At 51.1% G+C, this 278,576-nt stretch overlaps 11 protein-coding genes, 2 long non-coding RNA genes, 1 other non-coding gene and 1 pseudogene across 33 annotated transcripts; 10 read left to right on the forward strand and 5 right to left on the reverse strand.

Moving 5' to 3' along the window:
• The first annotated feature begins 7,576 nt into the window (after positions 1–7,576).
• Positions 7,577–31,662, forward strand: LOC143683974 (SEC14-like protein 4). 6 transcript variants are annotated; one of them, XM_077160566.1, is made up of 12 exons: positions 7,577–7,711; positions 9,482–9,557; positions 18,205–18,248; positions 18,501–18,560; positions 18,753–18,941; positions 20,337–20,432; positions 20,693–20,753; positions 21,641–21,724; positions 22,006–22,112; positions 22,197–22,336; positions 22,436–22,608; positions 30,425–31,662. In XM_077160566.1, coding segments are annotated over exons 1-12 (1,086 nt in total). In that variant the 5' UTR covers positions 7,577–7,657; the 3' UTR covers positions 30,427–31,662. The 6 variants fall into 6 exon arrangements, with proteins under 6 accessions (XP_077016681.1, XP_077016679.1, XP_077016680.1 ...); XM_077160564.1 differs by lacking the exon at positions 30,425–31,662 and adding an exon at positions 24,371–24,632; XM_077160565.1 differs by lacking the exon at positions 30,425–31,662 and adding an exon at positions 24,371–24,632 and having other exon boundaries at positions 22,439–22,608.
• Positions 31,663–41,927: 10,265 nt separating this feature from the next.
• LOC143683975 (SEC14-like protein 3) lies at positions 41,928–52,839 on the forward strand. The gene is made up of 12 exons (XM_077160567.1): positions 41,928–42,051; positions 43,186–43,261; positions 43,532–43,575; positions 43,708–43,767; positions 44,818–45,006; positions 46,783–46,878; positions 47,512–47,572; positions 48,619–48,702; positions 50,337–50,443; positions 50,842–50,981; positions 51,075–51,244; positions 51,991–52,839. Exons 1-12 carry the CDS (start codon positions 41,998–42,000, stop codon positions 52,110–52,112), a joined length of 1,203 nt encoding a protein of 400 aa, XP_077016682.1. The 5' UTR covers positions 41,928–41,997; the 3' UTR covers positions 52,113–52,839.
• Positions 52,840–73,044: 20,205 nt separating this feature from the next.
• Positions 73,045–76,504, reverse strand: MTFP1 (mitochondrial fission process 1). 4 transcript variants are annotated; one of them, XR_013175774.1, is made up of 5 exons: positions 76,063–76,253; positions 75,207–75,334; positions 74,706–74,938; positions 73,499–73,639; positions 73,045–73,320 (listed from the first exon to the last, which is right to left on the reverse strand). XR_013175774.1 is itself a non-coding variant. In XM_077160570.1 (5 exons), the coding sequence occupies exons 1-5, from the start codon at positions 76,127–76,129 to the stop codon at positions 73,291–73,293; spliced, it is 729 nt and encodes a 242-aa protein (XP_077016685.1). In that variant the 5' UTR covers positions 76,130–76,504; the 3' UTR covers positions 73,045–73,290. The 4 variants fall into 4 exon arrangements, 3 of the variants coding, with proteins under 3 accessions (XP_077016685.1, XP_077016684.1, XP_077016686.1); XM_077160570.1 differs by having other exon boundaries at positions 74,576–74,938; positions 76,063–76,504; XM_077160569.1 differs by having other exon boundaries at positions 73,045–73,639; positions 74,576–74,938; positions 76,063–76,255.
• Positions 76,505–77,741: 1,237 nt separating this feature from the next.
• SEC14L2 (SEC14 like lipid binding 2) lies at positions 77,742–99,899 on the reverse strand. The gene is made up of 12 exons (XM_077160568.1): positions 99,510–99,899; positions 97,210–97,285; positions 93,252–93,295; positions 92,795–92,854; positions 92,369–92,557; positions 91,178–91,273; positions 90,916–90,976; positions 90,407–90,490; positions 86,189–86,295; positions 85,967–86,106; positions 85,674–85,843; positions 77,742–79,233 (listed from the first exon to the last, which is right to left on the reverse strand). Exons 1-12 carry the CDS (start codon positions 99,561–99,563, stop codon positions 79,103–79,105), a joined length of 1,212 nt encoding a protein of 403 aa, XP_077016683.1. The 5' UTR covers positions 99,564–99,899; the 3' UTR covers positions 77,742–79,102.
• On the reverse strand, positions 97,483–97,673 carry LOC143685430 (U2 spliceosomal RNA). The gene has a single exon (XR_013176656.1). It is a non-coding gene; the product is annotated as a U2 spliceosomal RNA (small nuclear RNA).
• Positions 99,900–103,578: 3,679 nt separating the features above from the next.
• On the forward strand, positions 103,579–107,866 carry LOC143682341 (uncharacterized). Its single transcript, XR_013175084.1, has 3 exons — positions 103,579–103,611; positions 103,801–103,878; positions 107,812–107,866. It is a non-coding gene; the product is annotated as an uncharacterized LOC143682341 (long non-coding RNA).
• Positions 107,867–114,632: 6,766 nt separating this feature from the next.
• On the forward strand, positions 114,633–121,903 carry RNF215 (ring finger protein 215). The gene is made up of 9 exons (XM_077160579.1): positions 114,633–114,914; positions 115,218–115,361; positions 115,795–115,866; positions 115,949–116,034; positions 116,455–116,611; positions 120,400–120,519; positions 120,612–120,755; positions 121,028–121,130; positions 121,219–121,903. Exons 1-9 carry the CDS (start codon positions 114,633–114,635, stop codon positions 121,239–121,241), a joined length of 1,131 nt encoding a protein of 376 aa, XP_077016694.1. The 3' UTR covers positions 121,242–121,903.
• Positions 118,413–139,734, reverse strand: CCDC157 (coiled-coil domain containing 157). 6 transcript variants are annotated; one of them, XM_077160576.1, is made up of 14 exons: positions 139,249–139,725; positions 136,326–136,418; positions 135,831–135,981; positions 135,468–135,625; positions 133,223–133,626; positions 129,933–130,104; positions 128,610–129,237; positions 127,898–127,975; positions 127,386–127,576; positions 125,939–126,115; positions 125,620–125,788; positions 124,503–124,642; positions 123,976–124,064; positions 118,419–123,892 (listed from the first exon to the last, which is right to left on the reverse strand). In XM_077160576.1, the coding sequence occupies exons 5-14, from the start codon at positions 133,468–133,470 to the stop codon at positions 123,643–123,645; spliced, it is 2,142 nt and encodes a 713-aa protein (XP_077016691.1). In that variant the 5' UTR covers positions 133,471–133,626; positions 135,468–135,625; positions 135,831–135,981; positions 136,326–136,418; positions 139,249–139,725; the 3' UTR covers positions 118,419–123,642. The 6 variants fall into 6 exon arrangements, with proteins under 6 accessions (XP_077016692.1, XP_077016689.1, XP_077016691.1 ...); XM_077160575.1 differs by lacking the exon at positions 135,831–135,981; XM_077160574.1 differs by lacking the exons at positions 135,831–135,981; positions 136,326–136,418 and having other exon boundaries at positions 118,418–123,892; positions 133,223–133,481.
• Positions 139,439–159,356, forward strand: SF3A1 (splicing factor 3a subunit 1). The gene is made up of 16 exons (XM_077160572.1): positions 139,439–139,642; positions 142,966–143,087; positions 147,676–147,883; positions 149,012–149,269; positions 151,315–151,389; positions 152,094–152,244; positions 152,667–152,860; positions 153,720–153,837; positions 154,106–154,291; positions 154,986–155,107; positions 155,211–155,456; positions 156,009–156,216; positions 156,709–156,863; positions 157,869–157,970; positions 158,088–158,159; positions 158,882–159,356. Exons 1-16 carry the CDS (start codon positions 139,580–139,582, stop codon positions 158,981–158,983), a joined length of 2,382 nt encoding a protein of 793 aa, XP_077016687.1. The 5' UTR covers positions 139,439–139,579; the 3' UTR covers positions 158,984–159,356.
• A 5,922-nt stretch (positions 159,357–165,278) lies between these two features.
• On the forward strand, positions 165,279–195,145 carry TBC1D10A (TBC1 domain family member 10A). 5 transcript variants are annotated; one of them, XM_077160584.1, is made up of 10 exons: positions 165,279–165,548; positions 183,221–183,320; positions 187,391–187,498; positions 191,332–191,438; positions 192,105–192,219; positions 192,294–192,359; positions 193,068–193,257; positions 193,377–193,531; positions 194,392–194,470; positions 194,632–194,811. In XM_077160584.1, the coding sequence occupies exons 1-10, from the start codon at positions 165,340–165,342 to the stop codon at positions 194,697–194,699; spliced, it is 1,197 nt and encodes a 398-aa protein (XP_077016699.1). In that variant the 5' UTR covers positions 165,279–165,339; the 3' UTR covers positions 194,700–194,811. The 5 variants fall into 5 exon arrangements, with proteins under 5 accessions (XP_077016699.1, XP_077016695.1, XP_077016697.1 ...); XM_077160580.1 differs by having other exon boundaries at positions 194,392–195,145; XM_077160581.1 differs by lacking the exon at positions 165,279–165,548 and adding an exon at positions 165,790–166,416 and having other exon boundaries at positions 194,392–195,145.
• A 2,519-nt stretch (positions 195,146–197,664) lies between these two features.
• Positions 197,665–202,239, forward strand: CASTOR1 (cytosolic arginine sensor for mTORC1 subunit 1). Of its 3 annotated transcripts, none has more exons than XM_077160585.1 (9): positions 197,665–197,899; positions 198,536–198,606; positions 199,732–199,925; positions 200,006–200,138; positions 200,397–200,520; positions 200,970–201,083; positions 201,247–201,329; positions 201,418–201,512; positions 201,649–202,239. In XM_077160585.1, exons 1-9 carry the CDS (start codon positions 197,787–197,789, stop codon positions 201,715–201,717), a joined length of 996 nt encoding a protein of 331 aa, XP_077016700.1. In that variant the 5' UTR covers positions 197,665–197,786; the 3' UTR covers positions 201,718–202,239. The 3 variants fall into 3 exon arrangements, with proteins under 3 accessions (XP_077016700.1, XP_077016701.1, XP_077016702.1); XM_077160587.1 differs by having other exon boundaries at positions 197,857–197,899; positions 199,669–199,925; XM_077160586.1 differs by lacking the exon at positions 200,970–201,083.
• Positions 202,240–202,318: 79 nt separating this feature from the next.
• On the forward strand, positions 202,319–205,706 carry LOC143683985 (uncharacterized). Its single transcript, XR_013175777.1, has 2 exons — positions 202,319–202,957; positions 205,397–205,706. It is a non-coding gene; the product is annotated as an uncharacterized LOC143683985 (long non-coding RNA).
• Positions 205,707–215,410: 9,704 nt separating this feature from the next.
• On the forward strand, positions 215,411–222,526 carry OSM (oncostatin M). Its single transcript, XM_077160588.1, has 3 exons — positions 215,411–215,523; positions 216,877–217,010; positions 217,566–222,526. The coding sequence occupies exons 1-3, from the start codon at positions 215,490–215,492 to the stop codon at positions 218,073–218,075; spliced, it is 678 nt and encodes a 225-aa protein (XP_077016703.1). The 5' UTR covers positions 215,411–215,489; the 3' UTR covers positions 218,076–222,526.
• Positions 222,527–224,827: 2,301 nt separating this feature from the next.
• Positions 224,828–238,898, forward strand: LIF (LIF interleukin 6 family cytokine). Its single transcript, XM_077160589.1, has 4 exons — positions 224,828–225,004; positions 235,360–235,481; positions 237,346–237,524; positions 238,360–238,898. Exons 2-4 carry the CDS (start codon positions 235,463–235,465, stop codon positions 238,768–238,770), a joined length of 609 nt encoding a protein of 202 aa, XP_077016704.1. The 5' UTR covers positions 224,828–225,004; positions 235,360–235,462; the 3' UTR covers positions 238,771–238,898.
• A 38,248-nt stretch (positions 238,899–277,146) lies between these two features.
• Positions 277,147–278,576, reverse strand: part of LOC143683048 (mitochondrial fission factor-like) — a 3,984-nt pseudogene continuing 2,554 nt past the window's right edge.

Below are 278,576 nucleotides of genomic sequence, written 5' to 3' on the forward strand. Positions count from 1 at the left end.
CAAAGAGGCTGCTAGGATACCCTGGGAGCAGAGAGGACAAGTGGCCTGGGGTCCCTATTCTGGGAACTGGATGGGCTGCTGGCTGAAAAGCTGCTCAATAGCTGAGGAGTTGGTGATACAAACAGGGGCTCCTGACATTTCCCACTCAAGCTCCTGCCTGTGGTTGCTTCCTGACATAGGGGAGCTATATACTGAATGAATATATAATGCCAAATTTCCCTAAATGCTCAGTGAGGGGCTCTGATGAGTTAGCTGGGACACTCTGCTGATTTTCACCACCCCCCGCTGCCAGACCCCACCCTGTGCTCGAAGGTTCTGGGCTTCAGGCCACTGTCTGGTCCACGGGGCCTGAGCTTAGCACATAGCAAATGCCCAGACGCCCTCACCTCCGGGGTGGGCCTTGGCAGCTGAGCCCCTCCCCCCCCCCGCCCTCAGGTCCAGCCTCATTGAACTAAGTCCTTCTCCCAAGGACTCGGGGAGACTCTGATGTGACTCAGCCCATGGGCCTGTGGGCCACCTCCGCCACCTCCTCCATGTTCCCCATCCAGCCCTTTGTCTCTCTCTCTCTCTTGCTTTCCCGCCTCTCCTCTGCCCCACACTTGGCCATAACCTTGCACTTCGAGGTCCTCTTCCTTCCTGGCTCTCTGTGATCCCTCACTGAGTGTGTCCTGTCCAGAGAAGCAGCAGCCTTAGGCTGGAGCAGTCAGGGGCCATCCTCATTCTAGGTGAGGATGCCAGCACTGCCCCGGGGGGCCACCTGGGGAGGGGAGAGTCCTGGGTTCTTTGTCCATGCTTCTTGTCTTGTCCCCAGTATAAAATTAATATTTTTGCATGCAAGAAGGAAATTTTTAAAATATGTAACCAAAGGTGACTTTGCCATGTAGTCATGGAAAAATAAGAAGCAACACAAAAAGCAGGAAGGACTGATGAACTCTGCTAGTCTCACTTTATACACAGGCAGGAAGGGGGGTCTATCCAAGAATTCATTGGCACCAGGGGCCTCACACAATAACCAAGGATAAAGACGTGTCAATAGTATGTGGCCATCAACCACATGTGGCTATTTAAATTTACTTAAGTCCATCAGCCACATTCCGAAGGCTCAATAGCCATATGTGGCCTGTGGCTACCAAAGTGGACAACGTAGCTAGATGTAGGATGTATCTATCATCACGGAAAGTTTTATTGAGCAGGGCTGTGCCAAGGTGAGGAAATAATCAAACCTTCCAAAAACGAGGGTCCCCTGAGACAAACTGACCCTTCATCTCCAAATAGCCTGACCAATGAGGCTGAATATTAACAAAGCAAATCAGACCGATGATTGTTCATAATAACATGAAAGAATTAAAATGTATTTTGCACTTCACTGGGCTTTTCCTAAGATGGTACATGGTTGGGACCTGAAATCTCCGAGTTTTTGTATCTATCACTGCATTCGGGGGGTTCTTCTCAAGCAGCATGATTGAATTTGGGGTTCTTTTAAAAAAATACATTTTGGGTGAGGGAAGAGGCACTTCCAGGTATAAACAAATGAACTCTACAAAAGGGGTGGACTCTAAAAGTCTGATGGAGATAGCAAATCAAGTTCACTTATAAACAGTAGACTCAGCCTGATAATCTAACAGCACTCAGGTTTTAATTCTTGAGGGGATCCCCATGCCTCAATCCAGAGTTAATATGACAGTAACTCAGCGCCCGTAACTTAGGCTGGTCTGAGAAGCTTTTACTTTTTTTTTTTCATTTGGGTCTATTAGTATTTCTACAACTCCAACAAAATGGGTAAAATATGAATATTGAAACTCAAGGAAGATGTCAAATTAAGTACAGCTGTAACTTTATGCTGTAACCCTGTGGCTACCTTCTCGAAGATATAAAAGAAAGCATAGAAATAATCAATAAGCAGATCAATTTCAGAGTAGGCTATTTGGGGACAGGCCTAAGGCTAATCATAGTAATCAATTTTTGATTCATTGGATTTCTGCATTTGCCACTCAAGGCCTTCATGATGCTCAAATGAATCAGCTGTAATAATTTTCAGTGTCAGCTTAACTCCCACATACCAGACACCATACAACATCTGACCCTTGAGGTCCCTGAGCGAGCTTGCAACAGAGATCTGATCGAGGACAGAGGTGAGGTGCTGGCCTCTTCACACCCCTGGGAATTTTCACAGTAGCCTCCACAATAGTTTCTTTGCTCTGAACTTCTGGCATCTCCAGGTCATTCTTCTGACTTCAGGGTTATCTTCCTGGCACAGGTTGGATCACACCAGTCTACTCCTCTAAAAGCTTCACTGGGTCCCCACAGCTAAGAGGGGATGGCCCAAAGCCCCCTGAGATTCCTTTGTGACCTGAACTCAACCTTTTTGAGCAGCTCAAATACTGTCTCCTCCATGGGACATTCTGGGACTCCCTAATTCTTTGCTCCTTGTTTACTCCTGTGCTAGAGCACTCCAGTTTCAGGGAGCCAGGACAAGTGGTTAAGGATCCAGGTCTCATAAACAGACAGAAAGCATTCAAACTCTGGCCCTGCCTGTTTCTGATCTCTGAAGCCAAGTTTCCACATGTGAAAAACGAGCACAGCAAATACAGCCCCTGCCTTCATGTGGCTGACAGTTAAGGGGTGAGTCAAACAGTCACATCAAGAAACGTTTAATGACAGATTGAGATTACTACTCTGAAAAAGAGGAGTGAGTTTGGTGCAAGCACTCAAGGGGGAAAGGTTTGAGGGGAAATAAGGAAGGCATTAACTAGGCAGTGCAAGACAGGGATGGTGAGGGAAGAGTGCCTAAATCAGAGGGAACAGCATGTGCAAAGACCCTGTGGTAAGAGGGAGCAGCAAAGGAGAATAGCCAGCCCCCACACTCTGCACCTGATGCCCTAAAGCTTGGGAAGGTCCAGGGCCTTCTGCCCACCCATCTCTACCCCAGGCCCTGAGACCATCTCCTTTCCTGCACAGTAGAAAGTGGAGGAGCAGCCTCAAGGTCTCATCTTTCTCTTGGGTCATCCAGATTATGGGGAAGAGCCAAGGAGATTCCACCCTGGTTCCTCTGTAGCCCCGTCTCCACCTCCCAGGTAAGCCCAGGTGAGGCCACCCCTGCCCCAGGCATCTGCATCAGGCAGATTCTCCCTGCCAACCAGTCTACTCAGTCACCTGAGCCAAGTCTATGGGCTATCCCGTGGCTTCTGTCTGGCCAAGAGGCTTGCAGGATGGGGCAATGATGAGGGGGCAGAATGGGCAGGGGCTTCTGCACAGCCTAATCCTCCTCTTGAAGATGGAGATGCCCCCCGCCCCCCACAGTTTCCTTTGGTTTATGGGTTATGACTGCAATCAAGGCACCTGGCAGCCAGTAGGAGATGGCACAAGTCTTAGAGACACCTGGAAAGAGGGAGGGAGAGATTCATCAGCAAGTAGGCTGGGAGATGCGAAATTAAGGTCAGGGGACACCAAGGGAATGAGTCCACAAAGGGTTGCCATTCTAGCTTGCTAGCTGCCAGAATGCAATATACCAGAAATGGAATGACTTTTGAAAAGGAGAGTTTAATAAGTTGCTAGTTTACAGTTCTAAGGCTGTGAAATTGTCCAGATTAAAGCAAGTCTATAGAAATGTCCAAACCAAGGCATCCATTCAGGAAAAAATATCTTGGTTCAAGAAGGCCGGTGAAATTCAGGGTCTCTCTCTTAAGTGGAAAGGCACATGGCAAACACAGCATCATCTGCTAACTTCCTCTCCAGTTCCCCAGAGGCATTTTCCTTCTTCATCTCCAAAAGTCGCTGGCTGGTGGACTCTCTGCTTCGTGGTTCTACGGAGTTCTCTGCTCTTTCAGAATCTCGTGGCTTTCTCTCTTGTTGCTCTCTAGCTTTGTCCAAAGTGCTTCTTCTTTTAAAGGATTCCAGTACAACCAGTCAAGACCAACCTGTAATGAGTGGGTCTCCACCTAATCAAGTTTGATCGAGTCACATCTCCATGGAGATAAATCAAAGTTTCCAACATACAGCACTGAATAGGGATTCAAAGAAACCGTTGTTCCCACAAGATTGAGTAGGACTAAAACATGGCTTCTCTAGGGTACATAAACCTTTCCAAACCAGCACAGCTGCCCAAGCATGCCAAGAAAGGCTGGCGTTTTCCATGCCCTAAACCACGGGCACCAGATTGTCAGAACTAAAGTCCTCGAGGCCCAGCAACAGCTGATGTTGGAGGAGGGGGCAGCGTGCTATGGGCTGCAAGGGAAGGATGTCCATTCTGGGTTGGAAAGGAGGAGTTGAAGGTGACTTGGGGCCATGAGCTCGGAAGACGGAACAACATGGGTTGGTGCCAAGCACCTGGCACTCCAGCCACCAGCCTGGATTACAAGCCTGGCTCAGCTGCTTGTTGGCTGTGAGGCTGGAGAAGCTCCTTGAGCCTCTGGGCCTCGGTTTTCCCATCTGCAAATGGGTATATTAATAGCACCCACCTAAGAAGGTTGTCAGGCACATTAAATGAGCCAACATGGTTGGCTGAAACAGCAGCCACTCAGCATACAGAGCTATTGGGCCCTCAAACTAAGGCCAGTCCCAGCTATGATGTCCTCTAAGCATAAATATATGAAGATTGTGGCACACACACGAAAAGAATGCAAAGTATCTCAGTATTCGTTTTTATATTTTGAAGATTATGGCACACACACGAAAAAAATGCAAAATATCTCAGTATTCGTTTTTATATGAATTACATATCAAAATGATAATATATTGTCCTACATAAAGTAGATTATTAAAATCGATTATTCTTTTTACTTTTTTGGATCTCACTACCTAGAGAATTTCCAGTGACATAGGGGCTTATTTCTGTTGGACAGCACTGAGCTAATATTTACGAAACCCTCAGAACAGGGCCTGGCCCCTGGAGAGCACCTGTAAGTGCTGGTTAAATAGAAGCCTCTCTTTGGAAATGACTTGTTACCTGCGGCATTTTAAAAACATGACTTTTCTCGTTCCTTAAACACAGCCCCTGGGAAAACTAGGGGGGTAGGATAGGGGGGCAAATTTACTTGTATTGCCTGGCCCTTCTTTTACCTTTTATCAGGGTTTTGTTTTATATTTCACAAAAGCATATGGCATACATAATATGCTCTGACCTTTTCCAAATTGTTTTGCAGTTTGTTTTAATTTTCCTTTTTTTTTTTTTTCCTCTCTCTCTCTCTCTGTCGGATACTTCTACGGCATGGTATTTTTTTTCAAGTCGTTGTAAACTCTCCACAAACCACGTTAAGCATCATGGTTTACTTAAAAATCGTTTCCAAGTTTTTTATTAACAATGCACAAAAAATGTTGAGGATAAAATATTTTCCCTTAGTTAGGATTATCACTGGGCAAAGTGGGAAAATAATTTAAGAATCCTGATGCCTTCCTGTTTTCTTGAGAAGCCAACCCGATTTAACTCCTGCCAGCAATGTATGAATATCTCCATTCTTTGACTTCTCAGTAATTTCACTACTTTTTTTTTTTTAGGTGCGTGGTGTGGGAATCGAACCCAGGTCTGCCCCGCATATAAGGCAAGCCTTCCACCACTGAACCACCTAAAGGCTGACCCATTACTTTATTTTTTAAAAAGGGTTGCATGTCAGAGAGCATGGTGGTTCAGTGGTAGAATGCTTGTCGGCCATGAGGGAGACCCAGGTTCAATTCCTGGCCCATGCAAAAGAAAAAGTACCTTTTAAAAAAGACTGTTGTGGGGCGGTGGGATGGTGGGTCCGTGGCAGAATTCTCTCCTGCCATGCCGGAGAGCCGGGTTCGATTCCCAGTGCCTGCCCATGCAAAAAAAAAAAAAAAAAAACTTTGTGTGTGTGTGTGTGTGTTTCTGCCCAATTAGGCAAAAGAAAAAAAAAACATCTCATTGCTTGAATACATGCTTCTTTGAGGAACTGGAGGCTGAATATTTATCTTCTAATTTCCCCATTATAACTCCTTGCCAGAGAATCCATGCTTGACATCCTTTGTCCATCTATTTCTTAGTGCTTTGCGATTTTTCTTATCAACGTGCAAGAGTTCTTTATAAAGATATCAATCTTTGTGCATTTTCTTTTCCCCCAGCTTACATCTGCACATACCAATGTAATGCCTCAAAACTGTTCCTTGATTCATTTATTTTTCACTTTTTTTTTTGCATGAATAGGAACCGAACCTAGGTCTCCGGCATGGCAGGCGACAACTCTGCCTGCTGAGCCACTGTGGCCCGCCCCAGTTCATTTATTTTTGTATTTTTATATACAGTAGTCAATCTGTTGGTTTTCCTTTTGTGATCTCAGTGCTTATTTTCAGCTCAGACTGTGTGCCCTTCCAGTAGTGGCATGTTGCATTCTTTTCCTTTTTAGCTGTTTTTTATTTCAATTTTACTTTAAGATTTAAAACCTCTCTAGTGCAACCCTGACCAAATGAAATTATAATGCAAGTCACTAATCTGAACCATGTATATAATTTTAAATGCTCTGGTAGCCACATTTTCAAAAAGTGACAAGAAATAGGCAAGATGAAATTTTAATTTCATATTTTACTTATCCCAATACATCCAAAAATAGGATCATTTCCACAAGGAATCAACAGTAAAAATGAATTAATGAAAAATTGTAATACAACGTATATTTTATACATATGGCACGTCTCAGTTTGCGCTAGTGACAAGGCACATTTCCAGTGTTTAACAGTCACACGTGACTTATGCTAACATTTTGGTCAATGCCAGTCTAGAACTTGGTTTGACCTACAGGTGCCTCTTTGGAAAATCAGTGCCCAGCCAACTTGTCGTTTCTTACCTTCCCCAGTGACCTCCCCTGCCTCTCTGATGCCATCCTGGACACTTGGCCAGCCCCCTGGCCTCTCCAAACTCCTCAGACACCCCACCCAGGGACTTGCATCTATCCCCCAATGTCCCCTCCTCCTTGCAGCCAGGCTGCGTCTCCAACCTGTTGCTTATGACCTGGACTATCTTGGGGTCCCCACCTCTGCAGCTCCCCATTCTGGAGACAGGTTCAATAACAAAAATTATTTTTTTTTAAAAAAATGTTCTTCTAATAGCCAACCCTTACTGAGTGTGCAGTCAGGTGCTCTGCTAACCCCGGATGCATCACCCGATGGAACCCTCAGCAGCTCTTGGAGGCTGGAACCGTTTTGCACATAAGGGTGCAGCCAGAGAGCAGGGCAGGGTGCAGCCTGTGTTCAAGGCCAGGGGAGGGGTTCTGGGGACGCCCTGGGCAGAAAGACCCAGGGACTCCCCAGAGGACTGAGCTGGGTTTATAAGGTGTTCTCCTTTGGGGCTCTGAAGATCTCAATGCGGTGTCCGCCTGTCCTTTATGTCCTGCCCTCCCTGTCACCCGGGATGTGTGGGAACGGGTAGGAACGCTTGGGGGAGGGATACGGCCTGGAGGTGGGTGGGTGGGGGGTGGGGGCGCCCGCTGCCTGAGACTCCGGGATCCCCAGGTGGGGTGGGGTGGGGGGTGGGGCAGTAGGGAAGCGTGTCAGCTTCCAATCCCCGGGTAGGGTGTGGCTCGGCGACCGCGACAAAAATCCCTCCCCAGCGGAGGCGGGACCAACAGCAGCCAAAACCAGGTGGCGCCGAGGCCGAGGCCGGGGCACCGCGGGTGGGGGACAGCAGAGAGCGGCCCGCACCCTTGCTCCCATGAGCGGCCGAGTCGGGGACCTGAGCTCGGAGCAGCAGGAGGCGCTGGCCAGGGTGAGGGCGGCGTCACGAGCCGGGGGGTTTGGGGACGGGCTCGGGGAGGGGCCGGAGCAACCCAGCCGGGCTGGAGACCCCCTTTTACCGCCCGGAAGAGCACAACGGAGAGCGTCTCTGTTGTGTCTCCAGGTCGCGGTGGCTGAGCATCCCTGAGTGCCCTGCTGCAGCCCCGGACCACTTATGGCCAATCCAGCCCCCACCCTGACCCCATCCCTGCAGCAGTGCCCTTCCCTATGGGAGAGCTGGACTGTGGCCCCTTGCCGGGTCCTGGGGGGGGGGGCGGTGGGAGGGGGGGAGGGGCGGTGGGAGGGGAGAGGTGGGGGGGTGGGACTGGGAGGCCGCTGAGGCCGCCTTGGGCAGAGTCCCACATCTCCTGCCCAGATTGCAGCACATTTGTTTGTTTGGTTTCTGTGTGGAAAATTCCTCAGAGCCCAGGTCTTGGCCTTATCATTGATTTTTTTTCATTAAAGGGAAATGGAGAATTTTTTTGATGGTTTGTGTGTGTGTGTGTGTGTGTGTGTGTGATTTCAAGAAAGTCCTGCAGAGCCCACCTGAGAGTGTCACAGTCACGGGGAAGGGGTGATGTAGCAGCGCTGCGGTCTGCAGGTGGCTGGGACCTGGGAATTGATTTTGGGGTTCGGGGTGGGGGGAGGGGGGTGTGCTCACAGCCCCAGCTCTCAGATTAAGACTTGTGGGAAAGGATTTACTTTGGAGGCTCCTGCCCTGGAGAACGGTCCCCAGGTGAACTCCCAACTGAAGCAGAGAGGGGTCCCCAGATAAAAGAGGGGCCCTTGCATGAAGGAGTGGGTTGGCAGGTGAGGGACTGTGTCCTTGGTTGAAGGGTCACGGGGTAAATCCCTGGGTAAAGGAGAGGGGTCTCTGGGCGAGGAGGGGTCCCCAGTGAAGAATAGGTGTTTTCAGATTATGGAAGGGTCCCCAGATGGAGGAAGGGTGCTAAGTGAAGGAGAGGTGCCCTTGGTGAAGGAGAGGGGGTGCCCTGGCAAATCACGTCCCTCCCATCTGGTGTCAGCCTTAGGAACACCCCAGAACCAGGCACGTAAGGGACCCCACAATGGTTAAAGAATAGTCTGTGGCCTTCAGTGGTGAATTATGATGGAGAAGCCTGTGGACCAAAGACCTTCAAACAATGTAAAAAGAGTTCATTCTTATTTTTTCCCCCCAACAAATGCCCCAGTAGGGCATCCTGGACTTCCTCTTCAGCCCCTCCCTGCTAACATTTACACAAAGACCCCATTCCTCCAGGGCTTCCCTCATTCCACGTCAGCTGGGTGAACTCATTAGTCTACACCTACTGGGGGTCAGGCTCAGTCCTAAGCGTGTCATGTGCACAGATTCATTGTACCCATTTCACAGATGTGGGAACTGGAGCCTAGAGGGGTTAAGTAGCCTCCTGCCTAATCTGGAACCTCCAAGATGCAGTATCAGAACCACGCAAGGAACTTTGTAGAAATAGGGACACCAGGACCCCGCCTGACACCTATGGAATGAGAGTCTTGGGGCATGGGGTATGACCAAAGTTTGGAAAGGATCTACCCCTTCCTTCCATGTGGCCGGGGTTGGGGGGAAGGGTGCCCATCATCAGGAGGCCAAATGGCCCAAGGTGGCTGCTGCTGAATGTGTGGTCCCCACACTGCAGGGTCCCAGGCAGGAATGACTGGCAGCCTGTGCGATGGGAAGGGTTGGGAAGAGGGTTGGGGACCCAGGAGGACCTGGGGTGCGATCTGACCACCACCTCCCCAACCCCAGTTCCGGGAGAACCTCCAGGACCTCCTGCCCACCCTGCCCAAGGCTGATGACTACTTCCTCCTGCGCTGGCTGCGAGGTGAGCTCGGGTTGGGGGTGGAGGCAGAGAGAGAGGGAGGGGAAGGGGGGTGCCTGAGACTGGCGGGGAAGCCTTTAGGAAGCAGCACTGTAGACCGAAGAGCATGGCCTCTGGTATCAGCCAAGCTCGAGGCTAGGATCTGAGCTCCGCTGTACCTTAGCATGGCTCAAAAAGCTCGGAGCCTCGGTTTGTCCATCTGCAGAGTGGGGATGAGGGTGTGGGACCTGGCGTCGGTGAGCACAAGGTCAGGGTTTGGGAAGAGTTAAGGCCCATCCCTGGGAATGGCAATCCTTGCTTTTGGCTCCATCTCTAGTTCCTTGAAGATAGGGACTTTGTCTTCCCCTTAGGGAACCTGGAACCCAGCAAGCACCTAAGGAAGTGCATTCATTAAAAACATCGAAAGGGTTTCTTCTAGGAATTGCAGCAGCAGTCTGAAAAATAAATAACAGAAGCCACCCCCAGGCTTAGGGAAAACATCATTTCAACTTATACCTCGTGCAATAACTTTTTTTTAACTTTTTTTTTTATTGCAGCAAATAACATGTGTACAAAAAAAGCAATAAATTTCAAAGTAAATTGCAACAATTAGTTGTACAACAGATTTCAGAGTTCGGCATCACTTTGATCTTTCCCCTACTCTTTAGGATATTTGGGTTATGCCCAGTCTAACTTTTTCATGTTTGTCAGGATGGCATTGGTGAGCCCACATGTTGGGAACTTTTTCATGTCAACAATATGGGATGGGGGGATAGAATTAGTTGATGCTCTCAGAGAGGCTTGCTCCTCTGGGTTTCAGGACTTATCTGGCCTAGGAACCCATCTGGAGGTTGTAGGTTTCTGGAAAGTTACTCTAGTGCATAGAACCTTTGTAGAATCCTATGTAATGCCCTTGGTATTCTTTAGGATTGGCAGGAATGGTTTTGGTTGGGGTTTGGCCAGTTATGCCAGGTAGCAATGTCTAACTGAAACTTGCCTAAGAATGACCTCCAGAGTAACCTCTTGACTCTGTTTGAACTCTCTCAACCACTGATACTATATTAATTATACTTCTTTTCCCCCTTTTGGTCAGGATGGCATTGGTGAGCCCACAGTGCCAGAGCCAGGCTCATCGCTGGGAGTCATCTCCCACGCCAGCAGGGCGACTATCATCTTTGCATGTCATATCCCACGTAGGGGGGAGGGCAATGGTTACACCCATGCAATGGATTTTGAACTTGAGACAGGAGAGAAGTCAAAAAACCAGCCCAGGGTGCACAGGCAGTTCAGTGGTAGAATGGTCACCTTCCATGCGGGAGACCCAGGTTCGATTCCTGGATCATGCACCACCCACCCCACCCCCCCAAAAAATAACAGCCCAGAAGATGCATGCATGATATAAGGCTAAAAATGCAGGCCTTGGAATGGGGCAGACTTCTGACTGAATCCCACTGCTCCCTGGTATTAACGGCAAATCATTCGCTGTCTCTCAGCCTCACTTTCCTCTTCTGTATAATGGGTACAATATCAGTCCCTACCTTCAGCGAGCTGTGAGTGAGCGTGGAAGAAAACCCCACCCCAGGGGTAACACCTCCCTTCAGATCTGTTCTAAACAGTTTTATTTTTAATGCAATTTCAGTGAAGCATATTCACATACCATACAATCCATCCAACTATTTTTTTTAAGTATCATATTTACAAACTTTGTGGGTTATTTTAGAACAGTTTTAGTTTTTCAGAAAAATTGTGACGATAGTGCAGAAAGTCCCCAGATACCCAGCTCCTGGTTTCCCCATCGTTATGATCTTACATTAGTGTGGTACATTCATTACAATTGATGAACCGATATTGATGCATTATTATTCACGGAAGCTCATACTTGATTCAGATTCCTGAGTTTTCCTGTTCCAGAATCCCATCGAGGAAGCCACACTGCATTATGCCGTCCTGTCTCAGGCTCCCTTTGCCTATGATAGTTTCAAACAAGGGAATGTGTCACTCCACCCCCCACCCCACCCCCAGCCTGGGCCAGAGAAGGGGGGTTGAAGCCCCTTGAGACAGCATCTGTCCATGCTTCTTCCTTGGAGTTTTTGGGGATATTTACTAGAAGTCTTTTTTTTTGGGGGGGGGGGGTAGGTGGCGGTGCATGGAGCAGGAATCGAACCCGGGTCTCTTGCATGGAAGGCAAGCATTCTACCATTGAACCACCTGTGCACCCTTTTTTTTTATTTGAAGGGAGCAGCATTTGAAGACCAGTTTTTAAGGGGCCTGTAAAGGAGTGAGGACATGGATATGGTAGGCAGATGGGTCACGGGGAAGGAGAACGATCTGAAGCTGAGAGGGAGCTGGCACTCTTGATAACTGCCCCTTCCTGCAAATCAACTTGCACCACTCCCTGCCTTACTAACCCCTAGATGTAGGCAAAGGGGGCGGGGTGGGGTGGGGACGGGAGCCCCAGCTGGTACCAAGGCACAGGGAGGCCCCTCGCTCAGGCTGGGTGAAGGGAAACCTTCCCCGACCCCTCTCTGAAGCCCTTTATCTCCATCCAATGATTGGATTCCATCTCTCCCCCTCGGGTGCCACCTTTGCCTCGCGCCCCCATCTTGGCACATAGTAAGTGCTGCTGAAACACTTACGGGGACCCATCAAAGGGCTCAAACCGCTGCGTATAGGGACAAGACACTACACTCTGGATCCCAATGGAAAGGTCTCCTCTATAAGAGGAGATCTTATTTTAGTCTAGTTTATTTATCCTTTTAATTGTTGTAGAGGCTACAACAACAATAAAAGGATATTTTGAATGATTATGAACTAATGCATTTGAACACTGAAATGTTTCTACGAAGATGCCTTCATAGAAAAATACAAAATGCCCAAATCCATGCAAGGAAAAATAGAAAAACTCAATAGATGAATATCTATTAAAGAAACTGAAATGATAGTCCCCTCTTTCAAAATCTTAGGAACCACCACCCCTCCCCATGGCATTAGAGGGGAAATTCCTCCAAAGTTTTTAAAGACCAGTTAATTCTTATCTTATGCATATTGTTGAGTTGTTTTAGAATATGTGAAAGTTACCTTATGAGGCATGAGTAATTTGATTCCAAAGCTAGATTGAGAAAAGAGAAGAACAGCCTGTTCTAGTTTGCTAGCTGCCGGAATGCAACACACCAGAGATGGATTGGCTTTCAATAAAAGGGGATTTATTTTGTTGGTTCTTCAGAGGAAAGGCAGCTAACTTTCCACTGAGGTTCTTTCTTACGTGGAAGGCACAAGATGGTCTCTGCTGGTATTCTCTCCAGGCCCCTGGGTTCCAACAACTTTCCCTGGGATGACTTCTTTCTGCATCTCCAAAGGCCTGGGCTGAGCTGCGAGTGCTGAGATGAGGAATGCCGAGCTGCTAGGCTGTGCTACATTGCGTTCTCTCATTTAAGCACCAGCCAATTAAGTCAAACGTCGCTCATTGCAGCAGACACGCCTCCTAGCCGACTGCAGATGTAATTAGCAACAGATGAAGTTCACATACCATTGGCTTGTGTCTGCAGCAACAGAACTAGGTATGCTCACCTGGCCAAGTTGACAACTGAATCTAACTAACACACAGCCTATGTCCATTTCACTTATTAATGTGAACAATAAGAAGTCTAAATTAAATATTACGAGACAGAATCCAATATGGATTAAAATTAAACAGCATGGTCAAAGAGAGTTTCTCTGGCATGCAAGATTATTTCGACATCCAAAAATCTATCAGTGTTATTTAACCCATTAGTAGAGTTAAAAAGGAGAAATTGTGGGGCGGTGCAATGGTGATTCAGTGGCAGAGTTCTCGCCTGCCATGCCAGGGACCCCGGTTCGATTCCTGGTACCTGTCCATGCAAAAAAAAAAAGGAAAAATTGTGCGACTATTTCAATGCAGAAAAAAACCATTGGAAAAGGTTAAAATCCTATTTATGATAAGACAAAACAAAAATATAACCAAACTAGGAGTAGAAAGGAATTTCCTTGCTTAATATTGGTTATCTGGCCAAAAAAACCTTTAACAAATGTTATGGAGGAATTTTAGGTGCATTTCCTTTTTGATCATCAGGAACAAGGCAAAGATGACTTCAATTCATGCTACTGTTTAATCAAAGAAGTAGAGACCTTGGTCACTGTTATCAGGAAAGAAAAAATAAGTGACATAAAGATTAGAAGAGGAGCATTAAAAGATTTTCAGATGATTTTTTTTTTGAGACCACAAGGAAAGTAGCATCCTGCAGTTCATGAGGCAGCCGTCTGAAGTTGGCAACGGTCATTATAGCTCTGAGCAGAAAATGACAGCATAGAAAAGACATATCACCCCAAAACTCTCACCTGTATGTTCGAACCTCAACTTTCCAGCCAGATTATCATTCTTCAACTTTTGCAATGAAAAGGTTTTGAGAGAAACCATGTGTTCTAGTTTGCTAGCTGCCGGAATACAACACACCAGAGATGGATTGGCTTTCAATAAAAGGGGATTTATATAGTTAATGTATAGTTCTTCAGAGGAAAGGCAGCTTTCAACCGCAGTCCTTTCTTACATGGGAAGGCACAGGATGGTCTCTGCTGGCCTTCTCTCCAGGCCTCTGGGTTCCAACAGCTTTCCCCGGGGTGATTCCTTTCTGCATTTCCAAAGGCCTGGGCTGAGCTGCGAGTGCTGAGATAAGGTATGCTGAGCTGCTTGGCTGTGCTGTTGAGTTCTCTCATTTAAGCACCAGCCAATTAAATCAAACATCATTCATTACAGCAGGCATGCCTCTTAGCTGACTGCAGATGTAATGAGCAACATATGAGGTTCACATACCATTGGCTCATGTCCACCGCCACAGAACTAGGTGCCTTCACCTGGCCAAGTTGACATCTGAACCTAACTACCACACCATTTAAACTGATTGTGGTGAATCAACCTGAATCAACAAATCCATCAATCCATCAATCCTTTGCCTTTTCAGGCAACACATTCTCCATGTGAAAGCAGCCCTGTGGATGGACCACTGAAGACCGGACACCTGATCATTGGACACCAATTAACTATTTTAGCCAAATTTATCATCATGAAATGTGTGTTATTTGATTCCTAGAATAACACAATTTAACAAGCATTGCAGCACTTCACCAAAAAGTAGAAATTTTATAGAGGAAACTGTTGGAGATTATATCATGTACCCCAGAAATGATATGTTCAAGTCTTAATCCATGTTCCAGTGGGTGTGAACTCGTTTGTACTTTTTAAATAGCACCTTTGAAGATGCTATTATTAGCTAAGTTATGGACTCATTTGTGAATAGATATTTGAAGATTCTATTTTGAATGAGGCCAAATGGAATCAGATGGGCTCAAACCATATGACTGGAGGCCTTATAAAGAGGGGAAATTCAGGCATAACGAATCCGAAGAATTCAGAAGGCAGAGGTAAGAGAAAGTCACAGGGGCAGACCAGTGAGGGCATCACCACGTGATAAAGGCAGACATACAAGCCAAAGAATCCCAGGGACTGCAGCAAGCCAGCATTTGAATGCTGCAAACTTCAGGAGAAAGCATGGCCCATTTGGGATCTTGATTTTGCATTGCTAATCTCTCAAACCAAAAGACAATAAATTCTTGTTACTTAAACGTACCTGTTGTGTTGTATTTGTCATAACAGTCTTGGGAAACTAAGACAGAACAGTACCCAATTAAGTCTGGTAGGTACCAGGAAACGGCATCAACAGACAGAGCTTCCCATGGGACCTTGTCCCATTGCTTCACTGCCTCTCCCTCAACCCACAATTCATGAGAAATTTCTTATGACCTGTTAAAGAGGAGGAAAAATGGCAAGCCTATTTTATGGACAGATTTGCGTGTTTTGCTAGCATTCGTCAGATGTAAATTGTTGCTGATTTGTGCCCACGCTCACGGCTAGTTGAAAAAGAGTGGATTCCCAATGAGCGGATCTTTGCATGACATGTCTGGTTGTCTCCTTTACATGGAAATAATGATTGCCCGCAGTGTGCATTACCCTAATTCATTGGCAGTTGCTAATGACTTGGCTGACTGGTGAGGAACTTGTAAAGATCCGGATAGGAAATTTGGTGACCAAGTGGTCTAAAGAAGTACACGGATGGTCCTCTTAGACTGGACGTATTTATGTCCTACCTAAATGCCATCAGGAGGTATTTATTACTAGAGAAGATTCTCAATAAGCAAGTAGACTTCATAACTTGTTTGGGGAATGTGAGATTTCACTCCCTTCTTCAGTCTTCTGATGCTTGCTCAATGGGTCTAAATATAAAATTGTTACCATGACAGAAAACAAGGCTATAGCGGTGGCTGCTGATGTCCCACCAATATGTGTGGGCCCTGCTTTTTCAATGCATATTGATGACTTCAAACTGCCAATATCAGCATCTGTGTCTGAGCATTTTTTCCCTTGGCTGTTCTTCTCATACACACATCAGACCACAATTGACTGAAAATTGATGTCACCTGGGAACATACTTAACTAAAGACTCACGGGACTTGGTGGATAAATATTGCAGCTGTATCGCAATTAAGGTGGGACTATTTGGAGTTGTTTTACACTTCTAAGAAATACCCCCAGAGTTAATCTCTAGATGCTGTTATGGTAGCTGGCCATAATAACTCACCCCTCTGGGCTGCCTTCCTTTCCCTGGATCACTTTCCTATTTCACTGCTTGTTTTCCCTCCACCTACCAAATAAACGTCCTGCATTACAACCATTTATTAGTACAGCTCCCAAAGATGTTTTGGCAACTGCTACTGCTGAGCTCCCAATTTTCTAACAACAGAGGCCAAAGCTAAATCCACATCCAATGTTTCTTTGTTCTCTATTTCATTAGGCTTTGCAATTATTTTTACTGTTCGCTACCTTGCTTTTCCTTCATTATTACCTAAAGCTCATTATTTCTAATATTGACATCTTAATCTATTGATTTCCCTTTAACTTGCCATTTTATGTATAATCTCAAGTAAAGATATGTGCTGGTGTTATTGCTATTCAGTTCTCAATATTATTAGGAGTTCACGATGATTCCTTCTCTGACACTCGAATTAAATTACTTTGAAGTGAGAAAATAAATATATTTCCAGATGATTGACTTATCTTCCTTGAAAACCCAAAAGGATCAACGCAAAAACTCTAGCACTAAAGAGAAAGTTCAGCAAAATCTCCTGATTAAAAATCAGGAGCATTTTCTCTATGACAGCAATATCCAATTATAAAATGCAATGAAAAACAAGACACCATTTAAAATAGCCACAAAACCTATAAAATACCCAGGGATCTGACCTAGAACACATAACTCTCTAGGGCAGAAATCTTAAAATCCGTGAGGTCTATACTACTACTCTGTCTTGTTTAGTAGCCACTAGTCAGATTTAGCAAATGAAACTGAAATTAAATTAAATTACAATGTCAGGTCCTCAGTCCCATGAGCTGTAAATTCAAGCGCTAAGTAGCCACAGGCAGTTACTGGCAATTGCCTCGAGTGACTCGGATATGAAAATAACATTCCATTATCACGGAATGTTCTATTGGAAAGAAGATGATTTTAATGAATGCTTAGACTGGAGCAAAAGATGGGGTGGGTAGGCTTGATGGCTTGTCTTCAAATATTTGCAGAATTGCCACATGGATAGGTAGGTATGTGTATTCCCTTTGACCTCTGGCACTGGGACTAGAATCCTTGTGGGGCAGATTTGGGCTCCATGGAGGCTGGTGGGAAAATGGAACAAGCTGTCGGCTGAGGTAGTGATCTCCCCATCACAGGAGGTGTGCAAGGTGGAGCTGCGAACTCTGGGTAGGTTTTGTGGAGATGGCTCATGATCAAGTGCAGAGGAGACCTGGATAATGTCCCAGAGCCCTTCCTTTTGAAAATCTCTGACACTGGATTAATTCCTCAATGACCATGTCAAAACCAATGGTCGCATCATTTCTAAAATACAGAATCACATTTTTCCATTAAAATGTTTTTATTTCTTAAAAGTAAGTACTCACAATAGATCGCTACTGTTTATTAAGAACTTATTGTGAACGAGGTACTGTGCAATGCATTCTATGTACTTTATTTCATGCCATCTTTTGAACAACTCTGAAGAGGATATTATATATTATCCCTGTTTAATAGACTAAAATTCAAGGCTCAGAGAAGGTATGTGGCTTACCCAAAGTCACACAGCAAATAGAAGGACAAAAATAAAATTTAAGCCTAAGTCCGTCTGACTCCAAAGCCTGTATTTGCCACCTCTGGACCCGAGGGGATCTCTGCTCCTGGGTATCATCAATTACAGGCTCCGGCAGTCTCTTGAACTAAGTTTACGAAGGCTCAAAAATCAAAATGACTCCACAATCCTCCAAAAGACTAAAGATCCTTGCTATTAAAAATAATTCCCAGGGTGCATAGGTGGTTCAGTGGTAGAATATTTGCCTTTCATGCGGGAGACCTGGGTTCGATTCCTGGACCATGCACCCCCAAAATAAAATAATAATAACAATTTCCAGACCCCACAGAGGAATTCAGTACTTGGGGTGTCAGGAAGAGGTCGGGGTACCTCCCAGCTCTGCTGACCATATGCTAATGTGCTGTCAGGGAACAGCCCATCCTAGATCTTGTCTCAAGCTTCCTCTTACCTCGGCTTCTTCTTGCAGCTCGAGAATTTGACATGCAGAAGTCTGAGGACATGTTCCGGAAGGTAAATGTCCCTTCCCCTGTGCACCCTGAACCCCTGTACCCCACAACCCGCCATTAGCCACCAAGGGCGGGGTTACTTGCCCTCTTCTGTTCTCCTGTTTCTTCTTCCTTCTTCCCCTCGCTCCTGTCCTCTCCAGACCCGTGGCTCCCTCTGTCCCCTTTCCTATCGCCTGCCCTGTTGTTCTCTGTCGGGACCCAGCCCAGCATCCCCAGCCCTCCACGGAGGCATTAGCTGCCTCCCTTACCTCGGCAGCACCTGGAGTTCCGGAAACAACAGGACCTGGACAACATTCTCAAGTGGCAGCCCTCAGAGGTGAGCCCCAAGCAGGCGTCAATCTGATGCCCCCCCACGTCTTCCACTCAGTTCCCACACTCCCCCACGTCCACCCCCTCAATTCCCACGCTCCCCCACGCCCCCCCCTCAGTTCCCATGCTCCCCCCCCATGGAATGTGGGCGTGGCCTGGTGGGCTGGGTTTGCGTCAGGAGCTTTCCCCATGCACCCAGGTGATCCAGCTGTATGATTCGGGGGGTCTATGCGGCTATGACTATGAAGGTTGCCCCGTGTGGTTCGACATCATCGGGACCCTCGATCCCAAGGGCCTCCTCCTGTCAGCCTCGAAGCAGGAGCTCATTCGGAAGCGCGTCCGGGCCTGCGAGCTGCTCCTGCAGGAGTGTGAGCTGCAGAGTGAGAAGGTGAGGGACGGGGTAGGGGGTGGTGGCAGGAGGTGGTGGCCACAGCTGCGTCCACCTCTTTCTCAGCCCTCAGCACTCGGGGCTCTGCTGGGACGTGTGGCTTCTCCCCCCATCGTCCACCCATGAGCATCTCTGCTGGCTTGAGTCAAGGGCACCAAAACCCTTTACCTTTCTACCTGAGATGCTGACCTTGGGTGCCGTCAATGCTCTAGCTCTGTCCCCTGGAACTCGTCACCGTGGGAGGTCACCTTTGGTGCTGGAAAAGATGTGTCCTGCTTGGGAATTTGCTTGACTGCACAGTCAGCTTGGCTTCTGGAAAAGATGCCTCTTGGATGGGAGACAGCATGCAGTAAACACCTGCTCAGGCACCCTTGCGAGCTGTGACCCCTGAAACTCAGCATGGCCCTTGTGGGGACCCCAGGAGTTGCTACAAAAAAAAATTGAGTCTTGTGAGCTGTGGGACTTCTGAGCCAAGAAGGACCCTGTTCCCGTCTTTGGGGATCTCTTCTCCTTGCACCTGAGCTGGCCCCTGACACCACCTTGCTATTTCCTGGCCCATATTCTTCTGTGTGAATCCAAGACACAGGGGTGGCCTGTGTTGATCTTGTGATTCTGAGCATCTAGATGAGCTTAAGTTCCCCTGGTGGGTGCTGTTATGTCATTGTGGGATAATCTAGCTAAAAGCTGACCTTACATCAGGAAGGCAGGGCCTCTGTCCCCAGGAACTGGCACAAGGCCAGACCGAGAGGAGACCCTCAACAGAGATTTGTGGCAATCACAAATGGATTGCACGGTCCCCTGTGTAATAGTGCCTGCTTGGAATAGATGGGTGTCTCTCCAACAAGCTGGCTGATTTTATAGGGTCGACACAGTGGCTTCTGCTTTGTGAATATTCTCAACTGGAGCCAATGATTATGGTGATGATGCTACTAATATAATGCTAATATATACCAGAGACCAGCCACGTGCCAGCACTGGGCTCTTGTGTGCATTGGCTCATTGAATCCTTGCAGCAATTTCTATCAGAGCCTGGAATTATCCCCATTTTAGAGAGGAGGAAAGTAAGGCTCACAGGTGTTGAAACCCCACTCAAGGCCACCCAGCCAACCAGCCGCATAGCTCTGGCGTGGACGCTGCCGTGAATGATGAGTCGTGAATGATGTCTGCAAAAATTCTATGGTTGACTTAGTCCAGACCCTAGTTAACAGTGTGATACCAGCATGGGGCCACAGGCTACGCCAGGGCCCAGCTGCGGCGTCTCCTTAAAACAGACGGGCTCTGTCTATTTAGAAAAATGCTGGGGGCTGCCAGGGAATCCGGCAAGAAGGTGAGAGGGGTTCCTGAGTCTCCCTGGCCAGGCTCTCCCGGCCAATATATCTGCTCTGTGCCATGCAGCTGGGCAGGAAGATTGAAACGGTGCTCATTGTGTTTGACATGGAGGGGCTGAGTCTGAAACACCTGTGGAAGCCAGCTGTGGAAGTCTACCAGCAGGTAAGGTGGGCAGCTCAAGACCAGAGGCCAACAGGGAGCCACTGCCCATGCCCACATCTGGTCCACCAGGGAAGACCAGGGCTGCCCTCCAGGGACCCTGAAAACCAAGCCAGTGATGACTCTGCAAGAGTCCCAGAGAAGGAAGCGCCTGTCCGTGGGAAAGATAGGACGGGGTGGGACTTTGTTCTTTGCAGTATCAAATGTCAATGGGCAGGAGGTACGGGAACATGACCTCAGTCAAGCCCATCTTGACTCCACAGTTTTTTGCCATCCTGGAAGCAAATTATCCTGAGACGCTGAAGAGTCTAATTGTTGTGCGAGGTAATGGCTTCCTGGGGTGAGAGAAAAGGAAAGGAGGGGGACAGTGGGTAATCCATCGAGTTGTTTGTTTGTTTGTTTAATTCCAGTCCTGCACAGACTGATGACATTTGTAATACACCCAATCATGGGCTGATATGTTGCAGCAATATCAAATAAGTTAGGCATTTCTAAATGGGTGCTATGGTTTCCTTTGCTTGTCCTGGAGTGGACTGGCAGCAGGTTTCATGGACACTGGTTGATGGACACACTTTGGGCAGGAAGGGTCCCAGCCTCCAATGGCCATAAAAGTGCAAGGATTGACACCAGCTATCTGCAGTCTGATGGATCTGGGTTCAAATGTAACTAGCTCTGTGATTCTGGGCAAGTCTATTTAACCTCAGTGGGCCTCATCTGTCAAATGGGGATGTAATGGCAGCTGTGAGGTTTAATGAGACAGGTCATGGAGAAAGCATAACAGAGCCTGACCCACAGAAAGTGCCTGGTGAGCTGGAGTGATTGAGGGTGGTACATGAGATCTAATGCATATGCCCTCCCCCCAGTCCCTGCACCCAAGAAAATCTTGAGCCTGGAAAGGAAAAAGCACCATGGGGGAATCAGCAAAGCTGACACTGAAGCTAGCTTGTGCCCCAGCAAATTACAACTAGGCTAAGGGAGGAGGTAACTGTTTAGTGAGAGCCACGTGCCATGCCAGTTGTTGTACATGGATTGTTTTGTTTAACTTCCACTTTACAGTTAACATCATTGAGACTCAGAGAGGGTGAATAACTGGTTCAGGGTCACACAGCAATAAGTGGCTGAATCCAAATCTAACCAACTCCCACAGCCGTGGCTCTAGAGACCCAAGTCCTCTCTGATCCAGCTTCCTGAGGGCATTCCATGTGTTTCAGCCCCAAAACTGTTCCCTGTGGCCTTCAACCTGGTCAAGTCATTCATGAGTGAGGAGACACGCAGGAAGTTCGTGATTCTGGGAGGTGAGTGACCCGGCGTCTTGACTATGCCCAAATCCACATCTGCCTGGCAAGCAGAGGCTGCTGCTAAAGGCCCCATTTTCTCCCCGTCCCATCCTCTTCACTCAGGGCCTTGGACCCTGGGTGATCCCATGAGGCTCCCAGATATTCTCAGGTGTAGACACTCAGGGAAGGAAGCCAAGAACACATTGGGACCCCTCCCTGGGCTCAGCCACCCTCTGCTCTCTGTCGGGGCCCCACCCACCCCAAACCCCTCTGGGGACCCCTGTCTTGCTCCCTCACAGGCAACTGGAAGCAGGAGCTGTCAAAGTTCATCAGCCCGGACCAGTTGCCGGTGGAGTTTGGGGGAACGATGACTGACCCCGATGGCAACCCCAAATGCCTGACCAAGGTACGGGGCGCCCAGAGGACGGGAAGTGAGGGCACCCACCCTCAGCTGGAGTCTCATGCCCGCCCACTCACCCTCACCCAACAGATCAACTATGGGGGCGAGGTGCCCAAAACCTACTACCTGCGCCAGCAGGTGAGGGTGCAGTACGAGCACACGGCGCCCGTGGGCCGCGGCTCCTCCCTGCAGGTGGAGAACGAGATCCTGTTCCCGGGCTGCGTGCTCAGGTGGGCACGGGGGCCGCTGCACACCTGTGGGCACGGTCGGGAGCGCCCCCCCCCCCCCCGGAGCCCGGGCAGCGGTCACCAGCGGAACTCTGTCCATAGCAGGTGGCAGTTTGCATCAGCCGGGGGGGACATCGGTTTTGGGGTGTTCCTGAAGACCAAGATGGGGGAGCGGCAGCGGGCGGGCGAGATGACAGAGGTGCTGCCCAGCCAGCGCTACAACGCCCACCTGGTGCCCGAGGACGGCAGCCTCTCCTGCCTCAAGACGGGCGTCTGTAAGATCTCCAGGAGTTTCTGGAATTGTTTCCCTCCTTGCAGCCGAGAAATGCACCGACTGTCTTTTGCCCACCTCCCCCTCTATTTCCAGCTCTCTGGGATGGGATGCAGGACTGTATAAGCTCCCAGAACCCATGGGGTTGGTTCTGGGGTCTTCAGCTCTAATGATTGACACCCTACCCCACCCCAGATCCGGGTACGAGGGTGGGGGGGGCATTGTAGAGCGAGAGTCCATTCATGGGGCCTGGGGCCATGGGCATGGCTGACAGGAACCCCCTATAGCGGCCTTGTCAGGCTAAGAGACAGGTAAGTAAAGCAGGACCGTGTCACAGGGGTCAGTGATGTAGCGTCGACTTTTCCCGTCTGCTCCCTCCTTTGGGTTCTCACTCAGAAGACCTTTCCTGCTTCAAGATTTTGTTCAGTCACTTAACACTTTCTTCTAACACTTCACCGCTTTTGCTTCTAATATTAAAATCTTTATTCCATCTGGGATTTATTCTAGAGTCTGTTGGGAGATATTGGCTGACAGCCCCTTTGCATGCAGCGCGTCCTTTCTCTGCTGATTGGAGATGCCTCCTTCGTTAACTTCCCAAGTTTGTTCGTATGCGGTTCTTGGGTCTGTTTCTGAAATCTCTGGTACGAAGGTGCTGGTCTAATTGTTGAATCTTGTTCCAGTTTTTCATGGTAGGGATCCTTCTGCAACCTCAGTTTCCCAGTGCACATACCCTCTGTGCCCACTCTCGGCCAGGAGTTCACTCTCAAAACACAAGCCGCACTTGACTTTGTCTTCCCTTAGAAGGATTCTGGATGGGTAGCTCCATCAGGGATCTGCACGACCATTCTGGGGTTCTTCTTGGAACCTCCCACGGAGAGCTCAGTGTGGGGAATGAAAGCCTGTGGGGAGAGGGGGTGGAGGAGCCACACTGACCCCTAGGAGCCCATATTGCTCATGACAGCCATGGGCTTAGTTGCTTGGGAAGCCCCAGCAGGGATTTCCCAGTTGCATGGACCACTATGCTTGGGGAGCCCAAAGATATGCTTCTGCAGTGTCTAGTGTTCATTCACAGTGCCCCCACCTCCAAGCCAGATGCAATTTGTTCATTACCTAGTACTACCACCAACATTTAGGGAGCAGAGCTGGGAGAAGGGGAACCCAAGGTTGATTTCCCATGGAGAAGGAAGAAGTGTTTTGCTAACCCTTTAGTCAACACGTACTGAGTCCACCTTTATGGAAAGAGAGAGTTGGGGCAGGGTGGGGGAGGCCTGAGAAAGTTTCAGGGTTCACATTAAGTCCCAGAGCTCACATTGAAGCAAATGCCATCTCTGAGTTGAAAAAGTGTCTTAAGGAGCTCAGCCCTCTCTGGGGGTAAAGCGGGTCTCTTCTCTGGGTTGGAATATCAGATCAGAAAATCCCAGCACCTTCCCTTCCTTGCTGTGTGATTGTTGGAAAGCCTTATCGCCTCTCTAAGCCTCAGTTTCATCATCCATAGAATGGGGATAATTGTTCCTTCCTCATGGTACTGCTTTGAGGACTCGCGGAGCTGCCCAAGGTTAATACAATGCCAGGCACCGAGAAGGGGCTTAATACACGCCGGATGGTATTATCATTCCTTTATTTAGCCCAAACCTCAATCAAGGAGATGGCAGTGAGCAAAGGGCTCCGGGCTGGGCAGTGGTTGACACTTAACCTTACCCACGGCCCAGGGCCAAGTCCCCACCGCCCACCCCCTAGGGCCCCCTGATGTCCGTCTGTCCTTGCAGATGTCCTGAGGTTCGACAATACCTACAGCCTAATATACGCCAAGAAGGTCAGCTACAGTGTGGAGGTGCTTCTCCCCGACAGGGCCGCCGAGGAGAAGATCCAGGGTCTCCTGGAGACAAGACCCACTCCAGCACAGTGAAGACCCTGCCCACCCCCCTTTCACAGCTCCTCCTTGCTCCCCTTGAAGCTGAAGAGAGGCATGGTGAGGCCCCTGCCTCGCATGGCCCTGTCTGCTCGTTGTGTGCCCACGCAACATTATGGCCAAGCAGGAGGGGGGCAGCCAGGGTGCAGCCACCCTGGGCATTCGACGCAGGCACCTCATCCCCACTGAGGAAGTGTTCCTCCTGCAGAAGCTGCCGTTGTGTCCCTCCTGAGAAGGGCTGCCCAGCCCAGGACTCACCCATACCTGGTGTCCCCATGGAGGGGCCTGGAGGGCAGGGAAGCCACCATGCTCTGCCTGGAATGGGGTCATCAAGGAGTGGCAGGGCCAGATGGAGGCAACTGGGTGGAGAGATGGGGCAGGGGTGAGGTTCCCAGTTCCCCTCCAGGTTGCCCAGCTACCTTTGGAGAGGAACCAGAAATGCACAGGTTGGACCTGGCCTTACCTAGAGCTGTGCTGGAAGAGAAGGAATCTCTGGTGACTTTCCTGGTGATACATCATTCAGCTTTGGTCCTTGCCAGCTCTGAGTGATGGCCAGGACGAAAGCAGAGGGCTGTCATCCCCCCCCCACCCAGGCTGCTCATTCTGGGCTCGGACTTGCATTCTGGAGAACCATCAAGCTTTGCCTCCATCTCTGAGTCTTGCCAAGGGAGCAGCTGGTGGTCAGCTGCGAACCTCCCACATGTGACCCAGTGGCTGGCCAGTGATGGCTTCTGCACATGATTTCTTCAAGGGCTGAACCCCACCCTCCACCCCTACCCCAGTGCACCCAGCCCAGCAAAGATAGCCCCGGCAGGGACAAAGGGAGCCACGGCACTGGAGCCAGATAGGCTCTAGTCGGCAATGAAGCCATCAGCTGTGGCCCCAGCACTGCCCCCGCCCTCTGGCTGGGTCACCTGTAGCTCAGAAGACCTGGGCCCGGAGGTGGCTCGCCTCTTAGCCTGGGATCGCTGCCTCTACTCTCCTTGCTTGTCCTTCTGCCCTGCCCTTCTCACAGGGGCAAAAAAAGTGCTACCCATCCAGGCAATGTCCCCGGGACATGGAGGGAGTGATCCATGGTCCCTGTAAAAGGGGTCCTGGCTGCAAAGCATTGGCATCCTGGCTACCGAGGTCTCCCCCAGAGATGTAATATTTGCAAATGCCACCTGCCCAGATGCTTTCAGAGCAAGAAGCCAGACTCCCGCCCTTCCCTGCTCTCAGATTCTGTGATTTCATTTTCTCCACTAAATAGGAGACTTCTTGATTAGCCAGGACCTATTGAAGGGGAGAGAAAAGGTGAGACTGGGAAGGTGGGGGTTTACAGGTGGGCTGTGCGAGGTCCTGGGTGGGGAGGCTCCCAGCCCCTCGGTGGGGCAGCTGCACCATTCACAGCTTAGACTACTCCCACCTGTACATCGTCTGAACAGGGTCTCTGTTGCTCTCAGCAAACTTATTAAACCCCTGAACCTCTACACCCAAAACATAACCCAGAGCCGTGAGACACTTCTGGTCCAACAAGGAGGTGGATCGATTCGACAAGGGAAAAAAAAGCAATCCTATGTTGGCTCCAAGTAGGTGACCTGGGGCTGTTGGGCAAGTGCCGTAGATCAGCCTTGCTTCCCAGCTGCCCAGGACGGCTGCCTCCATCCTGACACACCGTGTGGCCACCGTCCTGGAAACTTCCCCAGATGCAGCAATGCTGGAGCTGCATGGCCGACCGGGGCTGAACCCTGTTCTAGGTTCTCCTGGGACAGCCTACAGTCAGGGCAGGATCTCATTATGTCTCACTTCCAGCCTCCCCCGCCCCCACCGCTCGCCAAAAAACAAGAGGCCCTTGAACTTGAACCCTGACCCTTGCCCTTCTAATCCCCGCAGACAATTTCCCCCTATCAGCAAAGCCTCACCTGGTTGGTTTCCTTGGAGGTAGTCAAGATAGCTTTGCCCCGTGCCTCAGGGTTTCCCCAGGCTCTGATCTGAGAGAATTTACCCAAATTCTCCGGCTGGGCAGCAGCAACTGGGAGTCCTAAAGCCAGCAGGGCGCCCATCGTTGTTAAGCAGTGAGCATGGGGAATCCCTCCAGAGGTGAGAGCAGAATTTCCCACCTGGGAAGGTGGGAGACACGTGCTCGGTGATCCCCCTGCCTTGACTCAATACCCTCCTCTTCCTCACATAAAAAGGAAGTAACACAGAGAAGGGCACGGGCTTGTCTGAAGTTGCTTTTGTTTGTTGGCTCATCCATTCATTCCCCATTGGTTTACTGGGTCTTCCCGGGTGCAGGTGTACAGGTCCTGGGGTTGGCCCCCTGAGGGGACAGCGAAGGATCTGGGGGTTGGCCAGGTCACCGAGCATTCCAGACTGATGAATGGGGTGCAGGTGGGTCATAGGTTCAAGGGCCCAAGGAAAGCTGGCAGAGTTCTGCTGGTCTTGGGGGCAGTGCTAGTGACTCACGGATATTGGCTATTTCTTTCTGAATAACTATTATCTGATGACATTAGTTATCAATAAAGCCATTTTATAACCTGAGTTACAAAGACAGATCCTTGTTCTTCATCAGGCAAGGGTGACAAATTCTTAGCAGGGGGGCTGCAGATCAAAACTCTTGCTTAAAACAAGGTGGCTGGGAGGACCCAGGCCTCACCTGCTGGCCAAAGGAATGAATGAATGGAGGCGGGGCCTGCCCTTCCCAGCCCTTCTCCCAGCTTGGAAAGTCCTACAGTCTAGAGGCGAGGTAGGGTGAGCTTTAGGAACAAGTAGGGGTGGGGTAGGGGCCAACACGGGTATTTTGAAGGTAGTTGGGAAAGTTCCACCAGCCCCCACAAATCACCACCCCACCCCATCTGCCAGGGAACCCAGGTCCGAGGAGGTAATCCCTGACTGAGGGATAGTCAAGCTGCCAACAGCAGGTCCTCACCGGCTCTCTATGGCATGACACGCCACAGTGTGCAGAGCCCCTTTGCATGCAACCTGAACCAAACAGGGATTGCAGGCCCATTTGACAGGTCAGGAAACAGAGACTCACATCTCCATGTCTAATGGCAGAGCTGGGGTCAGTGCCCGGGTCAGCTGCTGACAGCGCCCCCGCCCCATCCCTCAGAGGAGAAGAGGGTTGATGTGGGCAGGTGGCCTCATCACGGAGGGCTGGCCTGGGGCTGGGCACACGGTGGGATAGAATGAGGGCGCTGGGTTCCCGGGATGGGGAGACGGTCCAGAGGCTGGAGGAAGCTGCTCAGACCCTTGTGCCTCTGGGAAGGATGTGACGGTGCCAGCGCCAGCACTCCTGAACACCTACTGTGTGCCCCACCAGAGCTGCTTGTTGACAAACCCCCCGGGGCAGTGGGAAGCTTCATCCCCAGTGATGGATGAGGAAAGCCAGGCTCAGGCCAGAAAGTGACTTGTCATGTCTGACAACAGAGAGATTTGAGCTCAGGTCCATCTGTCCGGACAGCACAGGAGCTTAATGAGCACACCCGATGGGCGGGGAGGAGAAGAAGGAAGCACAGACTTGGTGGGTCCCGAGAGAAGGTGGCCTGGCCGGGGCTGAGAGACTCTTAGGCAGCCGTGGGTACCTCTGCCTGTGGCCACCAGAGGGCAGTGTTGGACTGGTCATGCCTCCGTCCACCCGTGGAAGCATAAAATAAGGAAATTTAGCATCCTATTCATCCAGACCAGTCCCGAGGTCTGAGGGCCAAGTTTGCCCAGGCCCCGGCTGTTTGTAGGACAGAGTGTGGTGGGACCGCGGTTCATATCCTGGCTCGGCCACGTCCTGGCTTGCTCGCTTCCACCTCTCTCCAACCCCCTGCACTCATCTTCCTCCTCATTGCTACCATCTCTTGCTTGGATTATTGGAAGGAGGTCCCTGGGTCTCCTTGTGTCCATTCCTATCCCCTCCTGTCCAGGCTCCACAGAGCAGCCGGGAAAATCCTTCTGGAAATGAAATCTGCTCACATCATACTCCCTGTATAAGCCCTTCACTGGCTCCCCATTTCCCTCGGGCCCTCTGTGTCCTGGCCACGATACCTCCATTCCAGCTTCACCCACCTGCCTGACGTTTCCCGCCAACTCACCAAGCTCCTTCCTGCCTCCCTGGGTGGCCTTTGCTCGGGCTGTGCCCTCAGCCTGAGACTCCCGCCCCAACTGTGGTCTGCACACCTGTCAAGGCCCCTGGAGCCCCCCTTGGGGACGCCTTCCCTGGGCTCCACCACCACCCAGCCCTGGGTAGAGTTGGGGCCCCTTCTCCACTCTCCTCGGAGCAGATGCACCAGTGGCTCCTATCTGTCTTCTATCTACCCCCAGCAGCCAGCCCAGCAGTGCATGCCCCACAGTCCCTCAATAAAAGCTTGCAAATGTGATGCCATTTACAGAGCACCTGCCATAGACCTTACCACTCTACCTTATTTACTTCTCATGGAAGGCCAGCAAAATCAACACAATCATTCCCGTTGAACAGGGGGTAGCAAGTGAGGCCCAGAGATGCAGAGTCACTTGCTGGGGGTGGCGCCGGGACCTGAGCCTGGGACGTTGGACTCTGGAGCCAGGTGCCCCCCTGGCCCCTCTGCCTCTAGAGGTTGGGTCACCGCAGGAGCACAGCCAGAGGGCAGAGCTTGGTGGTGTGACTCAGCACCTGGAGGAGACCCAAGGAGAGGGCCGGGCGGGGGCAGCCACAGATCAGGGGAAAAGGAGCCAGAGAGGATGGGATCGGTAGCAGCGACCTCATCCTGGTGTTGAAGTCGCCCGGATGGCCTCATGATGGTTATAACAATGAAAACCATAAGGGCCAACATGACTGACCATTTACTGTGTGTCCGGCAGTGGGTGAGACACATTATTAGCCGCTTTCAACCATCTCAGTAGCCCTGGAAGGAGGGACTGTTTTTAGCAAACCGAGGCTCGAGATCACACGGCACATTAGGGGGCAGGGCTCAGCCCCATATGTTTCTGAACTATTTATGGATCATCTGCTCTGGGTTGGAAGAGGGATTACAGCTGCTTAGGCTGTTTCATTGGTGGTCAACCCAGTCCCACCTTCCCCCCTCCACCCACTAGTCTTGGGCACTCCAGGCCCCCCAAAGAGGCACTGAAAGCAGAAAGCAGTCTGGCATGAAGAACTTGGGACACTTGATGCCCTCAAGGACCCCCCAGACATTGTGGGGGGGGGGTTGTTTTGGGGGGAGAGGGGCAGGGTATGCCAGCTCCAGGACTGGACTGCGTCTAAGTTAAGGGCTCGTCCACTTTGCAGGATCTTTTGCTGTCTTCCCCCTGTGCTCCTATCATGATAGAAAACCACATTCTATAAAATGTCATGTGTCAGAAAAAGGGGAGGGCCTGTGAAATTGACTACAAGGTTGTGTTCCCTACACTGAGATCTTTGGGTTTTCCCGAGTAAGAATAACTTCTTCTTGGCAGGTCTTGACACTTCATGGCACACACCATTATCATCATAATATAAATATCATCATCATCATTATCATACTTAATTTTATTTTCTGATCACTATAGGAGATGATCACTAAAGAATCCACATGCACACACACACACACACACACGAACTATTATAATTAGACAAATTCAGCAACACTGCAAGAAACAAGATCAATTTTCACCAAAAATTCAGTTGTGTTTTTATACATTAACAATGAACAATCTGAAACTGAAATTAAGAAAAGGAATCTACTTACAGCAGTGTTAAAAAGAATAAAATACTTTGGGGTAATTTAAAATAGTTCAATAATTCAAAACTTGTATGCTGAAAACAAATATTGTTGAAAGAAATGAAGAAAGATGTAAATAAATGGAAAGCCATTCAGTGTTCACGAATTGGAAGATCTGACATTGGTAATATGACAATACTACCCAAAGCAATCTACAGATCTAATGCAATGACTATCAAAATTCCTATTTCCTTTTTTTTTTCCAGAAATGGACAGGCCGATTCTAAAATACCTATGGAAATGCAAAGAAGCCAGACTAGCCTAAACAATCCTGAAAAAGATGAACAAAGTTGGAGGACCCAAAGGTCTCAATTTCAAAACTTACTATAAGACATTAACCGAGACAGCGCGATGCTGGCTTAAGGACAGACATCTAGACGTCGCTGGAATAGAATTGAGAGTCCACAAATAAACTCACATCTGTGCTCAATTGATTTTTAAAAAGGATGTCGAGACCATTCAATGGCAAAACTCAAAATGGATCAAAGACCTAAATACAAGAGCCAAAATCATAAAACTCTTAAAAATGATGGACATTTAGATTGTTTTTTTTTTTTTTTGCGCATGGTGTGAGGCGGTCCACTCATTCTTTTGCATACAAATATCCAATTGTCCCAACTCCATTTGTTGAAAAGAGGTCCTTTCCCCACCGAATGGTCTTGACATCCTTTTTCAAAAGAAAAAGACACTGTCAAGAAAAAGAAAAGACAACCTATAGAATGGGAGAAATTATTTGCACATCATGTATCTGATAGGGTCTCATACCCTAAATATATAAAGAACTCTTGCAATTCAATATTAAAAATCCACTTTAAAAATAGGCAAAGGATTTGAACAGACATTTCTCCAAAGAAGATACATGAACAGACAATAAGCCCTTGAAAATATGCTCAACATTGTAAGTCAATTGATAAGTACAAATCACAGCCACAATGAGACAACTCCGTACCCTTGGGATGGCTACAAAAAATTATCAAGAAAAAGAAAACGGAAAGTAACAAGTGTTGACAAGGATGTGGAGAAATTGGAATCCTCACACGTTGCTGATGGGTATTTTAAATAGTGCGGGCGCTGTGGAAAAGAGTTTAGTGGATCTTCAAAAAGTTAAGTAGAATTACCGTAGGACCCAGAAATTCCATTCCTACGTATGTGCCCAAGAGAACTGAAAGCAGGAGTTCAAGCAAAAACTTGTCCGTGAATGCTCATAGCAGCATTATTCATACTAGCCCTGAAGTAGAAACAACCTAAATGTCCATCAATAGAAGAATAGATAAACAAAATGTGGTGCATGCATACATTGGATTACTATTCTATGATAAAAAAGAAGTGAGCCCTGATACATGCTACAACATGGATGTACCCTGAAAACATTATGCAAACGAAAAATACTGGTTGCAAAATGTCACATATTGTGTGGTTCCATTTATATGAAATATCCAGAATAGGGCAGCCACAGATATAGGAAGCATAACTGGGGGGAGGAGGGAATGGAGAGTGAGGGCTTAATAGGTCTAGGGTTTCCATTTGGGGTGATGAAAAAGTTCTGGAATTAGATAGCGGTGATAGTTATACATCATAAATATATTAAAAGCCACTGAATTGTACCCTTTGAAGTGATGAATTTTATGGTATGTGAACTATATCTTTTTTTAAACTTTTTTTATTAATTAAAAAAATTAACAAACAAAACATTAAGATACCATTCCATTCGACATATACAATCAGTAATTCTTAATATCATCACATAGTTGCATATTCATAATTTCTTAGAACATTAGCATCAATTTAGAAAAAGAAAAAGACAACAGAAAAAGAAATAAAACGATAATAGAGAAAAAAAAGATTATACATTCCATACCCCTTACCCCTCGCTTTCATTTACCACTAGCATTTCAAACTAATTTATTTTAACATTTGTTCCCCCTATTATTTATTTTTATTCCATATGTTCTACTCTTCCGTTGATATAGTAGCTAAAAGGAGCATCAGACACAAGGTTTTCACATTCACAGAGTCTCACTGTGAAAGCTATATCATTGTTCAATCATCATCAAGAAACATGGCTACTGGAACACAGCTCTACATTTTCAGGCAGTTCCCTCCAGCTTCTCCGCTACATCTTCAGCAACAAGGTGATATCTACTTAATGCATAAGAATAACCTCCAGGATAACCTCTCAACTCTGTTTGGAATCTCTCAGCCATTGACACTTAGTCTCATTTCACTCTTCCCCCTTTTGGTCGAGAAGGTTCTCTCAATCCCTTGATGTTAATTCTCAGCTCATTCTAGGGTTTTTCTCAGTCCCTTGATGCTGAGTCTCAGCTCATTCCAGGATCTCTGTCCCACGTTGCCAGGAAGGTCCACACCCCTGGAAGTCATGTCCCACGCAGAGAGGGGGAGGGTGGTGAGACTACTCGTCATGTTGGCTGGAGGGAGAGGCCACATCTGAGCAACAAAAGAGGCTCTCTTGGGGGTGACTCTTAGGCCTAAATTTTAAGTAGACTTGACCTATCCTTTGTGGGGTTAAGTTTCATATGAACAAACCCCAAGACTGGGGGCTCAGCCTATAGCTTTGGTTGTCCACACTGCTTGTGAGAATATCAAGAATTCAACTTGGGGAAGTTGGATTTCTCCCCACTCTCACCATTCCCTGAAGGGGGCTTGCAAATACTTTTCCAGTCACTGATCAAATCACCCTGGGATTCATCGGGGCATCACTCTGGACAAACCAACAAAATCTCATGTCCTACCTGAGATTCCAAGTACTTATGACATTCAATCAAGCTATCTACATAAGTTATATTAGGAAATGCTCTAGTCAAAATATAAATTTTGTAACAAATAAACATTTTTTGCTTTAGTCTCACACATAAGGTGACATTTTAAAGTATTAATTATCATCTATTTTCAGCACCCTGCAATAATGACATTCCTTTGTTCTTCCTCATGCAAAAACATTTTTAAAATTTGTACATTGTACATTTCACTATTATTATACACTCTAGGCATTCCTAGATTATACCATCTTGATCTTTAACATCTATCTTTCTTTCTGGTTTCAATTATGTCCCCAGCCCTCCTCCCTCTATCATTCTCACATGCAGCTTCATTCAGTGTTTTAACATAATTGTATTACAGTTAGGTAGTATTGTGCTGTCCATTTCTGAGTTTTTATATTCGGTCCTGTTGCACAGTCTGTATCCTTTCAGCTCCAATTACCCACTATCTTACCCTATTTCTATCTCCTGATGATCTCTGTTACCGACATATTCCAAGTTTACTCACTAATGTCAGTTCATATCGTTGAGACCATACAGTATTTGTCCTTTAGTTTTTGGCTAGTCTCACTCAGCATAATGTTCTCAAGGTCCATCCATGTTGTTACATACTTCAAAAGTTTATTCTGTCTTAAAGCTGCATAATATTCCATCGTATGTATATACCACAGTTTGTTTATCCACTCGTCTGTTGATGGACATTTTGGCTGTTTCCATCTCTTTGAAATTGTAAATAATGCTGCTATAAATATTGGTGTGCAAGTGTCCGTTTGTGTCTTTGCCCTTAAGTCCTCTGAGTAGATACCTAGCAATGGTATTGTTGGGTCATATGGCAATCCTATATTCAGCTTTTTGAGGAACCGCCAAACTGCCTTCCACAGTGGTTGCACCATTTGACATTCCCACCAATAGTGAATAAGTGTGCCTCTTTCTCCACATCCTCTCCAGCACTTGTCATTTTCTGTTTTGTTGATAATGGCCATTCTGGTGGTTGTGAGATGATATCTCATTGTGGTTTTGATTTGCATTTCTCTAATGGCCAGGGACGTTGAGCATCTCTTCATGTGCCTTTTGGCCATTTGTATTTCCTCTTCTGGTAGGTGTCTGTTCAAGTCTTTTTCCCATTTTGTAATTGGATTGGCTGTCTTTTTGTTGTTGAATTGAACAATCTCTTTATAAATTCTGGATACTAGACCTTTATCTGATATGTCATTTCCAAATATTTTCTCCCATTGTGTAGGCTGTGTTTTTACTTTCTTGATGAAGTTCTTTGATGCACAAAAGTGTTTAATTCTGAGGAGCTCCCATTTGTTTATTTATTTCTTCAGTGCTCTTGCTTTAGGTGTAAGGTCCATAAAACCGCCTCCAATTATAAGATTTATAAGATATCTCCCTAAATTTTCCTCTAACTGTTTTATGGTCTTAGACCTAATGTTTAGATCTTTGATCCATTTTGAGTTAACTTTTTATAGGGTGTGAGATACGGGTCCTCTTTCATTCTTTTGCATATGGATATCCAGTTCTCTAGGCACCATTTATTGAAGAGACTGTTCTGTCCCAGGTGAGTTGGCTTGATTGCCTTATCAAAGATCAAATGTCCATAGATGAGAGGGTCTATATCTGAGCACTCTATTCGATTCCATTGGTCAATATATCTATCTTTATGCCAATACCATGCTGTTTTGACCACTGTGGCTTCATAATATGCCTTAAAGTCTGTGAACTATATCTTAATAATAAGTTCTTTCTCAAAAAAAGGAGATGAACTTGCCCAAGAGAAGAAAGTGGTAAGTTGACCATCCATGGGTGCCACCCAGAGTACCTCTCGGTCTCTGATGAGTTGCGCCCAATTCCCTTTTCATCTCCCCTTTCTAGGATACCCCCCAATTCACCTTCCTAGGGTCTAAGTACCTCCCACACACACACACACACACACACACACACACACCATGCCTCTTCTCAGCACCTCTGAGTCTCTTTTGTACTTGCCCAACTGGTTCTGGCAGGATGTGGGGGTAGAGGGGACGGATAGGCAGACAGGAATGTGCCTGGTGCTTCGGGGCCTGAGGCTCAGCCCCACCTCCTCCCGTTCACATTTCCTAGTAACGTGAGGCTGAGGGGGTGGGAGGGTTCCAAGGAGTGGCCGGAGCAGCTCGATTCACCTGTGGTTGTTTGCTTTTGTCCTGGTTGTCACCATGGTCCCCTGAGAGCTTGGCCCAGGAGGTGCTAAAACAAGCTGGGACCACACATGGACAGGGTGTGTGCTGGGCGAGGGTGGTGGTGCTGGCCAAGGCCCAAGGCCTCCTACCAAATGAACAGACAGACAGACGTGATGCTATAGAACATTTGAGCACTCATCGAGTATCAGGCACGGTGTTAAATTCTACAAGGGGAAGCCAGGCTATGTGGTTTGGGTGCAGGTGCCAGAGCCAGACAGGCTTGGGTTCAAACGTGAGCTCCCCTTTGATTGATTGTGTGACCTCGGAAAAATACCTGAACCCCTCTGAGCTTCCATTTCTTTACCTGTAAAATGAGGGTGCACATACCCGCTTCAAAATGATTTGCTAATGCATGTGAGGATCTCAACCTAGAGGAAATGGTCGGTGAGTGGGGAACTCTGAGCTCTGTGCAGACAGAGAGTGAACCCCTCTTGCTTACTGTAAAATCCTCCGAATTCAGCAGGGGCCTGGCGTGTAATAAATATTCAAGTCACAGATGTGGGAGAAAATCAGTGCACAGATTATTTTTGCAGCACTTTGAATGGTGATGGGTTTAATTACCCTCGTTTTATAGTTAGAGAGACAGAGGCAAGAGAGGTTAGGCAGCTGAGTTGCAAATGGTCACATATCTGGGACTTGCTCTCAGGTCTGTCTGGCTCCTGGGTTCACTGTCTTCCACACTGAAGCCTCCTCATCCTTCACTCCTGCACCAACCAGCAGCTGCTCCAGCCACACTCAACCATCACATCTTTCCTCCACGCCTCTCCTGTGCATGTGCCATCCCCTCCACCTGGGGTGTCCTCCTACCTCTCTCATCTCCATGAACCAGCATCCTTCCTTTCCTCACGGTCTGGTTCTAAATGGCACCTGCATTGCATTGGGGTGACTTCTGTGCTTAGGTCCTCTCCACCCAATTAGGAGGCAGACTCCAGGAGCGACAATTATGTAATAGGCTAACAGTGATTAATCACATGGGTTTAACCTTGGATAAGTTATCTGAGTTCTCTAGTTCTTCTCTAGACCTCATCTATAAAACAGGTTCAGTAATGATGCCTATTCCACAGGGAGGTTTAAATGAGGTCATGCATTTAGAATAGGGCCTGGCATGGAATAAGCCCTCAATAAATGTCATAGATCCCCAATGTCCAATATGGTAGCCACAGCCTCACAGAGCTATTTAAATTTAAATTAAATTAAATTAGCTTTCACCACTGCTCTTCAGCATCATGCTAGAAGGTCTCGCCAGAGCAATTAGGCAAGGAAAATAAATAAAAAGAAACCAAGAAATGAAACTATCTGTATTAGCAGATGACATGTTCCTCTATGGAGAAAATCCCAACGAATCCACAAGAAACTGCTAGTGCTAAAAAACAATTTCAGTGAAGCAGCAGGGTACAACATCAAAACACAAAATGTGCTGTGTTTCTGTACGCCGGCAATAAACAACCTGAAAAGAAATTAAGAAAACAATTCCATTTATAATAGCGTCTAAAAGAATAAAATATCTAGGGATAAATTTAATCAAGGAGATGCAAGACTTGTATACTGGAAACTACAAAACATTGCTGAAAGAAATTAAAGAAGACCTAAATAAATCGCAAAACATCCTGGATTGGAAGTCATAATACGTTGAAGAAGTCAATGCTTTCCAAAATAATCTACAGATTCAATGCAATCCCTATCAAAATTTCAACAGTCTTTTTATATAGAAATGGAAAGGCTGGTCCTCAGATTCATATGGAATTGTAAGTGACCCAAAATAACCAAAACAATCTTGAGAAAGAACGAAGTTGAAGGGACTCACACTTCCTGATTTCAAACTTACTACAAAGCCACAGTAATTAAAACAGTGTGGTATCTGGCATATGGATAGATATATATAGACAAGTGGAATAGAATTAAGAGCCCCCAAATAAGGTCATACATTTATGGCCAGTGATTTTTGACAATGGGGAAAAGCAGAGTCTTTTCTACATGCAAAAAAAGAAAAAAAAGAAATGAAAGGGACCTCTGCCTTTTGCCTTACATCAAATACAAAAATTAATTCAAGGTGGCTCAAACACCTAAACATAAGAGCCAAAATCATAAAATTCTTGGAAGAAAACATAGAGATAAATCTTCATGACCTTGGATTTGGCAATGGTTTCTTAGATGTTACTCCAAAAACAACAAAAGAAAAAATAGATAAATTGGACTTCATCAAAATTAAAATGTTTGTACATTAAAGGGCATTAACAGGAAAGTGAGAAGACAACCTCAAGATGGGATAAAATATTTATAAATGATACTTCTGAAAAAGTGTCTACTATTCAGAATATATAAAGAACTCCTACAACTCAGCAACCAAAAGACAAACAACCCAATTAAAACATGGGCGAAAGACTTAAGTAGGCATTTCTGAAAAAAAAAAGATATACAAATGGCCAACAAGACCACGAAAAGATGCTATTCAAGAAATCCTAGAATGAGAAAACCTTCTCGACCAAAAGGGGGAAGAGAGAAATGAGACAAAATAAAGTGTCAATGGCTGAGAGATTCCAAACAGAGTCGAAAGGTTATCCTGGAGGTTATTCTTACGCATTAAGTAGATATCACCTTGTCATTCAAGATGTAATGGAGAGGCTGGAGGGAACTGCCTGAAAATGTAGAGCTGTGTTCCAGTAGCCATGTTTCTTGAAGATGATTATATAATGATATAGCTTTCACAGTGTTACTGTGTGATTGTGAAAACCTTGTGTCTGATGCTCCTTTTGTCTACCTTGTCAACAGACGAGTAGAACATACAGAATAAAAATAAATAATAGGGGGAACGAATGTTAAAATAAATTTAGTTTGAAATGCTAGTGATCAATGAAAAGGAGGGCTAAGGGGTATGGTATGTATGAATTTTTTTCTATTTTCTTTTTACTTCTTTTTCTGAACAGATACAAATGTTCCAAAAAATGATCATGATGATGACTATGCAACTATGTGATGATATTGTGAATTACTGATTATATATGTAGAATGGAATGATCAAAAGTTAGGAACGTTTGCGTTTGTTTGGTGTTTCTTGGTATTTTCAAAAAAAATTTAAAATTTAATTAAAAAAAAAATTTAATAGGAAAAAAAAATTAAAAGATGCTGTTCTAGCTTGGTAGCTGCCGGAATGCAATATACCAGAAATGGAATGGCTTTTAAAAAGGGAAATTTAAGAAGTTGCTAGTTTACAGTTCTAAGGCCGAGAAAATGTCCCAATTAAAACAAGTCTATATAAATGTCCAATCAAAGGCATCCAGGGAAAGATAACTTGGTTCAAGAAGGCTGATGAAATTCAGGGTTCCTCTCTCATCTGGAAGGGCACATAGTGAACACGGTGTCATCTGCTAACTTCTCCTGGCTTCCTGTTTCATGAAGCAACCTGGGAGGCATTTTCCTTCTTCATCTCCAAAGGTCACTGGCTGGTGGACTCTGCTTCTCGTGGCTATGTCGTTCTGCTCTGCTCTCTCTGAATCTCTCTTTCTCCAAAATGTTTCCTCTTTTATAGGATTCCAGTAAACTAATCAAGACCCACCCAAATGGGTGGAGACATGTCATCACCTAATCCAGTTTAGCAACCACTCTTTATTAAATCACATCTCCAGGGAGATGATCTAATTACAGTTTCAAACATACAATTCTGAACAGGGGTTAGAAGAAATGGCTGCCTTTACAAAATGGGATTAAGTTTAAAACATCGCTTTTCTACGGTACATACATCATTTCAAACTAGCACAGACACTGAACATCATTAGCCGTTAGGGAAATGCAAATCAAAACCACCATGAGATACCACTTCACACATATGGGGATAGCTCTTAGCAGAGAAAAAAAAGGGGGGGAGGGGACAGAAAAACAAGATAATGAAATGTGACCCTGTCACAGAGCATAAAGAAAGAAATGGTGCACTACTTTGGAAAACAATTTAGCAGGTCCTCTAAATTAATTAATTAATTAATTAAAAATTAAACATAGAGTTACCATGTGGCCCAGCAATTTCACTCTTAGGCATATACCCCAAAGAACTGAAAACAGGGCCTCACACAGACTTCTTGTGCACCAATGCTCATAGCAGCATTATTCACAATTGTCAAAAAGTGGAAACAACCCAAGCATCCATTCACAGATGAATGGATCACAAAATGTGGTATATCTGTGCAATGGGATATTATTCAACCATTAAAAAGAAATGAGGGCAGGCCATGGTGGCTCAGCAGACAAGAATGCTTGCCTGCCATGCCAGAGGACCTGGGTTCGATTCCTGGTGCCTGCCCATGTTAAAAAAAAAGAAAGAAAGAAATGAAGTGCTGGCCCATGCTACAACAGGGATCTATCTTGAAGACATCATATTAAGCGAAATAAGCCAGACACAAAAGGACAAATATCCTACGATGCCACTTCCATGAAATATCTAGAATAAGCAAATTCATAGAGACAGAATGTGGACTAGAGGTTACCGGGGGCTGGGGGGAGGGGAGGAAAGGAGGTCATTGCCTAATGGGGACAGAGTTTCTGTTTGCCGTGATAAAAAGCTCTGGAAATAGTTGCTCAATTTGGTGACTGTCAAATGCCACTGACTTGGACACTTGAAAATGGTTAGAAATGACAAACGTGATGTTGTATGTCCTTTGCCATTGTGAAACATTTTTAATTTAAGTTAAAGTTAAACTGGCCCCTCACTCACGCACATGGTCTCACGCATGGCCAGGGCGACCCAGTGGCCAGCCCAGATACGGGTCCTTTCCATCACCGCAGAAAGTTCTAGTGAGTGACACTGTGTGCACGCTGGAGGTGTTGCGTGCATATTTGTGAGCTGGGTCAGGAAAAGTGTTTCGGGGTGTCTCTGGAGGCCAGGCTCCTGGGAACCCCCCCCCCACCTGCCTCCTGGTCCCCCCCTGCCCAGTGTCTGCTTCCCCCAGCAAGTAGCTGGTGCGACTCACATTAGAAGGATTAAGGTGAGAAAAGAGACTGGTGAGAGAAAGGTAGGATTAGGGTTAATGAGAACACAAGCAACCCAATCCCAGAACACCAGGAAGTAGGTGTGGGCAGCAGGCAGGGTGATAAACAGAAAACAAAGTTGGAATGTGAAGTGCCGGTGGGGCTGGGGCATGGATAGTTACCTAACTGGCCCTGGGCGGGTACCTGCGGTCATTTCCCTGCCTCCAGCAGGACTACCCCCCAACTCCATCCCAGGCCCATTGCAAGGAAGGTGTGAAGTGCTACCCCACATCAATGAATCCAAAGACACCTTGAGAGAACCCAGATTAGAGGCCCAGGACATCCCAGGGCTGGGAATCCAAGCTGGCCCAAGAATAGGGGACCCGGGAGAAGCCCAGGATGGAGCAGCTTGAGCTAACCCAGCTGGGGTGGGGTGTGGGGGCGGGGGGGGCCTTGGCTTGCCCAGGGGTAGTTTCAGCCCGCTCAGACTCATCAAGGCCAGGGAGATGTGGCCAAGCGGCCAAAGCCGTGGTCTCAAGCTGATGCCCTCCTGGATCATTTGCCAACACTTGTCCAAGGCCCATCCTCAAGCGTCCATTTGTCCATCAGCTGCTGATTACCTGCATTCACGTGCCAGATCCTGCACCGTGGGCCCTGTGCTCCCAGAGCTTTTGACAGCTGGAAAAAATGATCGCTTAGACCTTCACACCCCCTGACAGTCTGTGTCTTGTTAGAGCTTCCCTCTGACCACATGATCGGGGCAACGGACACTCAGAGATGCTGCCTTGAAGGGGAGGGCTGATGGAAAGCAGGGCTGGGCCTTCTAGACCCCTGTTGTGGATGACCAAACCTCAATGCAGAAGCCATGCGACAGCGAGCCTTCTGGACTTCCCTCAGCACCCGCACAGATGATCCCCCAACTCCTTCTCTTCACCTGATCAGTTGTTTGAAGAGCCCAAGAAACACCCTCACCACCTCCAGGTCATCAACCCACCCACCTCTCCCTCAGCAGCGCTGGGCTTCACTGGAGGCTCTGGGGAAGAGGGGCCATCGACACAAGCCCCTTGTTGTCCTCATGACCAACGGAAGAGGAAGCAGCAGGGTGGGGGGTGCCCAGCCTTTTCCCAGGTTGGTCCTGCAGGAGGATGCAGGACAGGATTTGCAACACACCAGGAGAAACAGTATCCGCCCCATGGGAAAAACAAACCCTCACCAAAGGACACCTTTTGAATTCCATTTTTCTGCCCCTGCCTGTCTCCATCTTAAATGTGGATGCTTATGGCAGAGAAGGACTCAAGTCCCTCAACCTACTGATCATGTAAATTAACCATTCACCAGGCGGGTTCAAGCCCACAGATTCCTACCCCGTGGGGTTGACCTTTGGAGATCTTCAGGTGTGAGGGCTGCCTATTTGTGAAATGGGGAAACTGAGGCCCAGAAGACATGTCAGCAGGAAGCTGGCTTCATTCTCTCCCAGAATCTACCCCCTCGTCCAGGACAGTGGGCATTGCAAGCCTGGGAGGACGGTGGGGGATTTTGCAGGGATCTCATCCTGGACACCCAGGACGTGGAAGGCCAGCCTCCATCCCACCCAGCCCCCTGGCATGCCCTCCTGGGCCCTCCTGCCCCCAGACCTGTCCCAGAGCCAAGCACGGGACTTCACTTAATCCCAATTATGTAACGTGAAATCCAAACAGTTGGCCAAGGAGGAGGTGCTAGAAGCCACACCCAGGAGTGCAGGCAAAAGGTCCCACTGGGTCAGGGCTGAGAGACTAGGTTGGGTTTCCACCGGCAGTGGCCACCACTCCGCAAGCCTCAGCCAGCACCATGAGCGGCCGAGTCGGAGACCTGAGTCCTAAGCAGGCAGAGACCCTGGCCAAGGTGAGAGTCTCTCTCCTCCAGAACTCCAGGGGAAAGAGGCCGAGGGGCAGGCAGGTGTCTGGGACACTGCCCCACTCTTGGCTCAGCAGTTCCTACCCCACTGCAGGGTATCCCCTTGACAATTTGTCTCTGACCCAGGGTCAGGTCCCACAGAGCCAGGGCAGAGGTGGAGGGAGCAGGACAGTGAGATTCCAGGTAATAGTGATGTGGGCGATGCCCATCCAGGACTGAACCAGACTGTCAACCCCAGGAGCCGGACTGCAAGAACTTGTCTGGTAGCTGAGTCCTCCTCCCCCTTCCTCCCAGATAAAGGATGTCGATGGTCTACCTCTAGCTCTGTCCCACCCTCCTCCTCAGAATGCAAACCTGAAGGATCAAAGATCTACCGGACAGGGCAGGGTACATGGCCATCCCCATGGTCAATGGGAAAGAGGCACATAGTCACTAATTATATTTCTGTGGAAAATGATTTAAGAAAAGGCAGATGCGTTGTGGGCTACTGCCTGGAGGAAAGTAAGAATATATCCATATTCCAATCCACCTATCCACACACCCAACCATTTAGCCTTTCTTCCATATACTCATTCATCTATACATCTACTTATCTATATTTCCTCCCACCTATCCATATATCCCTCCCTCCTATCAATTTATTCACTAATTGTTCCTTCCTTACATTCACATACCTATCCATCTATTCATCCATCCACTAATCCAGACTTCCTTCCATCCATTCATCCCTCTGTCCATCCATCCATCCATTCGTCCATCCATCCATCCATCCATCCATCCATCCACCCATCCATCCATCCATCCATCCATCCTTCCATCCATCCATTCACCCACCCACCCACCCATCAATCCAGCCAGCCAGCCAGCCATCCAATCATCCATCTCTCCTATCCATCCATCCACACATCCATCCATTCTTCCTTCTATCCGCTCATCCAACTCTCCTTCCTTCCATCCACCCATCTATTCATCTCCCATCCACTCACCCACACATCCAATCATTCATCTATCCTCTTATCCATCCAGCCACCCATCCTTCCATCAGCCTGGGCCAGACTGCTTATTGAAGAGAAGAAGGGATAATGAAAACAAAGTTACTTTAACCAGCATTTTTCTTCCCAGTTCCGAGAAAATGTCCAGGATGTGTTGCCTGCCCTACCCAACCCTGATGACTATTTCCTCCTGCGCTGGCTCCGAGGTGAGGGCAGAGGTGGGGGAGGTCGGGGTGAGAGATCAGAGAAAGGGTCTTGGTCCCAGCCAACTGCTCCAGAATGACCCCTGGCCCTTGGGATCTGACGGCACCATCTTGCTTCACACGTTTGGGTCTAGGAGAGGGTAGGTGGTAAGGAAGGGAGGCCCCCATCTGGGTCCCCCAGGGCCTCCATAGCTCCCACTGCCTCGGATTAGGGCAAGGTGGCTGCAAGGCAGTCTCTGTTCCATCTCACTCCTTCCTTCTATCGTCCCACAGCTCGGAACTTCGACCTGCAGAAATCAGAGGCCATGCTACGCAAGGTGAGACCCGCCCGCATTGGAGATTTGAGGAGGGGTTTCATGGAGGCAATCCATGTCCTAAATCCCTACCTCCATCTCTCTCTCAGGGGCTCTGGGAGCCCAGTGGGGCCTTACCACACATTTCCTTTTCAGTACATGGAATTTCGGAAGACCATGGATATTGACCACATCCTGGATTGGCAGCCCCCAGAGGTGAGGCTGACACCCCCCACCCACCCCAGTGTTTCACAGACATGGCGCCAAATCAGCTTCTGGGTCACTGGGGGACCACGAGTGGAGGGCAGCAAGCCTGTAATAATAATGAACTATACTAATCCCCCCGATCTATAATAACAAGGATCATTCACTGGCAGCTGGCAAGATCTAGGGTTCAGGTTAAGACTATTAGCATGACCTCATTTGATCATTGCAAGTCTGTGAGGTAGGTACTATGGTCCCATTTTACATACAAAGAAACTGAGACTCCATGTGGGTTAACCACCTTGCCCAAATTCCCATGGTACCAAGGTGGAGCTGGGGTTTCAGTTCAGGCCAACTGGCCCCTAATCTCAGGCTCTTAAACACTACACTTCAGCTTATGTCTCTGTGCCTCCGTCCTGTGGGGCATTGCTCGAAGCGACCTGTCAAGGTGAGAAGGTAGCTCATCCCACCAAGGTGATGGTGATGACAGGCCCACTGCTGATGTCTTAATAAAGTAATGAGCACAGCTGGGCGAGGCACTGTGCTTTGCCAACATTATCCCAGGGACTTTCCCCAGCAGTCTCATGATGGAAGGATTGCCCAACCCATTTCACAGAAGAAGAGGTTGAACAGGGCTCAGAAAGGTGGTTTCAGTTGTACAAGGACACACAGCAAGGCAGCAGCAGAGTCGGTATTTGAACCAGCTCTGTTGACCTTCAGAATTCATGATCTCCATCACTTGGTCTTGAGCGGGTTCTGCTTAGTGGAGGAGAATAACAACCCCTCTCCACGGAAGGGATACGGGAGACATCAGGAGCAGAACTGAGGAGCCCAGAGGCCTTGGGCCAGGCTTGGGCTGAAGTCTGGCTTTGCCACTTCCCTGCTGTGAGCAAGCCCCTCCCCTGTGGGGTCCTCAGGTGTCTCACATGCAACAGGGGAGGGACAGTGCTTTGGACTGGGCTGCATGTACAGGTCCCAGGCTCACAGGGCCCAGGTCAGCTGTATCTGGGGGTCTCTGGGAGGTTGTATAATACCAAGTTCCATGCATCTTTCCCTGCCTAGGTGATCCAGAAGTACTTGCCTGGGGGCCTGTGTGGCTACGACCGGGACGGCTGCCCTGTGTGGTATGACATCATTGGGCCGCTTGACCCCAAGGGGCTGCTCTTCTCCGTAACTAAGCAGGACCTGCTCAAGACCAAGATGCGGGACTGCGAGCGCTTCCTGCATGAATGTGACCTGCAGACTGAGCGGGTGAGGTCCAGGCCAAGGCCGACAGGTGTCCTATAGGTGGAGGGGGGCATGGTCCTGGAGACCCATGAACTCCCCACCAGTCAGGGGCCCTGGGGTTGAATCCCAGCTGTGCCACTCACCAGCTGTGTGGCCTGGAAAGGGACTTCACCTCGGAGCCTCAGTTTCCTCACCTATGAAACAAGGATAATAATAAATAATGGTTGCAAGGATTAAGTGAGATAAAATAAGTCAATGGTTTAGCACACAGGGCCTAACACATATCTTTAAATAATGGTAGTTAGTGTTATTCACTCTGAGCCCTTTGCACTTGCCATTCCTTTTGTCTGCACCACCCTACCCCCACCACCACAACACCTACCTCCCACAACTTCACGTGGCTCTCTCCTACTTATCCTTCAGGTCTCAAACCCACATATCACCTTCTCTGAGTCCTTCAACTGGATTAAGAACCCCTAGTCTGGGTTCCCACAGCCCTGTGTTGTCCCATCACAGCACTTATCACAGGACTATGATGATCTGATGGCTTATCAGTCTCCCCAGCCAGATTGTGAACTCTGTAAGGACAAGAACTATGTGTTGAGTGACATACATTATATTCTCAGTGTCTTGGACAAAACTGGTGCTTAATAAATGTCAGATGGGCAAATGCAAGGAGAGAAGGAAGGATGGATGGATGCATGGATGCATGGATGGATGGATGAGTGGATGGACGGATGGATGGATGAGTGAATGGATGGATGGATGAGTGGATGGATGGATGGATGAGTGGCTGGATGGATGGATGAGTGGACGGATGGATGGATGAGTGGCTGGATGGATGGATGAGTGGATGAATGCATGGATGGATGAGTGGATGGATGGATGGATCAGTGGATGGATGGATCAGTGGATGGATGCATGGATGGATGAGTGGATGGATGAATGGATGAGTGGATGGATGCATGGATAAGTGGATGGATGGATGGATGAGTGGATGGATGGATGGATGAGTGGATGGATGCATGGATGGATGATTGGATGGATGGATGGATGATTGGATGGATGGATGAGTGGATGGATGGATGGATGAGTGGATGGATGGATGGATAAGTGGATGGATGGATGGATCAGTGGATGGATGGATCAGTGGATGGATGCATGGATGGATGAGTGGATGGATGAGTGGATGAGTGGATGGATGCATGGATAAGTGAATGGATGGATGGATGAGTGGATGGATGGATGGATCAGTGGATGGATGGATGGATCAGTGGATGGATGGATGGATGGATGAGTGGATGGATGCATGGATGGATGATTGGATGGATGGATGGATGATTGGATGGATGGATGAGTGGATGGATGGATGAGTGGATGGATGGATCAGTGGATGGATGCATGGATGGATGAGTGGATGGATGAATGGATGAGTGGATGGATGCATGGATAAGTGGATGGATGGATGGATGAGTGGATGGATGGATGGATGGATGAGTGGATGGATGCATGGATGGATGATTGGATGGATGGATGGATGATTGGATAGATGGATGAGTGGATGGATGGATGAGTGGATGGATGGATGGGTGGATGAGTGGATGGATGGATGGATGAGTGGATGGATGGATGGATGAGTGGATGGATGGATGGGGAGACACATTCACTGCTTTATCTACTAGCTCCTCTGAGGACAGGGTAGGGGGCTGAGAGAAGCCCTGAGGGGTCATATGCTTGGAACACCATCCCCCAAATTCTGAGCCTGAAATCTGGAACTGCTCCTTGCTCTCACCATCACAGCTAGGGAAGAAGATTGAGACCATCGTGATGATATTTGACTGTGAGGGCCTCGGCTTGAAGCACTTCTGGAAACCTCTAGTGGAAGTATATCAGGAGGTGAGTAGGCTCATAGGCACTTGGCCTGCTGTGATCTGGCTGCTCACTCAGAGCCAGGATTTAGTAAAAGGTTGGGGCCTTCCTGGCTCCATCGCTGTGACTGAAGGCCCAAAGGGACTTAATCTGTTTCCTAGACAAACCCCCAGAACAGGCCTCAGAGATAACACTGTACTGAGAACACAGGGTCAGCTTCCACCAAACACTTTAGAGCACTGCCATCCTTAATTCTATGACTTGGGCAAATCACTCACCTCTCTGTGCCTCCATTTTCTTATCCACAAAGTAGGGATAGCAATATTCTGTGCTTCAGAAAGATACCAGGATACTCCAGTGAGTTGATACATAAAACATATACACAGTGTTTGACAAGTAATGAGCATTTAATAAACAGAAGTCATTGCTATACTACTGTTACTATGACATCGACTCTAAAAATGATTATTAAAATGTGATTATTGTTAGAGTTTGGTTGTAATGGTCTATGAAGAAAAAGTACCCTCCAGGAGCCAGTGGAGATGATAGCAAGAAAAGAACTCCTCCGCAGCCCACTGAAACTTCCAGAGAGGAGATCGCAAAGGAGGTGGGCATAGAAGATGATGTGTGGGTTGTGACAGGTCTCTTTTGGTTCTATAGTTCTTTGGCCTCCTTGAAGAAAATTACCCAGAGACCCTGAAGTTCATGTTCATCGTGAAAGGTAAGTTCCTTTGCCCCTGTTTCCTCATAGGTACAGTGACCAAAATAATAGTTTCTTCTTCCTTGGGTTTGTTGTAAGGCAGGTTGGTTTCTCGGCAGCATGCAAATCACTTAGAGCACCTGGCCCAGAGTAAGCTCTTGATAAATGGTAGTTGCTATGGTCGGCCTTACTATAAGTGGAGGCAGCTCCAATCCCAGCCCTCCCAGGAATCCCCACCTCGCTTCTCCTCCTGCTTATGCTGTTCTCTCCCTCCTTAGACTGCCTCTGACAGCCAGTGCAGCCCAATCTAGCCTTTCCTGACTACTGCCTTGTGGGGGCCTCCGGTTTTCTTATGTGTGTTCATCTATCTTCCCGGCTGAGTCTTGTGCTCCTTGGAGGAAAGGGCTCTGATTCTCCACTTTCATTGTATCCCCCATAGTCCTGGGGCTATATTTGATTGGTTATTGTTTGGATGGGTGAATAGATGGAGAGCTGGACAGATGTTTGATGGTTGATCAAGGGACTGCTTGTTTGATTTGCTAGTTGACTGGCCAGTTGGTAGGTTGGCTGGATAGTTGACTGACTGGTTGGCTTGCTAGTTGATTGGATTGCTATTAGATTGGTTTACTGATTGGGTGGCTGGTTGGTGGTTTGGTTGGTTACTCATCTGGTTGGTTGGTTGTTTTCCTGAATCTTGGATCGATTGACTGACTGAAGAGAGCAGTTGGTTGACTGGTTAACTGGTTGTCTAGTTGGCTGATTGGTTTGCTGGTTGGCTGACTTGTTGGGTGATTACTTAGCTATTTAGTAAGTTGGATAATTGGCTAGTTGGCTGATTGGTTGGTGGTTGGGAGATGATTTGGTTGGCTGCTTTACTGGGTAGTTAGTTGGATGTTTAGTAGGTTGGCTGTTTGTTGGCTGGTTGAATAGTTGGTTGTTTGGTTATTTGCAGGGCATTGAACTGCCAAGTGTCATTCATAACTCCTCCATGGTGTTGCCTATGACTATTATGGTGATGTTGACTCAATGGAATTTTTTCCCCTCGATCCTTGTTTGTGTCTCTACAGCTACCAAACTGTTCCCTGTGGGCTACAACCTCATGAAGCCTTTCCTGAGTGAGGACACGCGCAGAAAAATCATAGTGACAGGAAGTAAGTAGTACCAGCTCCACCCCCTGTACTCTGTGCATGAGCTTTGGAGTGAGGTTAATCCACACTCTCTCCAGAATGCCACACATTATCTAGAAACAGAGGCTCTCATGAGGAAGATCTTACCCTATAGCATCTATCCAGCTACCCATGCCTTATCTTTTTGGCTTCACCCATTTGATAGCTAAAGCTTTCACACTTACTTTTTTTTTTAAATCAGTTTCCAATGTTTGCTGGACAATCTTTGGGCTACAGGTCTCTGTTTCCTTTCAACATTCATCCCTCAGTGCTTCTAAAGGCACCTCAAGTTGAGGAGGATGAGGAAGAAGAGTAGGAGAGGATCTGTGATTCAGAGAAGGGAGGCCCAACAAAAAGGGCTTGATAAGTAAATCATGGTACACCTGTGTGATGAATGATTGGGCAGCCATGAAAAATGATGCTGTGGGTGAATATTTAACGTCACGGGAAATGTCATTAAGTTCAAAAGCATATAGTATAAAGTGATATGGACAATATTATCTTCTTTTGTATAAACAAATATATATTTTTTCCAGAAGGAAAGTTTTTATTTTATTTTTACTTTATAATTAATACTTTTCTAAGTCTTGTACAATAATATAAAAGTGATACAAATGTGCTAATTTTTTAAGTAGGAAAGCACATTGCTTTTAAAAGTGAGAAGGAGAGAAAGAGAAAGAAAGAGAGAAGAAAAATAATTGAGCTTGAAGGATAATTTCTCCTAAGGAAAATAGTCGAATCATAGAATCAGGGGATGAAAGGATTGTGGGGTAAGAAGAAACCTTATTAACCTCTGCTTTCTTTCCATTCCTAATAACTGGTCTTTTCCCTCTGCCCAGTTTCACTTGGAGAGGGAGCATGATGGATCACAAAGTACCTGCTTTAAGAAACTCAGATCCCTGCTTTCTAAGCCCCCCAAATCCTGGAGCAGTGTGCATTACCGCCATGCCCCAAACCCCAAGTCCAAGGCCCCTGCCCCACCTGGTGCCTCAAGGGGCTGTGCTCAATCGGCCCTGGTATGCCCAGCATTGTGGCCTTTGCCCAAATCCATATCAGAGTCAAGGACTCTCCCATGGCCATGGGATCTGGGCCATTGGTGTGGGAAGCCTGGATTGGTCACAGGGCTGGAGCCATGGCGATATCCCAGGGCCCAGATGTCTCAGAGCTTTGCATAGGATGTGAGGAGCAGTAATGGGCCTTATGGTTATGGTTGTTAAGCTAAGGACGTGGGGTTCTCCAGAAGGCCTGGGATTATCCATCCTCACCAAGAGCTCTGACGTGGTTGCATGACTTACTTACTATATAACCCTAACAAGACCCTTGACCTTGACCTTACTGTCTCCTTGAGACAAGTAGACAAACTCTTATCTTTACTACTTATAGCTAGGGGACTCTCAAGAATGTACAAACTCATCAGCCACGGGGAGCCTGTTTCCATAGCAACATGTTTGGAAAGGACGTTTCCTGTAGCATCCTGAGGCCTAGGATGTTGGTAAATTGGTCCTGGCAGCTTAGTCCCTGTGGGGCTTCTCTCTAAGTTCATGCCCTTCTGGTGGGCTTGGAGGGTTGATGGTTCCCCTCCATGCCTGATGACCACCCTCCATTCTCCTTGTCCCCAGACAACTGGAAGGACACTTTGCAGAAACACATCAGTCCTGAGGAACTGCCTGCCCAGTTTGGGGGGACACTGACTGACCCTGATGGGAACCCCAAATGTTTAACCAAGGTATGAAGAACCCCAGGACAGGGCAGGGGAGGGGAGAAAAACTGGACTCCCTTTTCACCTACTCATTCATTCCAAAAATGTAGAGCGACCCATGTGAGTCAGGTGTTGAGCTAGGCAGTCCCTGCTTAGACCTCACAAGGCTCTCAGCAGCTGTGTAGACACACAAGAAACGAGGGACTCCTTACCCAGAAAGATGAGCTGGAAGGGGAAGCTGGAAGGGCTATGGGGACCCAGAGGAGGCCCTGACTCTGCCTGGAAGGTCAGAGGAGGATTTCCCAGAGATCAGGGGAGAAGGATGAGTAGGATATGTCCAGGACATGATGCAAGTGCCTCAGGCAGGAGAACAGCACGAACTACTGTCAGGAGGGGAACAAATCCAACCAGTCCTATGTCTGCAGATCAACTATGGCGGGGAGATACCTAAGTCCATGTATGTGCGGGACCAGGTGAAGACTCAGTACGAGCACTCAGTGCAGATTAGCCGTGGCTCCTCGCACCAGGTGGAATACGAGATCTTGTTCCCAGGCTGTGTTCTCAGGTAGGAAAAGACCACCATCACATACCTGGCTGGGCCCTAGGCCTTGCAGGCCCATTAGATTGCACCGCAACCGGTCCCCCTGCTCCCCTACAGGTGGCAGTTCTTAGCAGATGGGGGGGACATCGGCTTTGGGGTGTTCCTGAAGACCAAAATGGGGGAGCGGCAGCGGGCAGGTGAGATGACGGAGGTGCTGTCCAGCCAGCGCTACAATGCCCACCTGGTGCCCGAGGATGGCAGCCTCACCTGCTCGGAAGCTGGCGTCTGTAAGTCTACTCTGGCTGGGCCGTGGCACTAGAAGGATGGAGCTGACAGTCCCACGGTTTAGAGGAGTAACAGAGAGGCATTGTTTCCCCCAGGGGGATGCATGACCTAGCTTAGTGCTATTTGTTCACACATTTGCTCATTCAGTCCGCTATGCACCAAGAGTCAGAGATGACAGAGCTTGAAGGGGGTTGAGAGCACACAACCCACAGGACACAAAGGACCATAGGGCAGATATGATTGTCCCCATGAGAAATAAAGCAACTTGCCTGAAGCTGCACAGCTCAGGGTGATGCTGGAGCAAGCAAACATCTACTAACCCTGGAGACTTGAAGTTCTCCCCCTCTGCTCGAAGCACAATTACTCCTGGGGTGACTGTGGGGGAGACAGAGGGTAAGAGGCAGGCCTGCCTCAGCACCCCCACTTCATCCAAAGGGGCTGGGCCATCTCTGAAGGTTCCCAGCAACCCCACTCCCATTACACAAGCATCCAGGTGTGGAGAGAATGGGAAGCAGTCGCCATTGTTCTCAATTACCTATTGGTGCAACTAAAGCCAGGCCTGGGCACATGGCCAGGGAGAGGCCAGTGTCTGTTTACAGGCTCTGTTCTTGGGTGGCAGTTCCCATGGGGAAGGGAACAGGAGCAGTGGGAACTTGGCCCAGGTTGGCAAACAAAGCCAGCAAGAAGGGCAGGGGTTCCAGGAGTGTGGATCCGGACTCAACCACCCATATTCCACCTGTCTCCCCAGACGTCCTGCGCTTTGACAACACCTATAGCTTTGTCCACGCCAAGAAGGTCAACTTCACAGTGGAGGTGCTACTCCCGGACGAGGGCATGCAGAAATACGACGAGGAGCTCACCCCTGTCTAGATGGCTCCCTCACTTCTCAGGGACCTCTGCCCCACTGCTTTCTCTCTATATATATCTTCCTCCCACCCCCAGCAATTGATCATTAGTCCTCCAGACTCTGTGACATTAGAGAATGCCTGCCTTGGGGAAGACCTATCTGCTCTGGTCAGATCAGGAAAGGTATAAGATGCTCAGCCTTAGAGGTTACCAAGATTACAGATGAGGAAGATGCAAGGGTGAAAGGGAGAGGTGGGATGTCACTGAATCTCCAAGAAATAGGAAAATCAATCCCCTCTACTTTGTCCTCACCGCTCTTACAGCATTGGAATGACCTTCCCTGCAAGCTGTGAGCTTCTTGGCTTGGAGATGTATCTACATTCTTTTTACCTCCCCTCCCTGTGGGTGATGCTATACTTGTGGAGTTGAATGGAGGAGGTACGGAACCCGCTTACTGGGTATGCACAGCAATAAGGAGCCTGGAGCATATTTCAGCACCCTGGACAGGGCAGGGGAGCGGAGGGAAGGGGCTGTCTCCTGGAGAGTCAGGTCATCCAATTCCCAGATCTCCGGCAGTGGCTGCCCCTTGGGGGCCCCAGCCACATGGATAGGAGAAGCACACAGCTTCCCCCACTCAACCTTCACTCCCTCCCCTTGTTGCTCACAGCTTATGTTTTAAGCAATTAAAAGAAATTTCCTGGAAGCAAAGGAAGTCCCTGCTGGCTTTAGGTGGCTGCCTGGCAATAAAACAAAAAGCCATGGCTGTCATTTGGTGAGTGCTCTCTTTGTGCCGGAAATTGGTTCATTTCACTCTTACTCCCATCCTTGAGGCCATTCATAAGGGCGCCAAGAGCCCCAGAGGTGAAATCACCCATGCAATGTCTGTCACCCAGCTCTGAAATGGCAGTTCCAGGTTTTTTTTTTCTCTACTCCAAAGACAATGCTCTTAATCACCCCATTATATTCCCTCCTTAGACTCTACTTTGGCAAAAGAGGAGAGAAGTGACTTACTTGTCCTAGCTTTCAAAAAAATAGGACAAAACTGTTTCCTTCTTGAGCTGCTGTGTGTGGGGGGGGGGGTGGGGGGGCTAGAAGGAGGAAGGAGAAGAGGAGGGAAGAAGAAAAAAAAAAAGAGCAAGATGCCCAAGCAATATTCAGAACATACCTTGTATTAACAAATTGTTTATCGGAAATTTAAGCTTTATTAGGCATGCTGTATTTTACCTGGCAACCCTATGAGGGAGAGGTGAGAGGGGCAAGGGGAAACAAGGAGAGACAGACTCACCTTCTTGGAAGATGGTGACAGCACCCACAATCTGAGCCAAGCATTTGGGGCAGGACAGCTCAGCTGTCACTGAGGCAGCACGAAGAGACAGGGTGGGTCTCACCCTTGCCTGTGGAGGTAAAGCGTCCCAGGCTGCAGCAAACCCAGAGGATGAGGCAGTGGAAACTTTGTGCTATTGGGGTGAAGATTGGCATGAACTGTGTTGTTGGATAACCTGTTGCTCTGTCACCGTTCGCAGAATCCAACTTTGAGCAGGGAAAGAACTTGGTACTGGGAACAGCTCAGGAACCCTAAGGCCAGAGCTGGAGCTGAGAACCAGGAAGTGCCCCTCAGGACCCATTGATTTCCAGCCCTGGCGAAGCAGCAACTGGGCCCAGGGAGAAGCAAGTCCCCGAGGCTTCCAGCCTCCAGCTCCCTTTCTGAATGAGCAGAGGGGAGGTGGGGTGGAGGGAAAGAGCGAGACCCACTTTGTAGCCTTGGCTGATGAGTAGCCCCCCCCCCCAACTCCAGCAGTGGGGTCACCTAGCAATGCAGCGACAAGAAAATCAAGGCCTACAGGCTCTCCCAGTGTATATGAAGGGAAGTTCAGGACTCAGGAGTTCCAGCTCCAGGGGTCTAGAAAAGCCAAGGAAGAACCAAAGAAAGCAAACTTTGCAGCCTTTGGCAGGTAAAAGGTGGGGGCCTCAAGCTGTTTACCACAATAGGTGCCAAGTTTGGCCACCCCAGCACCCCAGCTGCCCCTCCCCCTGCCAATAGGCCAGACCTCCAACTGTGCGACCTGTAGACTGAGAATGAATCAACGCAGCCCCAGACCCCACATTTCCGCCTTACCGTAGGGCCTTCCCCAGGGTCTACACCATCAGGCCAAGCAGTTAAGAGGTCAGACTTGCCTTCTAAACCTAGAGCACTGACGAACGCCAGAGTCAAAGGGCACTGAGACCAGGCCAGACAGGTAGAGAAATAGAAAACTTTATTGTAAGTCCATAAAAGGGGTTATTTAGTCTTCTGAAGGGGCCAAGTCCTCTTCCCTATAGAAGCAGCCCGTGGCTGCCGCGCTCACCCAGTCCATCTCCACCGTGTCCGGGCTCTCCTGGGCAGCCCCAGGCATGCGTCCCCAGCGGCCGAGCAGGTACAGCAGTGAGTAAACCCTGAGAACCTTTCTCAGCGTCAGGAGGCTGACAACGAGCAGCAGAACCAGGCATGCAAAGGCCAGCGCGGCTGCCAGCAAATCTTTCAGTGTCCTGCAGGAGGCTGGGAGCAAGGGAGGGAGGCAGGCAGCACCTCAGGACGGCCCGGATGCATGGGATGGGCCAGGGGGGCGGTGGAGGGGCATGGCCAGAGCCATCCGGGAAGCCAGAGTTAATCACCGACGTGGAAGGTCAAGGCCAGGAATGCGCTGGGGAATGGGGACATGGGGACATGGGACGGGGCGGCAGGAACGAGGCCGCAGACAAGTGGACAGGCTGCAGGGAAACCCATGCTTCTTTAGCACCCAGGGAAGCCCCCCCACCTCAACCCCTCGACTCACCTTTAAACCACGACATCGGTAGCTTCTTGACCTTCAGAGGCCCCGTGACCACCTTGTGACTCTTTCCTTCCTCCGGGAACTCTGTGGGAGGGAAACTGCCAGTTCTGGGGTCTTCCTTCCTTCTCCTCCCTGCACCCGGCAGAGCCCTAGAGCCGGGTTATTCCCCAGGCAACCCTGTCTTCACCTGCTAAATGGGGACAGGGGGCTGTTACCAAGCAGGATTCAAGAGAGTCACTGATTGACACAAACATCCATTAACAAAGGAATGGTACATTCTAGTACGTCTGATCCGTGGATGATTATACCACCATAGGTGTAAGAGACATGTCACCTGCACAGCTGGCCATAAAGTGTTGTACAACAAATGGTAGAGTTATACAGAGAAGGGAGAGTTTAGCAAACGAGGATGATTGCTGAATCATCATATCGCTATTTCTTTCCGTCTCCAGGATCTCAGAGTAGCTAGGAGTAAAAACCTAAAATTGTAGAATTGTAACCCATGCCAAACTCTGCAATGTATTCTACAACGAATTGTTGTGTTGTGCTTTGAAATTTATGGCTTTTTTGTGTATGTGTTATTTTTCACAAAAACGGAAAGAAAGTCAATTGTGATGATAAAAAATTATTCCTTCTAGCCTCCTATATTCTGTAGCAGCTAGAAGGAAAGATCTGAGAGGATGGTGAGGGAGCCCGTGACACACTCTGGGGTCTGTCCTGTAACTACTTAATGAAGTGTGTTTGGAAAACTATTGCTTTTTCTTTCTTTGCTTTGTGTATATGTTATATTATGCCATAAAAAATTTTAAAAAATAACTATTGCACAACAAGAAACATTGCATTAAGAAAACGGACATTATACTCATGTGTCCATAGAGCCAAAGCCGCCTGGATGCGGCTACATTAAGATATTTAGTTAGCAATGATTTGGGGGTCAGGAGACATCTTTTTTTGAAGTATCTTAACTTCTAAGATGAATATATTTGATTTATTATACTTTTTGGAAGGAGGGGGGAGGGGGACAAGTTATTAGACCTCATCGTAGGACCTGGCACATAGATGGCACAGATCACTGAACTTCATCTTCAAAGCACACACCACAGAAGAGGTGGCTACGGGACACTGACCAGCCCCTCCTGAACCCCACTCTTCATCTTGTCCTCACCCCACCACCCACAGCCCGTACCCATGGTGGATCTAACAACCTACCTGCTCGCACAAGACAGAAACCCCCACCCCCAGAAAAGGGCTGCCCCTCCCAGCCTACCCCCCACCCGCTCCCCTGTCCTACCTCTGTATTGCCCTTTCTTTGGTGGGAAGCAGTCAATATCACAGCACTCACAAACTGAGTTTTCCCAAGCAATGTCTTCAGGGTGCCAGTTTTTCCATTTCTAGTCTGCAAGTTGCCAGCTGCCAACGGTCCAGGCAGAAAGGCATGCCCAGTGAGGGGAGGGGAAGGGAGGAGAGTGACAGCGTGCCCTGGGGAGAGGGCCTGGCCAGGAGCCCACTCCGAGCATGGTCATGTTAGCAGTGACCAGCAGGTGGTTACTTGGCCTCTCTTCCTTTCCCTGGTTGGCCCTTGTCAGAGAAAAGCTACCTGCGTTTCCAAGATAAGGATTCCCTATGATGCAGGTGAAACAGCCTGGCACGGGGCTAGCTGTGGCCACCCACCTTTCCCTACTGCCTGGCTTCCCGAACCCACACTCCCCAAGACCAACAATTTCAGAAAGGAGGAGGGATTTGACCATATGTCCCACCCACAGCTTGAAACAGGGAGGGCTCACCTGTTGGAGGAGGTGTTATAAAAACAAGATTTTCGGCCAGGCTCGAAGGGTTTTATCCAATTCCAGATTCTCGTCCAGCAGATGATATAAACCTGGAAGGAAAGGTCAAGGAAGAACTCAGGATACCCCTGTCCCTAGAAAAATCTCCCGCTGGGATCCTGAAGTCCCCAGCAAAATCACGCCACCCCATTTGAACTACATTATGCCCCATTCATCCCCCCACAAACTAAGTACCACGAGGGAGGTAGCCAGGCCAGCCTGTGACTGTGACAGTCCAGCCCATAACAGTTCCTTAGAAGGAGAGAAGATTCTTCTCCTCCTATTTTCCCCGACCCATGTGCTTACCCCTCAGTTACAAGGATGCTTATAGCAGCACCAGTTTCAAACAAATGACAGATCGGACCCTCGGGGAATTTCTGCAACAGGAGACTGGTTAAGTTACTACTTGGCCAGATGAGGTGAGTTCTATATAAGTATTAGCTTTCATAGCAGAAAAATGTACTTGATATTAAGTGTGTGGAGTGGGGAAGGGGTGGTTCTACAGTGGCGCATGTAATCTTTTACAAAATTAAATCTAAAATGCAAATGCATAAAGAATAATGACAGGTCTATGGTTTGGGATACCCAGTGTATATAATTTGCAACAAGTGCTACAAAAAAATGGGGGAATAGTGTATGTGTATGCTATTATAGTTAGGTCAGTAGAAAATCAGTTGTGATTGTTATAGATTTATGATGTTAAGCTTAAGACCCATTTAGCTTAAGCTAAATGTTAAGCTTAAAGACATTTATGATGTTAAGCTAAGCTTGATAGTAGTAACTATCAAGAAAAAAATCTGAAGTGGGTGCAAGAGTAGTTCAATGGTAGAATTTTCACCTGCCATGTGGGAGACCTGGGTTCAATTCCCGGCCCATGCACTTTCCAAAAACAAATAAGCAAACAAAAAAATTTCAACAAATGGTGCTGCGATAAAGGGATTCTCACATGGAAAAAGAATGCAATGTGACTTCTGCTGCCGTACAGCATTTAAAAAAAACAAAAATCTGAAAACTATATCCAGAAAGAAACGAGAAGGGACACAAAATGGTATGACACAATACAAAAAAAAATCACATAACTATGAAAGCAGACATTAACAGAAGAACTGAAGTACAAAAAATGGTATAGGACTTACACAAAGCAAAATAGCAGAAGTCCTGCGTTATTAGCAGTTACTTAAATGTAAATGGATTAAACTCTCCAGGCAAAAGGCAGAGATTTCCAGAATAACAAACAGCTTGACAGTGCCTCAGAAAGTATAGAATTACCAGAAATCCCACTTCTAGGAATACACCCGAAAGAATTGAAAATGAGAACTCAAACATATATTTGCACACTGATGTTCATAGTGGCAGTATTCAGAATTGTCCAAAGATGGAAGCATCCCAAGTTTCACCAATACATGAATAGATAAACAAAATATATGTATACGATGATATCATCCATCACTAAAAAGGCATGAAATTCTAGTACACGTAACATGAACTTTGAAAACATCACGGTGAGTGAAATAAGCCAGATACAAAAGGACAAATGTTGTATGAATATCACTTATATGACATAGGATGAGCAAATTCTTGGGGTCCGAAGCTAGAATATAGTTGACCAGGGGTTTCCTTGGTGGCAGTGAATGGGGAGTTATGCTTGATCAGTACAAAGTTTCTGCTTGGACCCATGGAAATGCCTTGGTAAAGAACGGTGACAATGTTGGCATAACTTTGTGAATGCAATCACCACCAAATTATATATTTGAATAGAGTTAAAACCTCAAGATTTTAGATTTTACATATGTCACTAGAAAAGTTTAAAAATAAAAAGCATGGGACTGTATAAAACACAATGAACTCTCATATAAACTATGGACTATAATTTACCGTAATTACTAGCATGATTATAATATTGTTTCATCAACTGTAACAAAGGTACCACACTAATGCAAAGTGTTAGGGAAATCAGGGTAGGGAGAGAGTATGTAAGAACTCTACATTACCTGCATGATTTTTCTGTAAACCTACAGCTTCTCTAGTAAACATGTAAATTCATTTTAAAAATTAAAGAAAACCTCAGGAAAAGAAAAAAAGCAGGGTCAAATGTAGAATATGGCTCTTACAAAGAGATAAAGAGTCTTAAATCTCAGGAAATTCCAGCATCATTTTGGTGCAGTTTCCAAGTATTTTGCTGTCTTTTATACAATTGCATTTCTGTAATGTCTATACCTTTGGAAGCAAAGCTTCAACATAAAGATGCTTCAAATACCTCCAGGCCTCGGGAACCCAGATACTCTACCCATAGCCACATCTATGGACATCTCTGCAATCCTTACAGAGAGTTCTCTGTGGTGTGTGTGGGTCTCGGCAACCCCACCGGGAGATCCTCAGGCCAAGTTGAATTCCAGATTTGATCCCACCCTGGAGAAACGTGAGATCCTGAGGGTCTCGCCTCTCTGTCAGAGCTCAAGCCAAAGCCCAGGCTGTGTGTTTCAAGTCCCAGCTCAGGATCCCTTTCATTCTCAGGGGCTAGGGTTGCCTGATTAAAAAAAAAAAAAAAGAAAAATACAGGATACCAAGTTTTTTAGAAGTTAGCATAAGTATATCCCATGCACTGTTTGGGATATACTCACACCAAAAATGTACTCATTGCTTATCTGAAATTCAAGTTTAATTGGATATCCTGTGTTTTTGTTCATGAAATCTGGTGACCTTACCAGGGGATCTGGCATCCACTTCCTGGGATTATATACATAACACTTTTATTTCATATTTTGAGAAAGTGTTCAATCACTGTAAGATAGTATTTCCAAAAGTTGTTCATATCCTGCATTGCACCAATTTAATAATATAGCAAGAGAGACAGACCTGGCTTCCCTAGACCAAACAGACCCTTTCAGTACTTTTTATTTGTGTGTATAGCTTTCCTTGATTATTTTTATGCAAATAAAATAGTGAAAAAGGTAAAATCTTCTTATCAACAGTTTTAAATAGACAAAACCTTCTTTTGCACATCTGTTGATCTTTGATCATTCTCAGGGGCTAGGGTTGCCTGATTAAAAAAAAAAATACAGGATATCAAGTGTTTTAAAAGTTAGCATAAGTATATCCCGTGCACTGTTTGGGATATACTCACACTAAAAATGTACTCACTGCTTATCTGAAATTCAAGTTTGATTGGGTATCCTGTATTTTTGTTTGTGAAATCTGGCAACCCTATCAGGGGATCTGGCATCTGCTTCCTGGGATGACCCCAACCCCGCCCAAAATGTCCTAGGGAGAAGAAGGAGAATAATGGGAACAGAGCCCCCCACACCTCCCCGGTGGGGCCTGGGGCATCCCCGGAGCCCCTCACCTCATCCTCTTCCACATCACTGTTGAGCAGGAAGGCATCCACACTGAACTGCAGCGTTTCGTTACCCAGCTGACACCAGGAGCCAGACCCGGAACCTACTGAGAGGCACCTGGGAGAACAGCCAAGGGAACGGAGGGGCCATCAGCTGGGAGACTGGCAGGAACAGGCTCCCCGAAAAGCCAGGAGAGGGTCCTACAATGAGACCTTCTTGGTCCTTTAGCATTAACCCCATTGCTAGCATTTTGGAGCCAACGGATTTAGCCTGAGCAAAGTTCATAAGTTGCAAGGTTAGCCAGATGACGAGACTGCAGTCACTCAGTGGTCTACACCCTAGCTGGGAAGAAAACAGCCCTGACCTCTTCCAAGCCATTCCCACAGCCCAGCTGAGCAGGTCCAGACCCAGGCAAGCAACTGAGTGGCAGGCTAGACCAAAAAAAAAAAACTTCAGCCACCAACATTGACTTTCTAGCCAGGGATTTTTTCCAATATCCTCATGTGCAAGCAAGACGGACCACTATGCATGACTCCTCTCATGGCTCAGAACGGTTCAGATACTGGCTCTGGGTTCCCGCACACTCGTCCACGTAGAGCTTCATGTCCTCCCTTGAGGCTAGCTGGATGTGAGCCTGTAGGGTCAGTCTTGAACCTTCCAGGTAGGGAGGTGCTGAGGGATCTGAGGGAGGAGAAAGAGGAGGGTGTTTCCAGCAGGTAGCCATGGCCGTCCTCCAGCAAGAACAGTTGATCCTCACGATTTGCAGGAATGATGTTCTATAAAGTCGCTGCAAGCACTGAATTAGCAACACTGAAACACTGCCTCTAGGGGAGATGCAGATTAGGTTCCTGCGAGCCTCTGGTCACAACATTTTTGTCAATCCATCCATCCATAACCATGTTTTATGTGCGTTTTTTGTTTAAAGACATCGCAATGTGTATTGTTGATTTGTTAGCATCGAACTCACAACCAGCACCACTATAACTGAATCCTGAACGAAGCTTCTCTAACACGCATCCTTTCTCTATAAGGCACATCCCAGCCTTCTCACATTTGGGAACGCTAGACAGCCCTTCAGCATCTACACTTCACGGACATTTTAAACAAGGAACTCAACGAAAAGCACAGAAATGCAAACCACGTGGCAGTAAGTGTACAGTGAGAAGGACACTTGTCTATGGTATGAGAACTGAAACGAGGAGGCTGAGTGTTGCCTGGTTTGACCTCAGCTGCCAACTTGCATGTCGGGCAACTCAAGTTGCACTGCAAAAGCACCACGAGTGCTGACCTTGCTTACCAACAAAACTCATGAGTAGACAAATTTGCAAATATAGAGCCCACAGATAATGAAGGCCAACTGTACATACTGCATGCCAGAGAGGTTACGGCCCATAGATCTGTTAAATCCTCAACAGTCCTTGATGTGTCTGTTATACCCATTTTACGGATGGGGGGATGGAGGCACAGAGAGGAGGTTGAACTTCAGTTCTCAGACCTGTGCTGCCAGGAGTGAGCAACTGAAGCCAGGCACATCCTCCGCAGGATGTGGGGGCAGCACGGCCCACTCATTCCGCCCTCCTCCTTCTCTGGCAACCCTTGGGGGTCCCATGCCTTCCTCTCTACACGCATGCCAGTCCAGGACTCACCAGGCAACACATGAAGGACCACCTGCAGGGACTCTGTGGCGGGGGCTGAAGATTCCTCTAAGAACTGCTTTGCCACGCTGGCTGAGATCTCTGATGGGCTGGCTGCAGTGGAGCTATTTGGGTCCCACCAGAGGGGCAGCCAGGACCAGGTGGCTGCAGGTAAAAGAGACTGCAGGTCTAGGTGGTCCAATGCCCACGCTGGAGCCAAGGTTCAAGATCTGGGGGAGGGGATGGCTGCAGGGCAGCAGCTCAAATCAGTTTCACCCACTTGAGTATCATCCCAGCTGCCATCTTAGGAGCCATTCCCATACCCAATGTGGGCCTTGTGACCCACTATTTACAGACATGGAGCATGAAGCTGGCGAGTTCTGCTGCCATCTGCCCACAATTACATGCAGTTGGGAGCTAAGGAACTCGGACTCGAACATGCAAACTAGGGCCCTCTCAGAGATATTTCAAGGTTTGAGTTGCTTTACGGCAAAACTCAAATCATAGCAAATGGTATTAAAAGGAGAAATTTCTCTTTGCCTTCCAGGAGCTACCTTTTGTCTGTGTGAGACCTGGCTGTGTGTAATCAGACTTGCATAAGTGGGCTCACCCCTCTGGCACGATTCCCACTTCTTTTACTATTTGGGCTCCTAACCCTTTTACCACGCTGCCTCTAAGAGAGATTCTCTCAACCTAGAGGGCCTGGGGCAAAACAAGAAAAGGAAAGAAGAACTTTGGGTTTGTAAGAGGAGTGGAATTTAAGGTATTCATTCATTAAGTGTTTGCTGAGTGCTTCCTGCAGACCCAGCCCGGCATTGGAGGCCAGGGGTGGTGGGGAGGAGGCAAACCTCCCACCTCGGAGGTCCGAGTGGCTGGGGGGACAGAGCGCCAAGCCCCAAGAGACTGTCTGGGACTCCAGGAGAGTCCTGTTCTACGGGGGACAAGCCAGAACAGCTCCCCAGAGGTCATGTGAAAGTGGGGGGAGAGGAGTGGGTGAGCCAGGCTCCCTGCGCCCTCAGCCCTCTGGAGCAGGCAGAAGCAGCAGCACCCCCCACACACACAGGAGTGGGTGGTATAAGGAGGTGGGACCGAGCTTTGGAAGGCACCCACCAGATTGACTCACAGGCCATCAGAAAAGATGGATTCTCCTGCCCTTGTCTCCAGCATGCCATGTTCAGCTCCTGCTGCCGCCCAGGCTGGATGTCATGGGACGAGTTAACCTTGAGGTACGCAGCTGCCAGGCGGGGAGGGGGCTCAGCTCAGGGACAGGGAGGGCAGGAGGAGGAGCTGCCACCCGGTCACCCCAACTTGTAGGGGGAGCCCCATGCGCCCAGACCTTACCGAGCAGCGTGGCTAGAGCGCCGAGCAGAAATCCACCGGGAGCAGCCATAGCGAGGAGAAGGCCTTCCCCATTCCCACGAGGCTCCTTAAATTGGCCTGAAGGAGGCTGGGCAAGGAACCGGCCTCACCTGGGGCAGGGCCGAGCTGCGCTCAGCTCAGATACCTCTACGTCCCTTCACCTGCCACACACCACCACCAACCCTTCCTGCAGAACCTACTGATTTTAGCCAAGACTCCAAATCCCTCCTCACTCACACAGGGTGTAGGATGGACAGTGAGAGTGAAAGCCTACTGCGGGGTCACTGCAGAGCAGCTTACTTTCTCTCTGCAGGCAGCCATCGGGGTGGCACTGGCTGCCCAAGGCGGCAACAGAGACCGTGAAACGCCACGCTTAGCACATGCCTGCTGACAGCGAGAGCTCTGTCTGTCTAGTGCAGTTCCTAATATAACTTATGTGGACAGTTTAATTGAACACCATAAGTACATGGAACCTTGAGTAGGGCATGAGATTTTGTAGGTTTGCCCAGAGTGGTGCCCCAATAAATCCCAGAGTGATTTGAACAGTGAATTAAAAAGTATTTGCAAAGTCCCCTTGGGGGAATGGGGAGAAGGGGGGAAAATTCAACTTCTCCAAGTGGAGAATTCTTGATATTCTCACAAGCAGTGGGGACAACCAAAACAATAGGCTGAGCCCTCAATCTTGGGATTTGTTCATTTGAAACTTATCCCCGCAAAGGATAGGCTAAGCCTACTTAAAATTAAGCCTCTGAGTCACCCGCAGAGAACCTCTTTTGTTGCTCAGATGTGGCCTCTTTCTCTCAGCCAACACAACAAGCAAACTCACTGCCCTCCTCCCCTCTACGTGGGACATGATTCCCAGGGGTGTGGACCTTCCTGGCAACGTGGGACAGAAATCCTAGAAAGAGCTGGGACTTAGCACCAAGGGAGTGAGAAAACCTTCACAACAAAAAGGGGGAAGAGCGAAATGAGACAAAGTGTCAGTGGCTGAGAGATTCCAAACAGAGTCGAGAGGGTACTCTGGAGGTTATTCTTATGCATTATATAGATATCACCTTTTTAGTTAAGGTATATTGGAGAGGGTGGAGGAAAGTGCCTGAAAATGTAGAGCTGTGTTCCAGTAGCCATGTTTATTGAAGATGATTGTATAATGATATGGCTTTCGCAATGTGACTGTGTGATTGTGAAAACCTTGTGTCTGATGCTCCTTTCATCTACCTATGGACAGACAAGTAAAACATATGGATTCAAAATAAATAAATAATAGGGGGAACAAATGTTAAAATAAATTTAGTCGACTGAAATGTTAGTGATCAATGAAAGGGAGTGGTAAGGGTATAGAAAAAAAATAGAGGAAACCAAGGCTAAAATATATTGGGTAGATGGAAATACTAGCAGTCAATGAGAAGGAAGAATAAGGGGTATGGTATGCATGAGTTTTTTTCTTTTTTCTTTTTATTTCTTTTTCTGAATTGATGCAAATGTTCTAAGAAATGATCATGGTGATGAAAATAAAACTGTGTGATGATATTGCGAGTTATTGATTATATACCAAGAATGGGATGATCATATGGTAAGAATGTTTGTGTTTATATATTGTTATGTTTTAAAAAATTTAAAAAAAAATAAAATGGGATACCAACACCTTTAAAAAAAAAAAAAAAGAGCTCCGTCCGTGCTCACCGCTGGTGTCCTCAGCTGACTCACCCAAGTGGAGGGGGTGAATGTGATGGTGAAGGGTGTCTTACCTCCAAGAGGATCCTAACCAGGGAAAGGGGTAGAGAAGGGTTCGTGGAGAAGGTACCATTAGAGCTGGGAAAGCACTCGACAGACAGAAATGGGGGGCGTGTACCCCTGGCAGATGGCAGGGGGTGCTGGATGTGCAGGCTCCATGCAGAGAATGGCAAGCAGTCAGGGGACACAAGAAGGGGGCAGGTACGTTTTGTGGTGAGAGAGGAGCCTGCCAAGTCCGGAGGCTCTGAATGCCAACTGGCTCCGGAGGGCCATAGGGAGCCACGGAAGGTATCAGAGTGAAGGAGGCACTTGGGGGAATTCAGCCACCAGCATGATCAAATTGGAATGCCCCTTGTATGCAATGGGTTTTTAAGGAGTGCTTGAGTTTATTTTGTATAAACAAGACCCCAATGATGACCTCAGGGTGATCTCTTGGGACAATTATCCAATTATTTCCTCAGAATAAATTCTTTGGAGTGGAATCACTGGACCCTAGGGTTGGCATATTTTATATCCGTGCTAGTCACAGATGGAACAATTCAATATTTGCCCTCAAAGGGGATGCCTTTTGCCAAAGTAATAATGACCCATATTTGTGGAGCTCTGTGAGCCCTGCCCTGGCCTAGTGCTTTTAGAGCAATTTCTCCTGTACTCATCCCAGAAGTTTCAGGAAATTATCACTAGAAGTTATCTTATTTTACAGCGGAGGAAACTAAAACTCAGAGAGGTTAGGTAACTCACCCAAGGTCATACAGCCTGCGTGTAGAGGGTCATGGCTGGAAGACTGCAGGCACAGAAGCAGTTTACGGCCCTGGTTCCATCCCATCCCCAACCCCAGGGGCCGGTGACCCCCGAGTCTCAGAAACTGGGTGCCTCTTCCAAGAAACAGGGACCTACCAATACCCGTTTCTTGACGTTGTTGTATAGATTAAATGAGCCACGTCACATGAAGCGCTTAGCACAAGAGCTGGCGCTAACAGATATTATTATGAACAACCCCGGAGGCGGTTTAAACAACAGGCCCTGTGGGCACATTGGAGATGTGCTGCCCCCTTGTGGGGATGCTGAGCATTGCGTGGAGCTGGCCATTGCCAGGACCCAACTCCCAGCCCGCCAAGACCCAAAGAGCTGCGGGTGGAAAAAGAACGTCTCTCTTCCCGCATCGTGGCAGGGGTCGGCCTCACTTTCTTAAGTGGGGGGCTTGGAGAGTGAGAACCGCCTCAGGGCAGAAGGGAATAATGATTTCCAATCATGCCACGCATCCGCCACCTCCTGTCTGATTGCTCTCTTTGTACCCATTTCCCACCCATCAAATGACCACTACCTAGGAAAGAGTCCAGCTGGAGAGGGGGGGCTTCCCACCTCATGGGAGATGGGGTGCTTGGAGGAGACATTCCAGTTCCACAGAGGTGCCCCCTAGAGTTATCAGATAAAATCCAGGATGGCCAGTTAAATTTGAATTTAATGAATAATTTTTTAGTGTAAGTATGTCCCGTGCAGTATTAGAAGTATGAATTTTTTTTTTCACCTAAATACAAATCTGGCAAACCTACCCCGAAGGACTAGAGGAGAGGCCGGGGCTGGGCTGCCTGGGAGTGGGAAACTACCCACTCTGTGCCTGATGCTTCGGGCTTCTCTTTTCAGTCCTCACAAGCCTGAGGGAGGAGCCCCTGTCACCTCCCCCTGGCCACCAGCTCACAGCTGAGACCACCTTTGTATTCAAAGGTGTACAGTTGTTGTGCACAGAGCAGATGTCAGGCCTGGGGGTGGCAGCTGGGGCTGCACACTCCAGGACAGTCACGGGGCTAAGACAGAAGGGGAGACCTCTACCCTTCCCCACAGTCATGGAGGAAGCATTTAGCACTCAAGGCGCAGAGAGAGCCCAGCCTCCCCCAGGCAGACCACCGGTTTGGAGGAAGGCACATGCTGCCACCCCTCACTCCACCAGCCCGAGACCCCCACACCCAGGGACACTGGGCCGTAGGAGGCCCACCACTGCTTCTGTTTGGGGAGCCTCATTGCCCCAGCGGTTCCCCAGGAAAACCACAAAAGCCAAAGCCGTTGGCAAATCTCTCTTTATTGGAAAGTCCTGGAGGGTATGGGGCTGTTTAGACCCTGCTGCCTGGCAGCGGGTGGAGATGCAGAAGCCCAGAGGCTAGAAGACAAAGTCACCCCACCCCGGATAGTTTTAAGTCACCACCCCTAACACACAAACACACATCTAACCTGGTATCTGCCCACCAACGTGAATTAAGAAGGAATATATGAAGCTATTTATTCCAAGGAGAGAAAACACAAAACATTGTTTATACTATAGTGTGAGTGACTACAAGTCCCCTCTCTTCTCCCTAACTGTCTCAGAAGGGCACATCTCAGGAGTGGTAAGGGCAGAGATGAGGATGTCCCCAAGTATCTGTATTATAGATTAGACTAGAAGCTCAAAAGTGGAAACCAATCTAAAGCTCTCATTTTATACTTGGGGAAGCTGAGGCCCAGAGACCAAAGGGATTTGCCCGAGATCACACACAGTAGATGGGTCTCTAGACAGGGATCCGGAGGTGGGATCCCTGGCTGATCAATGGATTACTTCTGTGGTTCACGAGGCCTATGTCAGCTTCCTTAAGAGTCTTTGGTGGCAAAATGGTGCCTTCCACAGGCCAGCTACCCAGGATTATAATGATTTTGGGGGCCAGCCCCTTCCCCTAGTTGAGAGACCCCTCCCTCCAAACCAGCGGCTCCTACCTGCCAGGGTCCTGCAATGGAGTGACTGGGGGTGCGGGCAGGTAACCCTACAACAGTTACATGTGCTCAGGGAGACATTAACCAGGAGTTCCCACCTATAGGAATGTTTTGGGTGGGGCACCGGACGGTCTAAGTCAATGCACGAGACTCGGGGCCCCTAGGGGCCAGGCATGCAATTTGCAGGTCAAGAAACTGAGGCTCGTAAAAATTCTGTGACTTGCCCACGCCGACACGTCAGAGCCAGAGCTGGAATTCAAACCTGTGTCTGGGTCAGAGCCCAAAGTCCCCATTCCCAACCCACCTTCCACTGCCCGCTCTGGGGTCTGGGCATGTAGGTTGGACCGACTGGCCACGGGGAACTATTGCAGGACAACTACAGGCTTTTTGGAAAGTTCATTTGAGACACACTGAGCCTCAGTTTCCTCCCCCGCCAAAACCCCACCTCCCAGGTAACTAAGTCAGGTCACATGTATCAGTAATAGGCATTTGACATATCTTCCGTGAATATGGCCCACCTGTTGGTGTCACTGTAGAAGGAACAGGCCTTCTTGGTGCAATCAGGGAGAAACTTCGGGTCCCAGACCTGCAGCTGGGAATGGACATAAACCTATAGGGACAGAGACCCCAGGCTGAGGCATCTTGGGGAGGTGGAGTTGAGGCTGGGAGGCAGACTCTGAAGTCACCTGCTTCCTTCCACTCCCATCATCAGGATTGCCAGTAAAGCCAAAGGCCTGGAAGGAGAGCTCCAGTCTCTCGGGGACCTCTCAGGGCAGGAATGAGGAATATGAGTCCTTGCCATCCACCAGACACCTGGAAGACCCAGGTTGGAGGTCAAGAGGGCTCAGGGACAACCCTGAGTTAAGGTCTGGTCCCAGCCCTCCTGCAACACCATCACACACCATCATTTGTTGAGAATCCTGCATGCCAGGCGCTGAGCTAAGCATCACCCCATTCAATTCACACGACAGTGCTCTGAAGATTCTGGCATTATCCCCCTTTCATAGAGGGGCAAACAGGCAACAGAGATTAAGGAGCTGGTAAAGGGCCACTCAAGAATTCCAAGATGGCACCATCTGGGCATCTGTCTTCTAGCCTTGGAGAGGTTCTCAGCCCCAGTCCCAGGCCTCCCAGAGATGCCACCCACTAGACAGTGCCCATCCTCCCCCAGGTCCAGCACCCATGATGCCTGATGAGGCTGTAGGGTGCAGAAGCCACTTCCAGATCCCGGCTGGAGCTGGCCACACACTCGTCCACATACAGCTGCAGAGGCTGGTGGGAACTGCCGTCCACAGCAAATTCCACCTGGAGAGCTCTGAGTCCAGGAAAACGGTACTGACATTAGCAGGGTCTGGAGCTTCCAGCACAGCCCCTACCTGGGCTAGAATAAAAACTTGAAGCCCAAAGAATGGAGACATGTTCCTAGGGCCAAGCAGCAAGGGAAAACAGGCAAAGCTGGGACAAGGCCATCTGCAGCCCAGTGCCCTGTCTACCCTGGCCCCTGCCTCACCAGGAGCAGCCCAGCTCAGAACTGGAGGCACAGGAGCCCCTGAGCCTGAGGCCCTTCCCCCTGGGGTACTGCCATTGCCCAGGGATCGCCCCTACCTGTGGGAAGGGCCAAAGCAGGCCAAAGCCTCACACTGAAGTCCAGCTGTCCAACCTCAGCCAAGGAGCCAGGGACCAAGGAGGCTGGGGGTGACATAGGGGCTTCTGGGCTGGCAGATAAATAAGAAGGGCTTAAGGCAAGTCTGGCATGTCAGGGGGCCCAGAAAAAAATAAAGCACACCAAAGGCCTATGCAAGGCCCCAGGGTAGCCCAGCCGGAGAAGAGGACAGAGGAGACGTGGCCAGGAAAACCTAGCAATTCCAAGTTCAGACTCACACCGAAGAGCTCATACCAAAGAGGGCCCATGATGTCAGTGCCTGTGTTTTCCCCATCCAGTCCGTACTCTGCAGGACCTCCAGGGCTGCAGGCCTGGAGACAGGCCAAGGGTGCTAGGTAGGGCTCACCGCTTGAATGTGCAACTAATTCGATGGCCTAAGATGGCAACAGGGAGCTGTTCCCAGTGCCTAGACGGGTGTGCATAGACCAGGTCAGCTAAGAATCCCACCATCTTCCCTGAAATCTGCGGGGGGTTGGGGGGAGGGGAGGAGGGCACAGTATAGGGGCTTTATAAGGCAGTGGAGACCACGATACGTACATCCCCAGCTTAGCTCCCACCTCGCTGTGTTGCCTTGAAGTTACTCAAACCCCTTGGGCCTCAGTTTCCCACCTAGGATTACCTCAAGGTCACTTTCAGCTTAAAAGTCTGTTCTTTGGGGAATGATGTGCTAAACTGCCTTTTGGTGGGAATTTCCCTTCCATGACCCTCAGTTTCTTCATCTGGAAAAATGGGGATAATGGTTCTACCTCTCTCAGGGGGCTGCTGAGGATGCAAAGAACAAACGCAGGCAAAGGGCATGTTGCAATCACGAGTATGATACCTCATGCCCTTGGCTACCACAATGTGTCACAATCCAGGCCTCGGATTCTTTTAGAGAAAGACACTGAGGCTCAGAGAGGCCGTGACTTGCCCAAGGACACACAGCAAGTCCATAGGACCTGACTCTACCCATTTCTCCAGGCCAGACACCCTGGTTCTGAGCCCGGCCCCCTTGAATCTCCCAGGTACCTGGAGGCTCCCAAAAGCCTTGTCCCCTTGAGCTTCAACAGCTCCCTCACCAGTCGGGTGAAGCCACAAGTCTTGAATGAGGCAACAAAGATCACGTGGCCAGGTATGACAGGTTCCTGGGTGGGCAAGCAGGTGCCGAGATGCAGGTGGTGGGCGTGATGCTGGGGTCCCCTCCTCACGGCCAGGAGGACGTCTGTCTCATTGCATCCCTGCAGGAAGCTGTCCCCCAGAAGTCCAGCACGGGCTGGCACAGGCAGAGAAGAGCCCTAGTAAGAGCAATTCCGCACCCAACATCCCCACCCCATACCCCCAGCTCCTGTTCACTCCACTGCATCTCCAGAATGGAGGGGTAAGTGGGGTACCCAAGGGCCAGGAGTGCCACTGTGGGAGGGGACTAAGGGGTAACCATGGAAGGGGCATTGGAGTTGGGCATGAGGATGCTCAGAGTGGGGCAAGGGGAAAAGGATTTCCAGCAGAGGAACAACACGTACGGAAGCTCAGGGGTACAGGACGGCCAGGGCTGGGGACCGAGACCAGGGCAGGGCTCAGGGCTTTGGATAAAGCCCAAGAGCACCAAAGCCTGAATCTGGTTGAGTCCCAAGCATGGATGCTGCGGAGTGAGTGAGCAGGAAATCAGTGAGAGGCCCGAGGAGACACACGAGGACCAGGTGTGGATGAGCCCGGGTCACAGGCTAGGCTGGGGCATTTGGCATGCGAGAAGAGGGGTGGCTGGGAAAGGGGGAATTGGTGGGAGGTTTGGGAGAATGCTGGACTGGAGTGGGGTGTGCGGGGCACACACCTGAGCAAGGTGAGGGAGTTGGGGAGGAGGGATAGGGAGGAGCGGGGAGAGAACAGGAGATTGGACAGGTGAGGTCGTGGTGGCTGAAGCACCTTTCCTGCCCCCTCCCCTGGGGGCCCCCAGCCCAAGAGAGGCCATAAGACTCACCCTGCAGGTGCTGAAAATATATGATAATTAATATTTAAAAATTTCAACTTATGTGTGAGACTAAAGCAAAAAATGTTTATTTGATACAAAATTTATATTTTGACTAGTGCATTTCCTAATATGACTTATGTAGACAGCTTAATTGAACACCATAAGTACATGGAAGCTTGAATAGGACATGAGATTTTGTTGGTTTTCCAGAGTGATGCCCCGATAAATCCCAGAGTGATTTGAACAGTGAATAAAAAAGTATTTGCAAAGTCCCCTTTGGGGAATGGTGAGAACGAGGGAAAATTCAACCTCCCCCATTGAATTCTTGATATTCTCACAAGCAGTGTGGACAACTAAAGCTATAGGCTGAGCCCCCAATCTTGGGGTTTGTTCATATGAAACTTAACCCCACAAAGGATAGGTCAAGCCTACTTAAAATTAGGCCTAAGAGTCACCCCCAGAGAACCTCTTTTGTTGCTCAGATGTGGCTTCTCTCTCCAGCCAACATAACAAGCAAACTCACCACCCTCCCTCTGTCTACATGGGACATGACTTCCAGGGGTGTGGACCTTCCTGGCAACATGGGACAGAAATCCTAGAATGAGCTGAGACTCAGCATCAAGGGATTGAGAAAACCTTCTTGACCAGAAGGGGGAAGAGTGAAATGAGACAAAGTGTCAATGGCTGAGAGATTCCAGAGTGGAGAGGTTATCCTGGAGGTTATTCTTACACATTAAGTAGATATCACCTTGTTATTCAAGACATAATGGAGAGGCTGGAGGGAACTGCCTGAAAATGTAGAGCTGTGTTCCAGTAGCCATGTTTCTTGATGATGATTGCATAATGATAAGAGCTTTCACAATGTGACTGTGTGATTGTGAAAACCTTGTGTCTGGTGCTCCTTTTATCTACCTTGTCAACAAACGAGTAGAACATATGGAATAAAAATAAATAATAGGGGGAACAAATGTTAAAATTAATTTAGTTTGAAATGCTAGTGATCAATGAAAGGGAGGGGTAAGGGGTATGGTATGTATGAATTTTTTTTCTGTTTTCATTTTATTTCTTTTTCTGAATAGATGCAAATGTTCCAAGAAATGATCATGATGATGACTATGCAACTATGTGATGATATTGTGAATTACTGATTATATATGTAGAACGGAATGATCAAAATAGGAATGTTTGCATTTGTTTGGTGTTTTTTGGTATTTAAAAAAAATTTTTAAAAAAAAGACTCACCCTGCAGTTGCAGACACCCTCAGAGCAGGAGCCACCTCCCCAGCGCCCCCATCCTGCCTCACGAAGGGACTGCCCATCTGACTGCACAGGGTGGGTTTTGCCCATCTGACTACACCTGGGCAGAGGGGTGGAGCTAGGGACCTGTCAGGGTGTGATTTACAGCTTGTAGTCAGGCTGAATGAGAGGGGCCTCTGCCTGCCTCTATCCCGTGCTCCGCCCCTGCCTTGATCTGGACTGAGCCCTCTCCCTCCCCTTCCCTTCCCCTCCTGAGCTATGGGCTGCCACAAAAAAGTGCTGGCCCAGAAGCAGGAAGGAATCGCCCCCTTTGGCACCCCCAGGCTCAGCAGCTCAAGGGAACCACACAATGCTCATTCTGGGGGCTGCCTTTGCCATCTCGGCACCTTCAGAATCAGGTGGCATCTACCTGACTGCCTCCCCTCCGGGCTTGCAGAAAGAAGGATTTCCTGCCCCATGATGGGCTGGAAGCACAATAGCAGAATCCCATGCATCTGCAGGGCAGTGTCAGTGGACTGGAGGGTACCAGACAGGTCCAATACAAGGGCCCAAGAGGGATGGTGGCTGGAAAAGCTGGCCTCCTCTTCTGAGGGCCCCGAGCCCTGCTCCCCACTGCCCCGTCCCCCGCTTATCCCCAACAGAAAAAGAGAAGAAAACTCAACTTCTTAAGACTTTATTGGGCCCCTGGGGAGAGTCTGGCCAGGCCCCAGAAGCCCCAGCACCAACAGACACTGGCCAGAGGATCGGTCCTTAAGCACCCCTGTCACGGCATTCTCGTGCTTCATAAGTGCCATCCCACTCTGTCCAGCCACCCTGCCATGGGTGACTCAGCCAAGCAGCTGGGAGTCTTGGGTCTCCGGCTCACCAAGTGATCTTAGGTACATCCTTTGCCTTCACTGGGCTTCAGCCATCAGTTGGGAGGATGTTACTTTCCTGTTAAAAGGCCACAGTCACTTAGTATCATGAATTCCATGGAAGGAGACAGGGTTCAGGTCCTGCCTTTGTCTGTGACTTGCTGAAGCCCCTGCTCCTCTAGGCCTGGGTCTCTTGCAGGAATAAGTTTCTTGGGTGCCAGGGCCCAGGACCCTGTGGAGTCAAGCATTCGTATCACCTGGCAGGAGGAAGAAGTTGGCATGGAGCAGGGAGTGGGCAACCCATAGGCTGGGTATTGGGGTAGGGTCAGGAGGAGCTGGGCTTCTCCAGCGATGGGTACAGCTTGCGCAGGCTGGAGTCCAGGAGGAAGTCCACGGACCTGTGGGGAATAGAAAGTGGTGAGGAGGACGGGAAGCAGGAAGCCAGAGTGAGGGGAACAACTGGATGCAATCTATGAAGGCCATCCAGATGAAAATAGCCTGTCCTACTCCCCCTCTCTCCTGACACACACACACACACACACATGCACACACACACACACACACCTTGGGCTAACTGGGGAAGCCAGTATCAAAACTCCAGGGTGGTAGCCATTCTCCTCCTCTTTGTTCAGCTGGGTAAACTGAGGCACAGAAAGGGTAAAGGACTCAAGGCCTCAGAGTCAACTATGTTTCCCTGGGGTAATAACTCCTCCTCCCACTCTGTGTTGGTCTGTTTGGGTTGACACCATCTCTGGCTCTAAGAGCAGACACAGGACCCAAGCCTGGACATTCAGAAAAGGGAAATTGGTTCAGGGCGGGTACCAAGAAGGACCAATGACAGCACTCCTTGGAATTTTTGCTGTCACAATTATAAAGCTTCCCATGGGTCTTGCTATGCTTTGGGATGTAAGCTGGGAGCTGCTGGGGCGATCCCTGCTACCACAAGGGGAGAGTTAGAGAAGCCAGCACAGAGTGGGATAGGGCAGTGAGAAGGGCAGTAGGAAGGGGAGACCCAGATCCCTAATGACATCATCTCAGTGCCTAGATCCAGCCATACCTGAAAGCAACACAACCCTGCACTTTTCAGTTCATGAGACGATTAGTTCTTACTTTACTTAACCCTGCTTAGTTGGGCTTCTGTCACCAGTAGACCTCAACTCCATTCCTTCCAAGATACACCTCTCCTGCCTAACTCTGGCTGTTGCTAATACTAGAGTTTCTTGCTGGGGATTTACTCGTCCTATGTCCCATACCCTCAAGGCACTCCTGTTCCTTTACTGCCAAAGTACCTGCCAGATCATACATACAACAAGAGCACAGACAGTCGTTTATACCTCAGGGGCCCCAAGTGCCAGCGTGACCTCTGCTGCCAGTTCTGTGCAAAGTGGGGGAGCTCCACACCTCTCTGAGCTTCTCTCCACTTCCATAGTGTGGATAATCCATGAGGCTGGGAGAGGCACCCACCTGTCAATGGGATGGATGATGACAGGAATGGCCAGCAGCCCCAGCGTGGTAGTGGTCCACTTGCGGATGGCCAGGGGCCAGCGGGTGGCAGTGCCCAGGACATAGAGGGAGGCAGCACACACGCGGTTGATTGTGAAGCCTGGGATGGCCACAGAGGCCAGAGCCTGCCACACAAAGGTGTCCACCACGGCGACAGTCACCCTGGTGCCACGGCCTGCCTCGGGACCTGGTACCTGTGGGAAGAGGGAGCACTGACTCCAGCTGAGGCAGAGGCAGGAAATACTGTGGACAAGGGACAAGAGCCTAGACCAGGGAGGGGGGAAGTGGCCAATGCCCATGAGGGAGGGAGTATAACCAGGCAATGCTGGGTTATGGACAATGCCACATGGAGAGCCAAGGGATCAACAATCCTACAATCAAGACTGCAGTGTAGACTACACCATAAGCAAGGTTGTGGGCATGGACTGTCCCACAGGGTGGGGGGTGGGGGCTAACACTCACGGTTCCCGCCTTCTTGCCCTTGTGGATGGCATCGGCCACCACGTAGGAACTGGACACACCGTAGCTCAGCCACACCACAGCTGCTGGCACCAAGGAGCGGAAAGCCTCCCCCACCTCATTGGCGTAGCCTGGGCCAGAGAAGACAACATTTCACTCCCCAGCCCATGGACTGTTCTATTCCTAGAGCTGTGTGACCTTAGGCAGGTATCTTTACATCTCTGAGCCTCGGTCCCCTGGCCTGTAAAATGGGGCCGATGCTGCCCACCTCCACTCCAAGGTCATTGCGGGAGGGCTGAACAGTCACCATAATGATGACTCATTTATGCCCTGGCCTTCCTAGCCCAGGTGCTAGAAGCACCTGCAGTGATGGGGGCACAGCCAGCCAGGGAAACTGATCACCAGCAGCTTTATATGCTTTATCTCATTTCACCTTTACAACTGTTACTCAAAGACGGAAGTCCTCATCTTTACCCTGTCTTGCCTAGGAAGAAACTGAGGCTCAGGCTCAGCCAGTGAGTGGCCATGGGAGTTCAGGGTCGCAGACTCCACGGTCAGTGCTCTGGCATACCAGAGGCAGCAGCCCACTCGCTCACCACCACCCCCCCTCTCCTCGTCGCCCGGGTTTGAACCTCCCAGCCCTGGGAGGCCTGACCTACAAGAGATCCGGAGGGCAGAGCTGGGCTCACCAGCGCTGTGTGACCTTGGGCAAGTAACTAGCCCTCTCTGAACCCAATGTCTGGCTAAGGCAGAATGAAAACTAAGACTCTCCTCCAGGTCCACCATCGGCGTCCGGCGACCCCTGCTTCCCCAGGAACAAGACAGGAGCTTTACAACGCGTCCTTGGCCCTGAGCTCACCTAGGTACCGCACCCAAGTGTCCCGGTAGAGGTCGCGGTCGGCGTCTCGCGGCAGCGGCTCGGGCATGGCGTTCCCGCCGCGGTCCCGGCCCCTGCAGCCACGCTGCCGCCTCGGCCTCTACTAGCGCGCCTAACCGCCGCTGCGGGACCCACGGCCGAAGGTCCCGGGCTGAAGGGCAAGTCGCGCCGTCCCAGCCCGCAGGGAACGTCTGCAAATACTTCCTCTCGCTCGGGATTTTAACCGATTGATTTTCTCCGCCCCTTTACCAAGACTGACGACGGATTTTGGAGCCAAAGGGGGGACCACACTTTCTAGCTATGTGACCTCAGGCGAGGGTCAGTCTCTATTTATCTGGATCTCATTTTATTCGTCTGTAAAATGAGAATGAGGACAGTGTCCACTCTCTAGAACTGTTGCGATTTTACTACGGAACCGGCTGGTGGCTAAGGACTCTAGACTGAGCACATCATCAAACCCTCCCACACGCCCGGGACCCACCGTCTTAACAGATGAGGAAATAGAGGCCCAGAAAAGGTGGGCTATTTTCCCAGGTCACACAGCCACGAAGGGATTGAGCCAGGATTTGAATCCAGCCAACGGGGGCTCCAGATCCGCTGCTCTTAAGGCGAGCTCAGGAAATGAGACCGAGGGAGTGGAATGCTGAGCACGCTGGCCGGGTGGAGGCCGGGACTTCGAAGTCCCTTCCAGGCAGAGCCATCTATCAAGCACTCTCACCGGCCTAACTGGTCACCGGCCTAACTGGGATTGGTTTGCTCCCAGACCTAATCTCTTAGGGGCAGAATGAATGAAGGAATGAATGAATGGGGCAAGGGAGGCAGGGTTGGATACAGAGTTAGTGTTCACAGCAGGAGGTGACCCTTCCCCTGCCGAGCCTATTTACCCATCTGAGCAATGAGTGAGGTTGCACTGGGCTGCACGTCACTGACCTTACAGTAGCCAGGGGTTACTGACCGCTTACCTGTATCGGGCTGTCTTCTTAAGGGTTTTGCACCTATTATTTCCTTTAATCTTTGCAACTACCCAAGACGGTAAGGACAGGGTTGTAGCGTGGGAAGCAGAAGGCGCTCATTAAGAGCTTTTATTGCCATCAAATAAAGACACGGAAAAATGAAGGCGATGGACTGCCTGCCGACCGCCCGGTTTTCAGCCCTGGGCGCCGCTGTCAATATGCATAGGATCTTGTTAAGGCCCAAAGCGTCATCAGCCCCTGAAACAACGGCAGTGCTGGCGCGGAATTAGGAGACAGTCCCTAAGACCACGTGATCGCCGCTTCTCCACAGCCCTCCAATACACGGCTGAGCAAACCTCAGGCCCGGCGCACGCTCCCGGGAATCTGCTGGTGTCCGCGTGCACGAACCGCCGGTACGCACCGAGAACTACGTCGGGGGCGGGGCTCCCGCCCTCACCCTGAAGGCGGCCAAGAGTACCCCTCTGTGCCCTAGACAAAGATGGCGGAAAATAGCCCCGGCCCCAGCCAATCAAAAAAGCAAACTGGCCGTTGGGCCCCATGGGAAAGTGCTCGCAAGAGAAGTGCAGTGGGGAGCTTTTGCGCATGTGCATGCGCCTCGCCTATTGGCGGGAAGCCGTTGCTGGGCTCCTGGGGTAGAAGTTTGGGCTTCTGAGTGTGGAGCCATGAGGAGCGAGGAATTAACACTCCTTGCGCACTGAACGTTGCTTTATTCATTGGTTAAGTTTCCTAACACAGCGTTGTAAAACAAGGCCGGATGTCCTCCTCAGGGGTCCTCCAATCCGTGCCACCTCTGCCTGTGCCCCGTGCTTTAAAGTTCCAGGCCGTGCCAAGGCCTGGATTTCTGGAGAAAGGGGTTTTCGCACGGGCCCAAAGGCTTCCTATGCCCTGTGTGCAGCCTAGGACCTGGCGTTTGTTCGCAGAATGACATGTGGGTTTGGGTTAAGTGCCACAGTTGCCCAAAGGGTCGGTGCCCTCCAACCCCCTGGCTCTGGTCCGCACGGCCTATCCCTGCTTGGAGTCACCTCGGACAGAGGGGCTGGGAAACTGCGAGACCGCTTCTGGCTACCCCCGGCCCCCGGCTCTTTGAGATGATGGCCGGCCATTCACCTTCCCACCTGGCCTCTTCACTGGGCACCGAAGCTGCTTGCACCAGCCCTGTGCCTCCCAGAGCTGGGACTGACAAGGCCTTGCTCAGGTCAGTGGGGAAGTGGGTTGGCGGGCACCAGTGGGAGACGCAGACTGGGAAATGCCCCCTGCTTGTGCTGCTGTCTTCATCCCACTTGTCATTTCTGACTAGGGTGCTCTCATGGAGGGCCACTTGGTGAGAGGATGGCAGCAGTGAAAAGGGGGGTGGGTGAAAAGGAGTCACTCTGCCCTCAGCCTCCCAGACCCTTCACCTAGTTGTGACCCCTAGAGGTAATTTCCCTTGTGCTTTGTTGGCACTGGAGGACTGTCCCAGGAAGCCATAAGTCACTGACAATCACTGGTAATTAAGGAGGCAGCCAGTGGGTCCCAGAAGTTCCAAGTGAGGAAGATGACCCAGGCCAACTCCCAAGGCCTGGGAAAAGCCAAAAGATACCCTGGCCTCAGCGCTAGAGAGTTTGGAGGAGCCTCTGACCCCCACCATAATTTTAACAACTGGCGACCTTGCTACTCTTCATTATAATCTGAGCTACTCTTCATTATAATCTTCATTTGAGAGCATGTTCCTCCCCTGGAGCTGACTTCCCTGAAGTGTCAGGTCTCAATCTCTCCCCTTTTTCTAATTTCCTCCCTGCCGCCACATTAAGGTACCTCCCCATCTTACTTGTCACTGGATGGGTGAAGTTGGCACTGCTTACAGGACAGGACAGCTCCTATCAAGGAGGCAAGGAGACCCCCTTTCCCTCTCCCGGTTCTGAAATGAAAGCTCCCCAGATCCAGCCTGGGATCTTTCCTCCAGCCCAGTTTCTTTGGGCAGCAAGGTGCTGGGAAAATGACTGCTTAAGAAAGGGTAGAAACTGACTGGGAGACACTGAGGGGGGCCAGGCCTACTGTGGAAGGAAATGTTACTTTGAAGGGACTGCCCCCAGCTCTTGCATCTTCTCTTCTGAGGCTTTGTCTGGAAGCAGGACCTCCACTGTGAAACTGACCTTCTTGGCATGAACGAAGCTGTAGGTGTTGTCAAACCGCAGGACATCTGAGGGAAGGCAGAAAATCAGACATTCAGGAAGTCCTTGGCAAAGGGCTCAGGGACAGTGATTTCTATTGGCAGAGCAGGGCAGTACGGTAGGCACTGGGGATGAGGGTAGGATAAACCATGTTCCTTGACCTGCTGAAACTTAGCCTGGCTGGGGTGACAAGATGTGAAGGGAGAGAAAAAAATACAAGACAAAATATCCCAAGTGGCCAGTAAGTGACAGAGACCATCCGTTCTGTAGCAGCTTAGTCAAATGGGCAGCAGCAGCAGCAGCAGGAGTAATAATAAAACAGTAATAATGGCTATTTATCTGCCTCAGCTCCGTTGCACTGGATTGGAAATCTGCATGTTATTTCACTGTTCCTCACAAGAACTCTTTGAAGTTGGGCGTTACAATGAAAAGGAAGTCATATGACTTGTGTCACAGTGAGGAAGTGATGAAACGAGAATTTCAGATTCAGAACCCCTGCTGTGCATTTCCAGACTGGAAAGCCTGACTCTGTTCTGACAAAAAGTCCAATGTGCAAACTGTTTGAACCAGGACTTTATCCCAAAGAAAAATAAATGGACAAGGATGTTCATTGTAGCACTGTTTGTAAAAAATAAAAGATTGGAAAAAGCCAAATGTACATCAAAGGAGAATTATTTAAATAGATTATATTGTATGTCCATATGACAGAATACTATTTTAATGTAAAAACAAAGGGGTTAGAGCTATAAGAAGTGGCTGGAGAAATTGGTCACAAAATATCCGTAGATTCAAAAAGCAAGTTGCAGAAGAGTTTGTAAAAATTTTTATTTATATATATTTAATTTTTTTTTTCACTTTGGCGTCCTGACCTACCTACACTCCCAGTATGTTAATGCCACTCAGGTGCTTGTCCTAAAAGGAAACTTTTCTTGGATCCTATGATGAATTTCATAATTCCAAAATTCCTTTCTGAATGACAGAGATCATTCCTGTGATGGAAACATGTAATGCTTTTAAAGGCATGGAAGATATTTGGTAGGACAAGACCTATCTGCAGTGGTTTCCTCTGAGGAGAAAAAATAGGCATGCAGTTGGCTGGGAAAGCTTACTAAACCTTGGCAGTGGAACAGACTGCTTTTAATCTAACCCCATTCCTTTGAGAAGTTGTTCCATTTCAGTCGAGCACCCCTTCAAGAGAATGGAGTGTGAAAACAAAAACACTAGCTCTGCCCCTTCCCTGTCCTGGTCTTCTCTCACTTTCCTAGGAAAATAACTGTATTTAAGCTGAGATTTAGCCTTTCCCCTTTTCTCCTGAATAAAAGGCATAGTTTAGACTGAGGGTAGAAACTCCACACATCCTTTCTTCATGGTATGAATTGAGTGAGTGTTTGTCATCTGTTTTCTGTCTGTACCAGAGGTCTTTCAGGACCAATAGTCTGAGCAGGAACCTCTGGAAAGAGGGAAGCTTCCTTTGTGCCCCGGATGACAGACCCTTAGCAAGTGGCGTCAGGCATGCTGGAGAAGAGGTCTTTGAGTTCCTTGGACCAAGTACCAGGATTGAAACCGCTCTGCCTGGACTGATACTCTGCCATCAGAAATAAGGGCCTGTTCCCTAAGGGACAGGCCTGAGGGAAGCAGAGTCACTTCAGTTCCAGGGTCCCTATGGCTCATTTTGACACTAACTATGTATTCACAGACTCCTGGAGCCCCCAGAGACCCTCCAGTCTAGGGTACCTTAATCTTCTTTTTGTTTCCCCCTTTGAGACTCTGTTGAAAGTCCACAATTTCAGATCCCCTGGAACCCATCGTGGACCCTCTGGGGTATTGGTTCCTAATGGGAAAGGGACCACGCTGAAGATGGTGGGGAGGATTTAATATAATCTTGCTCTGTCGTTTATGTATTGAAAAAACATTTCATTCTGTTAGCTTCTTTGTATTTCTCTTTTATATCATACATAGGACATTATATTCATTTTTTGAAAGTTAATGGGTGTGGATGGATTATATTACTGTGAACTTCATTTCAGAATAATAAATGTGGCATCTGAAACTTTTGAAAAAAGATTAATAAATGTGGCATTTGAAAAAAAGGGGGGGTTTTGGTCTTTAGGATTTAGAACCCCTGTTTCAGGGGGTCCATGAAATCCAGATTAAGATCTCCTGCTCTGTTCCACTCCCTTCATTTTAAGGAGGAATCTTATTATTTAGAGACACTAGCTAAAAACAGAGTTTGTGGCAGAGCTGTGCTAAGAATGCAGGCCCCCTGGGACCTCCATATGCTCTCTGGACCCCCAGTGCTGTTTAACCTTCATATGTTATTTCAAGTCTTCAGGACCACATTACGCATTCCTAGTAGACAAAGTCCAGTTCTTTTTCCTGAATTCGTTTTTGTGCCTTAGTAGAGTACTCCACACTCAGTAAGCTCTCAGTAAATATTAGTTGAGTGAAAAAAAAAATCAATTCAAACTTTGCTTCTCCTCAGTGAATGAGTTAGACTTGGAAAGGGCCAGAGAGGCCTGAGGAGAGCTAATGCACTCGTATCCAGGAGGCTGGCACAGAGTTTTGATTTCTCCACCAAGTGATTATGTTCCACTCTGTGGGGGGCCACCTGGCTCTCCAAGGACATTGTCCTTTCCCAGGTGAGCTGCAACCTAACACTGGATCCTCCTTGGGCTTCAGTTTAACCTGAGCCAGGACTCCAGACAATAGCTGATCCCGACTCATTGTCTTTACACCTGAGAAGGGTGAATGGCTGCTTTGCTCCTCTGGGAATGGGCAATGAGACCCTAGTCAAGATCCTGCCAGCAGATACACATTCCTGTTGGGAATATACATCCAAGAGGAGAGAGGCTAAAATAAGTCTGGTGCTTGCAAATCTAAGCTTGATTAAGTTAAAAGGTCCCTGGCCATTTCTCAGACTGTGCCTTCATTTACGATTGAGGCCATAGTGAGGTAATGGGCAAGGGTGGAAAGTGGATCGAGTTCTGCTCCTGCGTTGGTGATCTTGGGTAAATCGCTTCCCTTTCTTCCTCACCTGTCAAATCAAGGGATGGACCTGATAATCTTTGGGGAAACCTATGGCCAAAAGATCTTGGACCAGGATTCTTGGATTCTCTGGCCTCTTTTGGTATTTATGTAAGCCACTTGTGTTTCAGACAGATGCCTTCTCTATTCCTCAGCTTCCCCATCCTTTAAAAAATAAATTAATTAATTTGATCTTTGATAAGGCAGTCAAGCCAACTCACCTGGGACAGAACAGTCTCTTCAATAAATGGTGCCTAGAGAACTGTATATCCATATGTAAAAGAATGAAAGAAGACCCATATCTCACACCCTATACAAAAGTTAATTCAAAATGGATCAAAGATCTAAACATTAGGTCTAAGACCATAAAACAGTCAGAGGAAAATGTAGGGAGATATCTTACGAAACTTACAATTGGAGGTGGTTTTATGGACCTTAAACCTAAAGCAAGAGCACTGAAGAAGGAAATAAATAAATGGGAGCTCCTCAAAATTAAACACTTTTGTGCATCAAAGAACTTCATCAAGAAAGTAGAAAGACAGCCTACACAAAGGGAGATAATATTTGGAAATGACATATCAGATAAAGGTCTAGTATCCAGAATTTATAAAGAGATTGTTCAACTCAATAACAAAAAGACAGCCAACCCAATTACAAAATGGGAAAAAGACTTGAACAGACACCTACCAGAAGAGGAAATACAAATGGCCAAAAGGCACATGAAGAGATGCTCAATGTCCCTGGCCATTAGAGAAATGCAAATCAAAACCACAATGAGATATCATCTCACACCCACCAGAATGGCCATTATCAACAAAACAGAGAATGACGGGTGCTGGAGAGGATGCGGAGAAAGAGGCACACTTATCCACTGTTGGTGGGAATGACAAATGGTGCAACCACTGTGGAAGGCAGTTTGGCGGTTCCTCAAAAAGCTGAATATAGAATTGCCATACGACCCAGCAATACCATTGCTGAGTATCTACTCAAAGGACTTAAGGGCAAAGACACAAACGGACATTTGCACACCAATGTTTATAGCAGCGTTATTTACAATTGCAAAGAGATGGAAACAGCCAAAATGTCCATCAACAGAAGAATGGCTAAACAAACTGTGGTATATACATACGATGGAATATTATGCAGCTTTAAGACAGGATAAACTTATGAAGCATGTAATAACATGGATGGACCTAGAGAACATTATGCTGAGTGAGTCTAGCCAAAAACTAAAGGACAAATACTGTATGGTCCCACTGATGTGAACCAACATTCGAGAATAAACTTGGAATATGTCATTGGTAATAGAGTCCAGCAGGAGGTAGAAACAGGGTAAGATAATGGGTAATTGGAGCTGAAGAGATACAGACTGTGCAACAGGACTAGATACAAAAACTCAGAAATGGACAGCACAATAATACCTAATTGTAAAGTAATCATGTTAAAACACTGAATGAAGCTGCATCTGAGCTATAGGTTTTGTTTGTTTGTTTGTTTTTGTTTTTTTGTGTTTTTTTACTATTATTATTACTTTTATTTCTTTTCTCTATATTAACATTCTGTATCTTTGTCTGGTGTGTCGCTAGTTCTTCTAAACTGATGCAAATGTACTAGGAAATGATGATCATGCATCTGTGTGATGATGTTAAGAGTTGCTGATTGCATATGTAGAATGGTATGATTTCTAAATGTTGGGTTAATTTCTTTTTTTTTTCCGTTAACTAATAAAAAAAATTAAATAAATAAATAAATAAATAAATTCAAGCTTATATATATGAAATGCTTTCTCCTCTGTGGATGACAGCATCTGGACTGGTGCATACCCTTATTCTTGCAGAGGCACACTATATATGCCTTCTTCCCCCAGGACCTGGCTGCTAACTAACAAAGAACACCCCTCCTCCCTGGGGAGCCATACTGCTTCACAGAGCAGCTGTGAGGAGGGGGCGGTAGAGACTGAAGGTTGCCTGGGATGCGGATGAGGAGGCAGAATTTGAGTTTGGGGTGATGATATGGACATATATAAAGGGCAGATATCCGTATGGCTAGATCAGATCACCTAACCATGGAAATAGAGCACAAGGCTCCTGCTGTCTCCCAGCACTCTACTTGGATGCCTCTCTTCAGTTTTTGCCCTAATAATAATAATAGTGACTCCAGTATATTGAGTGCAGACTATATGCCAGGCATGATGCTAAGGCTGCACAGAGCTTATCACATGTAAAGATCATCGCTTCCCTTTGACCCAGAGAATTTGATATGCATTTTAGCAAGGAGGAAACTTGAGGCCCGGGGAAGTTGAGTCACTTGCTTAAAGCCATGCAACCAGTGAGTTTAAAGTCCAACTCAGGTCTGAGGATAAAGCCCTTGTTCTCATTGATTTTCCATGCCTGGCCCCTTGGCTGTAACAGGGAGAAGAAACTGGAAGTTTGATGAGGGTTTTTTGTGTGTATGTTTTCTGCTTTTAAATATATCATGCAGCCATTGTAAAATATATTTGTAGAAATAGTGTAAAAAATTAAAGCCCCCTATAAGCTTTCTACTGCCCCAGATATAAACGCTGTTAAAGTTAGCACAGATTTCCCCCCAGAATTCTTTTCCATATATATACGCATGTTTTTTTAAACCAAAGTAAGTGCATATCATACATCCTTTTTTTCATGCTTTATTTGTTTAACCTGCATCAGACATCTTACATGTCCATTTATTCTGTTTCGTGGGTATGTCGTATTCCAATTATGAATGGACCATACTTTATTTAACAAGACTTCATTATGGCTATTTTAGTTTATTGCCATTTTACCATGTATCTAAGAACATTCTTGTACCTTTATCTCTGATTTGCGTAAATATTTCTATAGGATGCATTTCCAGAAGAATTACTGAGCCAAAGAGAAAAGTTGGGTGAGGTTAAACATCTTTTTAAATGCCTATTTTCCACTTATTCCTCTTGTATAAACTGCCTGTTCATATCCTATGCCAAGGTTTTAGTCATCCTAGAGGTGGGTACCGTTCAAAGGGGTCAAGCCTGGGCTTTTCAGCACTCTGCTTACCATGTGATCTCTACAGCCACCCAGCCACTTTGGCCTTTTTGACCTCTGGGGAAGGAGCATCCCCAAGAAATGTCTGCCCACAGTCGCAGACCCAGCTAGTCCAGAGGGATCTGAATGCCTCTGTTTGCAAAGGACTGTGGCTGACCTATACCTGGGAGTAGCAGCTCAGAGTCCCACCCTGCTTCCCGCCATCCACCAGCTGGGTCACCACGAGCAAGTCATTTCACTTCTCCAAGCCTCGTTTTCCTTATCTATGTAAGGAGAGGGTTCAACTGATAGACTCCACTTCTAGCATTAGCAGTCTGAGATCCTAGATCCATGAAGCAAGAGGGGCCTCAAGACAGGAAGTTAGAGCAGGGGCTGTAAGACATTGACAGGTCAGAGATACTTACAGATGCCAGGATCGCTGCAGGTGAGCGTCCCATCCTCAGGTACCAGGTGAGAGTTGTACCGCTGGTTGGCTAGCACCTCCGTCATCTCGCCTGCCCGCTGCCGCTCTCCCACCTTGGTCTTCAGGAAAATCCCAAAGCCAATGTCCGCCCCTTCTGACATGAACTGCCACCTGCAGGGGACAGCCACCCTTTAAAACGTAATTCCTGCCGTGTGTGTGCCCTCTCCTACCCCAGCCCCCACTCGATGCCTACAGAGGTAAGGCTCAGGTTTCCTGGAAGGGTGCAGGCCCTACCTGAGGACACAGCCGGGGAAGAGGATCTCATATTCCAGTTGGTGTGAGGAGCCGCGGGCAACCTGCACACTGTGTTCATACTGTTGTTTCACCTGGTCTCGCACGTAGTACTTCTTAGGGATGTCACCCCCATAGTTGATCTAGAGGCAGAGCATGGAGTCAGCTGGGCTGTGGATTTGAGCCGAGCTTCCTTGTTCATCTCCAGCCCTGGGTGGTCCATACCTTGGATTTGCACTTGGGATTTCCATCAGGGTCTGTCATGGTGCCCCCATACTCCACAGGCAGCTGATCAGGGCTGATATATTTCAGTAAAATCTCCTTCCAGTTTCCTAGCAGGGGAGGGAAGGAAAGAGAAAGACCTGTCACCACTAGCCAAGAGTGCCCTGGCAGTCCTCTCTACACAGGGTCAGAAAACATCCCCACTTCCCTCCCACCCCGAAACATGGGCATCAGGAGCAAGAGGGACGTGTCCGCATGTGCAGTAGTACAGGAGGGTCAGGAGGAGCCATCCCCAGAGGGTTTCCTGCCCTGAACCAGGAGTCAGGAGACCAGGGCTCCTGTTCTCATTGCCTCTGACCAGCTCTGTGACCTGAGGCAAATCACTTCATTCTGCACCTAGTTCCTCCTGCCCTGTAGGAGCAGAACCCCTGTTCCTCCCACCCTGCCTGATGATGGTGAGAGTGAAGTGAGCTAAGAACTTGAGAGGGCTTTGAAAACTGTGAAGTACCCTACGTCTATGAGCCTGTTTTATCACTCCCAGGAAGGTGATACAGACATCTGAAGTGTAAGTAGGAGAGGACAAAAGAATTGGGGAGTGGTATTTCATGCAGAGGGAACACCATGTACGTAGTCAGAAAGGCCTGAGTGACTATGACTTATTGTGCAAGCAAACTCATCACCTTTCCCCTGCTAGGAAACTGGAAGGAGATTTTACTGACATGACTCCCAGGGACGTGGACCTTCCTGGCAACGTGGGACAGAAATCCTAGAATGAGCTGAGACTCAGCATCAAGGGATTGAGAAAACCTTCTTGACCAAAAGGGGGATGAGTGAAATGAGACAAAGTGTCAATGGCTGAGAGATTCCAAACAGAGTCGAGAGGCTATCCTGGAGGTTATTCTTATGCATTAAGTAGATATTACCTTGTTATTCAAGATGTAAGGGAGAGGCTGGAGGGACCTGCCTGAAAATGTAGAGCTGTGTTCCAGTAGCCATGTTTCTTGAGAATGATTGTATAATGATATAGCTTTCACAGTGTTACTGTGTGATTGTGAAAACCTTGTGTCTGATGCTCCTTTTATCTACCTTATCAACAGAGTAGAACATACGGAATAAAAATAAATAATAGGGGGAACAAATGTTAAAATAAATTTAGTTGGAAATGCTAGTGATCAATGAAAGGGAGGGGTAAGGGGTATGTTATGTATGAATTTTTTTTCTGTTTTCGTTTTATTTCTCTTTCTGAATAGATGCAAATGTTCTAAGAAATGATTATGATGATGAATATGCAACTATGTGATGATATTGTGAATTACTGATCATATATGTAGAACGGAATGATCAAAATAGGAATGTCTGCATTTGCTTTTTGTTTTTCGGTATTTAAAATAATAAAAATAAATAAATAAAAAATATATGACCTGTTATGGTTAGGCTGAATTCTCTGAGGATGGGACCCTGCATGTCTTGTTCCCAGTGCTAGCCTGCATATAACAGTGCTCGGTCATTACATACCGAATGAATGCATCGTTATAGAACGATCCCTTAAATGGGTTCCCTTGGCCTTTACTCCAACCCCAGTTTCACTTCTGCTTCTTTTATTTTTGGACTGTTTAGATGCCAGTGATTTGGCATAGTGTTTTCTAACCAAGGCCTCTGACTAGGAGGAGAGTATGACTCCAATGTAGTCAGTGCTGGGAACCACTTCTCCAACAGTTCAAATTCCTAAACAGATACCAGCTAAGTACAATATTTTGATACTGAAACTTTCATATCGACTATATACAGACTTTATATAGGCATCAGCTCTGGGGTAAAACCTAGTGTCCTCCACCTTGGAGCTGGCTAGAAACCCAGAGACTACCAGAGTCTCCAGTCCTCAGATTTTCTTGGGACCTGAGACCATGCAACTTCCCGGAACACAGTGTCTTGTGGTCAGGGGATGATTTAATCTGCACCACTCAGCTCCACTGACCATCCCAGAGTGAATTTGTTCCCTTTGTTGAAGATCCTGTATCTTCTCAGCCTGAGGCTGGGCTGGTTGAAAGAGTTTCAGGTGTGGGTTGGAGAACACACTGAACCGCCTACACAGCTCTGCTGCCAGGAAACCAAACTGTCTCATGCACATGGTGCGTGGTAACCCCAGAAAAACACAAAACCCACAAAAGCATTTTGTTTAGAGTCTGTATTTCTTCCAACAGCTCAGCTGGAAAGTTGGGATAGATTTTGCCCATCTTACAGAGAGAAGAACTGAGGAAGCAAGAAGTAGAGCTTGTTGCTGCCAGAATTAGGAACCCAGAAGTCCAACACTTTCTAGACTCTTCACTCTCCACTTCAGTGTCTCACCTAGCACATATTTAGAAAATTTCCACTTCTGATGTGCCATCTAGGCCAAGAACTAAATCTCTGTCTGTCACCTTCTCCTATTCAGAAACCTTCAGATTCCCTATCCCTTACCCCCAAGTTCAGCTCCTTAGTCAGCATCAAGTCTTCCATGAGCCCATCCCAATCTACCTTTCTAGCCTTTTCTCCCCCAACATGAAACTTTTGCCTGTCCCTGGCTGATTTGATTCTTGTGCATCCTCCTTGCTAGATTTTGGGTCACGCTTTCCCTTGTGCTCTGATGTTCTGCCCAATCCCTGTTGACCTGCTTCTCTGCCAACCTTATTAATCACCAGTTCTCAATCTCCCTGGTGGGCTCCTCTTTCTCTGCCTGCTCCTGAACCTTGGATATTCCCCCCAGATCCCATTGTCAGCCTCTATGCTCTTCCGTGGACACTCCTAACCTCTCTCAAGGGTCTAGGGGCTGCCTGTATTTGATGACTCGCAAATCTCCAGACTGGAGTTCTCTCCTAAGCTTCAGGCTCGATTGTTCCCAATATCCCTAGACCCTTCAAATTCATCTTCCAACTTATTCTTCCAGTTGTATACCCCAGTTGAATTAATGCATCACCATTTATTTAGTCACTCATGCCAGACATCAGGAAGTTATTCTAAATTCCTTTCTCCCTGACTCCCCATATCCACTAAATGAAATTCTGCTGTTTTACTTCCTAGATAAGTCTTAAATCCATCCTTTTCTCTCTATCCCTTAACTGCCTCTGCCTGGTTCAGGTTTGCAGCACCTCTTTCATGAACTATGGCGTTAGTGTGCAAACTGGCATCTGTGGCTCTGTGAAGCTATTCATAATCTTGCCGGCACAACGATGTGTCTCAATTTAGAACTGATCATGGTATTCCCCTGCTCAGAACCCTTCTCTGGTTCCTAGTCGTCTGCAGCGTCATGTCTCAGCTCCTTAGCAGGGCACCCTCGATACCTTGTGGCCTGAACTCCTGGCTCCCTCTCTAGCCTTATCTTTGCCATGCCCGGCCTCCCACGCCATGACCATGAAAACCGACTATGCCACGGGTCTTTGCTCAGTGCCGCTTGTTATGCCCAATCAGATTCCTGCCTTTCTTCATCTGGCTGACTCTTACTCGATCTGCAGAACTCGGCATGAGCATTAACCCACCCCAGGTGACTTTGTCGTGTTACCTCTCTTATATTTACTATCTCAGGCTGACATGCACGTGTTTCCTGAGAGATTGAGAGCTCTTCCAGCCTTGGCACCTAGTCCAGGGTCTGGCACACAGTAGGTGTTTGTAAATGAAGCCACTCCAAGTCACCCCTAACTGAAAAGCAACTTCTGCTCTGTGCCCTCCGTGTCACCTTTAGGCCTCTCCTATTGTCTTTTCTAGTTTGTATCAGAGCTTTCTCTCCATAGGCCTTCTGTCTTGTTATAAGCTCCTTGAGGGCAAAGAATGGGGTTTCATTCACCTTCGAATCTATAATGATAAGCCCAGTGATTTATTCTAGAGTGCTGAGAGAAAGAGTTCCTTTGAGCACAAGTCGCTTGCTTGCTCCTGGGTCCCAGGGCTACCAGACCAATAGAGGGAGCCTTCACCCCTTACTTGTCACTGGCTGAACAAGTAAGAGTCAGCCAGATGGAGAAAGGCAGGAATCTGGTTGGGCATAACAAGCAGCACTGAGCAAAGACCCATGGCATAGTCAGTTTTCATGGTCATGGCGTAGGAGGCCGGGCATGGCAAAGATAAGGCTGGAGAGGGAGCCAGGAGTTCAGGCCACAACTCCTGATGTTTGCTAGGGCCACACCTCTAGAGCCAGCCCCAGTTAAGGCTACAGTCCATGCTATCGACTTGAGAAGAGTCTGGGCCACTCACCTCCCAGAACCAGGATCTTCTTACGTGTGTCCTCACTCAGGAAAGGTTTGACGAGGTTATATGCCACAGGAAACAGCTTGGGGGCTGGAACAGAAGCCCAGGGGATCTGAGGCCAGAAGCAGTGCTCAGTCTGTCCCCAGCAGTCTCCCCCAAAGCCGTCTCTAGCCCCCAGTGTCACACCATGCATTACGTAGTGCTGTGGAGCCCGGAAAGAAAGCCCACAGGATCTGAGACCTATCACGCCTCTTACCAGAGTTGCAGCTTCCCCATCTCTACAGTAGGGAGAGACAAATGGTCTCTCTCTTACCAGGTTGGGTGACTCAAGGGAGGTCATTACTATTAAAAGCTTGGTGAATTGTCAAGTGTTCTGAATATGTAAAGGGTCCCACTTGTGAACATGTCTTAGACCCTCCTTCAAGCTCATCCTATTTTACTCTTCTTAATCTACCCCAGTAATATTTTGGCTCCCTTTCCCATTTTGCTTCAACTATAGGAAATGGCCATCTTACCTTTAATCACGAAAAGCCGCTTCAGTGTTTCAGGATAATTTTCCTCAAACATGCTGAGAAACTGTGGAAACAAAACCGCTCTGATCCCTGCAGGTTCAGATCTCTGTGCCAGAGAAGATTCTAGCCTTTTTGCAGGCTAGAATCTTGTCCTTACCACCTCACCCGTCCCTCAGGGCATCCCAGTGAGGGGGGTCCACCTGCCCCCCGCCCCCTGCCCTTGCGGGCCCAAGTCCAGCCTCCCCCAACCCCCACGGCCACTTACCTCTCCATAGGCCTCTATAGCTGGCTTCCAGAGGTGCTTGAGGCCAAGCCCCTCACAGTCATAAATCAGGGTGACAGTCTCCACCTTCTTCCCCAACTGCAGGGAACGAAGGAGCAAGCAGCCTCACCAGGCTGCCCCACAGCAGAAACCCACCCTGTCTCAGGGCAAATGCTGACCGCTCCACAGGCTCAGAGAGTGTCTAGAGCCAGGCAGGGCTGGACCCAGGGTTTTCCAAATCAGAATCATCCCCCAGGACACAACTGTGACTTCGGCAAGTTTCTCTTCCTGCCTAGGTGTCTGTGCTGTCATCTAGTAAGCAACTGGGTGGCCCTAGATGACCTCTGACGTTTCTTCGGTTCCACAGTCCAGCTTGTCAGCCTCCCACTTTTGTCTGAACCACAGTGTGCTCTGCCTGCAGCACTTGTGGAAGGTTCAGTCATGGGGCCTTGGATAGCTACTTATCTCTTGTCCACATTGAAGACTTCTCTATTTCCCCTGCCCAGCAAGGCCTCTGCACATAGTGGGCTCTCAGTGAATGTCTGTGGATGGCAGCATTAGTGTTGAAATGACCCCAAACTTACTTATCACATCATCTCAATGGGTCTTTACAACTGCTGAGAGGAAGGAAGAAGAGATCATGGAGGCTGCTCTTGCCTGCTCTTCAGTCTTTTTCTCATTATAGGAATCAGCTGTCCTTATGTTGGTTTTTTTTCGTTGCTTTTGTTTTTTGAGCACAGAGTTAGAAAAGCACAGAATCGAGATCATCCATACCGGTGGTACCCAAATACTTGTCCAAGGATAGGTTGGTCTGTGTACAAAGACTTCACTAGTCCCCAGATAAATGTGAAAAATTAAAGATAATATAGTCTGTTTTTTACGAAGCTAAGCTTATTGCATTTAAAGACTTTCCTTTTTTCTGAGATTATGCCATTCCTATAGTTGTTGGGTTTTTTTGGTATTAATTGTGGCGATAATAAATGGTAATTTTTTTAAGTCCTCCTCAGCAAAATAAAAATTGGGCAACATTATGTCCCTAACACTTTGAAATTTCACTGGTCTATGAAATCCAGAGGTCTGAGCCAAAGCCCAGGTGTGACATCCCAGGTGTGACACCCCAGGGTGACAGCCCTGCTTCTGCTTGAATGCCTCCACTGATGGTTAACTCATTCTCAACCATGGTCATCCACTCACCTTTGTTGTCTGGCAGGCACACTGCTGTAGAAGCAGCTCACAATCCCGCATCTTGGTTCTGAGCAGATCCTGTTTGGAAGCTGAAAACAGCAGCCCCTTAGCATCCAGAGGTCCAATGATATCGAGCCAGATTGGGGAGCCGTCCAGGTCATAGCCGCACATGCCCCCTGCCATATACTTTTGGATCACCTGAGCAAAGACAGAGCAGGCACCTGGTCAGCTGGCCCGGGGGCATTCCTCCCTTCCCTTTATCAGAGGCCTACTCTGGGCTCTTCAGTCTCTCCCTCCAAACTCCTCCCCTGGGGGAACCACCAAGCTCGCTTGACATTGGCAGATCTTTCCTCTGAGGGTCCCAGTCCAATAGTCCCAGGACACAGACTGTGAGATCTAGATTGTGAGCCGAGAAGAGGGATAATTTGTCCTCACCTCTGGAGGCTGCCAGCTAATGACGTTGTCAACATCCTTTTGCTTTCGGAACTCGACATGCTGCAAACACACACAGTTATTCAGTCAGGGATTTAAAAAAGCAGTAGGAGTGGCAGTACCCCCTTAAAAGGTATCTAGTGATGGGTGACAGCATAACCAGGTGGGTCATGGGAAGGGAACAGGCAGGAATGAAAGAGAAGTCACTGCCCGTTTTGGGCAACACAGATTATGGGATGCTTGGCTGGCCCGGAACTATGAAAGCTCTTTGTTTCCAGGGACAAGAATGCACCTTGCCCCAGAGAGACAGGCAGTGGTCATCGGCTAATACTCAGAAATATCACACAGGACAAAGGCTGTGATTGGGGTGGGTGGGTGAGCAAGGGAAGTCCCAGTAAGGTGTGGTTGTGACAGAGAGGAACTGTGGCAACAGTGGGATGTAGAGCCAAATGGATCTCACCTTCCGGAGCATGGCCTCTGACTTCTGCAGGTCAAAGCTTCTTGCTGGAACAGGGAAATGTGGTCAGATTCAGGCCAGGGTAGTGGGCGTCCAAGGTGGAGAGATGTCCCCCTTGCTGGGGCAGCTTTCAGTCATCTCCCCAGCTCATTCTCTAATCATCTTATGCACAGAAGCTAATATAAGGACCTTCAATAAGGTTCTTCTGGAGAACCATAGCCTCTGGGTTCGTGGGCAGAGCAGGTCAAGGTTTGGGGCAGTTGGGGATAGCATTACAACTTCAAGGTCAAAAGTTTTACCCTGGTGGATGTAATCAGGTAGAGGGCCTTATCTCCCTTCAGGGAAAGTGAACCCTGGACTTCCCTATCGTTTGGCCTTTCCCCTTACACAGGCAGAGCTTATCTCCTCCACAGTCTAACAGTCCTGAGAATTTAGCCCACGGTTGAAAGATGAACACAGCTGCCCCATAATCTGAGGTGAACTCCAACAAGTTGTCCAAAGTTGAATACAAAGACCCCAGCAGCCCCCCCAAGGCCACTGGCTTCCAGATAATCACAGCTGCCAGTTGCATTCAGTTCTCAATAAACAGAGATCCACTCCGGATCTCAGTTTCTTAGCTATACAGCAACCCTTCCAATTCTGGCAACTTCTGTGCTGGCACCCAAATTTTCCCTGCTATCATGCTGCCCATCCTTGGATCCTTTAACGATTCCCCACAGCTCGGTTTCAAGTCCCTCTGAATGCTTTCCAGTCTTCTAATGCCCTTCGTAAACTATGCTATCCGGTGCTGAGCACGGCACCTGGGTGCTCTCTGCCCTTCTCCAATGACGCCTCCTTGGGACAGGTCACAACTTAACTCAGGTGGAGCTTATAGTCAACTGAAACCCACCCCGCCAAATCCTTTTCACCTGTGCTGCTGCTAAGCCTCCATCTCATTTGTGGAGATGTGGTTTTTGGACCTTAAATCCACCCCTTATCAAAATTTTATCTTGTTATAGTCAGCTTCATTTCATCCTTGAAAGACCTTTGAGATCCAGATTCTGGCCAGTTTTGCCATCTGACCTATGAACTGCCCCTCCCAGCTGTATGTCCCTGTGCATTTGATCAGGATCTAGATCTGCTGAGAGCCCTGGAACCTGGGCCAAACAGCCTAACCTCTGGACTGTCACTGGTCCCTTAATCAGTGCTCCTAACGCCCCCTAACTCTGCCATTGTGAAATCCAGTCCTCTCTCAAAATCACTAGCGATTTTGTCCACTGTCGTGCATGCCATCAGTGCCAGAGACACGTCTGCAGAACGAGACAGCCTTCGCTATCAGGAACTTCTTCCTGACTCCCCACCTTTCACATGCCCTCATGGCAGCAAGGGGACAGACTTAGAGTAACCTAATCTGGCGCATCCCAGCACCTCCACTTTCTCTGTTTGACCTCAGACAAGAAACTGAACATCTGTCCACATCATCTAATATGCTCCAAATACTTGCAAGATGCCAGGCAGCATTCTCTCATGATGGGGCACCCGGCTGAACCGTGAAAGTGGGACACCCCCACTGGGAGGAGAACCCTGACCTTCCTAGGGAACGGGAGTGGTAGTGAACTGTGAGTCCCCTTATCTTAGAAGAGGCTCTCCAGATATCTGCCGGGTCCAACATCCAGGGGCTTCTGTGAGGACCTCCCCCAAGTTGCCATTTGTTTCCTGCAGTACGCTACCTAGGGCCTCTGCTGGCTCCTGCAGCCCTGGTTGGGGGCAAACTCCAGGCGTGATCTGCTCTGGAAATCAACTTGTAGCACTGCAAGAGAACTTGCCTTGGGAGCAGCTCTCCTGGGCACTTGTTTGGCCACTTCCTAGTACTGTAAAGTGGGGAGACTTCAGACCTGCTCTGCCTACCTCACAGGGTTTCCAGGAAATTATGGAAGTAAAAAAGGGTTACAAAGGATTGTTTTGTTGGTGAGTTTTCTCTCCTGGGGTGCCCAGAGCTCAGCCCTAGTTAGGGGAAAGTAGGGGGACTTTGGTACCTGCCCTCAATGCCTAGAAGCCAGCAGAAAACTGAGCCTCCCATAGGTGCAAGGGGGAAGGAATGGAATCCAAGCTCAGCTAGGCTAGGGAAAGACATTCTAAAGCATGCAACTTGCAAATGTTTCGTTTAGAGTCAAAGGCAGAAAGAGAAAAGCCTTCTTTAAAAAAGAAGGAACAAAAACCCTAATTGGAATTCATAGTAGGGTCTGAGCAGCCATCGAACAGACCTGAGCTCCTGCCCAGGATATGTGAGGCACAAGTAAAATGTTTTAAGAGGCAGGGCTGGGCTTCAAGGGGTAGTTGTGGCTTACTGCAAAGGGTGCTGGCCTGAGCACTGAGGCCCTCGGTTTCTGCCCTAATCCTGTTTTTTAAGGCTGTGTGGCTCCAGGCAGGTTTCCTCACCTCTCAGAGCCTCTGTTTTCTCATCAGGCAAATGAGGATGTAAGTACTCTCAACATTCCCAAGAGGGGGAAGGTTGTGCCTGGTTAAGTATATTTGAATTACCAAGCATTATGCAGAGAAGGGTTATCACAGGACTGGGGCGTGGGGATACCCAGGAGACAGCTGTCAGGTCTCAGGCCCGGCCTCTTCCTAGATGAAAAGCTATTACACTGCTGTGCAGCGGCTGTGAAGCCACATTTCTGCAGCCCACATCAGCTCTGAGTTTTGTTTAATCATCTTGTAGCTGGCCCTTTAAGGAGGCCACAGTCTTCCCACTCTCTCCACCCACCCCCTTTTAGCTACTGCCCTTTAGCAAATGCTGGGCTGAAATTTACTCCAGCCCCTGACTGACTCCACTGCCACTCCCACCCTCCCCGGGGTGGGCTGGTGGGTAGGTTCGCAGCTTTTTTGGGAAAAAGAACAAATGGCATTTCCAGAGGCACACCAGGCCCCCACATGGCTCGCCTGCTGCACCTGTGTGCCAGCCAGTGTTTGCTAGTCCCTCAAGAGGTCTGGGCTTTCTTAAATTCCTGGGAAGAAAGGGAAAACACACCTGCTCCATGGCTCCTAGAGTTATGTATGGTGTGTTTGGGGGTGGGGGGGACATACAGAATCAGGCATGATTTGCAATTTAATATGTTGGGGTATGATTCTACAATCATAACTTCATCTCTGCTAATCTAATAATGGGGTTTTCTTTCTTATTTCTATACCTGGTAATAAAGTTTCTATTTAAAACAAAAGTATGTCAGAAGAGTCAGAGAGGATGGCACATGAATTACAGGAGAGGAGAAGAGGGAAAAGAACAGAAAGATTTCAGGAGTTTGGGGGTTGGTGATAACATCAGTGCCAGTAGAAACATGTGTGCTTCATTACCATCTTCTGAGGTCTGTCGTGGCACATCTTACACTAGGCAGGCACCCCCTCTAGTCCTGGTCCTGCTTTCCCAAAGGAGGAGTCTAAGCCCAGAGGTTGGCCCCTGGCCTGGGGTGCTAACCCGGGGCTTCTGGAGCCTGGCAGGGGCTCGAGAAAAGTCTTGTCAGTTCAGGTCAGGCTGAGCGCCCACTGCTCCCCCTCCAAAGACTGAAAACTGGTGAGCACTATGGGCTGCTATCCCAACAGGGCACAGAGGGGCCAGCCTCCCCCAGGGGCCAGGACTGCTGGCTTTAACTCAACACTGCCTCCAACTTCCCACACAGCTGAGGCCTTTTTTCAGCTTTAGCTTCTCCTCCATTCATTTCCACAAGGCCTTCAGAAGAGTGGGTTTATCAAGTGGTCCAGGAAGAACGCTGAACTGGGAGTTCAGCAGACCCGGTTTCCACTCTTCTGTGCCCACAGCTCGCTCACTCTGTGACTTGGGGTGGGTCGTTTCACCTCTCCGAGCCTCAGTGAATTTACCCATGAAATAGGAAGGTTGAGATCTTTAATTGCCCGGGACAGGGTTTCCAGAGGGGGCCATTCAGTGGCACCCTACTCCAGCTTCCCTGGGCCCCTTTTTCCTTACCTCGGAGCCAACGCAGGAGAAAATAGTCATCTGGATTCGGCAGGGTGGGCAGCACATCTTGGACATTCTCCCGAAACTGTAAGGAGAAGCAGCTGGGTGAGAGGCAAGTCCCACCCAGACTACCCTCTGCCTGGGACACTGGTTAGAGTGCTTGGCTGGACCGCCACCCCCCCAACACAGTTCCACTCTGCAGACACTGGCAAAGCACTCATGCTCCACGAATACTCTTTTTTTTTTTTTTTTTAACTTTTTATACATTTCTTGTTCCCCCGAGGGGGGAGCACCGTTCCTGGAAGTACTGCAATACCAGGTCGATGCGTGGAGTGGACGGAGCAAGCTCCTATTCCATCTCCTAATTCCAAAAGTCCATTTAATATATTGTCCTCGGATAGAGGACGTATCAGATATTAAACTGATAAGAACAGATACTACACTTGATTTTAGCCAAAAGGCCAAGAAGCGATCCATGCACGAATACTCTTTGGGTGCTGGTACCAGGTATCAGGGGAGGGGTCACATGTTACCCCTGTCTCATTGCATACTCCGGTCTGGTCGGGAGGCCGACATGGTCGTGGCTAACTGTGACAGCGGGCACTCTGCTATGTGCCACAGGAAAAGCAGTTTGTTTACCAAGCATTCGCTGTGTACTCAGCACTTCATCTTGGCACAGTTTCTTATTCACTCCTCTTTCAGAGTCCCTAGAGGTCTTACTGTCCCCATTCGACAGATGAAGGAATTAAAGCTCAGAGAAGTAGCAGGCCCAAAGTCAAACAGCTAGCAATTAGCAGAGCTGGGATGCAAACTCAGGTCTGTCCAAGCACAGAGCACAGGTTCCTTCTGCCAAGATTTTTTGCCGCTTAGTGATGGAATGGGGAGAAGTGCGCTGGGGTGAGGGTAGGGGGCAGAGGAAAGGAAGAGGGAGTTTCATACGGCTTCATATAAAAACTGGCATCTGTGCTGCCATGAAGGACTTCAGAGGCTGCAGGAGAGAGCTGTCTCTCCAGGTGGAGGGACGGCGTGAGTAAACTCAAGTAGGTGCAAATGTTCAGGGATTGGACAGTGACCCCATGGCAGAACCACACTGCTCCTCCACAGCTCTAATCGCTCAGAAGGCAAGCAGACCTACCAGTCTTTCTGTCCCAGCCACTCACCTTCCCCAGGTCACTGACACCCCGGGCAGTCCTAGAGGGGACCAATGAGGACTGGCCACCTCTGCCCCTTGCCTTGGCCAGCTAGGAACTCAAGCCATATCTACCTGTCAAACAGCTCCCAGCCCCCTATAGGGGAAGTGCTCATCCACAGCCCAGGCATGAAGCCACTCCTCACTAAGGACCACCCCCGCCCCCTCGGCCCCTGGTTTCCAGTTTAATCGCCACCTAATCCCTTCTCTGCCTGACTTCTCCTGCAGGACAGAACTAAAAGCCACAACCTCCCTATCCAGCAGCTCAGGGGTTGGGGAAGCCCAGCCTGGGACAAAGCCTTCATGGTGCCCATGGGTCTGGGCCCTGCAGGAGACATCTCCTGCTTCTCCCTCCCCCCACCCCCACCCCTACTCCCCCAAAACTTCCCAGCTCTGATCCCTTAGGAGGACCAACCTCCCCTCTCCCCAGAGGTGGGGACAGAGAAGAGGAGATTCTGTTGGGGGAGGGGGCCAGCCCTCCTGCACCCACCTCTGTTGGGTCCTTCTGGGGAGCAGCAGCCCCAAGTCTCAGGCCAGGCAGAGGCCCAGGTTGCAGGATAGGAGAAGACCGCCTCTCAGCTCAAACTAACCCCAACCCAGTGAGTCACCAGTGGAATCCTAGACTTTACCATCCGGTCCAACCTCTTCATTTCATCAAGACGCAAACAGATCCAGAGAAGGATAAGGGGGGGTTGCCCAAGGTCGCCCAGTGCCTTGGTCCAGAGGAGCTGTCAGGAGCCACTTCCCCGGACCGCTCACTGCCCCTGCAAGTGGAAAACCTCCCGGAAATGGAAGGAGACCTGGGGCCATCCCCCTCTGCCCTCGGGGCCCAGCTGCGAGTCCCAAGAATGAATGTTGCCTTTGTGGCCTCAGCTGCCTCAGAGGGCTTCCAGGCAACCACTTCTTCCCAGGTGGCACCGCCAGCGCTCGCTCGGGGCGGGGACCCGGAGGGCAAAACTTCCCCGGGCCGGCGGAGGGAGGAGGGGGCACCCGAGGGGCGCGGGCCGACAGGTGCGGCTGGCTTCCCGCCGGCGCCCCGACCCTCCCCGCAGCCCCTTCCCGTCGCTGCCTCCTCGCCACCGCCGGAAGGCGACGGCCACAGCCCCGGGCCGCGGCTCACCTTGGCCAGTGCCTCTTTCTGTTTGGGGCTCAGGTCGCCGACTCTGCCGCTCATCTTGGCTCCGGCTCGGGGCGCGGCGGGAGGCAGCTCACGGAGCGGAGACCCGTTCTCCGCCGCCGGAGAAAAGTCCCTGCCTCTTGCCCGGCGCTGGCGGACAAGCCCCGCCTCTTAAAGGACCCGAAGGGCGGGGTGCGGAGAGATGCGCTGCAGGGCCTGTCGCGTGCCGCTCCGCCCTCGAGAAAGTCCCGCACTTGGGAGGAGGCGAGCCCCAGTGCCAGCTGAAGGCGGCCTGATGGCAAAGAGCAGAAGTCTGGGGTTCAGTCCCGAATTTATCCTTAACTCACTGGGTGACCTCAGGCGGAGCTGCCTCTTTGGACCTCAGATTCCTTATCTAAGCAATGAAGAGATTGGCCTAGGGGCTATCTCTGAGCTCTTCTGAGATCAGGACCCAGTAGTGCAGGGCCACCCACCACTGCCCCGCCTAGGTAGTTGGGAGCTTGCCCAGTGCCGCTATAGCAGAGGCGGGGGGTGGGGGGTGGGGGCCTGGGGCCTGGGGCCGGGCGGGGGAGGGGGGGGACAGGTCCTCTAAGCCTAGCCATTGCACCGGCTCCCAGTACACACACACACACACACACACACACACACACACACACACACACACACACACACACACACACCGACCCGAACTAGAATGTTGGCCTTTCTCCTCTCGGGCCCCTGCCCTCCTCTTCCTGCCCTGGGTTTACAGCCACTGCTGCCATGGGTTTTGTGCCTTTCAGTGGTGAGGGCATTTGGCAACTGCCGCTGGGCAAAGCAGAGAACAGGGTCTGGGCTGAGGCGTCAAGAACATGCAACCCCCTGGCTCCCCACATAAACCCCCTGTCCTCTGCTTCTGACCTTCCCCACTCTCCAAGAACCTCTCCTAAAGTGCTCACACCCTCAGCGGCATGCAGGAATAGTTCCTCCCCTTGGAAATCAGAAGACCTGGGTTTGAATCCCAAATCTTCCACTTCTAATTCCATGAGATTTCAGCAGGCAACTTCACCTCTCTGAATCCTGCTTCCTCATTTCCTGTTGGGGGTCAATGTGAATTAATGTATACAGTTCACTTAGAGGGGCGCCTAGCATGGGGTTAGTGTCCCGCAACTACTTCCCAGTCCAGCTGGCAGCCTTCCTTTGCTACCTGCCCTGCCAGGCTCTGATCTCTGGTGGGGATGGAGGGTAGACTTTGAGGACACCCAGTAAAAGTGAAAACCCAATGGAAACGGGCCTGCTGTCAGCTATGTGCTCCCCAAGCTTACACCACGGGGGCTAGAGCTGTGGATGCCAGGTAGCATGACCTGTGGAACTGATACACCCTCAGTATCCAGCAGCCTCCTCCACACTCAGGTTGCAGCCCCTTCCCTCTACAATGAAGCTCTTTCCTCCTTGCACAGCTCATAGAGGCCTAGGTTTGAATGAGAAGACCTGGGCTTGAATCCCAAATCCTCCACTTCTTTCCATGAGATTTCAGCGAGCGACTTCACCTCTCTGAATCCCTGCTTCCTCGTTTCCTAATGGGGGTCAGTGTGGATTAACGTATACAGTTCACTTCGAGGGGTGCCTAGCATGGCTCTGCCTGGTCCCACCAGTGCCCCATTTATTTTTCTCCTACTTCCATGGTAGCACCAGTCACTTGGACAATTCTTTCCTCCTAGTTGCATGCAGGGCCCTCAGCACTGTTCCAGAAACCCAGAAATGAATCAGAAACCACCCTGCCTTCCCAGAGATAAGAAACAGGTTCTATTAACACAAATGCAAGAGTGAAATAAATGCCCCGAAGGGAGGCAGCAAGTGCCCTGGGAGTTGAAAGTGGCAGAGTTTTGCTTTGGGTTTGAAGAATCAAGAAGGCTTCATGGAAGGAGTGGAATTTGAGCTGGGCCTTGATTATGGAATAGAAGGGAGAATCATTCATTCCAGGCCGGTGAAAGGCATAAGCAAAGGTTTGGGGAATAGCGGGAAGTGTGGCTACAGCCAGAGGGGTGGGGAAAGGAGTAGGCAGGGAGGACCTTTCTTAGTAGCATCTGCCCTCTAGACTTGGAGGTCTTTGAGCAAGGGTTCTGGCTTAATCACCTCTGAACAAGTCCCCTGCCCCCAACCTAGCATCCTGCACACAGGGCTGTTCAGTAAATGTATGCTGAACAAACAAATGCAAGAAATGCTCCAATAGAGACACAGAGCCAAGAGCTGGGGAGCCCTTGGAGGGGAAGATATACATAAATCAATCAGAGATCCTCCAGCTCACCTCATTTAACAGCTGGGGAAACTGAGGCCCAAAGAGGCCATGGCTTGCCTGAAATTTAGTAGTGGCATGACAGATGTGAAGAGCTTCGCCCAGTGCCTGGCACATGGGAAATACTCAATTGGCCTTCCCCCTCCATCTAGGAATTGGTGTAGACTTAGGCCCAGGACCCCATGGTACCCGGGTCTCCAGGACCGGAAAAAGCAGAAAACCTCCCACCTCTCTCCTTACTCGGGAGGGGTGGGAGGCAGAGGTGGGCTTGGTAAAGAGCTCAGTAGGATTTGCCCTGCCCCTGGTGTTGTCCCGACCAGAGAGGTCTGCTGAAAGACGCAAAGCAGGGGTCGTGGGTCACAGCCCTGTGGCTGGGAGGCCCCAAGCCCCACCTCTGATGAATCTTCTGGCAGTCCCAGCAGTCCTGCCCTAGTTAAAGAATCGCTAGCTACCTTCTAGCTCTTTCCTTTTCCTCCTGACAGAGGCTCCCCAGCCCCAGGGCCTTGATCAAATCCTGTTTCGAGGTTCTTCTCCCTGACTTACCCATTTCAATGTCTTGCCACCCATCAGTAGCCTCTCTTTCCTGACATGGACACTTTCTACTTTGATGTAGAATGGTGGATGAGTGTGTGGATGTGTGTGTTCTCTCTATCAGGGGACAGCACAGTCCGACAGGAAAAACCCAGCCTCCTGGGTCAGGCAGGCCCGAGGTCAGGCCAAGGCCCTGCCACTTGCCACTTCTGCGACAAATGTGTTATTCTTGGTATATCTTGTTGGGAACTGTGATGAATGGAAGAATGGAAAGCATGAATGACTGAAAGGCTCCTAGAGCACAGAGATCTAGGAGGAGCATGGGGTGAATGCCTCGTCTTAGGAGTCAGGACCCTAGGGATCCAGTTCTTCAGGGAGTAGCTGCCCAGGAAGGAGCAGTGAACTGAGAGTCCAGAGGCCTGGGCCCCTGGACTGTGTTCTCGTGTTAATGTGTGTATGAGTTAGGGTTTTCTAGAAAAACAGAGTCAGTGGGAAATATCTGCAAATATAAAATTTATGAAAGTGTCTCACGCAACCGTGGGAACGCAGAGTCCACAATCCACAGGGCAGGCTGTGAAGCTGACGACTCCGATGGAGAGTCTGGATGAACTCCATGGGAGAGGCTCGCCAGCCGAACCAAGAAGAGAAGTTATCTCTTCTGAATCCTCCTTAAAAGCCTTCCGTTGATTAGATTAAATGTCGCTCATTGCAGAAGACACGCCCCTTGGCTAATTACAAATGGACTCAGCTGTGGATGCAGCCAACGTGATCATGATTTAATTCTATGAAATGTCCTCATCGCAACAGACAGGCCAGCACTTGCCCACCCAGATGAACGGGCACCACCACCTGGCCAAGTTGACACATGAACCCGAACATGACAATGTGCTACACTGAGTTACTACTGAGCAATGAGCATTCGTGGAGGGGCCATCGGAGCGGCTTGCCCTTGACCTCTGGGCCTTGCTTGCCTTCTCTCTAAAACGAGAGTGCTGGCCTCAAGATCAGAGCCCCTGGGGCTCTGACCTAGGATTCTGTGTTGCCAGCAGGACAGATGTGGTGCCAAGAATGGCACGGTGATTTGAGAGTCAGAGAGAATGATCTTTTAAACTCTTAAACAAATATTTGTGGAACACTCTGCTTGCTTCCAGGGGCTAGGGCAGTGGAGTGCTGTGGCAGGCCCTTGCACTGGCGGGCAGCCAAGCAGACAAAGAAATCCAGGCCCTGCAGAAAGGCCCTGACCTGAGCCTTCCTTCCATTCCTCCCAGCCCTGCCATGTGGAGTTGCAGCTGCTCCAAGGTAGGGAAGGAATGAAGATCTGCTCCCTGGGACTGCAAGCCCTCCTACAGAGAGCTGGCAGCAGCCAAATGGAGGAAGCAGTGGAGATGGACTTCACCTTGTACCTGACCCCTGCCTCCACCAGGTGGCCTGGGATTTGACCTCTAACTGGGGCCTAGAACAGAGCACTTCTCACACCTTCCCTTACAGCTGTGGTGCTGGACATGGGGACACCTCAGTGAATGAGGCTGACCAGGGCCCTGTCCTTGAAGAGCTCCCAGTCTGCAGGTGAGAAAGCCAAGGCAGGAGGACATCCAGTACAGTTTGGCCAGTGCTACCATAGGGGATGCAGACGGGGGGCGGGGAACCTGCCCAGATGGGGGTGGGGTGGACATCCAAGTTTCCCCAGAGACCTGATGGCAGAACCAGGAGTCCTCCAGTGCCAGGAGAGGGGCAGCAGCTTGCTTTCCTGAAGGTGACACAGCATAGCTGACACGAGAATTGGTCAGCAGGCTGGAGTGTGGTGGTGGGAATGGGTGGAGAGCCCCAAAAGGCTGCAGGAGCCAAGAGGCTTTCTAGACTGTACCTAGGAGGGTGGCCAGGGGAGAGGCAAAGCAGGACCTGGCCAGGACTGCTTTAGACAGCAGTGTGGAGGCCAGATTGGAGGGACCAGGAGGTTTGAAGACCATGAATTCATCTATGCATACATATATTCATTTCTCCATTCTTTATTCATTCAACAAATACTTAACTGAGCACTGTGCTACCCATGGAGTAAAAACTCAAGAGTATGGAGAGTGTTCCAGCAAAGGAGAGCCTTCCCTAGGCTGAGATTGGGCTGTGGAGACGTGAGAGGCAGGAATACAGGCCAGATGCATGATCCGGGGCCTGGGGAGATGCTGGATGTGGGGGGAGGGTGGGGAGGATGGCATGATGAACCTGGGAGCCATGGAGAGAGACAATATTATGAGATCCTTGAGTCGGAGATACTCCGCAGGGTCTGGATGGGGTCTTTGGCCTTTTGGGGACTCAGCATCCTTAGTGTTCAACGAGAATAGAAGGCGTCCTGCGGTACCCTGAGCTTGTGAATGGGAAGTGCCTTGGAAGGTTGAAAGGCCACAAGTGGGCCTCACCTGGTGCAAGTCTAGTTGTGTGTGTGTGTGTATGTGTGTGTGTTTGGGAGGGATAGGAGAGGGAGAAGGAGCCCACTTTGCAGACCCTACAGGAAGAGCAGGGAGAGCTGGGACCTCTGGGTTCTAGCACCAGCCCTGCCCACCTGCCCAGTATACAGGAAGGTGAGATCTCTCCTTTCCCCTCTCCTCTTTGCTCTCCCTCCTGCTTTCCCTTCCTTCCCCACCGAATGAAGAGGCCACAGGTCTTCAGGGACTTCGACCCAGGAGGCCTAGGAGGCTGGTAGCCTGAGCACCTGGAGACTTCTGCCCAGCTTCCTGGCCTTTCCGTCTGTGCTAGGCCAGAAGGAGCCCTGGGCCCAGTGCCAAACCCCTGCTCCATCTGCAGCAAAGTCACCTGCCTTCTCTGGGTGCCTTGCAACCTGGGAAGAAGGCTAATCCTTGCCTCCCCCGAGGGCTGTTGGGAGAGTTCCAAGTGAAATAATGGCTGGGAAAACGATGGGTGCACAGATGTAAGGGATTATTATTACTATTCTGTGTTGTTTCTGAGAAACCGAACCAATGTCGTTCCTCCCAGGAGCCATGCTTCCTTCTCACTTCCGCAGTCCATCCCGGCTTTGTGAAGACACAAATCCTCTCTCTGCCCTACATCCCACACCTGAGCTCGCCTGATTAAGGCCCTTACCTTCCAGAGTATCATTGTGTAATCCCTAAGCCCTTTCCCACCAGTCTCCAGTTGTCTTGAAGAGCCAAATCCCTTTAGAACAAGTTGGCCCAGTTAGCTGGAAACAGAAAGCCTGGAGGGGGCAGAGTCCTTAGGCTCCCCTGGAGGGGAGAGGAGGGTGGAAGGGGGTGCTGTAGACCCTGCTTCAGCTCTAGCACTAACTGGCACATTCCTGGAGACTGCCCTGGAGAAGGGTGGTTTGCCATGGCGGCCTCCACCCCAATCCACTCACATCAACCTGGAGTCCATATTCCATAACCAGGCTTGATCCACCTTCGGGTCAGCACCCTTTAGAAGCCTTGGGGGGTGAGTCCACTGACTCCAGAGCTGGACTCTGGGTTAAGGTCCTAGCATGATCACCTACCAAAGTTCTTTGACCTCTGTGCCTCAGTTTCCCATCTGTAAAATGTCAGTGACTCTAGTACTAACCCTTAGGGTAGATTAGACAAGCCAGGACATACAAAGTACCTCGAAATGTGCCCAGTATATAGTAAATATATCAGCCATTTTTACTCGCATTTTTTATTCCTTCCCACAGATATTTTCACCACTCAGGTCTCCATCGACACACCACCTCCTCAGAGGGGCCTTTCCTTCCCCTGGTACTGACGCCGAAGTAGCCCCCAGCTCCCACTCACTGGCTAATGCTATTTAATCTCCTTCATCTGGTACATGCCATGTTCTAAACTTACCTTGCATGAGTACAGTGATTATGGCCTACTATCTCTTCTCAAGGGCAGGGGTTGCTGCTGGTCTTGGTTCGTCCTTGGAACCCTGGAGGCATTCAACATACACTTGTGGGCAGGATCCAACCTGTACCCTGCTCCACAAGGGGTGGACCTGGGAATGGTGACAGGCCTCCAGCCACCCCTCAACTTCCCAGCCCCTCTTCTCCCCTGCACCACAGCTATGGCTGCTGCTTCTCTGCACCTGCCTTGTGCAATCATCACCCCCTCTGGGCTTCTAGTTGGGGGAGGGGGAGATGGAACTATGCAACCAAGGAATGGTCTTAAGATTTTTCTAACACACACTTCTAAGGTAAAGTGAACTCAGGAACTTCTAAATTCAACAGTAACCCCCACTCCCATCACCTAGCCCTCTCTTGGTGTCACCAGGCCTGAAGCCCCACGGGTGGTGTTTTCCTATGAGTTATGAATTACCGTCCTCGAGACCTTTTCTCTTTCAGCAGACTACAGCGCTGAGTCCCCAGCATGGGCCCATTCCCCAAAGCCCAGCCTGCCACCTGGTGGCAGGTTGGTTCCATGGGTCCGTTTCCATCATAGAGGGGTGAGACTCCTCTTCACCCAATAGACACACAGCCTGGGTATGCATTTGCCTTCTCTGCCCATAATACTTCTGCCAGCTTCCTTGGACTCACAGAATGCCTCATCCACTTCTTTATTTTCAATTTTTATCCGGGTGACATTGTGTGTACATAACATTTCCCATTTTAACCACTTTCAACTGCGCAATCAGTGCTGCTCATTGCATTCCCAGAGAGATGCAATCATCACCACTAGCCATTACCGAAATTGTTTCATCATCCCAAACAGAAACCCTTTCTTTACTCATTAAACATTAATTCCTCACTCTCCACCCCCACCCTTGACTCTGATACCCCGTCATCTTCTTTCTATCTCTGTGAATTCGCATATTCTAGTTATTTCATATATGTGAAATCATACAATGTCTTGTCCTTCTGTGTCTGGCTTATTTCAGTCACCATAATGTCTAAGGTTCATGCATGTCGTAGCATGTATCAGAATTTCATTCCTTTTTATGACCGAAGAGTTTTCCATGATATGGACAGACCACATTTTGTTTATCCATTCATCTGTCGATGGAAACTTGGGTCGTTTCTAACTTTTGGTTACTGTGAATAATGCTTCAGTGGACAGTGGTGTACAAATATCTGTCAAGTTCCCTGCTTTTAATTCTTATGGGCATATCCCTAGGAGTGGGATTGTCAGGACATACGAAATTCTATTATTAACTTTCTGAGGAACCATCAAACTAGGAGATTAATAGTTTTAGTTTTTACATTTAGGTCTTTGTTACATTTTGAGTTAATTTTTGTATAAGGTATAAGGTGGGGGTCTACTTTCTTTACTTTGCATGTGAGTGATGTTCAGTTTTCCCAGCACCATTTTGCTGGAGAGACAATTCTTTCCCCATTAAGTGGACTTGGCACACTTGTCAAAATCAATTGGCCGTAGATATGAGGATTAATTTCTGAACACTTGATTCTGATCCATTGGTCTGTATATATGTGTGTGTACCAGTACCATACTGTTTTAATACTGTCGCTTTGAAATAAGTTCTTAAATTGGGGAGTGTGAAGTTCTCCAACTTTATTCTTTTTTTTAGGGTAGTTTTGGCTATTTGGGGCTCCTTGACCTTCCATGTGAATTTGATGATGGACTTTTCTATTTCTGTGAAGAAGGCTTGATGGAATTTTGATTGGGATTGCACTGAATCTGTAAGTCACTTTGGGTAGAATTGACATCTTAATATTTAGTGTTCTAAGACCCAAGTAGGGTGAAAGTGAAAGGATGGAAAATAACATACCATGCAAGTAATAAGCCAAAAGAGAGCTGGTGTAACTATACTAATATCAGATAACATAGACTTTAAGTCTAAAAACAGTTAGAATGGAGACAACCAAATCAATAGGCCGAACCTTCAATCTTGGGGTTTGTTCATATGAAACTTAACCCCACAAGGATAGGCTAAGCCTACTTAAAATTAGGCCTAAGAGTCACCCCCCCAGAGAACCTCTTTTGTTGCTCAAATGTGGCCTCTCTCTCTCAGCCAACACTGCAAGCAAATTCACTGCCCTCCCCCTCTCTACATGGGACATGATTCCCAGGGATGTAAACTTCCCTGGCAACATGGGACAGAAAGCCTAGAATGAGCTGGGGCTCAACACCAAGGAATTGAGAAAACCTTCTCGACTGAAAGAGGGAAGAGAGAAATGAGACATAATAAAGTGTCAGTGGCTGAGAGATTTCAAACAGGGTCGAGAGGTTATCCTGGAGGTTATTCTTATGCATGATGTAGATATTATCCCCTTTTTAGTTTAAGGTATATTAGAGAGGCTAGGGGGAACTGCCTGAAACTGTAGACCTGTGTTCCAGTAGCCATGTTTCTTGAAGATGATTGTATAATGATATAGCTTTTGCAATGCGACTGTGTGATTGTAAAAACCTTGTGTCTGATGCTCTTTTTATCTGTGGTATGGAGAGATGAGTAAAATATATGGGTTAAAAATAAATAAATAATAAGGGGAACAAATGTTAAAACAAGTTGAGTAGATTGAAATATTAGTGATCAATGAAAGGGAGTGGTAAGGGGTATAGAAAAAACAGAGGAACAAAGGATAAAATCTATTGAATAGATAGAAATACTAGTGATCAATGAGAGGGAGGGGTAAGGGGTACGGTAGGTGTGAGTTTTTCTTTTTTTTTCTGGAGTGATGCAAATGTTCTAAAAAATGGTCATGGTGGTGAGGATATTACTATGTGACGATATTGTGAGCCACTGGAATGTTTGTATGCTAAGAATGTTCATGTTTGTATGTTGTTTTGTTTTGTCAATAAAAATATTTTTTAAAAAACCGTTAGACGGGACAAAGAAGGATACTATATACTGATAAATGGGTCAATTCAACAAGAAGATTTAACAATTATAAATGTGCACGTAATGGCAAAGCCCCAAAATATAAGTCAGTAATGACATCTTGGGAAGGAGAAATAAAGAGCTCTACATTAATACTAGGAGACTTCAGTACACCACTTTCCATAATGTATAGAACATCTAGACAAAAGACCAATAAGGAAAAAGGAGACTTATGCAATACTATAAGCCAACTAGACCTAATAGACATTGTGGTTGTTAGATTCAGTTGTCAACTTGGCCAGGTGAAGGCACCTAGTTCTATCGCTGTGGGCATGAGCCAATGGTACGTGAACCTCATCTGTTGCTGATTACATCGGCAGTTGGCTAGGAGGCGTGCCTGCTGCAATAAATGACGTTTGACTTAATTGGTTGGTGCTTAAGTGAGAGAGCGCAACGTAGCACAGCCCAAGCAGCTCAGCATTCCTCATCTCAGCACTCGCAGCTCAGCCCAGGCCTTTGGAGATGCAGAAAGGAATCACCCCGGGGAAAGTTGTTGGAACCCAGAGGCCTGGAGAGAAGGCCAGCAGAGATCACCCTGAGCCTTCCCAAGTAAGAAAGAACCTCAGTTGAAAGTTAGCTGCCTTTTCTCTGAAGAACTAACAAAATAAATCCCCTCTTATTAAAAGCTAATCCATCTCTGGTGTGTTGCATTCTGGCAGCTAGCAAACCAGAACAGACATATATAGAACACGTTGCCCAACAACAGGAGAATACACCTTTTTGTCAAGTGTACATGGATTATTCTCCAGGTAGGTCACATATTAGGTCATAAAACAAGTTTCAATGCATTTTAAAAGTTTAAAATCATGCAAAGTGTCTTCTCCTGCACAGTGGAATGAAACTAGATCAATAACCGAAGGAGAACTGGAAATCCACAAATCTGTGGAAATTAAACAATATTCTCTCAAACAACTTGTGGGTCAAAGAAGAAATCATAAGTATACTAGAAAATATCTTGAGACAAATGAAAATGGAAACAAGACATACCAAAACTTATGGGATGCAGCAAAGGCAGGGCTAAAAGGGAAAATTAGAGCTGCAAATGCTTAAATTAAAAATGAAGACGGTTCTCAAATCAGTTACTTAACCCCTCACACCTGCAGGAACTAGAAAAGGAAGCGCAAACTAAACCCAAAGTGAAGACAAGGAAGGAAACAATAAAGATGGGTGGTGATAAATGAAATAGAGACAAGAGACATAATAGAGATAATCAATGAAACCCAAGGTTGGTTCTTTAAAAAGATCAATAAAATTGACAAACCTTTAGCTAGATGACAGGAAAAAAGAGAATACAAGTAACTAAAATCAGAAATGAAAAGGTAGGGCATTGCTACTGACCCCACAGGAATTAAAAAAAAAAAAAAAAGATTATAAGAGGCTACTATGAAAAGTTGTGTGCCAACAAATTAGGTAACCGTAGATGAAAAAGATGTATTCCTAGAAACACACAATTTACCTAAACTCATGGAAGAAGATATAAAAGACTACGACAGTTCACTAACAAGTGAAGAGATTGAATTAGGAGTGACAGCCCAGGTCCTCTCCAACTCTCTACCCTGCCCCAGAAGTGAAACATGCTGGGATCTGGAGGGGCCTGCAGAGCTGAGAGTGGAGATGCGAAAGGGTCAGCACCAGGCCCAGCGCCCTGTCTCCTCTCCCAGCTGCCATCCCTTCTGCCCCTTCTGGGGTCTTTCAGGCCCCTCCTTCTCAAGATGCTCAGCTTGGTTCCAAGGTAGAGCCTTGCAGGATCACTTTCTCCCTGCAATAAATCTCTTGTCCTTTGCCACCTTGCTTGCTGGGTGTTCTAGTTTGCTAGCTGCCGGAATGCAATATACCAGAAACAGAATGGCTTTTAAAAAGGGGAATTTAATAAGTTGCTAGTTTACATTTCTAAGGCCAAGAAAATGTCCCAGTTGAAACAAGTCTATAGAAATGTCCCATCAAAGGCATCCAGGGAAAGATACCTTGGTTCAAGAAGGTCGATGAAGTTCAGGGTTTCTCTCTCAAGTGAGAAGGCACATGGCTAACACGGCCAGGGTTCCTCTCTCATCTGGAAGGGCACATGGCGAACATGGCGTCATCAACTAGCTTTCTCTCCTGGCTTCCTGTTTCATGAAGCTCCCTGGGAGGTATTCTCCTTCTTCATCTCCAAAGGTCGCTGGCTGGTAGACTCTGCTTCGTGGTGCTACAGCATTCTCTGCTCTCTCCAAATCTCCTTCATTCTCCAAAATGTTTCCGTTTTTATAGGACTCCAGAAACTTCTCAAGACCCACCCAAATGGGTGGAGACATGTCGTCACCTAATTCAGTTTAACAACCACTCTTGATTAAATCTCATCTCCAGGGAGATGATCTGATTACAGTTTCAAACATACAGCATTGAATAGGGCTCGTTCTGCCTTCACGAAACGGGACCCAGACCAAAACATGGCTTTTCCAGGGAACACACACCTTCAAACCAGCACACTGGGCTAACGCTCCCTCTAGAGGCAGCTACAATCTTCATTGCTCCTTCACTCTGTCCCCCGTCTACACACACAAGAGCAGAAGGGCCCAGGCTCGGCTATCCCCTCCCACACTGAGACTACATCGTCGTCAAGCTCCTGTCACTTCTAGGATAACAAACACAGAGTCGCCAACATTGCGTACCCACTTAGGGTACCCACCAAGTTTACAAAGGAGCCCCAGCTTCTGCTGATGGAAGGCTAGAACGTGAATATTTGTAGGGAAAGGGAGATGCATTATAGGTAGGAGACAAATCTGGTTGGGATGTGTGTGCTGCGAGAACAGTAAGCATCCCAGCCTGGGTGGGCAGGGGTGGGGAGAAGGGAGCCAGATACTACATATACAATCAGATGGGACTAAGGATAGAGCGTGGAGCCAGCGGTCTGGCTGATTACAGGGTGTGTCCTTGCAACCCTGTCATTGGGGCTGTCAGATGGGCTAGAATGCTCACAGCTTCAGTGAAGCAAGACCGTCCGTGGGCACCAAGGGGCCTCCACAGTGCATTTTACAACTTAAAAAGAGTGACCTCATATATGCAAAATAATGTTTAGTAATCTACACAAAGAAGAAAGAATGATATAATGAACGCCCTTGGAGACCCCTGGATGCCCCTCCCCATTACATCCCACTCTGACTGAACTGAACTTTGTGTTTCTTGTTCCCTTGATTTTCTTTATAGTTTTGTAACATATGATTGCATCCCTGAAGAATATATTCAGTTCTGCATGTTTTTGAGTTTAAATAGCACGTATTGTGTGGTGACTTGCTTTTCGAGCTCCACATTCTGTGAGAATCATCTGTGGTGATGCATGTAATTAGTTTGTTCTTTTTTAACCCCTGTGGCTTGGTTTTCTACACAAGAAGACATCATAATTTCTCTCTTTTAGCGATGGAACGTTGGGTTGTTTCCAGCCTTTTGCCATTCAGTCAGCGCTGCTCTGCAAAAACCTAGGGCAGGTTCTCAGCCAGGACCTAACATCAGAAACACCTAGCGTGCAAACTTTTAAATGTTATCTGCTACCAGCACTCGCCTCCAGAGTGATGGCATCAGCTGATTTGGAGTGTTAGGGACCAGTATTTTTAACAAGGTGATTCTAATGTGCAGTTTGTGTGATGATCCACTCTTCTAGAATATATACCCCAACATGGAGTTCTTGGGAAACTGCATCAGCTTTATATGATATAATGGAAAAGTTTTTCAAAGTGGCTATATCACTTTACACTCTTGCCATTGGTGTATAAAGATTTCTTTGTTTCACATTCCACCAACACTTGGCACTGTCAGACTTTTTCTTTTTTTTTTTTTTTGTTGCCAGTAGGGCTTTCATTATTATTTTAATTTGGTATTTCTCCAATTGATAATTAGGTTGAGCATCTTTTCATATCTATTGACCATTCTTGTTTCCTGTTATGTGAAATGCCTCCTTTGTAACTTTTGTCCATATTTATAATTTTATACCTTCTGCATATGAATCATTTGCTTGCAAATCTCTTCTCCCAGTTTTGTGGCTTTTCCTTTCACTTTGATATGATGTCTTGATTAACAGAAGTTTTTCATTCTGGAGTGGAGGGATTTCTAATTTTTTTCCTTTACAATCTGCTTTTCTGTTTTAAGAACTGTCCTCTGACCTTGAGATAATCAAGATATTCTGTTTCCTCCTAAAAATGTTTAGTTTTTTTTTTTTACATTGAGGTTATTAATCCAAATGAAATTGATTTCTTGAATATTGTGTGAAGTAGGGGTCCAATTTCATTTCATTTTGGCCAGTTTTTCTAACAAGATTTTTCAAATACTCCATCAGACCACCTCCCCGCTCCAACCACCCACACTGCAAGGCTTCCTCTGACAAGCACTAGGTTTCTATGTGTGGGTCCATTTCTGGCCTTTCTGTTTTGATGCCCTATCCATCTTTGGACTATTTCTGGACCAGTATCAACTGTCTCCTTCCCCCCCCATCTTCAAGAGCATCTTGGCGAATCAAGATAATAATTATACAGATGTTCACTGTAAAACTCTTTCAACTTTTCTGTGCATTTGAAATTTTTCATGATAAGATATTGAGGAAAAGAGTGTTTTGACGCATCTGGCCTTAGCCCTGTTCTCACAATGCAATTTTTTTAAGTCTAAGGTTTTAGACCGAGCCAGCTCCCCGGAGCCCCATCCCTTGGAGAAAAGGATGAGTTTCTAGGATAGTATAGAATTTTTCACTCCCGATAGGCAGTAGAGATTATCTGTTGGAGGCAGGGCAGTGCTGCTCTTACAGCGTGCCCATTTCACAGCCCAGGGAAGTGACTTGCCTGAGGACCTCGCTTCTCTGTCCCACTCAGGCGCTCTGTCCAACCTGCTTCGCCCAGCCTCGGTCCCCAGCCCGGCCCCCTGCCCCTTCCGGGCCCACGCCCCTCTTTGAATCTCCACCTCCGGAGTCTGGAGGCTGAAAGACCCCTTGGAGTATCCGGAATCCACGTCCTACTGCAGCCGGGAAATGGAGGCGGGAGGAAGAAGGGGGCACGACTAGGTCCAGACCACACCTTGGGTCCGCTGGGCCGCGGCAGAGGGAAGGTCAGTCCCCAGGACCCCGAGCTCCCTCCAGACCTCGTCCCTGCCCTTCTCAGGCCCTGCTCATGCCTCCGCCTCCCTAGATCGCCCTTCCAAATCTCTCCCTCGCCTCCCCTTCCCGGGTCTCGGCGGTCTGACAGCGCCCACCGAAATAAGCTCCTCCTTGCTCCGACGCTCCGCACCCGGCCCCGCCCCCTCAGCCCTCCCCGCCGCCGGCGCCGCGGTTCTCCGCACCCACCAGGGGGCGCGCGCGGCCCGGCCTGAGCGCGGAGCCTCCGAGCGCCCGCCCCGCTCCCGGAGCCCCGCCCCGTCCGGCCGCGGCCCCGCCTCCGACGCTCCGCCCCACCCCGTCCGGCCGCGGCGCCGCTCCCTTCCTCCCCCCTACTCAGCGCCCGGGACCCGGGACACCCCCGCCCCCTCCCCGCCTCGCCCGCCCGCTCGGTCCGGCCATGGGCCCCGCCGCCCGCCCCGCGCCGAGGTCGCCACCGCCGCCTCCTCCGCCGCCGTCGCCGTTGCTGCTGCTGCTGCCGCTGCTGCCTCTCTGGCTGGGCCTGGCGGGGCCCGGGGCCGCGGCGGACGGCAGCGAGCCCCTGGCTGGGGCGGGGCGGGGCGGGGCCCGCGCCGTACGGGTGGACGTGCGACTCCCGCGGCGAGACGCGCTGGTCCTGGAGGGCGTCAGGATCGGCCCCGACGCCGACCCGGCGCCCACCCTGGGCGGCCGCCTGCTGCTGGTGAGCGCCGCGGTGCCTCCTCCATCCTGCCGGGCCCAGACCGGGCTTCCGACTCCTCGCCTAAATCCTCCTCCCCATCCCCACTCTAGATCCCGCACCCCAGTGTTGACCTTCTTCCTGGGGCTAAGTCCTGACCACCCAGCGCGTGGTTCTCAGACTGCCCAGACTGCCTGGACCTCAGAATTCCAAAACCTGGGCTCCAGATTCATGTCCCTCCACAGTCATTCCCCAAGCCTGTGTGGCCTACCCCTGCCCCCTCTTCCCCCCCTTGCCTGCCTCTGCCCACAGCCCCTCGCCCCACAGATGGACATCATGGATGCGGAGGAGGAGATGCTTGGAGCAGGCTGGATTGCCGTGGCTTACGTGGGCAAGGAGCAGGAGGCCCAGTTCCATCAGGAGAATGGAGGGCGCAGCTCACAGACCTATCCCAAAGCCCTGGTCCAGCAGGTGCAGGGGATGTGGGGGGGGGGTTCGGGGAGAAGGGTGTGAAGACATCTGCTAGCTACGGGCCACCAGGGGGGCCCTTAAGGAGCAACCAGAGAAGTTTAGAGAATCAAGTTGGCATGCTGTTGAAGCAGAAGAGAGATAAAAAAAAAAAAAAAAGCTCAACCAGGCTCTGAGGGTGTTAGATGGGGGAGTTCCTGCTGGGACCCGTAGGGGAACAGCCCTGCTGGTACCAGGGAAGGCACAGCGTTGTTTGGGTATGGGGGGAGAACAAGAGGAATAGGAGTTTTCCCCCTTAGCTTCAGGAACGTATAGCCACCTAGTCCAGAGGACATGCTCACTGCAGAAGCAGGAGCTAAGGGTGACTCTGGCTCCAGGTGATGGGACAAGTGTGTTAGCAGGTGTGTGCTAGCTTGTGCCCTCTGCCCTCCTGCAGATGCGCCGGGCCCTCTTCCTGGGAGCATCTGCCTTGCTTCTGCTCATCCTGAACCACAATGTGGTCCGAGAGGTAAGCTGAAGCAGCCTAAGCAGGGGTGGTACAGGCTGGGGCATGAGCCTCTAAGGCCTGCTGATCTCCATGTCCCCTGCAGCTGGACATATCCCAGCTTCTGCTCAGGCCGGTGATCGTTCTCCATTATTCTTCTAATGTCACCAAACTCTTGGAGGCACTGCTGCAGTGAGTTGGGGCTTGGGCTTCAGAAGGACTAGGAGCCTGGGTTCTGGGGTTCCCTGCCTCCTGTTGTGGGCCCAAAGGTCGCAGGACCAGGGCCTTTCCTGTTAGCTTTGAAGACTGTTAAGCCTCCCAGTCTGAAAAATGGAAGAGAGGACAGTGAGGAGGAACCAGGGCCTGGAAAGAGGGGGTGGTTCTGTGGGCCAAGGGGATTAGCCTTGGCAAGGAGGAAGCCGGATACTGGATTGGAAGGCTTGTGTGAAATTAGAAAAACCAATGCCCACAAAAGACCTGGGGACCAAAGCAGAAAGGATGTGGGGGTGATATTCCAGGGTATCCTTTTTCCTCAGGGTTGGGAGTAAGTGGGCTTGGGCTCGCCCTCCCAAGAGCTCTTGCATCTGGCCCCTTTGTGGCTCTCCCTTCCAGGAGGACCCAGGCCACGGCTGAGATCACCATTGGGGAGTCCCTATCGGCCAACATCGAGTGGAAGCTGACACTGTGGACCACCTGCGGCCTCTCCAAGGATGGCTCTGGTGGCTGGCAGGACCTGGTGTGCCTGGGAGGCAGTCATGCCCAGGAGCAGGTGGGTGTCAGGGATTACAAGGGGCTGAGGGAGAAGAGGCATGGGGGGGGTTACACTCATGACCTTGTCTTGCAAGTCCTGTGGCCTCTCATGACTCTTTGGTGACCATCGCCGCCCCACGCATATGTTGTACACGTTCAATCAGTGATGCAGGTCATGGTCACGATGGCAGGACGCCCACTGTCACACTGCATGTTTAGTTCCCATTGCCATCTGTCGCTCCTGCTCCAAAGCCACCTTTGGCTGGCCACTGTCTGCAGAATAAAATTCAGCTTCCTTAGCCTAGCTTTCCAGGCTGTCCTGATCTGACCCCTGACTTGGTAAGCCAGGGCTGCTGTAACAAAGCACCGCAGACTAGGTTTAAATAACAGGAATATCTCCTCGCAGTTTTGGAGGCTAGAAGTCAAAAGTCAAAGTTTCAGCAGGGCGTGCTTTCCCTGAAGTCTGTAGCATACCAGTGGGGGCTGACCGGCATCCCATAACTTAGTCTCTGCCTCCATCACATGGCCATCTCTCTCCCCTTCTGGCTCCTCTAACTGGATTTGGGGCCCACCGTGATTCAGTTTAGTCTCACCTTTGCTAATAACTTCTTCAAAGATCTTATGGACAAGTAGATTCATGTCCATGAAGTCTTGAGCATGTCTTTGTTGAGGGCTTGATTCAACCTATAACACATCCTTTTGTCCTGTTTTTCTAGTCTTCTCTTCTTTCCCCCATTGTTCTTGGTCCCATGCCCCAGCCACCCTGTGCCATTTACTGGCTTCTACATATGTTGCAGAGCCTCCTGCCACCAGACACTGGGCCATGCTTGGCCATGGCCATGGGCAACTTTTTGCTCCATCACCATATATTCCAGTCCAGCCAGACTCTTCACAACTCATCCCACCAGTCTCCTTCAGAAAGCCTTCTTCGTGCCCTCTCCCCCTCCTTAATAGGGCTTGTAGGATAGCCATCCTGTGTGAGTTTTGGGGTGTGTGACTTTGTCTCCTGAAGACAGAAACTGCATCCTTTTTGTCTCTGGATTTTTCAGTGCTCTGCATCCAGGGGCTTCAGTGGCGTTCAGTCCATAGACATGTACTAAGCCCCTTCTCTTTAAGATGGGCAGGCCCTGTCTCCTGGGAAGTATCCAGCAGGTATCAGCAGATATGGGCTATGCAAGGCGGCTTCAGGTCTGGCAGGCTCAGGGGTCACATCTTGGCTTTAAATCTTAGCTGAATGATCTAGGCTGAGTGTTGAAATGTCTCTAGTCTCATGTTCTTCCTTTGTGGAACAGGGACAGGATTGCCAGGGGATAGTGATGTAAAGCTCTGATGCCACCAGCACACGGACTGCTGTTGTTTCTTGGAATATCTTTACTGTTATAAGAGCTTGAATCAATCAGGTGTCACCAAATGGTTTCTGAGGTCCTACAACACTTGGGGCTCATGAAAGGCTGCAGAGGATAAGGAAGGCTTTTGAGACCTGGTCTCTGCACTTGAAGGGCTCAGAGACAAGCAGGGAAGAAGGAACTCATCCATGGAGACCTCACTGACTCAGCCCAGACAGCACTTGCTCAGGGATGCCTGTTTGAATAGCCTGAGCTGCAGAAGCTCTGAGGGAGCAAGCACCAGGGCTGGAGGAAGGGAAGAGCTTTCTGGAAGAGAGGGGTACCCTGCTGCACATCCCCCTCTAGAGGGCAGCCCACACAGTTGGTGAGGGACCATCAGATGAGAGGCCAGGAGGAGGTGCTGGCGGAAAGGCTAGAGCGAGAGGGCAAGGAATAGGCTGGGAGACAGCCTGGGAGACCTGTAGGGGGGAATGTGCAGAGGGCAAAGCTGAACAGCCTCAGTCCATACTGTGGGTGAATGCCTACAGAAGTGGGGTGTCTGCAAAGCAGCCAGGATAGGCATCTCAGCTGTAGACCAGATGGGCGTCAGGCTTTCCCCTGACCAAAGGACCAAGTCATATTCTTCCAGTCTCTAATGGACAAGCCCTCAGCTTCACCTTTAGCTCCTCAGCTGCGGGGGGCACCAGGGTACAGAGGCTGGGTCTCCGGCAGCGGAGCTCTGGGCTGGCCACAGCCTCAGTTCTCCTGCCTGAGCTACCTGCCCCAAAGCATGGGGGTCTAGAGTAGGCTCAGCCCTGGTGCTCCCTCTGAAGGCTATTCTGAATCCAGCACATGTCAGCCTGGCTTGGTTCAGCAAAGAACCAGGGCAGCTGCAGCCTTGGGCTCACAGAACTCAGTCTGGGAAGGAGAGGGCCCAGAGACACTGTCCCTCAGCTAGATTCAGTACTGAGCTGGGAGTGGACACAGGGCACTCAGGGGCTGAGGGGGCACTTCATAGAATGGGTGCCACCACCCCACTGCAATGGAGGGCAGATGGGGGACAGAGCAGGGAGTTAGGGCTCATAGGTATCTCTTGGTCATGGCCACTGAGTGCCTCTACTATGAGCAAGAGCAGTATCTTGTGATTCTACCAGCACCTAGACTCATCCAGAGTGGTGGCCTCTTAACATTAGATCAGTTCACAGTCTGCTCTGCCCGCACATGGTGGTATTTGAACTGCAGCACTGGCCGGGGGAAAACATACTGGCAGAAGATTTGAGAGCTGCAGATAGCTTTTAAACGAACATGTTTATTAGTCACAGCTGCACATACAGACACTGAAAAGGAGCACACCTATGTGGGCAAGCATCACACGTCTTGGGGCCACAGGAGGCTGTTTGCTTACTCAGCCACTTCACTTCTTGAGCTACTGCTTAATAGCCAAAACCTAGCAGCCATCCTGTCCTTGGTGGGAGCAAAACCATGGTCGGCATTATCCCCAATAACCCCCAGGCCCCAGTGGTCCAGAATTAACTCCGTTATTCTTTTCCAAACTCACTTATTCCACAGAGACCTGATTCTCTCAACTACATGGGGCCCCAGGACCCCAGTGGTGATCACAGCAGATGTCGTCCCATCAGCAGGAACTCAGAGACCCTGATGGGCAGTGGCAAGGAAATATACAATTAGGTGTGAGAAAGCAAGGTGGGGGGGGGTGCATTCACTTACCCTGCAGCGGTCAGGGAGAGCTTCCCAGAGCAAGGGGTGTCCAGAGGCATTAACCAAGAGAGAGGGCAAAGGAGGAGAGAGATCCCAAGGCAGGGAACCGTGTGTGGAAAGGCACAGGTGTGAGAGTGGGCAAAGAGCACAAGTCACTCGGAGGAGGGAGGCAGGGTGATAAATGAGGTGGCCTGATGTTCAGCAAGGGCCTGCAGGCAGGGTGGAGGAGCTGGAGGGAGAGATGCAGGGAAGGGTGTCCAGCAGGGAAGCTGAGGTCATGTTTGCAGGGAAGGGCAGGGAGGGGTTGTAGGGTGGAGAAGAGGGGGCACAAGAGATCTGGGAGAGAGGAGCCATAGAATGTGGGGACCCGCTCGCTCTGAGAGGGAGGGGCACGGGTGGGAAGGTGATGAGTTCCTTAAAAGCAGACCAGGAAGAAATGGCAGACTGGGGTTGGGAGGGCGATGAGTCCTGGGTCAGGGAGTTTGTGGGGCTGCCAGATTGAGGCTTTCCTGAGTGTGAAAACTCTTGAGAGGTAAGTTGATTGCTCAGGAGAGATGCCTGCAGTGGGGACATGTGTGTCTCCTGGGCAGTGGACAGAGAGATACATAGGGTGGAGAAGGCAAAAGAGGAGGCCAGGAGCAAACAGGGTCAATGATCCTTGGCCACCTCACCTGCTAGGTTTACTGGTGCTCCTGGAAGGCGATGTCACTGAGGAAGAGGGTGGGCAGTTGTGGCACACCCTGACCCCCACTCCCCTCCCCAGAAGCCCCTGCAGCAGCTGTGGAACGCCATCCTGCTGGTGGCCATGCTCCTGTGCACAGGCCTTGTGGTCCAGGCCCAGCGGCAGGCATCACGGCAGAGCCCAAGGGAGCCTGGAGCCCAGGTGGGAGCCCCAGCCCTCCAGCCCCCCAGCCTTCCAGCCCCCCAGCTCCCCAACCCTGAGTCCTGCAAGATTTGGCTGCCTGCTTCGCATAGGTGGACCTGTTCAGGCGCCGCGTGGTACAGAGACTGGCATCACTCAAGACCCGGCGCTGCCGTTTGGGCAGGGCAGCCCAGGGACCCCTGGAGCCCAGCACCGAGACCTGTGCCGTGTGCCTGGACCACTTCTGCAACAAGCAGGTTTGTCCCCTGGGCAGAGACCAGCTGTGGCTGACCCAGGACATCTCTCTACCCCTCTCCTGAGAGACCACCTGAACCACCCCAAACAGGGCCCCCTCCTCCTAGCATCCCAGCTGCCCACCCCCCTACCACCCCCATGCACAAGGGCAAAGAGAATAGAAATAGGGTTGGGGAGGTTAGGCCCTGGGAGCTTCAGTTCCCCAGCTCAGCTGAGGGGCCTGGGGTGGGAGTCCTGCCCTTCTGGCCTGAATGCTCCCTTCCTCTCCCCATAGTGGCTCCGGGTGCTGCCCTGTAAGCACGAGTTTCACCGAGACTGCGTGGACCCCTGGCTGATGCTGCAGCAGACTTGTCCGCTGTGCAAATTTAACGTCCTGGGTGAGCACCAGGGCTGCGGGTCCCATGGCCGACTCTTCCTGGCCCCTGCCTGATACCTCTCCCTATTCTTTTTCTCCTCCCTCTGCAGGGAACCGCTACTCAGACGATTAGCCATGGAACAGAGCAGCGGGATGGACAGGACAGAAACTCCTCTGGCTGGGAAGAAGGATAAGGGGCCTCCCACTGCATCCACACTGCGAAGGTCAGGCCAGCAACCCTGAGGCAAAGGATGCGGGGCCGGACCTGCCAGTCAAGGGAGAGGCTGCTTTGGTGCCAGCTTGGCACTCCTGGGGCTTCTGCATCTGCCACCCTCACAGGCAGCTCCTTAGGATCCTGAGCCTGAGGAGAGAGAGTGTGGGGAGCTCTGGGGCTCCCTCTGCTTTGGAGGTGCGGCTGCAGTGCTGTTTTGTGTTTACTTATTGGGAGGTGGGGCGGGGGAGAAACTGTGTAGCCTTGAGGGCACCCTGGCCTGACCATCTTTCAGGACACAACTTGGTCAAGAGTGTGATGTTAAATCCAGAGACTCCACCGCTGCCTGCTGCCGTTGGTCCTTGGGCTCTGCCCACCCAGCTGGGCTCCCCAGGCCTGACTGGGACCAGACGCCTTAGAGACCATCCAATCCTAGGCTTCTGGGTTGGGGCTACATGTCACTGACCATGATACTTGAAGCCACAGGATAAACGTGGTGCATCTTCCAGGGCATTGGGGTTTTTTAAGAGATTTGGGTGGGGGAGGTTTACTATTAAATTAAATGTGGATATATTTTAACATAAGATGTAAACTTTGTGTGGATTTTTTAAGATGATAAACAAGTTGCCTTGGGCTAGATTTACTCTCTGTGGTAGGAAGAATTCTAAGATGGCCCCATGATCCACCCTTCTCTGTGTACAGACCCAGCATGTACAGAACTGTGAATGTAATGGGTTTTACTTCTGTGACTAGGTTACGTTATATGGTAGAGTTGATTTTAAGACAGAAAATATCCAGGTGGACCTAACTAATCACACAAGCCCTGTAAAAGCAGAGAGGTTTCTCTGGCTGACAGAAAAAGAGAAAGTCCAGGTTGGAAACGTGAAGGGGTTTTGACATGTGTGAAATTCCTTGTGGCTGACTTGACACTGGAGGTGGTCACTTGGCAGGGGATCCAGATGGCCTCTAGGAGCTGAGTGGCCCCAGGCTGACAGCCAGTCAGCAAGGCCTTGGGACCATCAGAACTGCCATCGCAGGAATCTGAATTCTGCCAATAACCAGGAGCTTGGACGTGGGCTCTTCCCCAGAGCCCTCAGAAAGGAGTGCTATCTGGCAGGTATCTTGATTTCAGCCTTCTAAGGCTCTGAGCAGAGAACCCAGCCGTGCTGAGCTTGCGACAATTTGTTACACGACAACAAAACCCTAACACTGCCAGGCAGTTTCTTCTCTTCTGGGGATGTAGCTGAGAAGCCCCTGTCTCATGTTCCTGCTGAGCAGATGAAAGTCCGCGGTCCTTCACCAGGACTTTGGCACAGGCCGACTGCCTCAGGGAGCTGCTCTGAGGGCTAACTCTCCTCTGTGAGAGAGGCCAGGGGGCCACAGCCTCCCATAGGAACCCTGAGGCTATGCAGCAGCAGGAGCAGGACAGACCCTGGCTGTGCCAGCTCAGCTACACATACACACGTCCTCTCTTGACCCTTCTCTGTAAACTGAGGAGCTGTGCCTGATGGTCACCTCACCGGGGGAAATGTCATAGGAAGCTGGGTATGCCCACTCCAAGAACTCAGCAAAGACTCAGCCTGCCCTGCAAGACTAGGTGACTAAAGACAGACGGAGGCTTCAGGAGGAAAACTGGACTGCTGTGGGCTTGGTGCAACAGGTAGCATCAGTCAACAGCCAGTGGGCCCCAAGGGACAGCCCTGGGAAAGCTAACTCACTGGTTGGGCGAGGGCCTGCCCTGCCTTCAGTGGCCTCCTGGGAATCTGCGCATCTGGATTTCAAGAAACCTTTTGACTCATCTCCTAAAGGCAAGTTCCTTTGTGAAAGAAGTGCTGACTTTTTTGGGTCTGTAATCCAGAGCCAAGGCAGGAGGCCCTAGGTTTGCACCTGGGCTGGGGGAGGCATTGCTGTCCTGCCTGCCTGGATGTCCACCCTGGGCCCACCTCAGCACCACTCTGCATTCCTCATATATTGCCACCCTCACCCTGAAACCTTTCTTCATTGAGCTGGGTCACTGAGTCCATGTTTACCCTGTGGCCCTTGCAGTGGGGAGAGAAAGACTGTCCTCCATGCGATCCAAGTGTCAGAATCTTCTTTCTGCTCTGTGTGTGCTCTCCCATCTCCCCAGTCTGGAGGAAGACAAGGGGCACTGGGGCCCATAGCATGCCAGGACTTTGCAAGATCGGGAACTTCATGTCCTACCCAGGACTCCCTGGCTTAGCCAGTACTTTGAGGCCAAAATGGCTGTAGGCAGATGGCCGGGGCTTTATTAGACTTGGTGGGTCACCAACCACCTGCCCCTCAGTCCCACCACCACTGCAAGCTATGTGGGCCGCTCCTGAGGTTGGCGTGCAGAGCTGGCCTGGCCCCGGCCTGGGGAGATTCTCCTCCTCAGCCTGGCCAGGGCCCGGATGGGATTCTGGGCGCAGATGACCGAGTGGGTCACATCCTCCAGGGAGGACTGGCTGGGCCGGCTGCAGGGCTGCTGAGGCGGGGATGCTCGGAGCTGGCCTGACAGACTCTTGCCTGCACTGCCTGTCCTGCTGCCTGGCAGGGGCCGCCTGCCCAAGGTCCTGAGGGAGGACCAGACCAGAGATCATGCCTGAGCTGGGGGCCTCCCCACCCCCTGCCTCCCTCTGGCAAACATCTCACTCACCCTGGGGATGTTTTCTGGGCCTGGACTGGTTGTGCTGTGCCCTGGCTTCCTCTGGTGGGAGGGGACCAGAGCTGGTCCTGGGGGATCAGCTGCAAAGAAAGCCAGGCTCAGAAAGGATGAGGCATCCCCTCCCCGTTTTACAGAGAGAGTGTCATACCAGGAAACGGCAGAGAGAGCTAGAACCTATACTCTGGCCTCTTATATTGAAGGGCAGGAGTTTGGGAAGCCTCCCAGAGCCCCATCCTCAGCTACAAACCCTGGGGCAGGAAGTAAGTGTAAGAAGGTTTACTTTCTTATGAGGTTCCTGGCTGCATTTGGAATAAAGCACAAAGGGCCGTAGGGGTATTTGAAGCCAGACGATCCATAACACCCTCATGTCTCTGCAAGATGCTGGAGATATGGAAGCTTCACAGAAACCTGGCTTTAAGCCACAGGGACAGGCTCCTGACGTATTTCCAGATGGGGTTTGAAGACCTGCTCTGGGTCCCTGAGGACCCTTCTCTAGGTGGGGGAGCCAGATTGCCTACCTTGAGGCCCCCCTGCTGGGCCACCTCATGGATTTTGTCCAGCATGGCCCGAAGCCGTCCATTCTCTTCCTGCAGGACCCGGATGCGGATATCATTGGCCTGTACCTGCCTCTCCATGTCATCTGTGACGTTGCCGGAACCTGCGGGAACACAATGCCTGGGACCTACCCTGCCAGGGCTGCCTTTTGCTCCCACTGGGGCACGATCTCAAAGGGCAGGCACAGGGGAGCTGGGTATCCCGTCTGGCATGGCTTCTCCTGAGGATTTGCCCCCCACCCACTAGGAAGGTGACCACAGCATTGTAGAATTTGAGCTGAGACCTAGAGCTCAATGAAAACTAAAGTAAAGGAACAAGGAAATGAATCTCTTCCAATGCCTTCTGGTTTTGGTGGGCATCGGGGCACAAAGTGAGTTGTCCGAAGTCACATAGCTAGATCTGGGGTGCGGGACACAGGAATTCAGCAAAGACGCTTTTTCCCTGGCTACTTCGACTTGTGTAGGATACGTCCTTATAGCTCACAGCACTACAAACTTAGGCAAGGTGTTGCTGGCTTGTCTTCTTGATTTCCTGGTTTGTGAAAGGGGCTGCTGCCCACCTGGCAGGGCGACCAAGATGGCGAGGGCCTGACCTGCAGGAGTATCAGGCCCAGGGAAACTGGTCATTTTCCCGACAGCTCTGTGGATGGACTCAGCCCCTCTTGACCAAGAGGGATGGAGCTTTAGTGGGTTGGAGGGGCTGGGACAAGGCCCTGGGTCATCTGGCACACAGTCCTGTGCTGAGACAGGTTGCCTAGCCTCCCTGTGTCTGGTGGGCCTCTGAAGCCAGCCCCGAGGCATGATTTGGGAGATGCCAGGAAGAAGGACACAGGGAAGTCGAGTGAGGACTAGCATGTGACAGGGTTAACAGCGGGGGCTATGGAAGCAGTGGACTTGCAGCTGAACTAGGCTGTGTGATTTAGGGTGGTTACCTTGCCTCTCTGGGTTTCTGTTCCCCTCTATTCATCCCTCGTAAGGAGGTCACACTACTGGACCCTCTTCTACTGCCCAAACTGCAGGCCTGGGAGTGGTAGTACCCCTGTCCTGCCCAGAACCTTCCATACCAGCCCTGGGTCCCTACTTTGGATCTGGGCTTTGCTGGGCCTGTGGAGGTCTGGGAAGGCCACCAGCAGCCGCTCCCGTTCCCGCAGCTCCAGCAGCTCCCGTTCCAGCTCTGAGATGGTCAGCTGCAGGTCTGTCGTTGCCTGTTCCAAGCCTTGCTTCTCCTGCTGCAGGCTCTGCAGCAGCTCCTGGGGGAGGGGCAGGCTCAGGCCAGGCCTGGGGAATGGCTCCTGGCTTCTTAGGTACCTTCCTTCCCCAATAGCCAGGTGGGGGCTCCTCTGGAGAACAGGATGAGCCTGCTGCACACCTGCCCACTCCTGCCCCGTGCCTGCCCCCACCTGCTGGGCCCGGAGCTGGCACTGGCCCTGTTCTGTCTCACTCTGCAGGCCCTGCAGCTGCTCCTCCACGTGGGCCCGCTGGGCCTCAGCCTCATCCAGGCGGCCCCGCAGCTCCTCGCGCTCCTGGTCCAGGCTGTCCAGCTGCTGTAGCAGGGCTCGCTGTTTGACCTGCAGGGACTGAGCAGGGTGGGGCAGGCCGTGAGATCCCTCACACAGGGCTAAGCCCAGGCCTGGGAGACTAAGGAGGCTGTAGCCTGTCAGACCCTCTGAGCCCTTCCCTGGCCACTTGTGTCTGTGAACCAGCGCTAGGTCCCTACATTGAGGGGAAGGGGCAGGTGTGGGCTGGCACGCCCCTACCCATCAAAGCCAGGCCCTCAGCTTACAGATCCCACCCTCTCTGAAGGCAGCTGGCTGACTCAGCCTCACCCTTCGCTTCCTTCCAGTTATACCGTGTCCCCACCCAGAAAGGAATTCTGCGAGATATGCTTTTCTTCTTCTCCTTAGGTTTCCAATGTCCTTTCAGCCCAATTTCCTAACACACACTGAGAACAAAGCAGATGAACTGAAGGTGGTCTGCTCTGAGTCCCACTCTGCCTCCTGCTAGCCATGTGGCCTGGGGCAACTTCAACCTGACAAATCTGTTTCCTCATCTGTAAAATGGAGATGACCATGGTATCTGCCTCCCACTATTATGGCAGGGACTAAGAATGAAAGGGCTGCATCAGCCAGAGCCCAGTGCCTGGCTCACAGCTGACAACTCATGTGTGGGTAGGGCAGAGAGAAAAGCACCTGCTCTTGGGTCAAAAGGCTTTCTCTATTCTGGCCTGGCCTGGTGGACTCCTGCCTCGGGTCCTTGCTCCCCACCAAGCCTCTAAAGGAGGCCCAGCCAGGACAGTTCCAGGCCTTCCCCCCCGCACCCCCCCCCCCCCCAATCTCTGGACAGGACTCCAGTGAGGTTCCATTGTCTAGAGCATGGATGCACCCTGAGCCTTGGGCCCTGGCTCAGCTCTGCCTTCCTATACAGCCCCTGGCTCACGGCCCAGCCACTAGCCTTTGGAGTCCAGCTCAAAGGCCACCTCTTCCCAGAAGCCTTTCTGGACTCCCACAAGCAGACATGACCATACCTCCCTGGACCCTGTAGCATTTTCCCTGCCCCTTTCTGCTATCTGGCAGGAGAGTTGTTAGTGGTACAGCTGCTCATCCATGCCAGGTGAGGAGTCCCTCTAGAGCAAGACCTCACTTTACCTGTCCCCGAGTCATGTCCCCCTGGTGCCTGCTCATGACAGGCCTTCTGTAAAGCTGAGTCAAACTAAAACTTGGGTGTTTGGAAGCGGGTACCCTACACAGATGGCACCCTATCCTCCTCCAGCCTGTGGAGCCCTCCTCAATGGCACCCAACACTGCAGGTGCCTAGGGAGCTGGCGAGGCACCTAGCACTCGGACTCACCTCCTGGTGGCGGACCATGCTGTCAACCCGAGCCTTCTCCTTGTCCAGCTCTGTGCTGGCCCAGCGGATCTGTTGGCTGGCCCCATCCAGCCGCCCGGCCAGCAGCTGTACCTGCTTCTCCAGCTGCTGTACCTGCTTCTCAGCCGCCGCCCTGAGTTCCACCTCCTCCTGCAGTTGCTTTGCCTTTGCCTCTGCAGTATCAGGTGGGTGCGGGAAGGGATGGGGCAGGAAGCCCTGGGTGTGAGTCCCTGCACCGCATCTGACTAATGACAGGACTTGAGGGTTTCATATCCCATCTCTGGGTCTCAGCATCCTCAGCCACAAAATTGGACTCTGAACTCTGCCTGAGGAGGGTTTGGAAAGAGAAGTACCCTCTGGGTGCGAGGTGGCACCCAATAGTGTGTGTATGTGGGGGTATCTTTCTTTGTGGGCCCCTTCATCTTTGCTCTGGAAACCCACAGGACAGAGACAAAAGTCACTTGTCTAGTGGGGGACACCGTGGGGCTCCTTACCCACAGCCTGTGTGGATTGCTGCTGCTGCCTCAGCTCCTCCTCCAGGATGGCCACCTTCCTCTTTAGGTCACTCGTCTCTATGGCAGCCGAAAGAGGCCCTTCAGAGGCTGGCAGCCTTCGTTCCCAGCGAACCCCACAGAGTTAGGCAGCTGTTGGCATTTGGAGGGGATGCCTGGGTTGCGGGAATGGTTCTGGAGAGCTGGGCCCTGTACTGCCTCACTGGCTGCCAGCAGCAAGGCCCAGAGACAGGCAGTGACACCATTTCCTCAGGCCCCACATCGGTGGGCACTGGCTGACTCCCAATGCCAATAGCTGGACCACTGTTGATGGCTTTTGCCAAAGCCTCAGAAGTGCTTCAGCTCGGCTGGAAGTGCAAGGTGAATTGACTCCCTCAGGATTGACAGGAGCGAATGGATAAATACCTGGCTCCCTCGCCCCTCTGATGGGATAACTCTGACACGTGTTCTATACAGTGTCCCAGTGTTCTGCAATGGGAGCGAACTCTGGTTGCCCGTGATGGAACTGGCTTGATGAACACACATTTCTTTGCTGCCTTCTCCTCCCCGTCTCACTTCTCAACACACCAACCTGGGTTCCTGGTCATCCCACACAAACTACTTGTATGCAAAGCCCTGCCTCTTCTGGAAAAGCCCTGGCTAGGGTGTGGCAGGGGTTCTGGGGCACTCAGGATCCAGCCCCTAGGGCACAGACCTGCAAGCAGTTGCTGCTTGTCATGCTCCCGCTCAGCTAGGTGCTGCTCAGCCTCCTCTGCCTGCCGCTGCCGCTCCCCCTGCTCTTGCTGCAGGGCCTGCTCCAGCTCACCCACCTGCTGCTTCAGTCCAGCCTTCTGTCCCTCTGCCTCTTCCAGCTGGGCCCTGAGGGGCCCAATGAGCTGAGTGAGGGCCCCCACGTGCTTACTGAGGCGCAGCAGGTCTTTGTTCTGCTCTGCTGCCCAGTGGCCCACGGTGGCAGCTGGCAGTGGCCTGAGCCCCATGCTGTCCTGCACCAGCTGCTGGAACTGCCCTAGGGATGAGGGCAGGTTCTGGGCTTGACACAGGCTGATGACCACCTTGCCCACCTCCTGCAGGCTGCCCTGAACGCTGGTGCATGCGTCACAGGGCACCAGGGCTGTCTCAACGGTCTGGGAATGGATGCTCCTGGCATTCCTGGCAGCACTGGCTGCTCTGATGGGAACAGCATCTGGCTCTTGGCAGTTATGAGGCAAGCCTGGCCTTGGCGACAGGGGCTTAAACTTGGCAGGCACAAATTCAGGGCTCCTGGCTGGCTCGCCCTTGGCCATGGGCTTGAAGGTGAGGGTTTCCCCTTGGTTTGCTCTTTTCTGTGGCCAGGAAAAGACAAGAGAAGACAGGTGAGATAGACAGGCCGGGAGGTGACCAGTTCCCTGGGGATGTTCTGTGACAGGCCCCACCTGACACTCACATCCTCAGACATTACCTGACACCAGTGTGAATGAGAGAGAACCTTTTCCTCCTTCCTGCTACCTCGACTTATCAAGTCAGGGCATCTTCCTTGCTGTCCCTCAGGCCTGATGCAATCATGCATGTGGTACTGGCAGGGTAACACCAACAGCTACAGCTGCCAGTCACCGGGCTCTCACTGACATGTCACTTGCCTGCTGTCATGTCACCATAGCCCCCTGGGCTTTAATTTCCTCCCCATCACTGACAGCAGTTTTTCCCACTGGGTGGTTGTGAGGATTATGCAATTTCTTGTAACAAATGGGGTTTATATTTGCATCCTAAGAAGTAGGAACTGTTGCAACACCCATTGTATAGATGAGCAAACTGAGGTTCCGAGTGGGTGGGAATTTTTCCAAAGGCCCTCAGCATGAGTGGTGTGGAGTTAGATGGCCCAGATATGATCCCCAGGGCCTGCCCCCAGGTAAGTTTTGAATGTGAGGCTCCAGAGTTTACACTGCACCTTATGGGCAATGTGGAGCCAGTAAAGGTTGTGGGTGTACACAGTGCTGGGCAGCCTGGAGCTGGGGAGGGAAGGGGTGTGAGGCCGACCCACCTGGGGGGCTGCCTGCTGGTAGAGCATGCCCAGCTTCAGCAGGCTGTTCCAGAAGCAGCGCACTGTGAGCCCCACAGACATGCAGGGCCCCATGGTCTGGGCAGGGGGCATCGTCTGCTCTGAGCCGAGGTTCTCCACGTAGTTCGCACAGCTTTGGAGCAGCAGCAGGAGCCTGTAGGCAGAGACGCAAGGGTAAGCCAAGGCCAAGACCAGAGCCAGGGTGCCCTTGTGCCATAGAACCAGGTGGCCTCCAGCTTGGGGAACTGGCCCGGGCATCAGGGGATCGGGGGGGAGTCTTGGAATGGGTAGGATCAAATCCAATCTGGGGGACATTTCTTTCGGAAAGCCCTCCAAGTTCCCAGGCTCAGCTCAGGGGTCTCCTCTGGGCCTCCTGGATAGCAAAATCTTTATTTTTGGCTGTTTCCCCACTGGGGAACCACGGGTGGCTGAGCCTGGTCTCAACTTAGCTGCGCCCTGAATGCTCAGAAAGAGCTGGGTGAGTGGCTGCCTCTTGCCACATGGCCCATAGCTCTCACTTTACAGGTGACAGAGCTGAGACCCAGAGAAGGGGAGCCAGCCCACACCACAAGGTGTAGAGGACAGGGCAGGGGTGTGTACGCAGCCTCTTGACTCTAGTTCAGGGGCCACTTCTACAGGGTGAGTTGTTTCTGTGACAACGGATATACAGAGTGGAAAGAGGTAGGCCTAGACCCTAAGCTTGGAGTTCCAAATTAGAGACAAGGGCTGATTTTAAGGAAAGAGGCTACTGGAAAGGTAAAGCTTGCTTGTGCACAGGAACCGAACTACCATGAAGAAAGAGGTATGTGTTTATGAAACAGACCAGGGGAGTTAATGGCCTTATCTTGTTGCAAGTGAAAGGGAATCATCCCAAATCCCCTGGGGCCCTGGGCAGAGAGGTATGAGGGGAGATGCTGACCACTACCACCACCACCCAGCCCCTGCCTCTCTCTGGGCCACAGTTCATCATCTGAGTAAAGACAACAGCGCTGGGCAGCACTGGGGGATGTGAGAGCACCTGGAAAGAACAGAGTGGGGCGCTGACAGCACAATCTGTCTTCTCAGACAGACAGAGCCTCCCAGCAGGAGACTACCATGCTGTCTGCATTCCTCCCATCTTTAGCCTTAATTCCATCCTGGCATGAACTGAGCACTTCTTGTTTCTACACTTTGGGCCAGAGGCTGGACTTGAAAGCTTCCTTGGCCATCGGCCCTGTCCTCCAGGGTTCCCAGCTTGGTCTCAGCTCAACCCAGCAGTCTTTGCCAAGAGGTCCGTGCACTCATGGTGGGCAGAGGGGCCAGGTGGGTGAGGGCAGTTGGCAACAGCTTCCCAGAGGAAGGAAAAGGTAAACTGGACCTTGAAGGATGAGTGCGACTTGGCCAGACCAGGCAGGAAGTGGGAAGGGCATTCCGAGCAGAGGGCACAGCACCTGCAAAGTCACCATGGAAAGGAGGTATGACCTGCGCTTTCCCACCAAGGGCTCTTTCCAGCCTCACAATAGTAAACCTAGCTGACTTGTTCCCAGGCAGGTCACTGGGGTCCTTCCCACATCTCAGCTGCCTGTCTGACCCTCATGACTCTATGAGGGCGTCTGAACACAGGGAGTTTGGAGTGAGGTCCCCAGGAAGTGTGTTAACTGCAACAACAGCATAACGTGGTGGGGCTGCAAGGGAGTCTTCTGGCCTCTTCCCAGCAGGGCCAGGATTTGGAAACCGGACCCGTGTCTGGTGTATGACATGCAGAAGGAAGAGCCTACAAGATGCCAGGGAAAAGGTTGGGAACTCTGAGCAGAAGCTGTGGCATCCCCCAAATATAAAGACCCAGAGAAGACAGATAGCAGTGGCCAGAAAAGCAGCAGTTGTAGCTGCAGTGCTGCAGAGACCAGTGGGGCCACCAGGAACTCCCTGCAAGAGGTTTCTAATAGCAAGAGCCAGTGCTGTCTAGGGCCAGGACTGGGAAGTGCGGCTTTGCCCAGAGCCCAGCAGGGATTAAGGCCAGGATATCACCTCTGAGGACAAGTGTGCATGCCACATTCTGCAAATAAGGACATTGAGGACCAGAGATGGAACAGGACTCCCCCAGAAAGCAAAGTAAGCTGGCTCTTCCCTCCCAGGCCAGGCTATCTCTACCACCTCCAGCCACTGAGCCATAAAAATGGTATAAGCACCACGTGCTGAGTGCTGGTTGCAAGCCAGGTGGGCTTCCAAGACTTTACAGCTCACTGCACCAAGGAACAATTGCCCGAAGCAGGGATGATTGCTGTCCCCATTCAACAGATGAGGAAGCAGAGGCTTAGAGAGGTGATGGCAAGTGCTCCCCTCCTGGGGGTGTCAGCCAATCCAATTGGGAGCACTCCCTAGTTCACAGAAAAGACAGAGGCTCAGAGCCTCAGGGTCACCCAGGTGTGCACTGGCTCATTTTAGAGCTTCTGGAATGAAAGTCCATCCTCTGAGCCAGGCCTGCTGAAGCCTCGAGAGTGTGCCCAGGACCCCCCAGCCTTGTGCATCAGGTAGGTCTTGCTTTCTGGGGGAGCCTCATCCCTAAATTAGGGGATCTACCCCTTGATCTCAGAATGAATAAACAGGCCATAGCCCTCTCCATGGGGTGGTGCATGTCAGACAAACCTGTGAAAATGAACCCCAGAGTCACATGGATGAACTGTCCAAACGACGCCGAGAGGAAAAGGCAGGGCGTTTCCAGAGGACCACCCTCATGAGGACACCCTTTTTCCAAAGGATACAAAGGAAAACCACCAATGCCTAAAAGTTAAAAAGGAAACTAACACTAAACAACATATTGCTTGGCATATACAGGTACGTACACACACACACACACACACACATACATACACACACACACACACACACACACACACACACAGACCTCAGGAGAGCTGGTCCCTCGGGGAGGTGGTGGTGGGGAGGGTAGAGCACAAAGGAGGGGAGAAGTCACTGTTAAGGTGCTAGTTCCGGAGTTGGGAGGGTGGTGCCCGTGTGTCTATCCATTATATTAAAAAAAAAGAAAAAAGTGAAACCGACGATAACTGCATTCATGAACCAAGAGGCATGGTTAGTCCGATTCTGTATATCCATGGCACAGTTCAAATGAAACGAAATTAAATAAATACCAAGCCTGCTGGGAGAGCCCTGAGCTCGGAGTCAGGTCAATGGCGATCATTCCCAACATCATCACCATCTCCGGTGGGTGCGTCTGGGACCGATACTGGTGTAAGGGGGTGCCTCAGACACCCAGCTCCAGCAGAGGCCCTCACCTGTCGATGACAAGCTCCAGCAGCACAGCGTGGGACAGCTGCGTGAACTCAGGGTCGCCCGGCACGTGGTCGTAGTGCTCCAGCAGGGACACCATGTCCAGGTCGCAGGCCACACGGTCGGGGAACTTCCAGGAGGGGGAGCGCACGGGCCCGGCCCGGGAGAACACGTCTACAATGGCGCCCTGCAGGTCGGTGAGGTCCTTGCGCAGGCTGTCCATGCAGGCCTGGCTGCCCAGCAAGTGCGCCATCCTCACGGGCCCTGGGTGGGTGGTGCAGCCCCCTCAGCCAGGGCCAGGTGGCTGCTGCTGGGCGGGGGGACGGCACTCGGGCCCCGATCTGGACAGAAAGGTGCTCGGGGGCTGCCAGGGGCTGGGAGGAGTTATCACTTCCTGCGCACGGAGTCCCTGTTTGGGGTGGTGACAAAGTTGCAGTCATGGATGGTGATGCTGCATTATGAATGTAATTAAAGTACCCTTAAAAACAGTCCAAATGGCAAAATTTATGGTGTATGTCTGTTGCCATAATTATAAAAACAACAATCTGCCAGGGGGCTCCTAGGCCAAAAGTCTGCCCCTAGTCCCAGGTCAAAAGACCCAAAACCTGGTTCTGTGCAACGTCCCTCTCACCCCCTGCCGCACACCACACCCCACCCTACACTGCCGATTCCATCATCCTACTAGTAGCTCCCGAGAGCCTGTGTGTGCCAGGCCCTTGGCTGAAGGCTGGGCAGATGCCACCGAACAAGAATGAGCCCCCCACTCCCCCACCTCACCTGCCCCACAGCCCCACCCTTCCTTCCTTATGTACCATCCAACTGGGTTTCTGACAACTCAAAGAAAGTTACAGCTACAGTGATGGGCAGGCTGACATCGTCTCCCACCTGGGTCACGGCAGCCCTTTCCAACTGGGTCACAGGCCTGCCTGCTTCAATCTCATCAACTTCAGCTACAAGGAATTTTGGTTAAACCCCATCTGACCACTTGATGCCAGCCCCTGAACACTTGGGGCTCCCTGTGGTATGAGTCCTCCAGCCACTTCAGGCACATCCCTCCCTGAACCCATTCCCTCCTTCCAGGCACCGTGTGCTGGTTTAAGAAGCAGTGCTCTGTTGGGAGCTGGACAGCTGAGCCCTGGTCTCTCCTCATCCCCTCAGTTGGGGTCCCTTGTCCTGCATGGATTTCTCAGCAGCAGAAAGCACTTTGCACCATACCCCCTTCCTGAAATGCAGGGGCTGCCTGGGTACTATTTAGGCTGTGGCCCCTTCTGGCACCCGGTGAGTCCAAGCTTGGCCGGGCAACCTCCCTTTTCTCAGAAAATGGTACCACCACTGGGTACACTGTGGCTCAACCCTAAGTCCAGCACTTCCGTGAAATCCCTTTCCATCACTCCCATGTCCAAGCACCAAGTGCTGCTGTTTCTGTGTCCAGGCTACATGGAGAACCACCCATTCCTCTCCATGAACTCTAATGCAGCCTCCCTGAGGTGCCACCTGCACCTCTTCCCCTCACAATCCCCATGCACTCTGATTAAGCAGCTGAATGGATTATTTAAAAAGGCACCTCAGGGCGGGCCGCGGTGGCTCAGCGGGCAAAGTGCTTGCCTGCTATGCCGGAGGACCTCGGTTCGATTCCCGGCCCCAGCCCATGTAACAAAAACGGAGAAACAGAATACAAGAAAATGTTTAAAAATGTTTCCCTTTCTTCCTTCCTTCCTTCCTTCTATCCTTCCTTCCTTCTCTGTCTTTCCTTTAAAAAAAAAAAAAAAAAAAAAAAAAAAAAAAAAAAAAAGGCACCTCACAGCCAGTCATCCCCTGGCTTACAGGTTTCTATGGCCTCTCAGCCCGGTGTGGTCTGCCCCCACCCAGCACCTCACCACCCAGAGTGTGCTCCATCCTCAGGCTTAGTCTTTAGAAACATCCCTCGGAGCTCGACCCAGTATCTCCTTCTTAGGCAAGCTCCCCTAGTACCCCAGATAGGTCAGGTCTTCTGTTACAATTCTCAGATCATCCCTTTCTTTTCCTTTCCAGGACATATCACCTGTGGAACTAAATCATTATTTGAGGAGTTATTTGTGGTGGTTGGTCTGTCTCCTCTGCAAGTACATGGACCATGTCTTCTGAGTTCACTGTAGTATATGACCCAGCTGCTTGGCTGGTAGGTGCTGGGAAGCTTCATGGCTCCTGGGGTGGTTTATAAGGGCTGAGCTGGCATCTCTGACCTCCCAGAGCATGGGGCCCTGCCCTCACCTCTGCACAGGTGCCTGCTGCAGGGCTAGAACTGGAGTGTCTGAATTTTCCAACCCTTGGGCTGGTCTGTGGGCTCCGGGGCTCAGCACCAGAGGTTCATTGGAGTGCCAGCTTCCTTTCTCCAATGCAGAAACCGGACTGAAGCAGCTGTTTAGTTCCTGGGAATGGAGAGTGAGAGGGCAGTCAGGGAGGGCTTCCTGGGGGCCAGGAGCAGGCTGTCCAGAAGGTGAAGGGGAGGGTGTTCCAGGCTAGAAGAATGGGGTGATGGGAGACCCTTGTCTTGAGGCTGAGCACAGAGGACATGCTTCAGCCAGGTGAGCTTTGACTGAAGGGCCTACTCCGTGCCAATCCCTGAATGCTTACAACAAGCAAAAGAAGGCGGGGTTATTGGCTCCTTCACAAATGAGGAGGCTGAGGCCCCAGGAAGTTATGGGGCTAGCCCAAGGTCACTCAGGAAGCTGGGATTCTGAGTCCAGTATCTCTGTTCTTAGTCCATGCAGCTTCTAGAGCAGCACTATCGAAAGAAATATAATGTGAGCTATGGGTGAACTTTTTTAAAACATTTTTTACTATGAAACATAACAAATATACAGAAAAGTAATAAACTTCTAAGTACAAGTTATAGAACAAATTTCAAGTGGTTCCAGTTCCACAATTTCAAGTATTTCCTTCTGGCTGTTCTAATACACTAGAAACTACAAAGAAATCTCTATATAATGATTTAGTAATCACAATCCTTTGTTAAATCTCAATTCTCTGTTATTAACTCCTCCCTCTCATTTGATCATTCCCCTGATTTTCAGGGATATTTTGGCAAAGATCATTCTAACTTCTTCATGTTGAAAAGGGATGTCGAACCTTATGGGGTAGGGGATGCAAATGGTTGATATTCCGGGAGAGGCTGGTACCTCTAGGTTTCAGGCACAGGAACAATTGGGAGGTTTTATGTTTCTGAAAAATAAATTTAATAAGTAAAACTTTTATAGAGTCATAGATAGAATCTTGGGTTTTCTTTACGGTTTTCAGGAATACTCTTGGTTGGGTCTTGGGACACCATGGAAATTTATAACATCTGGCTGAAGCTTGTATAAGAGTAACCTCCAGAACGACTTCTCAACTCTATTTAAAATCTCTTATATAGGCGGGGTTTTAAATTTTCTACTAGCCACATTAAAAAAATAAAAAGAAAACAGGTAAGTTAATTTTGATGGTGCATTCTAGTTAACTTAATAACCAATAAAGCATTATCATTTCAACATGAAATCAATAAAAAATTATTAAGGAGATAATTCACATTCTTTTTTTGTACTGTCTCACTGACAGCATATCTCAATTCAAGCCAGCAACCATTTCAAATTTCCCATAGCCACACAGGTCAGCAGCTAACATATTGGACACTGCAAGTGTATATGAGATTCATATTCATTCAGCAAGCATTGCCTGAGTACCTACTACATGCTGGAAACTAGGGATGAAGCAGGTACATGGAGCTTTGGCCTCAAAGAGATACCATCTCTGTCTGAGGGTCCTGCTGTAGCAAGTCTTGGGTCTATGAGCTCCATAGGCTCCATCACCAAGGAAGGGAAATGCATATCCACCCCATAGCACACATGAACATACTCTCCTATAGCACCGGCCTACACCCCACACACAGTGGTACTGGAGTGCTGACTTGGCGACAGCCTCTTGTGAGATACTGTTGCCCATAAGATTTCATGTCCCCCAAGGAGTGAAGTATAAGGAACAAACAGGAAAGAAAGAAAAAAAAAACAGACTGAAACGTTCTATGTTTCCTTCCTGGGATGTAGGAGGAAAGAGATAAATGAAGCAAGCAGAAGGTCCCAATCTAGATGGAGGCGTATTCAGGTGCCAAGCACCTGGACTCATGGAGCTTCCTCATGGAAGACACCATTTTGTTCCACCTTCAAATAACTTCAGCTGCCATCCGGGGCCAATTGCAATACCAACTTCCATTAGATTTCAGTTCAGAGAAGCAGCATCAGTAGATGCAAAGCATCAAGAAGAATATACAAGAGGAAAATCTAACATTGAAAAATATACAAGGTAATTATATGGTTTCTTCTGAAAACTGGGGCTATGCAAATATAAGACTGGTTTGAGAATCACTTAGGTGTGTGTCAAGTGAGGGAGCATTTGACACGGTCTTTCTCTCTACCTGGGCCTGGAGTATAACTTTCAGCCCCAAACTGCCAACCATGCACTGTCCATGTGATGGCACAGAGGATGGACGCTTATGGAGTCAGCACTGCCACTAGGTAGGCAGAGCAGCTGACTCTGTCTCTCCTCGGGTTCAAGGTTGGCTTTTGCCTACCAGAGAACAGTAGGAGCTGTTCCCTCTTAGCCTACCCCCAGTGGTAAAGATTATGCCTCCCTCCTGGTCCAGTAGGCACACTAAGATTCAAGATCACCACCTTGAAAACACTTTGGATATGGACAGATGAGTAAAAAATATATATAAATAACATGGGGTGGATAATGGGTAAAAAAAAAATTGAGTAGATTGAAATCTCAGTGGTCGATGAAAGGGAGGAGTAAAGCTTATGGGATGTATGAGTTTTTTCTTTTTATTTCTTCTTCTGGAGTGATGCAAATGTTCTAAAAATTATGGTGATGAGTAACAATACGTGATGATATTGTGATCCACTGATTGTATACTTTGGATGAACTGTGCATGTGTGAAGACATCTCAATAAAAATATTTTTAAAAATGCAACTAATTGTTGAGGTATGCTTTGAAATGTATTGCTTTTTTGTATTATGTCATTTTGCAAAATAAAAAAAATTAAAAAAATAAACCTTGGAAACCCAAAAACCATCTAAATGGCAGTTAATCCATCTCAGACCCAGGGATTCTAATTGCCTGGATCCCTGGAGACACGGAAAGGAACTTGTGATGAAAACTGAATAGCTAACTGCACTACCAGAAGGGCCTGGGTTTGGAGCTCCATTCTGCCAACTCTGAACTTCACTGACCTCATCTGTGAACAGGTTGCTCTGAAGAATAAATGATACAATGCACGGAGTGTTTCCAACAGGTTCTGGCTCAGGGTAAATGCTCAATAAGTCCTAACTACCGTTATCATTCTACATCGACGACACAAGCCGAGTGTGTGTGTGTGTGTGTGTGTGTGTGTGTGTGTGTGTGTGCGCGCGCGCGCGCGCGCGTTCAAGAGGAAGCAGGTGTGGGAGAGCACCGCTTTCTATCAATAGGTGGAAAAAGTGAAGCTCAAGCACTGGCTTGGCAACCCCTCCCCACGCTCTGGAGCTAGGAGGGAGGGGAAAGGGGACAGGGATGAGGGCACTTGAGAAGGAAGCCGGGAGGGCGGGATTTGAGTGTGCCACAAGGGAGTGAGGGGCGGGGTATGCAGGGACGCACCAGTAGTTGTGATGGGGGCGGGGGGGGGGTGTCTAACGCAACCAAGAGACGGTCCAGTGGGGCCTGAGGGTGGGGCTATGGAAGGAAGAGGATTGAACCCAGAAAAGACAGGCCCGTGGGAATTAAGGGTGTGGGGGACTTGGAATAGGGTTGGGAGGAGCTGGAGGAGACGGACTTGAAGCGAATGAGGTGGTTAAGGGAAATGGGACTCTGAGAAGTGCCTGAGCGTAAGGGAGGGGACTCTCCAAAGTGAGAGGTCAATGGGAAGGGGCCTTGGGAGGCGGGGTCTAGGGAGAAGGAAACTGGCCTGAGACTAAAGGAGGGGGACCAGGGCCCCGGGGTGAGTGCCGGGGACATCCAGCGGGGTGCTGTAGAATATCTCACCCCTCTCGGAAGTCGCAGCCTCAGCCTGTGTCTGGCCGGCTCATGGAACTGCCCCCGGCGCGCCTGCGGCTTCCCTGGATGCGCAGCAACCCCTAGCCTGGCACCCGGACTGCTGCCATGGCAACGGCGTAGCGCGCGAGCTCGGCCCGAGGGGATGGGACCGGAACCTGGTGGGCGTGTCAGGAAGTGCGTCAGCCTTGCCTCCTCGGAGACGACCTGCTCGGCCGCCGCCATCTTGCTAGCTCGTCGTCCCGTCCGTGCGGGGATTCTGTTTTGACGCCACACTGTTCATCGACATCGAGGCGGACTGGCAGCCCTCAGCGTCGCAGTCATGCCGGCCGGACCCGTGCAGGCGGTGCCTCCTCCGCCGCCCGTGGCCGCCGAGCCCAAACAGGTACCGCGCCCCCCGCACCTCGATCGACAACCCGAGCCTAGGCCTGGACCCTCCCCTCCAGCGCGGGTTCTCCTCACTCATGCAGGAAGAAGCTGCCGCTGTGGAGGGCTTGGAGGGACTGCAAGTCCCAGGAGGCAGCGCGCTTCCTGCGCCGCGCTGCCTTCTGGTAGCGAAGAGGCCTCTTCTGAACGGTCATTGTCAAAGTGTGGCCCGCGGACTATCGGCCTCATCACCTGGGAGCTTGTTAGAAATGCCGAATCTCCGGCCCCTCCCCAGACCTTCTGAATAAGAATCTGTATTTTAACTAGGTTCCAAGGTGATTCATATGCACATTAAAGTTTGAGAAACACTGACCCAACCCCTGTCCCGGTTTTCTGCCCCTAGCTTTGCCCAGTAATTTCTGAGTTTCCAGCCTGCATAGTCCACATTTGAGTGTTAATTCTCAGCATCTCCTTGGTGTTTATTCTAAGCCAGCCGTCATGCCAACCTCCAAAGTTGCTGGAATGAAAGAAGCACAACCGCTGCCTTAGAAAACTCACCGACTAATGGAGGCAGACAGGCATGAATACTCAACAGATATTTGTCCCCATCTCGAAAATGATACGGTTCAGGCCGAACTTTAAAAGGCTCTCGATCAGCTGAGGGGGAAAGTTGTGTGTAAATAATTGTAGCGTGGAGTGATATACTGGGTAATGGAAGTATGTGGCCGGTATGAGAAGGTTATTTAATCGACATTGCTTTGATGGGGAGGTTAAAGTAGTGAAAGTTCATAGGAGTGTGAAATAAGTTGCTTTTAGAAGGATACATAAGAATTCACTGTGTAGATGATTGGGAAAGGGAAATACAATTTTTCATTCATTCAGCAAACAGTTGTTGCACACGTACTATATGCTGACCACTGCTTTCAGTTCAGAATACAACTGAAACACAACAGAAGAAGTCTATGCCTTTGGCATAAATAATTAAGTGCCTCTATGTCCCAGGCATTTTCCCAGGCACTGGGAAAGAATAAACAAGATAATATCTGATAACGATAAGCACAGAGGCACTTTGGAAGTGAGGTAGGAAGCAGATGATGCCTCTGGTCAAGAGTAAATCTAAGTTTTGTTGGAGCATAGGATGGGAAAGAGGAAGGTGGTGGTAGGAGATGGTATTCAGAGGATTTGACCTTTTTTCTTGTAGACAAGGGGTGAATAGGAAGGGTTTTAAGCAGGATAGTGACAAATTTGTGTTTTAGAAATTCAGATATTGGTGTGGAGAATTGCTAAGATGACAGAAGACAGTCCTTTTTTTTTAACTGCTGAAGACTTGGCTTAGATTTTGAGGAAGGGGGACGGGCAATCCCTTGTCACAGAGTACTCTTTCCAAATTCTGGCTCTGCCATTTGGGCCAATTAAGCTTTCCATGCCTCAGTTTGGTCACCTGTAAATGGGAAGTATAAGAACGCCTCCCTCATAGGCTGCTTATAAAGGTTACAAGAGTTAATGTATTTAAAATACTTAAGCATTGGGGACCTATTTTTGTGCCTAATAAATGTTAGCCGTTGTTATCCTTAGGGATTAGATGAGGAGGCTGACAAAGGGAGAGAAAGCCCAAGTGTCTGGCCAGGCCATTCAAAAGGAAAGGGTCCAGTGATGAAAGTGCTTAGGAGTCAGTTGGATTGAAAGCTCTGTGGCATGTAACTGCGATCTGGGCTAGGAGATTGCTTTGGGGGGATTGTTCAGCCTAGGTGTGATAGGGGAAATAGAAGATGTGGTTTGCTGACGACAGCAGGAATTCCATGAAGAGAACCAAGAACAAAATTTGGAGTCTTCAAAATTTAGAGGGCGGGAGGTGAAACAGGAGCCAGGAAGGAAACTTGGATAGGATGGGTGTTCTAGTTTGCAAGCTGCTGGAATGTGATATACCAGAAACAGAACGGCTTTTTAAAAGGGGAATTTATTAAGCTGCTAGTTTACAGTTCTAAGGCTGTGGAAATGTCAGATTAAGGCAAGGCTATGAAGATGTCCAGATTAAGGCACCAACAAGAGGTTACCTTCACTCAAAGAAGGCTGATGAAGTTCGGGGTTTCTATCTCAGCTGGAAGGACACGTGGCAAAGTCAGTTAGCTTTCTTTTCCTGCTTCATGTTTCAAGAAACTCTCCCGGGGGGTGTTTTCCTTTTTCACTGCCAAAGGTTTCTGGCTGCGTGGGCTCTGTGGCTCTTACACTTTTTCCAAAATGGTTCCCTCTTAAAAGGATCCGGTAAACAACCCTGAATAAGTGGTGACACAACTCCATGGAAACCATCTAATCAAAAGTTACCACCCACAATTGGGTGGGTCACATCTCCATGGATAATCAAAAAGCCCACCCAGTGATACTGAATGAGAATTAAAGGACCTGGCTTTTCTGGGGTACACAAAAAATTCAAACCAGCACAGATGGTCAGAAAGTAAAAAGGAAAGATGGGAAAAAATGGGGTCTGGGAGTTGAGTGGAGAGCTTTGCAAAGGAGTGATCACTGGTCAAATGCCCAGATAACTGTTATTTTTGGTTGAAGGCAGTTGTTTTTGACTTTGGTAAGAGCATGTGAAATGGATGGGGACCAAATGGGAGGTCAGGAAGTAGGAATGGCAAGACTGAGAGAACTCAGGATGTTTAGCTACCAGAGGAAGGGCAGGGGAAAGCTAGTAGCAGAAATGAACACAAAGGGAGGGGAGAAACTTATTTTTCTAAGATGAGGGACTTGACCCTTTATTTACGAAAAGGAAGCTAGTTGGGAAAGTATTAGGAATTTTTGGGTCACTTAATATGGATATTCCAATAGAGTCTCAACATTTGAGCATTGTGGTGGTTAAGACTGAAATAAATGCAGAGGGAAGGGGCATTCAAGGCAGAAGGAGCTGCCAGCAAGATGTTTCTTGTTTCTTTATTCAACAAACAATCAAACATGCCGTGCCAAGGGCTGTGTCAGGTGTGGGGATGCAGAGGTGTCCTGGATTCTGGAGCATGGTTTCTGAGAATGTGGTCAGAGACCCCGGAATCTGAATCACTTGGGCATTTGGTGCCAGTGGGACTTGGTAAAAATGCAGATAGGTACCACTGAGATGGTCTAACTTAGGTGGAGCCAGGGAGGCTGCTCTTCCTATTCCCAACAGAGTCTTGTGCAGGCTAGTACAGTGAAGAGAGTTCTTCTGGATCAGAGCATCCTAATCCAAGGGAGGGATTTGGGATTTTTCTGGTGAGAAAGTTTGCTTTTAACAATATCCTAGGGCAGGTTAGCAGTGGGGGTCCAGCCCCAAACCAAGAACTTCAAGACCTTGTCCTTTTCCTGTTTTCACAGCCAGCAGAAGAAGAAGCAGCCTCGAAGGAGGATTCTACCCCTTCCAAACCAGTGGTGGGAATTATTTACCCTCCTCCAGAGGTCAGGAACATCGTTGACAAGACTGCCAGTTTTGTGGCCAGGTAATACAGCTATACAGCTGCTTCTGGGCATGTGGGTTAGTCGTGGATTTTGGCACCATAAGTTCCTGAACCGGCACAAGTGGGTAATGCCTGGCTTTTTAGAGAGGAGTTGTTGGTTTAGGCCTGTTAGTTCATCTAACACTATAAGGTGGCAGGTAACTAGTGTCTCCAACACAGCATGGCTGTGGCAAAGTGAAAGTCAGACCCAGTCCCAGTGTCACCAGGAGCCTGGCCGTCTAAAACTGGCCTGAAGAAATGCCTAGGAAACTGTTTTGTCAAGGACAACACATCTGTTGGTGTCTGAGCTACTGGCCTGAGGAAGGGAAAAAAGGTAGTTGACCATTGTCATTGTACAAATACCGTATTCCACAGAGTCTGAAGTGACCTACCTGCAAAATGGAATAAAGTGTCCCTCAGGGTTGTTGTGAGGCAGGAGTGAGGCGATTTTGTTCAGTTATGTCATACAGGTGTTAGCTGTTGCCACCTTCTCAGGCGAGATAAAAATGAGTCCGAGTTCCTCCCTCTTTCTTCATTATACACACTCACATTATACACATTTACGTATCATCAGTTGGAATCTTCTTGATGGCTGCTCATAAATTCCAGAGATTAACATATCGCATTGTTTAGGGTGTTTAAAGGATTCCTTTGCAGCCAGCAGCCACATTCAGCCAACAGGTCCTTAAAATATTTGTTAAAAACTCAAATTAGTTGCCACTATTTAAAAATCAGGAGATTTCACATATAATTCAGGCTGGCTCTGAAAAAAACTGTTGCTTTCAGTCAGGGCAGTTGCTCTCCAGGAATCATGCCTCAACAGAATCTCCTGACATGGTATCCCATCAGTGTGCATCGTTTAACAGGTGGTTTCTTCCTTTCCCAACCACCTGATAAAATTCAGTAGAGACAGTGGTTGATACCTAATGGTATCAGCCTCTGTGCAGAATTATCCCATCTCATTTCAAGGACTTTGATTAACCTGGGTATCATTAAAAACCAGACTGTAATTGGTTGAACGTTGGGCCACCTCAGATTTAGAGCACCATGTTATGTGCTGAAGATAAACTTTTAATATCTCATAACAACTCATGCTTCCTCTTTTCCTCTGATAATTAAAAAAACAGAATGAATTAGAAAAGGGTGTTAGATGAAGAATCCTCTACAATCTTGCTACCAGAAGGGTTCCGCTATTTTCACTTTTCCTATTTCCTTCTGGCCCTTGTCATCTTTTTTTTTAGTCATTGTAATATCATCAGAGAGACTTTCACATCCTGCTTTTCCCCTTTCTCATCATGTAGTAAACATGTTCCTGTATTAGCCGCTGGTCTTCCTGATGCCACATGGTCCTCTGTTGAGAGATGATGAGCCTTCCTTTACTTCATCATCTTTCCTTTTCCTGTTAGGTTGTTTCCAGCATTTCAATTTGGCAAACAAGACTTTATCTCAAGGAAATCTCTCTCTTTCTCTGAACACTTTCTTTCCCTTTTAGATTGTTTCCGTAAGAGAAAATTAAAGGTAATGCCTTCCTGGCTCAGAGAGCATTTTGTGTGGTTTCTTAAACATTTTGCGAAATAGCTTTTCCAGTAAACTTATGCCAATCTCTGCTGCCACAGAAATAAATATATATAAGTTCCCTTAATAATAAATATACATCATGGGTGCAAGGGTCGTTCAGTGGTAGAATTCTCACCTCCCGTGTGGGAGACCCAGGTTCGATTCCTGGTCCATGCACTCCCCTCCCCCCCCAAAAAAAAGTGAAAAAATAAATATACATCATATTCATAGGTGGATATATAGCTATGGTTGTTGCTTCTGCCAGTTTTGTAGTCATCTCTAAAATTTGTAAGCTTGCTCTTGCAACATGTTGAAATGAAGGGAACAGACCAACATCTCCCTCTAGGGTAAAGCAAGCATGCAGAGACCCTTCACCTCCCTTCTACTGGGTTCCCTTGCATTGAGGCACTCAGTACACTCAACAACCAGCAAGGTGTTTTTCCAAAAGGAGGTTTTTCTCTTGGTTATCTCCCCTCCCCTGCATTTTCCTGTCATGAAACAGAAGTGGAAATTACCCATAAAAAGTCTACCAGCTGGGGCGGGCCATGGTGGCTCAGCAGACAGAGTTCTCGCCTGCCATGCCAGGAGACCTGGGTTCGATTCCTGGTGCCTGCCCGTGCAAAAAAAAAAAAAAAGTCTACCAGTTGGATAATGAAAATAGAGTTTGTTTGCTTATTTGTTTTTTCGATAGAGTTTTATGAAACTCTTTAATTGAAAGCTCCTAGGGACTGGATGTGCATATGTTTACACATACATACACGCATGTGTGTGCACACTGCAACCTAATACAGTGTTCAGAATATAGTAAGGATTCTACATATGCGATGAAATCAAAGTTGAGATGCAGTTAAGTTCTTGTACAGAAGCAGCATCTTCTGTTTAAATAATAAAACAAGTGATATTTTGGAAATAACAAAGTTCACCAGCTGGTTTGAGTCAAAATCGTGTCTTTTTCTGCTGAGATGTAACGTCTTCTGTTAGAGAATATAATTGTAAAATTAACCTTATTCTAAGGCAACAAAATAGCTTGGAATGAATATGTCTGCCTTATTGTTTTTTCTTTCAGTTTATTCCCAGGTCTGAGGTTCTAGCTTAGGTGGCTGTGGGGTAGTATACACACAGAGCCCCTGTTTCTAGCAGCCCTTTGCGTACCCTGGTATTTGCTTGGCATGATGCCCTAGTTTAGCAGCATGTAAGTGTGCATTCACCTTCTTGTGTGTGGTTTGCATTATTTCAGGAGGGGGTGAAAGTCTTAGGTGCCAGTTGGACTGAAACACTGTCAAATTGAGATCTCCTGCTGTTAGTCACACCAAGCATATGACCAGAACTTGCTCAGGAGCCAGCCTGGGTGTTGATTACCACCAGGTGGCACAGACTGCTTGGTGGCTAATCTGGGGCCCAGCCTTTCTTGCTCTCTCTTTAACTGACTGCTAAGGCCAGGGGAGTGAAAGCCTGAAAAGACAAAGTGATATGGCTGGCACCAGCCCTTGGAGTGTGGGGTGTGGTTTCTGAGTACAGGGCTCTGACTGGAGGAGCAGTGGAAGCCCCACAGAGGTTGTAATACCTGAATCTACCCAGATCGATAAGGAGCAAACCTCGAACCTAGAGGAGTACCAGCCCCTTGCATTTGTAGGCCGCTGCAATTGAAAAATATTTTGGTATATCCCTGAAGATTAGGAGATGAATCGGATGAGAGGGAGGAGTTGTAACAGAGAAGATAGGACTTAACAAATGATTGTGACTACTGAATCACTATATTGATATTTCTTATTAGTCTCTAGCATATTAGAACAATTAAAAGGAAATACCCATACCATACTTTGAAATTTGCTCTGTAAGTACTTGTTAAACTTTACTTTAAAATATATCACTTTCTGCATATGTTATATTTCATAATAAAAAATGTTAAAAAAAAAAGACTTTGGTGTCTCCTTGACTAATTTAATTTAAAGACTCCTTGAAGGTAGAGCGAGCAGGTGTATTTAGACGCTTGGGTCACAGAGTCACCCACATGGGGAAATTGAGGCTGAAAGAACTTCAGTGACTTACCCTGGGCCACAGAGTGATTCATGAGAGCACCCAACACCTGGATGTGTCCTTATCCTGGGTTCATTTTAAGGCCATCGCTCTTTCTGATTGGCACAGATATTGTATGGAAATGTGGTGCTTTAAAATGTTACTGCTGGGGCTCTTTAAAAATCAGGGTTCCCTAAATGTCATGAGAGGGGCATTTTCCCATTTCCTTGAGGCTTTGAAGGCATGCATGACTGTGGTGGGCATGGGGGTACATTTAGGGAGCTGTCCAGGTAGAATCTTTCTGCTCCCCCATCATGTGATTGTGCCTTGCCTGGGACACATGGTGGCAGCTGCACACAGATCTAGGTCCTTGCAGAGCAGTGTTTTCTTTATGGGCCTCACCAGTAGTTTGTGAGTTAATTTTAGCAGTACTTGGATAAGGCACTAAACCACATAGTCTAAATTTTCAAGCTTTTTGCAGTCCTCATTGCCTAAAGGACAAAGTCTGTATGGTACTAGTATGTCTTTAACACCTCTCCAGCACTTGATAATCCTACTCTTTTTAATTAAGAGAGCTGACCTCAGTCTTCACCAACTTTTGGCTAAAACTTGACATTGCTTTGTTTTCATTGCATTTGATTCTATGGCAGCCTTTTCTTTGTAAAATGATAACTGAATTTCATTTGAAGTAGCAGTATAAACCTTTTAAATGTTTTTCAACAGCAAGATATGTTTATTGGAAGAAAAACAATAGTTCAGATAGTTTGGGAAATGGCAAAACTGGCAGAAGAGTGCAGGAATGACTACAGTCCAGAGACTCCCCTGGCAGTCAAGCCCTGGTCCTGGCCAAGGGAAGAGATGGCACTGACCACAGAGGCTTCGGGAGGCCTTCTGTGCTGTTGAAGAACAAGCCTCCTTTGAGCAGTGGGTGATGGCAAGAAGTCAGCTTGAGTGCTGGGTATTCAGGGTCTCAGCATTCACAAGCATTGTGGCAGTAATTATTTTTTCCTCTTTCCAGAAATGGGCCTGAATTTGAAGCTAGGATACGACAAAATGAGATCAACAACCCCAAGTTCAACTTCCTGAACCCTAATGACCCTTACCATGCCTACTACCGCCACAAAGTCAGCGAGTTCAAGGAGGGGAAGGCTCAGGAGCCCTCGGCCGCCATCCCCAAGGTCATGCAGCAACAGCAGCAAGCCACCCAGCAGCAGTTGCCCCAAAAGGTTTGTCCACCCCTCCCCTCATTTCCCGAGGGCTGAGAAGGAGGCAAGGGAAAGAAAGGGAAGGGAGGGGCAATTGATTGTTTTCTGAACCTTATGACCACTCAGGGAGAGAAACAAGATGGTTATTCCCATCAGTAGGAACTGAGGCTCAGGATGCTAAGCCTTTTGCTAGTTGGCATTTACTGAGCATTGCCTGCCAAACTCTGCTCACGGCACTGTGTGCCTTGTTTCACTGCGTACTCAACAGTGGGTGTACAAGGAGGACAGCTGAGTGAATGTTTTACAGGTGAGGAATTTGAGGCCCCAGGGAGGTGGGATTTTCCCAGGGTCACATAGTCGGGATTAAGTCCATGCTCTTAGCTTCTGCTCTCTGCCAGAGAACAGTGTGCTCTGATATGTGAAGGATGCAGTGTGTGTCCTGTGGACCTCTTCTTGAGCCATCCCTTCCTTTCTGCCTGTCCTTCCGAGGGCCCCTCCATCTTGTCTGCTCTAGTGCCACCCTCCTGCAGTGGGTTCAGGCTTGGCAAGGCTCAGCACTAGGGACAGTGTGTGGGGGGGGGCGGGGGGGGGTGGATAACGCAAGAAAGGTACATTTAGCTTCCTTTATGGACCTGGACTGGTCCCTTCACTTTGAACTTTGATGGGAAAGGCAGCTGCCTTTGGATGTTTGAAGTCAGATTCTGAGATGTTGTATTGTGATTAAATACTCCCTGGGCCTTGATCTACCTCAGTTTCCTCATTTATAAATAGGATTAATCCACAGTACTTGTTCTGTCTACCTTCTGTGGTTCATATGGAAGGCAGTGGATGTGACAAATGTGAAAGTATTTTGTACAGTGGGGTCCTCTGCACGCATGTAAGGACTTGCTGCATTCCCCATCCCCTTGGAGGGATTTATTAAGCCATGTTGCTGCAGAGATATACGAAGGCATGCATCTCACTTGAGGCAGTCAAGACGTTTAGGCCACATATGGCAGAGAAATTGGTACAGTTCTCTCACCAATTGCCAGTGTGGTGTGTGTAGGAGGGTGTAGAGGTCAGCACCATCCTGCTGGAGGTTGCCTTCTGATCCCGCTCTGCAGCCAGTCCATCTCTCATCTCTTTCCCCACCCTCTCTATGCTTTTTAGGTCCAAGCCCAGGTGATCCAAGAAACCATTGTGCCCAAAGAGCCCCCTCCTGAGTTTGAGTTCATTGCAGACCCCCCCTCCATCTCAGCCTTCGACCTGGATGTGGTGAAACTGACGGCTCAATTTGTGGCCCGGAACGGGCGCCAGTTTCTGACCCAGCTAATGCAGAAAGAGCAGCGCAATTACCAGTTTGACTTTCTCCGCCCACAGCACAGCCTCTTCAACTACTTCACGAAGCTGGTGGAGCAGTATACCAAGGTGCCTGGGCAGGGGTGCGGGCTGGGGCATTGGGCCCAGGGAAGGCAGGCACTTCATGGCAAGCATTCCATCCACTTAATTGCCAAGTACCACTCCTTTGGGAAAATGTTAAAAGTCCCAGTTTAATGTGAAATCTTGATTTCTATTCAATTCCTTTTTTAAAAGGCAATATAGGCTGCTTAATTCTAAAGAGAAATTAGTAACTACCTTTAGTTGAATGTCCCTTATGTGATGAGGGCAGGTGGTGCTAACTCCTTGTAGTACATTTATGTTTCCAACTGCTTAGAACAGAGTCTGAGAAAAAACAAACCCTTAATAATTGGTTCCTGTTACCTAACTTAATCCTCACAAGAATCTGTGTGGTGTTTTGCCTCCAGTTTTCAGTAGAATATTAAACTAAGGTTCAAATTGGTAAAGTCACTTGTGTTCCTCAGCTAGCATATGATTGTGCAGAGATTGAAACCCACAGTTGACTCTAAAACCTTTGTTATTTTCCACTCTTCAAAGTATCATTGAAGCAGAACTATTTAAATAGACAATGGAAAACATTAATGTAATATAAATAAACATAACTAGCATTTATTGAGTACTTTCATATGCAGTATCTTCTTATTTAATTCCTAAAACCTGTGAGGACACCACTATTATTATGCTTACTTTTTAGAAGAGGGATCTGAGATGCAGGGAAGTTCAATAACTAGGCAAGGGTAACACATCTAGTAGGTTGCAGAGCTGGGCCTTGTGTTCTGGCAGTTTTACTCTACACCCTAAGATCTTTATTACCGTGCTACATTGCTGCCATCAGGAATCTGCACAAGTCAGTAATGGAATTTAAAATAATCAAATCATTAACTTAGTGCCAAATACACAGGCAGAGATTTGCCTTGGGATATTTTCTTGTGGCACATGTAGCCAAGGTGGTTTTTCTTCTCTTTTTTAGTGTGCTGGTCCACACATCTGTTCTTGATACTTAGAAACAGCACATTAAAGATGTGCTTGAATGGATTCATAATGATTTCCTCTGACTTAACTCACCCTAAGTATACAGCTGGAAAGAATTGTAAAAATGTGTATGTTTAGAAAATAGCCAAATCCAGAAGCAAATAGAATAGCTAAAAAATAAAATCATTAAAGGTCCAAGGCCAAGGGTTACTATAAGTACAGAGTATCAATTTTAAGTGAGCTTCCTGGGTGAAAGGTCCCCAGATCCCTTTTTATTCATTATTTTCCTGTCCTTTCTTCTCCATAACCTGGGTATTACATTTACTACTGTACCTTCTGGGCATTGGTGTTCTGCTGCTGTGGGAAACCCTCAGAGCTACGTCTTTAGGGTGTAGGGACAAGGAGGGCCGGAGGTGGGAAGACTGAGCCACTTCCCCGATGGCAGTAGGATACTGTTGGGGCAGCTGGAATGACTACTTAGAATAAAGCCAGTCTTCATTCGTTCATAAATTCACATTGAGCGCTACCCTTTCTTACAGGTGCTGTGGAGGTAGGATAGTGAAAGAAAAGCAGAAATCCCTGTTTTCATGGAGTTTTTAGTCAAGTGAGGCAAGGGGGGATGACGCAGACTAGTGCAGTGTCAGTGTATATCAGGTGGTAAATACAATGGGGAAAAAAGAAAGGGGGGCGGGGCAGAAATCCAGGGAGGAGGAGCAGGTGGGCTGCAGTCGTAAATAGAGACATCAAGGAGACCTGTAGCATGTGCGCAAGGATTGGAGAACAATCTCACAGAAGCAGCATCATGTACTGACTATGTGCTGGGTACTAGTGGTCTTGTATACTTTCTTGCTAATCCTCTCAGCAGCCTTTTAAGTTGGTAGCGTCGGCTGTAAGCACTGGTGTCACCATTTTGTAGAAGAAAACCAAGTTCCAGTTAAATAACTTGGCCGAAATCTTGCAGCCAAGTGGAACTGGGACTGGTGCCCAGAATCCCATGCTCTTCCATGTCCTGAGCCTTTCCACAAGCCCAGGCAGGCATCCTCTTTGCCCCTTGGTGTGCCAGGAGGTAATCCAGTACTAAATTGTTGTTTTCTGTGTTTCAGATCTTGATTCCACCCAAAGGCTTATTTACAAAGCTCAAGAAAGAGGCTGAAAATCCTCGAGAAGTTTTGGATCAGGTAAACTGAGCAGGATTTCTTGTAACCAGTAACTGATGATGAAGGTTAGGCTGTGGGTTCTATTTTGTATTTGGAAACAGTTTTTAAGACAGTACCTTATTATAGTTCCAGGCACAGTAGTGATAGGAAGTAAACCTTATGGCTACAAAGGTCAGGGGGACCTAGATTCCAGTGCTTCCCAAACTTAACACCACTTTCTGCTTTGCTCTCAGCTTTAACAAATTTCTTTCTTTTCTACTCTTGCTAGAAAGCACACTCCTGAGCAGGTCTTCTGGTAATAGATTCTTTTTAAAGTTCTCCAAGGTTTCAGAGCTGAGAAGAGAAGGCATTTTGGTGTTGGGTGGTTTTAGTGGCTACATGAAGGCTTTTGTTTCTTTGGCTCTCCAGCTGCTTTTTCTTTTGTGGGTGCTAGATTGTCACACAGACTTCTGGAGGGGCTTGAGACTCTGAGTGCAGGTCCCTTGACAACCCAAGCAGAAAACTTTGAAGTCATAACAAACGGCTGCCCTTGGGGCTCAGATAGAGAGTCTCCGTAGCCTTTAGGATTTTCACCCTGACCAAACTCTGGGTCTTCCTGAAGCCAAATACAAATACCATAGTTTGTTCCAGGAAGTTCCCCTTACGGGCAGAGCAGCATCCTGTGTTGAAGGCCGTGGAAGGGGACCTGATTCGCCTCAGCCCCATGCCATTGCCCATCCCTGCAGGTGTGTTATCGAGTGGAGTGGGCCAAGTTCCAGGAACGTGAGAGGAAGAAGGAAGAGGAGGAGAAGGAGAAGGAGAGGGTGGCCTATGCACAGATTGACTGGCACGATTTTGTCGTGGTAGAAACTGTGGACTTCCAACCCAATGAGCAAGGTAGGACAGGTCTAAAAGAAAAGTGACTCCAGGTGGGGAGCCAGGGACTTTGGGCCATTCTGGGAGGCTTACTATTCCCCAGGAGCAATAAACTCTCTCAGAAGGCTTTATCAGTGTCTGTTTCATCTCTGCACTGTTTCTTCCCACTGTCAGAAATTAAATCCAATTCCAAAGAAAACTTACTGTGCCAGACCCTGAGTGGGCCTCTGGAGATATGGAGATATACACAACCCCAAGTCAGAGAATTCACTGTCTAGAAAAGGAAGATGCCTGCCATGCCCGAGGACCCAGGTTCGATTCCTGGTGCCTGCCCATGTAAAAAAAAAAAAAAAGAATAGAAAAGGAAGACAGGCAAATTGATCGGCTTTTGATAAGGAGTGTCTGTGGGGGTATCCCTTTGACTCTGACTCACTCTCCACCAGGGAACTTCCCTCCCCCCACCACCCCAGAGGAACTGGGGGCCCGAATCCTCATTCAGGAGCGCTATGAGAAGTTTGGGGAGAGTGAGGAGGTTGAGATGGAGGTCGAGTCTGATGAGGAGGACGAGAAACAGGAGAAGGCAGAGGAGCCTCCTTCCCAGCTGGATCAGGACACCCAAGTGCAAGACATGGATGAGGTAGGGTCTGGGTGAGTGCACGGGTGACCTTTTCCCTGGAGCCTAAGAAGAATGTGTTCTTTCCAGCAGAGTTAGATCCAGCTCCCCTCTGAGCCTTGTATGCTGCTGGGCTGAGGCTGCACACAGCCTCTTTCCAGCTCAGGCAACAAAGATTCATTGACTGGCAAGGATCAAAAAGCTTTGCCAGCCTTCTTGTTCTGTGGCCTTCCCCTTTTGCCCAGAGGCCTTGCTCCCACATGCTCCATGCCTCGTTTAGGAAACTGTCTGTATGTCACCCTATGCTTTCCCAGCATTTTGAGCTCTTAGCTTAGGCCTAAATGGCTCAGCAATTCCTAGAGCTTTTAAATGTAGTCTACATTTCCTTTGGCCATTCCTGTTCCCTTCAAGCCAGGTCTCCAAATGGGCATTGGCGCAGAGTTTGCAGAGCCAAGATGCTCTTTTCCCCTCAGAAAGAATTTTTGTGCAGCCTGAGAAGAAACGGCCCCTGTGTCTGTGGGAATTGACTGCTTCTCTCCCTCCCAGCATTGCTCTTTATGTGCGGCTACCACTGAGTGCCTACTCTCCCCCCGCACCCCTCCCCAGCATGCTAAGTGACCTTGGCCTCTTGGGACTGCCTGGTGCCAGCTGCTGGAAATGCCTGGGAGGAGTGTTAGCACCATGGCCTCCGCATTCCCATTCATGCTGTGAGGAAACAGCTTGGCCTGTTGCCGGCTGGCCTCCGCTGCTCTCGGAGGCTTAGTACTGGATGCTGACTGACAAGGACCAAGGCTCCTCGCCATCCTAAGGGCTGCCAGGATTCAGCTGCAGAGAAGTGAACTCTTGTCCTCTCTCTGAGTCTTGTCACTGATTTGGTTTTCAGGGTTCAGATGATGAAGAAGAAGGGCAAAAAATGCCCCCACCCCCAGAAACACCCATGCCTCCGCCTCTGCCCCCGACTCCAGACCAAGTCATTGTCCGCAAGGACTATGACCCGAAAGGTAGGTTTACTTTCCAGGCAGTGTGCTCCTCAGACCGGTGTGACAAGGAAGGGCTTGAGGCACCTTATAAAAGCATTGATGATGTCTCTGCTGAGGGCCTGTCAACAAGGACGGGGCCTAGTCATGTCTGGTTCCCTGGTGCCTTGCACAGTAAATGCCAAGTACAAGGATGACAGTGAATGGATGTGTCTGATGCATGAATGCAACGCCACCCTCTTAACCCAGGTTGCCATCTAGTGCTCTTTCAGACATCTCCTTTTCCTTTTAGCTTCCAAGCCACTGCCTCCAGCACCTGCTCCAGATGAATATCTTGTGTCCCCCATCACGGGGGAGAAGATCCCTGCCAGCAAAATGCAGGAACACATGCGTATTGGGCTTCTCGATCCCCGCTGGCTGGAGCAACGGGATCGCTCCATCCGTGAGAAGCAGAGTGATGATGAGGTGTACGCGCCAGGTGGGCTTCCCATCTACACCCCTTTTTAACTCAGCCCTGATTCTGGGAATCTCAAAACCACAGTCAGCTTGCTTTAAGCAAACATAGAAAGCAACAATCAAGGTCAATAAAAAGCTTTCAATGAAAGGCACAACCTTTGGTGTTAAAAAGGAACTCTCCATTTCCCCAAAGAACTCCATAGGAATCCTCTAGGCAGGGACAACGTAGGTGACTTGCCCATTGACATCCCTGTAGCCAGGAGGGGTACTCATCCTGAGGCTGTTAGAATGAGAAGGCTGAGCTTGGGGTGTGCTGAGCTCTTTGGATGAGCTTCTTCTGAAGTATAACATGATGGCACTGCTCCTGCTGGGTAAGAGACAAGCTCAACGGGGAGGGAACTCCCAAAAGGCCAGAGCCGCAGGTTTCAGTCCTGTTTCTGCTCCTTGTCACTCATGTAGCCTTGTCCTCTCAGTTGCCTTTTCAAGCCCACCATCATTGTTTTGTAAGCAAAAGAGGTTGGACATGCACTGGTTTTTAGGCGTGGTACCTATTGGGTGGCTCGGAGGACATGAGTACTATGTTTGGACCCAGAGTTGGCCTTGTCACAAGGAACCAGCCTCTACCTTACACTCTAGGAAAGTTGCCGCCTTGTCAGAAGGGCACCTCGTTTAGTCTGCTTTTATATATCCTGTCTCTGTTCTGTGGCTTTACACAGGTCTGGATATCGAGAGCAGTTTGAAACAGTTGGCTGAAAGGCGTACTGACATCTTTGGTGTAGAGGAAACTGCTATCGGTAAGAAGATCGGTGAGGAAGAGATCCAGAAGCCAGAGGAAAAGGTGCAACCAAAATGGATTATAGTGCCTTCTCTGCCCTCAATCTCCCATGCTCAGACCCTGTTCTGGGAGCTCTTGACAATCTGTGATTTTGCTTTCCTTCCAGGTGACCTGGGATGGCCATTCAGGAAGCATGGCCCGGACCCAGCAGGCTGCCCAGGCTAATATCACCCTCCAGGAGCAGATCGAAGCCATCCACAAAGCCAAGGGCCTGGTGCCAGAAGATGACACCAAAGAGAAGATTGGCCCCAGTAAGCCCAACGAAATCCCCCAGCAGCCACCGCCTCCTTCTTCAGCCACCAACATCCCCAGCTCAGCGCCCCCAATCACCTCGGTGCCCCGACCACCTGCGGTAAGCCAGTGACTGAGTTGTAGAGATTAGTTTTTGGGGATAGGGACTGTTGGCTTGAGAAGGGCACTGTCTGACAGTAGGGCTTGAGGGCTGAGTGGATCCACTTGAAAGAGAAGGAACCCTTTAAATGAAGTGGGAACCTCTAGCCTGATCTGTGTAGGAAGCTTGAAGCAGGGAGGGAGGCAAGTGACAAGTGTGAGAAGCATGTCTGAGGCTGAAAGGGCTTCAGGGCTTAACTCATCTTTGAGCGTAGTTGGCCTCACTCCAAGAGCCTGAGCCGAGGTCAGCCTCTGTAGTGGCTGTTTGAGTGTCTGCCATAAGCAGCTGGTTGAGCATGACCCGCAGAGTCCCAAGTGGGATAGTGTCACCCTGCAGTCTCAGACACACCAAGTGTGAAGCTGCAACCTCTTAGCCCCATGAGGTCTGTATGGAGCCATCCAGCTCCCACCCTCAGAGGCTGCTGATGGCCAATTGCCTGCTGTGTTTGCCTTGGAGGCCATCCTTGGCTTCCTGTGACCTGTGGTTCCCATCCCCACCCCTACCCTTCCACAGATGCCGCCTCCTGTCCGCACCACCGTTGTGTCAGCAGTGCCTGTCATGCCCCGGCCCCCAATGGCATCTGTGGTCCGCCTGCCCCCAGGCTCAGTGATCGCCCCCATGCCACCCATCATCCACGCGCCCAGGATCAATGTGGTGCCCATGCCTCCTTCGGCCCCTCCTATCATGGCACCCCGCCCACCGCCTATGATTGTACCAACAGGTCAGTGTCTCTTACATTGCTTTCCAGGCCATTAGGTCAGGAATTTCAGGCAAGGACTGGCCACAGAGCAGTGATCAGTGTTAGTATCAGTTGTTGGCAGCTGAGGCTTGGCCCGGTGGAAGCCTGGACTTCACCACCTGAAATATCTCTGAGCTGGCATAGCTGGTGTCTGTGTACCTAGAGAGGCTGGGATGTGGGCTGGAGGTGTCAGGCCCTGGACAGGCTCAGAGGCCTTGACAGATGCTTATTGTCAGCTGGCACCTGCTCTATCCATTAGCCCTGCCCCTTCTCCAATCCCTTGCTGCCCAATTTGGGTAGATTCCCAGGTACCCCTGCCAGGGAACTTGCTGGCTTCCAGACTTAGCAAGGAGTGGCCATTCACACCTCAGACTGGGGCTGGCAGGAAACCTTTACATTTTCCTCTCTTTTCTCACCAGCCCTGAGGCCTGAACCGGTTCCCTCGCCTCACGGGTCACTTTATTTGTCCTGTAGCCTTTGTTCCTGCTCCACCTGTGGCACCCGTCCCAGCTCCTGCCCCAATGCCTCCTGTCCACCCTCCGCCTCCCATGGAAGATGAGCCCACCTCCAAGAAACTGAAGACAGAAGACAGCCTCATGCCCGAGGAGGAATTCCTGCGTAGAAACAAGGTCTGTGATCCTAGAGTGCTATCTGTGAGCCTGGAATGTCTGACTTGGTGGGGAGAGGGGGTTCCAGTCCCACTCAATTCACATACCCCTATTCTTCTGGGGCCTGAGTCTGCCATTGGAGCCCTCTGAGGGTTCTGAGCAAACACTAAATGTGTAGTTAAAAGTCAGTGGTAAAATGCGCACCTTCCATGCAAGAGACCCGGGTTCAATTCCCGGACCATGCACCAAAAAGAAAAAGAAAAAAAGTCAGAGGAGGTGATCTCTGGCGTGAACCACTGTTGTAGGGACCAGCAGAAACCCAGATGCATAGGCAGCAGGACTCCAGTGCAAACGGGGTTCTGGAAACCTGCAGGAAATTCCAAGTGCAGTTTTAAATGTCTGCATAGCTGAGGAGTTAAACACAAATTCCACTCATAGGATTAATTCTGCAAGGCCTGGAGTTAAACCATGTGACCTTCTGTGACCTTCCTCTCAGCTCCAGCCCTTGGGAGGTCTGTCTTTATGGGGGGGATGCTGTTGGGAAACCTTGGCTCTGTTGGTTCTTAGGGAAGCTTTTAAGCTCCAGTGAAGAGACAGACACAAGATTTGACCAAATTATCTTTTCTTTTCCTTATAATAACAGTTCCCATTTCTTCAGTGCTTACTTAAGTGCCAGGATAAAGCTAAGCGTTTTACGTAGACTTTTCTACTTCATGCTCCTAGCAGTGCAGTGCAAGAGTAGGATCCACCCAGATCATGACATTGAGGCCCAGAGGGACTAAGTTCACAGGGAAGCCGTTTGGAACTCAGATCTTCCAGTGTAACAGTTCTTACCCTTTCTCTACTTGGTGCTACTGGAGTTTGAGAGGAATCATTTTAAAAAAGAGAAGCCTAGATCTTGACAAGGGAGGGTATTTGTTCAGTGTCGTAAGTGGCATCAGTAGTGAATTGGGCCAAAATCCAGGAACAGGTGACATTATCAACTCGCCCAGGGCTCCTGCATAATAGCTACCTCCTGTGTTGTAGGGTCCAGTGTCCATCAAAGTCCAGGTGCCCAACATGCAGGATAAGACGGAATGGAAACTGAACGGACAGGTGCTGGTCTTCACCCTCCCACTCACAGACCAGGTATGGATTGCTGCTACCAGCTGGCATCAGGTGCATGAGAACCAGGGGGGCAGGGGACAGCTTCCTCCATCCAGCTGGCCTTAGCAAGGGGTAAAGTTCCTCTCCTCATTCCCACAGGTCTCTGTCATCAAGGTGAAGATTCACGAAGCCACAGGCATGCCCGCAGGGAAACAGAAACTGCAGTATGAGGTGAGTCGTGGTGTCCGTGGCCCTCCTTCTCCGGTCCTCAACATCTCTGGAGCCCCAAAACCTAAACCCCCTCTGGAAACACAAAGGAGTGAGGCAGCATTTGGGTTTGGCCACCTAATTCCATCCTAGAAGTGATGCTGCTGCCTGGGAGTGCTTGGGCGCGTTAGCCTGAAAGGGTGAGGCCTTAGCAGGATCGCAGTAAAGTCTTTCAGGGAGTCCCGCCAACCCCCTGCCTTAGTTACTAGAGTGAAGATTTGGGACAAGACTTGAGTGACCTCTGCAAGGTTTGAGCCCAGTATTAAGAGCCATCCCAGCCAGTGTGACCTCAGGTAGCCTGGCTTTGTGAGCGGACATGGAGTTGACAATCCAGCTTAGCCTTCTGCCCACCAGGTCACATGAGGGTGCTAGGTGCTCCCTCTTCAGACTGAAAAATCCCCACCCTGGGCCTCAGTTTCCCCCTTTATAAAATGAGGACATTAGATTAGTTGAGTCCTAAAGGTCTTATGATTTTAGAGTCAAAACTCCACGGGGTTAGGGTGATCTTGGGGATTTGAGCTTTGAGACAAATATTGACAAAGGTGAAAGGCGTGGATGAGGAAGGAAAAAGCATTATGGGAAGAACCAGGGACCCTTCAGGTCACACTCCCCTCTGAGTTCTGAGGCTGCCATGCTGTGTTCAGGCTAGGTTGCCCAGCACTTACGGGCTGCCATCTCTCTTCCAGGGCATTTTCATCAAGGATTCCAACTCGCTGGCTTATTACAACATGGCCAGTGGCGCCGTGATCCACCTGGCCCTCAAGGAGAGAGGCGGCAGGAAGAAGTAGAAGAGAGACCCACTGTTAGGTCCCAGCCACTGCCACTTTGCCACCCCTGCCTTCCTCTTTCTGTGTTTAGAAATGCAGTACTATCCCGCAGAATCTCATCTCCCAACTCCTTCCCCACATTGCTAAATGTAGCAGGGCTTTCTCAGCCCCTCTTCTTCCTAGTGATTTCTGGAATCTCTGTATTAGGGTCTTGATTTAAGAGACTTTGTTTCTTTGGACTGCCCATTAGAAAATGAGAGCCCAGAGATGTCCCAAGGGCAGTTTCATAGTGGTGGCACATGGCTAATGGAATGTGATTGTTATTGTCATTAATCATTTTGTATCTTGCCACCAGCTGGCTGTCTAATAAACCTCTTGGACCTTTCTTGTGAAATCACCGTAATGAGACTTGTCCCTTGGCCACTTGCCCAAGGCAGTGGCAGCAGTGTACAACTACTTGTACAGCGTGCAAGTGGTCTTCCACTCTGAGGAATGCTGGGGCTTGTCACTAAATTATTGGTGCCATATAGATCTTTTTTTTTTTAAAGAAATATTCTAGTACATTTTTTAAAGAGCGTTACATTTTTTTTTCTTGGTGAAAATACTCTGACCCTCCAGAGGCATACCCACAGGTATTTAACTAAATAATTTAGCAACATGCCAGACACCACTGAAGAACAAGGATGGATGAGATGCAGTTTCTGGGTCAGTGGGCAGCAAGAAGCCAATGCAGATGGGGCTCAGGTGGAGTGATTTCCTTCAGACGCAGAATCACCTGATCAGCTCTGTGACCTCAGGCATGTGGCTTAATGAGATTTCTGTAAAGTATATTTAATAAATGTGCATTAATTAAATAGATATAAGACCATCCACTGTTTGGAGGACTTTATAAAATTTAATTCCTTTAATCCTCACTGTTATAAGCACTTGATCAATTTTAATTCCTGAAATCCTCAGGGGAGCTTGTTTTACACTTGAGTAACTGAGGCACAGAGAGGGTACGTTGCGTGTTCATAGTCACACAGAAGATGAAGAGAATGTACAAAGCACCTACCACGTTCCCTGCCTGTTGTTTTTGGGAGTGTGCTGTCATAGGGAGGAAGGTGAGAGCCAGTTGATAACCATTTTCTAGTTTGAAACTTACAGCACATCTTGAAGATCTGAAGTGTTTCATTCCTGAGTGTTCCTCTTCCTTTATTTGCAGTCCTTCCATTGATCCTCCTGACTTCCCCATGAGCTCATCCCCAGGCCTCAGAGCATTAGGCCATTCACCCCCAAGGTCACGGAACTGGTAATTGAGTCACCACCCAACTCCCTCCAATTCCAAGCGTAGAGCTCAGACCCCTCCTCCAGGTATCATAGGGCTTGGTTGCAAATTGCTGAATCCTTATATTTTCACTTGGTTGATGGGATGTCATTCCTCACCCTGTCATTTGGCTCCCATTTGATTGCTTTAAGTTTACCCCCGGGGCTAGGCACCAAGTTTGGCTTCTGGAACCGGGCTTCATGGTTGAGTGCCTAAAGTGAGCCCAATGCTGGTTGCTTCTCAATGGCCAACCGAGAAAACCCTCTAGACATGACCAACTGGGGCCCATTAAGGGACGGGGCAGGAGACCTGGGTGGATCCCACACTCCAAGCTCTAATTCCTGGGATTGGCTTCTCTGGGAGGGTCGGGGGTCAGGGCAGAGTCAGCATTTGCTGCCACAGACTGGCAGATCCCAGGCATGGCCTCTGACTGGAGACCAGGAATGCTGGGTGGAGTGTGAGTGAATAGGTCCTTTGAGCCACCCTCTGAGGAGCATACCCAGTTTCCCAGAGCTCCTGAATGAACATCTGTCCTAGCTTGCTTGGTTGCAAAAGGCCCATTGATGAGGCAGGCCTTGTGACCATCGGTGGCTGTAAGCCCAGCGTGCAGCCCAGCACTGCTTTCTGCTAAGGGTCTGCAGCATGTGGGCAGCGCCTTACCATTCACAAAGCCACTCGCACAGCTTTTCTTATTTTTGCTGCAATCGCCTGAGTATCATCTGCCTCATTCTTTAGTCGAGGTGGAATATGCGCTGTTGAGAAGCCAGTGAGGGACTCTTCGAAGACTGAAGCAGCATCCCTGTGCCTGGTGACCTCAACAGTCTCACTGTTCCATCAGCCCAAATGAAATGGGGGAAAGTACGCCTGTTGTGGGACCTCTGGGAAAGCCAGGCTGGACTTGATGCCTTTAGAATTACTATAATTTTAAAAACTTGCATGAAGAAAGCTCCAGGAGTCCTTGACATTAAGGAATTTCACTTTCAACTTCACCAGTTTCTTGTAATGTGGACCACAGAAGGCCACAAATGACCAGACCCATTTCACTTTTCAATGACCCTAATGTATCATTAGGAAATATATGCACTAGTTTTTGTTTGTTTGTTTATGTTAGGCTATATATTTGAATGGAAATATGCGTTATACTGAAATTACAGCAATCCTTACATTAAATAGTTCATTCCTATAATTCAAAAACCTAAAAGGAAAAAAAAATTGTAGCTCATACTTAAAATAATATGGCTACATATACTAATATAAAAGATTTTTAGTTTATATTTTTAAAATAATATATAAGGTCAGAATAATGATTATTAATTCTACCTGATTGACTTTGGGATTTGCTTAACTATTTTGCATTGTTATATTTTAAAAAGAGCACTTACATAAACAATTCTAGGTACACTTGAGCCCTAAAATCTATGAAGCAGGACAAGATACATTTCTTATTATATTGTTAAGGCAATTGCTGTTGACTTAAGCTGAGTTCAGTTAAGATATTCAGTGTTCCTACCCCTCATTAGATTAGAGATGCACGTGTCGCATTTACACCGATGACACCAGAGAGAATGCAGCCTCTGCACCATTGAGCAAAAGCTACGAGAAGAATCATGAGGGGCTCCAGCTTTAGGGTGGAGCAGTATAGAAAGGAGGACAACTAGAAAAGGAGGCAAAAAAAAAATGAGGCCCTATCTCTGGTGACAACCTCTGGATCAAACGGCTCCTGAAGCTTACCCACCTGTGGGTTTTTTAAACGATGGAAACTGCTAATTAAGAGTTTTGGTTTAAGCCAATTTGAGTTGTGTTTTCTGCCACTTGAACCCAAAGAATGTTGACTGATACCCTCAGTGTTGGGATAAGAAGCCGTTCTTCAGAGGCTGGTAGATACCAGCTGTCTACCTTCTGAGCCTCAGCTCTGCTCTCATTGTGAGTTAAGGCGACAGCATCTGAGCATCTGCTCACAGCCAACACTTGACAGGTTTCCCCTGGACACACAAGCTGCACATTCTAGGAGACAGGAAAGAGGGTCGTACAGGGGCCTATATGAGTATTTCAGGTGAAGCTTTTGGGAAGGACCCCAGCAGAATGAGACTTCAGGATATCAACAAATCCTGTAGCCCTGGTTAAGCATCTCTCATCTTCAGAAAAACATCCACAACAGCCAGTCCACTACAATGGACAGCCAGTCCACTACAATTACTTCACAACATTACCAAAAGGTCATGGATCACATAATTCTGCAGAGCATTTGTTTTGATCATTTATTTCTCATTCATTCACTTCCTCCTACCCTTTCTTGCTCTACCCACCTTGTCCTCTGAGGCTGCATTTGCAGCTCTTCTTCCCCACATTCTCTTCTTCCAGAACTCAGGTTCTGAGAAATGAAGGAATTTTGCACAAGAATCCCCAGTTATTGAGGGTCAGGCCACAGACATGAAGTCAAGTCTTCCAAGCCATGTGCCAATGGTTAAATTAGGTAAACTGCAGCTGTAGCCACAGGCTGTGGTTGGGAAACGAGAGCAATGTCTTTGAAAGTGCTGTGCAAACTACAAATGCAACCACTTGTGGCTACCATTTACTGGGCATCTCCAGGTGCCAGATATTTGCACATATTATCACATTACTGGCACAGAACAATTCCCCCAAGGAGGTTTTCCAGCCCCACTTCAGTATTTCCATTTTATAGATGAGGAAACAGGCTCAGAGAGAAGTGATTTTTGCTCAAGGTCATATGACTGGGTGGCCAGAGTGGAGATTTGGAATCCTGGGTGGTCTGATGTAAGAAAATTAGAAGCGGAGGCATCATGTCCTTAACTTGAGAGACAGTCTACCAGTGATGGACATCTGAGTGCCCCAACCTGCCCTCCCACCACCACCCCAAATACCGTGGGGATAAAAATCCCTGTACATGTGCCATTACAGACCTGAGTAAGAATGTATGAATATGACCCAAGGACCAGACTTAAAAAGTATAAGTATATAGGATAATGGATACTTTGATTTGCCCAGCATCCTTGGGACTTCCCATCTGTTCCAGATCTATCTGGCTTTTCTCTCTCCCTTCCCTGGGGTAGGCCCCACATTCCTGAGAGGCCCACTCTGCCCCAATGGGGCCGTAAGAGCCTACCACTGCATCTGGAGCCACTGGACAGGAAGAATATCCTCCCAGAAGATTTAAGACCAAAATATCCTTACTCACTTCCCCTTGCTGGGTTCCAGAGCCACCACCCCATTCCCATGTTTGCTGGTGCTTGATGTTAGGAACCCAGAACCCTGTGGGATGTGAAGAGTGCATAGTGAAGTCTTCAAGAATGTCTGGGCCACATGGCATCAAAGAAAAGCTGGTGAAATCAGCCAAAGCTTAAGACCCCTGCCTGGGGCTTGCCATGAGCCCCTTAGCAGCATGTTCCAAGCCCTGAAGCTCAGGCCTGTCTCTTCCGGTAACTTCCTCTCTCTGGGCCTGTCTCCACCAGTCTGTAGGGGAGCTTCAGATGGCAATATGGCTTGTGACTTGTAAACCATAAATTACTGGATTTAAAATGAGGGATTATCATTATGAAGTGAAGTCTGCTGTTGGGGGCCAAGATACAGTTGGCCCATCCTTCTCAGGATGAGCTATTAGTAAGAGCTAGTTTCAAATCCTGACTGTGCCACTTAGGCAACGACTCCACTTCACAGCACCTCAGTTTCCTTAACTGTGAAATGGGACCAATAAGTATCTATCTCATTGCTAAAAGTTATGAGATGATGTAACTTTTGGAAAACAGTCTGACAGATCTTCAAACAATCAGTTACCATGTGACCCCCAAATTCTACTTAAGAGAAATGAAAACATATGACTACACAAAAACTTCTACATGAATTTTCATAGCAGCAGCATTCACGATAGCTAAAATGTGGAAACAACCCAAATGTCCATCATCTGATGAATGGGTAAATAAAATGTAGTATATCCAAAAATGGAATATCATGAAAAGAAATGAAGTTCTGATACATGTTCCAATATGGATGAAACTTGAAGACTTCAGGTTGAGTGAAATGAGCCAAAAAGAAAAGGACAAATGGGTGATTTCATTCACATGTAATGTCAGGGAAAGGCAATTCCATAGAATCAAATTTCATTAGTGGTTGTCAGGGGCTAGCGGGGAGTGGGGGGGCTAGGGAGTGATTACTAATGGATACCCAGTTTCTGTTTTGGGTGATGAAAATGTCCAAAATTTAAACTACAGTAGTAATTACACAACTCTTTAAATATACTAAAATTCATTGAATTGTACACTTTAAACGGGTGAATTTTATGGTATGTGAATTATATCATTGAATATAACGGGTGAATTTTAAGTCGTGTGAATTATGTCTCAATAAAGCTGTTGGGGACAAAAAAAAAGATTACCAGATAAAGTAGGTAGAGCTTGGGACCATGCATGGCTCAATAAATGTCGGTCATTATTCTTAATTAATTCTCCCAAGAGCTAACTTAAAATCCTAGATGCAGAGGGCAGGGGGACAGGGTGGCCAAACCCCTATTTCTGGCTGGGCCTTTCGGCCGCTGTGTGTCCCCAGGCAAGTCCCTGAACCTATTTGGGTCTCCTCAGAGTGCCTCAAAAAATGAGTGGGTGGAACAATCACCACCCGCGTCCCTGGGATCTCACGAGGGGTCGGGGCGCCAGAGGCTGATGCGGAATCCGCGACGGACGCCCTCCGCCACCTTCCTGCGCGTAGCTGCAGATGGCAGGCCAAGCCCAGGCCAGGCCCAGAGCAACCCGGAAAGGCCGGAGAGGAGTTAGTCCAGGTGAGTTGTAGTGATTGGCAGCCTGGGGCACTGGCTCGGGGACGACTGCCCCGCCTCCTCACGTCGGGCCCTTTGGCGCCAGCCTGGGGAGGTGGGCGGGGCTAGGGGTTCGCGGTGACCATTGGGCGTGGGGAAGGAACGCCTGGGTGGGCCTGGAGCCCCGCCCCCGGCAGCGCGGTGGCCAATGGGCGGGGTGGCGGCGGCGGCCCGGAGGCCGAGGCGGCTGAGGCGGCTGAGGTGGCTGAGGCGGCCGCGGAGGCTGAGGTGGCGGGCGCGGCCGGGATGGCGAAGAGCCGCGGAGAGAACGGGCCGCGCGCGCCCGCGGCCGGCGGGAGCTTGTCGGGGACCCGGGAGAGCCTGACGCCCGGCGCCGACTCCGCCACGGCCGACGAGCTCAGCTCTCTCGGCTCCGACTCGGAGGCCAACGGCTTCGCCGAGCGCCGCATCGACAAGTTCGGCTTCATCGTGGGCGCGCAGGGCGCGGAGGGCGCGTGAGTAGCGCGGCGGCCCGGGCGGGGCGCGGGACCCGCGGCGGGGCGAGGCGGGGCGGCTCGACGCAGACCGAGCTGCGGTCGGGACCGGCCGACAGGCCGCCCCCCCAACTGGGGACCGTCGCCCCCGTCTCTCCCGGGCCCCACCCCCACCTCCACCCCAGACAAATTGACCCGCCCCTCAGCTGCCGGCCTACTTCCGACCTAGGGACAGACAGACCGACCCCCTCCCCGTTCGCCCCCCATCCTACGATAGACTGACCCGCTCCTCACCGCCAAGCCCATTTCCGACGTAGGGACCCACCCACCGCTCCTCTCCCCTGTGCCCCTTATTCCCCGACCCAGACCAACTGACTGGGCCCCCACGGGAGGGTCACCAGTGCCCTCTTCCCAATCTGGGGACAGCCCGACAGACACGTGCCCCATCCCACCACGGCCACCGGGCCTTAGGGCTAATTGCCTTTGCCGTCCCCTGACAGACTCAGAGAGGGCTGGCATCCCCCCACCCCTGCTCCCCAGTAGCCAACAGAGACTCTCCACTTCCCCCTTCTCTGACACAGACACACAGAGGCCCTACTGCCCCGCTACCCCTGCACCAGAAGACCTTAGGCAGACTTCAGGTCAAACGGCCCCATCCCACCCCACCCAAGAACAGACTGCCCCTTACCTTGAGACACACAGATCTCTGGAGGGAATCCTTTCAGACAGTCTCAGTCTGGGACAGTCTGTCCCTTCCCCACATGGAAGAGCAAGACAATGTCCCCACTCCAGGACTGGAGGAAGATTTCTCCTCTGTCACTTGCAGTGGTCAGGCACTTCACCTTCCTAGTCCCTACAGGCTGACAGAGCCTCACCTCCAAGACAGAGGGTAACTCCAGCAGCCACAGGAGCCAGCAGATAGATTCTGTGTGTACTGTGCAGAGACACCAGGGTCCCTGCTTATTTAGCATACCTAGATCCTCCTCCCACCCTCAGAGTCCAGAGGCACCCAGCTGGCAGGTGGGGAAATGTGAGGCCCTAAAATGGGCAGCCATACTCTTGCACTGGCTTGCAGTCTCCCTAGGAAAGATGGACTGCAGACCCCATTCCCACCCCAGCTGGCCTGTCACATGAGACCAGCGGTTTGCACAGAACTGCCAAATCTCCCTGGTGATCTGCCTTCCCTTCAACGTAGTCTCATATGATCAGTCACCTGTGGCAGCCTGTTGGGCCCAGCCATGACCTTACTCCAGAGACTGGCCTTCCTCCCCTTCTCTGACCAGTTGTGGCTGCCCAGGGCTCCCCCAGCCTCTCTCATGACTTGTGGCAGTGTCTTGACTATCTGTTAGAACCCTGCCCCCCACAAGCAGCCCCATAAAGGTCACTTCCTGGATATTCCCAGTCCTAAAGCTTCTCATTCATCAGGCCTCCTCTCCCTTGAAGAAATCTAGGCTCCTCCTCTAAATCCCTCCTACACACCCACTTGTTCTGTCTCCTCTAGCCTCTCACCACTTTCAGCAGGCTAAGCCTAGTCTAGGCCAGGGCTCTGAGAGCACACCTCATTCTGATTGATCCCTCACTCTGACTAGATTCTTTGTTACAGTTCCCCAGGGATTAGCTTGTAAGACCCCAAAGCAAATTTAGAATGTGTTTCTGAATTGGGGTACCAGGGATCAGAACTCTGGGAGGTAGAGGGGAGGGGTCTTGAGAACTGGGGAAGGAATTCTCAGTTGCATTTGTGGGATCTTGGAAGGAAGAGTTCAGATTTGTCAGTGAATTCTAGGATGTGACAATTCCTAGTATGTGCTCCTTAGAGTAGTTAACCAGCTCTCACGATGCAGTGTGATACAGTGGGAAAAGGCCAGACAGGAATCACACTTGCTGGCTGTGTGACCTTCAGCAAGATCCTGAATTTCTGAGCCTGTTTACCTACCATAAAGGGCAACAATAACACCTACACGCTGGTGGGAGTCGATTGTGGGAATCAAAGGAGATCAGGTGTGTGGAGGTGCCTAGCACAGTGCCTGGCACAAGTACTAGTGGCCCAGAAAGTATTAATTTCTTTTCTTTTTCCTTCTAAGTGTCTGAGAATTGACGAGAAAAATGAGGGAGCACCTAGGTATTTGTGGACAGCAAGTGGTCCCAGTGGAAGTGCCTTCCTTTGGCTGTAGTCCCCAACCAGGCAGACATCTTTCTTCCCCACCCCCCCAACCACACCCAGGATGTGGCTCTGCAGGCTCCCTCTGTATCACCAGTGTCTATAGAGCTGGGGCTGAGGTGGAGTCCCAGGTCCACTCTTCCCTCCCTGCCTCACTTTCTTGACCTTGTTGGTCAACCTAAAATCTCTGGTGTCTGAAAGCATGAATGTTCCTTGCTTAGTAAATATTGTGGTTCAAAAAAAAACTAAGAGTAAGTCCCTGCCCAAGGCTACAGAGGGGAAGTTATGGGAAGTTTCAGGGTGACCTCCCTGAACCCTGTCTCATGGTTGAGGGTTAGGAGTCCATGTGCTATCCCAGAGAAGTGAAACATTAGCACTGATGGCTGCAGTAGAGTTGGTGGGGACTCTGACTCCAGATTAAAGGTCCATTTGAGCCAGCCTGGACCAAAGGTTGTCTCAAGATGGCCAGTTTTGGCAGTTGCTGGAGTTTGGGGGTGGGAAAGAAAGCAGGTTAGAGGTTACCCTTATTCAGGTAGCTGTCAGATACCTGCTGAGAGTTGATCATAAAATCATAGATTGTTTGAGTTGGAAGAAATCTGAAGAGTGGCCAGTTTAGGCCTTATTTATACAGATGAGGAAACTGAGGCCCAGAGACGAGAATGATGTAATATCATGCAGTTTATTAATGACACAACCAAGACCTGAGCTCAGAGTTTCTGACTCCTAAGTCAGGTCAGGTCCCACTGTCTTCAGCATCCATTGATATGGTTTTTGGGAAAGGTGCTGGTAAGGTAGAACAGAAAGTTCCTAGCAGGGACCTGCCTACCCTCACCTTCCCTGGCTTAGCTCAGCACCTTTGGCCCCCTCGGGAGTTTAGGAGGCTAACAGGGCTGCCCAGTAAGAGTGTGTCATCGTTATCAGATGCATTAGACTGATGAACTTCAGGGCTGGAACCAAGCTTATTCACTTTTTTCTCTTGAGCATCTGTCTAATGTAAGGCCTGAAGTGGAATAAATGCTCAATTAATATTTATTTACTGTGAAACATTCAAGTCAGAAAGCTAGAAATGACCCTAGGTTTGCCATCAACATGCTGATAGCTAAAGTGAAACCTGAGAGAAATGATTAGCTTAACTCTTTAGTCAGTTAGGAACAAAGCCAGGAATTGAACCCAGAACTCCTGATTCCCAGCCCTAAGCACTTTCCCCTTCTTCACTTGGTCTGTCTTCTTAGTCTTCCCTGCAGGGAACCTTAGGTGGGTCTGAGATGGGCCCTTCCTGCTCTTGAACTAGTAGCCAGTGAGTGGGGAGAGGCAAGAAAATAGCCAATCAGCTCAGGGCCCTGTGAGTGGTGACGGCATGAATAGGGATACTGGCAGCATTCGTTCTTTTGACTTGTCTGGGGACTGAACTGGGTGTTGAAGTGCAGGATGGACCAGGATGAGAATGAATGTTCTCAGCAGGGAAGGGTGGAAACAGTGATGGAGTGATGTTACTGTTCCTAATACTTTGGGATAGGAAGAGCAGACTTGTTTAGGGTCCCTTCTGCAGCAGAGAAGCGGGTGGTTAGAAAGGAAAAGAAGGGGTTTTACCTGATAACATTTGAATATCAGAGGAGCCTCCTGTCCAGAGATGGCCTGAGAGAGAGGTGGGTCCCTCACCTCTTCTTTTACCAGGTAATTGCCACCTATTTTCTACCCAGCTTCAGTCTGCTCAGTGCCACAAGCCAGATGAGGTGAGGAGCTGTGCTCTCAGGTTCCTGTTAGGGGAGTGAGGGATCTGAGCTGGGTGCAGGGAGAAACATCTGGAGCAGCAGTATTGTGTCTGCGTTCCCTGGGCCCTCCACTGCTTCTCACCAACTATGCTGGCCTTATACTTTGGAAACCATAAAACTGCCTTAATTGGTATCCCTATAGTTTGGTCTGTGTCAGTTTTTATTGGGGTGGGGCCAGAGCCCTCCTTGCTTTCCCACTACTTAACATCCTCTTTCCTTGAGGTAGTACAGGTCCCAGAAGAGCATGGCACTGGCAAAGTAGTGGTCCCTGGGTGGCCCATCTGGAAGGAGGCTGCTGCACATGTGAGGCCTCTAGAACGCAGATCATCCCATTCTCTCTTCTCCTTCCCTTCCCCCAGCCTCTAAGGAAAATCCTGTTTGGTGGCCATGTGGGTGTTCTAGGGCCTCAAACAAGACCTGACTTGGTAAGGGAGGGGACTAGTGTACCAGCTGCTGCCCTGGGAAGGTGCCTGTGTGTCCTCCTGCTAAGAAACCCTAATCTGTGGGAAAGAGATAAGGCACTGGAGCCTGCTTGATGTTTTGTCCTCTCAGCATCTGGGTCTGAAACAGGACCTCTACAGGGCCAATCAGGCTGGCCCTGGTCCAGCCACCCAATCTGTTTACACTGAGGAAGGGGAAAGAAGGTGCTTGGTGCTCCTTCCTCACGTAAGTTCTGGAGTTCAACTGTCTGTGTGGCCTTGGATACATTGCTTTATTTTGAGCCCAGTTTCTCACCTGTGAAGAATTGTTGTAAGGCTCAGATAAGCTGGTATTTGAAAATATCCTGGCACACAGTAGTGCTCAATTAATGTTAGTCTATCTCTTAAAGCTTGGAGTACCTAGAAGTCCTGTTTTCATTTTCTGCTTCCTATCTCTGGCTGTAATGATGAGTGTCAGTGAAGCCCAGCCCCTGTGTCCAGGAAAAAGAACACAGCGAACCCTAATTTTCTCCTGCGAGGTAGTTATCCCTATTCCGTAGACATACACACTGGAGTCAGAGAAGAAAGTTCTCAAGGTCTGCCAGTTGGAGGATGACAGAACTAGAGCTAGAACCTGTTTCCCAACACCGAATCCATAACTAAGTCTTGTTAAGGTGGCTGTAAGCAGGGTGCCAGATGCTCACCTGTTCCTGAGACCACCCCCCACAGCCAGGGTAGGAGTCAGCAGGAACCTGGCTACCTCCTCATTCTAGTTTAGAGGGCAAGATAGGTCTTAGTTCAGCGAAAGTCCATAACTAAGTCCAAGTCAGAGAAAGATCCATTGAGGAAGATGCTTGAGGAGGCCCTAGAATCATGATCAGATCAGGCCAGGTCCTAGCCTTCCCATAGGCCAGAGTACCCAGCACACTCGTCTTGACCCCAAAAGCTGCATAATGGCCACCTGACTTTGATATCTAATCTGTTCCTTTTGCAAGAACCGTCTCTTTGTAGGAAAGGCAAGGATTATGGTCCTTATACAGGTGAGGACATCGAGGTTTACAGTTAATTAACAGTGGAGCTGGATCAGGGAAGCATCCCAGATCTTCTGACTCTCAGCCCTGTGTTTCTCCAACTACATGACACTTCCCAGTCTCTTCCTCACTGTCAAGCAGGTTGAGCTTCTAGACCCAGGATGTATTCCCCACCAGAGTAGAGTCCTTTTATTGTCTGATCCCTTTCTTTATCCTACAGGTAGCACACACCTGAGGAGGTGGAGGCCTTCTTTAGCTGATTTGTCTGCCCATGCTAGATCTGTTGCTATCCTGGGGCCCAGGAATCCTCCCTAGCAGCGTGGGAACCATCCTGACCACCCCACTGGCAAATCAATGCTCCTGATACTTAAGCTCCTTAGAAGCCACCTTTCCAGGATTTCAGGGCAGCTGCCAACTTTGGCTTTCCTTATCTTCTCTTACTCTTTCCCTCCCCCATCCTTCCTACCCCTCATCTCACCCTATTCCACTACATGCCCTCATCCAACTCCTCAAAACGCTGTTATAGCTTAGCTCTTGTTTAGATTCGGAAGTAGGCAGCAGATTCCATAGTATGGGAGAGCAAGCAAAGGCTTACTTTTGACAGTTTATCCATTTTTGTTGAAGTTATTTATATTTATTGAGCACCTGCTCTGCCAGGCCCCATGACTGGTACAAGGATATATCGCTGAGCAAGATGTCTGTGTCATGTTGCCTTCAAGGAGTTCACAGACTGGGTGGAAAATAGACCCATGGAACAAATTGTTACAATGTTGAGTAATAAAGGCTGTAATTGAGGTGTGTGGTTGTTCTGGAAGTATAGATGAAGCAGCAGTCAGTTCTGCCTATGGGAGCCCTGGCATTTGATTCAGGCCTCAGAAAGGATAAGGAAAGACATTCCATTTGGGAATACATATACAAGTTTCCCCCAAAAGCCAGGTGTTTAAGGAATGTGGTATACCAAAAAGAGAGGTGGTGAGACGAATAGGAGGCAAAGAAAGAAGATCCAGCAGGCTGTTCCTATCCTCTGATGTCAGGCTGAGCCTTTGTATTTCATAAAGGTCAGCCTGATGCTGGTGTGGAAGATGGGGTATAGAGGAGCCAGGCTGTGGGTAGTAAGACTTGTCGGGCAGTGGGAGAGTCTAGGACATCCCAGAAGGGCTATGGTGAGTCTGGAAGAGGTCTGAAACTATGAGATCAGCAAATGAGTAGGACTTGGTGCCTGATTGGCTGTGTGAATGACGTGGAAGGCTCTGGACGCCTTGAGACAAGCTGACGTGGCCCTGGCCTCTCACAGGCCCTTCTGCTCAGATGGAGGGAAGACCATCTGTGACCTTCCTCTAAAGTGGGCAGTAGGCTGCTGCTGACTCTGCTTTGTCACATCCCTGGTCTCCTCAAGGTTCCTGGCATGGCTTGCACACCCAGGGCAGATTAAGGGGTTCTTTGTCTCATCCCAGTAGAAGAGCAAGTTAGCCTGGTAGGGGAGGAGGGGAGACAGCAGTACTGAGCTTTGGGATCTGACCTGTAAACATTGGATGGCAGGCAAGGCTGCAAGTTGGGCATGCTTCTCTCCAAATAGAGAGGAGTGAGGCTTGAGAGTCTGGAAAATCTATTTTAGGGTGGTGTGGCTGCTGGGGAGAGTAGTTTTGGGGCTTTAGATAGAGCACACACTAATCAATGGAAAGCAGATGGCAGCCAAGGGCCAGCTTAACCTAACCTTGAGTCTTTGTTCTGTTCCTAGAGCTGGTTCCTCAGGGACAGATGGAAGCAGTTCCAGTACCTGTGATAAGGCAAATCCCCAGCACTTAGGGGTATCACCTGCTTCTTGAAGATGAGCGATTCTAGTGAGAAAAGTAGATTTAGGCATGTGGGAAAGGACCCTGAACAAGGCGCAGGCATCAGGCTGCACCATCTGACTCTTAGGTGTGTGACTTAGGTCTCTCCTCCTGGCCATGGGACTAATACTTCCAGGTTTCACTCAGCAGTTACTATGTGTGTGGCCCTGTGCAAGGCTCAGGACACACAAACCTGGTACTTGTCCTCACTCAATTTACAGCCTAGCAGGGAGGTCAGACGTGAAACGTAGTTATAGGAGTGACGTGTGCACAAGAGGATTGTGAGGCTTAATGGAAGAATGGATTAGGAGCATAGTGTGAATAAAGACTGCTTAACAGGGATCAGGAGTCCCAAATCCTGGGCCTCATTGGGCCACCGACTAGCTGTGTGACCTTGAGAAGGTTGCTTGATCTTTCTAAGCTTCAGTGTCCCCCACATATAAAATACTTCTGTTGTAATAATAGGATATTGACAAGCTCTTCTACCATCCTGAGACTGACGCTATTTTGCAAGTTCTTTATGAAGTGCCAAGTAAGTGCAAAAGCTCATCACAGCACAGCCTGCAGGCCCATGTTCCCAACATGCTCTGTTCCTCTCATGAGAGGATCTGTCCCTCATGCACAGGACTATAGCCCTCATGTCCTTGGGGGTGTAATCAGACAAAGGTTGCTTTGATTTCTCTGGTTCTTTAGTCTGCATAGTGCTTACATTCCTGATGCTTTGCATTAATCCTTACAGGAGCAATGGGGAATTGGTAGGGTAAGTATTATTTTACCCTGTTTGTACATAAGGAAACTGAGGCTGAGCAAGTGATGGAACTGGCCTGGGACTCAGGATTGTTCCTTCCCAATTATCAAGCTTGGCAAAGCTGGGGGCTGTACTATGACCTCTCCTTCCCCCACCCTGAACCCCACCAGCCTTGGAACTTCAGCTCAGTTCCAGATGTCTACATTTCTCTTTACAGGCTTCTTGGGCTGATTTTGTTGCTGAGTTATGTGATAGTGGCACACCTTAGCCCTTTAGAAGACCCAGAAATGAATGGCAAACTTCCCGTCCCAGGTTTCCACACACAGATGTGTACCCCAAGACAAGATGGGAGCAGCTGGGTAGTGAGGGAGCCACAGCATAAGTGTGGAGAACTCTTGCTTCTCTCACTGGACTCTGCCCTGGGCTCCAGGCATCCAGAGGTGATCCTTCCCAGCCAGCCACTTTTACAGTTTGCTGTTTCTTTCCTTTATCTCTCTAACTTGGCTTCATACAAAAGGAGAACCTAAACTTGGGCCTGGGAGAGCCCAGGTTTTAGACACCAGTAGACCTGGTCTCAACTCCTGGCTCTGTCATTTTCTAGCCATGTGCTCTCTCTGAGTCTCAAAATGGGTTAAATGATACTATTGGGAGGGGGAGGGGGTGGTGTTATAAGGTGAGGTTCATAAAGCATCCAGCAGTGCCTGCCACCAAGTAAGGGTTCCAGTGGTACATGGTAGCTCTTAAAGAGGGTGAATTAACTTATGAGATTTCATGTCAGGACTGTGGCATAATTTTAAGGGAGCAAGAGATCCAGATTCCCCTTCGTGGTTGGGAGCTTCCTGGCCTGCCAGCACAAGTTGGGAATCCCCCCATCAGTTCCTCACTGAGTCATTTGGAGCAAGTCTCCCAGGCAGCACTGACTCCAAAAGCCATGGTCTGAGGCCCTTATTGAGGGCTTTTCCTCTTGGCCTGTGAAGGTAAAGCAGAAGTGAGACTAGAATCCTGACAGATTCAATCCAAAGCATGCAAGTTTCAGGTCATTGTGGGGACTCTGCCCTGCCAGGTGGTGCCAATCAGTCACTCAGGGATGGGATTAAAGTGTGCTTCAGAATTACCACCATCCTCCTTCTGTGTCCTTGTGGCGTGTCATCCTGAGACTTGCTGTCCTGATCCATCTTCCTTACTCAGTTGTGGTAAAACCATTTCATAGAAAAGCCTGTGATTGTGGACCAGGCTTTCATCTACACCACCTCATTTCATGCCAAGGCACTTATCACACAGTTCCCATTTTACAGAGGCAGAATCTAAATCCCAGAGAGGTCAAGTGACTTGCCCACATCACCCAGTTTGTGGCTCTGAGTCCGGTAAACTCCAGGTTCCCCAGGAGCAGGACGTCTGTGTATCTAGCCTGGTAGACAGGTCCAAGGACGTAAGGCCTCAGTGCTGGAGTTGAGTGACAAGAGTGGGAGCAGAGCAGGCAGGGCCTTCAGAATGAGGCTGCTAGAAGCACCTCCCAGTGCTGTACCTGCTTGACCTGCACCTTGAACAGTTAATGGTTTGCTGAAAGCTCGAGTTTCCTCAGGAGTAGGAATGATTAATTAAAGGACCTATCCCATGGACTGGTCATCAGGATTAAATGAAATAATGTAAGTTAAGTGCTGAGCACAGTGTCTGGTGCACAGTAAGTGCCTGGTAAGAGCTATAACAGATGTCCAATTAAAGTAATTGAATGCTGAAGTTGTAATGTCATAAAAGGCCTTCATCAAGCACATCTTTGCTTAGACATGTGCCTGCTATGAGGGAGATGTGTAGAACTGGGATCAGGCCAGATAGGCAGTGCCCTTTACCAGGCTCTCATTTTGTGCTTCCCATGCAAGCCCAAGGTAGAGGATGGGACTTCCATCTCACTGCTGAGAAAACTGAAACTCAGGGAGTCCAAGATCACAAAGCTAATGAGTCAGATAGCACGCATTCATGGAGCTCCAATTATGTTTCAGCCCCTGTCCTAGGCACTTGACATACTGTAGAGGACAAGACTTGGGGGGAGCCCTGCCTCAAGGAGCCCCTTTTCACAGAATACTGGCTCAATAGAGTGACCATCTGGTAGAGAAGTCAGGGCTGCTCACATTCCCCAAACAAGCTTTTCCCCTTCCTATTAATGGGTTTGTTCATACTGGAACTTTGCCTGGTATACCTTTCCCTAGTCTCAGCCTGGCTTCTTCATGTCACCCTTCAAGGATCAGCTCAAACGTCAGCTCCCCTGTAAAGCTTTCCTAAACACCCCTCTCCCCACCATGGGGACTTCTTGCAGACTTCTAGGACCTTCTGCCTACTTCTGTAATAGCACTTCTCTGTGTGCTAGTTTCTTTTACCATCTGTCTTCTCTGCCCAGTTAACCTCCTCAAGGGCAGAGCCTGTGTTTTATTCGTTATAGATTCAAGAGCTGAAACATAGGCTCTAGAGAAATGTGTGTGGAATATGTGCTGATTGTCTTCTGTCCCTGGAGGAGTTAAGAAAGGCTTTGTAGAGGGGAAAGGAAGTTCTGAATGAGGCCTCAAACATGAGTGGGAATGAATCAGAGTTAGGGGGAGAGGTTTAGGGAGGTCAGCTCAGAGGCAGGAGTGTGCCTAAAGATAGGGCTAGGGGAGAAAGGAGGGATATACAGGGTACAGGAAGGCCTGAAATTTCTGTTGAACAAGCAGTAGTGAGCCTTGAAGGGGTCTGGGCAGAGAAGGGACATATCAGCAGTGAGCCCTCACTAGGTTGGTAAGATCTGCCAATGAAATCTAATTTGGGAAGGATGGTGAGAGGGGCCATACCTGTACTTACAGCAAGGTGGCCCGTGGGTGCTCACACTGAGATTGTGACCTGATGACCCAGTCACCTACAGGGAATTTCAAGCACTGCTCTGCCTAGTGGGTGAGGTTTTAAGGAAGGTTGTCTTCTGTTGAGAATAGTCTCCATACCTTTTTTGCAGTTGTCAGAGAGACAGGCCCTGGGAGATTTTGCTGTGGTCTGTTCCCTTCCCTTGCTGAGTGGGGCTGGAAGGAGGGCTAGGGGGGTGCTTTTTGAAATTAGCAGTGCTGGTACCTAAAGAAACCAAAGAACCCGAGTTGGGTGGAGCTGAGCAGAATTGAGAGCTGGGCAGTGGCCCAAGGCACCAAGGCCATTGCAGGGTGGAGAGAACCTGTTTACCATTGTGCACTGACCCACAGCTGGAAGGAGCAGAGCCAGGGAATTCCTTATGGGAAAGGGAGGCAGGCCCAAAACAAGCCATTGGGGTGAGAGAGTAAAGCAAGCCAGACTCTTTCTTATCAAGATAGGGAGTCTGGACGCTGCCAGCCACCTCCAAGGCAGGGGAGACAGGGCCGTAGGAGGGAACACCAAGCTACTGTGAACCATCTCCTTTTCCACACTGACTCACATTGTGGCCTGGGGCAGATCACTTATTCTCTGGGTTATAAGCCTCCCTGGCTGTCTAAGCTCAGGGACTAGTTTGGTGATTGCACAGGCCTCTCAGTCCTTATAGTTGGCCATATGCACACCACCCTCTCCAGCATTCTTATGGGGCTGACATAGAACCTATTTATGCTCTGTCATTATCACTTCTTAAGGAAATGAACTCCAGAGGTTGTTACCCAGTAGGCAAAGTAGGTCAGCCTTGTTTTTATTCTCACTTCTCTTTTGAGCTCTGGGTAGGAGAAGGAAGCCCCCATCCTGGCATCCCTGGACCTGGGATTGGCCATGTACTCTTGCCCATCCATTTCCCAGTTTTCCATACTTTGTTGAGACTGCCTCTGGCTACCTCCTCTCCATCCTGGAGTCCCATGTGAAAGGCCACTTTCACATTACTCACTCTTGCCCTTTCAGCACAGAGAATATGGCTCTCTAACTGGGTGGTAAAGAAGAGGGAAGGGAATGACAAATATCAAGCCCCTGTTATTTGTGGGCACTTTATATTTATTGGGTAGGTTAGTGCTCAAGTGGCAACCTCCACTTCCTGGCTGTGTAACTTTGGGAAAATTATTCAACCTTGCTGAGTCTTAGTTTTGTCTATTCAATAGAGATAATAAAGCCTACTTCCTTGGGCAGTGGTGTGAGCTAACTAGAATAATGTCTGTATCGTGCTTGGCAGAGCTAGTCATGGCCAGTACTCAAAAGGTTTTGACTGTAATAGCTTCATGTGATTGTTACCACTGCTGTCCAAGGAGGTGGTATTGCCGCCTTATTACAGGCAAGGAACTGGAAGCTCAGAGAGTGAAACAGCCTTCCCTTTTCACACAACCACAAAGTGATAGAATTGGGATCAGAAGCCAAGATTTATAGTTGGTATGTCATTGAGTAAATGACTTAATCTATTAGGTCTTTAGTTGCTTCATGGATAAAATGGGAGTAACCTGCCCTGCCTACCTCAAAGGGCAGATGTCCTGAAGGACAAGGAGAGAGAGCCCCAGCTTATGGTCTCAGTGGTCTTGAATTAGTCTTGACCCTCTGAGCTCTTGAAAGCCTTTAGCCTCACGGTCTGAGGAGAGGGCTAGGGAACTGGGATCCTGCAGAGAATGGGGTCAGCAGAATATCACTGCTGCCTTGCTCCGTGACCTGAGCTGGGCATGGCATGGCATGGCACAGCCTAGCTAAACCTAGCTCAGCCAGGGAACCTGACAGATTCTTAGATCTCTCCCCCTCAGGAGATGGGATTGCTAGCAAATGGCAGATTGCCCAGGATGTCATCTCCAACTCAGGTTGTGCTTGCAAGCTATGCCTATCCAGGTATTGTCCTCACCGAGCATTTACTGTGCATGGGCAAGCCACTCTGGGGCAGTCAGAACACTGGGGCCTTGTCTTCAGGAGCTTGGAGCCAGAGATAGAGCCACATAACTGTATCTGGGGAAGGGCCTGATTTCCCATAGCCTTCCCAGAGGAGTCAGAGTAGCACATGAGTCACCGTGGCAGAGGAAAAGTCCTGGTTCTATTACCTACTTATTAGCTTTATGATTTTGCCCAAGTCCTCTCTGAGTGGGTCAAGTTTCTTTTGGCTTAAATGGAAATAATAATCTATGAGGGATCCACCTCACTGGGCTACTAGGGATATCAGGTTGCTGTAGGCAGCAGTGGCTAGCCCATATGCAGTGCATGAAATGAGAGTCATGATGTTGTGGTGAAAACCAAACAGGCACCTGGTAAGTACCTGTGGGATATAAGGGGCAAGAGGAGGGATTACCAAAAAAGTTCAAGATCTGGGCCACGTAAGGGAGGTGCAGTGCTGAGCAATATGAGCAAATGATAACGAAGTACTCATTTCATATTTTACATTTTGGCCTACTGAAGAATTGGTGCTGAAATCTGTTTTAAGGGCTTGTGGTCAGATTAACAAAACTACAATAGAATCAAATAATGTAAAATTGGACAAAAGATATCAAAATGCATTAGTATATGAAAGAGTTATAAATTATATTTTAAATTATAAAATTTATTTCAATTATATATGTAAATGTATTTATATGTGTGTGTGTGTATATATATATATACACATATAGATACAGATATTTATACATATATGTGTATAGGGTCTCAGTATAAAATGTCTTTTCTACCGTGGGTCTCAGTTTAAAAAGTTTAGGAAGTGGTGTTCTAAGTCAGGATGAAGATTTCAGGACAGAGGACAATTAGTAAGATCTAGGCAGGCCTGGAGACTGGTTGCTTGACGTGTGGAGCAGAGGTCAAGAGCATGGGCTGTGCAGTTAGGCAGTCTAAGTTTAAGTCCACCTCTGCCACTTATAGCTACATGGCCTTAAACAAGTTCCTGAACCTGACTAAGTCTTGGATTCTACTTCTGTAAAACAGGGATATTGATATTATAGTGGGGTTATTATGAAATTAACATTTAATGCATATAAAGCATTTAGAAGAAATTAATAAATAATAAATGATGTACAATTGATAACGACTATTGCTACTGTTGCTGCTAGTATTATCATTGTTGAAATTACATTTTTTTGACATTATATTAGGCCCTGAAGGGTCAGTGTAACTTGGAGAGGGGTGTAGAAAGGGTATTCTAGGTGAGGATGGGTGGATGACAAGGGATAAGCATGTGTGTGCCTGGCATGAGAGTGTTTGGTAATCGTGTGGTCTCAGAGGACAGTATTGAGACTATAGTAGAAGGTGCTAGGAAGATGTTGACTTTATGTGGGGAAGAAAACTTTATGGTAAAAACTGTTAAACAGAAGAGTAGAACATATGGAATAAAAATAAATAATAGGGGGAACAGATGTTAAAATAAATTTAGTTTGAAATGCTAGTGATCAATGAAGGAGGGATAAGGGGTATGGTATGTATAATCTTTTTTTTTCCTCTGTTATTTTATTTCTTTTTCTGTTGTCATTTTATTTCTTTTTCTAAATCGATGCAAATGGTCTAAGAAATGATGAATATGCAACTATGTGATGATCTTAAGAATTACTGATTATATATGTAGAATGGAATGATATCTTAATGTTTTGTTTGTTTGTTGTTAATTTTTTTTAATTAATAAAAAAAGCTGTTAAACAATAGAGTGGCTTCACCTGGAGGTAATGAGGCCCCATCCCTGAAGGAGTTCAAGCAGAGGCTGGACAGCTAGAGACTATTCTCATTAGGCTCTTTTGGTTGCAGAGACTCCCTCAGACCATCTGAAAAAGAGGGTTTTCTGAAGGATGAGTGAGGCCCTCAGAACCTGACACATCCCTCATGGGCTGTTTGGGGTCCCTTATACTCTAGCAGCTGTGGCTCATACTCTCCCTCCACTGCCAGGACCTCTGCATCATCATCATCACTCTGTTTGCAGGGATCCCTCCTTAACCCTCCCTGTATCTCACAGCTCCTCTCTGGACAGCTTTTGAGGGTCAGTTCACAGTGCAAATTGCCCAAGCACATAGGGAAACTAAGGCTTCAAGAGGGCAAGAAATATGCCTGTTGTAGAAGCGATTCTTTTATTAGATAGCTGTTGGATCAGGTGCCTTCTGATATCCTGACTGACTAGATTGAAGCATATGTGAAGCTTCTGAGTTTTAAAAGTTGTTCCTGCAACTTTGTTTTGTTTTGTTTTTGTTTTGGATGCATGGTCCAGAAATTGAACCCGGATCCATTCCTGAAACTTTTCAGGAGCACATCACATGCATAAAGAGAAGTCTGCCTGCAGTTTGAGAACCAGTGCTTAGAGAGCAAGTCATGTGCAGAGTGCCAGCCCTCCAATGTCTTCCTTCTCACCATTTGTGGGTGGATTTAACACCAGCTAATAGAGGAAAAATCAATTCAAATGATGATATTTCCTCAAAATTTTTCCAATTAAGGTTTTAAAAACCAAAACAGATCTTTCAGTTGGTGGGATTTTTGTTTGTTTCTGAGAAGTTCTTGCCAAACCAATGATGTAGCTTAAATCACTGGTATCTCAGAATCCAGGAAATATGGTAGTTTGTTTTCCACCCTATTGAAATGCCGGTTTGAGGTTTGAAGTTGGGGCTTTGAAACTGCCAAAGCTCTTATCTGGCATCAGTTAAAAGAACACTAAACTTTGTGTTCCTCTTTATATCTGCAGTTGGGAAAATGGGTATTCCAAAACCCTGCAGTAAGACCTTACCAACAAAAACAGACCCAAGAGTTGAGGTGTCAGATGAGCTTGTATTAAATCACATAAGAATTCTTTGGAAACTGTTAAGCCCAGGTTAAAGCCTCTCCCTCCCTGGGCCTCAGTTTTCTCATCTGTATGATGGAGGGATTGGATCAGATATTATCTACATCCATAACTGCCAGAACTTCCTATTGACTCATGTGGACACCCTTTCTTGTTGCATCCCTGACTTGCTGCGGAAACGAGTGCATTGTAGGTGGTAGGAGGCAGCATGGCATCGGCCTTTGTTTTCTGTTCCTGGGTGTTTTGTTTGGGGGTTGCCTGGAGACACCCATTTCTGAATTACCTAAGCTAAAGGCTTGGTCTGTGTTTTTCTCTTGTTAGGGAGAGAAGTGAAGGGAGTGTCCCTGTGACCCGGTTCTGCCTCTGGGTTGTAAGAGGAGCAGAGGTTCAAGAAGGGGTGGTTTGTGTCAGTTTATTTAGGGACCCGTTTGCCCCAGGCTGTAGAAGCCTTTTCGGCTGTTGAGCTCCGAGGCTGTTCTCAGGCCTGTGCTGTTCCCCAGATAAAGCCCACTGAAGGAAGAGACCTGCCCTTTTGCGTCTCTGAGGTCCCAGCTCTGCAGAGTCCCTCCCTCTGCTCTTCCAAGCAGTAAGTTACAGCAGCTCATTTCCTTCCTCCACAGAGAGAAATGAGGCCTGGGCCAAGTCCTAGCCCCAGCATGTCCTGGGCTAAGAGCCTCCTCAGCGCTGTCTTGAGCCTGTCCCCCACATACACATACACACTCCTTACTGGGAGGTAGGGCAGAATTGAGTGTGGGCTTTTGGCTGGAACGTGATTTGGACTTAAATCTGCATTTTTTCCTCTGATTTGCTGTTTGACTCGAGCAAGGTACCCTCCCTAGCCCTTGCTTGATCTCTCTGAGCCTCTGTGTCCTTATCTGTCATTAATGTTTAATGTTTTATGCTGTTAAGACATAAATTACTTTTTATTTGAACAAAAATACATAAGAAACATGTACAAAGAACAAAATTAAAAAGATCCATAATCTGCCACTTTGAAAGACTTTTAAGAACAATGAGAATGAGTATGGCATGCATATCTTCTTTTTTTTTTTTTTCACCAACACATATATCTATAAAGAGGGAGGCACACATATCTTTTTTTTTTCTTTTTTTTTAAACCAACACTGATCTGAAAGCTATATAAGCTGCCCAGCCTACAAATGTTAGTTTCCTCCTTGTCTTTGCCTCTCAGAGCTAGGTGAACTCTTGAATTGCTGGATGATCACTCCTTGGAGGAAGCCCACTCACTTGACTAAGTGAGTGCCCTCTGGCTAAGCCTGCCTCAGCCTGCTTTGTTGTTCTGCCTTCCTGAATTGGGTCTTGATGTTGAGATTTTCTCCACTGTCAGTACCCATCAGAACGTCAACTCCATAAGGGCAAGGACTTTGTTTTGGTCACAGGAGTGCTTCCCTGTGGCCCACCCAGAGACCCCCGCTTGGCACACAATGGCTGCCTGGTAAATAGATGTGGAACACATCCAAGAGGTAGTGTTAGAGCTTTGAAGTATTTGTAAAATTGTGGTAGGCGGAGACAGCTTGGGGAACATTCCAGCAGAGACTGGTGTGAGCAGAGGTTGAGAGGTGGTAAAGGGCCAGGGCGTAATTGGCGAAACTATGAGTAACTGGTTTTGCTAGAGTAAGGAGGTGAGCATGTTCTTTCTATCCTTGTTTGGCTAGTTTTTGTGTCCAACCCTGATGCCTGTATGCAGGCCCTCAGAGGAAGCTCATTTCCTGGGCAAACCCAGAATGGATATGCTCTGCTTTGATGCACAAATGAAGACACTTAGGCCTCTGCCCCTGAGAAGCATGGTGATCCCTGGTCCCTTGATACATTGCAGATGGGTACTTGAACTTGGTGTCTCTCTGGCCTGTGTCTTCCTGGAGGGGACAGCTTCTCTCTCATCTGCTTTAGGGAGTTCATGGGTTTGCAGTTCCCAGGGGGACTGCATGGGTCGGGGGGGCAGGGGAGGAATCGAGGTCTAGCCAGGCTGGTGGCTGGGCCCTAAGCCAGGGCCTTTGCTTCTCTTGGCGCCTTTGACTGGCCCTGCCCTCTGCTCCACAGGCTGGAGGAAGTCCCCCTGGAGGTGCTGAGGCAGAGGGAGTCCAAGTGGCTGGACATGCTCAACAACTGGGATAAATGGATGGCCAAGAAGCACAAAAAGGTGAGGGGGCCTGGGCCTTGGACCCTGAGCTCTAGGAGTTGACAGCCTGGAAAGGAGGAACCTCATCAGTTTGGGGGAGCAGGGCTTCTCCAACTGCCAGGCTGCCTTAGGCACCCCCCACCCCCACCCCATCTGTCATCTCTGAAATGGGGAACAGAAGCCAGCTGAAAGGCAGGGCCCAGTCTTGACTCAGGCCTCATAGGTGACTTCAGACTCATGCAGATTTTGTCCTGTAGTCAAACTTCAAAGTTGCTTTTAGCCAAAAGCTCTTACAGGCAGCTATTTTTCCAGCCTTCCTGAGAGAAGTCCTTAAGTGCTGTTTGCCACCTCTCAGGGAAGACTTTATAATATTAATAGCTAATGTGTGTTGAATATTTGCAGTGCCAGGAACTTGTCTTAGATAATCCTTACAACACTCCAATAAGTGTGGTAGTAGTAGTATCCCCACTTTATGGATGAAGCATAGGTTAAATGACCTGTGGAATTAAGATATGAGCCTAGGCAAACTGACATCAGAGCCTGTGCTTTAAACTACCCAAAATAAGGTGACTTCTTCAACCTCTAGATTAATTTGCTGACTTCTCTCTTGCTTTACTGGCCAAAGCAAAAGGAAAGAAAAGTCACTTCACATTTTAATAAGGTCTTATAGAAATGGTCTTTTTTTAAGTCAGGCTATCTTAGGTACTCAGTTTATCTCCCGTAGGAGCTCTATCTCTCTTAAATGTGTGTGGCATGTAAGCTGCCCTCTGCAGGGTGTAGGCCTCCCTAGCCTAGAGGGGCTCCAGCTGCCTTGAGGAGGCCTGTCCAGAGTCTCTGCTTTGAGTTCTGTCTGCACAATCTTCCCATCCACTGTGTGAACCCGATTTCCCACTGTCAAAAGCTCACATGTTGATCTAGTCCAGGCTGCAGAGCCTGGCAGAAAGAGTGTAGAGCAAAAGGCAGAAGTGAGCTTGGTCCTACTCCACTGCCTTCCTTTCTTTTTGCCCATGGCTGCCTATGGAACTTTGGGCACATCACTTCTCAGTTTCCCCCTGCTGGGTCGAAGTGATAATCCTATTAGCATGGCTCCCATGAGTTATGACTGTAAGTCCTTCATAGGCTATAAACTCCCATGCCTGTGGCAGTAGAGGTCACTCAGGCCTAGGCCCTTTCTTGCTGTTCTAGGTGGGCTTTGGGCACTCATTTTCCTTATTAGAAAATATTTCTCTTTCTGTCTCGTTCTCTTTTTTTTCAAGGCAGCTATTCCTCACCTGCTTTCTGTCTGACTCCTAGGTCTGTTTTCCTGCCTCCTCAACCCTCAGGCCTGACCCTAAGCTTCAGCTGGCTCACCGGCTGTCTGTTGTGGTGATTTGTGGCTGGCAGGACTGTGGCACTGGCCTTCTGGCCCCTGCCCTTGCAAACAGGGGTTCCAGAGGGGAACCTTGGGGAGCTCCTTTTAGCAAAATGGCCAGTAGTACTTGCTCTTCCCCTTTGCTTCCATGGCACTGTGGTAAGAGCCTGAGGGCTGCTGCTACCCAGCGGGGACCATCACAGAAGTGCTTCTGTCCATCCCACCCAGAGATTAGCCCATATGGCATCTCCTGTACTCTGCTTTGCTCAGGATGGGGCCCACTCCAGGGCACCTCATCTGCCACTTCCACTATGACTACACGGGACCCTGGCCTAGGAGTTCTTTCTGTCTTACTGCAGAGACTTGGACTCTCCCTTTGTTCACAAAAGTCATGGCACAGGAAGGGCAATACCTGTTTTAGAAAGTGACCCAGACCATTACTTCTGTACTCATCCCCATCCCCCAAAAGAAGGGACAGGTTTGGCTGGGAGAGTGCCTCTTTCTCCCAACCCCATTTTTGTCAAGGTCCGAATTCTACAGCTGGGAGGCTAATTATAGCTGGAATGCTATCTTCCCCTTTGTGGCCCTTTCCCCATGGGGCTCAGTCCTGCGGCCTGCTCAACCTGTGGTTCCTGCCTTTCAGTAGACAAAGGTGTGGTCTCATTCAACTGTCATCAGAGTCCTTTTCCGAGGCGTTGCCTCAGAGAATGATAATTCTTTGCCCTTTCTGATTAGAGCACTTTCTCATACTTTATCTTTACTAGCTCTCTGTATTCCTAGCTCTCCATCCCCACAGGGGAGTCTCCTGGTGCCCTGGTCGGCCCCAATGATGGCAGGGCCTCTTTGGGAAGCTTAATGGGAACCTTAGGCCATGGAAGATGGTTCCTGGACACCCCAGGGCAACCAAGTATGGAGAGAACTGTGATGATGAGGGTCTAGTTCAGGCAGAACTTGGCCCTGGGCTGGGGGTCGTTTTAGGGCCCATGGCTCTGAGCCATAATGCATCCCTTCCTTTGCCAAAGCCTTCCCAAACAAAGTGGCTTCCTTAAGGAGAGACTCTTGTCCCACAGCAGCAGGAAGCCTTCTTCTGGGGCAGTTGCCTTCCACTCCCTTCCTTTCTCTACTTTCCAGGCTCCTATGACCAGCCACTGATGCTTTTCCCCCATAACCTGGGCCTGTCTCCTTCCTGGTTCTTGACTCTCTCTGACCCTTGGAAAGTTTTCTCTTGCTTGTACTGGTCATCAGGAAAGCCAGTGCTTCTGTGCCCCCCTCCTTTGAGAATTTCCAGTGGGACTATTTGAGGGAGTTTCCAGATGAGAGAAGCTAGGTATGAACCTGAGTCCTTGGGCTTCTGTCAGGCATCTTCCTGCAATGGAGGGTTGAAATAAAGTCACCATTTCTTGAGCACATACTGTATAAGGTCACATGCTAGGTACTTTTTTCTTTCCTTCTGATAAAATCCTCTCCAAAACTTTGCAGAATATCTGTTATCTTTTTAATCTTACAGCTAAAAAAAAGGGATTGGCTCAGGGTCAGTGCAGCTGGATTCAAATCCACATCTGTGTGCTCTTCCCTTACCTCATGTCCCCATCCCCCTTCATCTCAGGTCAGGTTGCTTCGTGTTGGAGGTAAGGGAGATGTCATTGGCCAGTTCCTCCAGAAATACCCCTCCCCCATTCCGAGGAAGTGGTGTCCCTGATTTGCCTCTACCTTCCTTGACCCTTGACCTTGAGGACAAGGAGTATGGTCAGAGCAGCTGCTTTCAGCGCCTCATTCTTGTACCAAGCCCAGGGGGAACCCACTTCTTTTTCCAACTTTAGAGGCCAGTGAAGGGGAAAGTACATGGGTCTGGATCCCCCAGCCTGAGTGGTGCAGGTATGAGGTAGTGGGATCTCTCACTGGGTGACATAAATATTTTTTCCCTACTCTATACCTCAGTTATCCAATTTATAAAAGACATGATGGTTTTGTGGGTTTTGGTAGTGGAAGGCTTTTTCTGGTAAACACGATTAGCACAAATTGAGCACCAGCTCTTGATCATGAGCCACCCCAAATACTTTCTCCCTCACCTCTTCCAGTCTGTGAGTCAGGGGGAATACTGGTACTATTTTGGCAAGAGCCAGGATCAGGAGTCCCACCTAGGCATGTGGCCCCTGCCCTAGCTGGTGAACCTGGGGGCTCAGGATCAGGGAGAGGAGGAGAGGGGATTCCTGACCAAGCAGAGCCACCTTCCTTCTGAGTTCTGCTGATATTTCTCCTCTTGAGGCCGGTGCTGCCATATGGTTGCTTACACCATCCCTGTGGATCTGTGCAGGCTGCATCTTTGGGTCAGCTGTTACCTCCCTTCCCTGTGGCTATAGCTAAACACCTTACCATGCAGATCCCTCCTTGATGACTCCCACAGGCCTCAGCCAACTTGTATGTTTCCGTTTTGATTCAGAAAATGGATCCTGTGGTAGACCTCGGGAATGCTTCTGTTGTCACTGGGCCAGGGAATGTGGTGCCAAGGGGACGCCACCATCACCTGGCAGCAACACATCTAATTGTAACCACTCCACACACACCCCACCCCACCCACACCACCACCACCTCGGAAGCTGCACTGTAGCAGTAGTAGGAAAGTCTTTTATCCCCTTTTCTGATCTTGCTAACGTGCTCCCTGAAGGCCCACAAGCACTGGCAGACAAGAGTGGGCAGCCTCTGGGTGGTTGCATGGCAAAGCCTTCCTTTTGACTTTCAGATCCGTCTGCGGTGCCAGAAGGGTATCCCGCCTTCTCTGCGGGGCCGTGCCTGGCAGTACCTGTCAGGAGGCAAAGTGAAGCTACAGCAGAACCCTGGGAAGTTTGACGTGAGTTTCCCTTCCTCTTCCCCTTACCTTCCCATTCCTCCCATGTCTCTTGGCATCTTCCCCATGGCAATGATCTTCAGCAGTGTGAGTAATCAATGGAACCACAAGCCAAATGCCCGACTGCCCAGGCTCCAAAGGCCATACTGGCCCAGTCCTGTACCTGTGATACCTCGGGGCCCTACTCCTCACACGTTCCAGCCCTAAGCAGGTCTCAGTTGGCATGGACAGATTTTTTGCCCTGCCTTCCAATTCTTTCTCCTGACAACCACTCAGGTTTGCTTTTTTGGGCTTAGTGGGCTACCTTCTAGCTCTAGGTTCTCAGGAGTGGACACACTGACTCGTAGGTCTGTTTTCCTGCCTCCTCAACCCTCAGGCCTGACCCTAAGCTTCAGCTGGCTCACCGGCTGTCTGTTGTGGTGATTTGTGGCTGGCAGGACTGTGGCACTGGCCTTCTGGCCCCTGCCCTTGCAAACAGGGGTTCCAGAGGGGAACCTTGGGGAGCTCCTTTTAGCAAAATGGCCAGTAGTACTTGCTCTTCCCCTTTGCTTCCATGGCACTGTGGTAAGAGCCTGAGGGCTGCTGCTACCCAGCGGGGACCATCACAGAAGTGCTTCTGTCCATCCCACCCAGAGGTTAGCCCATATGGCATCTGTTGTACTCTGCTTTGCTCAGGATGGAGCCCACTCCAGGGCACCTCATCTGCCACCTCCACTATGACTACACTGGACCCTGGCCTAGGAGTTCTTTCTGTCTTACTGCAGAGACTTGGACTCTCCCTTTGTTCACAAAAGTCATGGCACAGGAAGGGCAATACCTGTTTTAGAAAGTGACCTTCCCAGAACCTGACTGCTTTGGGCCCTGTGCTCTGGTCCTTTGTGGGCTTACCCAGCAGAACCACGAGACCCTCAGTGTTTCCTGGCCTTTCCTCCTCCATCTTTCTTCTTCCTCATCAAAGCCCAGCCAGACAGGGCTACTGCCGATGGATTTCTTATGAGTCTTCAGCTCTAGGGGTGGCAAAGCCAAAATAAAATCCTCAGGGCCAGAACTAGTCACTGGCCAATGAGGATGCCTTCTCTGCTGCCCTCTGCTCCATGCCTGACCAGGGCCATTCACTGGGCCTCTTGGTGCCCACCTCGGCTGGGTAGCTCTTCCAACTGACTTTCCTAGAGAACTGTGGGTTATAGTTGACTTCTCTGGGGTTGTCCCCACTTACCAACCAAACCTGGTCCCAGGCATCAGGGTTTTTCCAAGGTCGTTGGGACTGTTGACAGGCATACAGACCCCAGCTATTTGTTGACATACTTCATTTCAGTGAACACTCCTGTCCTGCCAAACCCATTCTCTGAGGGCCGCCTGGAGTTTCTGCTCTTGACCTGGAGAGGGGGAAAGCTGGTTGTCAACAGTATTTGCCACCATGTGGGAGAATGGTGGCAGGCAGCCTGGTGGGGTGTCTGACTGGAACAGTTTTGAATCAGGCTGATTGGACTGTCCTACAGAACTCCAATAACAGGCCCTACTTGAGTGACTTCTTGACTCCAGAGGCATCTTCTGTCAGTTACTACATTTACCCCATTTCAGAGGGCTTCCTCTTGGATGAACAGGGAGGCTCAGGGGAGGTAACCCTACCTCAGGTCCCTGGCTTCCACCAGCTTGTCTGACGCCCTGCTCTCCCTTCTTCTCCCTCTCTCAGGCTACTAGAGCCACAGGCATGAGGACCAAGAGCTTGGGCAGACATCAGTCCCCAACCCAGTTTAGCAAACATAAGCCCACCTTTACTGTGAGCAGCAGAGCATGGCAGTGTGTGTGTCTTGCATCTGTATGGAGTGGTGCCTACAGAGAGGAATTGGCCACCACCATGGGGTCCTGAAGCTTGCTGTTAGGGGAGGTAGATTTGCTGCACAAGGCTTTCTAGTTGGGAGGCACTGCGTGTACTTAAGTTCAGTGGGGGTCCCTGCCACAGGCCTTTGGGAGCACCTGGAAGGATCTGCCTGTGGTGATAGAAAGGAACCTGATAGGGATGTAAGCCCAGAGGCATGGATGCATTGAGGGGAATAGGGGTGGTAACATGTCCTTTTCCCCCTGCTATCCCCTTCAGGCCCTCTGTTCATCACCACAGACCTAGGCAGCCAACCCCAAGCCTTAGGAGTCAGGGCAAGTTCTGCAGCCCCTGGTGGCTCCATCTTTTTCTGTACTCACTGTTCCTTCATCCTTGGGCAAGGAAGGACCTTCCTGGTCCTTTTCTTACTTGTTTTTTTCTCTGGCTTCACTTCATGATTGTGCCAACACCTCTCAGGCTCTCACCAAGGCTGCAGGCCCAGCACCTGCTTTCAGTTCACTGTGCCCTTTCTCCCTGTAGCCTTTCAGCTGCCCCTCATCACCAATCCGTGGACAGTTGAGCACCCACCTTGGCTGCTGCAGTGTCAGGTGAACACATCCTAGGAATTTACTTTTTGGGTTCTTAGGTCCCCATCTCATGGGTACCAGGAAATTGTGGGGCCCTCCTCTCCTTTCTGACATAAGCAAATCTACCTTGTACTCAGACAGTATCTAGCCTTGGGCCTGATTTGGGGAATGCACAGCACTTCCACAGGCCCCTATCTTAAAGGCTTGTGGTGCATACCAGCCTCCTCTGCTGTGTGTGTGCTCAAGGGCCTTTGAAGGTTCTGTGGCCCTTTCCAGTGTCTTTCCAACCTGGAGCACTCCATCAGCTTTTCCCCCTTGTTACTTACTCTCTTTAGTCAAGTACCCTAGTTATTTTAGTGAATGCTAGGTCATTCCCTGCAAAGGCACAAAAGGGAAAGAAGCTTGTATGAAGTTGCTGGTGTGTTTGCTAGAACCTGGTCTTTCTTCTGAGAGCCTTCCCTGATGCTGCCCCACCCTGCAGTCGGTTTGTACTTAGCTTTCTTCCCTGCTCAGTCCTCTGGGTTGGCTTTTTGTTCTTGTTTTTCCTTTTTTCTTATCTTTTCTTTTTTTTTTTTTTTAATTGAGATAGTTCAGTGAGTTTTGACCAGTAACACATATCCATGTAACCGACACTCAAATCAAGGTAGAGAACATTTCCAATGACCCAGAAATGATATTCCTTTTTGTAATCCCTTTTTTGTTTTGTTTTTATAAATGATACTCATGATCAAATATTCATGAAAGTTCAAAGAAAAGAGTAATTAAAACTCCAACATCCAGAAAGGGATCTGAGGTTAATGCTTTGACAGATATCCCTCCAGACAGCGCTCTGTGCAGATCACACCCATACCCCTTCCTAAATAGGTGACGATTGCTCAGTACCCCTGCATGGGGAGGTAGGTGACTGAGGAGTTGGGTTGAGGATCCTGAAGTTAGACCTGGCTTCAAGTGCTATCTCCCCCAGTTTCTTAATCATGAAACCTTGGGCAAGTAAGTTTTCTTTGACCCTCAATTTTCTCTCTGTGCAAAGGATATAATGATAGGCCCTGCCTTTGGGGGTTGATGACAGTGGGGCCCAGAAGACTGTGGACACACTTAGCATCTGGCTTAGTGCTGAGGTAGCAGGAGCTGGTTGTGGCTTTGCGGTGCAGCCTTCCATTTGAAGAGGGTACTGAGTGTATTAATGGCATCCTGGAGAAGTATCAGAGGTCATTTCCAGCTGGAGCCAGGATCAACCATCAGTGTTTCCAGGGCTCTTCTCCCTTTTCATTTGCCCCTGAATGGGCTTGCTTATCTGTCCTTAGGAAGGCCCGGGAATGGATGAGATAGGCATTGACCCTGGTGGGGGCCTCCTCAAATACTTGGAGCAGTATTTGCCAGGAAGTGGTCTCTGGCCCACTCCAGCCCCTAATGTGTACCCTTGCTTCCAGGAGCTAGACATGTCCTCTGGGGACCCCAAGTGGCTGGATGTGATTGAGCGTGACTTGCACCGGCAGTTCCCTTTCCACGAGATGTTTGTGTCCCGGGGGGGCCATGGGTAAGTAGGCTGGGAAGTTGTAGGTTGGCAGGGAACTCTAGGCCCAATCCTTTAAGGGGGAAGAGGAGGTAAAATGAGCTTGGGGTATCTTGGGGGCCCAGAAACTGGGTGTCCAAAACTCCACTATTATGTTTCCCCTCTTTGGTTTGAGTCTGATGGTCCTCTTAGTATTTCCTTTTAACCTCCAGAGCAACATTCATCATTTACTCCCCACAGTACTAGAACTTGCCTACTGTGGTCCTCTTTGAAAACAGGTGGGGAGAAAGACAGTTAGCAGAGTTGGATGGGTGGAAAGTGTGCAGGAGGGGAGCAGTGTGGCGGGCAAAGGGACCAAAACAAGTCAATTGGGGCAGTGAGAGACTGTGTAAAGAAGCCCCTACTTCTAGCCCCCTCCTCCCCCCAAACGCAGAGCATCCTGCCTGGCCCTGCCCCCTGTTTTCTCTTTAAACCTCTGCCCTCACCTGTTGAATGGGGCCAACCCTGCCTCTGATCACATGAGAATTGGTGTGCTGCTGTGGGACCAACCCCACGGTGACCATGAGCAGGTCACCTTCCCTTTCCAGGGAGGTGCAAATTTTGAGACAGGCCTGGTCTGGTGGAGTACAAGTGAGGGCAGTGAGTGGCAGAGTCACACCTGTCATCCCTCTCCACTTGGTCTCTCCACAGCCAGCAGGACCTGTTCCGTGTGCTGAAGGCCTACACATTGTACCGACCTGAGGAGGGCTACTGTCAGGCCCAAGCACCCATTGCTGCTGTGCTGCTCATGCACATGCCTGCTGAGGTACCACCAGGCCCCTGGGTGGGCAGGCAGGGAGCATCTGACAGCAAGACCTCACCTGTCTCTCTCACCCACAGCAAGCCTTCTGGTGCCTTGTGCAGATCTGTGAGAAGTACCTTCCTGGCTACTACAGCGAGAAACTGGTGAGTGTTTGCCTAGCCAAGGACTTCTACCAGGCTGGATGCTCTCTGGCCCCCTCCAAAGGCCCTTCTCTCCACAGCCACTCCTGTCCCAGGTGAAAATCTTCCCAGCCTTCTGTCACTTTCAGGCTGAAGTCCCAAGGCCTTCCTGGGTCAGGGCTCTGAATCTCCAGCTTCGTCGGCTCCACATTCTCCTCCATCTCTGCCTCCGGCCACTCTGGCCACACAGGCAAGATTGCAGTTCCTCCCGCACACCAAGTTCCTTCCTGCCTCAAGGCCTTGGCATGGGCTGTTTCCTTTGCCTGGAACCTCCTTTTCCCCCTCCTCCATCTCCTTACCCTGACAACTCCACCTTTCCCTCCGCTTCAGTCCTCAGGGAGCTTCCCTTGACCTCTGGCAGGGACCCTCCAGCACATGCTTGCCCAGTAGCATTCCTGGTCCTGCCTTGTTCTGGGCACTTAGCCCCATTCTTCCCCTGCCCTAAGTCTCTTTGCTCATGTGATTCATGTGTGCCTTTCTCATTTCCATGGGGAGCAGAGGTGGTGGTGGTGCTGTTGCAGCTAGATCTAGTTTGCTCATCTTAGCATCCCCAGCATCCAGCAAGAGGTGGGTACTCTGCCAGCAGGTAGTAAAGGCCAGAGGCATGAGAAGTCTCTGCTCTGGCTGCAGTGAGCCCACAGTCATGGCCCTGTGGCCTCTTTGTCCCTCCAGGAGGCCATCCAGCTAGACGGGGAGATCCTTTTCTCACTGCTGCAGAAAGTATCTCCTGTGGCCCACAAGCACCTCAGCCGGCAGAAGATTGACCCACTGCTCTACATGACGGAGTGGTTCATGTGTGCCTTTGCCCGCACCCTACCCTGGAGCTCTGTACTGCGTGTCTGGGACATGTTCTTTTGTGAAGGTACTGGGCTGGGCTGGGGGAAGCACGCCTGTCCTCAGCCCAAGCCACAGTGGGGGGCCTTGGTTTCTGAAGAAACCCTGAGAAGACCCCTTGTGCTCATCCACCCACCCATCCTGCAGGAGTCAAGATTATCTTCCGGGTAGGGCTGGTGCTGCTGAAGCATGCGCTGGGCTCTCCTGAGAAGCTAAAAGCCTGCCAGGGCCAGTATGAGACGATCGAGCAGCTGCGGAGCCTCAGCCCCAAGATCATGCAGGAGGCCTTCCTGGTTCAGGAGGTGCGGCCCCCACCTTCCCCTTATAACTGGGAGGGAGGATGGATCCTTTGGGGAGCATGGCAACCCTCTGCCCCTGAGGGCAGGTCACCCATGCTGGGCATGGTGCTTAGCAACCCCAGGACAGGAGGTAGACCTTCTTAACATTCTCATTCTGTCTGCATGAGGAGAGGGGCACACAGAAGCCTAGGTGTGGGACCTTCCTGACCAAGGAAGTGGTTGTCTTGTTATTCTGAATCAATTGGGAATGTAGAAGAGGAAGCTGTGGCCTGTCATCTTCCCTCTTCCTCCCTGGTACCATATTCATGGCATTGGCTGTTTTTTTTTTTTTTTCCTTGTGGAGTTTTGTCCTATAGGGGTTGCAGTGAGATAGGTAACAGCTGTGTGGGGCAGAGACAGAAAAGCAGCTTTGTACTTTTGCACTCACTGTTCCCAACAGCTGGTGAGAGCTGTGGCATTATTAGGGGCAGGACCACAAAGTGATTCCCCCAAAGTCATCCAGCTAGAGGTAGTAGAGCTGAAATTAGAGACTAGGTAGGGGCTCATGTGAGCAGTGAAGAGGACATTTTGGCCAAGAGCAAATGTGCTCTGGCTGATCACTTACCTTACTGGCTCCCATGGATTCAGACAAGTGGAATCACAGGTTGGGCAGCTTTCTCTTCTGAGGCAGTGGGTCTTAAGTACCTGTTCACCTGGCACTCAGTTCTCGGACTTGTGACAACCACAGGGACCAGACTCCATTCTGCCTGGGTCAGCTTTCATGGCCGGGGCTAGGAATGCAGAGGGAGAGCCCAGGCCCAGGCAAGGAGGCAGAAGGGAAGATTTTGCTCCCTGGTGACAACCTGCCTGTCACTGCCCCACAGGTGGTGGAGTTACCTGTGACCGAGCGCCAGATTGAGCGGGAGCATCTCATCCAGCTGAGGCGCTGGCAGGAGACACGTGGTGAGCTGCAGAGCCACTCCCTGCCCAGACTGCATGGTGCCAAGGCCATCCTGGAGGCAGAGCCGGGCCCCCGGCCAGCCCTGCAGCCCTCACCATCCATTCGCCTGCCCCTGGATGCCCCCCTCCCCAGCTCCAAAACCAAGTCCAAGCCTCTCAAGCAGGTCCAGAAGGAGCAGCAGAAGCAATCGAAGGCAAGTGGGCAGCTGGACAAGCCTCCGGCCCCAAGTAAAACCGAGGTGGCAGCTGCTGCAGGGGATGCATGCCCCCCACAGGACTTGGCCCACCACCACTCCCAGGAGAGCCTGACGTCCCAGGAGAGTGAAGACACCTACTTGTAACACTGCAGTCCGCCCTCCGGGGTGGGGTCTCCTCACATCTACATGGCTCATGGACTGACACTCCAGGGACTGCCCACCCTTGGAGGCACAACCACTTGGCCGCTGGGCCGCTTGGAATCTGGCTGGCCCAGTACATATTCTGCCTGAGCCTTCTTATTTATTTTCTCTAGAGTAGAGCTCAGGCTGAAACAGCCAGGGCAGACGTAAGTGAGAGCTAAGTGGATGGGGCCTTATTCAGCCCTCTCCTCTTGAGGGGAGAAGGTAGGCTGAAGGGTAGGGTGCTCTTTGTGTAAAATAGGAACATGGTTTTGTACAGAAATAAATAGGCTTGTGTAGAGTGCTGGTGTACAGCTAGGAACTAGGAGGGGATAACCACCTGGTGCCCAGAATCTCCGGTCCACAACCTACAGAGCCCCCTTCCAGCCCAGTACCAGGTGCCCCTCCGAGGGGCACTTATGCCACAGGGGTTGCCAAGTCTAGGGCTAGCCCCTGTTCTTGGGCCCCATTTCCCCCATCCCATTTCCTTGGCCCATGCCCATCAGCTGCCATGGAAGAAGGGCACAGGCGCTGGAACCCAGGCTGGGGCAGAGCAAGGCCAGTATCCCAGCCATGGTCCTTTCCCATCACCAAGAGAGAGGAGTCTCCTTAAGGAGGCAGCTTCAGGGTCCTTCTCCAAGGCCCAGTCTGGGCATCATTTCAGGCTCCAGTGAAGTTCTGAGTACTCACTCAGGCACTGGTGTCAGGATTGGAGTCCCTGAATGTCCTCATGTGCTCAGGCCAGGCCTCCATCGAGGCAGGGGACTGAGGAGAGAAGTCTGAGTCCTTGTTGAGAAGTCTGGGTCCTCTAGTTGACTGAGCACCCACCATGTGCCAAGCTGGGCATGTTGGGCCACAGACCTGAATGGTTTATCCTCACTGCAGCCTTTCCAGGTAAGCTAGTATTATCCCCATGTTACAGATTAGGAAGCAGGATCTGAGTGGAAAAGGAACCTTCCCCCCAAGGAGGGAAGCAGGGCCAGATTTGCCCCCAGAGCCCCTCCATTGCCTCTCTTGACCAGGGTCACAAGGTAACCTATCTCTGCCACTGGCCCAAGCAGACTCTACGGTCACAGCCTGACAGCTGGCTAGGGTGAGGGCAAGGACAGAGTGTCCCTGGGAGAGGTCTCCCTTCTGCTGAGGAAGCAGCTTTCCCAGTCAAACAATAGCGACTGTTCCTGGCTGTTGACCAGACTGAGCCTAGTGGTGGGGAAGGAGGGAGGGAGCAGGAGAGGGAGGGGTAGGGCCTCCCTGTGAGCTTTCAGGCATCAGAGGGCCCTGGGTGTGGAACATGTTGTCCTGTTACAGCTGGGGATACTGAGGCTTAGGGAGGTCAAGGGTCACACAGGTCTATTGGGCAGACCACCCACTTCCTCCTTCCCACCCATTTTCCCTGTGGTTTCCTACCCCATCTGCACCTGCCGTTGATGAGATTGGGGTTCCCAGTCTTTGAGCAACACCCCTCCTCCCCCAGTCCTCCAGGGGACACAGATCAGGATGTGGTGGCTACACAGCGTTCCGCAGGAACTGCCTGTGCTGGAAAATCTGGGCAGAGAGAGCTTAGCTTTACTTCTATCTGCCTATAATGGTGGCTCCAGATAAGGCAGGAGGCCTGCTCAGGCCTGCTGAGCCTCAGACAGGCCTGCTTTAACCTAATTGGTTCAAAGCTTCTTCAGGACTGATTCTCAAACTGCTCAGATATGAGGCCTGAGGATGCTCAGCCCTGTCCCAAGGCCAGCCGAGGTATGCTGATGCCTGCTCAGCTCTGGGGTCTTCTTAGGTCTGAGGAAGCATGAGCAGAACCCAGTCCTAAGGTTGAAATGAGTTCAGGTTGACCCTAACAAGCCCCAGACTGTGGCATCTGAAGGTCCCCTTTGGTCCTGATGCCAGGTGGGATGTGCTCAGGCCAGTTGAGTTTTGCTGATGAGCACAGGCTTTGGGAGGCCTCAGTAGGGTCCAGATCTCAGTCCTGAGTGCCCAGTGAGTCTAACCCCTTAAGTCTGAGCCTTGGGCATTGTTGGCCAACACTTCTGGATTTCGGTAGTCGTGAGGGCCCTTAGGCCTGGGTCACCTTCCACCCCCTGCTCAGTAGATTGTTGCACAGGGCCCTCCCCTTCTCTACGACCACTGCTGGGGAACATTCTGCTCTGAAAGCTGGATAAGAGGAACAGTTGTAGGGATATCCCAACCAGTCTAGGTTTCTTATCAGCGCGTTCACCAGACTCACAAAGTAGGGAGGGCTATGTATCACTAAGGATCCTCAGCAACCCTTGCTGATGGGACGAAGTGTGTCACCCCCCGCCCCGGCCAGTACTGGCGATCCTACATCCTGCCGACCGATGAGAGGAAGGTGGGAAAAAAGGAGACGCAGACATTTTTTGGAGGGAGGGAGTCGCAGGATTGCTCCGGCTGCACAGCAGATCGCTGTTTCGCCATGTCCCAGGGGGTCGCAGAGCGCTCCGGTCCCAGACGAATCCCGGTTTGCCTCAGTGGGTTCAACCGTAAAACCCATTTTCAGGCTCCAGGGGCACGAAAGACATCAACCTTTGAGGCGCTGCCGTCCCCGGCGAGGCGGGTGTCCAGCGGAAAGGGCGGGGCCTGGAGAGGGGGCGCGGCGGGCAGGGGCGGTGTTTGGAGGGGTGGAGTGAGCCCGGAGCCAAAGCTAAAGGGGCGGAGCCAGCCAAGACCGGGTCCGTCCGGCTGGAAGAAGCCGGGGAAGATGCTGGCGTATGAGGGGGCGTGACCACTCCGGATAGGGCGCCCGTCGAGCGAGGCGTGGCCGTCAGGGGCGGGGCGGGGCGAGTCCGAAGCTCCGCAGGCGGCGTGGATGCTACAGGGCAGCGGCTCCTTTAAACCGTCCCGCCCCGCAGTCCCGCCCCGGCGTCCTGCCCCGGAGCGGCCTGGGTCTGGCTAGGAGCGGGGTCTGCTCGGCGTGGACTGTGATGGAGCTGCACATCCTAGAGCACCGGGTGCGGGTGTTGAGCCTTGCCCGTCCGGGTCTTTGGCTCTACACTCATCCACTCATCAAACTGCTGTTCCTGCCCCACCGCAGCCGGTGCGCGCCCGGGTTCTGGGGCTCAGATCGGGGCGGAGGGGCTTTGCTGTCGCTCCGGGCCAGGGTCGGGAGCCTTAGGACAGACGCGGGGCGGGCGGGAGCAGGCGTGGTGGGAGCCCTCCCTCTCCGGCCGCTATCCGGCCTGGGCCTACCCTCCCCGGGACCGCCGCCTATCCGGCCCCAGGAGGCCCCCCTCCCAGGGCCATTCAAGACGCAAACAGCCTGTGGTGGGCAATGCTTAACCTCGGGGTCAGATGGGGACACCTCTTCTTGGCGACTGCGGGGAGCTTCTTCCAGAAACCTCATATTGGGTCAGGGGACTGTCCTACAGGGCCCAAGGTCCGACGTCCCCAGGGGCTGTTGCCGTGGGCTGGAGCCTCTCCTTCTGGAATGAATGCGAGGGGAGTGAGTGAAGAGGCCGGGGAGGGTGTCCTGAAGGAGGTCGGGAGGCATAAAACAGTGTGCGATCTCAGAGATGGCGCTCACATCCCATTGCCCCGGGAAGGAAACTGAGGCCAGAGCGGGGCGCCCGGCGAGGGCTCTGTTTTAGGCGATTACAGCCAAGTTCACCAGGAGCTGGCCACTCCAGGCTGAAGGCGTCCTTCCTCCCCTCTCCCCTGCTTATCCCCCAACCAGGTGCAAGTTCTTCAGCCTGACAGAGACCCCGGAGGATTACACGCTTATGGTGGACGAAGAGGGCTTCAAAGGTGGGGACTGGGCTGAGAGGGGAAGCCCAGGAAAGGGATCCTGGCACTCTCCTCTCTGCAGGGTTCTCACAGGAGCTGGGGGCTTGAAAGCAGATGGATCTGGATTTAGATTAGTCCTTACCACTCACCAGCTGTGTGCCCTGAGCAAGTCACTTCCCCTCTCTGAGCCTGTTTCCTCTTATGTAAAGTAGATGTAGTTATGTTTTGGACTTTATAATCTGGGCTGTGTGTGAGGGGCATTTAGCAGCCTCAGCCCAGGAGCTGCAGTAGGCCCTCAGTTACAGTTCTGGGCAAGAATCCGGTTCCTGCAGCTGTTATAACCTCCCCCCTGGACTTTTCTCCCTGGTACAGGTCACCCCCTCCCCCGCTGGTCTGGGAACTCCAGGAGACAGGGTTGGGGAAGGAATGCAGGATCAGGCAGCTCCCAGGGCGGGTCCTGGGAGCCTCTTGGCTGTGCTTGGGTGATTAGCAGCCACCCCCAGCCTGGCCCCTGCTCTGGACTGGATGCCAGCCTGGTCCCTCCCAGCACCCTGGAGCTGATGTCTGGTTCCCACTCTTGTCAGCCTGGCCCAACCTCACAGGCCTGGAGTCCACCGGGACCAGCCAACTTAAATTTGACTTATCCCCCACTGCTGGGCTTCAGGCCTTTGTTTCCCTGTCTGTAATGTAGGGAAGCCAGGGTCTGCGGAGGGGCAAGGTCTCTTCCGGGCTAGCCTGACCTGCTGGCGACCCCTGGTGGTGCCAGGTGGTATAAAGCCTCTGTTAACCTACAGGACCCTCTCGTGTGTAGGCACTATTCTCCCATTTCACAGATAAGGAAAATGAGGCACAGAGAGGTTAAATATCTTAATTCCAGGTCTCACAGCAAGTAAATGGTGACGTAGGATTTGAACCCAGGCCCCATCTGAATCTGGAGCTCTCGTTTTAATTGGGAAGTTCTAATCCACTGTGGGCCAGCACCTGAAATGGTTTTCAGTAATAGCATATATGTGGATCTCAAATGCAGAACTTGGGGGGTGGGGAGGGCAGCCCCAGTCTCCAGACCTGCCCTTACCTTGGCAGGGCTCTCCAAGGCACAGACAGGGAAACTGAGACCCTGACCGGGCATGTGCCCCCTGCCTGCAGAGCTGCCCCCCTCTGAATTCCTACAAGTTGCTGAAGCCACATGGCTGGTGCTGAACGTCTCATCTCACAGCAATGCAGCCACGGCGGTGCAGGCTGCTGGGGTCACCAAAATTGCCCGCTCGGTCATCACCCCGCTGGCCGAGCACCATGTCTCCGTGCTAATGCTGTCCACTTACCAGACGGACTTTATCCTGGTGAGTTTCCCACAGGTGCCCAGTAGGGTGGGCAGTGGTGCCCAGGGACCTGCATGATGTGCCGTCTCCTCGTGGCCCAGGTGCGGGAGCAGGACCTGTCCATGGTGATCCACACGCTGGCCCAGGAGTTCAACATTTACCGCGAGGTGGGCGGAGAGCCTGTGCCCATAGCCAGGGACGATTCCAGCAATGGCTTTCCCCGTGCCCAGCATGGTGAGGGCTTGAGGGTCACCCCCTGACACCCAAACCCTGCTGGGGCCCCTTCCCTTGGGCAGGTGGGTCTGTGGGCATGGGGAGACCAGCAGGCGTTGTCCGCTTCACCAGATGGGGAGACTGAGGCTGGGGGAATCCAGGCCTGTGTGCCTGGAGAGCACGACTCCAAGCCAGGCCCCGGCTCCTCCCTGACCGGCCACCAGGGGGCGCCCCAGCCCACAGACATCTGTTGACAGCTGCTGGGTCCCTCCTGAGCAGGGCCCAGCCCCACGGTGCATCCCATCCAGAGCCCGCAGAACCGTTTCTGTGTCCTCACCCTGGATCCCGAGACTCTGCCAGCCATCGCCACTACCCTCATTGACGTCCTCTTCTACTCACACAGGTGGGCCCCCGGCTGCCTTTCCCCCCTCGGTTCTCCAACCACTATTTCCTGTGCTCTGAGCCACCACCTTCCACCCAACCCCTCGGTGCTGTCAATCCATGCCCTATTCTATGTAGCGGTGTTCCAGGAACCAGGGACACCCGAGTGCCCTCACTGACATTTAGGGGAGCCTCTCCTGCTGCAATAGCAGAACCATCCCCTAGCCCGGGCACTGCTTAGGCACCCCCTGTTCCCAGGGTCCTTTGTCTTTGGCAAAGGCAGGGCTCGTTGTCCTTTCCCTGCACCTTGAGGAGGTCAGGGCTGTTGGAAAGGATAACGTAGTAGCCCAGATCCAGAGGGGCCTGCTCAGGGGGACCCAGAGCCAGCCCCTTCCCAGGGCTGGGGATTGGGAAGAGATGGGAGTGGGCTGTGTGCCCAGCAGAGCCCCTGAGCCTCCTGTCCCTCCCCAGTGCCCCAAAGGAGGCAGCCTCTGGCGGCCCCGAACCCAGCTCCATCCCCTTCTTTGCCTTCTCCCTCATTGAGGGTTATATCTCCATCGTCATGGATGCTGAGACGCAGAAAAAGTATGTGACCCCCAACCTTGGGCAGGCCACAGACCCGGGGAGGGAGGGGGCAGGGCGTTACACTCTGAGGTCACCAGGCTGTCCTGCCTCAGGGGCTCCGAGTGGGCTGGGAGGGGCTGGGGTGGGGTGCCCTGCCCACTGCCTGCCTGCCTTCCCTCCCCAGGTTCCCCAGCGACCTCCTGCTGACCAGCTCCTCCGGGGAGCTTTGGAGGATGGTACGCATCGGTGGACAGCCCCTGGGTTTCGGTGAGGGCCACTCCACGCATGTTGGGGGGTTGGGAAGGGCCTGTGGGGAAAGCAAGGTGACTCACGTGTGCCCCTCCGCACCCCTCAGATGAATGCGGGATTGTTGCCCAGATCGCGGGTCCCCTGGCTGCAGCCGACATCTCTGCCTATTACATTAGCACTTTCAACTTTGACCATGCCCTGGTGAGCACCGGGGGCTGGGGAGGTGGGGGCAGGGTGGGGGGAGACACGGGGAGCCATCAGCTGGGCCAGCAGTTCGCACCAGCTCTGGCCAGGGTCAGCCCTCCGTGACCCCTCCCTCCTGCTCACCTGCTTGCAGGTACCTGAGGACGGTATCAGCAGTGTCATCGAGGTTCTCCAGCGACGGCAGGAGGCCCTGGGCTCCTGAGCCCCTGCAGGAACAGGGCAGGGCCTGCTCTCCTTCCTTACCCCCAGACTTCTGGGGGCTTCTCTAAGCTATTTCCTTAAGCTTTAGGACGAGCCCCTCATTCCTACCTAGGGGTCCCCTCGTTCCACTCTCTGTAAGCTGCGTGTAGGCACCGGACACCTGTGTGCACCCACATGTGGGGTGGGCAGGTGCTGCCCTGACCTTACCCACCCCGGAGGAATGCAGCGCTCAGGGCTCCCAGCTGGAAGCTCCCAACCCGTCACCACTCCCTGGGCTGGACTCGGTGTCTGCACAGTCCCTGCCTGAGGCCCACGCCTTCCCTGGGTCAGGCCAGTGGGTCAGCTGCACTTTTGCATGGGGACTCCAGTCTCGGTCCTGCCTCTGGCTGAGTGGCCTTCCCTCTCACCTGGCGAGTTCTCACAGTGCCTCCCCATCCCAGGGCCTCTAAGAAAAGTATTTTTACAGCTCTCTCTCCTTTTTTTTTTTATCAACTTGTTAATAAAGGACTTTGTAGTGACTGGGCTGGGTGTGGTCCTTGGAGCCTCATTCAGTCGGAGGGGCCTTGCCCACACTGAAGCTTTGAGAGGTGATGGATGGAAGAATCTCGTGCAGCGCTGCCTGGCTCCAAAGAATGAAGGCTCTGCATTCATTCTTTGTTGCTTCTGGAATAACCCAGAAGGTTCTGAACGTGGGCAATGCCTTGACTCTCCTGCCTGGGGGTCCCCTGGCCTTCACTGCCCCCTTGACTGAAAGCACCTTTCTTCCAGGCCGCTGTCTGCTTTCCTTTGGACAGCCGTCTGAGTTCTCTGAATGTCTCTCGCAAACAGCCTTCCCTGTTGGGGGACCCGGGGCTCCATCGCACACCAGGCCTCTCTGCTGAGGTGCAGGGTCAGGAGGACAGGACAGGGATCCTTGATGGCTATGTGCCTGGGCCAGAGGCTGGGCCCGCCTGGGTCCAGGTTTCCTATCTCAGAGGGACTGCCTCCCGGCTCCACGAGGCTGGGATTCTGATGGGGCCCCACAGACGAGCCTGGGAGGTTATCGGGTGCTCTCAGCCCAGACCCGCCCGCTCTCGGGAGGGAAGAAGGGTGTGACTTCGGCGTACTCGGAGGTCCTGGTGGGTCCCCAGAAAAGGCAGAACAGAGGCCAACCTCTGGCAGCCCGCCCGCCCTGCCTGAGAACCGGGCGCTGGGGCCTCAGGCTGCAGATTGGAGAGGCTGACAGCAGGGCCCTGGCTCAGGTGAGTGAGCTGCAGGAAACTTGGGGCTGACCGGTTGTGGGCCCCTCGGCCTCAGTTTCCCCATGTGCATGGAGGCAGACCTGGGAGGCGGCTTCGTTAGGACCCTATCACTCTGGGAAGGGAGCACTTCCTTGGGAATCATTCTTTGCTGGGAAAGCAGGAGCTCCTGGTTGCTTTCCTGGGAAGGTGTCTGAGTCCTAATTGGCACAGGTGTATGTCCTGGGTTTGAGGTAAAATCTTCAGAACTGGGATTCTTGGAGCTGCCTGGCCGGTGGAACTGCTGGTCCATGCACAGCTCTGGGTGTCCATCCATCGGTCTGCCTGGTTTGGATGTTCCTCTCATTTTGGATCTCCAAAGGCAATTCATCACTGCCTCAGTCCTCTCCCAGGCCCTCCCTGGCCTCAGCTAGTTCCTGGGGCTGCCCGCAAGACCGGCGTACCTGGCAGATCTCAGCACACCGCTGCTGCTGGTCTGACTCGGGCCCAGTCCTGAGGATCAGTGTGACCACCGCGTTCTTTGCTGCAGAGGGGCGCGTAGCTACCAGGGCATCAGGCCCACTCTCGGCCTTCCCCAGCGGATGTCGGGGGGACGGAGTGGTGCCCCGCTCTGAGAAGGGGAGTGACCCCCGCACCTCACACCTGGCCAGTGCCCCTGGGTCCAGTCAGGCAGGCGGGCTCTGTCGGAGTTGTCCCAGCTGAGCTAAGGGCCCACGGAACCTCCCTCCTTGCCCAACCCAGGTTCCCGGAGGATCCCAGGGAAAAGGAAATCCTTGTGATCAGCCAGGGGCTGGGGCTGGGGGCACCCGCTGGCCCGCGATCTTGACCTTGCAGCCCTGAGAGGCCCCGGCCACTGTTCCCATCAGCACAGCCCCACCCAAGGCTGAAGATGAGGCCTCAGGGACCTGACCGCTGTCTCCCATCAAGATGGGCACCTGGGCCCTGGGGAGAGGAGGGACTCTGCCCAATGCCTTGGAAGGAGGGGGAAGGTGGTCTCAGCCCCCTGACCACCCCAGTGTCTGCTTCCGTCAGTTGCTCTAGGGCCGGAGGGGGGAGGGGAAGGGGAGGGGGGAGGGGGGATGAGGAAAGCTCGGGCAGGGAGGGGCAGCTGCCCGCTTGCACCGTCTCTGACCCTCTCATGCCAACACAGAGGAAGTGACCTTGCAAGTCCTCTTCAAAGTTATTCAAGCAGAAGTTTAGAGTTTAAAGGCCTCATCCCATCCCTGCCAGTCTGAGCCACCCAGCCCCGGGCTTGCCCAGTTGCCCCAAAGCTGAGTAAACTTGAATGAACTCTGTGATCTCTTGATGTTTGTCCCAGGATCGCGCCTGGTGGAAAGGACCCCAGTAAGAGGCAGAGCAGGGATGAGCTAGGTTTACTGTGTGTACAGGTAGCAGCTTCCCTCCTCTGCCTCAGTGTCATCTGTCACATGAGAGTGGTATGCGCTATGAATTCATATATTCAGCACGCGCTATTATGATCTCCGTCTTACAGAGGTGGAAAGGGAGCGCAATAGGCAAAGCAACCTGCCCGAGGTCACACAGCACAGCAGACCTAGATTTCACAAAACAAGGTTAACTGTGCCTGCAGGGGGCTGGGGGATTTCCCTGGGGGAAGGAACACTTGCGCTGAACCTTGAGGGCCGGGGATGGTTTTGTAAGATCCCCCGCCATCTCAGCCATCTGCGTCTGTGGCCGGGTGTCTGCTGCCAGTGGCAACGAGTGCGTGGGCAGGCACGCGAGGCCTGGCCTTGACCCCTGGGTGGGTGGGGTGGGTGTGTTGGGCAGTGGCTGTCATGTGTGTCTCACTTTCCAAGGGAGGTCCTGGTGCTGGGGATCCAGTATATGGGGTGCCCAGAGCTCCCTTCCCAGGGGGCTGACCCCCAACTTGCAGTGAATGCATGCACTGTGTGGGCGTCCAAGCACAGAGCTGACTTGTAGTTGCAGAAGCCCCATGTATGCATCTCTGCAGGGGAGGCTGTTTCGGCAGCAAAGAGTGTGTGTGTGTGTGTGAGGTAGTGTGTCCTGTGTGGCTGTGTGCTTGCCTCTGTGTATTTACATCAACACAGGTACCTGTGTGTACATGCTGGCATGTGCATCTGGACATGGGGGATTGTACACACATGAACATTTGGAGCTCTGTGTTTCTGCACATCTGGCTTTGTACCGGGCTGGAGCTGTGGGTGTGAGAGTGTGCGTCTGTAGCTTTCAGGTTTCTGTGTCCACACGTGTGCCTGTGAATATCTGCTCACCCACCCTTCTTCCTTGTACTCATTCCCCCCACCCATCCCCACCCCACATCCTGGTCTCCCTGCTTCTCCCTGATCAGGGGGTGTGGTAGTTAGATTCAGTTGTCAACTTGACCAAGTGAAGGCGCTTAGTTCTGTTGCTGTGGCCATGAACCAATGGTACATGAACCTCATCTGTTGTTCATGACATCTGCAGTCAGCTAGGAGGCATGCCTGCTGCAATGAATGATGTCTGATTTAACTGGCTGGTGCTTAAATGAGAGAGTTCAACGTGGCACAGTCCGAACAGCTCAGCATACCTCATCTCAGCACTCGCCGCTCAGCCCAGGCCTTTGGAGAGGCAGAAAGGAACCACCCCGGGGAAAGTTGTTGGAACCCAGAGGCCTGGAGAGAAGGCCAGCAGAGATCACCTTGTGCCTTCCCGTGTAAGAAAGAACCTCAGTTGAAAGTTAGCTGCCTTTCTTCTGAAGAACTAACAAAATAAATCCCCGTTTATTAAAAGCCAATCTGTCTCTGGTGTGTTGCATTCTGGCAGCTAGCAAACTAGAACAGGGGTCTTCTGGGGACTGGTTGGGTCCTGCACGTGCAACCTCCCCCAATCCTGGCCCTGCTCTAAGAAGGCCCAGCTCCCATGCAGTTTCCCAGGGGAGTGGTGGGCTGTGCTGGTGTCCCCCACATGCCCCCACCCCTCTGCCCTCCTCCTCCCCCTGTGGCCTCAGCTGCAGCCTCTCCAGTTTTCCTCCTACCTCTCTGCTCACTCCTTCTGGCTGCAGCTTGCAGCCATCCTGTCCCCTGCTTTCTGCTCCACTGTGCACTGCCCCAGCCTTCCCACTGGACTCTCTGCCTCAGTTTCCCTCCCAACACAAGCAAGTTCTCCTCCAGCACACCCATAGCATGTCCCCTCCTTCCCTGATCACTGTCCTCACTCCCCCCTGTCCGCTTGCCCCAACTCGCCGGATGGTTCTGCCATAGGATGTCCCTTCTATACCTGCTTTCTCCCAGAGCTGGGAGCTTCTCCTCCAGCAGCCACCAGGCCCCCTCCTGAGCTGCACTCTGTGGTCATTTTAATTTAATTTAGCCATTTACACATCTACAAACAAGCCCTTTGCATGAGTGTTAAATGGGGCAGAAAAACCAGGGAGACCCTTCGAACTTTCTTTTGCCCCCTTGCAGCCTGCCTGGCTGTCTTCCAGTGCTGTCAATTTCCCTGGGGTTGTGTGTTTTTCAGCTTTGCCTTCCAGGCTGCGGAGGTGCCCAGCATTTGCAATTAATTCCCTGCTGGTCCTTTTCTCTTCCTTCCAGCCAGAACTGGCCCTTACATGCTCTGTGGCTGAGCTGAAATAACTCCAGCTGGTCTTTCCCTGTTGCCTGTGGAGCGGCCACCAAAAGGTGTTTGGACAAGAGGGGAAGAAGCCAACTCTGTCAAAGCCCCCAGCACTGGAAACTTCTTAGGGACCTGTGGCCAGCACCCCTACAAGTGCCTATGCCTCGGGCTTCCTATCGGGACCTGCGTCGTAGACAACCCCACCGGGATCCTGGCCTGATACCCCTGTTTGCTTCCAGTTGTCTTCTCTGTTGAGCAAAGGTCCTGACCCTTTATCGAGAACTCCCATTAACAGCCTTTGGCACCGAGCGTGCCCGTGGCCGTCAGCTCCAGGCGAAGGCTCCATGCCCATCCCACTTCCTCCTTCCACCCCCATCCTACCCCTTCCCAACTCCTGATGGCATCTCACGTTTTGCACGACTCAGGATTCCCAGCTGCCAGTGCCAGGAAACCAGCTCAGTGAGCAAAGCAGCAGCTCGTGCCTGGCGGTGGGAGCTGGTAACAGGAAGCATCGAGGGGCTCAGGGAGCTGGCTGGACCCCCTGACTGTGCCAGCCACCCTCTCGTCCCCCTCGGTGTGACCCCCATCCTAGGCGAGAGCGGAAGCTGGCATCATCCTGGTTCCAAAACCCCCGCAATGAGACAGAGGCATGTCTCTCAGGTCTGGGGTCGGTTCCAAGGAAGGATTTTTCTGGTCCAGTGAGTGTGGATCCTGTACGTGAGCTGGACCTGTGAAGATGCTATCGATTAAGGTGTGGCCGTACTGAATGAGGGCGCGCCTTAAGACAACGTGGTTGCAGTCCTTACAAGCAGAAGACTTTTGGACACAGCCCATCTGGAGGGGCCAGAGAAGGAGTGTGAGACCGCCGCAGGGTGGAGGGGGCTGGCAAGCCAGCACCAGAATGGGAGAAGGCGCGGCCTGTCCAGACCTTGATTTTTGGACTTCTAGCTTCCAATAAGTTCCTGGTCTTTAGACAGTTTGTCCCAGTGGCCCCTGGCAGACTCAGCCAGATTCTGATGAGTCCTGCTGAAGACACAGGTTCAATTACTAAAGCCCAGAGTACTAGACGGTCAGGCCCAATCAGGCATCCGCTCTTGTGATCTGGAGTGAGAAATGCACAGCCGGACAAACGAGTCTTCGAGGCCCCTCCACGTGCTATATGCATGCTTGTGTTTGTGCATGCATTCACCTGTCACACCTGGGTATAAAGGCGGCCATTCACAGCAAGTCCGCTCGGCTGTACGCCCTGCCTCTCCTTCTGATTTATCCCCTATCACCTCTCCTGATGCTTGACACAAAGAGGGGCTTACACACAGGCTGAATGAGGGAATGAAAAGCTACAGTGCTTTCTGGTTTTGTTTTTGTTTTTTTGCACAATACAGGACTGCCCCCTTCCAGTCCGTGAGGGTGTCAGGTGAATTATATGGAATTCATTCTGAAATTCTTTAAGGAAGAATGAGAAATGTCGTGGCTTTTTTTGATGGTGTTCATTTTCCAGGGAAATGTTGAAATCTACAGAGGGTAAAAGAGAAGATTTTTCAATTTGCTTTTTAAAAATCATCTTAAAGGAAAAGGTCAGCATCTTTCAAACTGAGACTTCCCAGAAAGGCATTCATACATTTCTATATATTGTGCATGACTTCTGATCTGCTGGGGGAAAGGGGCCCAGGACGGTGCATGGAGAAGTCTCCCAGGGGGAGCCCCCTCCTACCCAGCAGCTGGTGGGGAGCAAACCCACCTTCGAAACAGCTGGCTGAAGGCTCTCCGGGTATTGGGTGGGGATTTCTGAGCCTCCAGTCCACCTTTCTTAGGGCTTCTGCACTTGGCCATGTTTGCATGGCCATCCCTTCATCTACTCACTAAGGAATATATATATATTTTTTGCATGGGCAGGCACCGGGAATCGAACCCAGGTATCCAGCATGGCAGGTGAGAATTCTGCCACTGAGCCGCTGTCGCAACTCCCACTAAGGATTTTTGAACACCTGCCACAGCTGTGCCCTGGACAGGAGAGGGGAAGCCACAACCACATAGCACAGCCTCTTGGAATTTGGTCTGGCTGGGGAGACAACTCCACATTTGGAAAAATGTTCAAAGAATGGTACTTGGTACTTGGGGAAAATCATGGGGTGGGGGGGAATCCCAGCCTGGGGTGGAAGATGGTCTTTCCTGGACAGGTAAACTTTGGATTGGATGTGTCTGTCAGGTGGCAGTTCTGTAAGTAATGGGAATAGCATGAGCAAAGGTCCTGGGGTGAGAGCTCTGCTTCCCATTGGGACCAAGGAAGATCAGAGAAGACAGAGGGCCAAAGAGGTGTGGGTGAGGCTGGGGAGGTGGGCAGGGCCTAGTGGCCTGGGCAATGACTCTGGCCTTTTCTGAATAGCAGTGGGAAGCCAGGGGAGCATCTTTAGCAAGGAAGTGGGGCCGCAGGGCTAGGCTGTGTTGTATAAGCCCCTCCAGAGGGGCTGCAGTGGAAGCGCTGCGTCCTGGCGGCGGGGATGGAGGCAGCTCATTCGCCCCCTCCTTCCTTCCCTTCCTGAGTGACCGCCTTGCTACAACACATCACAGCCCCCAGTCTCTGAACTCCATCTGTGCCACAGTTTCATTTCCACATTGGCTCAAGAGGTTCTCTTTGCATGGAATTTGCGGCATCTCTCTTCTCCACCTCTGCTAATAAAAATCAGCCTTGTCTTTCCAGCCCTGCAGAAATACCGAACTCCCTGCCCCCCTCCTCCCACCCCCACCCCCTGCCAGGCCCCTGCGATAACAGCCCTTTGCTCACGCTTTTGTTGAGCCACATGGTGGCATCAGTTCTGGGTCCTCCGTTGGAGCCCCCTGGGCTCAGACTTGCCGCCTTTGCTTCCTCCAGGCTGCATAAATGTCTGCAAATGACTGGGCCTTACCAGGCCTCAGTTTCCCCATCTACGGGACAGAGACTCACGGGACCTCGTGCTCCCAAGGAGCTGGCGGGCATGCGGCGACATAGTCCACGTGATATGCTTACGATTGAGCCCACACGCACGGAAACCTGCACCACGATCACCGCTGGGCAAGTGGGATGTTACCTGGGGCTCCAAACATTGTTTTTGGCAAGAATCTGGACCTTCAAAACAGACCTGGCACGCTGTCTGCAGGAGAAGGTTTGGTGGCTCCGTTGCACCTCCTTATGCCCGTTTGATGTTTAGTGTTGCTTTGGTTTCAGGTGACATTTCATTGCTCGGGGCTGCAAAACGACCCCACCTGGCTCTGTAGGGTGGCAGGGCCCTCGGTGGGCCTATCGCCCACCCCTCACCTCACAGATCAGGGCCTGGGCTTGGGCGGGGGATGGGGGAGGCGTCATTTCGGCTCCCCATCTCGCCCTACTGTCAACCTAGATGCATGAGTCCCCACCCGCCAGCCCCGTGGTCAGCTTCGCCCGCACTGGTGTGAGGCCGGCGGAAGAGCTTACCAAACAGAAGTGCTTTCTCACTCTCCCCTGCGTTTCCCTGAATGTGTGTTTGGGCCCCTGGATCCAGTTTTGGGGAGTCCGTGGGCTCAGGGGGACACGGCTTCCTATACTTGTGTACATTCCAGAAAAATCCGGTGGCCGGCTGAAGCTGCTGCCCTAAGGGTTGCAAGCTGTGGGATCCCCGCTGACCTCACTTGGAGGGTGCCTGGAGATCCGGCCTCACTCACCCCGGGTTTATGTAACACGGCCTTTCCCAACTGCCTGCAAAGCCACCCTGTGTCATAAGCAAGTGTGCGTCTCTGGGTGTCCCCGTGGCTAGAGGGCAGGCGGGGGGCAGGGGGGGTGGGGGGGGTGGTCACCGAGCTCCTGCTATGGGCCAGGCCCTCTCGTCCCTGAGTCACCCCAAGCCTCCCACGCTTTTTGCCACTGCATCATCTTTTTATTGAGCTATCACTCACAGACTGTAAAATTCACTTTTTTAAAGTTCATAACTCGGCGGATTTTAGCATATTCACGAAGTTGTGCGACCATCTCTTCTAGAACATTTTTGTTACCCCAACAAGAAGCCCCTTCTAGCCGTCACCCCCGCCCCCCCATTTCCCCACCTCCCTCAAGCCCCTGGCAACCCCCGATCTGCTTTCTGTCTCTGTGGATTTGCCTATTCTAGACATTTCATAAAATGAGCTCATGCAACACATGGCGTTTTATGCCTGGCTTAGCGTAATGTGTTCACGGGCCACCCATGATGTCCAATGGATCGGGTGGGCATCCCTCTTTACGGCTGAAGAATGTTCCGTTGTATGGATGGACCACAGTTTGCTGATCCATTCATCTGTTGATGGACATTTGGGCTGTTTCCACGTTTATACCATTGTAAATAGTGCTGGCATGAACATGCCTGTACGAATTGTTGGCGTGGACGTTAAGTTTCCATTTCTCTTGGGTATTTACATAGGAGTGGAATTGCTGGACCATATGGTAACTCTATTTTTAACTACTTGAGCGATGGCCAAACTGTTTTCCAAACGAGCTGCCCCATTTTACATTCTCACCAGTAGCGCCTGGGAATTCCACTTTACCTACATCGTCGCCAACACTTGTTATTGCCTGTCTCTTTGATGCTAGCCATCCTAGTGGGTGCAAAGTGGTACCTCGTGGTGGTTTTGATTTGCATTATTGCCTGATAACGAGTGATGTTGAGCATGTTTTCCTGGGCTTGTTGACCATAGCATACCTTCTTTGGAGAAATGTCTACTCAAGTCCTTTGCCCATTTTTAGATTGAGTTGTCTTTGTATTGTTGAGTTGTGTCACTGCATTTTACAGAGAGGAAACTGTAGGCTCAGAAAGGAGATACGACTAGGCCAAGAACACTGGGCTCGCGTTGAGATGGAACTCGGGTTGGTCTCTCACCTCCCACCCAGCAACTTGGGGTCGCCCTGTGGAGCCAGCTTCCTACCTCTGGTTGTTTTGGGAGAGCACAGGAATTCCACCACTGTGGACCCGTGCACCCACTGCCTTGAGGTTTTTTTTTTTTGGGGGGGGGGTTCATGATCAGGAATCGAACCCGGGTCTCCCACATGGAAGGCGAGCATTCTACCACTAAACCACCCGTGTGCTCCCCTGCCTCCAGTTTTGATGGGGCTCCCAGGTCCATCCCAGGGCCTGTCCTTGCATGTGTAGGGGCAGGGCCCCCAGCAGCTGGAGGGTGGGCCGGAAAGGCAGGGAAACAGCCGTTCTAAGGAACCAAGGTCCTCTCTTCCAAGATCTCACGAATCACGCGGAGCAGCTGACGTGGCCCGGGAAGAGGACAGCAGGCCCTGTGGTCGAGCCTATTTATACTGGCTGGACCATGTCGCAAGCCTTTCCTGGTGGCGAGGTGGACGTCACTGGGTGCTGATCTCACCAGAAGTGCTGACGCGTCTTCCTCTAATGCTTTGTTTTGAGGGGCAGCCAGGCCGCCTCACCTTGGGGCCAGACACCCCCCCCCCACTCTGGACCCTCCTCGAATGCCTCCGGTCCCTGCAACCCTTCGGCCGTGCCCTCCTCTTGCACCCCCCATGCCTGACTTTGGCAAACCTGGTCCCTTGTGCACGCCACCCCGATTAGGCAAGTGCTGGGAGCGTGGTCTTTTGAGTCAGATAAACCCTCTTCTTGTAACTCATCCCAGGGGGGCCTCAGGCAAGGCAACCTCCCCTCCTGCACTGCCCAGTTCTTCTCTTTCAGCTGAGAATGCAATGTGGCCTCCCAGGATGGGTGAGAGAAATGAATAAGCTTAAAACGCTTCCGTAGCTGCAATGATTGCTACAGATGGTGGTGTCTGCGAGTGGATTGGGGACGTGGCTGTAGCAACTTTGCACTGTCTCGGGTGGGTGAGAAGGGGGTGGTGCCATAGCCCATCCAAAGGCACGCCTGCAGCCAGCCTGGGTCCTGTCTACCCACAGCGTGCGGCTGAAAACCAGCAGGAGCTCCTCTGATGACACGCCGCTCCTGTGAGCCTGCCCCCCACCCCGAATGTCCTTGAGTCTGCTCATAAATAAGTACGATGTCTCCAACTTGGCTAAAAGCAGTTTGAGAGCACCAGCACCAAAAAAAAAAATATTCATGCCCATCTGGGAGCTCAGAATGTGACCTTATTGGAAATAGGGTCTTTGCGGTTGTCATTTAGATAAGAACCGAGATGGGACCACGCTGGGTTAGGACAGCACCTAGCTCCAGTGAACTGGCGTCCTTGTAAAAAGAGGAGAGGACACAGAGAGGCCGAGGAAGCCAGGTGAAGAAGGACGCGGGAAGTGGAGTGAGGCACCTACAAGCCAAGGAATGCCTGCAGCCCTCGAAGCTGGAAGAGGTGTGGCTGCCTGAACCGTGTATCCCAATGAAAGACGCCATTCTTTTGGGGGTGAGGTGGGGGGCCCATTGGTAAATAGCGTCTTTGAACCTGTTAGGGTGAATGAGGGTGCAAACCTGTTTGTAGCAGGATCATCGAAGGTCTTTATTTAGGAGTGGCCTAAATAAGGAATGGCTGTGGAGCCTTATAAGGAGAAGCTGGAAGTCCGAGAGAGCCACAAGGGGAGGCCAAAGACATTGGCATGTGACGGAGGCAGAGGCGCAAGTTAAGGGGCCCCAAGGACTGTGGCATGCCAGCCCCCCACCCTGCCGACTCTGCATCTTGATGTTGAGCCTCTAGCTTTCAAGATTGTTGAATAATAGGGGTGCATGGGTGGCTCAGTGGTAGAATGCCTGCCTTCCACGTGGGAGACCCAGGTTCAATTCCTGGACCGTGCACCTAAAAAAAAAAAAAAAAAAAAAAATTTGTGGGACAATAAATGTTTGTTTAAACCAATCCATTGGGTGGTGTTTGTCCTAGCAGCTTGGGCAAGCTAAGACAGGAGGCAAGGAAGGATTCTCCCTTAGGACCTTTGGAACGAACATAGTCTCCAGGCATCTATCTGGCTTCGAACCTCTGGCCTCCAGAGCAGAGAGAGAAGATGCTGCTGCTATTTGAAGCCCCAGGTTTGCGGTACTTTGCTCCGGCAGCCCTAGGACATGAAAACAGAGCCCATTTACCTGTGCAGCCCGGCTGCCCCCACTTGGAGCCAGGGGGGTGTCCTGGTGGAGCCCGCCACAGCCAGAGGCCAAGCTCTCTGGCCATCTGGCTTTCCTGCTTTGAGCAGCCCTTGAATGTCTCTGTGCCGTGGTTTCCTCAGTAGAAGGAGTGAAGACATCCCAGCCCTGCCGCTCTCCCTTTTGGGGCTGTTGCGAGGCTTGGATGAGATCGAGGATGTGAAATTGAGAAGGATATGGGTTTGGCATGGGCCCCAGGGAACGGCGTCGCGGGGGTGGGCAGAGAGACGTGGAATTTAGTGGCAGCGTCAGTCTTGGGCTGAGAATCAAGAACTGGGCCACGGGGGTGGCGACGGTGGGGGGATTGGGCCTGCTGTGGTGAGCTCCATGTTGGGGTAACAGGAAGTCAGTGGGGAAGAAGGGCAGCCTACTGCTGCAGCCTTAGCACCCGGAGCCACAGAGTGGGGGCCAGAGATGAGTTTGTTGAATGAATAAATGAGAATGGTGGGCCTGTCTACAGTGGTGCAGAGCTGGGGAGCAGCTTTGACAATCACGTCGGGCCCCAGGGCAGGGATGGGCAGTGGTGGGTTTTTACTGTCCGATCTCTGCAGGCCGAATGCAGCCAGAGAAGCCCAGGCCTCCCTGGGGGGGGTCACACTCTGGCTCCCCAGCTCCCTGAGACCCTCGTGGCAGCCGGGGCCCTGAGGGTACAGTCACAGACCCTCTTCCCGGCCTGGAGATTTGCTGAGGCTGCCAGGCATGACCGGCAGGCCTGGGCCAGACCCCCTGTCTCCTTGTCTGTACCCACCCGGGCCTCAGTTTCCCCTATGGTGACTAAGGAAGCACTATCTCCTCTCCTGGGCCTCTTCACGCAAATGCTAAGTTTCAGAGAGGTCGGCCCATGATTGTTATCTTTCAGGGAAAGCGAAACCTGGTCCCCAACCGTCACCGCGGCGACTCCCCCTCCCGGCTTCCCCTCTGAGCTCACAGCTCCTCCGCCCCCTATCTGCTCCTTCCCTTCACCCCCACTGACAGCCAATACTTGGAAGTAGACTTTCGTCTTTTCTTTCTCCTTCAAAGGCCTTTGCCTTTTATGTCCATGATACCAGCAGCCCTGTGAGGTGAGGTGCGCGGGAAGTGCTTTTCTCCTCTCCATTTGGCAGGTGGGGGGGGACTCTGAGGCCCAGAGAGGTTAAGTGACTTGCCCCGAGTCACAAAGCACGGCGGTGGGCTTGAACCCTGGTTTTCCATTTCTTTTGCTCCCAGTCCACGGAGAAAGTGTCAGGCTATGAGCAGTGGGTCTGGAGTGGGGAAGACTGGCTCGGTGGGGGGGTGAGGGGGTGTGCAAAGCTGAGCAGGGCACGACCGGGAGCCTGGGTCTGGCTCTATGCCCAGGGCCCGGTGGTTTCAGCTCACAGATGTCCCAACAGCCCCGGTGGGAGGGCGGGCAGGTTGCTTAAGAAGGAAGATGTCTTGCTCCCCTCAGCCAGAACCAGGGTGTCCCGAGGAAGCCGACGGCTGACAGCTCCTGAACCGAGACTGGCGGGGGAAACCTTTCGGGGACCCGGTTGGCGGGTGCTCCTCCCTCGCCCCGTCCCGGGGCACAGCCGCCTCCACATGGCACGGACCCCCTGGCACCCCGCTCACCCCAGGAAGGCTGAGGCTGCAGTTTGCATCATCCTTGGGCGTGGGGCTGACCTCGAAGAACGAATTCGAAGAAAACAGGAGGAGGAGGGGGCACGCCGCCGTGCCCAGCACCCATTGGCCGCCCGTGGAGATTTTGGTTTTTGGGGTCATGTTCCCAGAAGGCCTGCCCTCCCCCCACCCCCTCCCCACCCACCTCACGAGGTGTTGGCCAATCGCCCCGGCGGGCATAAAGTGGCTGCCGGTCCGCCAGGCTCCCAGCCGGGAGGTGTCACCCCCAGCAGGCGCGGGCCAGAGCGCGGGCACCCAGCATGCGGGCACAGCTCACGCGGAGGACGCTGCCCTGTAAGTACTTCCTTCCTCCCGGACTGGCTCTGGCGGGGAGCGGGCAGGCACCCTCTACCCCACTCCAGGGGACCAGGGTCGGGGGGTGGGGGGCAATGTGCAGACAGCGGGCAGAAGGATGCCGCAGAAGGGGAGAGAGCCCGGAGGTCAGGCCGAGCACGGGGTCCCACGGAGAAACCAGCCGTGGAAGTATTCTGGGAAGGCTTCCAGGGGGAGGTGATGCAGCCGCAAGGGACAGAAGGGGTTGTTCTGGGGGACAGGATGGGGAAGCAGGCAGTGAGAGATGTGCTGGGCAGAGAAGGAAGCTGCAGATGCCGGGTAGGGAAATGGTGCAATGTCTGGAGGGGCTGTGGGCCCCTCTCTGCCCAGGTGAACGGCCTTGTCCTTCCTCCCCAAGCCGGAGGGTCTGGGACGGAGAGAGGCAGTGAGCCAGGCCTGGGGACCCTGAACCCTCACGATCACGCCAGTGCACTAGCCACGCCCACTCAGTGCCACCCATAGAGCCACATGACGTCATCTCAACCCTCAATCTCGCCACCCGGGAAGTCCCACGTGTAGACCCTCCTATCTGGACCCCGGGGGCCGGTGGCAATGGTCACCGGTCCCGGACACCCAGCCCTTTGGGCCTCCCCCAGCCGGTCTTCTCCAAGAGGCCAAATGGTTTTTAGGAAGGGCACGGTGGTGTCACTACCTTCCGGGCATTACACCACAGGCCCCTTCCTACCACGTGGCCGTCGTCGGTGTCCGGAGGGCTGGCAGGGGCGGGGGACAGGCGAGCGGTAACTGGGCCTGCCCGGAACGTTCCGAGTTGCTCACAGAGTCACCGGGTCAGGTCTCCTCACCCAAGTGGTCGCCTAGGGAGACCGGGGACGGAGGCGGTGAGGGGTGTGACATTGGGTGGCCCGAGCAAGCCCTTTCTTCTGTAAAACGGGCTTCGAGGCTGAAGCTTCGGATGGAAAGACGGCCACTGCAGGTGCCAGGCTGCACCTGGGGCCTCCGCCCACCTGCACGGAGGGCAGGGTCTGGTAGTGAATCAGGATCTCGGCTGGCCACCCCTTAGCCCACCTGGGCCCCTGGCGTCAGCACCCGAAGTCAGCACCGGGCTTCGGGCACGGCCAGCAGGGCGCTCCTGGTCTATGGAGTAAATTGCAACCCTCGTCCCGTCCCTCCCGCCCCGATTCAGGTCCTGGGTAGGTGGCGGTGGGCCCAGCAGGGGCTCGTGCACATAAAGTCTGGGGGATGGAGGGGATGGCGCCTCCGAAACCCTCCCCTCGGAAAGCAGCCCGGGGCTCCTCCCTGCGGCTCCCCCGACAGGGCAGGTGACACCCCACCCCTCCCTTTTTCCCTGCCCAGGTGTGGTCCTCGGACTTCTGTTCCTGAGCACGATGGCCAGGGGCGGCTGCTCAGGCAAGTACCAAGCCCTCCTCGGCCAGCTGCGGGCACAGGCGGACTTCATGGGGAACACCAGCAAGCTTCTGGACCACTATGTGAGGCCCTGTCCCCGTGGCACCCGAGTCGCAGAGTACCGCCTGGGTTAGGACGGGAGGAGGCCCCAGGGAGGACCGGGGCCCCCCCCACAGGGGGGTATTGGGCAGGTGGGGAAACTGAGTCCCTGTGCTATCTGGGGCCCACGTGGGCCATCCCAGCCCTCATCCCAAGAAGCTAAGGAGGCAACAAGCTTCCCTAGCTCTTTGGGCCTGGCACGTGCTCCCACTTCGCTGCTGCATTTGTGTTTGTCCGGCATATGCTTATTATGTCCTGACTACTGGCTTTGCTTTAGGCACCGGGAGGGTCATGAACAAAACAGAGGTGAAGCTCTGTCGCCTCCCCGCCAACACTTCCCTACCCCACAACTGACCGCACCCAGCACCCCTCCAGCGGGGAGTCCTCCCCCCACCTGGACCTCAGTCCCTGGATCTGGGGGATGGGAGGAGAGGCTCAGATTCCAAGACTCATCAGAGCAGAATGTGTTCGTCGGGGGAGGAGGCGGGGAGAGGGCTGCAGGGCTCAGCCCCTGATGCTCCCTTCCCACCCACCCCCAGATTCACACCCAAGGCTTGGACGTGCCAGAGCTTAAAAAGCAGTGCAAGGAGCGCCCGGGGACCTTCCCCAGCGAGGACGCCCTGCGGGGGCTCAGCAAGCAGGACTTCCTGCAGACCCTCAGGGCCAGCCTGGAGCGGGTCCTGCGCACACTGGCCGCCTTCCAGCTGCAGGCATCGGAGGACCCGCGTGCAGAGGAGCTGCGCAAGGCGAAGCATTTCGTCCTGGGCATCAAGAACAACGTGTATTGCATGGCCCAGCTCCTTAACAGCTCCTCGGACACAGCCCAGCCCACCAAGGCCAGCCCGGGACCTTCGCAGTCTCCTACCCCCTCCCCAGACGCCTTTCAGCGCAAGATAGAGGGCTGCAAGTTCCTGGACGGCTTCCATCGCTTCATGCGCTCAGTGGGGCAGGTCTTGGGCGATTGGGAGGAGAAACCGCGCAGGAGCCGGAGACACAGACGCTCCAGGAGGGGCAAGAGGCTGGTACCCCGGGGCCTGCTCCCTCGGTAGCCTCACAGGTGGTGGAGGCGACAGGTGAAGGATGCTTTGGGCACGGGAGGAGCTGGTGCTGCGGTGGGGGATGGGAGAGAGCTGCCCCACCCCCCACCACCCTCCGCCTCCCCATGTCTCCAAACCTGCTCCCCTCCATCCTTCACCACTCACAAATGCACTTTAAGGGAGTGGGAGCAGGACAGGCCCCTTCTACCTCCTCGGGGCTGGTAGGGGGTGGGGTGGGGTACAAGGTCAGGCCGTTGGGTACCCCCAGCCCCGGAGTTCCCCAGTCCTGGTGGGGTAGCCAGACTTGGGCACGTGGGGCCCAATTTCCATTGATTCAGGGGTCTGATGACACAGACTGACTCATGGCCAAGCTGACCGCCCCTGCTCCCCACCCCCCACCCCGGAGGCCTGCCGGGCCCTCCCTCTCATGACTTGCAGTGCTATTGCCCCCAGACTTCCTCCTTTCCGCGGTGGCTTGGTTCCAGCGGGGAGGTCAGAGCCTGAGCTGGCCTCCTATGCCTCATGGACAATCTCAGACCAGACACCTGAGAGAATTTGGGGGACCTCACTTTGGGCAGCCACAGCAGGGGCAGAGGGTCCCGGCAGGAGCACCGATCTCGGGGTCCACAGAACGGGGCCGAACTGGCACTGGGTGACACACTGACTCGCTGTGTGACCTCAGGCAGGTCACTCTACCTCTCTGAACTTCTTTGATAAGCGAGTAGGTTGGGGACCACCGGAAGGCCCCCCCGTCACTTGCCGGGACTCTGTGACAGAAGGTGGATGTCACATTCCCTCTGTAAATCGGGATGCACAGTGCCAATGGACGTGGGATGCGGGCCAGGCCTCCTCGTATGGGGAAAATCGCGGGCCTGGGTCCCCGCAGCCGGCTGCTCCCCCTGGTGGTGCACCGTGGAATTTCCTCGTGCTAAACCCTTGCCCTCCTGGAGGGGGCCCATCCCTTGGAGGGATGACTAATTTATCGATTTTTACCAGTTTTTATTAGTTCTCTATTTATAAGGCCTATTTATGACGTGTATTTAATGTTAATATTATGCCAACACGTATTTAAAACTCACCTTGTTTCTGAAGCCCCTGTGTCACTGTTGCTTTGTGTGGAGGGGATTTGGGGGAGCCTGGGCTTTTAGGAAGGGGGTGTTCCTAGGTTGCAAGACCTCAAGCATCTATGGCCTGGGGTTGGAGCAGGGGAGCCTCACCTTGTCCAGGAAGGGACGTCACGCAGCTCAGCCGGGTGGGAAACCTGACTCGTGAGGGCGTCTCAAACACAGACAAGGTGTCCATTATGGCTGCATGAGTCTCCCCTGAGACTCTGGGGGACATGGGGTGTCGAGGTCTGGGAGCGAGACGGGGTGAGAGGCAAGCTGGTGGGTGCGGGGTGCCCGCGGGCCCTGCTGGGTGGCGGCTGGGGATACATGTTGTTGTGTATGTGCCTCTCCGGCCTTGTCTCGAAGGCTGGATGTGGGTGTCCTCATGAAGGCTTGAGTGTGTGAGTATCTGAGGGTGTGTGTGCACGCGCATGGGTAGAATTCCAATGTGCATTCACCTATGGATATGTTCATGTTTCACCCTGGAGGGCCACGGCCAAGCCCGGTGCCTGGAACACAGTAGGTGCCCTAAGCACTTGTGGAGTGTGTCCATGTGTGAGCGTGCCGCCAGTGCTCACGTGGGAACACGCACACACTTGAGTTGAGTGTGCAGAGTGACAGGGTACCCGGGGTGGAGGCACTTTGGGTCAGACACACCCAGCTGGGTGCAAACTTCCGGCTCAGCCCCAGCCCATCTGCCTAGGTGACCTTGGGTAAGTTATTGAATGTCTCTGAGCCTCAGTTTCTGGATCTGTGAAATGGACAGACGATCAGAGATCCCAGGGGTCCTCCTCCGGAGAGAGGGGCACCTGCGGGATGAGACACACAGCAGCAGTGGCTGCAAGGGAAAGAGCAGCAGGAGCAGGTGGACTTGACTTCCACTGGTCCCTGGTAACCCCCACTTCCTGGGATTGGGGGGCTGAGGTGGGGACAGGCCTTGGTGGCAGAGGTGGTGGAGAGCCCAACCTGGGGTGTTTTGGGAGGAGTCAAAAGGACACTCTGACCCCAGGCATACTCTGCTATTCTCCCTGGGGTACGCCTCACACATTCTCCAGCCCTTGGGTCTTGGGACTCATAGCACAGGCAGGGAGAGGGGAGGCAAGGGGACCCCACCAGGGGGTTCCCTGAAGTGCAGGGAGGCCCTGAAAATGCTAGCCCGGGCTCTTAACAACCACTGGTAACTATGTGGTGTCAAATGGAAGCAGCTGGGGGTGAGGAGTAGCAAGGGGAAACAGTCAGCTGCCCCCATTCAGGCCTAGCTCTGAGTGCCTCGGGGCAAGAGCCTTCCTCTATTGGAGTGTGCCTCAGTTTCCCCATCAGCGAGCTCAGACTGATATTCTAGGATAGCTCTTCTAGGAATGCAAGTGGCCCTTCTCCTGACTCTCCCCACTCTCTCTCTCTGCCCAGGAGCCTGAGAATTGGGGCAAGAGTGAAGGGAAGACTGCATGTGCCACAGAGCCTCCTGCCCGACCCCTGTCCCTGCCCACCCCGGAGATGCAGCCTGGGGCCAGACTCCCTTACAAAAGGGCAGCTGAAGCCAGGGTGTCATGGGGCTGAGAAAACCCAAATGCCCCTAGACCCCTCCCAGGGAGTTAAGCATTGCCGGCCCCCCCACCCCAGGTGTCTCCCCTGAGTGTAGGTGTTAGTTCCCTCCACTCCCTCATGAGTAACTTGGCAGAAGCTGAGATGCTGGGCTCCCAGGAGGCGCAAGCATCTTCCCATTTTCCTTGCGCCTCTGTAACTCTGTTTCCTTGATCCCGAGTCCCTGCGGCCCATAGCAACCAGCTGAGGGGACAGACAGACAGACCACAGAGCAGCCAAAGAACCAACAAGAGCAAGTGAGACTGCAGGGAGAGACGGCACAAATAAAGCAGCGGTGATGTAATAGAGTCAGGTGATGTGGGTGGTCGGGATGGCTTCTGGAAGAGGTGACGTCTGTCCATCCGTCCAAGCTGAGGCCCAAATGGCATGCAGGAGACGGGGGCAGAGCCTCCGGTGGCGGGAAATGTCTTGCTCAAGGGCTCGGAGAGCAGAACTTCAGGCCCCTGACTCACAACCAGTGACCTTCCGGGGCAGCTGCTCAATGTCTTTCAGGCATTTGCTAAGGATCTAGTAAGGGCCGCCGTTGCCCTTCTCTTGGCCTCCCCTTTGCTCTCTTGACTTCTGCCCTACTGGCCACCTTTTCGCTTCGGACATGCCCGAGGCTCCCTACTTCCATGAGGCCTTTTCCGATTCTGTTCCCTCTGCCTGGAATGCTGTTCCCTGCCCTTTTTGCCAGGCTAACTCCCCCTCCCCATTGGATTTCAGCTCAAGGGCGCATCCTCAGCATCTCCTTTCCACCTGCCCAAGATCTAGGTCCAGCAACTTCGTTATAAGTTCTCTCAAGATGGGGGAGAGGGAGGGTTCCACTCTGGGTTCATCCTTGTGCCTCATCGGCGTGGCGTTTGGAAGTGTCTGCCTCCACCACCACTAGTCTGGAGCTGCTGAGGATGGACCTGCATCTGCTTTGCTCCCTGGTATCCCAGCACCCAGCAGAGTGCCTGGTACACAGAGAGGAGCAAGGCAGAGCAGGCCCCAGCCCATCCCCGCCCCAGCCCAGAAGGGAAGACAGAGACAAGTGCATCGAAGAGGGAAGTAGAGGCCGAGGAGTGGGCAGCAGGGAGCCAGGCCAGACGGATGCCACCAGTGCCAGCTTTCATGCTCCAGGCTTGGCCAGCAGCAAGGGGCTGGCGCTCAGTCATTTCTACCTGCCCCTGCATCTGGGGGTTTCCCCAGCTGGGCTGCTGGAGAGCTTTGGGTGGAAGGTGGCAGACATGCAAAGCCAGGCCTGCTCGGGTCCCCAGGGTGGAGGAGTGTTAGCATTGTGGCTAGCACCAAGATTGCTCACGGAGCAGGCAAGGGTTGGTCTGCGGAAGAAGAGTTGGGGAGCCCAGTTGTGGCTGCCTGTTCCCCACCCCACCCCACCTCCACCCAGACACCTCCTGGGCCTTCTCCAGTACCTCCCTCTGTGGATAAGCCCCAGGAGAGATGTCTGAGGCTGGCTTTGAGCTGGGGTGGCACCCACTGCCCAGGAAGCCAGAGAAGGCAGCTCCAGACTTGGGGGTGCTGGGTGGGATCCCGGGGGCCCCATCCGCGCGGACCTGTCCCCCCTGCCCTGTCTCCTGATGAGCCCACAGCTGCAGGAATCCCAAACCACCAGCTCCAGCCCCCACCCCGGGTATGTCGGCCGCGAGCCCTCTCAAGCACCTCAAGGGAAGCCCACCGTGCCCCACCCCCAACCCCACATCAGCCTTCTGCTTCCTCTTTGCCTCCCACCGAAGTCCCAGAATCCCAGCCCACCCTTTTCCCCCATGGCCTCTCCCCTCCCCATGGCTCTCTAAATCCTATGGTCTCTCCCACCCCCCACTCCTGCAGCAGCCCCCGTCCTCTCCCCAGCACCTCCAGGCTCTGGTGCCTGGGTCCGATGCTTTTGTCTGAAATGTCACGTCGCCCTGTCCTGTCCTGTCCTGTCCTGCTCAGAGACCTGCGATGGACCGGGCCCGCCCCACTGCCCATGACAATCCTGAACTCCCTGTCGCAGCGTTCAAGGCCCCCTGCTCTCTGCCCCGACCTACTCTGCACCTCCTCTCCACACTCCAGAGGGTCCCCCAACCCACTCCACACGTTTGGCATCCCCAGTCGTTTGCCCCGCCCCCGTCTCCTTCTCAGGTATCTCCTGCCCTAAGGTCCTGCTCCAATGCCACCTCCCCTGCCCTCTTCCACCCGGAGGCTCCTGTCCCTTTCCAGGGCCCACAGAGCCCGTGGGGCTTCCCTAGGCTGTGGGGGGCTTGCAGGGGGCCCCTTTCGCGTCGGTTTTCAGCCACGGGTGGAGGGGCCCATGCGCAGTCAGCCCTGTCCCCCGAGCGCCCACGGGAGGCAGGGATGCTTGTGCCATTGGAATTTGCACAACCAATTGCTCGTCCACCGCAGTGTGAACTGCTTAACACCCAAGGCCCGTGTCCCCCAGAGCCTGCGAATAAGGGGCAAAGCAGCCACGTGTCAAGAGGGAGCTGGCAACAGGCTCAGCAAGGACCTAGGGGACCCCCACCTCCGGCGTGGTCTCTGCCAAAGCCACCCAAAGCCGGCATTTCTTTTCCCAAGATTTTCGAGGCGACAGCCCCAGACCCTCGGGCAATGCTGCGTGTCACAAGCAGGGGTTGAAAATCCCCTCAACAGGGGATCCCAGTGGGACAGAGAAACCACAGGAGGAAAAAAAATGGCAGGGACCAAGTGTAAAATCTGGCAACTCTTTTCCTTTGCTTTGTGCCACGCATTCTTCTTCTTCTTTTTTTTTTTTTTATCGTGGTAACATCTAATACCACATATTTAACCACTCTGTGGCGTGCAACTCAGGGGTGCGAATCGCACACACAATGTCGTGCTGACATCACTGCCAGCCGTGGCCAAAACTCCATTTTCTGTGTAACGAGCTCAGGGCTCGGAAGTGACGGGACATTCAGCTGCTTTCTCCAACCTCCAAAGTCTCAGTCCCTTTGCCATCCACCAGTTCAAATGTGACTTTCTCTCTCTCTCTCTCTTTAGAGAGGAATGAGAAGGTATTTTAGAGCGAAGCCAAGTTGGTTCACGCCCCCAGAACTTCCCACCCCCCCACCCCCCCATCTGCTGTGGGCGGCCTCAGCTTTCCCCCTCTGAGCAATGGGCGGGCGCAGCCCACTTCACAGGCTGGAAAGATTTCCTGGGAAGTATCAACAATGTGGGTTACATGTCAGTGTGTCGCTAACCAGGCAAGGGGTCAATGTCCTCTCGCTCTCATGTCCCTTCCCCTTCCTTATTGATTTTCTTACTGCCCAGCCCCCTCTTCTCCGTCCCTGTCCACCCCCTCCCCCAGCGCCCCCCTCCCCCGCCCACCATGCCAGGCCTGGGACCCAGGGGTGCCCACGGGACCCTCTCCGAGCGGCGAGGGAAGGGGCACGGTCAGCCCCTGGGCCCGGCCAGCCCCACTCCCTGCATCTGGGAGCCTCCCCGGGGTGGGGGCCGGGCTTCCTCTCGGGGAGGGGCGAAGGTCTCTGCACCGAGGGCAGGGGTGGGGTCAGGCAGGTGGGGCCCCTGGGGCCTTCGGAGAAGGGCACATCTGATGCGGGCCAGGGGGTGGCTCCCGGAGTGCTGAGGTGGGTGCCGGGGCAGGGAGAGGCCGCAGGGGTGGGGTGGGGGGTGGGGGTGGGGGGCACCGTGACCTGGCGGGGCAGCTGCGGCATGTGGCTTCTCCCGGGACGGGGACAAAGGGGCCTGCCCCCAGTGCACACAGCTTGTGGCAGGTCTGAGTCAAAACACCTAAGGCCGACCCCGGCCGGTCATGCGGAGGGCTGCCCAGTCATCGCCTTATGCCGGCCTGGGTCACCCCGGCTGGGTGCCGCCCAGTCAGCCGTGACTCAGGCCACAGCAGCACCGCCACGCGGCGCCTGGGCAGGGGCGCCGGGCACAGGGACGCCCCTTCCCCCCACCCCGGGGCCCGCTTGTCCCCTCGGCCACCCCAGAGCCCCTGCCCCTACCTGGGGGTCAGGCACGGTCAGGGCAGAACCCAGGGACCTGGTGGGGTGCTCTCTGCACCTTTTGCTCCTGGCCCTTCGGTGGTGGTGGGAGGTGGTGGGGGGGGTGGAAGGAGGTGGAAGTGGGGGGAGCCTTAGGGCCACCCAGCCCTGGATGGGAAGTCAAGTGGGGGCGGGCTGAGAAGCCGTGTCCAGAGAAGACTCAGCAGGAGAAGGAAGCAGAGGGGGCCTGGCTCCGAACATGACGGTAACCCACTGAGGACCCAGCAAGGAAACTCCGGCGACCAAGGTAGGGTCCCCCCGCAGTGAGGGGCTGGGGTGGGGAGGGCGGCAGCCCCTGAATTTATCCTCCGCACGGGCAAATGTCACTCACTTCCTCAGGTGGCCCAACCGGGCCCTGGGGGTCCCCCGGGGGTCCGCCACACTTCTCCAGGCCTCGATTTCCCCACCCGTGTAACGGGCCCAGGAAGAATCACCCTGGGTAGCTCCCCGAAGATATTGAGGTAACGCAGGAGACAGATCAGATAGGAAAGTGTCGTGCAGCCACGTGAGGGATTAAAGACCATCAAAGGGTTGAAGGGCAGAGGAGAAAGCACAGGCCTTGGAGTCCGGGAGGAGTCCTGGATTGAGATCCTGACTTGGTATGATCCTGGAAGAGTCACCTCTGGATGGGGTGGGGGAGGGTGGTTTCTTAATTCCTGGCTCTCCAGAGCAGCAAAAGGTTCCACGGTGGCCACGGAAGACAGAGGGTCTCTTTCTCTTCAGGAGGGGCTGCAGAGGGGTGGCCCCCTGCCTGCCTCTGCTTTGGGGAGCATGGAAGGGCCTTGTCCCAAGTTAAACCCCTCATGGAAGGACCGGGTGGTCAAGGTCATAACTGCAAAGTTTTTGACCTTGGACAAGTGCAGGACTTGACCTCTCTGTGCCTCACTCCTACAAAAGGGGCCTAATTTTGGACACACCAGCTCATGGAGTCAAAGTAGGGTGAAAGGAAAAACTTAGTCTTTGCACAAAGCCTGGCACAGGGTGGGTCTGGTACAAATAACTGGAGAATGGGGCTTAATCCCAAATTGCCATCTGCAGTTCCTGAGGAGCGAGGAGAGAGTTTGGAGGGCAAGGCAACTGTCAGGGATAGTGCACTGAGCAAGCAGCTTGGACCCAGCTCTGCAACCAGACGTCCCTGGTCTACACCAGTCCCAGCTCTGCCAGCTTCTGGCTGTGTGACCTTGGGCAGTTAGTTTCACCTCTCTGGGCCTCACTTCGTCCGTCTGTAAAATGGAGATCAAAATGACCGTCTCACAGGATTGTTGTTTCAGGGGGCTGGATGGGGGTCCTGGGGTCCTGAGGTGGATAGGAAGGAGCCGCGGGGCCAGGAGAGGAGATGCTTGCCCCCTGCTCACTGTGCATGGTCCTGGCGCCCCCTTGTGGCTGGACCTCAGAGCGGGACAGGGACCCCCCCCCCAACCCCGGGAAGCTCCCAGCTAGACCCCTTCCCCTGCCTTGGCTAATGGCCTGTCCCCACCCTCCAATCTGTGTCTCAGGCATCCCATCGATTTCCTCAAATCCCCAAATCCCTCCCTGCCCGCCCTGGGGTTGGCACTGGCCAAACTGGGCTGACCTGGGGCTGGCCCGGCAGTGTCTGGGGTGCCTGGTCTCTGCTGGGCAGTGGGGGGCGCTGCTGTCCACGATTTGGAGCTGGACTGGGGCAGCAGTGAGCTGGAAGCCTGGGAGGTCTGCTTTTCCCCTGCCACCCACTCCACGTCCAGCAGAGACTCTTCAAGATACTTCAGGACTGATGGTTTTATCTAGACCCTCTTTTACGGGCAGAGAAACCAAAACTCCAAGAAGCTCCTTTCTGGAAATCTCACAAGCAAGTTAAGACTGAACCCATATGGGTGTCCTAGCCAAGTGAGGAGCCCACGGGCTATTGGAGATGTGCCACTAATTTGCTGGGCAGTCTTGGAAAAGTGACTTGTCCTCTCTGGGCCCCATCTGTGATGTTTCAACTGCTAAGGCGATAACATCGACAGCAATAGTGCATTGTCAGCGCCCATCAGGGCTTTCTATGGGGCACCGCAGACCCCAGCAGGTTGACATTGTTTCCCATTTTGTAGATACTGAAACTGAGGCCTGCTGGGTAAGGTCACTCAGCTTGCTAGTGGCCAAGGTGGGACTGGACCCAAGGTCTGGCTGATTTCAGAGCCTACCAGCCCCCACCTGCTCCACCACAGAGCCTCATCTAATCCAACCTTTTCCTTTTACAAGTGGGGATGCTGAGGCTGGCAGGTGGACTCTCTAGGGGGGGTGGCGTGGGGAGCCTCCCCGCGGGCGGGCCCCTGCTGCCACTCCCCATCCCCCACCCCCAGCCTGCACGGACACGGGGAGACTTCAGCAGGAGAGGTGATTGCAGAGATGCCACTCCCCAGACAACCCACTGTGACATGGGACCAGACTCGGGTCCCACCCAGAGAGGGAGGAAGCGGAAACGGGGTCCAGGGGTGGGGTGGGGGGTGGAGGAGGCCTGGCTGGGCAGGAGATCAGAGAGGGATTGTGTCATGGAGTCCTGCGGCCGATAAGCAGCTGGATGGCCTGGCCCAGGCGGAAGGAGTGAAGACCTCAGGGCTGAATTGTCTGGGGGTGGGGGTGGGGAGACCCCCTGGGCACCCCTGCTGCTGGTGAGCCCCGCGGGGCTGCTAGACCAGGCCTGGGCCTCCGGGCTCCTGTTTTAGGAAGGCCGTGCATGGGGTGGGGGTAGGGGCAGGGCGTGGGGTGGAGAACTGGCTCCATCGTGCCTCATGTGACCTCAGGCAAATCATTTCATTCTGTGAGCCTCAGTTTCCACATCTGCAAAAGGGGCCTGGGTAATAGGACTCAGATAACTGGCAGACCCTAGTAAGCCCTTTGGAATGATTTGCTTGCTCTCTGGAAGGCAGGTGGAAGAGGCTCATGAAGTTTCTCTGGGCTTGCAGGGCGCCAGCCACACGCCCCGTGGAAGGGTGGGAGGCTCCTGGGGGAGGAGTGACCCAAGGATGCAGGGCTGGGCGGCGGGGGGTGGGGGTGGGGTGGGGGTGGGGGATTGGGGGGAGCTTGGGGTCCCCCTCCTCTGAGTTCCCCACACGGGCTGCTCCACCTTACCCCTTCCCTGCTTTTAGAATTCACAGCCAGGGAGCTCATTCGTCTCTTCTCAAGTCCAATGAGCACAGTGCGATGGGGTCTTGGCCCCTCCCACCTCTCCACCCATTGGGGTGGCCACCCTCTCTGCTCTTTCCACCCCCCCACCCCCCATCCTCATAGCATTTTCCCCGGTCCCTCCTGGGCGCTGAGAGATGGTCTAGGGGAGAGGGCCCCGGCTTTCTCCCTGACATCATCTCTCAGGTCGGGTGGCCCAAATGAGCCTGGCTCGGGGGAGGGACGGGAGGAGAGGCGCGGCCTCACCGCTGCGGCCAGTTTCAGGCTGAGTGGGTCCGTGGGGCCGCTTCCTGTTCTGTTTATTGCCTCTGAGTTCAGGAAATAATTGAGTGAAACATCCTCCCCCCCGCCCGCCCCAACCCCTCACCCCATGATTCTTTAATAGGAGCTGAGCTGTGGTCTCGCTTTCTGTCTTTTGGAAAATCCAGTGGGAGAAAGAGGCTGTCAGCTCGGCTCTGACATCAGCTTTGTCTCCGCGCCAAGAGTCAGGGTGGCCAGGGTGGGGATGGGGCGGTGGGGGGGGGGGGCCGGGGCAGGGCGGGGAGGAAACCGGCTTGCAAACCAGCTGCTGGTGGCTCCGGTGACGTGAAGCGGCCGCACGGTTCCCAGGGGTGGGGGCCGGAGGGCGAGGGCCAGGGGTGGTGGGGCACACACAGACAGGGAGACACAGGGACGCACACACGTACACACACGCGCACAGGGTCACACCGAGGCGTCGACACGCACGCGCTGGGACGAGCCTCATGCACGCGGTCACACGTACACAGAGATGCGTGCAGGCAGACAGTGCAAGCATGTATGTGCAAACACACACACACACACACACACACACACACACGGGGCTGGACAAAGCCGCACGCACAGACACACAGAACGCACAGGTGTTGTTCCCCTCAACTCCCGGACTCACTCAGAGGGACCCACGCACACATTTAGACCCACCAGACACAGGCTGGGGCCGCGGGCTGCCCTGGCGGCCAGGGGTGGGCTGAGGCCACTTCCTGGTCCCCTCCCTGCGGTGAGGGTGAAGGATTCCTGGGGCAGAGCGACGAAAGGCCTTTTACTAACCTGTGCCTCGCCCGGGTGGTTGCAGGATGGGGTGGGAAGCCTGGGGGTCTGAGGCTGCACAAAAGGGAGTGGACAGTGGGAGGACGGGCTTGGGGTGGGGGGACTTTGTCATGCCATAGGGTGACACCGGGACTCCACCTCCTTTGCCGCAACCCCCTGCGTGCACCTGCCCCGCCCCGCCCCGCCCCGTGACACCTCCGGCCCATTCCAGGAGCTGGAAGGGATTGTGGCCCGGCCAGGCGGAAGTCAGGAGCCCCAATAGCCACCAACCAACGGCAGCGGAGTGACCTTGGGCAAGTCCCCCGGCCCCTCTGGGCCTGGCTTTCACCATCGATACCGGTGACTTACAACTGTTTTTAACCACAACCCACAGTAAGCAATCCATTGTACCTTGTGTCTGGGGAATGCACACAGTCATCTGTATTCAGCTGGAAAAAAGAGCGTTACTGAGCCAGGCTTGCTCTCGCCATGCCTGGTGACTTTCTTTGTCTATCTCCTTTTCAAACGTGCTGGTGGCAACCCTCTACAGTGAATTCATGACCTGCTAAGAGGCAGATGCGGCAGTTTGCAAACAACCCTCTATACATCTCCCGCGACCGTCACAGGAGTAAAAGCAGCTGCAGAGTTTATAGGCCACGTCTGCCCTATGCTGATGAACGATGCAGGCAGCCCATTCTACAGATGGGGAAGCTGAGGACAGAGCCTTGAGTGGAACCAGGCTCCATGCAATGCTGCTGATGAGCAGGACTCTGTGGGCTGGCTGATGATTCCCTGCCAACGTCTATCAGAATTGAAGAAAAAACTGCAATCTCTCTGATTCACCTCCAGGAGGTTGATTTCTGACGCAGGAGCCATTGAGAAATATCGGAGTGAAGCTAGGGGCAGTTGGGAGGAAGCCAGGGCAGCCTCTGGCTCCTCCTTGGGCTTGACAGGGTCCCTGACAGGGATTTGGTGGGAAAAAGGCAGACTAAAAACCCAGATCCTGGGCCCCAAGGAACAGCTGGGCTCTCCTAGATCCGCAGGAGCGGAAGAATTGGCTACTTCCCTGCTGAGGCTCTGAGAGGTTGCCCCGTTCCCTCAGGATCCACAGCCATACTCTGGCCCCAGAGGTCCTGGAGCCCTCCCTGGCCTCCGTCTCAGATAGCACCGGTGCAATGACCCACCGCCAGGTCGACCCGAGTCCCTGGCTCAGATGGAAGTTCGAAGCCCCTCCTATGACTAACCCCAGCTCTGGTTAGAACAGCCATCACTTCACGTTTCTCACTTCATGCCCCCACCCCCAACAGCCCCATATGGTTGGCACTCCAGTATCCCCATTGTCAGAGGGGAAATCGAGGCACAGAGAGAGGATGCCAGTTGCCCCAGGTTACACAGCTTTTAAGTGGTGTGGTAGGACTCGAACTCAGGTCCGTCCGACTCTAAGCCATGCCCTTGTTCATGTGCCATCAACACTTACCTAGCCCCCAACAGTGCAAAGTTGACCCGCAAACCCCAGGTACAGACCGCAAGGAAAGTTTGCAGAAGACTGTGGCTCTGTGGTTGGGGTGGGGAGGCGGGGGCATTTCTCAAGTGCTGAATGAGGAGTTTTGCCTTTTGAGAATGGACAGCTAATCGCCAAGGCTGTGCCCAGGAATTCCTCAGCTCGGGGTCTGAGCTGCCTCTCCCATCTCCTCTGGCCACCTTTCACCAGCCCTGGCCCTGAGACCCCTCCTTCTGTACCACCTCCCTCTCAACATCCTCCCTAGCGCCCATCAGACTCCCCTGTGCTCATGTCCCAGGGTGGGAGCCTCAAAACAAAGAACCTGATGGCTGAAAGCCTCTGCTGGTTGGGTTTTCAGAGAACTGAGATCTTAGCTGGGAAGGGGGTGGGGAGGTGAAAACAGGATGGGGGTAGGTGGTTGGAAAGGAGGTAGGGAAGGCTGGCCTGGGCCGGGGAGGGTTTGCCAGGAGCCCGCTCAGTTTCTGGGTCACTAGTCCTGGGGAATTCCCCAGTGCCCAAAGAGCTGCTTACCTGGTGAGTAAGTGCTGCAGGCTGCCCACACAGGATGCCTGACTCTGAGGCCACCTCCCCACCGGCCTTTGCCCATGGCCACGGCCACGCTGCCCTCTCCCCTGCGTGCCCTAGCTCGGGGAAACAGACAGACAGGCAGGGGGCTGGCCCCACCCCCGCGTCCCCCCTGGGGCTCCGCAGGGGGGGCAGCTGGTGATTCAAAGCCCCTCTGAGCTGAGCTGTGTCTCCTTCCTTCCCAGATGGGGGCCAGGGGGTGAATCAGTTCCTGGGGGCGGTTAGCCGGGTCAGCTGCTGGCCTGGGGGTGGTGGGGGGATCAGGGGCCAGGAGGGGACATGCACAGAGTGAGAATACTTATCCAAGCCAGCACCCCCTCCCCCAACCTGTCGGATCTTTCCGAGGAGCCCCTGAAAGTGGAGGCTGGCAGGGTTTCCCATCTCCATTCACCTTTGGGAGAGGGTTGAGAAGTTCTAGTTCTGCCCAGCTTCCCCTGTCTCAGCACCAGGAGCATCTTTCTCAGCTCTGGGAATAGGATGGAGGTTCCTCAGCTGCAAAATGGGGACAAGAACCGCTACTTCAGTGTAAGGACATAAGGATGAGCTTACGTACAGAGGCTTACTGGGTGCCCAGACCTGCATTGAGTTCTGAGCCCTCACAGCTAGCCCGAGAATACAGGTATTATTAGACTCATTTAAGAGATGAAGAAACTGAGGCCAGGAAGAGGTCAATTCCACCAAAGACACCCAGCTCAAAACTTAGATCCGAGCCCAGGACCCAACGCACCTGAGACCAGAACGTATTTCGAACCATCAGATACCCTGCCTTCTCTGTGTGAGAGACTGGGCAATTTGGATTGCAAAATGCTTTCAAAAAATGCTTAGCGTCTTCTCTGGATGCAGCTCTGAGCCAGGTGCTATCAAGAATCAAATGAGAATCAGACCCCATCCATGCACTGAGAGACTGAGGAATAAGACTTGTGCCCACCTGAAGCCAGAATAGGCAGGAGGAGCCAGTCAGGTCTTTGGGAAGCAGGGGGGGCTTCCTGGAAGAAGAGGGCCCAAGTGGATCTTGCTAGGCCCCTCGCTCCCTTTTGAACAGTGAGGTGCTGATGGGATTAGTGTGGCTGCAAGCCTGGCACTGGGGCCCAGCTCTGCTGCTGTGTGACCCTGGGCAGGTCCCTCTACCTCTCTAAGCCTCAGTTTCCCCAACTGAAATACAAAGCAAGTGTGACATGCAAAGAGAGGCTTGTGGATGGCGGGTGAGCATGAACAGAGAAGGGGGGCCTGGCAGCCGCCCGTGCCAAGGTATATACAAGAGAGGCAGCCCCTGGGGCCCTGGGAAGGGCCCCCAGGCCCTAATGCATGGGCTTATTTCCTGGATCGGCAGCTCCTCCCTGGGGTGCCCCAGGTGGGCCCTGACTGCCCCCCTCACCCAGAGGCAGCTCAATTCCTACCAGGCCTGGTCTGCAAAAACTGGACATGTTGGGGATGAAGTCACAGCTGGAAGGGGCCGGGCTGGGGCTGCCACTCCAGGGTGGGGCCTGGGGTCACGACCCTGGGAGCCAGCAGCCAAGAAGGGAGGATGCTTTATGTGAGGGAGCCGGGAGGAAAACACACACACACACACACACACACACACACACACACACACATGCACGCATGCTCACACACATACACAGCAGCGTAGGGAGGGAGAGGAAGAAAACAAACTTCTGGAGACCAAAATCAGCCTGGAACGCGGCCTGTGCGGCCGGTTTTGGGGGGCTACGGCCACGTTGCAGGCGGCTCACAGACCCACGGCTCCAAGACCCTGCCCAGCCTTCCCCGCAGAGGCCGAGCCCTCGTGGACATGGCCAGGAGGGGGAGGCCGGGCCTGGGGCACCGAGGGGCCCGGAGCCCTGGGGGAGCACGGACCAAGCCAGGTACCGTGAGAGGGGAACCTGAGGCCCTGGGTGGCGACCGGTCAAGATCGGGGTTCAGCGGCCTTAGCTCCTGTGTCTAGCCCCTGCCCTACTTCCTGTTTCCTGTGGGGTGAGGCTGAGATGAAATGGAGTTTGGGGGTGGATTACAGCACTGATGAGGGGCTGGCGACCAGAAGGACAGTGTAAGGACCAGGAAGTCCTCTAGGAAGTCTGCAGGGGAGAGATTGGAGCAGGAGGACAGGCTGGGGCCCAGGGAGAACCAAAGGACCTAGGGAGTCTTGGACCCTCAGGCTGGGGAACAAGGGAATTGATAGATGGCGGGGGGTGGGGGGGCACAGTGGGGCCCGTGGCTGATGGGTTTGGGGTCCATGTCAGGAGATTCAGTCTGAGTCAGGGGACAGGGTTGGGAATATGGGGGTGAGCCTGGAGAACTACAGACTAGAATTGATGTGCTCTGGGGGTCAGATGAAACTGGGGGGCTGTGAGAACGGGAGGGTTGCCGCTGCCTGAGCTAGGCCAGGAGGGTGGGCGGGAAGACAGGTTGGAGGTGAACCTTTTGGGGGTGCATGCCAATCCCAGCACAGGCGGTGCGGGAGGAGCAAATGCCAGGCGGAGCCCTCCGTGGCCCCCCAAGGAAGAGATGAGGTCTGGGGGGGGGGGAGGGCAGGGAGGAGAGGAGAAGAGTAAGGTCAAGTAGAGGGAGTCAGGCCTGGCTGTACACAGCCTCCTCCCTGCTGGGAAGTGCCAGGTGGGATGGGCAGCTTACCACCCCACATCCAAGGTCCTTCGTGGGAGAGCGTGTGTGTGTGTGTGTGTGTGTGTGTGTGCGTGTGTGTGTGTGTGTATGTGTGTGTGAGAGAGAGAGACGGGATGGATCAGGGTGTGTGCATGGGGTGGGGGGCAGCAGCAGGCATGAGGGCTCATACTGGCACGATGAGGGAGGAGGAGCGTGTGGCTGGGCAGGTTGGGGATGTGGCAAGAGGCGAGTGCTGGGGGCGTGAAGGATGGGCAAGGGGAGGGACAGGCAGGAGTGTCAAGCCAGGGAAAGGCCCTCAGGAGCCCCGGCCTTGGTAGACCAGCTCTCCTGCCTTCTTCTCAGGTCAGGGTCAGATGGGAGGGCTGGGGGTTCCCAGGGTTAATGCAACATCTCCTGGGGCATGGCCTGCCCCTGGCAGCGAGCAGGAACGTATGGCCCCAGATGTGTGTTGTCCAGCCAGAATCCACCATCCCCACCACCACCACCTCTTTAAAAATACATACGTATTATTAGCACTGAACTGCTTTTCATTGGGGAGGGGGCTCTGCTCATTTTGCCCTAGTCTCCACCATTCCTTTCAGCCCCTCGTCATTCCTTCAAGAATCTGCCTGGCGACGGCCAAGGCACCATCATTTGTGACACTGCCTTGGAGACTCTAGAAGTACCTTTCTCAGGGGCTGCCATCACTCTCAGAGGCAGAGCCCCGAGGGGCTTCCAAGGCAAGTCTGGGGAGGGGCCCACCATTTCTCAGCCCTCCCCAGCTGAGCATCTCAAAGAGGAAACCTGGCTCTGAATTTGCAAAGGCACCCTAAGTGTCTGTTCCAGGCGTCCCTTTCCGAATGGAAATGCTGGACCATCTTGCCCTGAAGAGGGAGGGGGGTTGCAATGAAAATCAACCCCAGACTCACAAAACCTTCCCAGAATCTTGTCCCCAAGAGAACTGAGTCATGGCACACTCCACCCCCAATCCCACCCCGCAACCCCATCTTCCTATGCTCCTTCCTCGCCTCCCAGGTATCAGGAGTCCGACGAACAGGTGACCCGATGAAGGTCTGAGCCCACAACCACCCTGGGCACCTTTCTCCATTCAGAGTCCCAGTTTGCCCAGTGGCAATGGGCAGGCCAGAGGAGGCCACCTTTGAAGTGTCTCCCAGCACCCACATTCAATTCCGCTTTATTACTGTCTAAAGTCCAAGCCAGGTCCCAGCCCCTCTTCCTGGAATCTGTTCCTTAGCCAAAACCCAGTGCGTCTCCTTCTAACTGCTCCCCAAAACCCCTGCCCCGGGTGGGGGTGGGGGAAGGGAGGGGGCACAGGTGCCAGCCTCCATCTGATTGCCCAGTCTCTCACCACCTCCCCAAACCCAGGTGAGTCAGATCGGGCACCCGCTGCCCATTCACCGGGGACCACGCTGAGCAGCTCTGGGACCCTCTCCCTGCCCTCCCATCTTCAAACAGCTCCGGGGACAAGCCACTCAGGAAAACCGCAGGGCGTTTTGTTGAGGACTTCATTATAATTTTATCAATCAAATTCTTAGAAGAGGGAAAAAATCTGCCCTCCCCGCCCTCCCCCCCTTTCATTCTGCCCCCCCTTCACTCTCACTTTCTTCCATTCATAATTTCCTATGATGCACCTCAAACAACTTCCTGGACGGGGATCCCGGCTAAATATAGCTGTTTCTCTCTCTCTCTGTCTTACAACACAGGCTCCGGTATATAAATCAGGCAAATTCCCCATTTGAGCATGAACCTCTGAAAACTGCCGGCTTCTAAGGTCTCTGCTAAAGGTCCTCTGGAGTCCAGCCCATAATGAAGGTCTTGGCGGCAGGTAAATAAATCCACCCGCCCGCTTCGGGGGCTCCCGCGTCTCGCTACGGGCGCCCTGGCAACTTGGGGCGCCCGGCGAGAGCGAGCAGGGAGCCGTGAGAGGCGCGGGGAGCCTACACACCGCAGGCGCACCGACGCTCGGGGGCGCCAGTCGGCGGCTCCGCGGCGCCCCAGGGGGCCCGCCCGACCCGAGGAGCCGGTGGCGGCGGCGGCGAGCGCAGCACATGGTCCCGGGCGCCGCGTGCCCAAAACAGCCCCGGGGCGGGCAGGTTGGCCCCAGCGCCGCAGCCTTCCTCTTTCTCCTCCTCCTCCTCCTTCTCCAAGCTCCAGCCAGTCTCCCGCGCCGCTCGACTCTCGACTTTCTCCGGATTCACCCTCCCTCTTTCTTTCTTTCTTTTGCTTTCTTTCCGCTTTCTCTTTTCCAACCACGTCCCGGGCTTGCTCCATGGGAGGGGCGCGCGGGCCGCTGAGCAGCTTGCAAACTCCGGCCCCGGACGGGAGCAGGTGCCGCCTCCGTCTGCTAGCGCCTGGAAAGCTCGTGGTCCGTGCTAGGTGAGATGGGGGCGCGGGGGCCCCCCTCCAGCCACCCGGGCCCTCAGCACTGCCCGGGGATGGGAGGGAGGTTGCCAACGTGCCCCCCACACCCCCAGCCCAAATCTCCAGCCTCAACAGTCCCGGATGCCTGCCACCTGCCCCCGCTGCTCCCCTGTGCCTCACCTGGAAAGGGGGGTGCAGGGGACCTGAACGGGAAGGAAGGGTGGGTGGAAAGTGCCCTGGGGGAAGGGGTGACGATCCAGGACGGGCCCCAACAGCTCCTGCCTCTCCTGTCACCTTTTCGCTTTCCTTCCTCCCGCCGCCGCACCCCGCTGCCTGCAACCTTTTCCCTTTTTTCTTTCCTGGTAGTACCATTTCCTCTCGGTCCACAAGGCCCCCAGGAGCATGCGTGACCCCTGGATTCTCCCTATCCTGACCCAGGGCCTGGGGCAAAAAGTTGTAGATAAGAGGGAAGAGGGCTTGGAGGCCAGCAGCTAAAGAGATCTCGGGCGACAGTGGGTTCTGAATGATTATTTGGAGACACATGGGGGCAAATTGCAGAATCAGAGTGGAGTTGAGGGTCTGAGATAAGGGAGTGACCACATTTGAGAAAAGACAGAGATGGAAGACATGTGGTGGGGGAGGCAGAATTGGGGGGGCAATTGACCCTGGGAGCCAGAATCAGGAGGCGAGTTTGGGGGAAAGAGGGTCAGCAGAAGACACCTGCGGCCGCGGTCCCCATGGGAGCCCAGTCTGGGAGACTGGGATTGCTACGGAGCCGTGGGCATGCAGCAATGCTTAGGAATCTCGGGCATCTTGCAGGTGAGGAGATGGGGCCTCTTTTTCCTTCCCCTCCCACATCTCCTTTGCTGGGTCTGGGAAGTGGTACCCTCAAGTCAGAGAACAAGGAGACCTGGGAACTTTTGCCGTCCCAAGGGAAATAGCTGGATGTTGAGATGCCACCCCGGACCCAGTTTCCAGCTGGTGGGAACAGCTCATGTCCTGTCCCCAGGCTCCTTCTCTCAACCCAAGAGAGAGCAGGAAGAGATGAGAAAGTGGCAAGAAGCAGAGAGAGAGAGAGAGAGAGATATCTGGAGAGAGAGAGGCGAGATACATAGACACAATGATATAATGCAAACTAGAAACGACGGGGAGATAGAGCCGAAGGTGGGATGTGGGGAAGGCAGGCGTGCCGGGGGGGAGGGGGGACGAGGCGTCCTCTCCCACGAGCCCTCTGCATGCCGCTCTCGCCAGCTACGTACCACGTGACATGATGCAGAGCCACCCTGGCCCACCTTTCTGCTCATGGCTCCTTCCTGCCCGTTCTCCAGGAGTTGTCCCCCTGCTGCTGGTTCTGCACTGGAAACACGGCGGGGGGAGCCCCCTTCCCATCACCCCTGTCAACGCCACCTGTGCCACACGCCACCCATGTCACAGCAACCTTATGAATCAGATCAGGAACCAACTGGTGCAGCTCAACGGCAGTGCCAACGCCCTCTTCATTCTCTATGTAAGTGACACACACGCACACGCACACGCACACATGCACAAACACCCAGGGTACCGAGGAAGGAGGGGAGAGAGGGCCTGGAGATGGGGAGGATTCCTTCTTGCACGGATGGGGTTTGCAGGTGATGGGAGGCTGCACGGACCAGAGCTGGGCAGGAACGGGACCCCTTTTGGAGCTGGAAGGAGCAAATGGGGAGCGGGTTGGAAAAAGCACCCCTGGAGGCCCCCAGCCCAGGGTCAGAGACTGGAGGCCCCTTTCCCAGGCGCTCACCTTAGTTAGGGGGCTGAGCTGGGAAGGGACTGTAAGGGGACTGGCATTTCTGATCTTGTGACTCCTCCAGGATGTGAGGGGAGGGGCAGAGGAAGAGACAGCCGGGGGTGGGGGGTGGGGGTGGAGGGGGGCCCTGCAGGGAGAGCCGGTGGGGCTGTGGGTGTGGAGGGATGTCCCGGAACCCGGAAGAGGGTGAGTGCGGTGGGTGAAAGGGCAAGTGTCTTTGGTGGGGGGAGCGCCTGCTGAAGCGAGGCCCAGGGCTTTCCCACCTGTCCCCTGGGTGGCAGTGGTCCTCCTGCTAACCGTGACAAGAAGATGGTTAATTTTCCTCCTTCTGTCCTCCATCTCCTCCTCCTCCTCAGTGCATTCCCAGACATAACTACATCCGGCTGTCAGCACCGTCCTGACATGCCACCAGGACAAGGCATGGGGTGGGGAAACTGAGGCCCAAGGGCTTGCCGAGGGTCGGGGGTGGGGTTGGGGGGGTGGAGGTTGGCTGCCAGGCAGGAGCAGCGGAGCCCCGTGATTCCTCGCTCACCTGCCCTTTGCCTTCTCCGCTCCCCAGTACACGGCGCAGGGGGAGCCATTCCCCAACAACCTGGACAAGCTGTGCGGACCCAACGTCACGGACTTCCCGCCCTTCCACGCCGACGGCACCGAGAAGGCCCGGCTGGTGGAGCTGTACCGCATCGCCGCCTACCTCGGCGCCTCCCTGGGCAACGTTACGCGGGACCAGAGGCTCCTCAACCCCGGCGCCCTCGGCCTGCACGGCAAGCTCAACGCCACGGCCGACGCGCTGCGGGGGCTGCTCAGCAACGTGCTTTGTCGCCTGTGCAGCAAGTACCACGTGGCGCACGTGGCCGTGGCCTATGGCCCCGACACCTCGGGCAAGGACGTCTTCCAGAAGAAGAAGCTGGGGTGCCAGCTCCTGGGGAAGTATAAGCAGGTCATCGCCGTGCTGGCCCAGGCCTTCTAGGCGGGGCGCCCCCCCACCCCCCCACCCCGAAGCGTGCCGGGGACCCCGGGGGAGTCTCAGGAGCGGGATCCGGACGCAGGGGTGTGGGGGTGAGGGGGGAGCTCTCCAAGTGGGGTTTTTTTTTTGCATTGCCAAACCCAGAGTGGGGGCTGCTGGCAGACCCCACACACACCCACCCACCCCACACCCACCCAGGGGATCCTGGACCGGCTGCTCCACGATGAGGTGGGCTGCGAATGAAGCCCAGGAGAGTCCAAACGTACAGAGAGGCACAAGGGGTGCCCATTCCTTGGGTGGGTGGGTGGGTTTGCAGCCAGGCTCCGGGGCGTTGGGCCGGAAAGCGGAGTGCGGGCTGGGCCCCTACTTGCACCCCTACCCCCACCCAACCCCCCGGGCTAGGGAGTTTTGTGCAATGAGCAAATCGCACAAGTCATCGCTAGAGACCCTGACCGTTGGTCAAGGCAAGAGCAAGGGTTGGGGGACTGCCCGGCCCCACCACCACCGCCACCAACAGTGCTTTCTCGGTCCCTTAGGCAGATTCTGGAAGCCTAGGTTGGGACTAGAGTGGGCCAGAGGGGCTGGAAATCTGAAGGGGAACTTGGAAGGACCCCATGCCCCGTAAGAGTTTGGTGTGTGGGAGGTAGAGAAGGGAGCTCTGGGAAGGGACACTGCCTTCCGGTGAGCATGACTGGGGCCCTCAGGCCATGGGACTGTCCGGCTGAAGTTTCCAGAAGGTCACTGGCATTGTGGCCACCGTGGGTTCTCTGCCATCTATCTTCTCTGCAGTCTTTTCTATAGCCGGAGATGGCCAGGGTCCGGTGGCCAGACCCTGAGGTGGGTTTTGCAGAGGTGGACAGGAGCAGGGGCGGGTGGCAAAGTCAGGTAAGGAGGTTCCAAGGGGACCCAGAATCTTCAGTTCTGGGCACGGGTCTGCAAGGGAGGGCATAGGGTAGCTCAAGGCAGCAGCTTGCTTATGGGGTCCAAGGAAGCCCCGTGAAGTCCCATGGGGTACTCGAGGGGGTCCAGAGGCTGGCTCCAGTCCCCCGAGCTAGGGGATGGCAAAATGTGAGGTCAGGCTCTCGGGGAAGCCTGAGATTCGAGAGTGATGCGTGTCTGACCCAACATGATTGTCTATTTATTATGATGTCCTATTTATATTAACTTATTGGTGCTTTTCATAGCCAACTGAATTCCCCTCCCCTGCTAGCTATCCTGCTGTCATCATATCACAGCTCTTTACAAAGGAGCCAGGGGCCAGGACTTACTTAGCAGGGCTTGGTCTGGATGTTGAAGATGTTACAAGTGAAATGAAGCTCAGAGAAGGGCCAGCCCAGGCTGGGGGTGGGGAGTGGAGAACCTGCCTTCCTCCCCGCAAGCCCAACTGTGACTTGCTTTGGGGGTTTCGGGGTCCAGTCTGCAGGGGCTGGGCCAGTTTGTGCTTTTCCCAGGGCCATCATGCTGCCCACTCCCTGGGGGCTTATCCACATTGTGCTCTCTGGCACCCCCTGGAGTTGTGCTTCTGTAAGCACCATTCACCGTCACGGAGCTGCAGGGTAGTGAGTGAGGCAGTCCTCCTGGCGTTTCCTTGTCCCCAGGTCCCCAGGCTGCCTCTAAACTTGCAGTTGAGGGGCCCTGGAGGTGTCCTAACTGCACACACACAAGGGGGAACGCTGCTTCTCGGGAGGGCAAAGGCCTGGTGGGACGGGACCTTGGGGCAGTTGGGGCAGCTGCCCCCTGGTTTGGAGAGAAGGAGCAGGAGGTCTGAGGCTCCAGGACTCAGAACAGGAAGCAGTGGTCCCCACCTGCCTGTGCCCCCACCCCGTCTGGGCTCCGAGGCAGGAACCCGATCCTTTCCTTTTTGCTGCAGGCCAGGCAAGTCAAGAAACGCCTCCCATCTGGGAGCAGGGAGCAGGGGAGAACGGAAGGAGCTGGGGCAGCTGCTAAGAGGAGTGTTCTGGCATCTTCTCAAACCCAGGGCAGGGCGGCGGTCCCAGCAGTTCAGCCAGCGCGATTATGATATTTTGCACTCACTTTGCACCTTTCTTTGTCGTTCTCAAAGCACTTTACCCAGGCCCACTGCATGGAGGGGTGCAGGCAGCAGGGGTGAGCCTGAGGCCCGGGGTCCAGGGGACTGGGTGTTGTCTGTCCAAGTGGCAAGTCTAAGTTGCAAAGACTCTGCATTGGGCTCCAAGCCTGGGTGGCAGAGGAGATGGTAGCAGTTCCTTATTTTCAAATGGCTGTTTTAACGTAGGCCCCGGATACCCGCGTCCAGGACCTCAGCCCGCCCTTCCCTTGTGTCTGCACCGTGGACGCAGGTGGCTCGTGCAGCTCGAGGCTGACTGAGCTTTTCCAAGGGGAGCTACAAGAAAGAAAAAATTGTCCAAGAGCCAGAATTGGAGATCCGGTAGCCCGGACCCCCTTTGGACACAGATCCCCTGCTCTGGGCCCACTCGGGCAGCTCCCGAGGGCTCGGGAGCCCAGAGAACCTTCTCCTCCCTGCCCTGCATGACCCCTGGCTCCACAGTGCCCCCTCGGCCTCCAGCCCTCTCCTCCCAGCCTCTCCACCACCTCCACAGTGTTTTTTCCCCCAGAACCAATCTGAACGACCAGCACCGCCTTTTCATAGCATCGTTGAATTATTGAGCCTTTTGTGCACAAGAGATTTGCGGGGCAGGAAGCTGTTTTTTTTTTTTGTCAGTTTTCATCTGCTGGGATTGGCCCATTCCTGGCATCCCGAGTCGGATGATCTTAAAAGACGAGGATGGGGTGGGACTGTTAACTGTGGGTTTATTAAGGCAGGAGGATTGGGGATCTTATTTATTTTTAGGTATTCTAAACAAAAGAAAAAGTACTGCTGGTTTACTTGTCTCTCCTCCCCTTATCCCCTGCTGGGGAGACTTCCACCCTGCCAGAGCAGTCCAGCTCGGTGTGACTGACCCATTAGAGTCGACACAGCACGTGGGGTGAAGTCCTAGAATCAAGTGAAATAGTGATGTCCCTTCAGACGGTACAGATATTCTTACCCTCTAGAAGCATCTCCAGTTCCCCACCCCAAATCCCTGCAGCCAGGGTGCCGCTTTCCCGCGCGTCCGCTGCCAGCTCAGTGGGACTTCACCATGTGGCCTTGTCTTTCGCTGCCTCCACCCTCCCTTTCCACTGGAAAGGACTCAGCCTTGGGTGACATAAATTCCTGTTTAATGAATGTACCCTGTGGGAATGTTTCATACTGACAGATTATTTTTTATTTATTCGATGTCATATTTAAAATATTTATTTTTTATACTGAAGGAATACTTTTTTTAAAAAAGAAATTAATAAAGAATCTACTCTTGGCAAAGCTCTCCAGTTGATGTTGATGTGGGGAGAGGGGGTTGGAAGGGTGGGACTGCGTCTGTCCAAATAAGACAGATCCGTGGGGCCCTCCGGCAGGCAAGACGTCTGCACAGGGCAGGGGCAGGGGCAGGGGTGGCCGGAGCTTTGGCCCAAGCAGAGGAAGTTGGTTGGTGTCCAGATCACGGGGTGCTGCCGAGGAAAGGGCCTCGGGGTGCTCAGAAGTGGGGGTGATAACTTGATGTCTTGAATGTTTACAGCTCGCTCACTCCCAGCCCTCACTTAACCTCTTGCTGTAACCGTAGTCATCAACCCCATTAAACGGAGGGGAAAACTGAGGCTCAGAGAGATGGAGCAACTTGCCCAGGGTCACAGTAGCAGAGTGTTTAGGGGTTAGAACTAAACTCTTTTATATTATCTCCGAATTGTGCACTCTTTCCCCTACACTGAACTTCAGGGACCTAGGGTATACCAGCTGTCATGGCATAGAGCATCCAAAGAGGAATAAAGAGAATGGAGGGGAATGGCTTCACGGCTCAGGAAGGTGAAGGCCCCAAGGGAATCACAGAGGACGCTGGGACCAGGACCAGAGCTGTCCCCAGCCCTGCTGGGTTCTCTGGGTCTGAGCTGCCCTCCCAGAGAGGGGCCACTGCCATCCCCTCCTGCCTTGCAGATTGTGGCCTCCCCTTGGCAGCCTCCTTCTCAGCCTCTTGGGAACCCCTTCCCCCCTTGAGAGAGAGTAGAACTGGCTACCACTGACCCAGGAGCTCTGCAAGGGCCCTATATTTCTTCCCGAACTTTGATCTGGGGTTTGAGTCTGGGGTTCTGGAAGTGCAGAAGCTTGGATCCCCTCAAACCTGCTGTATCATAATCTACATCTTAACAAGATCCCAGGGCAATGCATGGGTGCAGTAAAGTCTGAGGAACACTCACACTGCAGCCCTTCCCTTCCTCTCACCCAGGAGTCTATACCGTACAAAATGCAAATCGCCAAGGGCCGAGCAGGCAGCTGCTTGGGCGGGGGTGGGGGGTGGCCAGGATTGCCCAGCGAGGACCCCGCTCTGCCTCTTCTCCTGAAGCTCAGCTCCACCATCCTCCTTTCCAGCCCGCCCAGGGGTGGATACACCACCCCCCCATCCCCCTTTGCTCACTCAGACAAAGTTGACGCTTTTCGAAAGGAACTTTTACTAGGAAACTCAAGGCAAACAAAGCAAACGCCAAAGCACAGAAAGAACAGGGCGACAGGGATGCGGGACCCTAACTCCCCTCCTGGGCTCTTTCCCTCGCTTCTGCCTGGGGAATTCTCCGGTCCCCGAGGAGAAGGCAGGAAGCTTCGTGGACTCTGCCCTCCCCTGGGCCAGGTAGAGCAGAGCCCTCATAACTTGTTATTGGGTCACTCTCCAAATAAGGGGCAAAAACAACTTTGTTTGGAAGGAGGAAGGGAGGCAGCGGGCTGTGCTGGAAAAGCCTGCTCCCCTGTTGTGGCCCTCACACTGCCACGTCCAGTCCTGTGAGCATGAGTCAATGGCCCTCCTGGTGAGCTCTTATCTGTGACACTGCTGCAGTAGTAAATGATGACTGCTGCTCTATCTGCGCCACAAGGTTGATGGAGGGAGCTGCTGAGCAGGGAGATAAAGACGCTTTGTGAATTGGGACGGGGCCCGCCCGCTCACGGGTGGAGAGTGTCGAAGCAGGATTCTCGGATGCCGGGAGCCCTATTTGCAGGGGGAAAGGGTGTCACGCTGCATCAGGGCACACGGAAGGGAGGATCCTGGCCGCTCTCGGTGTCCAAGACCTCAGGCCAAGTCTGAGCAGTCTTCCCCACTGAATGCTCCTTGAGTCCCGAGTCCCAGGCCTGGGGTTTATATGGAGCCAGTGGGACAGCCCATCCGGGCTCCCAGGGGGAAAGTCAGCAAGACCAGAGGGACTTCCATTCCTGGAGAACGGTGGCCACCAGCTCTCCCACCCGACCCACAAGCCTGCGAGTCTGTGATGGCTGTGCCCTTTACAGTTTATAAGGCGTTTTCTCATAGCCGTCATTAGATCCTGCCAACCTTTCCCTATGGGTGGGAATGGGTGGTGATACCCATTTTTACAGATGAGTAAACTGAGGCCCAAGGAGACTGAGGGACATCACTCAGCTCACGAAGAGAGAGGGGCTCTTCGTATTCACTCATTATTTGCGTCGTCTGGCTGCTAAAACAAACACCATGCAACGGGTGGGTTTAAGGGAAACTTATCGGCTCACGGTTTCGGAGGCTGGAAAGCTTGCTTCCTCTCAGGGTCAGTATCTTTTGGGGTTGCTCGGCTTTTCCATCCCATGGCAATATCCACGGCAGCATCTTCTCCGATCTCCTCTGGGTTCCTTGGACTTCTGGCTTCCGGCTGCTTCTCTCTCCGTCTGACATTCGCTCTGCTTATAAAGGATGCTGCTCAGCTGGATTAAGGCCCACTGATTCAGTGGGGCCACACCTTAACAGAAGTAACATCCTATTTGCAATGAAGCGATCCTCTTTGCAATGGGGCCGCACCCACCAAAATGCAGGACATGTCCAAACTGGGGTCCACAATTGCATCTAGCACAGCCACCGTCATCTTTCTGTCATCCATCCACTCACCTGGTCATGTCTGCTGAGCGTGTCCTGTGCAAGCAGGGAGCTCAAGGGTGAGCCGTGGAACAAAGCGAATCTTCTAGGTCATCGCTAACTTCAAAGGCTATACCAGAAGGGGAATTCTTTTTTTTACAGTAAACACCCACCTTTTCAGCAATAAATATCAATGTCCTAATGGAACCGTGGTTTACAATTTCCTTATTTGTAACCCTCTTTGTTCTAAATAGCATGTGAAGTAGCTTACACCAGAGTGCATGCAGTAAAAGTACTGATAAAATAGATCAAGGAAACCAGGCTCAGAGAAGATATAAACAGAGCGAGAAAAGCAAGACCACAGAAGGAAAGAAAATAAACGTTTCAGATCACGAGGTGGCTCTATCATGATGGCCGAACTTCAAAGTAGGCCCTGAGATTCCTGGCAGCTAAAAGAAAAAGGGAAATATGATCTGTTATGCGATTATCATAATCGGAAAGGAGGAAACCTTCCCCCGCCTCAGGGAAAGCAGAGCCTGCATGGTACAGGGTTCTAAAGGGAGTTTCTCCCTTGAGACCCACGTTGGGGGGCGGGGTCAGTGAGTGACATGGTGGGCCACCCCCCTGCAGCGGCACCCCCTCCCAAAGGCACGTGGATTCTTGCAGCCGTATTTGCAAATGCTTCTGTTCTGTATCCATTGCAACTCAACGAAGGGCTAGGATGACACAGGCACAAAATGAGGTTTGGGCCAGTTCCAAGGGTTGACTTTTGAATCCCAAGGGTGGAACAGCAGCTTAGAAACTTTCCCCTGCCCCCAGTGCTTTTTGTTTTAACCTTTTTTTTTTGCTTGGGTAGGCTCTGGAATTCGAACCTGGGTCTCTGGCATGGCAGGTGACAACTCTGCCACTGAGCCGCCATTGCCCCTGCTTTTACACTTTTAAAATTGTATAATATAACATGTATACAAAGCAAAGAAAGAAAAAGCAATAATTTCAAAGCACTCTTCACCAAGTAGTTGTAAAGCAGATCCCAGAGTTTGTCATTTTTTTTTGTTTTGCCCTTAGTGTTTTAAAAATCCTCTTATTCAAATTCATGCAGTCAGAAATTAGAATATAAGTTTTACAAGGGGCTGGATGGAGATGGGGAATGGGAAATGAATGCTTAATGGTACTGAATTTCTCTTTAGGGTGATGGAAAAGTTTTGGCAATGGATGGCAGCGATGGTAGTCTAACATTATGAATGTAATTAACACTCCTGAGTTGTATTCAAAACTGGCTGAAAAAAAGGGGGCGGGAAATGTTTATGTTATATAGATGTCACCCATAATAATTTTTTTTTTAAACATCGCCAAGTATATACAAAAACCATTGCACTGTACAACCCAAATGCAAACTGTGAACTCTTTTTTTGCATGGGCAGGCACCAGGAACCGAACCCACGTCTCTGGCATGGCAGGCGAGAACTCTGCCTGCTGAACCACTGAGGCCTGCCCATGAACTTTTAAATTATAATAATATTGGTTCCTCAGCTGTAACAAAGGCAGTACACAAATGCAAAATGTTAATAGTGGAGAGTTCTTTGTATAGAGGAGCTATAAGGGAGCTCTACTTTTGACCTGATTTTTCTATAAACTTTCATGCTTTCTAAAAGGAAATCAACAACCCATTTTCTTGACAATACCATACCTATAAAATGATAAAATGTATATCAGATGATTACCCCTTTCTCCCTTGGAAGATTCAGGAGGGCTGGAGCAATGCCTGGTGACCCATGAGGGATGTCGAGGCAGGGAGGAGGGGAAGGAAGACACTGGATGGGCAGGCGGGGTGGGTGGCAGGGAGGGACCCGTGGGGCTTGAGTCCATGCACCTGCCTTGCCCCAAACCCACTCTTCTGGGACTCCCGAAAGAAAGCTTTTCACGGGCCGGCGGCTTTGGCGCCAAGGACACTTCCGGCACGTCCCTTCTGCTATAGCAGAGGGCCCAGCTTGAATTCATCTCTTTCATTTGGGGGAAGCACCGCCCTGCTTTGACCTCACTTAAGGGCCCAACTATTTCAGTTATGAGGACGCAGTCCAACCCTGCCCACTCCAGCCGAGCTTCAATGGCTGGGGGCGAAGAGATGGTGTCTCGGGGTGGGGGTGGCGGACAGATGGGTGGGGTTCGGAGGGACAACCGCAGACAGCCCAGGGGATGGAGGGCCGTGCGGGGGTTAACCGAGCAGACGGACCTTCTCTGCTGGCTGAGAACAAAACCCCGAGCCAAGAGGAAAATATGTGTGAGGCATTTTTGCAATTCCAAGCAGCTCGGTCCAGCTCCTACCCAGACAGTCAATGAATCAAAGCTTGGGAAGGCTCTACCTGTCAGTAGACTCAGCTCATCGAGTCCCCACCCCTCCAGCCCCAGAGGGCCAGCTCACCCTCCCACATCCCCAGAAGGACCTTTCTCTGCAGATGAGAGCATGGCACGCAAGGGCCAGATATGGGCCTCTGGTGGACATAGAGCTGTTGACATTCCCCTCAACATGTTCTTCTCGCTTTGTCTCAGGGGTCATTGCCAGCGTCACCCCCTGGAAGGGAGTGGCTTGAATGGCTGCCCCCCTCCCCCCTAAAAAAAAAAAATAGATCCCGGTTCTAACCCGTGGACTCTGTGAATGGAAAGAGTCTTTGCAGATGTGATCAAGTTAAGGATTTCAAGATGAAATCATCCTGGAATATCCGGGGGTGGGGGCTGGGGGGGAGGTGAGAGCGTAAACCTAATGACAAATGTCCTTATAAAAAGGACCACATGGATGAACCTTGAGGACATTATGTTGAGTGAAATGAGTCGGACACAGAAGGACAAATATTGTACGATCTCACGAATATGAACTAATTATGCCATGGAAACTCATATGGACCTAGAATCTAAAATATAGGTTACCAGGAGATAGAAGGAGGCTAGAGAATGGGGAGCAGTTGCTTAAGATGTGCAGAATTTTTAAGTGGGTTGAATTTAAATGAGTGGAAATGGAGAGAGGTGATGGTAGCACATCATTGTGAGTACAATTAATAATGCTCAATTGTATGTGAGTGTGGTTGTTAGGGGAAGTTTAGAATCATATATGTCACCAGAAGGAAACCCAGAGGCTAAAAAACATGGGGCTGTTTAATTCAGTAAATCTTGGGGTTTGACTGCTTAACAGTACAAATACAAAAAATGTCTTCCATGAACTAGAATGAATGTACGAAACCATTACGAGGAATTAATAATAATGTGGTATACAGAGAAAAAATGCACCTACTGCAAAATATGGGTTCTTGTCTACAGTAACATCTTAATGTTCTTTCATCGGTAGTTACAAAGGTGCCACACCAACGCTAGCAATCAACGATAGGGGAAATGAGAGGTATGGGGTGCTTTGTGTGGTCCCTTTTTTTTCTTCCTGGAGTAACGAAAATGTTTAAAATGGATTGCAGTGACGAATGCACAAGTATGTGAGGTACGATTGTATACTTTGGAAGGACTGAATGCTGTGTGAATATATCTCAATAAAATTGCATTAAAGAGGGGGCGGTCCACAGTGGCTCAGTGGCAGAATTCTCGCCTGCCATGCCGGAGACCGGGGTTCGATTCCCAGAGCCTGCCCATGCACCACCCCCCACCACCCCCCAAAAAATTACATTAAAGGGGGAAAAAAATACCTAGAAAAGGGACGGCCATGCCAATTAGAGGCAGAGAATGGAGTGATGCAGCCACAAACCTAGAAACAGTCTGAGCCCATCAGAAGTCCGGCAAGAACAGATTCTCCCCTGGATCTGTTTGGAGGGAGCCTAGCCAACACCTTGAGGTTTGACTTCTGGTCTCCAGCACTGTGAGAGAATTAATTTCTGTTGTTTGAAGCCACCCAGTTGGTAGTAATCTGCTATGGCGGCCCCAGGAATTTAATAGCCCTTCCCTCCATTCTACTCCAGCCTTAGTGGACATGTCCAAATCAGCCTCCATGGGGCCCAAAGGCATTCCCTCCTCTCTCTGTCCCTGCCCCAGGCTGTCACTTCTCTGCTGGAATATTGCAACTGCCTTCGGACTCACCTCCACGCCTCGAGGATTGGCCCCCTTCCAGTCTGATCAAATCACTTCTTAAATTCCTTCCCGAGTTGCCAGTTGACTGTGCCCAACTCCCTGCTGCGGACCCCAGACCTGTTCCAATTTCAAGTCCAGCTTCCTGGGCATGTGACCTGTGCAGTTCGTGCGTGGCTTGACTGAAAGCTCCGCTGCCACCGCCCTGAAGTTCATTATGTCTGAACAAGCGGTCCTGTGTTGTCATTTGACAGAGGGTTCTGCAAATCACAAAGGTGATTCTGCTCGATCTATCTTCAGGCTCGCCTCCCCCATGCCCCTTCCCTCTCCCCTTGGTAGTGGCTTGGAGGTCTGTTAAATGTCACATCCTCTACCCTCTATGCCTTTGTGCTGGCTGTTCCCTTTGTCTAGAATGCTCTTCTCCTTCCCTATGGAGAAAGTTCTTCCTGGTCCTTCAAGACCCAGCTCAAATGTCACCGCTTCCATGCAGTCTTCCTTGATTTCTTATAAGTCCATGCATATGTGAGCTCTGAAATTCACCAGCCTCTTCCATCTGTGATGGTATTTCATGAGGATAATGACACCTACATTTTGATAAGCACCTACTATGTGCAGAGCACCTGCAGGTGCTTTGCATAAGGAATAATTACAATAGCTTCCCTTCATTGAAGGATTGAAGGTCCCAAGCCAGCCATGTCACCATGTCACATTACATAAAGCATCCTGGCTCAGTAAGTGGAACCTAAACCAGTCACATCCACAGCCTGGGCGCTTGTTAGAGACACAGAATCTCGGCTGATTTGGAATTTGCATTTCGATGTGATTCACTGGAGCCTGACGAATGCTGCTATATAGTACCCAGTGCATGCCCAGCTGTGGGAGTTTAGGCAAGCTTCAATTCTCCTTGCCTCGGTTTCCCCATCTACCACATGACCCTCTTACGGCCACTGAGCCAATTGAAAGAGATAATGCCTGACATACAGTTAACACATGGGTAAGCGGGCCAGTTATCATCCAAATATCCACACCCCTTTGGCTTCTCTCCCCCTCCCCAGGAGCAGGGGTCCGTTCTTGATTCATTTCTGGAACTCTCACAAGCTCCCACCCTGGTGACCCTCCTAAGGGAAGTTTCCACGACCCTATGGGCAGCAGAGGAGGTACTGGGGTGCAAAGGGGCCTTTTTGTTCCCCGTAAACCCCCCTCCTGGCCCTAGTGGGGGACTCAGCTCCAGTGCCCCCCCTGCCCCAAGTTCAATTCAGCCTGCTCCCTGCAGGAAGGCTAGCGGCCGCCTCCCCTTCCCCCCTGGTCCCCGGGAGGTCTGCTTCCCAGCAGCGGTGAGCCCCCAAGGGAGGCGCTGGAGGAGGGGAAGGTCAGCCCCACGTCAGCCCCTCTCACTTCCCCGCCATGGCTGGGAAGAGGCCTCGGAGAGGGTGCCAGCCACGGGGGAGGTCTGGGCCCCGGCTCCCAAGCCAGACCGCAGGCAGCCACGCTGGGCTGCAGCCAGGGCTGGGGGGAGGTGTTCTCAGCCCCCAAGCTCCCCTCCGTCTGGTCCCCGGGACCCCTCCCCCAGCCCCAAATCCAAGCAGCCGCCCAGGGCTCTTCATAGCAGGTGAGGTCACTGTCTCCACCAGACCAGCGTGACGCAAAGCAGTCAGCCACCCACGTGGCAGGATTTAGGAGCCCCCTCGAGTCCCCTGTCCAAACAGTACCCCCCGACCCCACACCGGCAGCCCCGAGCCCCCAACCACCCCCCCCCCACTTCACTCCCTCCAAGGGGGCGAGAAAGGGTCACCCCCAAACACCTGGTGGCCAAAAAAGGATTGCTGAGTGGGGTGTGGGGTGGAGCTGGGCTTATTGAAAAGATTCCGCCATCCTTTAGCGTCTCTCCGGCTGCTTCCGGAACCCCTGGCATCCATGCACCCTGGCCTGCCGAGTGCATTTTTTAAAAATTCGGCATGGCCAAGAAGAACATTTTCTTTGCTTTTTGGGGTTTCCTGAGAGCGTCTGCTATTCTGGACGCCCGGAGTGTTTTTGTGAGCCTTGGGAGGGGAGGGTGGCTTCGGGGTCCCTTGAGGAGGTTCAAACCTCTGGGTCACTCACAGCCGGGAGTTCTTAACCGGAGGCCGCCCAGGTGGACATTTGGCCAATATCTGGAGACAGCTGCAAGCCGGTGGGTGCTACCGGCGTCTATTGGGTGAAGGCCAGGGATGCTGCTTGGCGTCCTACGATGCGCAGGAGAGCCCCGCCACCACAAAGAGTCATTTGGTCCAAAATGTCGGTGGTGCCGAGGCCGAGAAACCCCAGTCAAAATGAACCCATCGAGCAAGCTGTCATCATCCAGCTCCGGGTCTGTGCCGAGAGCACGGTGACAAAAGACAAATTCCAGCCTGCTAGAAAGTGGCCATTGGGCTCAGGGGCTTCCGGTCCTGTTTGCAGAAAGGCAGGTGTAAATATATGTGAGGGCACACACACACACACACACACACACATACACACATACACATACAGTCAACGGTGTTGCAAGTCCACACACTGAAGCACTGGGTGGCCTGGAGGAAGCCCAGGAGCCACGAGGCCTTTTGTCCCAGCCCCAGCCCCTTGCTGTGTGGCCTGGCTGCTTCACTTCACCTCTCTGAGCCTCAGCGCTCACATTGTAGAGTGAGGTTGGTGTAACAAAAAGCACGGGTTTCGGAGATAACTGCCTGGGTTTGGAACCTTACTGTCTCCAACCAACTGCAAGGACTGGGCTCTTTCTTCTTCTCTGAGACCTCATTTCTGTTTTTTTTCAGCAACTTTTTTCTTTTTAACATAACAACATACAAACGAACATTCTTACCATATGATCATTCCATTCTTGGTATATAATCAATAAGTCACAATATCATCACATAGTTTTATATTCATCATCATGATCATTTCTTAGATGATTTCTGTCAATTCAGAAAAAGAAATAAAACAGAAAAAAATTCATTCATACCCTACCCCTTACCCCTCCCTTTCACTGATCACTAGCATTTAATCTGTTCGATTTATTTTAACATTTGTTCCCCCTATTATTTATTTATTTTTAATCCATATGTTCTACTCATCTGTCAATAAGGTAGATAAAAGGAGCATCAGACTCAAGGTTTTCACAATCAAACAGTCACATTGCAAAAGCTGTATCATTATACAATCATCATCAAGAAACATGGCTACTGGAACACAGCTCCACATTTTCAGGCAGTTCCCTCCAGCCTCTCCCTTACATCTTGTATAACAAGGCAATATCTACTTAATGCGTAAGAATAACCTCCAGGATAACTCTCGACTCTGTTTGGAATCTCTCAGCCATTGACGCTTTATTTTGTCTCATTTCTCTCTTCCCCCTTTCAGTCGAGAAGGCTTTCTCAATCCCCTGATGCTGAGTTCCAGCTCATTGTAGGATTTCTGTCCCATGTTGCCAGGAAGGTCCACACCCCTGAGAGTCATGTCCCACGTAGAGAGGGGGCGGGCAGAACGCCCATTTCTTCATCTGTGAAAATGCAACCCCACTTCTCACCTCCCGGTGCTGCCGAAAAGATGGCATGGGATAACGCACAGAGCCACGCACGTGGCAGGCATTACGTGACGGGAGTTCTCTTCCCTGTTCACTTCCAAGGTTCACGCCAATTCATAATCCATTCTGGGGGTCAGTGACCCAAAGCCCACTGGCCCAGGGTTGTCAGATAAAAGACAGGACACTGAAATTCAGATTTAACTGACTTGTCCTGTATTTTTATTTGTTAAACCCAGCCCACTCCCTGTTTTGTAAATAAAGCTTTGTGGGAGCACAGCCGCACCCGTTCATTTTATATACTAGTCGGTGACTGCTTCGGTTCTGCCACAGCACAGCTGAGCAGCTGCGACAAAGCCCACACGGCCAGCAGAGCTTAAAATATTTACTAACGGGCTCTTTACAGAAGAAGTTTGCCTGGTCTGAAAATAGCACACGGTGGTCTGGAAATAATTCACTGAGGATGGTAGGGGTGTGTCTGGAGCCCATGGGCTAGCTGATCCCTTTTTTGGGGGAGGTGTGTAAAGGAGATACGAACAGAAGAAGGTATGCAGGAGAAGATGGAAGAAATTGCCAAGAGGCCTGGCCTGGGAAACAGGGACCTGAGTTCTAGAGCTGCCTCTTCCCTGACTTTCGCGTGACTTTGGGCAAGTCCCTTTCCCTCTTTAGGCCCCATACCTTACTGTCTTCATTTGTTCAATGAATATTTGTTGAACACCTACTGTGTGCTAGATTCTGGGTTGGCCCAATCCTGACCGTGGCCAGCAGCTACCACCCCATGCCGCTTCCTGCACCCATTCTCAGGAGCTGTGACATGTCCCCAGAGCCCACGGCTAGAGAGCCAGAGCCCGGCGGATGCCAGCTAGAGCCCAGCAGACTGGAAGGGCTGTGCTGCACAGATTTCCCACAGAGGGCAACTCAGATGCCCCAGGCCAAATGAACCACCCTTGACAAAATATGTGACTAATGGTGGAATTTCATGCACCATGGCAAGTCAATGGAGGGTTCAGGCCCCTTGAATGAATGTAGAGAAAACAGTCTCTTCCATGTGGACAGGGCTTTAGAGTTCTCTAACATAAAGCTCATCTCTTAGGCGGTCACTTAATTTCAGAATAACCCTGTGGGTGAGGCAAGTCTTATTTTAGTCTTTTATTCATTCATTCATCCATCCATTCATTCATTCATTCAGTGCATAGCCCTGTACCCTGGACGGGCTACCCCGCGTTGGAAACACAAGCTCCCTCGTCCTCTCGCAGGGAGGCAGTACGTGCAAACATTATATACAAGTACCTTCCTAACAGGAGGTGACAGGGAGAAACTGAGGCTCAGAGAAATACTGTGTGTCCTTCCCAGGACCCGTGTCTACCCCAGTTTTCTGACTCCATACCAGCACTGCCCAAAGTGGGTCCTGCTGCTTTCCAGTTTCAAGGAAAGTTTATCGGTGTGCAGAGAAAAAAAAACAACCTCACATCAAAAAAGTTTGGAGCACAAAACGGAAAAGATGTCTTCCCTTGCAGGACTTCTCAGAGCCTTTAGTACGGTCACGTGGGGACGAAGTGCATAAGGCACCATGGAGCCTCCTCCAGCAGACTCTTCCAGGACTGTGTTCTGGTGAAATGCTGACCCCAAATCCCCCTTAATATCCGGTTTGGCCTCTTTCCCACAGGCAACTACCTACCTTGCCCACACAAAGGCTGACCCTGCGCTAAATTCTGTCTGAAGACTTTCGGTCCCCCATACCTCCAGGCTTCCCGCTGTAACCTTTCTTACCCTCTCTCTTGAACCCAAGAGTGGAGGGAAGGGAATCAACCAAACCCAGCTCTTTCTACCCTAAGTCTCGGCTTTATCTCACAACTGCCAAGCAAGGGGTGAGACCTGGACACAGCACATGGGACCCTTAGAAGTGCTCTGCAGAGACACCCCCATCCATTCCCAGCCTCACCAGGTCTGACCCAAGGCCTGAGTCAAGGCTCGGCCAGAGGGATGTTTCTAAACACAAATCTATCCATGAAGCTCCTGCTTAAAACCCTCTATGGCTCCCCAGTACCCCACAGGAGAGACTCCAAATCCTTAGCCTGGACACTACTCATCTCTCAGCCTCATGCCCCATCACATTCTCCTTTATGGTCCAGCAAAACGAAACTGCCTGTAGTTCCTAGGATGTACCAGGCTTCTTCCTGCTTCCTCCAATCTGGGGGCCCAGTCCCCATGCCTAAACATCCTGCTTGTTCTTCTACCTCCGGATAACTTTATTCCACCTTCAGGATTCAGCTCAGGCCTCTTCTGTGGGAATTCTCCCCACACCCCCAGCTGGCCTCTCCCCTACATTCGAGAAAACTGTCTTTTATGTGTCTATCTCCCCAGCTAGACCATAACCCCCTGTTTTATCCTGTACTGGGGCCCCTGAGGCCTCAAGCTCCACAGTAGATCACACCCACTGTCTGTATTTATAAATATGCACTGATCTCTGGGGGGAGGGGAGGCCCCAGGCTCTGGCTCTGTGACCTTGGGCAATTCCTGAACTTCTCTGTGCCTTTCTTCCCCATTTGTAGAATAGCATTACTCTGAGTTGTGTAAAACCCAGGACAATGACCAGCACAGACTAAGAAATATGCTTGTCGTATTCTGATGACAATGGTGGCCTCAGTACCAGGGTCCTGGAGCATCTGGGGAGACAGGGACCCCATTCTAACTCTCGCATTGACTAACTAGCCTTGGGCAGTAGTCTTTTCCTGCCTGGGCCTCAGTGTCCCCAACTGTAAAGTAAGGCTTTTGGATGCTAGATCCCTAACCCAGCTTCAATAAGTACTGACTTAGAAACCCTCATAAATATTGGAAAGTTTCCCAAGAGCAGCTCCAAGGTCCCTGAAGTCTGGGAATTTGAGATACTGATCTCCAGAACCCTTTCTCCCTTCTTCATCCTTAAGTGGGGACCCACCAGGACTGAGGCAGTTAGAGCTGGAGGAATCCTTTAAGATTGGACCTCATGCCTTTTCTGCTTAGCACAGGCTGTTCCCTCTGGGAGAAATGCTTTTCCCTCCACCTCTATCTACCATTGGACTACATACTCTCCAGATCAGCTCAGTTGTCCCCTTCTGAATGAAATCTTCTCCAAATGCTCTCTACCAGCCACCTGGCAGAGTTAGTGCTGATGTGGTACTTGTCATGCTTTCCTGCATCCATCACACCAGTTTTCTGGATGGCAGTGGCCTTATCTTCACTCCTTTTTCTATTTTGGTGTTTAACCCAGGCCTGAGCCCAGAGCAATCACTCAGCCCGTGTGTGTTGATGTGAAGGTGTGCTCCTGTCAAACATCCTAAATTTCCACACTAGGTGACCAAGCTTGGAGAAGACTGATTTGCTCACAGCTGCTCAGAGAATGACCTGGGACTCCCGCTTCGGCCACCTGTTGCTGATTCCAGTGCTCTGAGCTTCAGTCTCTTTCTTTCTTTTTAGATTATTATTTAATCATTTTTATGACAGTAACGTATATATGTCATACAATTTAAGATTTTCACTATTTTTAAGTGTACAATTCAGTGGCCTTAATTACATTTTCGTATTGTGCTATCATCGCCACCATCCATTTCCAGAACTTTTTCATCAGCCCAAACCGAAACCCTGCACCCAAGAATCACCCAGGTAGCAATAACGCCACATTCCCTACCTGCTGCCTCCCTCTTGGAATCTTTTAATCTACTTTCTGCCTATGCGTTTGCATATTCTAGTTATTTCATGTAAGTGCAATCATACAATATCTGTCCTTTTGTGTAAAATGCAATATGAGACCTTCAAAGTTCATTCATGTTCTAGGATACATCAGAACTCCATTCTTTTTCATGGCTGAGTAATATTCCATTGTGTGCATATATCACATTTTGTTTTTCCACTCATCAGTTGGTGGACACGGGTTCCTTCCACCTTTTGGCTACTGTGAATAATGCCACAACAAGCATTGGTGTAGACGATTCTGTCCAAGACCCTGATCTCAATTATGTGGGGTTCAGACCTAAGAATGGGACTCCTGGGTCCTACGGTAACTCTAAGCTTAACTTTTTTTGAGCAACTGCCAATTGTTTTTCATAGCAGTGAAACTCAGTTTCTTAATCTGTAAAAAAGGAGAAAATAACATTCATCAAACCTGAAAGGGGTGAGAAAATGCTCATGCGGCTTCCCAGACTTAAGGCCTCATGCCTGCTGCTCCCTGTGGGGTGTGGCTGCTGCCGCCAGGCTGGGACCAGGTTCTTGGGTGTCTCCACTCAGGGCTCTGTCATGCAAATGCAGAGAGGCCTGCCTGAGCTTGCTTGTTGGTCCTTGACCTGTAACCCTTTCTGGGGTAATGAGTTCCATAAGTTTATCTTTGCTGGGTACTGCGGATTCCTGTTTATCCAGGGACCCAGAGAAATAAACAGAATACTCAGATGACCAGAATTTTCCATCTCAGCATGTCCAAGGCTAATCGGGGTTACCACCCTGCCTGGCCTTGGACTCACCTGATGTCCGCACCTCTGTGTTCAGCTGCGGTTCACCCATTAGGTGGGGTCAGTAATGGAATCACAACCCTCCAGAGCTCGGAGGGCTCCCTGGAATCTTATGGGTCTGGGAAGTGACCCAAGGCCCCCTTATTATTATTTCATCATGATTAATAATATGGCTGATGGAAGGACGATGTCAGATAGAGTCACGTAAATGCAGTGCCCTAGGAAAGAAACAGGGTGCTGGGGTGCAACGAGAGACGAGCACGTGAAGGTGATTGGGGCAGGATGGGGAGTTCAGGGTGCCAAGAAGCTTTACCCTGTTGGAGTTTTATATAGTGTTGGGCTATTGCATGAGACTTGAAGAGGGGGAGAGGTTCTTTTGCTAAAAGCAAAATGAAAACACCCACGAGAGCTTGCAAACCACCGATGTAGTTCAAAATCTTCCTCACTCTACACACGACAGCTCTGGGACCCCGAGAGGCGGAGGTCATTGGCGGAGGCACTGGCTGATGGTGTTTTGGGGGGCTGGATCGCCAGGCCTGGCCTGAGCCCCCCATGGGGACATGGGGCTCCTCATCTCGTGCCATGACTCCTGCTTAAGCAGAACGCCTTCAGCCCTGACCATTTCCCAGCTAGGACCTGACTGGGCTCCCCTTGTTTGTCCCCAAGTGACCTCCTTCCAGCTTTGAAGAAAGGGCCCAGTTTTGGTTTCTGGGGTTTCGTGAAGCAGCCTGTGGGCATGGTCCCTCTCCAGCTGTTTGCATGGAAGAGGTGGGGAGTGGGGCCCGGGCAACGCCTGGTCTCCCCTAGGGGAGGGCTAAGGAGGGGCTCTGCTCAGGCCACAGAGCCAGGTTGCCCTGGGACACTGGGCCCCTGAGCCGATGTCTCTGCCTGGCTCCTGTCAGTAAATATTTATTGAGTCCCTGCTCTGTGGGGGTCGGAGATGAACCAGTTCAATAAACCCTCCAGGATCCTGCCATCTGGTGGAAAGATGATCTCAGATAGAGTCGAGAAGCGGGCTTGCTGAGGCAGGCCATGACATTCCATGAGATGAGGCTTATCAACACTTAGCATGGGTGCAAGCCACGAGGGGCTCAAAAAAGGACAGCGATGCTTGTTGTTATAGTTGGAGGGTGATGGAATCACAGGATCTCAGGGGCTCTTTTGTTTTTTTCTTTCTTTGGCACATGGGCCGGCAATCGAACCCTGGTCTCCCAAGCAACAGGCGAACTTTCTATCACTGAACCACCTGTGCACCCATCAGTGGGTTGTAAAGGTCATTTAGGGCAATGATTCTCGCCTGGGGCTACTGGGCTCCCCAGGAGACATGGAGCGGTGTCTGGAGACACTTTTGGTTGTCACAAATGGGGTGGGGGGTGCTACTAGTATCTACTGGGCGAAGACCAGAGATGCTGCGAAATCTGCTACAATGCTCAGGAGAGCCTGCCACCACCGCAAAATATCATCCAACCAAACTTGCACTTTGATATCCATCGTGGCATTAGTCACAATAGCCAAGATGTGGAAATACCAAGTGTCCATCGACAGATGAATGGATAAAGAAAATATGTCATATATATATATATATATATATATATATATATATATATATATATATGCGGTGGAATATTACTCAACCATAAAAAAGGAAGGAAGGGCTGATATATGCAACTCCATGAATGAATCTTGAGGATATCATGTGGAGTAAAATAAGCCAGACACAAAAGGACAAATGGTGTTATGACTGCTTCTGTGAAATATCTAGAAAAAGCAAATATACGGCAGCAAGTAGTAGAATGGGGAGTTATTTCTCAGTGGCTGCAAGGTTACTGGTTGGGGTGGTGAAAAGCTTTGGTAGTGGATGGTGGTGATTGGAGCACAGTGTGGCGAATGTAATCGATGCCACGGGATTGCACACGTAAAATGTTAAAAGAGATAAACTATGTGAAGAAAGTTCACTTAAAAAAATTAAGGCTGTCACTTAACATCCCAAGAAGTACCCTACAGGACTTGTGCAACCTGGAGTAGCCCTGTAAACGCATGCCTGCCATCCATCCATTTGCAGGTACAACATTAGAATACGTCCTCAGCTAGCACTGGGAGAGCTCTGCTCTGTGGTGCAGAGCTCAGGACTTTTCCATTTATTGCCACTTAGGGGCTTTCCATGAGCGTGGTCAATGAGAGAGAGAGGAAGCAGGAACAGAACCCACTGAGGGAAGGTGGACTTCAGGGGAGCTAAGAGGGGTCCTCCAGAACTGACCCCAAAGGGCCCTAGACCAGTGGCAACCAACATGGGGCGTAGAAACAAATATTAAGACTTTTATTTATATTTTAAAAATCCTTTTTAAGTGCCTTTTAAGCTGCCTTAAGATGCCTTTTAATGCCTAAAGAGGCATCTTTTAAAAATGCCTATTTTGTATATGGTCTCTGATGGTCATAAAAGAGTATTGCAGTAGTATGTATATTGAATCCAGAAATAAATAATGCATCTATTGGGAAAACTGTTAAAATGGCAAAATTTGTTTTATATGTATTAAAAAAAATTATCTGGCCCAAAGGTAAAAAGCATTGAGGTCGAGGAGCCCCGCTCTGGGCAAATCTGTGTCATGACATTTGTTCCCCTAGGAACCACCTAGAACTAGCCTGATTCCTCTTTCACCTGAGAGGCCTTAAAACACCTGAGGACACTTGGGGGATGGGAGAAAAAATATGGAACTATTAAGCCATCAGGGAATCCCCTGATACTCTGCCAAATGTTAAGTGACCCTAATCAATAGGCCAAGCCCTTGAGCTTGAGGCTTATTCTTGTGAAGCTTATGCAGGTAGCAGAGAAGCCTAGCCTACCTATGGGCACGCCTAAGAGTTACTTCTGGAGGACCTCTGTTGTTGCTCAGATGTGGCCTCACTCTCTCTAAGCCCAACTCTGCAAGTGAAACCATTGCCATCCCGCCTCTGTGGGATGTGACATCCAGGGGTGAAAGTCTCCCTGGCGGTGTGGGAGATGACTCCCAGGGATGAGTCTGGCCCTGGCACCGTGGGATCAACAATGCCGTCCTGACCAAAAGGGGGGTAAGAAGTGTAACTAATAAAGTACCAATGGCAGAGAGAGTTCAAATAGAGTCGAGAGCCTACTCTGGAGGTCACTCTTATGCAAGCTCCAGTTAGTCATTGCTACCTATCATAACTTGTCAACCCCCAACCCAAACCATTTCAGCTAATCCTAAAGAACACCCAGGGCAATATATAAGATTCCACAAGGGTTCCATGCACTAGGGTAAATTTCCAGAAACGTACAACCTCCAGAAGGGTCCCCGGGCCAGATAAATCCTAAAATACAGAGAGGCCAACCTTTCCAGAACTTCAGATAGTTCCATCTCTCTACCCCATATTATGGACAGCCCCTTCCAGCATGAAAAAGTTAGAATGAGCGTAGCCCAAATACCCCTACAGAGAGGGATAGAAGGATCAAAGGGGATGGTGGAGTTACACAGAGAAGTTAGAGTTTAACAAATGAATATGAATGCTGAATCAGTAAATTGATATTTCTTTTAGTCTCCAGTGTCTTAGAGCAGCTAGAAGTAAAAACTAAAATTGTGGAATTGGAACCCATACCAAACTCTGAAGTCTATTCTACAACTAATTGCTGTGCTGTGCTTTGAAATTTACTGCTTTTTTTGTATAAATTATTTTTCACAAAAAAGAAAAAAAAAGTCAATTATGATGATAAAAAAAATATGTATAACTCCTACCCTCTTATATTCTGGAGCAGCTAGAAGGACAAATCTGAGAGGATGGTATGGGAGCCTATGACAAACTCTGGGATCTGTTAAGAGTACTTTGAAACCTACTGCTTTTTTTCTTTCTTTACTTTGCATATATATAGTATATATGTTATATTATACAATAAGAAAAGTTTAAAAAAAAATCTGAGGACATGTTTATGAATCTTCCCTTCTCCAGGCTGAATGCCCTCCAGAGAGAGAGACCTGGACATTTGATTTGGGCAGTGGCCCAGCATTTCGCCTTGGGCTGGGGCTCCGGGCTCCCGGGCTCAGGGCTTGCAGGCAGAGGGCTCAGTCCAGCACCCCCAAGCCCACAGGCTACTCTCGGGCACATGGCTTCTTGGACCCTCAATTTTCTTTAACTCTTGTAAATTGAAGGATAAGGCAGATGGGAAGACGCTTCAGAAAGATGAAAGCACTGCACAACAGAGAATGGGAGAAGCAGCCCGAGTGCCCATAAGTGGAGGAGTGGATGAAGAAACGAGATGTGGTGTAGCTGGATGATGGAATATTATTCTGTCATGAAAAAGGGCTTAAGTTCTGATATGTGAAACAACATGGATGAATCTGTAGGCGTTGTGTTGAGTGAAAGAAACCAGACACAGAAAGACAAGTATTGTTTGGCTTCACTTACAAGAAATACCTACAATAAGCAAATTCATAGAAACAGTAAGTTTATCAGAGGTTGCGAGGGGCTGGGTAAGGGGGAAAACAGATAGTTATTGCTCAATGGACAAAAGTTTCTATTTAGGGGTGATGCTAAAGTGCTGGTAATGGATATTGGTGATGGGGGCACAATATTAGGCATGTAATTAATGCCACTGAATTGTACCCATGAAAGTGGTTAAAATGGGAAATTTTGTGCCCATATACACGTTACCGCAATACAAATTAAAAGAACAAAAACAAAACACTCAATTCACAGGAGTGAGAGGGAACACCAAGTGTTCCTGCACTGAAGCATTTCTGCATTTCACCTAATTTCCCAGGAGCAGAGACAGAGCAGCCAGCCCGAGGCCCATTTTACAAGTGAGCAAACTGAGGTTCAGAGACGGCAACTAATTCCCGGCAGGGCCAACAGCTGAACCCAGGTCACCTGGCTCCATATTTAGGATGTGTAAACGTCAGGGCAGCCACAATCCAGGGAGGCAGAGGTGGGAAAGATGAGGCCAGTGGCTGTGCTGGGAAGATTGGCTGCCAGTGAGGGTCCCGTGGGGCAGGCTGACATGGCCCACGCCCTGGGCACCTGTTCCCCTTGTACCTACCCTTCAAAGCTTGCGGGTTCTCCCCTCGAGAAGCCACTTTCTTTTCTTTCTTGGCATCTGCCCAGGCAAAGACACCTGTGTTTCTGTTTCAATTTCTCCTCAGGCACCGGTGTTTCCTGGGGCGGTGGGAAAGCGGCCTGTGGGCAGCTGGTGTCTGAGAGGCCTCATCCCTCTGTTTCCTGTCGCAGGCACCCCAATTCTTCTTTTCTGCTCCTGCCTCTCTGTCACCTGTTTGTTCTCCTCACTCAATATCAGCCTTGTTTTAATGACTGAGTCAGAGAATTGCAGCTTCAGAAATAGAAGTTATTTTCTTTTTAATTGGTTTTGGTGAAACTGCAGCCCAGAGAGGGGCATGCGCTGGGGGTAATGCCAGACAGGAAGTGGGGGGTGGGGACCCCCCACTCTGTCCCTTCCAGGCTTCCACTCAGCCCATCAGTGCATTCCCTGAGTGTTCCTTTGCCCCTTCTACCTGTGATGTCTTTGTCTGCCCCTTGCTTTTTTGCCTGACTCATTCATTTTTCAACTCAGTCCAATATCACCTGCTCCAGGAAGCCTTCTGGGATTACTTCCCTCTTTGTCTCCCACTCCGTTAAGCTGAGAGGTGTCTCCCACTCTTCACAAAGCACTAGACCAATGTGGCCTGTGATGGAAAACTTGTTATTTTCACACCAGAACTCAGGCACCCACTTTTCTCCCAACCTCCTCTAGCCCCTGGCAGCCGCTAATCTACTTTCTGTCTCTCTTCTGGATATTCATATCAATGGAATCATACAATATTTGTCCTTTTGTATCTGGTTTCTTCAATTTGACATATGTTTTCAAGGTCCACCTTTGTCATAGCATGTATCAGTTCTCTGTTCCTTTTCATGGTTGCATATACCACATTTTGTTTATCCATCAACTGTTGATGGACATTTGAGCCGTTTCCACTTCTGGGCTACCGTGAATAAGGCTTTTAGGAGCATTTTGTGCATGTGTGTGTGTGTAGACACACCATTTCTCTTGGGTAGATTCCTGGGAGTGGAATTGCTGGATCACATGGTAACTCCGTTTAATCGTTTGAGGAACCACCAAACTCTTGTTTCAAAGCTGCTGCCCCATTTTACATTCCCACCGCAGTGTATGAGTGCTTCAATTTCCCCACATCCTCACCAACACTTATTATCTGTCATTTTTTGTTCTAGCCAACTCAGTAGGTGAGAAGTGGTGAGCCTTAAAACTTTCATGTGCCAGGAAGCAAGGACTGGTCGGGAGGAGCTATGGGCCCCTGGAGGCAGGCATAGAGCTGGAAATCCAAGTCCTTCACCTCGGCTCGGGGTACCTGGGGGCAAGATTTTATCACATCGCCAAACCTCATTCTCCCTTGTGGGATGCAATGAGAGTAGGTGGTTGAAAGGCCGTGAATGTGAAATCCTTAGCACAGAGGCTGGCATTTAGTAGATGCTCAATAAACAGCTTTATGGTCACGGCAGTGCTCCATGGGCCTCAAGTGGGTTCAGGTGTCCAGTGGGCCCTCGTGGGTGGGGGTGGCGTGAATGGCTCAGGCACTGCACCCCGGGAAGGAAGGGCTGGACTCAGAGAGGTCTGGTCCAAAGCCTCTTCCGGCTGGCTGTCGTCTGCAGGCTTTTCGAGACTCAGCACATGTGAACCTCTGCCTGATGGTTTGAATTAGAAAGCAGCTGATGCCTTCTGGAAAACCCAGGGAAAAACATTATTGTTGGAGCCCAGTCTCTTCGCTGGCAGAGCCGGCTGCCCCGGCCTGGCATCCGGAGCGCAAAAGCCTTCGCTGGGCGGAATCAGAGCCTTCCCCTTGGGGCTCCCCTCTGCCTGCCTCCTCCTCCTCACCCAGGTCCCCTGGGCCTGACTCAGCTTCCCAGCCGGGGAGGGGGAGGGGTCTGGTGCGGTGCAGAGACGGTGCCCTCTGGAGAAGGGGGATGGGGTGGGGCATTGGGAAGGAAAGAGCCGGAAGGAAGGTGGCAGCAGGCTGGCTGGGCACTGAGCTTGGATGAGGAGAGGCCGTGTTACTTGCTTTCATTTTACAAACAAGAAAACTGAGGCTTGGATGCAGCCGGGCATCTGGAGGCCCAGGGTGGCTTGGAGGCATTTTCACGCTGAGAATGAAATTGCTTCCTGAACCAAAAAGCCTGGTACTGGTGTACAGGGTTTTAAATATCATTCTGTTTCGTTCTTTGCCTCGTCTGCCTCTGCCCTTTCCGTTCCCCATCGCCCATGTCTGGCGTCGCCAGGAGAGGGGACTTTGGCTGGGTCACTAACAGTTGGGGCCCCGTGACCAGGGTGGCAGGACCGTGTCCTGCCGCCCGCGGAGAAGGCCGACTTCAGATGGGCAGCAGCGATTGTCAGGGCCTGTGGCTTCCTGTTGAGGCCCCTGAGGCACGGGACCAGCTGGCTGGAAGGTTCCAGAAGCCCACCTTCCTCTTTACTCTGCCTTGTACTGCAACCAGCCTCAAAAGGACAGGATGCCTGAGGGGTCCGAGCCTGGGCCCTGGCATTCAGCTGGTCCCAGTCCCATAACCAGCTGGTATCCCAGGAACCCACCGTCTCTATGCCTCCTTGGGCTTTGGGGCCAGCCAGGCCTGGGTCCGAACCTCCTGGCAATGCGGGGAGGGCGCCTTGGTTTCCCCATCGTAAAATGAGGTCCCTCCTTGTTTCCACCTCGTGTGTTGTTGGGAAGCTCAAACAAAGCCTGCCTCGACCTCCCCAACCATGGGAACTCCCTGTGCTGTCCTCGTTTGCACCACTTAGAATAGGCTTCTTGGGGGGGGGGGGGCAAAAAACTGGGGCTTCTGTTCCCCACCGCATGCACGGGTTCCACCTTTCCTGCACTGTGCATAATTTACTTCAGAAAGCCATTCCAAATCAATGCATCAGAAAGAGGGATCTGCTCCCACAAATGCGGCACAATGCTAAAAGCTGGTGGTGGGACGGGACGTCTGGATGGGGGGTGGTGGTGTTTGTTGGTGGGGAGAGGGAGCGTTGTATTGTATTCCCGACGATCTGGTAGGTTTGAAAATGATTTCAAAACAAAATGTTAAAAAACAATGGAAAATAATAATACTAAGAGAGGAGAAGGTGTGCCATGTGATGCATCGCATGGCCATGCTGAGCCCCTGGGGATCATCCAGACAGCGGGTGGCATCTCTGACTTCACCCCTGTGAGCTCCCCCCGCTGTCTGCTCCCACCCAGGAGTGCGCCCCACAGTCCGTCCACAGAGTTCTCTCACCACATCCTGTCCCCAAGTTCTCAGCCATTTCTCCCTATTCTGAAGGGGGAGGGGGGGGTCAAGCTGCTTTCAAAGCACAGCTGCGATTCCTGCCCCTTGGGCTTCCCTTGCCACTCCTGCCTGCCCCTGGTCCCTCTTTGCTGCGGGCTGCCTTGGGCTGCCAATCAACTGCACCTCATCCGCTAGACTGGAAGTTCCTCTGAGCAGGGAGGATGCTCAGAGAAGCCCCAGAGAGGCACCTTGGCAGGGCTGCTTCGGCCACCATTGTAATGATGGCAGCCGCTGACCTCGAGCTCACCTGCTCAGCTCTTTATCTGGATTGCGTCACGTGACACCCCCGGCAGCCCAGACCCTAAGGTGCTGTGTTTCGTGCATCTGGCACAGGAGGGAACGGCTACCCTGCCTACCAGCTGTGCAGTCCCGGGAAGCCACGCTGCCTCCTTGTTGCCTCGGTTTTCTCCAGCGTAGGGGCACCTGACACCTGTTCCCCTCCCCTCCCTCCAGGTGGATCTAAGGATCGAATAAGACAAGGGGCATTTTGTCAAGTGCAAACAGCTACGGTAGCGGGTAGCGTAATTGCTTGATGGCGGAGGGGGGTGGTGGCAGGGGAGGTGGTAGTCATTGGAGTTTAAAAAATTCCCTTCCCCACTTGCTCTCAAAGGATTAAAGTGGGAGTAAAGATGTGAGCGGTAGCTGTATGGGAGGACTGGGGAGCTGGGGGGGTTGGCGCTGGTCCATACCTCCCAAGCATCCCACCCTATGCATCCCAAGCATCCTTTCTTCCTCACTTTGCTGGGCTACAGCCGCACTGGGCTCCTTTCCCTCCCAGGCACAGCCCAGACCCTCCCAGGCCATGTCCTCTCCGTGGCGTGCTCTTCCACTGTCTGCTTGCCTCACTCCCACCCACTCTTCAGGCTTCCGCTGAAAGGTCGGCCCCACGGGCCTGTCACCCCAGCTCCACAGCCCAGGTTGGTGCCATCAGAGGCTGGCGGGGCCTCTGACCCTGCTCATCATGCCAATGAAACGATCAACCATATGACTGTGGAGCTCGTGTCTGCCTCTCCTGCCAGGTGGAAGGCTCTGTGAAGCCAGGGAGGGCCCTATCTTGTCCAGACTCCAGACAGAGCTAGCAGCTGGGTCCCAATGAAGGCTCTCCAACTGACCGGATGAAGGAAAGAAGGAATATATTTAGCCTGAGCCCTCATCCAATCCTCACCCCACCTGCGCTTGCAGCCTCTCAGGGTCCAGCTGCAGATGCTAATTGTAGAGGTTTTAACAGCATCTGGGCTCTGAGCTTCAGAGCCGGATGGCGTGGGAATCCTAGCACTGCTGCTGCTGAGCTGTGTGATGTTGGGAAACTTACTTGACCTCTCTGTGCCCAGCTATAAAACAGAGATGACAATAAGCACCTACCTCACTGGTGTTATCTGTGTGAGCATTACATGAGTTAAAGATTACAGATGACTGTGATTGTAATTATTATTGTGGCTGGTTATGACTCAAAGGGCTCCTCCTCCCAATTAGTATTTCTGTCCTTACCAGCAGGGGCCAAGGTTTTTGACTGGGTTTGGAAAAGCCTGGGAAGGGAGCCAGGGAGTCAGGCTCAGCCAGGCCCTGGCCATGTGACCAGAACAAGTCATCCCATCTCACACTCTTGAACCAGACGATTGACACAGGCAACTACCGTATTTCCTAATCTGCCACCTCACAGTGGTATGGGAGAAGATCAAATAAAGAAATGAAGGAAACACAACTAATGCAAACCATAGACTACAATTAACAGTAATACTGTAATGCTCTTTCATCAGCTGTGCCAAACACCGATGCCAAGTGCCAATGACAGGGGCATAGAGAGGATACGGGAGTTTTCTTTTGGGAGCAATGAAAGTGTTCTCAAATCCACCGTGGCAATGAAGGCACAACTCTGCAATGACACCAAGAGCCAAGGATCGTACACTTTGGATGGATTGTTGTATTTAAAAAAAAAAAAAAATGAAGGAGAGCTGTGACCTCCACGAATATTTTTTTAACAACTCCCATCTACAAGGCCTTGTACACCAGGGTGCCCATCCTCCAGGAACTCACAGACCACAGGAATTAAGGGACTGCAACAAACTGTGCAAGCACCTCGTAAATAAATGGTCATTCTCTGGGAGGTGAGCGCCTGCTGGCTGAGGCGTCTCCTTCAGTCCGGCGGGACAACCTGTCGGCCTTGCCTAGTGCGTCCCAGCCTGCCTGCTCTGGCAGATGAGATCTGCTTCTGCGATGGGTTTGGAAGCGCGGGGAACACAAGTGCATCTTCACGGAGCTGAGGCGAGGGTTACATGAGGTCACGCTTTGCAGATGCTAGCGTCCAGAGCTCAGGGTTTGTGAGTGGGATGCAGGGTTGACCACAGGCGTGCCCAGGGCCTGGGGACCAAGTCCCCTTCTCACCTCAGGGCCTGGGTTTGTTAAACACACATACATCATTGTTTAGACGTACATGACTTTTCAAAAGGAAATATCCCTCAGGGGCAGTGTTCTCGCGTGCCATGCCCGAGACCCGGTTCGATTCCTGGTGCCTGCCCACTCAACAACAACAAAAAAGGAAATATCCCAAGCTGTTATCAATAATGATTTTTTTCCCCCAGAAAGTGGGATTATGTATAGTTTGAACAATAGAGTATCTTTGCAATAGGAAAAACTAAAAGAATGATGGCGTGAAGGAAGGAAGGGATGGATGGATGGATGAATGGACAGATGGAGGGACAGACAGGCAACAGCTGGGAGCCACCTGGACCCTCATAGGAGGCGTGAGTCCAGCTCTGTGAATTTTGGAATGGGAGCAGCAGGTTAGCAGGGTGATAACTCGGGGCGGGCTCCCCGTGAATCAGCCCCTGCCCCCTGTTTCCTCCACCATATGAGGAGGGAGTCAAGCTTCGCTGTCAGGGCTCCTGGCCCTTCCGTCCCACGGCCCACAGCCTCGGTGTGAGGGACAATGAAGAACCTCAGGCCACTGCAGGCCGAGGGCGGTGACTCACACGTCACTGAGGCCACAGGGCCCCCAGGCCCCCAAGCCCAGCCATTCAACCTGGGCAGTGAGCTGTGCAGAGTTCCCGGCATCCTCCTCTCCCAGCCCGCTCCCAGGCAGCGGGAAGACCCCGATGGCTCAGTGAGTAAGGAGGCCCCAGACAATCCCTCCTTTCATCCACCTCCGCTGCTGACTAATGCTTCCCAGACCTGCCCGCGGCCCTTCCACCTTCCATCCCCAAGCCAGGCCCTGCCCTGGAGCCGGCCCCTGCAGGATTTCGAGGGAGGCTTGGCTGGCTCTCTCCACCAGACCTCTGCTCCTGCCAACCCTCCGTACCCATGCCAGCCCCCTCTCCCAGGCCAGATTCTCAGGACGGCTGGGTACTTCCTGCTTTCCTCCTCCCTAACCACCCTCAAGACCTCATGCTTCTGAATTCACCATCACACCTCAGGTCCTTCAGACAAGAAGCAAACCTTTGCAGAGGGGCTTCTTGGATTCTTGTCCTACTCATCCCTGCTCATTCATATAGAAAGGGATGCCCAGACATCCAGGGCTGGGGGGACCCTCAGAGACATGACCCCAGTGAGGTGGTTTCGGGCACCTGGTTGAATCAGCAGGGGGCACTATTTCTGAACATGCAGGCCAGGGGGTGGGTCTTGAGATGCCTCCAGGCTCCTTCGAGGCATATTGAAAAGAGATAGGTTTTGGAGTCAGACCTGGGTTCGAATTCTGACTCTGCAACTCACTAGCTGTGTGACCATGGGCAGGTGAATTAACCTCTCTGAACCTCCATTTCTACACCTTTTTTTTTAAAAGCAGGGTGGAGAGGGGATAATAACACCTGCCTTACAGGATGATTGTGAAGCTCCTTCTGTCTCCCTACCCTTAAAGCAACTCCTGCTGCCGGCTCGGCCTTGGAGGCGGGGGAGAGGTCCCAACGGAGGGTCTCGGGAAAGGGGGGGGGGAGGTTGAGATGCTCTGGCAACCCCTGATCTGGGCCTTTGCCTTCTGCAGTGTGGTGGCAGGTCTAGGCCCTAGTTTCCACAAGTTGGCTTCAGTGTGGGCTGGCAAGGGACGTGTTGGGTTCGTCCGACCCGCCCCAGCATGCCCTGTGGCTGTGACTCCCTGGCTGAAAAATGGCTTCTTGTTCTCAGGGTTGACGGGAGGGTGAATGACATTCTTTCGTGACACTGCGTGTATGCGGGGACCTGCACCCCTGGGAGGCAGCCGACGACGAGAAAACTGATTTCTGTTTTGTTTCGGGATAGAATCTCTCTTTCCCTTTTCTGCGGCGACAAGTGGGGGGAGAGCGGGAAGGAAACGACCAGCATCTCTCTTCCTGCCGAGGCTTAGCGGACACGAATGTTGAAATGACTTGGCATGTTCCAGGAGGCAGTTTGGAAAACCGGGAAAAGCTCCTATGGGTCGGGGTTGGGGGGAGGTCCCAGCCCAGCTGGGCTTCGACCGTGGACAGGTCTCACCTCTCTGGGCGACAGGTCCCTTATCTACAAAACCAGGAGGTGAGGAGCGTCTTTTCGGGGCCTTTCCAGCGCCCCTCGAGTTCTGTAACTCTGTATCCATCCCTTTAAAGATAAAAAGGGGAGATGCTGAGCTAAAACAGATGTGGCAGATAAAGCCAAGATAATCAGCCTGGTGGTGTTTTTTTGTTTTTTTTTTTTTTTCTCGCTGGTGCCCTGCGTCAGCAAGGCCTTTCGTGATTTCTGGTGTTTTGCTCATATCAATAGGTAATCAACACAACATCTGTGGGCCTGAGCTTCCGGAAGAGGGGCTGATCAGACAGTTTTTACCCTCAGCCCTTCCTCCACGACCCGGCCGGGAGGTGGCTGTTTGAATCCCCCACGCTCTGGCTTTGCTCCTGGCTACAGAGCATTCCCTAAACGGGGTTACTCTGGATCGAGCCCTACAGCCTCCCTGCCTTCCTCCGTCAGCCTGAGTCTGGGAATGCCCATTCTTTAAAGAAATATTTATTGTGTGTCTCCCCAAGTGCCTGATGTGCCCCCCTTCCCCACCCCCCAAGAAATGATTCCACGGTGCATATGTCAGAGGCAATTCCCCCACAGCATTGTTGCCTGCGATACCTGCTCTTCCTTCTCCCAAGGGTCCACGAGCAAAGCTGCATTGGGCAAAGAAGGGCTTCGCGCCAGGCAGCAGAAAGTGAGAGGGGAAAGGAACCCGGGCAGCAAAAATGACAGCAAGGTGACAATCGAGGGCGCACGCAGCTCTGCGGGGTTGGATTTCATTTTACAGCCCCCCCCTCCCGCCCATGGCCTGCTCTCCATTCCAGACTCCCCTGTCTGTAATTGTACATTTACTTGTTCCTCGTCCCAATCCTTTGCTAGGAGTTAAAAATCCACGCTGGAAGGACCACGGCAATCTTACCGACTTCTCTGAACTACCCGGGGCCTCGGGCCGAGCCCTGCAGAGAGAAGGTGCTGGAGGACCCCTCCCCCCTCCCCCCCAATCCCCCCACCCTCTCCATGGAATGCCTTGCAAGGCGCTGGAGCAGGACAGTGACAAAATCGGAGCCGTGTTTCAGGACTGCGGAGGCGCGCAAGGCCGAGTCAGAGCAGGGCCTAGAGGCCGAACATTCCTTCCTTAAAGAGCCTAGGATGTTTTCTCTTCTGGCTTCTGAAGCAGCGGCGTCTTGCCCTTCCAGGAAGGCACGGGGCATCCAGGCCTGGAAGGCGGACGTGCGTGGGAGGGCGGCGAAACTGTGCCGGCAAAGCCCCCGAGGAAAGAATCGGTTTTCTGTCCTCATTTTCACATGCACCTGTCGTGCCAAACCCTTGGCAAACTCTGTGTCATTCACCCTCCAACCCTGTCTGTGGATTTGGCCCCCGGGTGGAGGGGACGGGCCCAGGCCTCCAGTGCTGCACGCATTCCGGACATTCCTGCCTCCTGACAGCTCCTGGTACCAGGGCTACGAGCGTCTGGGATGGCTACAGATTCCAGCTGACTCATCCGTGGGTGAGGAGACCAATGCAAGGGGACGGGGTGTGGACGCTCTGTCACAGTTCCCCCCAATCCAGAGGGGAAAGCGGAGTGAGGGGCGAGCCCCAGGACGCGGGTTGGAAGCAGCAGCTTTCGGCCTGGAGGATACTCAGGTGTCCCCCAGGGCACCGGTGTGGCTGTGGGAGTGGGGGTGGGCGGGGGGCATCTTAGATGGCTTTGAGTTCTAGCGCTGTCACCCTCACCTTGCTAAATCTCTCTGGGCCTCAGCGTCCTTGTCCCGTGAAAAACGGGGACACACAATGTCCCGACCTCACAGCGGTGTGGTGGGAGTAAGTGAGAAAACACGGGAAACGTACAAAGCCGGGGTCCCTGGCACGTGGGAGTCGCTTAAGGGGAGGACGATTTCTGGTGGGATGGCGCCCTTTGGCTAGGAAGGATGCGAGACTGGCTTGGGTCCCACAAGACACAAGCTGCAAAGTTGCAGGGTGGGGACCCGCATTGCATGATTCCACGTACATGAAATACCTAGAACCTGCAAATTCACAGAGACCAAGGGCAGATTACAGATTCTTGGGGCGGGGGTGGGGGTGGGGTGGGGAGTCAGGGGGTCACTGCTTTGTGGGTGCAGGGTATCTGCTGGGGGTGATGAAAAGGCTTTGGAAACAGGACGGCCGCGGAGGGCAGCGGCTGCACTTGGTGAAATGTGATTAATAAATACCACGGAATTGTATCCCTGTGAGCGCGGTTAAGTTGGGATATTTTATGTTGTGTATATGTCACCACAATAGAAATTAAAACAAGACACAACCAAACCACCGTGGGAATGTCACTGCTCTGGCCTGGGACTCTGAGTAGTGAAACCCTATCTCGGCATTTTCCCCGGGTCAGGCTTGGAGTCCAGCAGTGGCCGAGCTGCCTCCAAATTAGGGGGATGTGATAAGATTTGGGGGGAATGGAGACTGAACTGCAACAAGCAGCGGTTTTTCCAGTCCTCGCCCAGGTCTCAGGATGGTTTATAACCAGCTCGCTGCCAAATTCCTCTTGCTTCCCCTTCAAGGCATATGTGATGCCAGAGAGTTTCTCAAAAAAAGAGGGGGGAGGGGAGGGAAGACGGTCCTTTCGTCAGGGCTGCTGACCCTCCCTCCAACTGTCCTCTCCAGGGGGTGTCTCTGAAAGAGTCCCCCCATCCTCGGAGTCCCCCCCGACCCTGCAGTCTCCTGGGGCCGGTGGGGAACACCGAGTCCAGGGGAATGAGGACGGGATGCAGCAAGCGATATGACCTTGGGCCGGTCCCTACCCTTTTTTTGTTTTCACTTTCCCCATCTGTGAAAAAAAAAAAAAAAAAAAGGAGGCTGGTTGAGGTCATGCAGATGGCAAGTTTCCGGCCCTACGGCCCCACGAGGTTCAGATTCTCTGAGTCCAGGGGAGGGAAGGGCCAATTACCATCTGTCGGTCTGTTTTTAGCCAGAGAGCACAGGGGTTAGGTGCGCAGGACTGGAGTTCCATGGATTCGAGTTCAAATCCCTGCTCTGTGACCCAAGGCAAGTGTCACACCCTCTCTGAGCAGATACCCTGTCTGTCAAATCGGCGCATGAGTCTCAGACTCCTGCATGGGTCGAAGGACAGAGTGAGAGGACACGTGGACGGGGCACAGCGTGCTATATGGCATTCACGATATTCCGTGCTATTTCCCCAGAAATGTGGACGTGTTCATTTTCACCGAACTGAGCTCCCAGAATTGAGAAGCTGAGGCTCGGTGGCGGTCGTTGGGAAGAGAATTCAGACCGTGTTTTACACGCCGCAGCGGGCCAGCTTCAGAAGGAAGCTGCAATTAATTCAGGGAAAGAGTCCCACGGTGTCGGCTCCAGCTCCCTCAGGCGGGTCTCAGAGCTCCTGCCAAAAGATGGGTTGGCGCGGTTCTCTCTGCCTTATGCCCATTAGCATGTTTCCAGATGTTTCAGGCAGCGGCCCTGGAGTTCTTTCAGGTTCTGTTTCTGTGGCTCTCCTTTCCTGCAGCTTCTCTTCCCTCTGCCTTCCCCCAGCCAGCCGTCGTAGCTTGATGGTTGAAAGACTATGTCTTTCCCGTCACTTTTGAACAGCCCCTCCACCCTGTTCCTTTCTCAGAAGATCTTTGGGAATGTTGCAGCCAGCCAAACTTCCCAAAGCCTGGCCCAGAAGAACCAACCAGACCTTAGAAAAGAGTCTATTTTTTTTTACCAGCGACAACGGAACTCGCGCTTGGAATTCCTGTGTCGCCTGCCCCACGTGCCCAGGGCCCTGGAAAATGGAGGTTTAGGGGGTTGTGGTGACTCAGTGCCGTAGCATGGAGCAAGAGGGAGGCAGGATCTCTTTTGAGTGCCTACTGTGTGAGACCACTCCATCTTTGTTACCCCAAACCTCAGAGAGGTTATGCAACTTGTCTGGGGGTACCCAGCTCCTGCGAGGGCCATTCTTGCCCAAGTCCAAAGGCCCAGCTCTTTCCATGGCAGGTATGGCAGGAGCACATCTGTGTATGGTGCAGGGTTCTGGGGCTTTTGCTACTAGCCATTTGTCAGCCTGGGTCCCAGGCCATGTGCTTCAGACCAAAACCCGGCCGAGCAAGGAAGTAATTGGCCTTGCTTCCTAGTGGAGGAGAGAGCTAGATTGATTCTGAGCCGCATCTTAAAAAAGGTGTGTGTGTGTGTGTGTGTGTGTGTATGGGTTTGCATCCACGAAAAAGGGTATGAGGGTGTGTGTTTGCGTGAGGATTGTGTGTTCCTGTGTGTGTTTGCACGAGATGATGTTTGTGGGTCAGAAATGTGCATGTGTGTGAGGATTCGTGCACAGGCTGTATGTGTGCATACATGTGCAAGGACATGTGTGTGAGTGTGTGTTTGAGGATGTGTGTGTGAGAGTGAATATGTGTGCATGCGTGCGTACATGTGCAAGGCTATTGTGTACACATGTGAGGGCTAAAGTGTGCACACTCCTGTATATGTGCATACACGTGTACACATGGGAGGGTGTGCACAAATGCCTGAGGATTGTGTGTGTGTGTGTGTGTGTGTGTGAATTGTGTGGTTGTATGAGGGGTGTGTGTACATGTGTGTGAGGATGTGTGTACCTGTGAGGCTGTGTAGGTATGAGAGCAATGTGTATACACCCACGCATATGCACACGCATGTGAGAAAGCACACTTCTGTGTTTGCACACATACCTGTGGGGGGGATTGCACCCACCTGTTCACATGTGTGTGCATGTGTGCACACACTAAGGACACGCCCACGTGCCCTTACAGGTGCATGCACATGTGTGCACGAGCAGGCGTGAGGACCTATGCATGCAGGCTAGGAAGCAGGCGTGGGGCCGGGGTGCGGAGAGAAAGGTAGATTCTTTGGTTTTGAGAGCTCTCCTCGGTGTTTCCCAGCACCGACAACAAAATCTTTTTAAAAAGGTATTTATCTTCTCCAATGGCCAAAGGGCAGCATTCAAGCAGAGAGGGGCTTTTTCTTCTCCCGGTAGGGCAATGCCGCTCAGTCCCGGGCCCCCCAGCCCATGGATGGAAGGCTGCCCGGGGCTGGGTTGTGGATGCAGCAGGCCTGGCTTCCTGGGCCAGACTGGGCCATGGGGCTGCTCCCTCCCCAGCTCGGGCGAGGTCCTCCCTATCGCAGGCACCTTCGCTTCTCTGGCACTGGCTTTGTTTTGGCTCATTAAGGAGGAGCAGCCACCAAGAGGAGGCCTCTCCCTTCCACTCCCCGTGCTGGGTTCTGCAAAGGACACTTGATTTACAGCTCCTTGCTCTGCTTTCCCTGGCAGGAGGGGAAACACCGGAGGCCCAAGCTGTCTTCTCTGCTGAGCTGGAAGTAGGATTTCCTTTCCTCTTTTCGGTGACTTATTGTGAGTCTCGGCCACTGAGCGCTTTTTCCTCAAGGTGGGATAACGCCAAGGGGGCTGTTGTGGGAAACTGGGGGAGCAGACACAGGTGAAGAGTAGAGTTTCCTCATTTGGTCAGATAAGGAGGAAGGTCTGAGGGAGCCTGCTTTATTATTATTTTTATTTTTGCCAGCCCCTCAGTGTTCATTTACGAGTTGGTTGGTTTTTGTTTTTAATGTGCCCCCTGTATTAGCTAGGGTTTTCTAGAGAGACAGAATCAGCAGGAGATATCTGTAGATATAAAAATTTTAAAGGGTCTTACGTAACCATGGAGATGTAGAGTCCAAGATCTGTAGGGCAGGCTGCGAGCTGGCAGCTCCAATGAAGTGCCTCGACAAACTCTCAGGAGAGGCTGCTGGGCAACCGTGGGAATGGAAGAGTCCGAAATCCATAAGGCCGTTGCCATGTAACTGGCAACTCCAATGAAGGGTCCGAATGAACTCCACGGGAGAGGCTTACCAGGCAAAGCAGGAAGAATGACTATCTCTTCTGAATCCTCCTTCAAAGCCTTCTGGTGATTAGATTAAGCATCACTCGTTGCAGAAGACACTCCCCTTAGCTGATTACAGATGCAATCAGCTGTGGATGCAGCCAAAGTGATCATGATTTAACTCCAAGAAATGTTCTTATAGCAACAGACAGGCCAGCACTTGCCCAACCAGACAACTGGGCACCACCACCTGGCCAAGTTGACACATGAACCTGACCATGACACCCCCTCCCACCATTTTTATTCACATGCTGCCTCTCCTCTGAGCTCTCCTTTTCCAGAGAGAAACTCCTCTAAGCCATCACCTCCAACATGGCGGCCCAGCCTGCCTGTGCCCTTCCAGGGTGACCCAACTGTGAGCGTCCTGTGGGTAGAGCCTGCCCATCGCCCCAATGCCTGGCACATAATAGGCCTTTTTTACTTATTTGTCAAAGGAGAGAAGGAGGAGGTAACCCGCTACGCTGTAGGTGGACAGCCTTCCTCCATAGTTATACTGAGCCCAAATCTACTTCCCTCTGAATGTCAACCCCCTGGAACAATGCAGATGAACTGTGATGCTCTTTCCCATGAAAGAGGGCCCTGACACTATGGGAGGGCAAACATTATAATCCTCCAAATGTCTCCTGTATCCCAGCTGGATGCTGTCTCTAGGACACTTCTCTTTGTCACATGCATGCAAAACCCTCCACTATTTATTTGAGCCCCATCTTAGTTTCCCGGGGCTGCTATAACAAAGTAGCACAAACGGGATGGCTTAAGGCAACTGAAATTTATGGTCTCACAGTTCTGGAGGCCAGACGCCCAAATTTGGTGGTGGAGATTCCTTGTTTGCCTCTTCCTAGCTTCTGGGGGGTTCATAAGCAGTCCTCGGCTTCAGTCTCTGACTCCATCGTCATGAGGACCTCTCCCCAGTATCTGTCTATGTCTGTCCAGTTCTTCCCTTTTTATGAGGACACCAGTCGGATTACGGCCTGCCCTAGTCTGGTTTGGCCTTGTCTTAGCTAATCACACTTCCCAAGACCCTATTTCCAAATAAGGTCACATTCGTGGGATGGGGCTTAGGACTTGAGCAGATCTTTTGGGGGGGGACATAATTTAATGTATAATAGTTATCTTCATCAGGACAGGAACTGATTTTTCCCAATGTGTACCTTGCAAAATGGCTCATGACCTGGACCCAAAATTCTAGATGTCTCCTGGTCAAGCTGACCACCACCTCCCTTTATTTGCACACACATGCAAAACTTCATTCTTTGCAACACCGTGGTTACACACTTAAGATACCTAACGGAATCAGCTAAAAATCACTGGAATTAATACACGTATTTAGAAAAAATGGCCAGATGCAAGACAAGCGTTTTAGGTTAGATGTATTCTATACTACTGGGCTACCGAGCCTCATAATAAAGACACCCTAGTCCCAATAGCAACAGAAGCCATAGGGCACTTAGCAACAAACATGTGTGGGGTCCTGACAAATCAAATGACATCATTTTATTGAGAAATTGAGAAAGACTCAAATAAACTAAATGTTGTTAAGTGGGAGAACAGAATTCAGAAAATTTCTCTAGCCCCAAATTAACTTGCCAATTCATTATAATTCCAAGCGGAAACCTACCAAGATCTAATGATTAGTTTGGTTTTTTTTTTTAAGTTTGCAAATTCTTTATATTTCCAGCTGTTGAGAGAAATATTTTTGAAAGCTAAGTTTACATCTAGCAGTGAAACCAGAGCCAGCTATTAAGCAGCCAGAATTCAAGTAATTGAATGCATGATCATTTCTCTTTTAGCACGTTCTTTGTTCTCCTCTTCTAGAAGTTGTAGACATCCATTCGGGGTATCTGTCATCTGAAGGAAGATGAACTTACAACAGTCGTGTCATCTGAATTTCCTTCAATTGAGGTATCTATATTAAAAACATTGTACCTGACATTGTATGCGAGGGCTATGAGTGGCAATAGCAGACCCACCATGCAACGTAAGAATGGAATCATTTCTGACCAGTTCTCCATTTTGATGAACAGCATTTTCACTCATAGAGCACTCTCTTTTTAGCCTGCCAAATGCACGGATCTCCCTATGTACTGCAGAGTTGCGGTTGCTTTGCCTGTAGCAGAACAGCTCTTCCTTATAGCAGGGATTTTACCAAGCTGAATTTCCTACTCAGTCAGAACCATTCCAGCTGCTATGAGGTGAGAACTAAGATTAAGCAAGATAGGAAGCGATGGGGGAAGGCAAATAAGTCTGTGAATTCAACATAGCCAGATAAGCTCGAGGATCCTAAGCCTACGGCTGTCTTCACTATTTCAAATTCCATTTAAAATATATCTTAGCAGAGACATTAAGCTATTAAGCTTGATATTACTACCATATTGGGGGTGGGGGAGAAGTAACCCAAGACAAAAGCATGTATTTGTGTGCCTTGCAATATGACCAACTTGTATCCTGTCATAGCAAAGAATTGAGACGTTGATTTGGGGCGACGGGAAATATGGTGATTTTTTTAAATGGATTTTCACCCTTTAGTTCCAGGTGGGAATGGTTGGTTTTTCAGTTCAAGATTCTTAAATGTCATTCAGAGCCATCCAGTCTGCATTTATGCATTTTAAACTTTTAATCACTCCTGAGGCTGAGAAATACAGTTTCCTAGATCCAAGCAACTTTCTGGAAGTTGGATTGCAGAGTTTTCTGTGTCTAGTAATAGGGACGTTATGATGTATGCCGTGGGCTAAGAACTGACCTAAACTTCCTATAATGTGTTTAATACTCCAAGTTACATTTGATTTTCATAAGCTCCTGCACATATGAATGTATTCTGGCCCTTTGTTTACCTGTTCCTTCAAACTGTTCAAAACCTCTCTCTCCTTCAAGAATCTACTCACGTGCCTTTCTTAGTACTTTTCCCCTAAACTCATCCCTGTTTGAAAATAAGAGTTTGTAGGTATCAATTGCTGTACTACCATGAGATTTTTTTTTATTGGAGAAGAGAGAAAAGTAGATTTCACAGTGTGAGCATAACAATTAAGAGGGAAAGCCTCACTCGCCAAATGCGCTCATTGCCCCCAATTTAAAGTAACCCATCACGGGAGAACAGTCGAGACACTTTCTAGGGGTGATGGGAAACAAAGACGGTGCTAAGAGGGCC

The sequence above is a fragment of the Tamandua tetradactyla genome, chromosome 5 (genome assembly GCF_023851605.1).
Source record: "Tamandua tetradactyla isolate mTamTet1 chromosome 5, mTamTet1.pri, whole genome shotgun sequence".
Taxonomy (NCBI): Eukaryota; Metazoa; Chordata; class Mammalia; order Pilosa; family Myrmecophagidae; genus Tamandua; species Tamandua tetradactyla.

What these genes read in the sequence shown, in the direction of transcription:
- LOC143683974 (XM_077160561.1), top strand. Translation starts at nt 7,658, where the DNA reads ATGAGCGGCCGAGTCGGGGACCTGAGCTCGGAGCAGCAGGAGGCGCTG. An exon ending in CCTCCTGCGCTGGCTGCGAG is followed by an intron (nt 9,558 to 18,204) that starts GTGAGCTCGGGT and finishes TTCTTCTTGCAG; the next exon opens with CTCGAGAATTTGACATGCAG. An exon ending in TCAAGTGGCAGCCCTCAGAG is followed by an intron (nt 18,561 to 18,752) that starts GTGAGCCCCAAG and finishes CCATGCACCCAG; the next exon opens with GTGATCCAGCTGTATGATTC.
- LOC143683975 (XM_077160567.1), top strand. Translation starts at nt 41,998, where the DNA reads ATGAGCGGCCGAGTCGGAGACCTGAGTCCTAAGCAGGCAGAGACCCTG. An exon ending in TGGATTGGCAGCCCCCAGAG is followed by an intron (nt 43,768 to 44,817) that starts GTGAGGCTGACA and finishes TTCCCTGCCTAG; the next exon opens with GTGATCCAGAAGTACTTGCC. An exon ending in GTTCATGTTCATCGTGAAAG is followed by an intron (nt 47,573 to 48,618) that starts GTAAGTTCCTTT and finishes GTGTCTCTACAG; the next exon opens with CTACCAAACTGTTCCCTGTG.
- MTFP1 (XM_077160569.1), bottom strand. Translation starts at nt 76,129, where the DNA reads ATGCCCGAGCCGCTGCCGCGAGACGCCGACCGCGACCTCTACCGGGAC. An exon ending in AGGGCAAGAAGGCGGGAACC is followed by an intron (nt 74,939 to 75,206) that starts GTGAGTGTTAGC and finishes CTCTTCCCACAG; the next exon opens with GTACCAGGTCCCGAGGCAGG. An exon ending in TGGCACTTGGGGCCCCTGAG is followed by an intron (nt 73,640 to 74,575) that starts GTATAAACGACT and finishes TATTCCCCACAG; the next exon opens with GTCCGTGGACTTCCTCCTGG.
- SEC14L2 (XM_077160568.1), bottom strand. Translation starts at nt 99,563, where the DNA reads ATGAGCGGCAGAGTCGGCGACCTGAGCCCCAAACAGAAAGAGGCACTG. An exon ending in CTATAGAGGCCTATGGAGAG is followed by an intron (nt 90,977 to 91,177) that starts GTAAGTGGCCGT and finishes TTGTTTCCACAG; the next exon opens with TTTCTCAGCATGTTTGAGGA. An exon ending in CTGCAGCGATCCTGGCATCT is followed by an intron (nt 79,234 to 85,673) that starts GTAAGTATCTCT and finishes GCCTTCCCTCAG; the next exon opens with ATGTCCTGCGGTTTGACAAC.
- RNF215 (XM_077160579.1), top strand. Translation starts at nt 114,633, where the DNA reads ATGGGCCCCGCCGCCCGCCCCGCGCCGAGGTCGCCACCGCCGCCTCCT. An exon ending in CTCTTGGAGGCACTGCTGCA is followed by an intron (nt 116,035 to 116,454) that starts GTGAGTTGGGGC and finishes TCTCCCTTCCAG; the next exon opens with GAGGACCCAGGCCACGGCTG. An exon ending in GTGCAAATTTAACGTCCTGG is followed by an intron (nt 121,131 to 121,218) that starts GTGAGCACCAGG and finishes CTCCCTCTGCAG; the next exon opens with GGAACCGCTACTCAGACGAT.
- CCDC157 (XM_077160574.1), bottom strand. Translation starts at nt 133,470, where the DNA reads ATGGCGCACTTGCTGGGCAGCCAGGCCTGCATGGACAGCCTGCGCAAG. An exon ending in GCCAGCTCCGGGCCCAGCAG is followed by an intron (nt 125,789 to 125,938) that starts GTGGGGGCAGGC and finishes CCCCTCCCCCAG; the next exon opens with GAGCTGCTGCAGAGCCTGCA. An exon ending in GCCCAGAAAACATCCCCAGG is followed by an intron (nt 123,893 to 123,975) that starts GTGAGTGAGATG and finishes GTCCTCCCTCAG; the next exon opens with GACCTTGGGCAGGCGGCCCC.
- SF3A1 (XM_077160572.1), top strand. Translation starts at nt 139,580, where the DNA reads ATGCCGGCCGGACCCGTGCAGGCGGTGCCTCCTCCGCCGCCCGTGGCC. An exon ending in CTCGAGAAGTTTTGGATCAG is followed by an intron (nt 151,390 to 152,093) that starts GTAAACTGAGCA and finishes CCATCCCTGCAG; the next exon opens with GTGTGTTATCGAGTGGAGTG. An exon ending in CTTCCAACCCAATGAGCAAG is followed by an intron (nt 152,245 to 152,666) that starts GTAGGACAGGTC and finishes ACTCTCCACCAG; the next exon opens with GGAACTTCCCTCCCCCCACC.
- TBC1D10A (XM_077160580.1), top strand. Translation starts at nt 165,340, where the DNA reads ATGGCGAAGAGCCGCGGAGAGAACGGGCCGCGCGCGCCCGCGGCCGGC. An exon ending in GCGCAGGGCGCGGAGGGCGC is followed by an intron (nt 165,549 to 183,220) that starts GTGAGTAGCGCG and finishes TCTGCTCCACAG; the next exon opens with GCTGGAGGAAGTCCCCCTGG. An exon ending in TGGCCAAGAAGCACAAAAAG is followed by an intron (nt 183,321 to 187,390) that starts GTGAGGGGGCCT and finishes TTTGACTTTCAG; the next exon opens with ATCCGTCTGCGGTGCCAGAA.
- CASTOR1 (XM_077160585.1), top strand. Translation starts at nt 197,787, where the DNA reads ATGGAGCTGCACATCCTAGAGCACCGGGTGCGGGTGTTGAGCCTTGCC. An exon ending in ACCAGACGGACTTTATCCTG is followed by an intron (nt 199,926 to 200,005) that starts GTGAGTTTCCCA and finishes CTCGTGGCCCAG; the next exon opens with GTGCGGGAGCAGGACCTGTC. An exon ending in GTCCTCTTCTACTCACACAG is followed by an intron (nt 200,521 to 200,969) that starts GTGGGCCCCCGG and finishes GTCCCTCCCCAG; the next exon opens with TGCCCCAAAGGAGGCAGCCT.
- OSM (XM_077160588.1), top strand. Translation starts at nt 215,490, where the DNA reads ATGCGGGCACAGCTCACGCGGAGGACGCTGCCCT. An exon ending in CACGCGGAGGACGCTGCCCT is followed by an intron (nt 215,524 to 216,876) that starts GTAAGTACTTCC and finishes TTCCCTGCCCAG; the next exon opens with GTGTGGTCCTCGGACTTCTG. An exon ending in GCAAGCTTCTGGACCACTAT is followed by an intron (nt 217,011 to 217,565) that starts GTGAGGCCCTGT and finishes ACCCACCCCCAG; the next exon opens with ATTCACACCCAAGGCTTGGA.
- LIF (XM_077160589.1), top strand. An exon ending in ACGCCCTCTTCATTCTCTAT is followed by an intron (nt 237,525 to 238,359) that starts GTAAGTGACACA and finishes TCCGCTCCCCAG; the next exon opens with TACACGGCGCAGGGGGAGCC.